This window comes from Tachypleus tridentatus, chromosome 4 (genome assembly GCF_004210375.1).
Source record: "Tachypleus tridentatus isolate NWPU-2018 chromosome 4, ASM421037v1, whole genome shotgun sequence".
NCBI classification, from domain to species: Eukaryota; Metazoa; Arthropoda; class Merostomata; order Xiphosura; family Limulidae; genus Tachypleus; species Tachypleus tridentatus.
This window is the reverse complement of record NC_134828.1, coordinates 31,658,828-31,947,185: the sequence shown is the minus strand read 5'-3', so window position 1 is coordinate 31,947,185 and position 288,358 is coordinate 31,658,828. Positions and strand designations below refer to the sequence as shown.

The following is a 288,358-nucleotide window of genomic DNA, read 5'->3' as shown; positions in this document are numbered from 1 at the left end:
GAAACTAGTATGACTATTTTTCTTACATATAATGTGTGACCTATTACACATAAAATAGTTTGTTAACCAATATATTGCTGGATACACCAAGAGTTTAATGTGTAATTTTCATAGGAACATACTATGTCTTTGATAAAGCAATATAAATCTTCAAGGAAATTTACCTTGAAAATATCGGATTAAACATCGAAGTAAAAGTAATAAACAAACAATCAAAGATGACTAATCGGTAACTCTGTGGGATTAAAGGATAGAAATATGTATTTCGTTTGATGAACCTTCTCAATATTCTTTGATGTTGTTTATCAATATTACTGGTTATCCCAATAATCGCATTAATACGACAATATACATCAAAAAAGGAAAATATTAAACTAAAACATAAAACATTTACTCAAATTATGTGAAAATAATTCAATAATGATGCACCTGAATCCTGTGTAATAATACACTTTTATTTATTTTGAAATAATTCTTGCATTTCTATGAATAACATTAAAAATTTATTGTTACATAATGCTGGTCAAAAACACTTAAATGACATAAACATAATTATGCTTACTATTCTTTGCCACTTAAGTTATCAAACTACTGTTTCTGTTAATAAAATATTATAAACTTTTTTTAAAGTAGCCGTCATTTTCACAATGCAGCTTTTAATGCCCTTATTCATCTTATCATTCCGATAGAGGGAGTTGAGTCAAAGTTACTTCTCTTCTTCTAAGGCATACTAAGCACATTTTGTTACAAGCTTTGGAAAAACTTTAAGAACTTTCAGAATACCATTGATGACATGCTTTTAGTGTTATCGCTAACGTTATGAACATTGAACCTAAAACACTTAGCAAAGTTATATCTTCACCAGTTATCGTAACTAGAAAAATGAAAGAAAGAACAATTTTCAGAGAATATACTAAGACCAAGCAATTAGCCTTTTCGACACTTAGGGCGTAAAAATAAAAATACTGGGTGCAGAAACTGAGTTTTGCAATCACTAATATCATCCAAGGTACAGTTTCACATTCAGGATAAATTGTCTGGTTAACTTTCAAGTGGTAACTGTACAATATTAGAGTCTGGATAAGGGAGTAATTGAACATTATTACAGCGTTGTGCAAACATGTCAACTGACGTACTATTATATGACTCAGCGACACACAAAAACTCATAACCAACAGCTAGGAAGGATCCACGAATTCGAAATTGAGCACCCGAGTTGCTGTTCATCCTTCAAACATAAAAAAAGTAATAAGGATGATCCCGGGAAATGATAACGTGATGGCGAAGACATCAATTAAACGAACTTTTTCTTGCAATATCAAAAACCAGGAATTGCAGTGAAAATTAATTCTGACTTAAAGAAAATAGTTTACACTTCACTCCTGGGGTATTCTTTAATTATTTACTATATTTGTTTCCAATGCTGCTAACTCGTATAAAATATTTATCAGCTATTTTGTGATGATATCAATATTTTTGTACCATACACAATTCAAATTCTCAAAACGATCCCAAAAAAAACAAATCATCAGTTTATGAAACGAGATATAAATTGAATTTGTATAATTAGGTGATATTAATATATTTCACGTGAAGTTTGTTCTTTAGTCTTTATTGCATGCTAAAAAGTACTTACTCAAAATTTTACAAAAATCTTTCATTCTTCTAACTTACGTAGCAATAGCTTTCTTCACTGAAATATGAAGAATTCTTTTACATACAGTTTGCAGTCCTTCAGGTAATAACAGCTATTAAGTTACGTTTTCACTTAGTTCCGTGCAGACCATATGCAAATATTACGACTAGTTATTTCATCGGAGAAACTAAAGTGATTGTTGTTTGAGAATAAAATTTGGATACACATCTGACGTTAAGTTTGTAAACTACAGAATTTCATATTTCTATAGTGGTAGTGGTATTGGCTACTAGTTACAAGAACATAAGACATCCGATCACCATAAGTTTCATATTTATACTTATTAGTTGATATTATCCGTTAAAGAAACAAGCAAGTATTAACGATAAAGATAAATAAATTCTTCCACCTTCTTTTTTGTTATCAAGCCCTTAATTAAGGACGATAACACACTAAGCTTTAAGGTAAGGCGTCCGATCGTATGAAAGTATTCATACATATTTTACGCAACTATAAGAAAGCAGCGAAACTAGTTTTATTTACTATAATTTTTAAAGATAAATGGAAATTAACTTCAATTCAAAAATTAATTTTAGGCCATATTACACAGTTGCTCAGTTTAAAAGGAGGGCTTATAGATAAAAAACTCAAGATATATTCTAAAAGCTATAGATGATATAGATCAGGTCACAAAAAGACGTCATTGCTTACACCATATCACTCTCCGTTTGACTTGTTTCTTTTGGTTGGTCCTTAATATTTTCTATATATATATATGTATTTAAGAACTCCAGTATTTATTCTATATCTTAATAAAGATTGTTTTTTATTGTTCTATTTCAAAGTTTCTGTGTACCATCACATGGTCGAAGTTTTGAAGGTTAATGTAGGACGTTTTGCCACTTGTTCGGTTCCTTCGTTTCAATAAAACCTCATCGTTCATTCTAGATCTTAGTCGAGCTCGTTCATTTCATTTCTAACCGACAATCTATCACAACTTATATTATTAACGGAGAATGCCATCACTTATTATAATGTATGAAGAATAACATATCTTTTAACTGGGGACAACTCTTTATATTTGCTGCGCGTTTTCACTTTGGCGATTTACCCATTGCCAAACTGAAAAGTTTGTTGACAATACGCAGTTTCGCATATTACCAACGAACACACTTCAAGTATTTCCAGGTACGAGTTTATGTTAAGACACAAAAGCTATCTTGTTGTGTGTGTAATTTTGCTCCTTCCAAAATTCACTAAGGTTTAACAGCTAGCTGTACACACTGCTATCTCTTGACTAATTCTGTTACCAACGAAAAAGTAAGTATACAATCCTTCACATTCTAACTGCTCCACGACATGTAACATCGATTTCCAATCTATCGATCGGGAAGTTTTGATTCGAGCGTCTACGCCATTACGGCATGTCAGACCTAGAATCGAATGGGTTGGTAAATTAATACAAAACTATAATCGTACAAATAATACAAAAGGTATAATCGAATAAACGAAAAACAATGTTATAAGTTAATTTGAGCGTATAATTGATATTTCTAAAAGTGTGGAGAAAAACCACTTTTCGAGATACGAAGATCGCTTGTTAGAAGTAGAATAAATTCACCAACATCTGAGCCTAGAGCGAGTGAACTTCATAATTATTTGTCGGGCCTGGCATGGCCAAGCGCGTTAAGGCGTGCGCTTCGTAATCTGAGGGTCGCGGGTTCGCGCCCGAGTCGTGCCAAACATGCTCGCCCTTCCAGCCGTGGTGGCGTTATATTGTGACGGTCAATCCCACTATTCGTTGGTAAAAGAGTAGCCCAAGAGTTGGCGGCTTTTTCATGTCTATACGTACTCTCCAGTTCCCTGTACATACTCCCGGGCGAGTCTGGTCGGTCTCATATTCTCTGTTGCGATCTGACATATACATCGATAACTCGTCCTTCAAGGCGTCGTGAGTCAGCTCAAAAGGAGCCGACTGGAGAGTCTTCCATTTATTGTTTTGCTTGGCCGGCTCCACAGATACACGCTGGTTGCCAAAGATAAAGGTCCCTTTGGCAGCAGGGTCCTGGCGTGTGAACGACACCAGCGTGGCCACAAAACGCCCATTTCCAAAATGTTAGAGGCATTCTGTGAGACAATCCCCCAAGGCAGTGTTTACGGCATCTATTAGCGCCGAGGATAGCGACGCCGTGGGCACCACAAAGCGGAAGGATCGTGGCCGGACGGAATAAGACCTGATGGCCGTAGCCAAACCCACCTACCAGTAAGTGGCGCGCACAAAAAACACCCAAGCTACACTAGATAAAAAAAAACACTCGAACAAGGTACACGGACAAAACTGTACACGATGCAGCACATTGTTAAAGACACACACAATTCCGTATAGGGCACAGATTAACACAGCGGCAAAAGTCCAGGACACTACTGCAGGACAAAACAATACTCAATGTCACATCCATATTATCTCCTAGTTATCTAAACAAACTAGTATAGTTCGAAACCACCACCTATTCATTACGTTTATTGTGACGATGATGCTCTAAATAAGCCATTATATGTGGCAAGGTGTACATCCGCATAAAGTAGTGCCAAGTTGTTAAATGTCCTTATTCACAACTAAAAATAATTATTAGAAAGTTAACGAAAAATGTCCTTGGTTTTTATTTCTTTATATTTATTTAACACATTCTTATATTTGTTACAGAATGGTTCCATACTTTATTTAAAATTTATTTTTAAATATATTAACTATTAATTTTTGAATCAGTATTTCAACATTACTGATAAAATATGGTAATTTATTACAAATTTTACAATATCTGAATAATTGCGAAGCTCTAATGCTGATAACAAGGTACACAAGATACTATTGAAATTTGTAATTCAATAATTTATAATCCTATTGTCAGATGAATATCCATTTTTAACTTTCAAATGACAATCGCTTTATCTTTTCCAACAAACGAAATAATCGCTATATTTCCGTAAGGTCTGCACTAAAACAAGCGAAAACATAGTTTTCTACATTTAACTTTTATTAATTGAAGAACTGCAATTTTGATGAAAAGACAATATTTCATATTTCAATTCGAAAAACTGCTTCACGTATTAACTTTTATTGTGTAATGTTATCCACAAAATCATGTAGACAAATATCATCTACTTTCTTCAGATTTTACCAGAATATTAAACACAATTCAATGTAAGATTATTAAGCTCTTGCTTTATATTGATTTGATAGGATTTCTTTATTATTATTTCATTATAAATTATTGTTTTCTAAAATATTTAGAGCCATATGTAGCTACTGTGAAAAATAAATTAAGACAAGCAGTTCAATGTAATGTTGGAAAGACATCAATTGAGTTTTCACTTGTAATATGGTTTTAAATTTTTACATATCTATTCTTATGTATGTTGAAGACATACCTCCTTTTCTACAGAAAAAAAAAGCTAATGATTTTTAAGCATTTGTATTATTATTTGTATTATTGTATTAAGTATTTGTATTAACTAAATAAGTAAAATATCTATTATTCAAAAGCCAACAGAAACTGTAGTTTTCCTTGTTTTACAGTAGCTCGTATTTGCAATAAGTACTCAGCTATTTAATTACCACTTTTTCAGTTCAAATTTTCTTGTGTAAATGTTTGTTTGAAAAATTTTTATTTTAAGTATTTAAGAGTTAGAATTATTAATATATTGTAAGTGAAGCACATTAGCAGTACTGAACACCTTCCAAACAATTTGGTATTATAGGGGATAGTGAGGTAGAGTTTGCACTCAGTCGTTTGTATCATGTTCTCTTCCTTAAACAGTAAACTGCATTCGTTAAGTTACATTGTTTATAATTACACATATGATTAACAAAATTTCGTTTTTCTATCATATTCTAGGTTGTCTGTACTAAGTAAACTGAATGTTAAGAAAGTTATGATAAAGAAGAATATCGTAAACAGGACTACACAAAGTAGCAAGTGAAAACTATTCGTTGAAATGTCAAAAATAATATTTTCTGGTATTGGAATTATGCTGGAATTACTCAGTTCTAACTTTCACAGCAATCTATGAATGACGGTTAAACTAAATCCAAAATTTTCCAAACTTTGTACATTGATTTACCATAGAATATACATGGTTGTTTTCTGCGTACAAGTAATCTAAGCCAGTAACTCATACTTTGCACAACAGGAATTATCAGAACTCTATCTGTTTTGTGTATGCACATATCTTTTGAGTTCCTGCAATTTTGCGATTCTGCAGTTCTTGTGAAGACAAAACTGAATTTCACAGTAATTTTAGCATTTTTGATACTGCGAGAAAAAGAAAATTAATTTGATGTCATATCTATCACGATAAACAAAGTCGGGATATTTCGGATTACTCCTACCTTTTTTATAGCCATGTATGTTGAAAAATCAAGTTGTGTGGTTATAGTGTGTTTCCTAAAAATTGTTTTTTCTTCCTTCTATCAAGTTACGCTAACTGTCGTAGATGTAACTTTGTTGAGTGTGTTAGGTACAAGGTTCATTAGGTCAGCGGTAACAACAGAAGCATGCCATCAATGGTATTCTGAAAGTCCTGAAGTTTACTTGAAAATTTGTAACAAAATAGGCTTAGGATGCTTTAGAAGTAAAACAGTAGTTTCGATTTTACATTCTCTTCAGGGATGATGAAAATACTATAGGCATTAATAACTATTTTATTAAACTACATTTACTTTTTATTAATTCCACTTTATTTCATTGCATACGATTTCTAAGAAACGATGCGTCAAATCTTTAATTTACTTAAATAAATTACATACCAAAGAAATCAAAGTTTCTATAATTAAAGTGTTTTCACTGATATTGTATAACAATAACGTTTTGTGAGCATTCCTAGGAGCCAGTTATTTTAACATAAACAAAATATTATTATTAAACAGGATTCATGCATAACTGCTGAATTATTTTAACACACTTTTATTAAGTTTCAAACTATAGTTTGTAGCACTTTCTCCTACATAAAATAACATTGTTTTGGAGTCTTAGAAAGTATTTTTTTTCATGAGTGTTTTTCCTGTAATGTCCATTAGTGTTCAAACAGATTTTAATGATATAAGAAATATTCATCAAAAAATTCTGGTAAATGATTTGTAGGAGTTGTGCAGAATATTTTCAATGATATTAGACAAATCTGAAAAAAGAAAGATTGTAGTTTTCGTTTGGAAACTTTTCTTGAGTATAAAGTAACATAATGACCTTTCTATCTTAATCTTGTGTCTACTCAAAGTATGAAACCCAAAGTTTCAATATTATAAGCTCCAGACTTACCTGTGAGACACCATGGAGTGTTTTATTATTAATTTCCTCTTCGATATTTAACCCCTTTATGGATACCACTGGGATCTATTTCTTTTTCTGAATACATGGTGTTAAACTATTTAAAATATATACAAAATTCTTCTGTGTCCACGATTAAATTGGTTATTAAGGTTGCTAATACGGAAATTATATTATTATTAATCAGTGTAATTACTCTTCAGATTTCTTAGATAGTTTACGCATTTTACCCAACTTATAACGAATGCTGTAAGAGGAAAAAATCTTAACTCAATCAACATGATACAGTATATATGTTTGAATCTTAAGTGCATTAGTGTTTATGTTAGATCATGAGTATCAAGTAAAAACGTATTTGAATATTACTGCCCATAAACATACAACTATATCACCGTCAGTCTATTTGTTTTCTTCGTTCCATCTTTTTTGTTGTTTGTTTCTGTTGACTTCCTTTTCACTCTTATTTTGTGTACATCTATATTTAACGAAAATTCCAACATTCATTCTACATTTTAATTGAGCTAGTGTCTCTCGTTTATTCTATGTCTAGCCGAGAATTTAACACTAAATTTGTCCATTATTGGAACATACATCTCTCACATTGTGTGTAGAATGGCACCATATTATATATGAGTAAAGCCAGGAAAGCTGTTCTTACTGCTTCACCGCATGTGGGCACGGCATGACCAGGTGGTTAAGGTACTCGACCAGTAATCAGAGGATTGCGGGTTCGGATCCTCGTCGCACCAAACATGCTCGCTCTCCCAGCCGTTGTGGTGTTATAATGTGACAGTCAATTCGTTTGTAAATAAGTAGCCCAAGAGTTGGTGGTGGGTGGTGATGACTAGCTGCCTTCCCTCTAATCTTACACTGCTAAATATAGACGGCTAGCGCAGATAGCCCTTGTGTAACTTTGCGCCAAATTCAAATACAAACCACAGAATGTAAGACGTCAATATCCAATCCATCGATTCTGAGTGTATGAGTCGAAAGCCGTAGTCATTGCAATAGGTGAGGCCCAGCATTGAATGTTGTTGTATTGAATTAAGCACAATATGCTATCTGTGCTCTGCCCATCACGGGTATCAAAATCAGGATTTAAGCGTTGTAAGTCCGCAGATATACCGCTTAGCCCCTGGGGGGCAGCATCGAAAGAGTTGAGAAATTAATACAAAACGACTAATTATATTTAAGTTTAAATATTTACGTTTTGTCAATTATCGTAATCATATGAAAACTCGATTTGTGTCAGTTTCATATTTTTTTTCAAATCAGTATTTCTCAAAAAACAAGGAGTTAGAAAATATATTTTGAAGTTTAGATGGATAATCAATAAGACCATAATAAGAAAGATATAATCCAGCAAACGAGTATAATGATATGAAATAAGTTAATTTGAGCATATAATTAATATTTATGACACAATAAATTCACCAAAACCTGAAGAGCTCCGTAGTCATTCGTCTCATACCATTTGTCACAGGTGTACTCTATTTGTTGTCCACTCAGTTACAATCTACTATACATCGTACTTTAACTGTAGAAGTACACCTCTTAAATTAGTTCAGATTAATAAAGTGAAGATTTAACAGACAGAATACAGATATTAAACTCGTTTTAGTCTAAATTCAAATGAGAAATAGTTTCCATACTCAAACTTTAAAAACACTACAAACCCTTTGTAATATAGAAAGCTATGAAACAGAATAATTTTGTGGTGTTTTCTATAGAGAAGATAAATATTAGAAAAACCATCAATTTGTTCTGGATGTGGTTAGTTCGTAAAATAATAACGCTGCATGTAATACAATTTAAAAAAATTATCTTGATTATGTCTGTCCATAGTATTACAGTATAGAAACTGAGAATAGGTTAGTTAGACCAATGCAAGTGTAACAGATGTTATCATGGTTACAGTCTCGTTATGAAGGCAAACATTTTTCACTGCAGCATGTTAGGTGTTTTAAACAAACAGTTTATGAAATCTTCTTTCATGACAGGTTTTGAAGATACCGTACACCTCATATATTTCTACTCAAATACAAAGTGTGTCACATGCGTTTAAAATAATACAGATGTTAGATAAATGTATATAAACATTGTTTTCGACTCTTACATGTACTTTACACATACATAGTTTTAGCAGCTTATCTTAGTACTTGTCTCTCACATCTTCTGATGTTTGATGACTCGCAGTACATTTACCGAAAATGAACATAAATGTATTAGTTTTTGTACTATTTAAGTATTAAATATAAAAATAAATGTGAATTGCTTTTCCATAAGGTAGAATACTTTGAGTACAATATTATCTGAAAGTTTCACATATTTGTTAATTATAGTTTATAACACTCTGTATTAATGTAATACGTCAATAAACCTAAATGTATCATGTATTTTTCATGATATTTAAGATATTATAAATTTTTTCCATTTTATCTTTTTAGACATAAACAAATGTTTCAGAAAACAAACAAACATTGAAATATTTTCATCTTTATTACATGTAAGAAAGTTCAGTCGAAGCTACTCTTATACTTCTATAGTCTTTTATGCTTAGTTTGTTCCAAGCTTTGAAAAAATCTTTCAAGGTTTTTAGAATATCATTGAAGTCATGCTTTTATTGTTAATGTTGTCGTAATGAAATGTACCTACCACACTGAAAAGAGTTACAGCTTCACAACTTATCAAATAATACGAAAACAAAAACAATTTCCCCCGAACACACTAAAGCCACACAACTAGCTCTTTCAACGTAAAATATATTAATATTAAAATACCTAGGGTCAAAACTCAACATTCCAACCATTAATACAATCAAAACCACAACTCCATTTTCTGGAAACATGAATATTAGGATGTACTGGATGATATTCAAAGACTCAACGCTGGAGGACTGGCATCTGAATACGAAGTAGTTCACATTAATAATGAAAACATCATTGAAACTATCTTGGTAACCAAAATGAATTGATTGAGTCTTGTGTTATGTCTCGGCTGACGTGTCACACTTTGAAACAGCTGCAGTTATTTGTAATAACTGTTATTATAAATTTTATTTTTATTTGTATATTAAAATATATTTGTGTTAATACAGATAATTGTGTGTTACAATCGTGTTGGTAAATATCATAAACTTGAAACTTATCGCGTGAGATAAATTGAATTATGTAGTATAATAAACTGTAGCTCATCTGTGGATTTAAAGAACTGAACATTTGGGTTTGGTACTTGGAGTGGGTAGAATAAAGATAACCTATTACATGGCTTTATGTTGTTTAAAATATTTGAAAAATAACTATGGTTCATGTTTTAAGAGTTATTCTGTATAGTTAAATATATTTGGTGAAACGAGTTCTGATCATTTACTCGTCTGGGATCATTTAATGAAATTTCCTAAAACCATTAAATGTTAAGTTTCAATATTACTGGTCATACCAGCAAGAAAAATATCGAGAAATAATATATTTACTCAAATAGCGTTCGAATAATTCAATAATGAAGCACCTGAATTCTGTGTGATATCAAACATTCATTTGTTTTTAAATAATTATTGAGCTTCTATAAATGATCTAAAAAATTATACATATATATATATATAATATTGATGAAAACACTTAACTGATAGAAAATATAATTATATTTCTTAGTTCAACTTAATCATATTTCTTAAATGCAGACGTCGTCGGACAAAGCAAATTTTAATGTCCATTTTCATATAATTCCTCTACAGAGAGTTCAGTCGAAGATACGATTCTTCTTCTGAGGCATACTAAGCAGATTTTGTTCAAAGCTTTGAAAAAACTTTTAGGACTTTCAGAATACCATTGAAGACATGATTTTATTATTATCGCTGACGTAATGAATAATGCACCTACCATACTCAACAAAGTTACATCTTCACCAGTTATAGTGATTTGGAAAATGAAGGAAAAAACAATTTCTATGGAACTCACTAAGGCCACAAAGCCAGCTTCTTCTAAAAACAGGGCGTTAATATAAAAATAATGGTTGGATAAACTAAGTATTCCAATCATTATTACAATCCAAGGAACAGTTCCGCATTTTGGAAATATAGTCTCGTCAACGATAGATTGGTAACTGTATAATATTACAATCTGTATAACGGAGTAATGGAAGATCACTACAGCATAGTGTAAAGATAGGATCCGACGCACTATTACAGCCGACAATGATTTCAGAAAACCATACCCGACAGCTAGTGAGAATCCTATAATTCGTGATTGTGCATCCAAGTTGTTGTCCCATTTTTCAAATATAAATGAAGGACGAGTAACAAGAGTGATACCGACAATGGATAATGTAATGGCTATTACATCAAAAAAATGTACCTTTTCTCGCAATATCAAAAAACCTAGAATTGCGGTGAAAATCATATCAGTCTTCACAAGAATTGTAGTGTCGACTAATGGCAAGAAATCTAAAGATTTGTACAAAAACAAGATACCTAGAGTTGCGATAATTGATCTGGTAAACATTAATAGATACTGACCCAGGTTCTTCGGAAGAAAAGAATGACCGCTATGTAAAATAACTGATACACATATAACAGCCATGCATATTCCACGGTGAATCAATATTGTCTGTTTGGAGATATCTGAAACGATTTTAACCAATGCCAATTGACTACAGTTGCTGACACAACATAGTGAGACTAAAATAATTCCAATGCCAGGAAACTGTATTTTCTGAAATGAAGACACAAATGTATTTGACATTTCAAGTGAACTATTTCGACTTGCTACTTTCTTTTTTGATGTTCTTTGTGCTTTCTTCAGATGACCTTTACTTCTTCTAGACAATCTAAAATGTGATACAAAACAAAGTATTACTAATAGTTTTGTCAGCAAACGAAACTTATGATAATGTTTTTATTAAAACGGCAAATTGGTATTTAATAAACACAAAATTATTAATTTAAATCTCATATAAACTATGTGTAATTACAGATAATATATTTTTGTGCACATAATTTACTCTTTACTAAAGAGAACAAAACACGGAATAATTATTCTAACAAACTAGCCCTTCGTGAGTTCTTCTGAGGAATAGAAGGAACTAATTTCTTTCCATAATGCTCGGTTTATTCATTCAAAAAGGAAACTAGCAGACACAAATGTGTAGAATATAAGGACATATTAAAGATATAAAATCAAATGGTAACTTTTTAAACTTGTACTGATAGACATATTCAAAATGTGCACATTCAAGAAATAAAAAAATCATAAGCAAATAAAAATAAATAAAATCTATAAAATAATGTTAATCAAAAATTTAATGTTTTAATATTTGCTGAAGTGTAACATTGTGGTAAAGCCTAAACAAATAGATGATACTGGTTTTCTCAGGGAGTTACCCCAAACGGATTCGTTAATTATTAATTCTTTGTTTACAAAACTGCTAAATTTTACGGAATACTTCTCGGCTTGATTATGACTACATCAAAGTTTTTTTCTATCACACACCATTTAAATTCTCAAGAATATCTCTTGGAAAAGAACAATTAGTTTACGAAATAGAAATAAACTAATTTATATGCAAAAACGGCTCGTTTGGGCTGAGAAAACACTTTACATAGAAGAGCGAACAACGTTTCGACCTTCTTCGGTCATCGTCAGGTTCACAAAGAAAGAGGTAACTGACCAGAAGCTGACCACATGTTTGAAAGGGGTTGTGTAACTGTGTGTCGAAATGTAGAAGGCGGTATTAGATGTTTGAATATATAATTTTATTTATTATATTAATATAGGTATAAAGGCGTTCCTTTATATTGGTTTATTTTGGGTTTAAGTTGTTGTATAAGTAAGGCTTCTTTAATTTTACGTTTGTTTATGTTTGTTTCTTTATTTAGTATTTGAGTGTTTTCTATGGTTATGTTGTGTTTATTTGACTTGCAGTGTTCGAAAACGTGTGAAGGTGACTTTTTATGTTCTTTGAATCTGGTTTCCATTTTTCTACTTGTTTCTCCAATATAGAAGTCGTGGCAGTTTTCACATTGTATTTTATAAATAATGTTGGTGTGGTGTTTGTCAGTGTAGTTTTTACATAGGTATAGCCCTAAGTTTTGTGCGGGGTTTTGAATAAATTTGGTATTAATAGGAATGTCGTATTTTGTTACTAATTTTTGCCAAATGTTGGTTATTTGTTTGCTGATGTCGGGAATATATGGTATGCAGCAATATATGGTTTCGTGATTTTTTTAATACATCGCTGCACACCATATATTCCCGACATCAGCAAACAAATAACCAACATTTGGCAAAAATTAGTAACAAAATATGACATTCCTATTAATACCAAATTTATTCAAAAACCCGGCACAAAACTGAGGTCTATACTATGTAAAAACTACACTGACAAACACCACACCAACATTATTTATAAAATACAATGTGAAAACTGCCACGACTTCTATATTGGAGAAACAAGTAGAAAATGGAAACCAGATTCAAAAAACATAAAAAGTCACCTTCACACGTTTTCGAACACTGCAAGTCAAATAAACACAACATAACCATAGAAAACACTCAAATACTAAATAAAGAAACAAACATAAACAAACGTAAAATTAAAGAAGCCTTACTTATACAACAACTTAAACCCAAAATAAACCAATATAAAGGAACGCCTTTATACCTATATTAATATAATAAATAAAATTATATATTCAAACATCTAATACCGCCCTCTACATTTCGACACACAGTTACACAACCCCTTTCAAACATGTGGTCAGCTTCCGGTCAGTTACCTCTTTCTTTGTGAACCTGACGATGACCGAAGAAGGTCGAAACGTTGTTCGCTCTTCTATGTAAAGTGTTTTCTCAGCCCAAACGAGCCGTTTTTTGCATATAAATTTCTCAACAAGTGGGTTTCTCGTCATCACTGAGAAATAAACTAGCTCAGTAAAAGTCTATGTCAAGTATATTTGATCGTCTTTAATACACGCTAAAAGTTACTTACGTAAAATACTCTAAACAATCTCGTATCTTCTATCTGATATTGCACTGAATTTTCTCTGACAATATGACTGAAGTGTTCTCTTTACATCAAGTGTGTTGTTCTTCAAATAATAAAAGCTACATGTGTAAAATGATGTTTTCGCTCGCTTCCATCCGGACGTTATGCAGATCTTGCGACTAGTTGTTTCATTGGAGAAATTGATAGGAATGTCGTTTGAGAGTAAAATATGGACAAACATCTGACGTTAATAGAAAAAGCTATGGAATTAAATATTTCTATAGTGGTGACATCTATTACTCTAATTTGAAATAACTCGTCATAAAAGTACAATATATCATTATGTTGGTAATATCAGCAGAAAATATTCAACAGTTATAATTCTCATTTGTAATTAGATACTAATGACAGACTAGTCTTAATCCTACTTTGATTCTGTTAACAGCTGTCATTTACGGAGATGTCCTATGTAGATCTATTTTCTATGTCTATAATGGCTGAAATTCGAAATATTGGTTCTTGCTGATTGAAGTGAAGTTATCTACGTTTTTATGTTCCTTGTAATGAATCAAGCTGTACCGGTTAAAGAACCAATGTAGGTTCTCTAAGATAACACCAATTTATAAGCCAACAAATGGAATAAATGTAAGTTAATAATTAGCCTCTTGTTAATGATAATAAACTTGTCAATTTATAAGTAGACCCAGACGATCGTATAGGATAATAACAATAAGAAACTTGATGTCTAACGGCCACAACCTTACCATAAAGACGTAAACTTATTGATAGTTGCTTCCAATCTTCATACATATTTGACTTGCATGTAAAAATTCAAGAAAACGAGTTTTAATTAGCATTATTTATTTAATAGTTAGATTTCCATCACGCTAATAAATTTTCGTTTTTAAATTTACACATATTCACCCTATAAGTGGGTTTGACGACTTCTATCAATAAGATCAGGTTATATGCTATTTGTTTTATAGGATACCGTTTATATTTCAGCTAAAGATTTTACTTTATATCACAGCAATCTGTGTTTAAACATGACCCCAAATAACCTAGTTTCTCATTCATAAAAAATGTCGAGCTCGACTAAAAGTCACTCTTTATTACCCTAGGTAGTAATCTGTGGTAAATTTTCATTGTCGCGCTGTTACAACTGTCTTTGTATTCGTATAAAATGTGTGCCGATTATTATCCCAAATATTATTTGTATGAGTCACGAGCTTGCAGTGCATATCAAATAATTTAAATTGTTTTTATGTTGTTTAAAAATAACTGTGAGTAAACTCTAGATATATGTACTTATTATTGTTATTTATTTATTCATCTTTTTATGTTTATCTTTTTCTTATTCTAGTTTGGGAGAGCAGTTACCTTCCTACAAATATCTGCAGACAGTAAAGGGTGTTATAGATGTGGGTCGTTGTGGACTTGAGTACCCATATCTCGCTTTCCTAATTTGTAATTTTCTGATATGAGACTAGTGAATTTGAGGTTATAACTTATAGGTGGTGTATCCCCACAGTAATGTGGGTCCTTTTTCCGCTGTCACCTCCAAACCTTATTTTATAATCCCACGTAATAGTTTCATGTTAATGTGTTTTGATTTATAAGTGAATATTTTACTGCTATAATATAAATAATCAAAGGGTGGGAATTGCTGTTTTCAACGCAGTTCTTCCTCATGATTTTGTTTATTCACTAAGTGTTATAAGTCCATAAGCTTGCCGCTGAGTCACGATCGGTTCGTTTCTTTGTGTTGCATTTTCATTGTTCAATCTTCTTTCTGTTTCTCTTGGCTTCCGATAGTCTTTAATATTTTTTATAGATCTATATTTAACCAAAAACTCCATCATTAATTCTAGATCTGAAACTAACTAGTATTTCTTGTTCATTTTATTTCTAACCAAGAACTTATCACTCATTTTATCCATTAAACGAAAACTCCATTATTTATTGTAGTATGCAAAGAATAACATCGCATCTTTTACCTGCCACATCTGATTTGGTGTCACATAATCTTAATTTTGCTTTGTAATCTTATGGTGTGTAATGTTGTATTCACTCCCATGTATTGCCTGATATAAATATTATACATACAGTGACAACCCATATATTTGGATAGTGCATGATCCTTGAGAAAAATAGTAATTATATTATGTGTATATAAGTTCATATTTTATAAGTCTGAATTAGATTCTGAGAGTTCGTAAATATATTCGCTGAGACACAGTTACAATTCTATAATAGAACGTAAAGAGATCCATTTGCCCTCCCTCCAGCAAAGGTTCTGTCATTTGTCAAAATATTTAGCTTAATTTCTTTTCAATTCTTTTTCAATAAAACTTATTTCCCTCGTATTACTGTGTCTACAGTCTCTTCCATTACTTTACATAAATCTAGACAGGATATGTAGGTTTATTTATGTACATTGCTTTCAATCATGCATTTTTTTAATTCAATTTGTACATATTTTTATTACATATCACTTTAATACACATAAAATGTAAAATAAATTTTGTTAAGTTTTATGTATATTTATTTTAGTTATTATACTTTTGCTTTTTTACTGAATAATTGCATATTCACTGTTTATCTTAAATATGTCGTTATCCCACTACTGAAACAGCAGTATATTTACGGCCTTACAACCCTAGCAAAGAGATTTCTTTCTCCTTCGTTGGAAAATTACAGAAAATTTTGTGCTCAAAAAGAAAGAGACCGTTTATTTAGAAATAGAATTTTTAATCTTTGGTATATTTGTTTTATAATAATTGTTTCTGCTTTTTATGCACACTTACATTTACTTATAAATTGATAGTACTTATCTTTTAGTTTTTATATTATATCTTACTTTCAAAGCTCAAGATAATATCCATATTATCATAATGTTCTTCATTCACTGCTAAAAGATCTTGTTAAAAAGTCCTGATTTTTTCCAATCTCTTAAACTGCCTTTTTCTAAAGAAGGCACATAATTCTTGTTTAAAGATTACAAGATTTTGTTATATATATTTATATTGAGGATTGCATAAACGTTAGACTACTCCTTCCAAAAAATAATAGTTAGTCTCTGTTAATTATTTCTATTAAATAATTGTTATCATTAAAAGGCATGTGTATGTATTTTCTATGCAAAAACGGCTCGTTTGGGTTGAGAAAATATTATACACAGAAGAGCGAACAACGTTTCGACCTTCTTCGGTCATCGTCAGGATCACAAAATACTGACCGGAAGCTGACCACATGTTTGGAAGGGGTTGTGTAACTGAGTGTCGGAATGGAGAGGGCCGTGTTAGATGTTTGAATATATAATTTTATTTTATTATACTAATATAAGTATAAAGGCGTTCCTTTATATTGGTTTATTTTGGGTTTAAGTTGTTGTATAAGTAAGGCTTCTTTAATTTTCTGTTTGTTTATGTTTGTTTCTTTATTTAGTATTTGAGCGTTTTCTATGGTTATGTTGTGTTTATTTGACTTGCAGTGTTCGAAAACGCGTGAAGGTGACTTTTTATGTTCTTTGAATCTGGTTTTTATTTTCTACTTGTTTCTCCAGTTTTCTACTTGTTTCTCCAGTTTTCTACTTGTTTCTACAAAAGAAGGTCGAAACGATGTTCACTCTTCTGTGTAAAATATTTTCTCAATCCAAACGAGCCGTTTTTACATATATATTTCTCTACAAGTGGGTTTTCTCGACATCACTGATCGCTGTATGTATTTTCGTTCAGCATGTATTTAAAACATATATTTATTGCATTTTAATTATTAATTTTTGTATATTGTAATAAATATTATATATATTTTAGGGGTTTCTCTATAATTTCTTCATGAAGTAAGGTTTCAATATTACTTTAATTTCTTAGTAATTATAGAGCTATTTTTTACTTATTTCATCATCCCGTTTATTACGATATTTATAGATGATGAAAAAGAATTTTCATCCTAAAGAGTTTTCAGTCCTAATTTTTCACATGGGTTGATCATTTTAATTTTGACATGTTTAGTAATATTTTATTTCATAACGTAGTATATGTAATTCTATTTAACCTGATATTATTTTTTGCATTTATGTGTAGTTTCTTGTTTAAAGACTATGTCATTTATGTGGTGAAGAACATAAAATTCTTCGCCATGTTGCAGGATTAAAGTTAATTGCGAGCTTGAGGACAAGCCTGAAACAGAGGTGAAGGGAAAAATGTGATACATTTTCCGCTATCTTTTATTCATATAAGGTTTTTAGAAAAAAAAAAATCATCAATATGTTGTTACGATTTCGTGCTTTGAGAAGAAATTAGTGATGGCGAATTTTGTGATCGTAGAATCATTTGTTTGTCACATGAGAATGTCCAGAAATGTGGTGAAATGTATTGCTTGTAAACGAAACAGACATTTCCTGTTAAGTAGAAAGAAACAGTTTCATCAGAGTACAGTCTTGTTTTGTAATACAAGTGAATACTTTAATGGCGATACAACCCCAGAGAATAAAGGTATACAGTATAAGAAATCAGAATTTCAAGTGTGTATTCTGTTTTTTCCCTTAAATAAAGTATAAGTCATTCAATTAAATTCGTATTTACTTTGAAAGTATTCTGCACAAACCTGTTGTTATAAATCTTACCACTGGTCTGATTTGATTAGCAAATGATATGATAATGTAATACACACACATATTTATATTTCGAAAGTTCAGTTACCTTTCTGTCAATAGGATTTTTGTTGTTAGTAATTATTAATGTATCAACACTTTCTTTTATAGTGGTAACTTTTGGTGGGTTAGTATATATTGTAACATCTTGATCAGCTTAAACTTTTTTCCCTCTCACAGCATTCACTGGAAGTTTGGTAAAATCCCTAGTTTTATCACTACTCGCAAAATATCTAAGAATCTGAACAGAAACTAATATGATTAACTGTATTATTAATAGAATTTTGTTTAAATATTTTGCGTCACCAGTTATTTATTAGAAAGATTATTAAACAATATTGATGTAGCCGAGGACACAAAACGTTTGTTTTTTGTTTTTGCTTTTTTAATTTCCCACAAAGCTACTCGAGGGCTATCTGTGCTAGCCGTCCCTAATTTAGCAGTGTAAGACTAGAGGGAAGGCAGCTAGTCACAACCACCCACCGCCAACTTTTGGGCTACTCTTTTACCAACGAATAGGGGAATTGACCGCTACAATATAAAGACACAACGGCTGAAAGGGAAAGCATGTTTGATGCGATCGGGATTCGAACCCGCGTATCCTATATAGCGAGTAAAACGCCCTAACCCGCCTGGCCATGTCGGGTTGCAACACATAATGAATTTAGTTCATTTTAGACATAGTTGATTAGCATGTCCTTGGAAATAGAAATATGGATCCTTATGATAACAGTTTCGCAGTAAAATATCGGATAAAAAGTTATAATCAAATGCTCTCGGTGTCTCAGCAGTAAATTTGATAGTTTCATAACGCCAAAATTAGGGAACTGATACTTTAACAGAGCTCAAGACACATAGGCTATTTAAAACTTCATGCTTAACAAAAGTTCTTAAAAATAACTATTGTTCCTGTTTTTAACATCTGTCCTGTATGAACAGATATATTTTTAACCACATGTAATTATCATATACTAGACAAGAATCGTTTGCTGTTCAGATAATTCGCTATTGATGCACCAGAATCTAGACTGATAATATATTTTTTTTTCTTTGGAAATAAATAATTGGCTTCTAAATTTCTCGCAAATTTATTGTTATATAATATTTGTTAAAAACTCTTAATTGACAAAAAATTATGATTTCACTTCTCTATAAAACATTTAACTAAACGAATGTTTTTACGTTTTATTTACTTTCTGATCCTGGTTAATAAGATAAAGTAGAATTAATTAAAAGTAGGCGTCATTTTAAGAAAGCAGTAATTCTCTTATTTATCTTGTTATTTCTGTAAAGGAAGTTGAGTCTATCCTACCATCCTTCTTCTAAATTATTCTAGACCTATTTTGTTAAACGTTTTCAGAGAAACGTTGAGGACTTTTAGAATACCATTAAAGACATGATTTCATACCTACTATTAATGTAAGAAACAAAGCAAGCACTCCACTCAACAAAGTTACAACTTCAAGTGTTATTATGTTAAGTAAGATGAAAGAAAAATAATTTCCAGAGAAACACACAATTATCCTTTTCAACGTACAAAGCATCAACAAACAAATAACGGTTGCCTAAAGTAAGTATTCAAATCGCTAATATAATACATGGTATATTTCCACATGCTTAAAATACAGTCTCGTAAAGTATAAAATGGATTTTGGAATAAACTGTTTTCAGGGATAGCACAGGAAGAAAAATTTAATTGTTGTCAAAAAATATTTGATGAATACAAGAGTTCTAAGGGGTAGCTATAGTTTGGAGCTGGAAGGGACATGTTTCACAGAATAATACGCTCCATTTGATCTCTTTGCATATATTTATTTCATTTACTTTAACAGTAAAATACAAAAATAAATTGAGAAATATATTGAACATTTTCGTTCGTAGTGCACATATATTGTTAAAATTTTCCTCATAACAAGTAATTTCTAACCTCACATGCACGTATAATTTTGTAGTCACGCGTCACGGCTTTCACGTTGAAGCAATATATGCCACCTCTATAGGAAATATGTAATTCAATAGTTTTCAAGCGTTGAATTGTATGATAAAAATAATATATATATTATGATGTGAGATTTAAGCTTTTTAGTGTAAACATTTATGTTTCTGTGTCGTAATTTGTTATCATTCTCTGACGAAGAAAGCATATCTTAAATTTACGTCATATTTTTATGGTTTTTAAAGGAATGATGAAATCTACCGAAACCAGAAATGAGTTGTTAATGAAAATAAAAATAAAAAGCAAAGGTTTCAAGGGAAATTTGAAAATTTTCTGATGCATGAAAGCAATATTAATCTTAAAATTAAAATTAATTTCTATGTTGGATATACAATGTGTGAAGAGGAATAAAAGCATGAAAACATTGCTTATTAAGTGATAAAACTTAACAAAAAAATATGATATATTGCGAATGAAAGAATGTGAAGTTTACCGATAATTTCTTCAGGATTGTTTGTTTCAATCAAAAGGTGTAGAATCGGATTATGTCCCCTTCAAAATGAAGGTAACGAAATTATACTGTTATTTAATCTCAGTACAATGAATGGATATTATTAGATATAACTGAAAGGTTCAGAAAAAGAGCTCCCATTAGCATAACGGTATGTCTGCTGACTATAAACCGGGTTTCGATAACCATGATGGGCAGCTCAGATGACCCATTGTGTAGTTTTGTGCTTAAATCTGAATAATCATTAATTAGTTAACAAAGAACCATAGTTCTAAAACAGACTATTAGATCAATCTACGGTCAATAAGTTATACCACAATGATTTTAAACACTGTCAAAGTGTGAGTTTACTGTAGTAATTGGTTCAAAATGTCATTTATAACCCTGTTTGTCAAAAACATGAACTTTGTTCTGAGACATCTAACTTTCGGAGTCAAAATGCTCAACAATCATTTCAATTTTACAAACTTATAAAAAAACAAACAAACAGAAAGAGGACTAAGCACATTTAATGAATTCTGATTAGAAATATCATAATATAATGACCATAGACTTTGTGCTATGTCTATAACATACTTCGATTTCGTTTAGACGGTCTGAGAAAATATCTCGTATTTCACAACACTCTCTGTTTTGATCTTGACGTTTGCTCTTACGAACCCTTTTCTCTTTGATAAAAATAGTTGCTACTACTAAAAGCTACTGCTGGTTGCACACACTCTATGTACCAAAGACAAACTATCGCCTTCATAATCTCCCCTAACACTTCCATTTACCATAAAAATCGTTCACAGTACGATATTTGAATATAATTTTTTTCAATGAATCGCTATTGTTTTAACGTCTTCAACGTGTTAATGTAAATCTACCATTTGACATTCAGGTTATTCCTTGATAAACGACCCAGCATGACCAAGTGGTTAAGGTACTCGACTACTAATCCGAGGGTCGCGAATTCGAATCCTTTTCACACCAAACATGCTCGCCCTTTCAGATGTGTGGTCGTTGTAATGTAACGGTTAATCCCACTATTTATTGGTAAAAGAGAAGACTAAGAGTTGGCGGTGGGTGGTGATGACTAGCTGCCTTTCTTCTAGTCTAACACTGCTAAATTAGGGACGGCTAGCGCAGATAGCTTTTGAATAGGTTTGCGCGATATTCAAAGCAAACAATCTTCTTATTTTATTAAACGGTGTAAAACAAGTGTTTAATTTAGACAGTTGTAACGTTTTCTCTTTATTAAACAGTAACTTATTTGCAAGACATTATACAGTAAGATATAACGTGGTAATTCATAGGAGGTAGTACATTCTACTCTTTAAATAATGATTCACGAACAACGTATGAGTTTCAGTAAAATGTATTCAAACGGTTTTAAAATAATAGCCGTTGGTTCTAATGTTCCATATAATATATTATCATTATATTAATATACATTCTAATATATTACATTTCTACGTAATATATTTCTGATTTTTTTATTTGCAGCACACTTTCTAGCGTTTCAGAGAATTCCTCTAACCGCAATGTTTCAGTAATTTTGTCTTCACCTCACAAATTTTTACCTTACAAGAGTTTACACTTTACATCCAATTACACTAAACCAAACAGTATCAACCTCAGTGCTATTTTCTTTAACTTAGATCAACTTATAGGTACTAGTTTTTAAAAGTAATGAAACAGAAAAAAATGGAAATGCACAAAATGACAAAATGATTGTAAATTGAAACGTATTGGAAATGTAGGGTTAAAACTAAATTGCTGAAAAACTGCGATTAAAGGAACTTCGTAAAATGCTAGAAAGGTAAATGGAAGTTTGTTTGTTTTTTTAGAAATTCGTACAAAATTCCTCGTTGGCTCTCTTGGCTAACCGTCCCTAATTTAACAGTGTAAGACTACAGGGAAAGTAGCTAGTCATCACCACTCACCGCCAACTCTTGGGCTACTCTTTTACCAACGAATAGTGCGATTGACCATCACCCTATAACGCCCCACGGCTAAAATGGCGTGCATAATTGGTATGGTGGAGATTCGAACCCGCGACTTTCAGATTACGAGTCGAATGCCTTAACCACCTGACCATGCCGGGCCGAACTTATTGTAATTTACATATCTGTTAACGTCTACAGTTTTACCCCACTAGCTAAAAGTATAATTGAAAATTTACTGTTATAAAAATTCGATGATGAAGCAGAGATAGCCGATTTATAGCTTTACGACGTATTAACAAAGAAATTTCTTTTCTTCTATAGGAATTTATTTTAAAAGTGAATACAAATTACTTCTTAATTCACACATGTTACAGTTTTTAATATAAAATTCTATATTTACATCAGTATCGTTAGTCTGGAGAGAACCCGCTTGATACACGAACTTAAACTTGTAATTCAGAGAAAAAGACGATTCAGGCATAGACATATCTACTTAACATTTCACATTTGATTTCACATGTGATAATCATTTAAATTTTAACTTGGTAATATAAATTATATTTTATAACATAATACATTATTTTTAATTTTATTTTAGCTTAAAATATTTATTCTGTGTTTATGTGTAGTTATTTATTTAATGACTTTTCTTGTGTAAACATTCATTAGAATGAGAATAATGTCTCTCATATATGTGTTGGCCACGTTGATAGATTAATGTTAATTGGAGCTTGAGGACAATCCTCAAACAGAGATGGAGATAAAATGTGACATAAAGTAGTATTATTCAATTATGTAGATTTTTAGATTTTCCGTTTTAAGCATAAATTGGTAAAATGACTTGCTTGTGGATGAACCTCAGATTTCCTGTTAAACGGAAACAAGTTTCATCAGAATACAATATTCTTTTCTTCACGCGTGAATATTTCTATGATCGCCGAGCAAAAAACTATACAATATAATAAATGTTGTTGTGTATTACTTTGCATCAAATATTCATTCTATTAATATCCTCATATTAAGTATAAGTGGTTCAGAAGACTTCACATTTACCCTGAGGTTATGCTTTACAAATCTGTTGTTATAAATCTGACCTATAGTCTGCTTCCATTAGTCAAAGTATGTAATAATGTTATTCACACACAAACACATATTTTACTTCGACATACTTCAGTTAGCTTTTTATCAATAGATTTTCAGTAGTTACCTATTATGAAATTACCATTTCTTTATTTTATAGTTAATACATTTGTTGGCTACTATATACTATTTCATGTTGGTTAATTATTTTTTTAATTTTAAAGCATTTGATATTCTTGTCAAATCCCACAGTGCACGTAAAATATATAAGAAATCTGAACACTGATTAAAATTATTAATTGTAATGCATGATCTATTATTTACTAGAAAGCTTGTTATCCAACGTAGTCTTGACACAGAATGATTTTAGAGCACATTTAAATACCTCAATAACATGTGCTGTTAATATATATATATATTCCAGTGATAACAGGTTTATGGTTAAATATCGAAGGTTAAGTTATTATCAAACATTCCTCAGCGACTCAGAGGTACGTCTGATACTTATAACGCTAAAAATTCTAGCTTGATACTTAAAGTAGTCACAAGATAGAAAGTGCATTATTTAGCTCTATGCTTAACAAATGTTCCCCAAAACAACTATGGTTCTTTTTTCTAGTATCTGTGCAGTACAATTAAATATGCTTTGACCAACAATTACTAATCATTTACTCGACTTGGATGATTTGATGAACCTTCCCAATATCATAAAAAGTTATTTTTCAATACTACTAACCATCACAATAAAATATTAATGAGACAAAATACATTTAAAAAAAATAAAGCGATGTTCCTTAATGACAGACAAAATACTTAAAACTAACGTAAAATAATTAATCAAATTGTCTTCAAATAGCTCATAAATGGCACATCTGAATCTTAATAATATTATTTTATTTGTTTCGAAATAAATAATTGGGATTTTGGAATGCTCGCGCAATTAATTGTTATACAGTATTGGTTAAAAAACTTAAATGACAGAAAGTTTGATTTCTAATGTAAAAACATTTTTATTATATATTTTGTTCCAAGCTTTGAAAAAACTTCCAGAACGTTCAAAATACCATTAAAGACATCCCTTCATTATTACTGCTAACGTAAAGAATAAAGCACCTACCACACTCAACAAAATTACATCCTCACCAGTTGTCGTGACTTGAAAGATGAAACAAAAAACAATTTCTAGGAAAGCCACACAGCTAGCTTTGCAACATGCAAGGCGTTAACGTATCAATACTGGCAGCTGAAACTTAGTGTTCCAATCACTAATATCATCCAAGGTTCATTTCCACATTCTGGAAATACAGTCTTGTTAAATATAGACTCGTAACTGTATAATATTAGAATCTGTGTAAGAGAGTAATTGAAAATAACTACAACACAGTGAAAATAGTTGAACAGACGTACTATTTATTACACTAGTAATCGCCACAAAAGCCCACAAGCAAGAGCGAAGAAAGATTCATAAATTCTAGAATGTGCATCACAGTTGATGTCCCATCCTTCAAAAATTAACGAAGAACGAGTAATGAAGACGACCCTGACCATGGATAACGTGATGGCTGTGATATCAATTAAATGTTCTTTCTCTCGCAGTATAAAAAAACCTAGAACTGCAGTAAAAACCATTTCTGTCTTCATAAGAATTGCAGAATCGCTTAGTGGCAGAAACTCCAAAGATTTGTACATAAAAAAGACAGCTATACTTCTGATAATTCTTACAGTGCGAGGTCTCAGATACTGGCCTAGATACCACGGGAAGGAAAAATGATCGCTACGCAACATAACTGGTATACAGAAAAGAGTTATGCATATTCCATGGTGAATCAATATAACATGTCTCGAGAAACCTGGAACGAGTTTAACCATCGTTAACAATGAATATTGTGGAAGATAGAACTCAGTAAAGATAGGATAATTCCAATACCAGAAAAATTTATTTTTGACATTTTACACGAATAGTTTTCACTCGATGCTTTATGTAGTCCTGTTATGGTTTATTCTTTTTTATCAAAACTTTCTCCACCTGCAGTTTACTTTGTCCGGACAACCTAGAATATGATAGGAAGACAAAGTGTTGCCATGGATTGTGTTAATCACATATGAAGTTACAAACAGTACACATTTGTGCGTATAATTTATTGTTTAATGATCATAAAAATAATAGATACATTAATATGTAGAATTTAAAAAAGTATCAAAGGTGAAACCTTGATTGATGACTTCCCAAGAATATCTCTAGTAGTTTATTTTCAGAGCATCCATATAAGACTCATAATATTTTAGGTCACAATAATTTATAAACAAATAATAATAAAGAAATCGTATCATTCAAATGTAAACTAAAAGTTTAATGTTTTCAAATTGCTTTGTAATAAATATCTGAAAAAAATAGATAAAATTTGATCCCATGATATTCTAGGTTACTTTACACAGTAAAAATTACTTAAATAAAACGCTAAAAATGTCTTCTTCTTCAAACAGATATTGCAACAGCTTTTCTAATTTGAAATATGAAATATTGTCTTCACATCAACATTACAGTCCTTTTAATAATAACAGCTAAATGCATGAACTTGTGCTTTCTTACAGAACTTAGGGAGATATAACGGGTACTTCATTCGTTGGATAAGCTACAGTGACAGTCGTTTGAGAGTAAAATGTGGATATACATCTGACACTTGGATTATAAATCATTCATTTCCATCTTTCTGTAGTGGCGACATCTATTGGTTTAAATTGAACGATACTATAAGCAAGAACCACAGTTGTTTTTTGTAACACTTGTTAAGCATAAAGCAAAATTATGACCTTTCTGTTTTGTGACTACTTGAAGTATTAAGCGAGAATTTTTAGCGTTATAAGCACCAGACGTACCTCTGAGTCGTCGAGGAACGTTTATTATAACTTTTTCCTTCGATGTTTAACCCTAAACCTCTTATCACTGGGAATATTGTTCTTGTATTGAATCAATCACAAAGCTACACAATGGGCTTTCTGTATCAAAACCCGAATTTAAGCGTTGTAAGTCCGCAGACATTCCGCTTAGCCACTGGGGATAGCATCGAATAAGTTGAGAAATTATTGCAAAACTATTAGTTATATTTAAGTTTAAATATTTTCCTTCTGTCAGTTATCGTAATCGTATGAAAACTCGAATGCATCAGTTTCGTATATGTAAAATAACTCATACAAATATAACAGCCATGCATATTTCACGGTGAAACAATAATGCCTGTTTGGTGATATCTGAAACGATTTTAACCAATGCCCATTGGCTACAGGTGGTAATACTTTTGAGTGAGACTAAGATAATTCCAATGCCAGGAAACTGTATTTTCTGAAATGAAGACAAAAATGTATTTGCCATTTTAAGTGAACTATTTCGACTTGCTACTTTCTCTTTTGATGTTCTCTTTTATTTGTGCTTTCTTTTACTTTTTCAGGACAATCTAAAATGTGATAGAAAAACAAATTATTACTAACAGTTTTGTTAGCAAACGAAACTTATGATAATGTTTTTTATTAAACCGTCAAATTTGTAATTAATAAACACAAAATTATTAATTTGACTCTCACATAAACTATGTGTAATTACAGGTAATATTATTTCGTGCAAATAATTTACTCTTCAATAAATAGAACAAGACACGGAATGATTATTCTAACAAACTAGCCCTTCGTGAGTTCTCCTGAGGAAAGAAGGTACTAATTTCTTTCCATAATGTTCGGTTTATTCATTCAAAAAGAAAACAAGCAAACATAAATTTGTAGAATATAAAAAATATTGGAGATGAAAAATCAACTGGTAACTTTCAAACTTGTACTGATAGACATTAGTAGTTCCTTCAAATAATAAAAGCTACATGTATAAAATGATGTTTTTGCTTGCTTTTATCCGGACATTACGCAAATTTTGTGACTAGTTCTTTCGTTGGAGAAATTGAAAGGATAGTCGTTTGAGAGTGGAATATGGACATACATCTGACGTTAAGAATACAAGCTATGGAATTAAATGTTTCTATAGTAGTGACATCTATTACTTGAATTTGAAATAAATAAAGCCAATCCTCTTCATTATTGAGCTCCTGAAGTTAGAAATAACTCGTCATAAGAGGACAATATATCAATATATTAATAAATACTAATGTCAGATTAGTCTTAATACTACTTTGATTCTGTTAACTGTTGTCTTTTATGGAGACGTCCTATGTAGAACTATTTCCTGTGTCAGTATTTGCTGAAATTCGAAATACTGGTTCTTGCTGATTGAAGTGAAGTTATCTACGTTTTTATGTTTCTTATAATGAATTAATCTCTACCGGTTTAATCGTCAATGTAGGTTCGCTAAGATAGTACTACTTTATAAGCCAAGACATGGAATAAATGCAAGTTAATAATTAGCCTCTTGTTAATGATAATAAACTTGTCAATTTATATGTAGACTTAGACGATCGTATATGATAGTAACAATAAGAAACATGATATCTAATCTCCACAACCTTACCATAACGACGTAAACTTATTGATAATTGCTTGCAATCTTCATTTATATTTGACTTTTATGTAAAAATTCAGTGAGCCCAGTTTTAATCACCATTGTTTTATAGTTAGATTACTTTAACGCTGATACATTGTCTTTTTTTAATATACATATATTCTCCCTAGAAGCGGGTTTCACGACTTCTATTAATAAAGATCAGGTTATATGCTATTTCTTTTACAGGAAAACGTTTTTTTTTTTCAGCTAAAGATTTTACTTTATAGCACAGCAATCTGTGTTTAAACATGGCCCCCAAATACCCTAGTTTCTCATTCATAAATATGTCGAGTTCGACTAAAAGTCACTCTTTATTACCCTATGTAGTAATCTTTGGTAAATTCTCATCGTCGAGATGTTACAACTTTCTTCGTTTTCGAATAAAATGTGTGCTGATTATAATCCCAAATATTATTTGTATGACTCACGAGCTTGCAGTACATATAAATAATTTAAATCGTTTTTATGTTGTTTAACATAGAATACAGTAGTTTTTGTGAGGCATTGTTGAATAATATTTTAATCCTTTTTTTGTTGTCTAACGTGACTGTAAAATCAAATGTAAAGTATTCACTTTATATAAAAAGTACAGCCATAAGTGGTTGGGTGGATAAAATATTCACTTGTTTCAATGTGAATGTTTTAATGGAAAAATAACTGTGAGTAAACTATAGATATATTTACTTTTTATTATTATTTATTTATTCATCTTTTTATGTTTATCTTTTTCTTATTCTAGCTTGGGACATCAGTTACCTTTCTACAAATGTCTGCAGACAGAGAAGGGTGATATAGATGTGGGTCGTTATGGACTTGAGTACCCACAGCTTGCTTTCCTAATTTCTAATTTTCTGATGTGAAACTAGTGAATTGGAGGTTATAACTTATAGACGGTGTATCCCAACATTAATGTGGGTCCTATTTCCGCTGTCACATCCAAAACCAATTGTATAACCCTACGTAATAGCTTCATGTTAATGTGTTTTGATTTATGGGTGAATATTTTACTGCTATAATATAATTAATCAAATTCTTGGGATTTGCTGTTTTAAACGCAGTTCTTCCTCATGAATTTGTTTATTCACTAAACTTCAATTAGACATAAATTATTTAATATCACTAAAATATATCCTTATATATATATTTATGTCCGAGATGAATATTATACATCATTGAAAAGATGATTTTCATACTTTCAGCCTCTTTTGTACCAGGATTGAATGAAGTAATAACTGACAATAAAAAAACAGTTATAAGAAGTAACCATGGAACGTTAACAAATGAAATAAAAATAATTCGAACATGAGTTCAGATATTGATAAATGGATAATATGAACTGAAAATTTACAAAACCTTCAAATCGGAAAAAAAGATAAATTTTATTTTGTAAATAAATAAATAGAATTTGAAAGGTGAGCTTTAAGTAATTTTGTGAGCACAGCTTAAAATATTTTTTCTTTCAACCCTAGATTAATCGACTTTTAATCAATTCTATTTGGTCCATGAATTTACTTCTTACCGTTACATGACATTACATGATATATTATTTTGTTTTTGTTTGTTATTAAGCACTTTACTACAAGAAGGACTACCTAGCTCTGCCCACCATAGGTACGAAATCCGGTTTATGGTAGTGTAAGACCGCTGGCATACCAATGTGCCACTGTAGGGACATCGTGATGTATGAACCGCAAAGAAATAAAAACAAATATAAAATTAAACTTTACCACTAACCCTTCTAATAACTGTTGTAATTCATTGTTGCGAATAACAGGCTAAAAATTATTAATCAATCATAAAGTGTTGGTCTCAACTAGAGACTACTGTATAAAATCGAATCATTAATTTGTGAATGAAAAATAAATGAGAGCATATCGATTCATATGAGACTTCGCTGAGAATAAAATTCACTAAATATATGTTTTGTTCTTTCATGCGAAAGCAAAAATGTTCCGGAAATAAATATTCAATCTTCAACCGCCATCTGGACGAGTTAAAAAATTGTAATTTAAATTCCACTTTTAATGACGTATATAAATCAACGTGCTGAAAAAAAATTTCAAAAATCGTAAAAAAATTAATTATTGTTTCAACTATAACAAATATAGTAATCATTTGAAAGAAACCAATAATTTCTTTCGAGTTAACATTTACTAACGAAAGATTATTAAATGACATTAGCAGTCCAAAAGATAAATAACAATGTAGTGTCCGTTGTAGTTAAGCGCAATCCTACACAAAAGGTTTCAAACGTTATAAGTAGGTAGACATACCCAGGGCTCGGCATGGCCAGGTGGATTAAGGCGTTCGACTCGTAATTCGAGGGTCGCGGGTTCGAATCCTCGTCACTCCAAACATGTTCGCCATTTCAACCGTGGGGGCGTTATAATTTGACGGTCAATCCCACTATTCGTTGGTAAAAGAGTAGCCGAAAAGTTGGCGGTGGGTGGTGATGACTAGCTGTCTTCCCTTTAGTTTTACACTGCTAAATTAGGGACGGCTAGCGCAGATAGCCCTCGTGTAGCTTTGCGTGAAATTAAAAAAAAAACAAACAAAACCTATTAATAATGATAGATTTACTAAATAATAATTAATCTTATACAGTGATATAGGCTATTACCTAACTAACAGAGGACATCCAATCACTATAAGCTTCTTGTAAGTATTTATTCTTACTAGCTCAGAGTATCCACTAAAGAAGCAAACATATATTATGGATAAAGCTATATAATGCTTTTCTACATTCTCTCTTCTGTTACTAACCCTTAATGAAGGACGATAAAATACTCATTTTCTTTAAATAAGATGTTTAATCGTAGGCAGAAATTTTACACAACTATTAGAAGGCAGTGGAATTATTTTCCTTTCCTAAAATGTTCAAGTTAAGTTGATTTTAACACGAGTTCTGCACAGCATATCAGCGCAAAGTCGTAAAGCTTTTAATTTAAAAATTGGGTTATGTAATAATCGCTATAAAAGATAATGCTTAAGTCACTTAAAGACGTCATTACATACATCACAACTCTATCTGTTTGACTTTTACATAGATTTGTATTTATACTAAACGTTGAGTATAAGGTACAATGTGTCTGAATGTTACCATACATTCCTTAGTCGTTGATGCACCACGATTTAAGTGTTATAACTGCTTAAACTTGCCTCTGAGTCACGATCGGTCTATTTCTTTTTATTGCATTTTTTGTTCAAAACTCCATCATTAATTGTAGATCTAAAACTAGCTAGTGTTTCTTGTTCATTTTATTTCTAATCAAGAAGTTATCACTCATTTTATCCATTAAACGAACACTCCATCATTTATTGTATTATGTAAAAAATAACATCGCATGTTTTAACTGCCACTTCTGATTTGGTGTCACATAAGTTATTATTAACGAATCTTCGATGGCAGTTATATCCCTAGTAGAAATAAACAAGCACCCTGAGTTGAACTTGGTGATTCAGTGCTAAATTTACTCAACACAATATTCTATTGTACAGCTTAACATTGAAAATCCAAACAAACAATACTAAACTGAACTTTGCTTTGTAATCTTTTGGTGGGTAATGTTGTATTCACTCTAATGTCTTTCCTCATACACATATCATACGTACAGAGACAACCCATATATTTGGATAGCACATGATCCTTGAGAAGAATAGTAATTATATTATGTGTATATAAGTTAATATTTTATTAGTCTGAATTAGATTCTGAGAGTTTATTTATAGATATATTTGCTGAGACACAGGTACAATTCTATAATAGAATCTAAAGAGATCCATTACCCTTCCTTCAGCAAATGTTCTATCATATGTCAAAATATTTAGCTTTATTGCTTTTTAATTCTTTTTCAATAAAACTCATTTCCCTCGTATTACTGTGTCTACAGTCTCTTCCATTACTTTACACAAATCTAGACAGGATATGTAGATTTATTTATGTACATTACCTTTAATCGTGCATTTTTGTAAAATTCAATTTGTACATATTTTCATTTTTCATTTTTACTACATACCATTTTAATACACATAAAAAATGTAAAATAAATTTTGCAAGGTGTTTTATGTATTTTTATTTTTAGTTATTATACTTTTGCTTTTATACTGAATAATTGCATATTCACTGTTTATCTTAAATACTTCGTTATCCCACCACTGAAACAGCAGTATATTTGCGGCCTTACAACCCTAGCAACAAGAAAGCGATTTCTTTCCTCTTCGTTGGAAATACAGAAAATTTTGTGCTCAACAAAAAAGAGACAGTTTATTTAAAAATAGAATTTTTAATCTTTGGTATATTTGTTTTATAAGGAGTTGTTTTCCCTTTTTATGCACACCTACATTTACTTTTAAACTGACAGTAGTTTTCTCTTTGTTTCTATATTATATCTTACTTTCAAAGCTCAAAATAATACTTATATTATCATAATATTTTTCATTCACTAGTAAAAGATCTTCTTAAAAAGTCGTGATTTTATCCAATCTCTTAAACTGCCTTTTTCTAAAGAAGGCAAGTGGTTATTGTTTAAAGATTACAAGTTTTAGTTATTTATATTTATAATTGCATAACACGTTAGAGTACTCCATCCAAAAAATAATAGTTATTCTCTGTTACCGGATTTACAACGCTAAAATCAGGGGTTCGATTCCCCTCGGTGGGCTGAGCAGATAGCCCGCTGTGGCTTTGCTATAAGAAACACACACATTATTCTCTGTTAATTATTTCTGTTCAATAATTGTTATCATTAAAAGGCATGTGTATGTATTTTCTATGCAAAAATGGCTCGTTTGGGTTGAGAAAATATTTTACACAGAAGAGCGAACAACGTTTCGACCTTCTTCGGTCATCGTCAGGTTCAAAAAATACTGACCGGAAGCTGACCACATGTTTGGAAGGGGTTGTGTGACGAAGTGTCGGAATGTAGAGGGCAGTGTTAGATGTTTGAATATATAATCGTATTTTATTATATTAATATAGGTATAAAGGCGTTACTTTATATTGGTTTATTTTGGGTTTAAGTTGTTGTATAAGTAAGGCTTCTTTAAATTTGCGTTTGTTTTTTATTTAGTATTTGAGTGTTTTCTATGGTTATGTTGTGTTTATTTAACTTGCAGTGTTCGAAAACGTGTGAATGTGACTTTTGATGTTCTTTGAATCTGATTTCCACTTTTCTACTTGTTTCTACCGAAGAAGGTCGAAACGTTGTTCGCTCTTCTATGTAAAATATTTTCTTAAACCAAACGAGCCGTTTTTACATATATATTTCTCTACAAGTAGGTTTTCTCGACATCACTGATCGCTGTATGTATTTTCGTTCAACATGTATTTAAAACATATATTTATCGCATTTTAATTATTAATTTTTGTATATTTAACCTGAAATTGTTTTTTGCATTTATGTGTAGTTTTTTGTTTAAAGACTATGTTATTTACGTGGTGAAGAACATAAACATCTGCTCATAAACTTTTAAGCCATGTTGCAGAATTAAATTTTATTGCGAGCTTGAGGACAAGCCTGAAACAGAAGTGGGGGGAAAATGTGATACATTTTCCGCTATCTTTTATTCATATAGGTTTCTAGAAAAAAAATGGGAAGGAATTAGTGATGGCGAATTTTATGAACGTAGAATCATTTGTTTATCACATGACAATGTCAAGAAATGTGGTGAAATGTATTGCTTGTAAATGAAACATAGATTTCCTGTCAAGTAGAAAGAAACAGTTTCATCAGAGTACAGTCTTGTTTTGTAATACAAGTGAATACTTTAATGGCGATACATCCCCAGGGAATAAAGGTACACAGTATAGCAAATCAGTACTTCACATCAAGTGTGTATTCTGTTTTTTTCCCTTATATTAAGTGTAAGTCATTCAATTAAATTCATATTTACTATGAAATTATCCTGTACGAACCTCTTGTTATAAATCTTACCACTAGTCTGATTTGATTAGCAAATGATATGATAATGTAAAACACACACATATTTATATTTCGAAAGTTCAGTTACCTTTCTGTCAATAGAATTTTTGTTGTTAGTAACTATTAAAGTATCAACACCTTCTTTTATAGTGGTAACTTTTGTTGGGTTAGTCTATATTGTAACATCTTGATTAGCTTGAATTTTTTTGCCTCTCACAGCATTCGCAGGAAGTTTGGTGAAATCCCTAGTTTTCACGCTAGTTTTAACACTACACGCAAAATGTTTAAGAATCTGAACAGTAATTAATATGATTAACTGTAATATTGATAGAATTGTGTTTAAATATTTTGTGTCACCAGTTATATATTAGAAAGATTATTAACCAATGTTGATGTAGCCGTGGACACACAACGTTTGTTTTTTGTTTTTGCTTTTTTAATTTTGCACAAAGCTACTCGAGGGCTATCTGAGCTAGCCGTTCCTAATTTAGCAGTGTGAGACTAGAGGGAAGGCAGTTAGTCATCACCACCCACCGTCAACTCTTGGGATACTCTTCTACCAACGAATAGGGGAATTCAATGCCACATTATAACGACACAACGGCTGAAAGGACAAGCATGTTTTGTGCAATCGGGATTCAAACCCGCGACTTCCAGATAACGAGTAAAGCGCCTTAACCCACCTGGCCATGCCGGGTCGCAACCTACAATGAATTTAGTCAATTTTTTACATAGTTGATTTGCATGTGCTTGGAAATAGAAATATAGATCCTCATGATAACAGTTTCACAGTAAAATATCGGATAAAAAAGTTATATTCAAATGCTCTCGATGTCTCAGCAGTAAATTTGATAATTTCATAACCCCAAAATTTGGGAACTGATACTGTAAGAGAGCTTAAAACACATAGGCTATTTAAAGCTTCATATTTAAGTATGATAATTACTTAAAGTAATTATCATATACTAGACAAGAATCATTTGCTGTTCAAATAATTCGCTATTGATGCACCAGAACCTAGACTGATAATAAAATTTTATTTCTTTGGAAATAAATAATTGGCAAAATAATAATTCTCGCAAAAATTATTGTCATATAATATTGGTTAAAATCTCTTAATTGACAAAAATTATGATTTCTTTTTTCTGTAACACATTTAATTAAACGGAAGTTTTTACGTTTTGTTTATTTTCTGATCCTGGTTAATAAGATAAAGTAGAATTAATTAAAATTAGGCGTCATTTTAAGAAAGCAGTAATTCTCTTATTTATCTTATTATTCCTATAAAGGAAGTTTAGTCTATACTACCATCCATCTTGTAAATTATCCTAGACCTATTTTGTTAAACGTTTTCAGAGAAACGTTGAGGACTTTCAGAATACCATTAAAGACATGATTTCATACCTACTATTAATGTAAGGAACAATGCAAGCACTCCGCTCAACAAAGTTACAACTTCAAGTGTTATTATGTTAAGTAAGATGAAAGAAAAATAATTTCCAGAGAAACACACAATTATCCTTTTCAACGTACAAAGCATTAACAAACAAATAACGGTTGCCTAAAGTAAGTATCCAAATCGCTAATATAATCCATGGTATATTTCCATATGCTGGAAATACAGTCTCGTCAAGTATAAAATGGATTTTTGGAATAAACTGTTTTCAGGGATAGCTCAGGAAGAAAATTAGGTATCATCCTATTCCTTCTTGTTTAAATCTTATCCAACAATTCAATATGTTTCTTCAGGAAGATAACCCAAAACCGTACATATTACTCTCAAGAGAGCCTTACAAGTGTACTATACAGTAAAACAATAACATCCATATATCATAGTTAATAGTTCTATAGGTGCTAGCCAAAATTCTGTTAGTCCTATTATTAGTTGGTTACATTGTTTAGGTGACTTCAGTGAATTTTTTGATCAAATTACAAAAATTGTTTTTTCAACAACATTTTAATGTATATCAGTTCAAATCGAAACAGTAATTTGAGTTGGGAAACTTAAACATATCATTTGATAGGCATTGGCTCAGAACATCTCTAAGTATGCAGAATTCTTGATATCAGAATTGCGACCAAAAAGATCTTAACGTCATATTCAAACAATACAGTTTCATGGATATTCCACGGTCAACATGATTTGTATAACACAAAGGACGCAACTAAAAGCTTTGAGGCACATTACTTGTTGTAACTGTTACCCAGTCAATCCTAGCTCCACTTATTAGAATTCTTTGCATTATAACATTTAAACCGAGTTTTCTTTCTTAAATTCCTTAACGTTTATCCAAACCTACAAATTTATTTTTAACCAGTTTTTATAAAACACTTCACTAAACCCTTTCTATCAGTCAAGTAAAGGAAATATACAGTTTCATTGTCAAAGAATGTTAGAATAAGTCTTAAAGAAGAGTTTCCATTAGTTAAAACGTGCTGACTTTATGACACTATATCAAACTGCTTTAAGTGACTCAGCATCATTAATCACACTCTCCAAAACCTTTCCAAATTCTGGTGTAATACTATCTGTCCTGTAATTATGTGGACAATGTTTATCACTTTCTTCAAATATTTGCCAACTTGTAATCTTGTAGTATCTTTCCAATTCTCATGACCTATAAACATATTAGCCATTGTTTAAATTTCAACCTCAACTTAGTGCTATTTTCTTTAATATTTATAAACCTAAAGGTTAAAAGTTTTTGAAAATGTGATTCAGGAAAATAGAAATGTTCAAAATGATAATTTAAATCCTTTTGAGAATTTAGACTGATTGGAAGTGTTAAGTAGAATCAAAATTACTGCTTATAGGAATTTCAGAAAAATGCTAGAAAGGTTCTGCAGGTAAAAATAAAACAGAAATTGGATACATGAAATTATATTGACATATAAGTACATTTTACTGAAATTAAGACGTTGTTCTTGATTCATTATTTAAAGAGAAAATCGTAGCATGTAATACCACATATGAATAACAACGTTACATCTCATCGTTTAACGTCTTGCAAGTAATGTAATAATGTAATAATGTAAAAATATAACTCATTAACGCCTTTAGTAGTACAGGGGTATGTCTACATATGTTTGCCACAAGAAACAGTCTTTCTATACCCGTGGTGGGCGGACTACAGATAGCTCTTTGCGTAACTTTGTGAACACAAGATCAGTCTGATGACGGACACAAAAAGTTATCCCATGTCCAGTGTACCAGCAAGTACACCCATTCTTGACTCAGGCTTGCCACCTCACAGGAAGGCGAAGACATAGCGCTCAATAGCTCGTACAGTGCAGTCATCCATAGGATGAATAGCCCCAAGGTACAAGACCAAGGTAAGTATCTACCTCCTCATCATCTACGCCCTGCATACAAAGTTAGCAGGGCAGAAGCGGTAATCGTGCACTGCCGAACCAACACGCTGCACCACCTCTCCCCAGGCAACCTCTAGGGCACGCGAGAAAACGAACCCCAAAGTAAGTGACTGGGGATGAAGTCCAGTCCGGTTCAAACGAGGAGTCGGCAGCCGAAGCTCATTTGCCCACCCACCGAGCCCAAGGTACCATCTTTCCTGGCTGACCCACTCCAAAAAAAGGGAGCATCATCCTCCTTAGAGGATCCAACCCCACCACTTACTGGTGCAATAAGAGAGTGGGTGCTAATGCAGCTCCAACCTTCTCACCACCAGTCACAGAGGCCAGAGACTCCACAGAAACGAGGACACCTTATGGTCTCACAGGCAGGCCAGAGCCCCCTCAGAGGTCCCAACCAAACTGGGGCTGTCAGTATGGTCTGGAGCTTTCTCAGAGGTTCTCACCCCTGATCGGATCCCACAGCGTCCCTTACCTCCGCAGTACTGAAGCCACCTCAACTTGGGCGGGAGAGACCCTCCCTCCCGATTCACTGGTTCTGCTGCGACAGGCGCTCCCACATAGGCTCTACCATCGGTAGTTGTTGGTTTTAGGAGTGAGAAGATGGAAGACCCCATCCTTTCCTCCTTCTGAACACGCGGCTGCCACGCAGACACCACATCATATGTTGCCACATGCCTCGGACAAAGCGAGAACGTGTGGCCGCCATTACAGATATCACATTTTATATCACAGTCACGTAACGCCCATTTCCAAAATGTTGGAAGCATTCTGTGCAGCAAACCCCCAAGACAGTGTTTACGGCGTCTATTACCGCCGAGGATAGCGAGGTCGTGAGCATCACAAAGTGGATGGACCGTGGCGGACAGAATAAAACGGGATGACCGTAGCCATACCGACCTACCAGGAGGTGGCGCGTACAAAATACACGCAAACTACACAATATAGAAAACACTGTTAAAGACACACACTTCCGTATAGGGCACAGATTAACACAGAGACAGAAATCCAGAACACAACTGCAGGATGAAACTACTCAATATCACCTCCACCATAATTCCCAGTTATCTAAACAAACTAGCATAGTTCGAAACTACCACCCATTTATATCTTTCACTCTGACTATTATGCTCTAAATAAGCTCTTATATGTGGCATGGTGTACTACCGCATAAAGTAGTGCCAAGTTGTTAAATGTCCTTATTCACAACTAAAAATAATTTTCAGAAAGTTTACGAAAAATTTCCTTAATTTTTATTTCTTTATATTTATTTAACACATTCTTATACTTGTTACAGAATAGTTCCATACTTTATTTAAAGTATATTTTTAAATATATTAACTATTAATTTTTGTATCAGTATTTCAACATTAGTGATAAATTATTATAATTTATTAAACATTTTACAATATCTCAATAATTGCGAAGTTATAATGCTGATAACAAGATACACAAGGTACTATAGAAATGTGTAATTCAATAATTTATAATCCTATTGTCAGATGAATATCCATATTTAACTGAACTATTTCGACTTGCTACTTTTATTTTGATGTTCTCTTTTATTTGTGCTTTCTTAAGATGACGTTTACTTTTCTGGACAATCTAAAATGTGATAGAAAAACAAAGTATTAGTGACTTATTTGTTAGCAAACGAAACTTATGATAATGTTTTTATTAAACCTGCAAATTTGTAATTAATAAACACAAAATTATTAATTTGACTCTCACATAAAATATGTGTAATTACAAGTAATATTATTTTGTGCACATAATTTACTCTTTAATAAATAGAATAAGACACGGAATAATTATTCAAACAAACTAGTCCTTCGTGAGTTCTCCAGAGGAATAGAAGGTACTAATCTCCATGATGCTCGGTTAATTCATTCGGAAAGGAAACTAGCAAACCCAAATGTGTAGAATATATGGATAAAGATGAAAAATCAACTGGTAACTTTTCAAACTTATACTGATCGCCATTAGTTGTTTTTTTTTCAGAATGTGCACATTCAAGAAATAAAAAAATCATAAGCAATTAAGAATAAATAAAATATATAAAGTAATGTTAAACAAAAATTTAATGTTTTAATATTTGCTGACGTGTAACATTGTGGTAAAGCCTAAAGCAAATAGATGATGCTGGTTTTCTCAGGGGGTTAGCCCAAAGGGATTTATTAATTCTTTGTTTATAAAAATGCTAAATTTTATGGAATACTTCTCGGCTTGATTATGACTACATCAAAGTTTTTTTGCTTTTTTTAACAAACACAATTTAAATTCTCAAGAATATCTCTTGGAAAAGAACAATTAGTTCATGAAAGAGAAATAAACTAGCTCAGTATAAGTCTATGTTAAGTATATTTGATCGTCTTTATTACACGCTAAAATTTACTTACGTAAAATACTCTAAACAATCTCGTATCTTCTATCTGATATTGCAGTTGTTTGTCTTAACTGAAATACGAAGTGTTCTCTTTACACCAAGTGTGTAGTCCTTCAAATTATAAAAGCTACATGTATAAAATGATGTTTTCGCTTGCTTCCATCCGGACATTATGCAAGTCTTGCGACTAGTTGTTTCATTGGAGAAATTGAAAGGAATGTCGTTTGAGAGTAAAATATGGATATATATCTGACGTTTAAAAAAGCTATAATATTAAATATTTCTATAGTAGTGACATCTATTACTCTAATTTGAAATAACTCGTCATAAAAGGACAATATATCAATATATTGGTAATATCAGCAAAAATATTCAACAGTTATAATTGTCATATATAATTAGATACTAATAACAGACTAGTCTTATTCCTATTTTGATTCTGTTAACTGTTGTCTTTTACGGAGATGTCCTACGTAGATCTATTTTCTATGTCAGTAATGGCTGAAATTCGAAATACTGGTTATTTCTTATTGAAGTGAAGTTATCTACGTTTTTATGTTCGTTAAAATGAATGAATCTGTACCGATTAAAGGCCAATGTTATTCGCTAAGATAGTACTACTTTATAAGTCAAGACATGGAATAAATGCTAGTTTATAATTAGCCTCATGTTAATGATAATAAACTTGTCAATTTACAAGTAAACTGAGACGATCGTATAGGATAGTAACAATAGGAAACTTGAAATCTTATCGCCACAACCTTACCATAAGGACGTAAACTTATTGATAGTTGCTTGCAATCTTCATCCATATTTGACTTGCATGTAAAAATTCAGTAAAACCAATTTTAATTAGCATTATTTATTTAATAGTTAGATTACCATCACGCTAATAAATTTTCTTTATTAAATATACACATATTCACCCTAGTAGCGGGTTTCACGACTTGTATTAATAAAGATCAGGTTATATGATATTTGTTTTAGAGGATACCGTTTATTTTTCAGCTAAGGACTTTACTTTATATCACAGCAATCTGTGTTTTAACATGGCCCCCAAATAACCTAGTTTGTCATTCATAAAAATGTCGAGTTCGACTAAAAGTCACTCTTTGTTACCCTATGTAGTAATCTGTGGTAAATTCTCAGAGTCGAGCTGTTACAACTTTTTCTTGTACTCATATAAAATGTGTGCCGATTATAATCCCAAATATTATTGGTATGACTCACGAGCTTGCAGTGCATATCAAATAATTTAAATTGTTTAAATATAGAATACAGTAGTTTTATTGTTGAATAATATTTTGATCTTTTTGTTGTTGTCTAACGTGACTGTAAAATCAAATGTTAAGTATTCACTTTATATAAAAAGTACAGCCATGAGTGGTTGGGTGGATAAAATATTCACTTGTTTCAATGTGAATGTTTTAATGGAAAAATAACTGTGAGTAAACTCTAGATATATGTACTTATTATTGTTATTTATTTATTCATCTTTTTATGTTTATTTTTTTCTTATTCTAGCTTGGGAGAGCAGTTACCTTCCTACAAATATCTGCAGACAGTGAAGAGTGATATAGATGTGGGTCGTTGTGGACTTGACTACCCACATCTCGCTTTCTAATTTCTAATTTTCTGATGTGAGACTAGCGATTTGGAGGTTATAACTTATAGACGGTGTATCCCCACAGTAATGTGGGTCCTAATTCCGCTGTCACCTCCAAAACTTATTTTATAATCCTACGTTTTGATTTATGGGTGAGTATTTTACTGCTGTAATATAATTAATCAAAGGTTGAGATTTGCTGTTTTCAACGCAGTTGTTCCTCATCATTTTGTTTATTCACTATGTATTATAAGTCCATTAGCTTGCCGCTGAGTCACGATCGGTTCGTTTCTTTGTGTTACATTTTCTTTGTTCCATCTTCTTTTTGTTTCTATTGGCTTTCGATAGTCTTTAATATTTTTTATACATCTATATTAAACCAAAAACTCCATAATTAATTCTCGACCTAAAACTAACTTGTATTTCTTGTTCATTTGATATCTAACTAAGAAATTATCACTCATTTAATCCATTAAACGAAAACTACATCATTTATTGTATTATGCAAAGAATAACATCGCATCTTCTAACTGCCACATCTGATTTGGTGTCACATAAGTGATTATTAACCAAACTTCGATGGCAGTTATAACTGTTGTAGAAATAAGCAAGCACCCCAAGTTGACCTTGGTGTTTCAGTGCTAAATTTACTCAACACAATATTCCATTGTACAGCTTAGCATTGAAAACCAAAACAAACAACCCTAATCTTAATTTTGCTTTGTAATCTTTTGGTGGGTAATCTTGTATTCACTCCCATGTCTTGCCTGATACACGTATCATACATACAGTGACAACCCACATATTTGGATAGTACATGATCCTTGAGAAAATAGTAATTATATTATATGTATAAAAGTTTATATTTTACTACTCTGAAGTAAATTCTGAGAGTTCATAAATATATTCACAGAGACACAGTTACAATTCTATAATAGAACGTAAAGAGATCCATTTACCCTCCCTCCAGCAAAGGTTCTGTCATAGGTCAAAATATTTAGCTTTATTGCTTTTTAATTCTTTTTCAATAAAACTCATTTCGCTCGTATTACTGTGTCTGCAGTCTCATCCTTTACTGTACACAAATCTATACAGGATATGTAAGTTTATTTATTACATTACTTTCAATAATGCATTTTTTAAATTCACTTTGTACATATTCTCACATTTCATTTTTATTACATACCATTTTAATACACATAAAAATGTAAAATAAATTTTGTAACATTTTTTATGTATTTGCTTTTTATTCTTATGCTTTTTTACTGAATAATTGCATATTCACTGTTACCCACTACTAAAACAGCAGTATATTTGTGGCCTTACAACCCTAGCAAAGAGATTTCTTTCCCCTTCGTTGGAAAATTACAGAAAATTTTGTGCTCAACAAGAAAGAGACCGTTTATTTAAAAATATAATTTTTAATCTTTGGTATATTTGTTTTATAAGGCGTTGTTTTGCCTTTTTACGCACACCAACATTTACTTTTAAATTGATAGTAGTTTTCTCTTAGTTTCTATATTATATCTTACTTTCAAGCTCAAAATAATACTTATATTATCAAAATGTTCTTCATTCACTGCTAAAAGATCTTGTTAAAAAGTCCTTCTTTATCCAATCTCTTAAACTGCCTTTTCTAAAGAAGGCAGATGATTATTGTTTAAAGATTACAAGTTTTAGTTATTTATATTTATATTGATAATTGCGTAACACGTTAGAGTACTCCGTCCAAAAAATAATAGTTAGCTGTGTTAATTATTTCTGTTAAATAATTCTTATCATAAAAAGGTATGTGTCTGTATTTACGTTCAACATAGGTATAAAATGTATATTTATCACATTTTCATTATAAATTTTTTGAATATTGAAATAAATTTTATATACTTTTTCAGGGGTTTCTCTATAATTTCTTAATGAAGTAATGTTTCATTATTACTTTTAGTTTCTTAATAATTATAGAGTTATTTTTTACTTATTTCATTATCCCATTTATTATGATATTTATAGATGATGAAAAAGAATTTTCTATTTTTAATCCTAATTTTTCACATGAGGTGATCATTTTAATTTTGACATCTAGAGAAATATTTTGTTTCATAACGTATTATATGTAATTCTATTTAACCTGATTTTGTTATTTGCATTTATGTGTAGTTTTTGTTTAAATACTATGTTTTTTATGTGGTGAAGAACATAAACATCTGCCCATAAACTTCTTCGCCATGTTGCAGAATTAAAGTTAATTGCGAGCTTGAGGATAAGCCTGAATCAGAGGTGGAGAGAAAAATGTGATACATTTTCCGCTATCTTTTATTCATATAGGGTTTTTAGAAAAAAAAAAATCATCAATATGTTGCTACGATTTCGTGCTTTGAGGAGAAATTAGTGATGGCGAAATTTGTGAACGTAGATTGATTTGTTTGACACATGAGAATGTTCAGAAACGTTGTGAAATGAATTGCTTGTGAATGAAACAGTGATTTCCTGTTAAGTAGGAAGAAACATTTTCATCAGAATACAGTCTTGCTTTGTAATGCAAGTGAATACTATAATGGCGATACATCCCCAGGGAATAAAGCCATACAGCATAACAAATCATTACTTCACATCCAGTGTGTAGTCTGTTTTTTTTCCCTTATATTAAGTGTAAGTCATTCAATTAAATTCATATATACTTTAAAATTATCCTGTACGAACCTGTTGTTGTTTATCTTATCACTAGTCTTATTTGATCAGACAAATAACATGATCATATAAAACACACACACATATTTATATTTGGGAAGTTCAGTTACCTTTCTGTTAATAGGATTTTTGTTGTTAGTAACTATTAAAGTATCAACACTTTCTTTTATAGTGGTAACTTTTAGTGGGTTAGTATATATTGTAACATCTTGATCAGCTTGAATGTTTTGCCTCTCACAGCATTCGCTGGAAGTTTGGTGAAATCCCTAGTTTTCTCACTACACCAAAACGTTTAATAATCTGAACAGTAATTAATATGATTAACTATAGTATTGAGGGTATTTTGTTTAAATATTTTGTGTCACCAGTTATCTATTAGAAAGATTATTAAAAAAGATTAATGTTGCCGCGAACACACAACGTTTGTTTTTTGTTTTTGCTCTTTTAATTTCGCACAAAGCTACTCGAAGGCTATCTGTGCAAGCCGTCCCTAATTTAGCAGTGTAAGACCAGAGGGAAGGCAGCTAGTCATCACCCACCACCGCCAACTCTTGGGCTACTCTTTTACCAACGAATAGGGGAATTGACCGCCACATTATAACGACACAACGGCTGAAAGAGCGAGCATGTTTGGTGCGATCGGGACTCGAACCAGCGACCCCAGATAACGAGTAAAACGCCTCAATCCACCTGGCCATTCCGGGTCGCAACACACAATGAATGTAGTCCATTTTTTACATATTTACATAGCATGTGCTTGGAAATAGAAATATAGATCCTCATGATAACAGTTTCACAGTAAAATATCGGATAAAAAGATATAATCAAATGCTCTCGGTTTCTCAGCAGTAAATTTGATAGTTTCATAACGCCAAAATTAGGGAACTGATACTTTAACAGAGCTCAAGGCACATAGGCTATTTAAAGCTTCATGCTTAACAAAAGTTCTTAAAAATAACTATGGTTCCTGTTTTTTAACATCTGTCCTGTATAATTAGATATATTTTGAACCACAAGTAATTATCATATACTAGACAAGAATCGTTTGCTGTTTAGAAAATTCGTTATTGATGCATCTGAATCTTGAGTGATAATAAAATTTTATTTCTTTGGAAATAAATAATTGGGTTTTAAAAATGCTCGAAAAATTATTGTTATATAATGTTGGGTAAAAATTCATAATTGAAAAAAAATTATGATTTCATTTCTCTATAAAACATTTAACTAAACGAAAGTATTTACGTTTTATTTATTTTCTTATCCTGGTTAATAAGATAAAGTAGAATTAATTAAAATTAGGCGTCATTTTAAGAAAGCAGTAATTCTCTTATTTATCTTATTATTCCTGTGAAAGAAATTGAGTCTATCCTACCATCCAATCCTACCAATTTACTATCTTGTAAATTATTATAGACCTATTTTGTTAAACGTTTTCAGAGAAACGTTGAGGACTTTTAGAATTGAAGACATGATTTCATACCTTCTATTAATGTAAGAAACAATGCAATCACTCCACTCAACAAAGTTAAAACTTCAAGTGTTATTATGTTATGTATGATGAAGGAAAAATAATTTTCAGAAAAATACACAATTAGCCTTTTCAACGCACAAAGCATCAACAAACAAATAACGGTTGCCGGAATTACGTATTCAAATCGCAAATACAATCCGTGGTATATTTCCACATGCTTGAAATACAGTCTGGTAAAGTATAAAATGAATGTTGGAATAAACAGTTTTCAGGGGTAGTTATAGTTTGGTGCTGGAAGGGACACGCTTCACAAAATAATAAGCTCCATTTAGTCTCTTTGCATATATTTATTTCATTCACTTTAACAGTAAAATGCAAAAATAATTTGAGAAATATATTGAACATTTTCGTTCGTATTGCACATATATTGTTAAAATTTCCCCTCGTAACAAGTAATTTCTAACCTCACGTGTAAGTATAATTTTGTAGTCACGCATCACGGCTTTCACGTTGAACCAATAGATGCCACCACTATAGGAAATGTTAAATTCAATAGTTTATAAGCGTTGAGCTGTATGTTTGTTTGTTTGTTTTGGAATTTCGCACAAAGCTACTCGAGGGCTATCTGTGCTAGCCGTCCCTAATTTAGCAGTGTAAGACTAGAGGGAAGGCAGCTAGTCATCACCACCCACCGCCAACTCTTGGGCTACTCTTTTACCAACAAATAGTGGGATTGACCGTCACATTATAACGCCCCCACGGCAGGGAAGGCGAGCATGTTTGGCGCGAACCCGCGACCCTCAGATTACGAAGCGCACGCCTTAACGCGCTAGGCCATGCCAGGCCATTTGAGCTGTATGATAAAAATAATATATATATTATGATGTGAGATTTAAGCTTTTTAGTGTAAACATTTATGTTTCTGTGTCGTAATTTGTTATCATTCTCTTACAAAGAAAGCATAATTTAAATTCACGTCATATTTTTATGGTTTTTAAAGGAATGATGAAATCTTCCGAAACCAGAAATGAGTTGTTAATGAAAATAAAAATAAAAAGCCAAAGTTTCACGTGAAATTTTAAATTTTTCTGATGCATGAAAGCAATATTAATCTTAAAATTAAAATTAATTTCTATGTTGGATATACAGTGTGTGAAGAGGACAAAAAGCATGAAAACATTGCTTATTAAGTGATAAAACTTAACAAAAAATATGATATATTGCGAATGAAAGAATGTAAAGTTTACCGATAATTTCTTCAGGATTGTTTGTTTCAATCAAAAATGTGTAGAATCGGATTATGTCCCCCCTTCAAAATGAAGGTAACGAAATTATACTGTTATTCAATCTCAGTACAATGAATGGATATTATTAGATATAACTGAAAGGTTCAGAAAAAGAGCTCCCATTAGCATAACGGTATGTCTGCTGACTATAAACCGGGTTTCGATAACCATGATGGGCAGTTCAAATGACCTATTGTGTAGTTCTGTGCTTACTTCTGAATAATCATTAATAAGTTAACAAAGAGCCATAGTTCTAAAACAGGCTATTAGATCAATCAACGGTCAATAAGTTATACCACAATGATTTTAAACACTGTCAAAGTGTGACTTTACTGTAGTAATTGGTTCAAAATGCCATTTATAACCCTCTTTGTCAAAAAAACATGAACTATGCTCTGAGACATCTAACTTTCGGAGTCAAAATGCTCAACAATCATTTCAGTTTTACAAACTTATAAAAAAACAAACAAACAGAAAGAGGACTAAGCACATTTAATGAATTCTGATTAGAGATATCATAATATAATAACCATAGACTTTGTGCTATGTCTATAACATACTTCGATTTCGTTTAAATTGTCTGAGAAAATATTTCGTATTTCACAACACTCTCTGTTTTGACCTTGACGTTTGCTTTAACGAACCCTTTTCTCTTTGATAAAAATAGTTGCTACTACTAAAAGCTACTGCTGGTTACATACACTCTATGTACCAAAGACAAACTATCGTCTTCATAATCTCCCCCTAACACTTCCATTTACCATAAAAATCGTTCACTGTACGATATTTGAACATAATTTTTTTCAATGAATCGCTATTGTTTTAACGTCTTCAACGTGTTACTGTAACTCTACCATTTGACATTCAGGTTATTCCTTGATAAACGACCCAGCATGACCAAGTGGTTAAGGTACTCGACTACTAATCCGAGGGTCGCGAATTCGAATCCCCTTCACACCAAACATGCTCGCCCTTTCAGATGTGGGGTCGTTGTAATGTAACGGTTTATCCCACTATTTATTGGTAAAAGAGAAGCCTAAGAGTTGGCGGTGGGTGGTGATGACTAGCTGCCTTCCTTCTAGTCTAACACTGCTAAATTAGGGACGGCTAGCGCAGATAGCTTTTCAATAAGTTTGCGCGATATTCAAAGCAAACAATCTTCTTATTTTATTAAACGGTGTAAAACAAGTGTTTAATTTAGACAGTTGTAACGTTTTCTCTTTATTAAACAGTAACTTATTTGCAAGACATTATACAGTAAGATATAACGTGGTAATTCATAGGAGGTAATACATGCTACTCTTTTAAATAATGATTCACGAACAACGTATGAGTTTCAGTAAAATGTATTCAAACGGTTTTAAAATAATAGCCGTTGGTTCTAATGTGCCATATAATATATTATCATTATATTAATATATATTCTAATATATTACATTTCCACGTAATATATTTCTGATTTTTTTATTTGCAGCACACTTTCTAGCATTTTATAGAATTCCTCTGACCGCAATGTTTCAGTAATTTTATCTTCACCTAACAAATTTAGTAAGTTTCAAATTTAAATCTCATTTTACAAAAAATTTGAATACTTCAATTTTTACCGAATCATTCTTTTCAAAAACAAGCTACTTAATGACTGTCTGCACTAGCCTTTCCTAATAAGTGTAAAACTAGAGAAAAGGCAGCTAGTCATCACCACCCACCGATAACTCTTAGACGACTCTTGTACCAACGAATAGTGGGAATTACCGTCACATTATAACACCTCCACGGGTGAAAAGGCGAGCATGTTTGGTGCGACGGGAATTCGAACTCGCGACCCTCAGATTACGCGTCGAATACCTTAACCCACCTGGCGATGCCAGGCTTTCAAAAACATCTTTCCTTCGAGTTAATGTATATTAAAGAATACAGCACAAAGTTAGTTACTGTTTGGTTTAAGGAAACGGATATAAGAGGAAAACTCTCAGCTCTTGTGATTGAAATTTTTGACACAGATCACCAGGTCAAAATGTAGATATTATTAATAAATTATTTAATGAGTCATCGCAAAAATTTCTATTCCATGTTCAAACTATAGAAATTTTTGATATATCAGAGACAATATCATTAATATAAAACAGCAGAGGGTCCAGCACAGACCCATGGGGCATATTGTTTGTTGTAACTTTGATCCCATCGATTTGTTACTGCTCTCTGGTTTTTCTCTTAGGCCAGTTTTTATCCAATTAAAAAAAAAAATATTTACTGACAGTAATAGATTTATTTTTAACAAGACGTTTATAATGCATTTTGGAAAACATTTTCTGAAAATCAAGTAACGGAATCCAGAGTATTTCGATCAGCAGCTCTGACAGAAACATTATCAAACAATGTAAACATATTTGTTAAATAAGATTTCTCCCTCAGTGAACACATGCTGGTTTCGTGACTCTGTATAAAACTGGCTAAAGAAACTCAGCATCTTTAATCACACTTTCCAATATCATTCCAACCACTGATGTAAGGCTAACTGTCCTGCTTATCACCTATTTTAAATTATTACCAATTTCTAATATTCTTATACTACTTAGCAAACTTTACAACATATTAACTAAAGTTCACAAATAAAACGTTTATGAAACTTTAACTCCAGGATAAAAATTGTCTGGTCTAGGAAATTTATCAGTTTTGTGGCGCATTCATAATAACATTTTTTTTAACTATAATTCTGATCTTATTGTACAATTACCTCATTAACGTCTAAATGTTAACTGGTGGTGTGTAACAAAAATCAGAATGACAAGAGTTTTCACTTTACATCCACTTACACTAAACCAAACAGTATCAACCTCAGTGCTATTTTATTTAACTTAGATCAACTTATAGGTACTAGTTTTTAAAAGTAATGAAACGTTCAAAATGACAAAATGATTGTAAAATGAAACTTATTGGAAATGTAGGGTTAAAACGAAATTGCTGAAACACTGCGATTAAAGGTTCTTCGTAAAATGCTAGAAAGGTTAATGCAAGTGTGTTTGTTTTATTAGAAATTCGTACAAAGCTACTCGAGAACTATCTGTACTAGCCGTCCGTAATTTAACAGTGTAAGACTAGAGGGAAAGCAGCTAGTCATCACCACCCACCGCCAACTCTTGGGCTACTCTTTTATCAACGAATAGTGCGATTGACCATCACACTATAACGCCCCCACGCCTGAAAGGGTGAGCATGTTTGGCGCGACTGGGATGCGAACTTGCGACCCTCAAATTTGGAGTCGCACGCCTTAACACGCTTGGCCATTCCGTGCATTAATGCAAGTAAAAAGAAAACGTGGTAATGTATTGGTATATTAGTACCAACGTCTGATATTTTAAATCCGTTTTTACATAGTTACTGAAACTGAGGAATTTTTCGTCAATCATTATTTTAAAACAATATGATAGCACGTAATACTACCTAGGAATTGCCACATTACATCTCACAATAAAACGTCTCTCTATAAATACATTTAGTTTGACTGCTGTATAATATTGGGTTAATGTGTTTTTAGTTTCACGGTAGCAAAGATAATACACATGAAGAAACGAGTAAATATTTTCGTGTTAAAATCTAATTATATAACAACTAATTAATGTTTAGCTTTCGGCGATGGTATAGTCTACTAGCCATAAGAAATTAAGATGTCCGATAGGTATTTATACTTACTAGTTTTGAATACCATAACCAGTAACAAAATCTTTATTTAGGAAAATGCTAAATAATGTTATGCTATCTTATTCTTTTCTGTTGTAAAGCATCTAAAGAAGGATGGTAACAATCACGTCTTAATAATAATATTATATAATTATATGTCATAATAATATGGCAATCTTTATGGAGAATATAATACATATTCCTCGCAAATTTAAGAATCTATATTAAAATCTTTAATACATCAGTATTTATTTCAGTTTTATATTTCGAAATCTGACTTTCTTTTATAATAACGCACGAGACATTTAAAAGTTTTTTATATATTTTTCAGTTTAGGGAGTCCACTGATATATCTATAAAGATAAACTATGATATTTAATACTTTAATTTAAGTGTATAATCAATATTTTTAATTGTAAATAAATATATTTGTTTACTACATGAATTTCGCATGCTAACAGCTGTAGAATATCACTAATACCTTAGCTCCGAGTGAGAGAATTTTGTATGAGTTCAATTGTTGCAGGTGTGACCTAATAACTGTTAAGGAATTTGGAGTCTAGTATACATCTCATTGTAGTACGTGCCTTAAACTGGTTCTGTGAAATAAAGTAAAGATCTAAAAGATATAATACAAACATTAAACTCACCGTCAACTCAATGGAAACTGGGAATTATAATCACTAGATAACAATATGACATGATGAATTGGAATGTCCATGATACGCAAGTTAAATGTCACAAACAATATTTTTTTTCATTCTCTGGATATGGTTTGTTGGAAAATTAATAATAACGCTACATGAACGATATAATTAAAGACAACTTTCGGTTGACTCTAATCATAGTACTTTTATATAAGTACTAAAAACAGGTGATGGATAACTGGTGCATTATAATTGTAACATTTAATGGCATATAAGCTTTTCTATCTAACTATCCTGTAATTTAGACCTGGTAGTAATTAAGGGGCTTATTTTACAGTCAGGGACACTCAGAAACAGTTGTTCCTCTTCATCCTAAGTGAACTTGACTTCAGTCTGTAGATGTTTTTATCTAACAATTCAGAACATGTTCTTCATTGACCACCACATTATAACGCCTCTAAGGTTATAAGGGCGAGCATGTTTGGTACGAGGGGGATTCGAACTCGCGACCCTCAGATTACGAGTGGAATGTCTTAACCCACCTGATCATGCCACGCCCAGCTTTTTTATCAATAGGCTCTCAGTAGTTACTAATTATTAAATTACCGTTTCTTTCTTTTATAGTGGTCACATTTGTTGGTTACTCTAAATTTTTTTCATGTTGGTTAATTTATTTTTTTGTTTGTATTTTAAATCATTCGATATATGTTTAAATTCCACAGTGCACGTAAAATATATGAGAAATCTGAACACGTGATCTATTATTTACAAAAAATTTTTTTATCCAACGTAGTCGTTGACACAAAATGATTTTAGAGCACGTTTAAATACCTTAATAACTTGTGCTTTTAAAATATATATAGATCCCAGTGATAACAGGTTTAGGGTTAAACATCGAAGGAAAAAGTTATAATAAACGTTCCTCGACGACTCAAAGGTACGTCTGGTGCTTATAACGCTAAAAATTCTCGCTTGATACTTCAAGTAGTCAAAAGACAGAAAGGTCATTATTTAGCTTTATGCTTAACAAGTGTAACCCATAACAACTATGGTTCTTGTTTATAGTATCGTTCAATTTAAACCAATAGATGCCGCTACTATAGAAAGATGGAACAGAATGATATATAATCCTAGTGTCAGATGTATATCCACATTTTACTCTCAAACGACTGTCACTGCAGCTTCTCCAACGAATGAAGTACTCGTTATATCTCCCTAAGTTCAGTAAGAAAGCACAAATTCATGCATTTAGCTGTTATTATTAAAAGGACTGTAATGTTGATGTGAAGACAATATTTCATATTTCAAATTAGAAAAGCTGTTGCAATATCTGTTTGAAGAAGAAGAGATTTTTAGCGTTTTATTTAAGTAATTTTTACTGTGTAAAGTAACCTAGAATATCATGGGATCAAATATTATCTATTTTATTCAGGTATTACCAGAATATTTACTACAAAGCAATTTGAAAACATTAAATCTTTTGTTTACATTTGTATGATACAATTTCTTTATTATTATTTATGTTAAATAAAACTCTAATAGGTCTTATTATGGTACAGACTCCTCGTAAAGGTAAATAGTTTAGAAAATATTCTTTGATGACAGGTTTTGAAGAACACATCAAACTCATGTATTTCTACTAAAATATTTTTTTCTTTTTATTTTGCTTACTTAAAATAATGAACTATTCATTTTGGACACTATTGATACCTTACAAAATAATTAAGACTTCTGACACACCCTGTATGTCACATACATTTAAAATATATACAGATAACAGGTTTATCTATATAAATATTACTTTCCACTGATGCATGTACTCTACACATTCACAACAGTGGCAGCTTACCTTACTGCTTCCCTTTGTCATCTTATCTTTGCTTTTGGTGACTCGTAGCATGTTTGAAAAAACATAATTCTAGTTTCATGCGACAGCTGTTTTTATAATTTTCTGTATTAGTATCAATGTTTTCAGTTTAAATGATATCGTAGATCAATGAACCTAAATTTACAAGTAAGATGGTTGAAGTATAATCATCTGAAACTTAGGGCTGTTGACAAAAGAAGAAAATCAGTCACTAGTGTACGCGACTAATCTTTCGGTAATCCATGTTGATCTCTGCTGAAATGAAAGGTTAATTAACTAAATGTTCAGAAGATAATATGTAGCGATTTTTAATATATGGAATAAAATAGAGAAGACAGTGAGTTAATAATACAGTTTAGATAAAATCGACCACTTTATCCACAGAGAAACATGAACGATGAATACAACTGGTCATCAATGTTGTAGAAAAGTATATATAATAAAAATAATTATTTTAAATCAAGTATACTCGATCAACATATGAATGAGATGAAACAAGATGTTTACAACTGAGAAACAATAAATACCTTCTTTCACTGGTGAAGCCATAAAATTAACACCCAGATTAAATTATCATAAGATTTGTTCTGCATTTAGATTTTTTTTTTAATATTTGTGTATCATGTACTCCGTTTGTTTATTATTTCTGTTTTTTTATTATATTAAAGGGTTTCTATCACTTCGTGTATTATCATAATTCTAAATCACGGAAAATGTTTTTTTTTTTCTTTTCAGTCAAAATTCTTTACATGTGATAATTATTTTTATATTAACATGCTTTAATAGTTTTTATTTTATTTTATTTCAGTACTTATTATTGACAGTTTTGTTTTACCTAAAATGATTCCTATTCTTATATATTTTTGTATAATTTTTTATTTAATGGTTTCGTTATTTTTGTATTGTATAAGCATCAACTGGAAGGTGTGAAAGCAAATACACTTTTGACTATGTCTCAAGTTTAAAGTGAATATGGAGATTGAAGACAAGTCTGAAACAGAGACGGAACAAGAGTATCATATATTTTCCACGATCGTTTAATCATTAAAAAAAAAATTTATTTAATCGTGTTAAATAAACAAGTTTTCAGAAAAAAAAAGACTTAAATATTTTTATCATTATTACATGTAAAACAGCTTAGTCGAAGCTATTATTCTACTTCTAAAGCATGTTAAACCTATTTAGTTCCAAGCTTTAAAAAATTCTCAGGACTTTCAGAATATCTTTGAAGGCATTCCTTCACTGTTACTGTTGTTGTAATCAACAATGTGTTTACCACCCTCAGCAATGTTAGTTTTTCTCCATTTATCATGAAAGTAAAAACAATTTTGACGAAATTCAATAAAGTTAAACAGCTAGCTTTTTCAGAATACATGGAGTTGATTTTAAAACACTTAGTGCCAGAACTCATTGTTCCGAACAGTAATGTAATCAAAGGCACAGCTTCACTTTCTGCAAACAAGAATCTTAGCATGCAATGGTAGATATCCAACAACTCAACACATGAAGACTGTAATTATATACGATAAAGTTGAAACAAATAATAAGAAACAGCATTGAAACTAACTTAATAATCAAAATGATTTGTTAGTGTTTTGTTTTGTCTTGAATCATGTGCCGTACACTGAAGATGCTGTAATAAGGAAGTGTACTGGCCTATATCGAATATATCCGGGTTTGTATATCTGAGCTTGCCCTTCAAAACCTAAGCAGGGTAATTCGTCACCGAAGAAAAGCAGGAAAGGTATTGTTGAAACAAGGAACGTTGTCAACATGTGAATACAAGTGAAATATCTTGATCATTGTTTAGGTAGATATAAAGTTTCTCTTTGTCTTGTGAAGCAGACCACACATATTCTGTAGATATAAATGACTCTTGTATATGTAGGAGAGACGTTATATTATATCTAAACATAAACTATAAACTTGGTTATTCTGAATCTAAGTGTGATAATCTTTGTTTAACATATTTGTCTGTTGTAATGGATTTCGTATTATGTGTTTGTTTTATATCGATTTTTGTTTTAGTTAATTACATATTTATAAATACATATAACTTATATGGTTAAATGTATATTGTGGAATTCGTACCTATTCTTTAAACTTGTGAAGATTCTCGAGTGTAAGAATTAATAATACATCGTTTTACGAAGGCAGAAGCGTATGTTCAAGTATTATACTAGAACTCTTGAGTACCTCTCCTTAATGTTTATGAATGGAACCCCCGAAAGATAATGATATATTGTCGGTTTGCTATAGTTAATGTAGTATATATTTCGAAAGCTATAACTGTGATTAACGATTATTAATCGTTAAAATATAGATACTTGATGAGAAACTTTTATGGATTTCGAACATTTCAAATCGTTTAACTTCAGTTAATTTACTTCAGACGCTAACATTACTGTGAGAACATTAGATTAAATTCTTCGGAGGAAAATCATCTTCTAAACGGAGTGAGGCATGCTGAGAACAAAGAGCTAACTGGTGAGTTGTTAAGTGAAGTGCAACAATATCAACACAATTTTAATCGCTTATAGTGAACAGTTGATAAATCATTCTGTTCAAGATAGAAGATTTAATAACACTTCTAAGTTTGTAAAACTTTCGTATATAACACATCTCTTCTAATAATTACTTGTATAAACCGGGATTATAAATTGTATTGTTGTTTATATAACCTAATATATTTGTTTTAAGAAAGGAAATTGTGTGTGTCAATCGTTTTAGTAAATGACATATACCTGATAAATAAAATCCGAGATAAATTATAGTACGGATCACAATAAGTTTGGGCTCGTCTGAGGATTTATAGAGCTAAATATTAGGGTTTTGAACGACGGGTGGGCACGGGACGGATTAGTCTTTGTACAGCTTTTATGTTCAATAAACGTTCTCAAAGTTAGCTGTGTTTCATGTTTTTAACTGCTGTCCTGAATAATCAAATATATTTTAAGATTGTAGCAGTGCGTTAGGATCGTTTGATGAAACTTGCTAATATCTTTAAAAGTTGATTTTGAGTACTACTGGTCATACGAGTAAGGACACTAAAGAGAAAAAAGTACATTTTAAAACTTGGAAATGATATTCATTAATTGCAAAGAAAACTTAAAACTAAAGTGTAACACATTTACTGAAATTTTGTTCAAATAATTCGATAATGATGCGTTAGAATTTTAGGTAAAAAAATAATTATTGGGCTTCCATAGATGAACTCAGAACTTATTTTTACATAATGTTGATCGAAAACACTGTAATGACAGAAAACATAATTATGTTGATTTACTTAATATAATGAATTAAAATAACATTACTACGATTTCTTTTTAAACATCTCAGTTAATAAGATAAAGGAAAACTACTTCAAATTAAACATCGTTTGACAAAATACTTTTTTAATATTCATATCATAATTCTTGTATAGAGACTTGAGTATTAACTGCTATTCTACTTCTAAAGAATCCTAAGTCTACTTTGTTCCACCCCCCGAAAAAACTTTCAGGAGTTTCAGAAAACCATTGAATACATGCTTTCATTGTTACCGGTAACGTAATCGATAATGCACCTAGCACACTCAACAAAGATACATTTTCACCAGTTACAGTGACTTGAAAAATGGAAGGAAAGAGAATTTCCAGGGACTTCACCAAAGCGACGCAGCTAGCTTTTTCCACATAGAGGGTGTTGACATATAAATACTTGGTACCGAAACTAAGTATTCCAATCCATAATATAATCCTAGGCATAGCTCCACATTCTGGTAAAACAGTTTCGTCAATTGTACGTTGGTAACTGTATAATATTAGAGTCTGGATAACACGGGTATTAAAATCCGAATTTAAGCGTTGTAAGTCCGCAGATATACCGCTTAGCCACTGGGGGGCAGCATCGAATGAGTTGAGAAATTAATACAAAACGACTAGTTATATTTGAGTTTAAATATTTTCGCTCTGTCAGTTATCGTAATCATATGAAAACTCGAATGCATCACAATTTGTGTCAGTTTCATATTTTTTTTCAAATCAGTATTTCTGAAAAACAAGGAGTTAGAAAATATATTTTGAAGTTTAGATGGATAATCAATAAGGCCATAATAAGAAAGATATAATCCAGCAAACGAGTAAAATGATATGAAATAAGTTAATTTGAGCGTATTATTAATAGTTCTGACAGCGTTAAGAAAACCACTTCTCTATATACGAAAATATATTGTTAGTAGCACAATAAATTCACCAACACCTGAAGAGCTCCGTAGTCATTCGTCTCATACCATCTGCCACAGGTGTGCTCTACTTGTAGTTCACTCCTTTATAGTGTACGAGAGATCATACATTAACTGTAGAAGTACACCTCTTAAATTAGTTCAGATTAATAAAGTGAAGATTTAACAGACAGAATACAGATATTAAACTCGTTTTAGTCTAAATTAAAATGAGAAATAGTTTCTATACTCAACCATTAAAAACACTACAAACCATTTCTAACATAGATAAGCTATGAAACAGAATATAAGTTTGTGGTGTTTTCTATAGAGAAGATAAATGTTAGAAAAACCATCAATTTATTTTGGATGTTGTTAGTTCGTAAAATAATAACGCTGCATGAAATACAAATTAAAAAAATTATCTTGATTATGTCTCTCCATAGTATTACAGTATAGAAATTGAGAATAGGTTAGTTAGGTCCAATGCAAGTATAACAGGTGTTATAATGGTTATAGGCTCCTCATGAAGGCAAACAGTCTTCACTGTACTTTACACATACAAAGTAATAACAGCTTATCTTAGTATTTGTCTTTGTCATCTTCTTATCTTTGGTGACTCGAAGTACGTTTAGAAAAAAATTAGCTTAAAATATTTTAGTTTTTATATTATCTAAGTATTAAATATAAAAATAAATGTGAATTGCTTTTCTATAAGGTAGAATACTTTGAGTACAATATTATCTAAAAGTTTCACAGATTCGTTAATTATAGTTTATAACATTCTGTATTAATGTCATACCTCAATAAACCTAAATGTAAGAATATCATGTATTTTTAATGATATTTAAGATATTTTAAATTTTTTCCATTTTAACTTTTTAGACATAAACAAATGTTTCAGAAAACAAACAAACATTGAAATATTTTCATCTTTATTACATGTAAGAAAGTTCAGTCGAAGCTACTCTTCTACTTGTATAGTATTTTATGCTTAGTTTGTTCCAAGCTTTGAAAAAACTTTCAAGACTTTTAGAATATTATTGAAGTCATGCTTTCATTGTTAATGTTGTCGTAATGAAATGTACCTACCACACTGAAAAGAGTTACAGCTTCACCAGTTGTCAAGAAATACGAAAACAAAAACAATTTCCCCCGAACACACTAAAGCCACACAACTAGTTCTTTCAACGTAAAATATGTTAATATTAAAATACCTAGGGTCAAAACTCATTATTCCAACCATTAATATAATCCAAACCACAACTCCACTTTCTGGAAACATGAATATTAGGATGTATTGGATGATATTCAAAGACTCGACGCTGGAGGACTGGCATCTGAATACGAAGTAGTTCACATTAATAATGAAAACTAACTTGGGGACCAAAATGAATTGCTTGAGTCTTGTGTTATGTCTCGGCTAATGTGTCACACTTTGAAACAGCTACAGTTATTTGTAATAACTGTTATTATAAATATTATTTTTATTTGTATATTAAAATATATTTGTGTTAATACAGATAATTGTGTGTTACAATCGTGTTGGTAAATATCATAAACTTAATACTTATCGCGTGAGATGAATTGAATTATGTAACATTATAAACTGGGGCTCATCTGTGGATTTATAGAACTGAACAATTGGGTTTGGTACTTGGAGTGGGTAGAATAAAGATAATCTATTCTATGGCTTTATGTTGTTTAAAATATTTCAAAAATAACTATGGTTCATGTTTTTAAGAGTTATTCTGTATAGTTAAATATATTTGGAGCTACAAGTACTGATCATTTTCTCGTCTAGGATCATTTAATGAAACTTACTAATACCACTAAATGGTGAGTTTGAATATTACTGTTAATTCCAGTAAGCAAAATAACGAGAAATAATATATTTACTCAAATAGCGTTCGAATAATTCGATAATGATGTACCTGAATTATGTGTAATATCAAACATTCATTTGTTTTAAAATAATTATTAAGTTTCTACAAATGATTTGGAAACAATTATACACATATGTATATATAGAATATTGATAAAAACACTTCAATGATAAAAATATAAATATATTTCTTAGTTCAACTTAATCATATTACTTAAAGGCAAACGTCGTCGGACAAAGCAAATTTTAATGTCCATTTTCATATAATTCCTGTAGAGAGAGTTCAGTCGAAGATTCGATTCTTCTTCTGAGGCATACTAAGCATATTTTGTTCCAAGCTTTGAAAAAACTTTCAGGATTTTCAGAATACCATTGAAGACATGATTTTATTATTATTGCTGACATAATGAATAATGCACCTACCATACTCAACAAAGTTACATCTTCACCAGTTATAGTGATTTGGAAAATGAAGGAAAAAACAATTTCTATGGAACTCACTAAGGCCACAAAGCTTGCTTCTTCTAAATACAGGGCGTTAGTATAAAAATAGTGGGTGGCGAAACTAAGTATTCCAATCATTATTACAATCCAAGGCACAGTTCCGCATTTTGGAAATATAGTCTCGTTAACGATATATTGGTAACTGTATAATATTACGATTTGTATAACCGAGAAATGGAAGATCACTGCAGCATAGTGTAAATATACGATCCGACGCACTATTATAGCCGACAATGATTTCAGAAAACTATACCCGACAGCTAGTGAGAATCCCATAATTCGTGATTGTGCATCCAAGTAGTTGTCCCATTCTTCAAATATAAATGAAGGACGAGTAATCAGGATGATCCCGACAATGGATAATGTGATGGCTATGACATCAAAAAAATGTACTTTTTCTCGCAATATCAAAAAACCTAGGATTGCGGTGAAAATCATATCAGTCTTTGCGAGAATTGTAGTGTCGACTAATGGCAAGAAATCTAAAGATTTGTACAGAAACAAGATAGCTAGAGTTGCGATAATTGATCTGGTAAAAATTAGCAGATACTGACCTAGGTTCTTCGGAAAAAAAGAATGACCACTCTGTAGAATAACTGATACACATATAACAGCCATGCATATTCCACGGTGAATCAATATTGCCTGTTTGGAGATATCTGAAACGATTTTAACCAATGCCCATTGGATACAGTTGGTGATACACTCGAGTGAGACTAAGATAATTCCAATGCCAGGAAACTGTATTTTCTGAAACGAAGACACAAATGTATTTGACATCTCAAGTGAACTATTTCGACTTGCTACTTTTATTTTGATGTTCTCTTTTATTTGTGCTTTCTTAAGATGACGTTTACTTTTTCTGGACAATCTAAAATGTGATAGAAAAACAAAGTATTAGTGACTTATTTGTTAGCAAACGAAACTTATGATAATGTTTTTATTAAACCTGCAATTTGTAATTAATAAACACAAAATTATTAATTTGACTCTCACATAAAATATGTGTAATTACAAGTAATATTATTTTGTGCACATAATTTACTCTTTAATAAATAGAATAAGACACGGAATAATTATTCAAACAAACTAGTCCTTCGTGAGTTCTCCAGAGGAATAGAAGGTACTAATCTCCATGATGCTCGGTTAATTCATTCGGAAAGGAAACTAGCAGACCCAAATGTGTAGAATATATGGATAAAGATGAAAAATCAACTGGTAACTTTTCAAACTTATACTGATCGCCATTAGTTGTTTTTTTTTTTCAGAATGTGCACATTCAAGAAATAAAAAAATCATAAGCAATTAAGAATAAATAAAATATATAAAGTAATGTTAAACAAAAATTTAATGTTTTAATATTTGCTGACGTGTAACATTGTGGTAAAGCCTAAAGCAAATAGATGATGCTGGTTTTCTCAGGGGGGTTAGCCCAAAGGGATTTATTAATTCTTTGTTTATAAAAATGCTAAATTTTATGGAATACTTCTCGGCTTGATTATGACTACATCAAAGGGTTTTTTTTGCTTTTTTTAACAAACACAATTTAAATTCTCAAGAATATCTCTTGGAAAAGAACAATTAGTTCATGAAAGAGAAATAAACTAGCTCAGTATAAGTCTATGTTAAGTATATTTGATCGTCTTTATTACACGCTAAAAGTTACTTACGTAAAATACTCTAAACAATCTCGTATCTTCTATCTGATATTGCAGTTGTTTGTCTTAACTGAAATACGAAGTGTTCTCTTTACACCAAGTGTGTAGTCCTTCAAATTATAAAAGCTACATGTATAAAATGATGTTTTCGCTTGCTTCCATCCGGACATTATGCAAGTCTTGCGACTAGTTGTTTCATTGGAGAAATTGAAAGGAATGTCGTTTGAGAGTAAAATATGGATATATATCTGACGTTTAAAAAAGCTATAATATTAAATATTTCTATAGTAGTGACATCTATTACTCTAATTTGAAATAACTCGTCATAAAAGGACAATATATCAATATATTGGTAATATCAGCAAAAAATATTCAACAGTTATAATTGTCATATATAATTAGATACTAATAACAGACTAGTCTTATTCCTATTTTGATTCTGTTAACTGTTGTCTTTTACGGAGATGTCCTACGTAGATCTATTTTCTATGTCAGTAATGGCTGAAATTCGAAATACTGGTTATTTCTTATTGAAGTGAAGTTATCTACGTTTTTATGTTCGTTAAAATGAATGAATCTGTACCGATTAAAGGCCAATGTTATTCGCTAAGATAGTACTACTTTATAAGTCAAGACATGGAATAAATGCTAGTTTATAATTAGCCTCATGTTAATGATAATAAACTTGTCAATTTACAAGTAAACTGAGACGATCGTATAGGATAGTACCAATAGGAAACTTGAAATCTAATCGCCACAACCTTACCATAAGGACGTAAACTTATTGATAGTTGCTTGCAATCTTCATCCATATTTGACTTGCATGTAAAAATTCAGTAAAACCAATTTTAATTAGCATTATTTATTTAATAGTTAGATTACCATCACGCTAATAAATTTTCTTTATTAAATATACACATATTCACCCTAGTAGCGGGTTTCACGACTTGTATTAATAAAGATCAGGTTATATGATATTTGTTTTAGAGGATACCGTTTATTTTTCAGCTAAGGACTTTACTTTATATCACAGCAATCTGTGTTTTAACATGGCCCCCAAATAACCTAGTTTGTCATTCATAAAAATGTCGAGTTCGACTAAAAGTCACTCTTTGTTACCCTATGTAGTAATCTGTGGTAAATTCTCAGAGTCGAGCTGTTACAACTTTTTCTTGTACTCATATAAAATGTGTGCCGATTATAATCCCAAATATTATTGGTATGACTCACGAGCTTGCAGTGCATATCAAATAATTTAAATTGTTTAAATATAGAATACAGTAGTTTTATTGTTGAATAATATTTTGATCTTTTTGTTGTTGTCTAACGTGACTGTAAAATCAAATGTTAAGTATTCATTTTATATAAAAAAGTACAGCCATGAGTGGTTGCGAGGATAAAATGATAAGTTTACTTGCTACAATGTAAATGTTTTAATGGAAATATAACTGTGAGTAAACTGTAGATATAAGTTTTTTATTGTTATTTATTTATTCATCTTTTTATGTTTATTTTTTTCTTATTCTAGCTTGGGAGAGCAGTTACCTTCCTACAAATATCTGCAGACAGTGAAGAGTGATATAGATGTGGGTCGTTGTGGACTTGACTACCCACATCTCGCTTTCTAATTTCTAATTTTCTGATGTGAGACTAGCGATTTGGAGGTTATAACTTATAGACGGTGTATCCCCACAGTAATGTGGGTCCTAATTCCGCTGTCACCTCCAAAACTTATTTTATAATCCTACGTTTTGATTTATGGGTGAGTATTTTACTGCTGTAATATAATTAATCAAAGGTTGAGATTTGCTGTTTTCAACGCAGTTGTTCCTCATCATTTTGTTTATTCACTATGTATTATAAGTCCATTAGCTTGCCGCTGAGTCACGATCGGTTCGTTTCTTTGTGTTACATTTTCTTTGTTCCATCTTCTTTTTGTTTCTCTTGGCTTTCGATAGTCTTTAATATTTTTTATACATCTATATTAAACCAAAAACTCCATAATTAATTCTCGACCTAAAACTAACTTGTATTTCTTGTTCATTTGATATCTAACTAAGAAATTATCACTCATTTAATCCATTAAACGAAAACTACATCATTTATTGTATTATGCAAAGAATAACATCGCATCTTCTAACTGCCACATCTGATTTGGTGTCACATAAGTGATTATTAACCAAACTTCGATGGCAGTTATAACTGTTGTAGAAATAAGCAAGCACCCCAAGTTGACCTTGGTGTTTCAGTGCTAAATTTACTCAACACAATATTCCATTGTACAGCTTAGCATTGAAAAACAAACCAAACAACCCTAATCTTAATTTTGCTTTGTAATCTTTTGGTGGGTAATCTTGTATTCACTCCCATGTCTTGCCTGATACACGTATCATACATACAGTGACAACCCACATATTTGGATAGTACATGATCCTTGAGAAAAATAGTAATTATATTATATGTATAAAAGTTTATATTTTACTACTCTGAAGTAAATTCTGAGAGTTCATAAATATATTCACAGAGACACAGTTACAATTCTATAATAGAACGTAAAGAGATCCATTTACCCTCCCTCCAGCAAAGGTTCTGTCATAGGTCAAAATATTTAGCTTTATTGCTTTTTAATTCTTTTTCAATAAAACTCATTTCGCTCGTATTACTGTGTCTGCAGTCTCATCCTTTACTGTACACAAATCTATACAGGATATGTAAGTTTATTTATTACATTACTTTCAATAATGCATTTTTTAAATTCACTTTGTACATATTCTCACATTTCATTTTTATTACATACCATTTTAATACACATAAAAATGTAAAATAAATTTTGTAACGTTTTTTATGTATTTGCTTTTTATTCTTATGCTTTTTTACTGAATAATTGCATATTCACTGTTACCCACTACTGAAACAGCAGTATATTTGTGGCCTTACAACCCTAGCAAAGAGATTTCTTTCCCCTTCGTTGGAAAATTACAGAAAATTTTGTGCTCAACAAGAAAGAGACCGTTTATTTAAAAATATAATTTTTAATCTTTGGTATATTTGTTTTATAAGGCGTTGTTTTGCCTTTTTATGCACACCAACATTTACTTTTAAATTGATAGTAGTTTTCTCTTAGTTTCTATATTATATCTTACTTTCAAGCTCAAAATAATACTTATATTATCAAAATGTTCTTCATTCACTGCTAAAAGATCTTGTTAAAAAGTCCTTCTTTTATCCAATCTCTTAAACTGCCTTTTTCTAAAGAAGGCAGATGATTATTGTTTAAAGATAACAAGTTTTAGTTATTTATATTTATATTGATAATTGCGTAACACGTTAGAGTACTCCGTCCAAAAAATTGTAGTTAGCTGTGTTAATTATTTCTGTTAAATAATTCTTATCATAAAAAGGTATGTGTCTGTATTTACGTTCAACATAGGTATAAAATGTATATTTATCACATTTTCATTATAAATTTTTTGAATATTGAAATAAATTTTATATACTTTTTCAGGGGTTTCTCTATAATTTCTTCATGAAGTAATGTTTCATTATTACTTTTAGTTTCTTAATAATTATAGAGTTATTTTTTACTTATTTCATTATCCCATTTATTATGATATTTATAGATGATGAAAAATAATTTTCTATTCTTAATCCTAATTTTTCACATGAGGTGATCATTTTAATTTTGACATCTAGAGAAATATTTTGTTTCATAACGTATTATATGTAATTCTATTTAACCTGATTTTGTTATTTGCATTTATGTGTAGTTTTTGTTTAAATACTATGTTTTTTATGTGGTGAAGAACATAAACATCTGCCCATAAACTTCTTAGCCATGTTGCAGAATTAAAGTTAATTGCGAGCTTGAGGATAAGCCTGAATCAGAGGTGGAGAGAAAAATGTGATACATTTTCCGCTATCTTTTATTCATATAGGGTTTTTAGGAAAAAAAAATCATCAATATGTTGCTACGATTTCGTGCTTTGAGAAGAAATTAGTGATGGCGAAATTTGTGAACGTAGATTGATTTGTTTGACACATGAGAATGTTCAGAAACGTTGTGAAATGAATTGCTTGTGAATGAAACAGTGATTTCCTGTTAAGTAGGAAGAAACATTTCTATCAGAATACAGTCTTGCTTTGTAATGCTAGTGAATACTATAATGGCGATACATCCCCAGGGAATAAAGCCATACAGCATAACAAATCATTACTTCACATCCAGTGTGTAGTCTGTTTTTTTCCCTTATATTAAGTGTAAGTCATTCAATTAAATTCATATATACCTTAAAATTATCCTGTACGAACCTGTTGTTGTTTATCTTATCACTAGTCTTATTTGATCAGACAAATAACATGATCATATAAAACACACACACATATTTATATTTGGGAAGTTCAGTTACCTTTCTGTCAATAGGATTTTTGTTGTTAGTAACTATTAAAGTATCAACACTTTCTTTTATAGTGGTAACTTTTAGTGGGTTAGTATATATTGTAACATCTTGATCAGCTTGAATGTTTTGCCTCTCACAGCCTTCGCTGGAAGTTTGGTGAAATCCCTAGTTTTCTCACTACACCAAAATGTTTAATAATCTGAACAGTAATTAATATGATTAACTGTAGTATTGAGGGTATTTTGTTTAAATATTTTGTGTCACCAGTTATCTATTAGAAAAATTATTAAAAAATATTAATGTTGCCGCGAACACACAACGTTTGTTTTTTGTTTTTGCTCTTTTAATTTCGCACAAAGCTACTCGAAGGCTATCTGTGGAAGCCGTCCCTAATTTAGCAGTGTAAGACCAGAGGGAAGGCAGCTAGTCATCACCCACCACCGCCAACTCTTGGGCTACTCTTTTACCAACGAATAGGGGAATTGACCGCCACATTATAACGACACAACGGCTGAAAGAGCGAGCATGTTTGGTGCGATCGGGACTCGAACCAGGGACCCCAGATAACGAGTAAAACGCCTCAATCCACCTGGCCATTCCGGGTCGCAACACACAATGAATGTAGTCCATTTTTTACATATTTACATAGCATGTGCTTGGAAATAGAAATATAGATCCTCATGATAACAGTTTCACAGTAAAATATCGGATAAAAAGATATAATCAAATGCTCTCGGTTTCTCAGCAGTAAATTTGATAGTTTCATAACGCCAAAATTAGGGAACTGATACTTTAACAGAGCTCAAGGCACATAGGCTATTTAAAACTTCATGCTTAACAAAAATTTCTTAAAATAACTATGGTTCCTGTTTTTAACATCTGTCCTGTATAATTAGATATATTTTCAACCACAAGTAATTATCATATACTAGACAAGAATCGTTTGCTGTTTAGAAAATTCGTTATTGATGCATCTGAATCTTGAGTGATAATAAAATTTTATTTCTTTGGAAATAAATAATTGGGTTCTAAAAATGCTCGAAAAATTATTGTTATATAATGTTGGGTAAAAATTCATAATTGAAAAAAAATTATGATTTCATTTCTCTATAAAACATTTAACTAAACGAAAGTATTTACGTTTTATTTATTTTCTTATCCTGGTTAATAAGATAAAGTAGAATTAATTAAAATTAGGCGTCATTTTAAGAAAGCAGTAATTCTCTTATTTATCTTATTATTCCTGTGAAAGAAATTGAGTCTATCCTACCATCCTTCTTGTAAATTATTATAGACCTATTTTGTTAAACGTTTTCTGAAAAACGTTGAGGACTTTTAGAATTGAAGACGTGATTTCATACCTTCTATTAATGTAAGAAACAATGCAATCACTCCACTCAACAAAGTTAAAACTTCAAGTGTTATTATGTTATGTATGATGAAGGAAAAATAATTTTCAGAAAAATACACAATTAGCCTTTTCAACGCACAAAGCATCAACAAACAAATAACGGTTGCCGAAATTACGTATTCAAATCGCAAATACAATCCGTGGTATATTTCCACATGCTTGAAATACAGTCTGGTAAAGTATAAAATGAATGTTGGAATAAACAGTTTTCAGGGGTAGTTATAGTTTGGTGCTGGAAGGGACACGCTTCACAAAATAATAAGCTCCATTTAGTCTCTTTGCATATATTTATTTCATTCACTTTAACAGTAAAATGCAAAAATAATTTGAGAAATATATTGAACATTTTCGTTCGTATTGCACATATATTGTTAAAATTTCCCCTCGTAACAAGTAATTTCTAACCTCATGTGTAAGTATAATTTTGTAGTCACGCATCACGGCTTTCACGTTGAACCAATAGATGCCACTACTATAGGAAATGTTAAATTCAATAGTTTATGAGCGTTGAGCTGTATGTTTGTTTGTTTGTTTTGGAATTTCGCACAAAGCTACTCGAGGGCTATCTGTGCTAGCCGTCCCTAATTTAGCAGTGTAAGACTAGAGGGAAGGCAGCTAGTCATCACCACCCACCGCCAACTCTTGGGCTACTCTTTTACCAACAAATAGTGGGATTGACCGTCACATTATAACGCCCCCACGGCAGGGAGGGCGAGCATGTTTGGCGCGAACCCGCGACCCTCAGATTACGAAGCGCACGCCTTAACGCGCTAGGCCATGCCAGACCATTTGAGCTGCATGATAAAAATAATATATATATTATGATGTGAGATTTAAGCTTTTTAGTGTAAACATTTATGTTTCTGTGTCGTAATTTGTTATCATTCTCTTACAAAGAAAGCATAATTTAAATTCACGTCATATTTTTATGGTTTTTAAAGGAATGATGAAATCTTCCGAAACCAGAAATGAGTTGTTAATGAAAATAAAAATAAAAATAAAAAGCAAAAGTTTCACGTGAAATTTTAAATTTTTCTGATGCATGAAAGCAATATTAATCTTAAAAATAAAATTAATTTCTATGTTGGATATACAGTGTGTGAAGAGGAAAAAAAGCATCAAAACATTGCTTATTAAGTGATAAAACGTAACAAAAAATATGATATATTGCGAATGAAAGAATGTAAAGTTTACCGATAATTTCTTCAGGATTGTTTGTTTCAATCAAAAATGTGTAGAATCGGATTATGTCCCCCCTTCAAAATGAAAGTAACGAAATTATACTGTTATTCAATCTCAGTACAATGAATGGATATTATTAGATATAACTGAAAGAAAAAGAGCTCCCATTAGCATAACGGTATGTCTGCTGACTATAAACCGGGTTTCGATAACCATGATGGGCAGTTCAAATGACCTATTGTGTAGTTCTGTGCTTACTTCTGAATAATCATTAATAAGTTAACAAAGAGCCATAGTTCTAAAACAGGCTATTAGATCAATCAACGGTCAATAAGTTATACCACAATGATTTTAAACACTGTCAAAGTGTGACTTTACTGTAGTAATTGGTTCAAAATGCCATTTATAACCCTCTTTGTCAAAAAAACATGAACTATGCTCTGAGACATCTAACTTTCGGAGTCAAAATGCTCAACAATCATTTCAGTTTTACAAACTTATAAAAAAACAAACAAACAGAAAGAGGACTAAGCACATTTAATGAATTATGATTAGAGATATCATAATATAATGACCACAGACTTTGTGCTATGTCTATAACATACTTCGATTTCGTTTAAATTGTCTGAGAAAATATTTCGTATTTCACAACACTCTCTGTTTTGACCTTGACGTTTGCTTTAACGAACCCTTTTCTCTTTGATAAAAATAGTTGCTACTACTAAAAGCTACTGCTGGTTACATACACTCTATGTACCAAAGACAAACTATCGTCTTCATAATCTCCCCCTAACACTTCCATTTACCATAAAAATCGTTCACTGTACGATATTTGAACATAATTTTTTTCAATGAATCGCTATTGTTTTAACGTCTTCAACGTGTTACTGTAAATCTACCATTTGACATTCAGGTTATTCCTTGATAAACGACCCAGCATGACCAAGTGGTTAAGGTACTCGACTACTAATCCGAGGGTCGCGAATTCGAATCCCCTTCACACCAAACATGCTCGCCCTTTCAGATGTGGGGTCGTTGTAATGTAACGGTTAATCCCACTATTTATTGGTAAAAGAGAAGACTAAGAGTTGGCGGTGGGTGGTGATGACTAGCTGCCTTCATTCTAGTCTAACACTGCTAAATTAGGGACGGCTAGCGCAGATAGCTTTTCAATAAGTTTGGGCGATATTCAAAGCAAACAATCTTCTTATTTTATTAAACGGTGTAAAACAAGTGTTTAATTTAGACAGTTGCAACGTTTTCTCTTTATTAAACAGTAACTTATTTGCAAGACATTATACAGTAAGATATAACGTGGTAATTCATAGGAGGTAGTACATTCTACTCTTTAAATAATGATTCACGAACAACGTATGAGTTTCAGTAAAATGTATTCAAACGGTTTTAAAATAATAGCCGTTGGTTCTAATGTTCCATATAATATATTATCATTATATTAATATACATTCTATTATATTACATTTCCATGTAATATATTTCTGATTTTTTTATTTGCAGCACACTTTCTAGCATTTTATAGAATTCCTCTGACCGCAATGTTTCAGTAATTTTATCTTCACCTAACAAATTTAGTAAGTTTCAAATTTCAATCTCATTTTACAAAAAATTTGAATATTTCAATTTTTACTGAATCATTCTTTTAAAAAACAAGCTACTTAATGACTGTCTGCACTAGTCTTTCCTAATAAGTGTAAAACTAGAGAAAAGGCAGCTAGTCATCACCACCCACCGATAACTCTTAGACGACTCTTTTACCAACGAATAGTGGGAATTATAACACCTCCACGGCTGAAAAGGCGAGCATGTTTGGTGCGACGGGAATTCGAACTCGCGACCCTCAGATTACGCGTCGAATACCTTAACCCACCTGGCGATGCCAGGCTTTCAATAACATCTTTCCTTCGAGTTAATGTATATTAAAGAATACAGCACAAAGTTAGTTACTGTTTGGTTTAAGGAAACGGATATAAGAGGAAAACTCTCAGCTCTTGTGATTGAAATTTTTGACACAGATCACCAGGTCAAAATGTAGATATTATTAATAAATTATTTAATGAGTCATCGCAAAAATTTCTATTCCATGTTCAAACTATAGAAATTTTTGATATATCAGAGACAATATCATTAATATAAAACAGCAGAGGGTCCAGCACAGACCCATGGGGCATATTGTTTGTTGTAACTTTGATCCCATCGATTTGTTACTGCTCTCTGGTTTTTCTCTTAAGCCAGTTTTTATCCAATTAAAAAAAAACATTTACTGACAGTAATAGATTTATTTTTAACAAGACGTTTATAATGCATTTTGGAAAACATTTTCTGAAAATCAAGTAACGGAATCCAGAGTATTTCGATCAGCAGCTCTGACAGAAACATTATCAAACAATGTAAACATATTTGTTAAATAAGATTTCTCCCTCAGTGAACACATGCTGGTTTCGTGACTCTGTATAAAACTGGCTAAAGAAACTCAGCATCTTTAATCACACTTTCCAATATCATTCCAACCACTGATGTAAGGCTAACTGTCCTGCTTATCACCTATTTTAAATTATTACCAATTTCTAATATTCTTATACTACTTAGCAAACTTTACAACATATTAACAACAGTTCACAAATAAAACGTTTATGAAACTTTAACTCCAGGATAAAAATTGTCTGGTCTAAAAAATTTATCAGTTTTGTGGCGCATTCATAATAACATTTTTTTTAACTATCATTCTGATCTTATTGTACAATTACCTCATTAACATCTAAATGTTAACTGGTGGTGTGTAACAAAAATCAGAATGACAAGAGTTTTCACTTTACATCCAATTACACTAAACCAAACAGTATCAACCTCAGTGCTATTTTATTTAACTTAGATCAACTTATAGGTACTAGTTTTTAAAAGTAATGAAACGTTCAAAATGACAAAATGATTGTAAAATGAAACTTATTGGAAATGTAGGGTTAAAACGAAATTGCTGAAACACTGCGATTAAAGGTACTTCGTAAAATGCTAGAAAGGTTAATGCAAGTTTGTTTGTTTTATTAGAAATTCGTACAAAGCTACTCGAGAACTATCTATACTAGCCGTCCGTAATTTAACAGTGTAAGACTAGAAGGAAAGCAGCTAGTCATCACCACCCACCGCCAACTCTTGGGCTACTCTTTTATCAACGAATAGTGCGATTGACCATCACACTATAACGCCCCCACGGCTGAAAGGGTGAGCATGTTTGGCGCGACTGGGATGCGAACTTGCGACCCTCAAATTTGGAGTCGCACGCCTTAACACGCTTGGCCATTCCGTGCATTAATGCAAGTAAAAAGAAAACGTGGTAATGTATTGATATATTAGTACCAACGTCTGATATTTTAAATCCGTTTTTACATAGTTACTGAAACTGAGGTATTTTTCGTCAATCATTATTTTAAAACAATATGATAGCACGTAATACTACCTAGGAATTGCCACATTACATCTCACAATAAAACGTCTCTCTATAAATACATTTAGTTTGACTGCTGTATAATATTGGGTTAATGTGTTTTTAGTTTCACAGTAGCAAAGATAATACACATGAAGAAACGAGTAAATATTTTCGTGTTAAAATCTAATTATATAACAACTAATTAATGTTTAGCTTTCGGCGATGGTATAGTCTACTAGCCATAAGAAATTAAGATATCCGATAGGTATTTATACTTACTAGTTTTGAATACCATAACCAGTAACAAAATCTTTATTTAGGAAAATGCTAAATAATGTTATGCTATCTTATTCTTTTCTGTTGTTAAGCATCTAAAGAAGGATGGTAACAATCACGTCTTAATAATAATATTATATAATTATATGTCATAATAATATGGCAATCTTTATGGAGAATATAATACATATTCCTCGCAAATTTAAGAATCTATATTAAAATCTTTAATACATCAGTATTTATTTCAGTTTTATATTTCGAAATCTGACTTTCTTTTTATAATAACGCACGAGACATTTAAAAGTTTTTATATATTTTTCAGTTTAGGGAGTCCACTGATATATCTATAAAGATAAACTATGATATTTAATACTTTAATTTAAGTGTATAATCAATATTTTTAATTGTAAATAAATATATTTGTTACTACATGAATTTCGCATGCTAACAGCTGTAGAATATCACTAATACCTTAGCTCCGAGTGAGAGAATTTTGTATGAGTTCAATTGTTGCAGGTGTGACCTAATAACTGTTAAGGAATTTGGAGTCTAGTATACATCTCATTGTAGTACGTGCCTTAAACTGGTTCTGTGAAATAAAGTAAAGATCTAAAAGATATAATACAAACATTAAACTCACCGTCAACTCAATGGAAACTGGGAATTATAATCACTAGATAACAATATGACATGATGAATTGGAATGTCCATGATACGCAAGTTAAATGTCACAAACAATATTTTTTTTCATTCTCTGGATATGGTTTGTTGGAAAATTAATAATAACGCTACATGAGCGATATAATTAAAGACAACTTTCGGTTGATTCTAATAATAGTACTTTTATATAAGTACTAAAAACAGGTGATGGATAACTGGTGCATTATAATTGTAACATTTAATGGCATATAAGCTTTTCTATCTAACTATCCTGTAATTTAGACCTGGTAGTAATTAAGGGGCTTATTTTACCGTCAGGGACACTCAGTTGTTCCTCTTCATCCTAAGTGAACTTGACTTCAGTCGGTAGATGTTTTTATCGAACAATTCAGAACATGTTCTTCATTGACCACCACATTATAACGCCTCTAAGGTTATAAGGGCGAGCATGTTTGGTACGAGGGGGATTCGAACTCGCGACCCTCAGATTACGAGTGGAATGTCTTAACCCACCTGATCATGCCACGCCCAGCTTTTTTATCAATAGGCTCTCAGTAGTTACTAATTATTAAATTACCGTTTCTTTCTTTTACAGTGGTCACATTTGTTGGTTACTCTAAATTTTTTTCATGTTGGTTAATTTATTTTTTTGTTTGTATTTTAAATCATTCGATATATGTTTAAATTCCACAGTGCACGTAAAATATATGAGAAATCTGAACACGTGATCTATTATTTACTAAAAACCTTTTTATCCAACGTATTCGTTGACACAAAATGATTTTAGAGCACGTTTAAATACCTTAATAACTTGTGCTTTTAATATATATATAGATCCCAGTGATAACAGGTTTAGGGTTAAACATCGAAGGAAAAAGTTATAATAAACGTTCCTCGACGACTCAAAGGTACGTCTGGTGCTTATAACGCTAAAAATTCTCGCTTGATACTTCAAGTAGTCAAAAGACAGAAAGGTCATTATTTAGCTTTATACTTAACAAGTGTAACCCATAACAACTATGGTTCTTGTTTATAGTATCGTTCAATTTAAACCAATAGATGCCGCTACTATAGAAAAATGGAACAGAATGATATATAATCCTAGTGTCAGATGTATATCCACATTTTACTCTCAAACGACTGTCACTGCAGCTTCTCCAACGAATGAAGTACTCGTTATATCTCCCTAAGTTCAGTAAGAAAGCACAAATTCATGCATTTAGCTGTTATTATTAAAAGAACTGTAATGTTGATGTGGAGAGAATATTTCATATTTCAAATTAGAAAAGCTGTTGCAATATCTGTTTGAAGAAGAAGACATTTTTAGCGTTTTATTTAAGTAACTTTTATTGTGTAAAGTAACCTAGAATGTCATGGGATCAAATATTATCTATTTTATTCAGGTATTACCAGAATATTTACTACAAAGCAATTTGAAAACATTAAACCTTTTGTTTACATTTGTATGATACAATTTCTTTATTATTATTTATGTTAAATAAAACTCTAATAGGTCTTATTATGGTTACAGACTCCTCATAAAGGTAAATAGTTTAGAAAATATTCTTTGATGACAGGTTTTGAAGAACACATCTAACTCATGTATTTCTACTAAAATATTTTTTTCTTTTTATTTTGCTTACTTAAAATAATGAACTATTCATTTTGGACACTATTGATACCTTACAAAATAATTAAGACTTCTGACACACCCTGTATGTCACATACATTTAAAATATATACAGATAACAGGTTTATCTATATAAATATTACTTTCCACTGATGCATGTACTCTACACATTCACAATAGTGGCAGCTTACCTTACTATTTCCCTTTGTCATCTTATCTTTGCTTTTGGTGACTCGTAGCATGTTTGGAAAAACATAATTCTAGTTTCATGCGACAGCTGTTTTTATAATTTTCTGTATTAGTATCAATGTTTTCAGTTTAAATGATATCGTAGATCAATGAACCTAATTTTACAAGTAAGATGGTTGAAGTATAATCATCTGAAACTTAGGGCTGTTGACAAAAGAAGAAAATCAGTCACTAGTGTACGCGACTAATCTTTCGGTAATCCATGTTGATCTCTGCTGAAATGAAAGGTTAATTAACTAAATGTTCAGAAGATAATATGTAGCGATTTTTAATATATGGAATAAAATAGAGAAGACAGTGAGTTAATAATACAGTTTAGATAAAATCGACCACTTTATCCACAGAGAAACATGAACGATGAATACAACTGGTCATCAATGTTGTAGAAAAATATATATAATAAAAATAATTATTTTAAATCAAGTATACTCGATCAACATATGAATGAGATGAAACAAGATGTTTACAACTGAGAAACAATAAATACCTTCTTTCACTGGTGAAGCCATAAAAATTAACACCCCAGATTAAATTATCATAAGATTTGTTCTGCATTTAGATTTTTTTTAATATTTGTGTATCATGTACTCCGTTTGTTTATTATTTCTGTTTTTTTTATTATATTAAAGGGTTTCTATCACCTCGTGTATTATCATAATTCTAAATCACGGAATTTTTTTTTCTTTTCAGTCAAAATTCTTTACATGTGATAATTATTTTTATATTAACATGCTTTAATAGTTTTTATTTTATTTTATTTCAGTACTTATTATTGACAGTTTTGTTTTACCTAAAATGATTCCTATTCTTATATATTTTTGTATAATTTTTTATTTAATGGTTTCGTTATTTTTGTATTGTATAAGCATCAACTGGAAGGTGTGAAAGCAAATACACTTTTGACTATGTCTCAAGTTTAAAGTGAATATGGAGATTGAAGACAAGTCTGAAACAGAGACGGAACAAGAGTATCATATATTTTCCACGATCGTTTAATCATTAAAAAAAAAAATTTATTTAATCGTGTTAAATAAACAAGTTTTCAGAAAAAAAAAGACTTAAATATTTTTATCATTATTACATGTAAAACAGCTTAGTCGAAGCTATTATTCTACTTCTAAAGCATGTTAAACCTATTTAGTTCCAAGCTTTAAAAAATTCTCAGGACTTTCAGAATATCTTTGAAGGCATTCCTTCACTGTTACTGTTGTTGTAATCAACAATGTGTTTACCACCCTCAGCAATGTTAGTTTTTCTCCATTTATCATGAAAGTAAAAACAATTTTGACGAAATTCAATAAAGTTAAACAGCTAGCTTTTTCAGAATACATGGAGTTGATTTTAAAACACTTAGTGCCAGAACTCATTGTTCCGAACAGTAATGTAATCAAAGGCACAGCTTCACTTTCTGCAAACAAGAATCTTAGGATGCAATGGTAGATATCCAACAACTCAACACATGAAGACTGTAATTATATACGATAAAGTTGAAACAAATAATAAGAAACAGCATTGAAACTAACTTAATAATCAAAATGATTTGTTAGTGTTTTGTTTTGTCTTGAATCATGTGCCGTACACTGAAGATGCTGTAATAAGGAAGTGTACTGGCCTATATCGAATATATCCGGGTTTGTATATCTGAGCTTGCTCTTCAAAACCTAAGCAGGGTAATTCGTCACCGAAGAAAAGCAGGAAAGGTATTGTTGAAACAAGGAAAGTTGTCAACATGTGAATACAAGTGAAATATCTTGATCATTGTTTAGGTAGATATAAAGTTTCTCTTTGTCTTGTGAAGCAGACCACACATATTCTGTAGATATAAATGACTCTTGTATATGTAGGAGAGACGTTATATTATATCTAAACATAAACTATAAACTTGGTTATTCTGAATCTAAGTGTGATAATCTTTGTTTAACATATTTGTCTGTTGTAATGGATTTCGTATTATGTGTTTGTTTTATATCGATTTTTGTTTTAGTTAATTACATATTTATAAATACATATAACTTATATGGTTAAATGTATATTGTGGAATTCGTACCTATTCTTTAAACTTGTGAAGATTCTCGAGTGTAAGAATTAATAATACATCGTTTTACGAAGGCAGAAGCGTATGTTCAAGTATTATACTCGAACTCTTGAGTACCTCTCCTTAATGTTTATGAATGGAACCCCCGAAAGATAATGATATATTGTCGGTTTGCTGTAGTTAATGTAGTATATATTTCGAAAGCTATAACTGTGATTAACGATTATTAATCGTTAAAATATAGATACTTGATGAGAAACTTTTATGGATTTCGAACATTTCAAATCGTTTAACTTCAGTTAATTTACTTCAGACGCTAACATTACTGTGAGAACATTAGATTAAATTCTTCGGAGGAAAATCATCTTCTAAACGGAGTGAGGCATGCTGAGAACAAAGAGCTAACTGGTGAGTTGTTAAGTGAAGTGCAACAATATCAACACAATTTTAATCGCTTATAGTGAACAGTTGATAAATCATTCTGTTCAAGATAGAAGATTTAATAACACTTCTAAGTTTGTAAAACTTTCGTATATAACACATCTCTTCTAATAATTACTTGTATAAACCGGGATTATAAATTGTATTGTTGTTTATATAACCTAATATATTTGTTTTAAGAAAGGAAATTGTGTGTGTCAATCGTTTTAGTAAATGACATATACCTGATAAATAAAATCCGAGATAAATTATAGTACGGATCACAATAAGTTTGGGCTCGTCTGAGGATTTATAGAGCTAAATATTAGGGTTTTGAACGACGGGTAAGCACGAGACGGATTAGTCTTTGTACAGCTTTTATGTTCAATAAACGTTCTCAAAGTTAGCTGTGTTTTATGTTTTTAACTGCTGTCCTGAATAATCAAATATATTTTAAGATTGTAGCAGTGCGTTAGGATCGTTTGATGAAACTTGCTAATATCTTTAAAAGTTGATTTTGAGTACTACTGGTCATACGAGTAAGGACACTAAAGAGAAAAAGTACATTTTAAAACTTGGAAATGATATTCATTAATTGCAAAGAAAACTTAAAACTAAAGTGTAACACATTTACTGAAATTTTGTTCAAATAATTCGATAATGATGCGTTAGAATTTTAGGTAAAAAATAATTATTGGGCTTCCATAGATGAACTCAGAACTTATTTTTACATAATGTTGATCGAAAACACTGTAATGACAGAAAACATAATTATGTTGATTTACTTAATATAATGAATTAAAATAACATTACTACGATTTCTTTTTAAACATCTCAGTTAATAAGATAAAGGAAAACTACTTCAAATTAAACATCGTTTGACAAAATACTTTTTAATATTCATATCATAATTCTTGTATAGAGACTTGAGTATTAACTGCTATTCTACTTCTAAAGAATCCTAAGTCTACTTTGTTCCACCCCCCGAAAAAACTTTCAGGATTTTCAGAAAACCATTGAATACATGCTTTCATTGTTACCGGTAACGTAATCGATAATGCACCTAGCACACTCAACAAAGATACATTTTCACCAGTTACAGTGACTTGAAAAATGGAAGGAAAGAGAATTTCCCAGGGACTTCACCAAAGCGACGCAGCTAGCTTTTTCCACATAGAGGGTGTTGACATATAAATACTTGGTACCGAAACTAAGTATTCCAATCCATAATATAATCCTAGGCATAGCTCCACATTCTGGTAAAACAGTTTCGTCAATTGTACGTTGGTAACTGTATAATATTAGAGTCTGGATAACACGGGTATTAAAATCCGAATTTAAGCGTTGTAAGTCCGCAGATATACCGCTTAGCCCCTGGGGGGCAGCATCGAATGAGTTGAGAAATTAATACAAAACGACTAATTATATTTAAGTTTAAATATTTTCGCTCTGTCAGTTATCGTAATCATATGAAAACTCGAATGCATCACAATTTGTGTCAGTTTCATATTTTTTTTCAAATCAGTATTTCTCAAAAACAAGGAGTTAGAAAATATATTTTGAAGTTTAGATGGATAATCAATAAGTTCATAATAAGACAGATATAATCCAGCAAACGAGTAAAATGATATGAAATAAGTTAATTTGAGCGTATAATTAACAGTTCTGACAGCGTTAAGAAAACCACTTCTCTATATACGAAAATATATTGTTAGTAGCACAATAAATTCACCAACACCTGAAGAGCTCCGTATTCATTCGTCTCATACTATCTGTCACAGGTGTGCTCTACTTTTTGTCCACTCAGTTACAATCTAATATATAGCGTACTTTAACTGTCGAAGTATACCTCTTAAATTAGTTCAGAGAAATAAAGTGAAGATTTAACAGATAGAATACAGACGTTAAACTTGTCTTCAGTTTAAATTGAAATGAGTAATAGTTTCTATATTTAAACATTAAAACACTCTAAACCCTTTCTTATATAGATAAACTACGAAACACAATATAAATTTGTGGTGTTTTCTGTAGAGAAGATAAATATTAGAAAAACCATCAATTTGTTCTTGATGTGGTTAGTTCGTAAAATAATAACGCTGCATGTAATACAATTTAAAAAATTTATCTTGATTATGTCTGTCCATAGTATTACAGTATAGAAACTGAGAATAGGTTAGTTAGGTCCAATGCAAGTATAACAGATGTTATCATGGTTACAGTCTCGTTATGAAGGCAAACAGTTTTCACTGCAGCATGTTAGGTGTTTTAAACAAACAGTTTATGAAATCTTCTTTCATGACAGGTTTTGAAGATACCGTACACCTCATATATTTCTACTCAAATACAAACTGTGTCACATGCGTTTAAAATAATACAGATGTTATATAAATGTATATAAACATTGTTTTCGACTCTTACATGTACTTTACACATACATAGTTTTAGCAGCTTATCTTAGTACTTGTCTCTCACATCTTCTGATGTTTGATGACTCGCAGTACATTTACCGAAAATGAACTTAAATGTATTAGTTTTTGTACTATTTAAGTATTAAATATAAAAATAAATGTGAATTGCTTTTCCATAAGGTAGAATACTTTGAGTACAATATTATCTGAAAGTTTCACATATTTGTTAATTATAGTTTATAACACTCTGTATTAATGTAATACGTCAATAAACCTAAATGTATCATGTATTTTTCATGATATTTAAGATATTTTAAATTTTTTCCATTTTATCTTTTTAGACATAAACAAATGTTTCAGAAAACAAACAAACATTGAAATATTTTCATCTTCATTACATGTAAGAAAGTTCAGTCGAAGCTACTCTTATACTTCTATAGTCTTTTATGCTTAGTTTGTTCCAAGCTTTGAAAAAATCTTTCAAGGTTTTTAGAATATCATTGAAGTCATGCTTTTATTGTTAATGTTGTCGTAATGAAATGTACCTACCATACTGAAAAGAGTTACAGCTTCACAACTTATCAAATAATACGAAAACAAAAACAATTTCCCCCGAACACACTAAAGCCACACAACTAGTTCTTTCAACGTAAAATATGTTAATATTAAAATACCTAGGGTCAAAACTCATTATTCCAACCATTAATATAATCCAAACCACAACTCCACTTTCTGGAAACATGAATATTAGGATGTATTGGATGATATTTAAAGACTCGACGCTGGAGGACTGGCATCTGAATACGAAGTAGTTCACAATAAGAATGAAAACATCATTGAAACTAACTTGTAACGAAAATGAATTGCTTGAGTCTTGTGTTATGTCTCGGCTAATGTGTCACAATTTGAAACAGCTGCAATTATTTATAATAACTGTTATTATAAATATTCATTGTTATTTGTATATTAAAATATATTTGTGTTAATACAGATAATTGTATGTTACAATCGTGTTGGTAAGTATCATAAACTTGATACTTATCGCGTGAAATAAATTGAATTATGTAGCAATATAAACTGGAGCTCATCTGTGGATTTAAAGAACTGAACATTTGGGTTTAGTACTTGAAGTAGGTAGAATAAAGATAATCTATTCTATGGCTTTATGTTGTTTAAAATATTTCAAAAATAACTATGGTTCATGTTTTTAAGAGTTATTCTGTATAGTTAAATATATTTGGAGCTACAAGTACTGATCATTCACTTGTCTTGAATCATTTAATGAAATTTCCTAAAACCATTAAATGTTAGGTTTCAATATTACTGGTCATTTTAGTAAGAAAAATAACGAGAAATAATATATTTACTCAAATAGCGTTCGAATAATTCAATAATGATGCACCTGAATTCTGTGTAATATCAAACATTCATTTGTTTTAAAATAATTATCGAGCTTCTATAAATGATCTAAGAAAATTATACACATATATATAATATTGATAAAAACACTTAAATGACAGAAAGTATGATTATATTTCTTTGTTCACCTTAATCATATTTTTTAAATGCAGACGTTGTCGGACAAAGCAAATTTTAATGTCCATTTTCATATAATTCCTGTACAGAGAGTTCAGTCGAAGATACGATTCTTCTTCTGAAGCATACTAAACATATTTTGTTCCAAGCTTTGAAAAAACTTTCAGAACTTTCAGAATACCATTGAAGACATGATTTTATTATTATTGCTGACGTAATGAATAATGCACCTACCATACTCAACAAAGTTACATCTTCACCAGTTATAGTGATTTGGAAAATGAAGGAAAAAGCAATTTCTATGGAACTCACTAAGGCCATAAAGCTAGCTTCTCAACGTACAGGGCGTTAATATAAAAATAATGGGTGGCGAAACAATACAGCTAGAGTTGCGATAATTGATCTGGTAAAAATAAGCAGACACTGACCTAGGTTCTTCGGAAAAAAAGAATGACCGCTATGTAAAATAACTGATACACATATAACAGCCATTCATATTCCACGGTGGATCAATATTGCCTGTTTGGAGATATCTGAAACGATTTTAACCAATGCCCATTGGCTACAGTTGGTGATACAATCGAGTGAGACTAAAATAATTCCAATTCCAGAAAACTTTAGACACAAATGTATTTGACATTTCAAGTGAACTATTTGGACTTGCTACTTTCTTTTTTGATGTTCTCTTTTATTTGTGCTTTCTTAAGATGACGTTTACTTTTTCAGGACAGTGTAAAATGTGATAGAGAAACAAATTATTACAAGTTGCAAGATGTGGCAGTTAAAAGATGCGATGCTCTTCTTATTATATATTACTTTCAAAGCTCAAAATAATATTTATATTATCAAAATGTTCTTCAGTCACTGCTAAAGATCTTGTTAAAAGTCTTTCTTTTATCAATCTCTTAAACTGCCTTTTTCTAAAGAAGGCAGATGATTATGTTTAAAGATAACAAGTTTTATTTATTTATATTTATATTGCAAATACAATAAATGATGGGGTTTTCCTTTAATGGATTAAATGAATGATAATTTCTCAGTTAGAAATAAAATGAACAACAAATACTTGTTAGTTTTAGATATAGAATTAATTATGGAGTTTGGAAATAAATAATTGGGTTCTAAAAATGCTCGAAAAATTATTGTTATATAATGTTGGGTAAAAATTCATAATTGAAATTATGATTTCATTTCTCTATAAAACATTTAACTAAACGAAAGTTTTTACGTTTTATTTATTTTCTGATCCTGGTTAATGAGATAAAGTAAAATATTATTCAAAAGTAGGCGTCATTTTAAGAAAGCAGTAATTCTCATATTTATCTTGTTATTCCTGTAAAGGAAGTTGAGTCTATCCTACCATCCTTCTTCTAAATTATCCTAGACCTATTTTGTTAAACGTTTTCAGAGAAACATTGAGGACTTTTAGAATTGAAGAAGTGATTTCATACCTTCTATTAATGTAAGAAACAATACAATCACTCCACTCAACAAAGTTACAACTTCAAGTGTTATTATGTTAAGTAGGATGAAAGAAAAATAATTTCCAGAGAAACACACAATTATCCTTTTCAACGTACAAAGCATTAACAAAAAATAACGGTTGCCTAAAGTAAATATCCAAATCGCTAATATGATCCATGGTATATTTCCACATGCTGGAAATACAGTTTCGTTAAGTATAAAATGGAATTTTGGAATAAGCTGTTTTCAGTGATAGCACAGAAAAAAAATTAGGTATCATCCTATTTGTTCTTGTTTAAATCTTATCCAACAAAGGATAAGAAGAGAACCCGAAACCGTACATATTACTCTCAAGAGAGCCTTACAAGTGTACTATACAGTAAAACAATAATATCCATATATCATATTTAATAGTTCTATAGGTGCTAGCCAAAGTTCTGTTAGTCCAATACTAGCTGCATACATTGTTCAGATAACTTCAGTGATATTTCGATCAAAATACCAAAATTGTTTTTTCAACAACATTTTAATCTATATCAGTTCAAATCGAAACAGTAATTTGTGTTGGTAAACTTAAACATATCATTTCCTAGGCATTGCCTCAGAACATCTCTAAGTATGCAGAATCCTTGATATCAGAATTGCGACCAAAAAGATCTTAACGTCATATTCAAACAACACAGTTTCGTTGATATTCCACAGTCAACATCATTTGTATAACACAATGGACGCAGCTCAAAGCTTTGAGGAACATTACTTGTTGTAACTTTTATGTAGTCAAATCTAGCTCCATTTATTAAAATTCTTTGCATTTTTACTCTTAAACCAAATTTTGTTCATTAAATTCCTTAATTTTGTCACCATACCTTCAGATTTATTTTTAACAAGTTTTTATAAAATGCTTCACTAAACCCTTTCTATCAGTCAATTAAAAGAAATATACAGTTTCATTGTCAAAGAATGTTAGAATAAGTCTTAAAGAAGAGTTTCCTCAAATTAAAACGTGCTGACTTTATAACACTATATCATCTGCTTCAAATGACTCAGCATCATTAATCACATTCTCCAAAACCTTTCCACATTCTGGTGTTATATTATATGTCCTATAGTTGTGTGGACAATGTTTATCACTTTCTTCAACTATTTGCCAACTTGTAATCTTCTAATATCTTTCCAATTCTCAATGATCTATAAACATATAAGCCATTGTTCAAATTTCAACCTTAACTTAGTTCTATTTTCTTTAATATTTATTAACCTAAAGGTTAAATGTTTTTGAAAATGTGATTCGGGGAAATAGAAATGTTCAAAATGATAATTTAAATCATTTTGAGAATTTAGACTGATTGGAAGGGTTCAGTAGAATCAAAATTACTGTTTATAGGAATTTCACAAAAATGCTAGAAAGGTTCTGCAGGTAAAAAGAAAACAGAAATTGGATACATGAAAGTATATTGACATATAAGTACATTTTACTCAAATTCAGATGTTGTTCTTGACTCATTATTTAAAGAGAAAATCGTGGCATGTAATACCACGTATGAATTACAACGTTACATCTTATTGTTTAACGTCTTGCAAGCAATGTAATAAAGAGGAAAAAAATATAACTCATTAACGCTTCTTGTAGCACAGGGGTATGTCTACAGATGTTTGGTACAAGAAACAGTCTTTCTATACCCGTGGTGGGCGGTCTACAAGTAGCTCTTTGTGTAGCTTTGTGAACACAAGATTAGTCTGATGACGGTTTGTTTGTTTTGGAATTTCGCACAGAGCTTCTTGAGGGCTATTTGTACTAGCCGTCCCTAAATTAGCAGTGTAAGACTAGAAGGAAGGCAGCTAGTCATCACCACCCACCGCCAACTCTTGGGTTACTCTTTTACCAACGAATAGTGGGACTGACCGTCACATTATAACGCCCCCACGGCTGAAAGGGCGCAATGTTTGGCGCAACCGTGATGCGAACTCGCGACCCTCAGATTACGAGAAGCCTACCTTTTCACGCTTGGCTTCTGATGACGGACACAACAAGTTTTTCCCATGTCCAGTCTACCAGCAAGTACACCCATTCTTGATTCAGGCTTGCCACCTCACAAGAAGGCGAAGACATGGCGTTTAATAGCCTGTACAGTGCAGTCATCCATAGGATGAATAGCCCCAAGGTACAAAATCAAGGGAAGTATCTACCTCCTCATCATCTACGCCCTGCATACAAAGTTAGCAGGGCAGAAGCGGTAATCATGAACTGTCGAACCAACACGCTGCACCACCTCTTTTTAGGCAACCTCTAGGGCACGCGAGAAAACGAGCCCCAAAGCAAGTGACTGGGGATGAAATCCATCCAGTCCAGTTCATTTGCCCACCCACCGAGACCGGGGCTTGACATGGTTGAGCTGGGAAGTAATGGTCTGAGAGTAACTGTGGACAATGGCCAGCGCCGAACATAGCGATGTCGAGTTCTCAAAGAACGGATTCACATTGTCTGCTTTTGAAACGTACTTGACACTCATACCCCTCGGCAGCTGGAGTCCCCACTCCAAAACCGAGTTATACAGATAAGAGAACAGGCAACCCTGATGGGCTTCGTCCAAGATAGAAAAGGAAGATGTCCGTCAAATATTCGTTTATCAAGAGCGACAACATTAATGCACACTACCTACCCCTCAGCATCACTATGTGACGAGAGGATGGTGCCATTAAAATGCGGGTGAAAAAGGATCTCCACACCACGCGCACATATAGTGCCAACCGATAAGAAGGCACGGACAGGATAGTGTGAAGAAAACGAAAAGTGGTCCGTCTGAGAGATAAAACGAGTCTCCTGCAAAAAGATAGCGGCAAACACAAAGTGGTTGAAGAGGGAAAATGCGTTGTATTACTTGGCAACGTTTCGCATTCCCCGGATGGTCAACATCATGCACGAGAAACCCATTAACTAGACCAGAAGGGGAAATCAGTTACGCTACTGCATCATTTGTACGAAAGGGGTGGGGGCGAGCACAACCGAGATATCCAAACTAAAGTGTGGTAGAGTCACTGGGCTGTAGGGCCACTGCGATCCCTTACTTTCGTCCTCCAATCCCAAAAGGCTCGGGAGACTCGAAAGTTGACGAAACAATCGAACGATCCAGGTGACGGTAGCTCGTCCAATATCGGGAGTAGACTCTGTAACGGCTTCGGGTGAGGGACCAGAAGTCCAAGCACATTAGAAACCTTGCCAGGAGGTCTCTCAGGGCCCCTAGCCACATTTCTGCCAGCAAAGGAAACCTGAGCCACCTAGGGGTATTATCTCCCATGGCTGACCCACTCCATACAAAGAGAGCATGATCCTCCTCAGAGGATCCAACACCAACACTTACTGGGCAATAAGAGAGTGAGTGTTAATGCAGCCCCAACCTTCTCACCCCCAGTCAAAGAGGCCAGAGCCTCAACAGAAACGAGGACACCTTATGGTCTCACAGGCAGGCCAGAGCCCCCTCAAGGTCCCAACCAAACTGGGGCTGTCAGTATGGTCTGGAGCTTTCTCAGAGGCTCTCACCCCTGATGGGATCCCACAGCGTCCCTCACCTCCGCAGTACTGAAGCCACCTCAACTTGGGCGGCAGAGACCCTCCCTTTCGATTCACTGGCTCTGCTGCGGCAGGCGCTCCCACATAGGCTCCACCATCGATAATTGTTGGTTTTGGGGATGAGACGGTTGAAGCCTCCATCCTTTCTTCATTGTAAACACGCGGCTACCCTGCAGACACCACGTCATATGTTGCCACATGCCTCGGACAACGCGAGAACGTGTGACCACCATTACAGATATTACATTTTATGTCACAATCACTATCTGTGTGTCCATATGCCAGAAACTTGCAACACCGCGGGGGTCTGGCAATCGCTAAATAATTGGCCTTCGAGGCCACAGCGGCGACACAGCTGCCGCATGCCTGGGTAATTAAACATTACTCGTTATCCGTGGATAGTAATAAAGTTTGGAACCGGCTTTTTCATGTCTATACATACTCGCCAGTTTCCTGTACACATTCCCGGGCGAGTATGGTTGGTCTCATATTGTATGTTGCAAACTGACATATATGCCAATAACGCGTCCTTCATGACGTAGTAAGTCAGCTCGAAAGGAGCCGACTGGAGAGTCGTCCATTTAATGTTTTACCCGGCCTGCTCCACAAGCACACGCTAGTTGCCAAAGATAAAGTCCTCTTTGATCAGTTGGGTCCTGGAGTGTGTGAACGACGCCAGCGTCGCCACGTAACGCCCATTTCCAAAATGTTGGAAGCAAACCCCCAAGGCAATGTTTACGGCGTCCATTACCGCCGAGGAGAGCGAGGCCGTGAGCACCACAAAGTGGATGGACCGTGGCGGACAGAATAAAACCGAATGGCCGTAGCCATACCGATCTACCAGGAGGTTGCGCGTACAAAATACACGCAAACAACACAATATAGAAAACACTGTTAGAAACACACACACTCCCATTTAGGGCACAGATTAACACAGCGGCAAAAAATCCAGGACACTACTGCAGGATGAAACACTACTCAATATCACCTCCACCATAACTCCAAGTTATCTAAACAAACTAGCATAGTTCGAAACCACCACCCATTTATATCGTTTAGTGTGACTATTATGCTCTAAACAAGCCATAATATACGGCAATGTGTACATCCGCATAAAGTAGTGCCAAGTTGTTAAATGACCTTATTCACATCCAGAAATAATTATTAGAAAGTTTACGAAAAATGTCCTATGTCCTTAATTTTTATTTCTTTATATGTATTAAACACATTCTTATATTTGTTACACAATAGTTCCATACTTTATTTAAAGTTTATTTTTAAATATATTAACTATTAACTCTTGTATCAGTATTTCAACATTAGTGATAAATTATCGTAATTTATTACAAATTTTACAATATCTCAATAATTGCGAAATTATAATGCTGATAACAAGGTACACAAGATACTATTGAAATTTGTAATTCAATAATTTATTATCCTATTGTCAGATGAATATCCATTTTTAACTTTCAAATGACAATCGCTTTATCTTTTCCAACAAACGAAATAATCGCTATATTTCCGTAAGGTCTGCACTAAAACAAGCGAAAACATAGTTTTCTACATTTAACTTTTATTAATTGAAGAACTTCAATTTTGATGAAAAAACAATATTTCAGAGTTCAAATCGGAAAATTGTTTCACGTAAATAACTTTTATTATGTAATGTCACCCATAAATTCATGAAGGCAAATATTATCTATTATATATGGCTTTACCATAATACTGAACACAATTCAATGTTGTAAAATCAAGTTGTGTTGTTAAAGTTCGTTTTCGAGAAATTATTTTTTTTCTTTCTTCTACGATAACTGGCGTAGATGTAACTTTTTTAATGTGTTAGGTACAATGTTCATTACGTTAGCGGTAACAACGAAAGCATGCCTTCAACGGTATTCTGAAAGTCCTGAAGTTTACTTGAAAACTTGTAACAAAATAGGCTTAGGATGCTTTGGAAATAAAACAGTAGTTTTGATTTTACATTCTCTTGAGGAATGATGAAAATACTATAGGCATTAATAACTATTTTATTAAACGACATTTACTCTTTATTAAATCTACTTTATTTAATTGCATACGATTTCTAAGAAAGGATGCTTCAAATCTTTAATTTACTAAGATAAATTACATACCAAAGAAAAGATTCTATAATTAAAGTGTTTTTCACTGATATTGTAAAACAATAACTTTTTGTGAGCATTTCTAGGAGCCAGTTATTTTAAAACAAACAAAAGATTATTATTAAATAGGATTCATGTGCATAACTGCTGAATTATTTTGACACACTTCTTCTAAAGTTTGAAACTATAGTTTGAAGTACTTTCTCCTACATTAAATAACATCGTTTTGGAGTCTTATAAAGTGTTTTTCCTCATAAGTGTTTGTACTGTGATGACCATTACTGTTTAAACAGATTTTAATGATATTAGGAAGGTTCATCAAAAGATTCTGGTAAATGATCAGTAATTGCTGTTCAAAATATTTTTATTGATACTAAACATATCTTACAAAAGAAAGACCTTACTTATCGTTGGAAACTTTTCTTGAGTATAAAGTAACATAATGACCTTTCTATCTTAATCTTGTGTCCAGTCAAAGTATGAAACCCAAAGTTTCAATATTATAAGCTCCAGACTTCCCTGTGAGACACCACTATTTAACCCCTTAATGGATACCACTGGGATCTATTTCTTTTTCGCACCCATTGGTGTTAAACAATTTAAAATATGTACAAAATTCTTCTGTGCCCAAGATTAAATTGTTTATTACGGTTGCTAATACAAAACGGATAATATATTATAAGTGATCAGTGTAATTACATTTCAGATTTCTAAGCTAGTTTACGCATTTTACCCATCTTATAACGAATGTTGTAAGAGGAAAAAAAATCTTAACTCAATCAACATGATACAGTATATGTGTTTGACTCTTAAGTGAATTATTATTTATGTTAGATCATGAGTATGAAGTACAACGTATCTGAATATTACTGCCCATAAACTTGCAACTATATTACCATCAGTTAATTTGTTTTGTTGCATTTTCTTCGTTCCATCTTTTTTTGTTGTTTGTTTCTGTTGACTTCCTTTTCACTCTTATTTTGTGTACATCTATATTCAACGAAAACTCCAACATTCATTCTACATTTTAATTGAGTTAGTGTCTCTCGCTTATTCTATTTATAGCCGAAAATTTAACACTAAATTTGTCCATTATTGGAACATACATCTCTTACATTGTGTGAAGAATGGCACCATATATTTTAAATTTTTAATGAATAAAGCCAGGAAAGCTGTTCTTACTGCTTCACCGCATGTGGGCACGGCATGACCAAGTGGTTAAGGTACACGACCAGTAATCAGAGGATTGCAGGTTCGAATCCTCGTCGCACCGAACATGCTCGCGCTCTCAGCCGTTGTGGTGTTATAATGTGACGGTCAATCTCACTATTCGTTGGTAAAAGAGTAGCCCATGAGTTGGCGGTGGGTGGTGATGACTAGCTGCCTTCTATCTAGTCTTACACTGCTAAATATAGACGGTTAGCGCAGATATCCCTCGTGTAACTTTGAAATACAAACCACAGAATGTAAGACGTCAATATCCAGTCCATCGATCCTGAGTGTATGAGTCGAGAGCCTTAGTCATTACAATAGGTGAGGCCCAGCATTGAATGTTGTTGTTGTATTGAATTAAGCACAAAGCTTCACAATGGGCTATCTGTGCTCTGCCTACCACGGGTATCAAAACCCAAATTTAAGCTTTGTAAGTCCGCAGACATTCCGCTTAGCCACTGGGAATAAGTTGAGAAATTATTACAAAACAACTAGTTATATTTGAGTTTAAATATTTTCTTTCTGTCAGTTATCGTAATCATATGAGAACTCGAATGCACCACGATTTGTGTCATTTTCTTTTTTTTTTCGAATTAGAATTTCTCAAAAACAGAGAGTTAGAAAATATACTTTGAAGTTTAGATGGATAATGAATAAGTCCATAAAAAAGAAAGATATAATCCAGCAAACGAGTATAATGATATGAAATAAGTTAATTTGAGCATATAATTAATATTTCTGACAGCGTTAAGAAAACCACTTCTCTATGCACGAAAATATATTGTTTGTAGCACAATGAATTCACCAACACCTGAAGAGCTCCGTAGTCATTCGTCTCATACCATCTGCCACAGGTGTGCTCTACTTGTAGTTCACTCCTTTATAGTGTACGAGAGATCATACATTAACTGTAGAAGTACACCTCTTAAATTAGTTCAGATTAATAAAGTGAAGATTTAACAGACAGAATACAGATATTAAACTCGTTTTAGTCTAAATTAAAATGAGAAATAGTTTCTATACTCAACCATTAAAAACACTACAAACCATTTCTAACATAGATAAGCTATGAAACAGAATATAAGTTTGTGGTGTTTTCTATAGAGAAGATAAATGTTAGAAAAACCATCAATTTATTTTGGATGTTGTTAGTTCGTAAAATAATAACGCTGCATGAAATACAAATTAAAAAAATTATCTTGATTATGTCTCTCCATAGTATTACAGTATAGAAATTGAGAATAGGTTAGTTAGGTCCAATGCAAGTATAACAGGTGTTATAATGGTTATAGGCTCCTCATGAAGGCAAACAGTCTTCACTGTACTTTACACATACAAAGTAATAACAGCTTATCTTAGTATTTGTCTTTGTCATCTTCTTATCTTTGGTGACTCGAAGTACGTTTAGAAAAAAATTAGCTTAAAATATTTTAGTTTTATATTATCTAAGTATTAAATATAAAAATAAATGTGAATTGCTTTTCTATAAGGTAGAATACTTTGAGTACAATATTATCTAAAAGTTTCACAGATTCGTTAATTATAGTTTATAACATTCTGTATTAATGTCATACCTCAATAAACCTAAATGTAAGAATATCATGTATTTTAATGATATTTAAGATATTTTAAATTTTTTTCCATTTTAACTTTTTAGACATAAACAAATGTTTCAGAAAACAAACAAACATTGAAATATTTTCATCTTTATTACATGTAAGAAAGTTCAGTCGAAGCTACTCTTCTACTTGTATAGTATTTTATGCTTAGTTTGTTCCAAGCTTTGAAAAAACTTTCAAGACTTTTAGAATATTATTGAAGTCATGCTTTCATTGTTAATGTTGTCGTAATGAAATGTACCTACCACACTGAAAAGAGTTACAGCTTCACCAGTTGTCAAGAAATACGAAAACAAAACAATTTCCCCGAACACACTAAAGCCACACAACTAGTTCTTTCAACGTAAAATATGTTAATATTAAAATACCTAGGGTCAAAACTCATTATTCCAACCATTAATATAATCCAAACCACAACTCCACTTTCTGGAAACATGAATATTAGGATGTATTGGATGATATTCAAAGACTCGACGCTGAAGGACTGGCATCTGAATACGAAGTAGTTCACATTAATAATGAAAACTAACTTGGGGACCAAAATGAATTGCTTGAGTCTTGTGTTATGTCTCGGCTAATGTGTCACACTTTGAAACAGCTACAGTTATTTGTAATAACTGTTATTATAAATTTTATTTTTATTTGTATATTAAAATATATTTGTGTTAATACAGATAATTGTGTGTTACAATCGTGTTGGTAAATATCATAAACTTAATACTTATCGCGTGAGATGAATTGAATTATGTAACATTATAAACTGGGGCTCATCTGTGGATTTATAGAACTGAACAATTGGGTTTGGTACTTGGAGTGGGTAGAATAAAGATAATCTATTCTATGGCTTTATGTTGTTTAAAATATTTCAAAAATAACTATGGTTCATGTTTTTAAGAGTTATTCTGTATAGTTAAATATATTTGGAGCTACAAGTACTGATCATTTTCTCGTCTAGGATCATTTAATGAAACTTACTAATACCACTAAATGGTGAGTTTGAATATTACTGTTAATTCCAGTAAGCAAAATAACGAGAAATAATATATTTACTCAAATAGCGTTCGAATAATTCGATAATGATGTACCTGAATTCTGTGTAATATCAAACATTCATTTGTTTTAAAATAATTATTAAGTTTCTACAAATGATTTGGAAACAATTATACACATATGTATATATATAATATTGATAAAAACACTTCAATGATAAAAATATAAATATATTTCTTAGTTCAACTTAATCATATTACTTAAAGGCAAACGTCGTCGGACAAAGCAAATTTTAATGTCCATTTTCATATAATTCCTGTAGAGAGAGTTCAGTCGAAGATTCGATTCTTCTTCTGAGGCATACTAAGCATATTTTGTTCCAAGCTTTGAAAAAACTTTCAGGATTTTCAGAATACCATTGAAGACATGATTTTATTATTATTGCTGACATAATGAATAATGCACCTACCATACTCAACAAAGTTACATCTTCACCAGTTATAGTGATTTGGAAAATGAAGGAAAAAACAATTTCTATGGAACTCACTAAGGCCACAAAGCTTGCTTCTTCTAAATACAGGGCGTTAGTATAAAAATAGTGGGTGGCGAAACTAAGTATTCCAATCATTATTACAATCCAAGGCACAGTTCCGCATTTTGGAAATATAGTCTCGTTAACGATATATTGGTAACTGTATAATATTACGATTTGTATAACCGAGAAATGGAAGATCACTGCAGCATAGTGTAAATATACGATCCGACGCACTATTATAGCCGACAATGATTTCAGAAAACTATACCCGACAGCTAGTGAGAATCCCATAATTCGTGATTGTGCATCCAAGTAGTTGTCCCATTCTTCAAATATAAATGAAGGACGAGTAATCAGGATGATCCCGACAATGGATAATGTGATGGCTATGACATCAAAAAATGTACTTTTTCTCGCAATATCAAAAAACCTAGGATTGCGGTGAAAATCATATCAGTCTTTGCGAGAATTGTAGTGTCGACTAATGGCAAGAAATCTAAAGATTTGTACAGAAACAAGATAGCTAGAGTTGCGATAATTGATCTGGTAAAAATTAGCAGATACTGACCTAGGTTCTTCGGAAAAAAGAATGACCACTCTGTAGAATAACTGATACACATATAACAGCCATGCATATTCCACGGTGAATCAATATTGCCTGTTTGGAGATATCTGAAACGATTTTAACCAATGCCCATTGGATACAGTTGGTGATACACTCGAGTGAGACTAAGATAATTCCAATGCCAGGAAACTGTATTTTCTGAAACGAAGACACAAATGTATTTGACATCTCAAGTGAACTATTTCGACTTGCTACTTTTATTTTGATGTTCTCTTTTATTTGTGCTTTCTTAAGATGACGTTTACTTTTTCTGGACAATCTAAAATGTGATAGAAAAACAAAGTATTAGTGACTTATTTGTTAGCAAACGAAACTTATGATAATGTTTTTATTAAACCTGCAAATTTGTAATTAATAAACACAAAATTATTAATTTGACTCTCACATAAAATATGTGTAATTACAAGTAATATTATTTTGTGCACATAATTTACTCTTTAATAAATAGAATAAGACACGGAATAATTATTCAAACAAACTAGTCCTTCGTGAGTTCTCCAGAGGAATAGAAGGTACTAATCTCCATGATGCTCGGTTAATTCATTCGGAAAGGAAACTAGCAAACCCAAATGTGTAGAATATATGGATAAAGATGAAAAATCAACTGGTAACTTTTCAAACTTATACTGATCGCCATTAGTTGTTTTTTTTTTTCAGAATGTGCACATTCAAGAAATAAAAAAATCATAAGCAATTAAGAATAAATAAAATATATAAAGTAATGTTAAACAAAAATTTAATGTTTTAATATTTGCTGACGTGTAACATTGTGGTAAAGCCTAAAGCAAATAGATGATGCTGGTTTTCTCAGGGGGTTAGCCCAAAGGGATTTATTAATTCTTTGTTTATAAAAATGCTAAATTTTATGGAATACTTCTCGGCTTGATTATGACTACATCAAAGTTTTTTTTTTTTTTTTTAACAAACACAATTTAAATTCTCAAGAATATCTCTTGGAAAAGAACAATTAGTTCATGAAAGAGAAATAAACTAGCTCAGTATAAGTCTATGTTAAGTATATTTGATCGTCTTTATTACACGCTAAAAGTTACTTACGTAAAATACTCTAAACAATCTCGTATCTTCTATCTGATATTGCAGTTGTTTGTCTTAACTGAAATACGAAGTGTTCTCTTTACACCAAGTGTGTAGTCCTTCAAATTATAAAAGCTACATGTATAAAATGATGTTTTCGCTTGCTTCCATCCGACATTATGCAAGTCTTGCGACTAGTTGTTTCATTGGAGAAATTGAAAGGAATGTCGTTTGAGAGTAAAATATGGATATATATCTGACGTTTAAAAAAATGCTATAATATTAAATGAGATTTCTTTCCCCTTCGTTGGAAAATTACAGAAAATTTTGTGCTCAACAAGAAAGAGACCGTTTATTTAAAATATAATTTTTAATCTTTGGTATATTTGTTTTATAAGGCGTTGTTTTGCCTTTTACGCACACCAACATTTACTTTTAAATTGATAGTAGTTTTCTCTTAGTTTCTATATTATATCTTACTTTCAAGCTCAAAATAATACTTATATTATCAAAATGTTCTTCATTCACTGCTAAAAGATCTTGTTAAAAGTCCTTCTTTTATCCAATCTCTTAAACTGCCTTTTTCTAAAGAAGGCAGATGATTATGTTTAAAGATTACAAGTTTTAGTTATTTATATTTATATTGATAATTGCGTAACACGTTAGAGTACTCCGTCCAAAAATAATAGTTAGCTGTGTTAATTATTTCTGTTAAATAATTCTTATCATAAAAGGTATGTGTCTGTATTTACGTTCAACATAGGTATAAAATGTATATTTATCACATTTACACTCTATGTACCAAAGACAAACTATCGTCTTCATAATCTCCCCATATATACTTATCCTGTACGAACCTGTTGTTGTTTATCTTATCACTAACACTTCCATTTACCATAAAATCGTTCACTGTACGATATTTGAACATAATTTTTTCAATGAATCGCTATTGTTATGTTATGTATGATGAAGGAAAAATAATTTTCAGAAAAATACACAATTAGCCTTTTCAACGCACAAAGCATTAACGTCTTCAACGTGTTACTGTAACTCTACCATTTGACATTCAGGTTATTCCTTGATAAACGACCCAGCATGACCAAGTGGTTAAGGTACTCGACTACTAATCCGAGGGTCGCGAATTCGAATCCCCTTCACACCAAACATGCTCGCCCTTTCAGATGTGGGGTCGTTGTAATGTAACGGTTAATCCCACTATTTATTGGTAAAAGAGAAGACTAAGAGTTGGCAGTGGGTGGTGATGACTAGCTGCCTTCCTTCTAGTCTAACACTGCTAAATTAGGGACGGCTAGCGCAGATAGCTTTTCAATAAGTTTGCGCGATATTCAAAGCAAACAATCTTCTTATTTTATTAAACGGTGTAAAACAAGTGTTTAATTTAGACAGTTGTAACGTTTTCTCTTTATTAAACAGTAACTTATTTGCAAGACATTATACAGTAAGATATAACGTGGTAATTCATAGGAGGTAGTACATGCTACTCTTTAAATAATGATTCACGAACAACGAATGAGTTTCAGTAAAATGTATTCAAACGGTTTTAAAATAATAGCCGTTGGTTCTAATGTTCCATATAATATATTATCATTATATTAATATACATTCTAATATATTACATTTCCACGTAATATATTTCTGATTTTTTTATTTGCAGCACACTTTCTAGCATTTTATAGAATTCCTCTGACCGCAATGTTTCAGTAATTTTATCTTCACCTAACAAATTTAGTAAGTTTCAAATTTCAGTCTCATTTTACAAAAAAATTGAATATTTCAATTGTTACCGAATCATTCTTTTCAAAACCTAATAAGTGTAAAACTAGAGAAAAGGCAGCTAGTCATCACCACCCACCGCCAACTCTTAGACGACTCTTTTACCAACGAATAGTGGGAATTACCGTCACATTATAACACCTCCACGGCTGAAAAGGCGAGCATGTTTGGTGCGACGGGAATTCGAACTCGCGACCCTCAGATTACGAGTCGAACACCTTAACCCACCTGGCGATGCCATGCTTTCAAAAACATCTTTCCTTCGAGTTAATGTATATTAAAGAATACAGCACAAAGTTAGTTACTGTTTGGTTTAAGGAAACGGATATAAGAGGAAAACTCTCAGCTCTTGTGATTGAAATTTTTGACACAAATCACCAGGTCAAAATGTAGATATTATTAATATTTTATTTAATGAGTCATCGCAAAAATTTCTATTCCATGTTCAAACTATAGAAATTTTTGATATATCAGAGACAATATCATTAATATAAAACAGCAGAGGGTCCAGCACAGACCCATGGGGCATATTGTTTGTTGTAACTTTGATCCCATCGATTTGTTACTGCTCTCTGGTTTTTCTCTTAAGCCAGTTTTTATCCAATTAAAAAAAAACATTTACTGACAGTAATAGATTTATTTTTAACAAGACGTTTATAATGCATTTTGGAAAACATTTTCTGAAAATCAAGTAACGGAATCCAGAGTATTTCGATCAGCAGCTCTGACAGAAACATTATCAAACAATGTAAACATATTTGTTAAATAAGATTTCTCCCTCAGTGAACACATGCTGGTTTCGTGACTCTGTATAAAACTGGCTAAAGAAACTCAGCATCTTTAATCACACTTTCCAATATCATTCCAACCACTGATGTAAGGCTAACTGTCCTGCTTATCACCTATTTTAAATTATTACCAATTTCTAATATTCTTATACTACTTAGCAAACTTTACAACATATTAACTAAAGTTCACAAATAAAACGTTTATGAAACTTTAACTCCAGGATAAAAATTGTCTGGTCTAGGAAATTTATCAGTTTTGTGGCGCATTCATAATAACATTTTTTTTAACTATCATTCTGATCTTATTGTACAATTACCTCATTAACATCTAAATGTTAACTGGTGGTGTGTAACAAAAATCAGAATGACAAGAGTTTTCACTTTACATCCACTTACACTAAACCAAACAGTATCAACCTCAGTGCTATTTTATTTAACTTAGATCAACTTATAGGTACTAGTTTTTAAAAGTAATGAAACGTTCAAAATGACAAAATGATTGTAAAATGAAACTTATTGGAAATGTAGGGTTAAAACGAAATTGCTGAAACACTGCGATTAAAGGTACTTCGTAAAATGCTAGAAAGGTTAATGCAAGTTTGTTTGTTTTATTAGAAATTCGTACAAAGCTACTCGAGAACTATCTGTGCTAGCCGTCCGTAATTTAACAGTGTAAGACTAGAGGGAAAGCAGCTAGTCATCACCACCCACAGCCAACTCTTGGGCTACTCTTTTATCAACGAATAGTGCGATTGACCATCACACTATAACGCCCCTTCGGCTGAAAGGGTGAGCATGTTTGGCGCGACTGGGATGCGAACTTGCGACCCTCAAATTTGGAGTCGCACGCCTTAACACGCTTGGCCATGTCGGGCATTAATGCAAGTAAAAAGAAAACGTGGTAATGTATTGGTATATTAGTACCAACGTCTGATATTTTAAATCCGTTTTTACATAGTTACTGAAACTGAGATATTTTTCGTCAATCATTATTTTAAAACAATATGATAGCACGTAATACTACCTAGGAATTGCCACATTACATCTCACAATAAAACGTCTCTCTATAAATAAATTTAGTTTGACTGCTGTATAATATTGGGTTAATGTGTTTTTAGTTTCACGGTAGCAAAGATAATACACATGAAGAAACGAGTAAATATTTTCGTGTTAAAATCTAATTATATAACAACTAATTAATGTTTAGCTTTCGGCGATGGTATAGTCTACTAGTCATAAGAAATTAAGATATCCGAAAGGTATTTATACTTACTAGTTTTGAATACCATAACCAGTAACAAAATCTTTATTTAGGAAAATGCTAAATAATATTATGCTATTTTATTCTTTTCTGTTGTTAAGCATCTAAAGAAGGATGGTAACAATCACGTCTTAATAATAATATTATATAATTATATGTCATAATAATATGGAAATCTTTATGGAGAATATAATACATATTCCTCGCAAATTTAAGAATCTATTTTAAAATCTTCAATACATCAGAATTTATTTCAGTTTTATATTTCGAAATCTGACTTTTTTTTTATAATAACGCACGAGACATTTAAAAGTTTTTATATATTTTTCAGTTTAGGTAGTCCACTGATATCTCTATAATGATAAACTATGATATTTAATACTTTAATTTAAGTGTATAATCAATATTTTTAATTGTAAATAAATATATTTGTTAATACATGAATTTCGCATGCTAACAGCTGTAGAATATCACTAATACCTTAGCTCCGGGTGAGAGAATTTTGTTCAATTGTTGAGTGAGAGTAAATGACTCTTGTATATGTAGGAGAGACGTTATATTATATCTAAACATAAACTATAAACTTGGTTATTCTGAATCTAAGTGTGATAATCTTTGTTTAACATATTTGTCTGTTGTAATGGATTTCGTATTATGTGTTTGTTTTATATCGATTTTTGTTTTAGTTAATTACATATTTATAAATACATATAACTTATATGGTTAAATGTATATTGTGGAATTCGTACCTATTCTTTAAACTTGTGAAGATTCTCGAGTGTAAGAATTAATAATACATCGTTTTACGAAGGCAGAAGCGTATGTTCAAGTATTATACTCGAACTCTTGAGTACCTCTCCTTAATGTTTATGAATGGAACCCCCGAAAGATAATGATATATTGTCGGTTTGCTATAGTTAATGTAGTATATATTTCGAAAGCTATAACTGTGATTAACGATTATTAATCGTTAAAATATAGATACTTGATGAGAAACTTTTATGGATTTCGAACATTTCAAATCGTTTAACTTCAGTTAATTTACTTCAGACGCTAACATTACTGTGAGAACATTAGATTAAATTCTTCGGAGGAAAATCATCTTCTAAACGGAGTGAGGCATGCTGAGAACAAAGAGCTAACTGGTGAGTTGTTAAGTGAAGTGCAACAATATCAACACAATTTTAATCGCTTATAGTGAACAGTTAATAAATCATTCTGTTCAAGATAGAAGATTTAATAACACTTCTAAGTTTGTAAAACTTTCGTATATAACACATCTCTTCTAATAATTACTTGTATAAACCGGGATTATAAATTGTATTGTTGTTTATATAACCTCATATATTTGTTTTAAGAAAGGAAATTGTGTGTGTCAATCGTTTTAGTAAATGACATATACCTGATAAATAAAATCCGAGATAAATTATAGTACGGATCACAATAAGTTTGGGCTCGTCTGAGGATTTATAGAGCTAAATATTAGGGTTTTGAACGACGGGTGGGCACGAGACGGATTAGTCTTTGTACAGCTTTTATGTTCAATAAACGTTCTCAAAGTTAGCTGTGTTTCATGTTTTTAACTGCTGTCCTGAATAATCAAATATATTTTAAGATTGTAGCAGTGCGTTAGGATCGTTTGATGAAACTTGCTAATATCTTTAAAAGTTGATTTTGAGTACTACTGGTCATACGAGTAAGGACACTAAAGAGAAAAAGTACATTTTAAAACTTGGAAATGATATTCATTAATTGCAAAGGAAACTTAAAACTAAAGTGTAACACATTTACTGAAATTTTGTTCAAATAATTCGATAATGATGCGTTAGAATTTTAGGTAACAAAATAATTATTGGGCTTCCATAAATGAACTCAGAACTTATTTTTACATAATGTTGATCGAAAACACTGTAATGACAAAAACCATAATTATGTTGTTTTACTTAATATAATGAATTAAAATAACATTACTACGATTTCTTTTTAAACATCTCAGTTAATAAGATAAAGGAAAACTACTTCAAATTAGACATCGTTTGACAAAATACTTTTTAATATTCATATCATAATTCTTGTATAGAGACTTGAGTATTAACTGCTATTCTACTTCTAAAGAATCCTAAGTCTACTTTGTTCCACCCCCCGAAAAAACTTTCAGGATTTTCAGAAAACCATTGAATACATGCTTTCATTGTTACCGGTAACGTAATCGATAATGCACCTAGCACACTCAACAAAGATACATTTTCACCAGTTACAGTGACTTGAAAAATGAAAGGAAAGAGAATTTCCAGGGACTTCACCAAAGCGACGCAGCTAGCTTTTTCCACATAGAGGGTGTTGACATATAAATACTTGGTACCGAAACTAAGTATTCCAATCCATAATATAATCCTAGGCATAGTTCCACATTCTGGTAAAACAGTTTCGTCAATTGTACGTTGGTAACTGTATAATATTAGAGTCTGGATAACAGAGTGATGGAACAAAGCTACACCATAGTGCAAAAACTTGATCCGTCACAAAATTATATTAGAGAATGAGGCAAAAAAGCCATATCCGGTTGTTAATAAGAACCCAGGAATTCGAGATTGTTTATCCATGTTGCTGTCCCATCCTTTAAATATAAATGAAAGACGAGTAATCAGAATGATACCGACCATAGATAACGTTATGGCTATGATATCAATCAGACATACCTTTTCTCGCAGTATCAAATAAGCTAGAATTACTGTAAAAATCATTTCTGTCTTCATAAAGATTGTACTTTCGACTAATGGCAAGAATTCCAAAGATTTATACAGGAAAAAGACTGCCATAGTTCCGACAATTCATCTGGTAGAAATTAGCAAATGTTGACGTAGATTCGTCGGAAAATAGGAATAATTACCATGCAAAATAAATGGCACACAAAATACAGCCACGTATATTCCACGGTAAATCAATATGGTCTGTTTGGAAATATCTGGGACGAGTTTAACCAATACCCATTGACTACACCGAGTGATGTTAGTATAATTACAATACCAGGAAATTTTATTCCCTGAAATGGAGAAGCAAGTGTGTCTGACATTTCAAATAGTTGTTTGTACTTGTTACGTTATGTAATCCTGTTTCTAATTCTCTTCTTTATCTGTTATTTCTTTGTAAGGTTTATTTTGTCCGTAGAACCTAGAATATGATTGAAAAACAAAGTATAGCCCTGAGACTTGTTACAATATTTTATACTTTTATTAGTGCTGCAAAGTTTTATTTGATAAACACAGAATTAATAATTTCACTCCTACATAAAATATCTGTATTTACAATCATTAATATTTTAGACAAATAATTTATTGTTTAGTAAAGAGAACAAAACACAAGCGATTGGAATAGAGTCGTCATTTTGACATATAAACCCCTATATTACCAAATTGTTAGCATACCGTTTTGTACCGGGTAAGTCCATGGATTTCATTATATTAAGAAATAACTTTTTTAAACACTTAGTGTAAGGATCTTTCCAAAACTTTATCCAAAGCTTTATTAGTGTCTGTCGTATGAACTGTTGTAAAAGAAAGAGAAAAACACATTTTATTATTCACTAAGTGACAGCTATAGAGCTCAGTTTATTCAATATACAAAGGAAACTAACAGACATATAAGTAAAAAGTAAAAATACATTAAAGATTGACATTCGACTGGTATATTTTCAATGTTCTACTGAATCAACTTAAGTATATACATACGATTTAACACATTTTAGAACAGCCAAGTGTGTAACATAACAATGCTAAACAAAACTTTTAAAATAAATTCAAATCAAAAGCTTATAAAGAATAGAAATACTTCATTACTTCAAGATTTTCTAGAAGAAAATGTACCCAAGATATCTTTTATTGATTCTTTATTTTCGTTTGCTAAATTCTATGGAATTTTTATCAGCTTGTTCAGATCTATATGGAAATTTTTCTATCATTTATTATTTGTTTATGAAACGAGAAATAAACTAAATTAGTATAAATATATGATATTAATATATTTTTTGCGAATTTTTTTTTACAGTTTGGATTCCACGCTAAAAGTTACTCACCCAGAATAGTAAAAAAATCTCGCCTTCTTCTTACAGATATTGTACTGTCCTTTCTAAACTGAAATGTGAAGAAATCTCCTGAGAACAAGTATGCCATACTTCTGAGAATAGAAACTACACGTAGAAAATGATGAGTTCACTTTCGCTCGTGTAGATCATATGTTACTATTTCGATAAGTTATTTTACTGGCGTAGTTGAAACGTTTGTCGTTTGACAGTTAAATATGGGTATACATCAGACGTTAAGATTATAAACTATGGTATTACATATTTATATAGTAGCGGCATCTATTATTTTAATTTGCAATAAATGAAGTCAGGCTACATCATTATTCGCGCACTTGAGGTCAGAAATAAGTCAACGTTAGACGATAGTTTATCGATATATGGGTAGTATTATCAAAAATATCCATTACTTTTCTTAATTTGTTTTGAATATCCAGCAAAGTCGCTGTCAAAGTGAGAAACAAACATTATGTTAAACTTCACCAACAGTTTCTTACAAACATTCTAGCACATTGTAATAAACTTGGCTTCAGATTTTTATTCATATTTTTCAAGTTATGTATTTTCAGGTCATTGCTTTTGAATCCAATACTTTGTTAGTTACAAGGTTTCTAATAACAAATAAGTTACAAGTAACGTATTCGTCTGGACATTGGTCTCTCCAAAACCTTTCATTTTCACTGACACATGTTCTTGAAATCTTTATAACACGATCAAATTCATTATCCAAACAAAAAAATACGTCGACTATATTTTCATGGACTTTGAGCTTGCAAATTGTTCACTAATAAGTCTGGGGCTATCAAATTAAAAATATTGATTTCAATATCCAATAGAGCCTTGTAACAGACATTAAACTGTGGACTTTATAACAAATAAAATTATCAGAATTTATAATAAATAGTGATATGTTAATTAGGGAGACCAGATTTCGAAACAAAAATAGCTTATTCATTGCCCATAATATCAAAGAGGTACTTACATGTTTTCTTGGCAGTGTGTATTAGTAATATTTAAGTTTCCACCGTGCGCTATCGAAGACACAGCTTCACATAATGTACTCAAAACACAATGACTGAAAAAATGTTTTATGTTAAATGCTGTAATTAGTGTAAAACGACAAACAATTTGGTATTCTTAGGTAAATTTTTTTTCCGCATGAGCATTTGATAGTTCTTATTCAAGTGAGATTCGTGTTGGATAATTATAAAGTAAACCTAAATTTAAATAGACTTATTTAGATTAAGATAATAGAATGCAGGATTGTACATGTAATATGAAATGTCTAATAATACTTGTGTACTTGCTTCAATAAAGTAAACATTTTGACACTTTATACCAGATCAGTAAATCAGTCAACATCTTTCTTCTTGTAAGGAGTTATTTCCAATTTTTTATTCACTGTGATGACCAGAAGAAGTTTTGAGAATCAAACTTAGATTTTTTTTTCAGAATGACCCGCATTCCCAAATAAATGTTCTTTCTCATATGAAGCAGTGAAAGCTGTAACCTGTAGGTATCATTTACTCAACCATTTAAGGATTCACTGTTTAATTTACTATTCTACAGTGTCCTAAGATGCAACAACATTCACGTGACAGAGGTATTCAGAAGAAAAAAAAAACTATACTAATTAAAGAAGGAAGAACATATGTATATTGTGTATCTGCTTAACGCAGAAGTACAGTAGTGAAAACTTGAACATCACCATATCATTTATAATTTTCTAAGTTTTGTTAACATTCTAGTACTTTATATTAGTCAAAAACACAAGAAGCTAAGTTCTCTTAAGTTTGTATTCCACTTAGAATAACTGCTCACTTATATCAAAAATGTATTAAATATAAGTATGAAAATTAATAAGAGCGTATTATTCGTATATTATTATTAAAGTTAATTTTGAAAACAAAATAAAGAATTCAGACATTCTCATAGGTGTAGAAAGTGAAAGATAATCTTAGACTTTCACTTATCACCACTAGGTGAACATTGCCATTAATGTGAACAAGGTTATATTGTTTCAGAACTCAGAGCTCTTGAAACACACATTACATAACATGCAGCAATAACAAAGATAATAGTCGTCTGTCCAACAACTTATTATCATTGATGACGAGAAACCCACTTGAAATAAAAATGTATCTCAGGACGGTTAACCTGAAGATGGCTTAGGAAAGTCGAAAAGTTATTATCTGCTTTAATTGTAAAAGTGTTAGTACCCATACCACAAGTGCAACTACCTGTTAGTTCAGTTAGAACATCATTATAGAACACTTTAAGTCACTAGGATGTAGTTGAATAACTAAATATTTCCAACCTGGATATATATATCAAACTACTTAAACTAATTCTGAATATAACTCAATACGTTTCACAACTTCTACGTACTAAATCAACACAATGGTCCTCTAACCTTTTCTATTTTTAAAAGTGGTCACTTACATATACACTCACTTGAATATAGTACATTAATTTCACTTGTTCCACCACCATCTAATATTTTTTATTTATCTTCCTGAGGCGAGTCCATCTTTTCATCTCTTCTAATGAGATAAAACGGATCTGTTCCAGAGATACAAGTTTCAATATCCATTTTATCAAAGTTGTTATTAACTGCAAATCAATAGCTGACTGTATCCTAATTGATAGTTGTTTCTTTCCTTTCAGAGTTGAACGCCCCAAGAGTTGAAAATTGAATCATTTTTTTAATGAATAACTACCCTGTTCTCATGACCATCATGAAAGCCGAGACCCCTGATGTCGCTCGCACCCTCACCAAATACTAATTTAAATGTATATATCCCACCTATGAAGAATAACGCCACTCAGACTGGAAAAGATGAAAGCTGTCAAACGCAAACCAAACAGCCAACTCGTCAACTTCTACTGACAACCACTCATCCTCCAACCAACAGATCCAAATCTGTATCACGAAGGAAAACAGAAACTTTAGACCGATGAAGAACAAACTGCTGATTAAAGCAGATTCCTGCATTCTACCAGCAACAGTCACTATCACCCTTCACCCGTTGTTCTACCAACTTGATAACTCCAACATCTCTGACAGGTCAGGATGGATTCTTTTTAGCCTGATAGACATTCCTCTTGTCCCTGAGTACCATAAATATATGATAGCTTCTTCACACTTTTAGTAACTCATTGTAGTCATAATCTTTGTATTTCTTCCCCTTCAGTTCTCGCCGGGTACGGTCAATGTATTTTTTTGTCGTTTTCACTGTATTCTTTTATATTTGGATTCTGTTATTCCAGTCCTAAAAATGGTGTTATCTCACGTAAATTTAAAATGAATGTTAAAGTTAATAGTTATATCAAATGATGTTCCAGTTAAACACTTTTTTGTCACAGTTTAATACTTTTAATTATGTAAACTCTTGATCCAAGAACTCTCTAATTTACCAAAACCTTGACCTCAGCATCCAAACAATAACACTCGACACTCCAGACACCGACGATATAAACTTTACATTCATTTCGTGCCCTCATGTCAAACAACTATGATAAATTTCATGAATCATTCATGTTTACTCTGCTTCTCTACCCTTTCTTGTTTCTTGTCTCACTGTTTGATAGCTTCACTTTCTAAGGATTTAGGTTGTTAAGACTTTAAACTATGTATTTAGAAAATCTGATATTCAAAAAATAGATATAACTGGATATGTGACATAAAGGACACTGAACCATCCTGCCTCCTATTTGTACAGCAGTAAATCACTAAACAACTTTGATCCTGCAAAAGTCTTTACAGTTATCGACCCACTCTCATGACCTAAGACAACCTGTGGGAATTTAAAGCTCTCTTCTAAGAGGAAACTTTGACTTAACAAGAACAACAAGATGAAGATGTCAGCTTTAAATCCATTTTGCATCCTCACGTTCTACAACTCTGATAAATTTAAAGTACCATCCAAGTTAAACCTCCTTGTCTTCTCTTTGTTCTTTCTTGTCTCACTGTTTAACAGCTTCATCTAATTTATACCATTACCTAACCAACCATCAATTACCTTGTTCTGCTAATAACAATAATTTATTACCCGATTTCATCTTAATCACCTAAAAACAACAGTCCTAGTTTAACACAATATCACTTATGAGTTAAAACATAATAAGCTCCATTAGGACTTGTCAAGTTTTCAAATCTCAATACCTACCAAGTTTTACTTTATTTTGTCATTCTTTCAAACAATGATTTGGATGTGTCTTTAGTCTGATCGAAATTTCGTATTTTTAAACTGAAATAGAGCTTAGTTATTATGATTTAATAGTTTTCGTGGAAATCAATTATATCGATATTGTAATTTATATTTTGTTTAGTTATCCAAATGTTTGTATAAAAGATAAAAATACGAACAGTTAGGACAAGCAGTTAACCAAGGTGTCCTCATATTGGTTTACAAAGAATTTTCGAACGCATTGCTTTGTATTTCTGGTTAGGTTTAGTGATGACATCGATGTACCATTTCTGATGATGCTTTATTTGTCACTAAAACTATTTGTACCATACTCGTTCATTAACAAGCTTTCAATAAAAAGAGTTACAATTTTTCTATTATCGTTTGAATCCATATTGAGATATGGAGTGTGACACTCAACAAAATACTTTTGCACATAAAAAATAAGAGTATCATTTAATACAATGTCTGAAACACTTGCATATGAGCGCGAAGTAGAGATCTTTTAAAAACAAGTTTTCAAGTATTGCAAAAAATTAACTATAAATTGTTATTTTTCCCTTAATGTATTTGATTTTTCACTGCGCATTTTAATTAATAAAATAGTAATTACAAAATACTAATTCATTTATAAATTATTTATTTCGCTTAAATGTTTTAGTGGTTTAAATATTTTAATATATAAAATTTAAAATAAGTTTCAGTTTCTCTGGTATTTTGAAAAAATAGGAATTGGTATTTGCTTCCTGTATGACATTGAAGGTGCTAATATGAGATTCAAGATATGTTGTTTTTATAAGTATATGTATCCATTTTAATCTTTTCTTCAGAAAATAATTCATGTAAATAATTTTTTTAGTAATCACAAAGCCACAAATCTATATAAATTCAAGGTGAAGCGGGAGTGCTGGGGTTAGACCCCTCATCAACCAGAATCCTCTCCTCTTCTTCATGGGTGGGTGGATCTAAGAGGAGGCAAACTGAAAAGGTAGAATATTCTCTGGGAGATCCTTTCACTAGAAACAGGTATTCACACTGAAAGGTTAAAACATCTAGCACGTGGGTTCTTGAGTAACTCGACAACTAAAATGAATTGTTCGAGTCTTGTTTTATACTATGGTCATGGTCTATGTAACACGTCTTCTTTCCTGAAAACCTCATCATGATACTTTATCAGATAAGAAAGGCAGGCTGGAAGTTTAGACAAGAAAACCGAGCAAATATGTGAATACAAATAAAATAACTTGATCATTGTGTTAGTACACATAGAGTCTCTGTTTAACATATGAAATAGACAATATGTACTCTCTAGATATAAATGACTGTTCACATTACAGCTACTGCCACCATCAAAAAGAGAAGTTCCTGACACATAAGAAACAGTAGTGATGCCAGGCGTGTTCCAGTGGAAGTTCTAAAGCACAACATAACAATCTCTTTCGTCGTCTAGGATTCAGAAAGCTAAATATGAGATAAGTAACCATCACCTACAATCTGCTAAAACAAATTAATACAGTTACCTAATGTTCTCTTACCTCCAATGAGATCACAATGAGCTAGCTCATGGATCGTCATAACCATTTCATAGGAAGTTTAAAGCGAGTGAGGTAGTCTTCACTTCAACAATGGAGACTTAGATGATAAAGTCTATGAGGCTCAGTATGACTTGGTTTTTAGTGACCAAGTTATTCCAGGAACGGATCAAGAAATACTAAATATTAACTTAAGGTGGTTATAAAGTAGTTCAAATCAAAGCAGATTAAAGCTTTCAAGACACCAGTAAATGGTTGCTGTTTGATAAAGAAATGGACACTCGATAATAAACATGATGATTGTATTGGGCATAGGAAATGAATCCTATCTTAGTGTGAGGAGTAGATGGCCAAGAATTATCTTAAGACCAAAACAGTGTCCAACTGCAAAAAGAGTCACATGTTTCGAAAATTTGTTGCCGAGTTTAAGGTGATAGGAAGTGAAGCCTCAGAAAACTCTTAAATGAGTTTCATATTGTATATATAAATCTATTTACTTAGAGAATTTAAATGGTTTCTTTTGTATATTTACATTTTGTATACATTTGTACTTTGGGTAATATATCTCACTTTCCCTTTCCTTTTACGCATATAATTGTGAAAGATATATGTTGAAACGATTTATGAATTGTGATTTACAAATATTATATTTTTTTAATTATTACACCATAAATTGTTTTTTATCACAAATGTAATAATATTATTATTATTTAAATTGTTTTATGACAAAATACGTTTTTCCACGTAATTTATTTTATAAGTGTTTTATTTCTGTATATATATTTTTTTTCCTTAAACTTCACGGCGTATTTTCTTGTGTTATACATCTTTTTCTCCAACTTCTAAAAGGTTTAGAAATGTTTGTATTGATGTATTTAATTCATTGCTAACAGTACTTATTTTTGTTCATAATTTTATGCAGCATAATATACTGCCTTTTTCTTAAATATTCAGGTAGTTTTTGTTTCAGACATTCGAGGTTTGTTTAGTTTTCTTTATTTATGTTGCTAATTGCAAAACGTTAGACCATCTCTTTAAAAATGGAATATATTGTCTTCAAGATTTCTATACGTAATATTTATCAGTAAAGTGTTTGTTCCTGTGGTGTATTTGTACTTACGTTCTTTTCAGGGTAATTTTATGCATATTCTGTGATAAAGAATTTATTTGTGATATATTATTGATTAAATAGTTTATTTTTATATAATCTAATAACATTTGTATATTTTCACAATTTTTTCAAATATTTATTCCTTCATTAGTTATTATTTTTGGTTGGAAAGCTATTAAATTCTAAAGAATGATTATCAATAAATTTATGGCTTAATCATACACAGATTGCATTCTCAAGACGTTGTCATGGAAGTTAAAACTTTGGTCAATACGAAATGAGAAATAAACTGCATTATTATGACTAATTAAGAAGTATTGTGTCTTTATATCAAGACTGTAGTTCTCCAGAAAATAAAACTACATGTATAAAGTAATACTTTCGGTTGCGTTCGCCCAGACATTATGCGAATACTACGACTAGTTCTTATACAGAAGAACCTAAAACGATTTTTATCTGAAAGTGAAATGTGGATGTGCATCTAACACTAGAAATATAAACTATTAAATTTGATATTTCTATAGTGGCGGCATCTGCTGCTTGAATTTTTAAAGGAGTAATGCTGGGCAACAATATTTATTAAGCAATCTTTAAGACAAGAAAAAACTCGTGATAAAGTAAGCGTTTATCAATATATGGATAACACCCTCAGAAAACAAACAACACTTTCTTGAATTAGTTTTAGATTTCGAGAAGAGTTGCTATAAAAGTGACAGAAAAAAATAAACAATGATCACCTTTAATTAAAAAAGAAGTGATATTTGAAAGGTGTGAGAGAGTTTCAAATAAATTTATGAGGTGTTTGAATAAGAGTGGTTTACTTATTAAGCCTAAAATCTGTAAGTGTGGGATAAATGTTGATGAATTTGATATAAAAATTAGCATAAGAGGAAAACGTAGAGTAGTAATATATGGAGTTAAATCTGACTGTAACAAAGTTAGAACATGTAATGTGCCTCAGGGCTAGGTGCTAGGCTCTTTGCTGTTTTATACTAATGATGCTAACTCCGGAATACTAACAAAATTGTGTAATTTGAAGATAACATTAAGATATTTTAGATAGCTAAGCTTATAAGAAAGATGCTGCAGACTTAAAGAGAAATTTAAACCATCTAATCTATTGAGACAGTTAATGGCACATGATGTAAGCTGAAGTTCTTAGATTTTTCCCAATAAAAATTATTGTTTCTATTTAAATGAATAAACATAAAAATATTGTTAAAGAAAACGATCTTTGTGTGTTGATCGAAAAATCACTGAAGTAATCTAACAATGTATGGTAGCTTGCAATAGGGCTAATAAAACTTTTGGAAACATCACTAGATATATTAAAGGAGAGATATTGATATCATTGATTCACTGTATACATCACTTCTAAAGCCTTATTGAGAGTACTATGTACGATTATGTGTTCTCTTCCTTAAGACAGATATTCAAGTTTTGGAGAAGAATCAGAAAAGACCACTAGAATGGCATGTGGAATGGTCGAAATGTATTATGAAGAAATATTAAAATCTAGAAACGTGTTTTCTTTAGAAAGAAGATGGATCAGAGGGAATTTTATTGAGGCATTTAACATTATTAAGGGTATTGATATTATAGATCCATCAAACGATTTTATTTAGTAATAAATAGAGATGAGTTCATAAACGACATTTTAACAGTGTAGAAGATGTATACTAGTCAGATAGTATTACTCATCACACAGAGTGAGTGGCTTTTGGAACGATATTCATTTAAAGGAGACGGCAGAAAATGTAACTGAGTTAAGAAAATACTTAATGAATATATAAGCAGTAAAGGGTAGTTATATTAGATTGCTAGAATACACATCTTTTTTTTCCCTCTGCACGTATTTACTTAGCTGATTCTGATGTGAAAGGCATTAATAATTTGAGGAATATATTACATATTTTCTGATGATATTTTCCATATATTGCCTCGTTCTCCTCTTATCACGTGCTTTTTTTATCTCACGGGTGTATATATGTTGTAGCCAGGTTTCATTTCTGTTACATAAAAGCAACAGATGCCGCCACTATAGTAATGTGTACATCAGTGGTTTATAATCCAAATATCTGAGGTATATTCACATGTTACTCTCAAACGACAATCGCTTTAACTTCTCCAAGAAAGTAGTGGCAGTATTTCCTTAAGGTCTGTTCGACAGCAGTCGAAAGCATAATTTTGTACATTTAGCTTTTACTAGTTTCAGGACTGCAATCTTCATGTAAAGATAATACTGCATATTTCAATTTAGAAAAGCTGTTCCAATATCTGTTAGAAGAAGAGATTTTAAGTGTTTTATGTATGTAACCTTTCTTGTGTAATGTAAACTAAAAAATTAAGGGGGTTAAATATTATCTATTTTCTCTAGGCTTATACAGAATATTAAACACAAATCAATGTTAGAATATTCAGCTCTTACTTTACATTTATTTAATAAGATTCTTTATTATTATTTGCTTATAAAGTATTGTTTTCTAAAATATTCAAAGACATATATAAATACTTTGAGAAATAAATTGCCTTAGCTAGTTTTGGTTTGTTTAGAATTTCGCGCAAACTTACATGAGCGCTATCTGCTCTAACAGTCCCTAATTTTGCAGTGTGAGACAAGAGAGAAGGAAGCTAGTTATCACCACCCATTGCCAACGCTAACGAATAGCGGAATTGGTTGTCACCTTATAACGTCTCCACTGTTGAAAAGGGTGAATGTTTAGTGTGACCGCGATTCGAATCCGTGACTTTCAGATTAGGAGTCGAATAACTTAACCACCTGTCCATGCCGGATCGCCTTAGACACTTCAATATAATGTTGGTAGTTGATCAATCTACGTTTCACCAATAATTTGTGTTAGGTTCTACATTTCTACGTATCTATTATTTTCCTGTATATTATACATATACCTCCTTTTATTCACAAAACAAAGTTGTAAGTGCATTATATGCATCTATATTATAAGCATTACTTAGTAACTAAAAAAATGTGTAACTTCCCTTGTTTTAGAGTCGTTCTTATTATAAGTACTGAGTTATTTAATGTGACTTCTCTAGTACAAATTTTCTTTCAAATATTCTTATGTAATTGTTTTAAGACTCACGGCTACATTTTGTTTTCTATCATATTCCAGGTTGCCCGGAAGAGTAAGCTGAAAGTTTAGAAAACACAGATAAAGAATAATATGAAAACCAGGACTATATAAGGTATCAAGTGAAATCAGTTTGTTTGAAATGTCAAATATAAACATTTTAAATAAAATAATTATTAATTTGATGATTAGTAACTACTCAAAGCCTATTTAGAAAACGTATCTAAAATTTTGAAATAAAATATGTGGGTGTGTGAAAAGTATTATCACATCATTTGACTAATGAACGCAGACTAGAGGTCAGTAAATATGAACTTAACTTAACGACTGATCTTTTTATGAGAATATTAACAGAATGAACACATGATGTAACGTAATGCAACAATATTTGTTATATTGAATAGCTTGCTTCTCTGTATGTATTTCCATTGTAATATTTAAGTGCATTACAAAACAATTATGTATTCTGATGTAACTGTTCTTTGTTGCTTAATAGGAAGTCTAAGGTATACACAGGAAATTCATTTTACTATGTTTCTGGTCATGTAGAGAGTACAAACAATATATATTACCTCTAGGATCACAAACTAGGCTTTTACCATTATATATGTAAAATTGCCTTGTAGGGGCAGTTTGTTTGTTTTTTTTTTTTTGAATTTCGCACAAAGCTACTCGAGGGCTATCTGTGCTAGCCATCCATAATTTAGCAGTGTGAAGACTAGAGGGAAGGCAGCTAATCATCACCACCCACCGCCAACTCTTGGGCTGGGCTACTCTTTTACCAACAAATAGTGGGATTGACCGTAACATTATGACGTCCCCACGGCTGAAAGGGCGATCATGTTTGGCGCGACGGGGATGCGAACCCGCGACCCCAGATTACGAGTCGCACGCCTTAACGCGCTTGGCCATGCCGGGCCTGGTAGGGGCAGAGAAAGCACTATGTAGAGAAGCGAACAACGTTTTGACCTTCGGTCATCGTCAGGTTCACAAAGAAAGGGTTACTGACTGATAGCTGACCACATGTTTGAAGGCGATTGTGTAATTGAGTCTAGGAGTGTAGAAGGCGCTCTTATATGTTGGATTTATTTATTAATATAGGTATAAAGGTGTTCCTTCGTATTGTTTGTTTGGAACCTGGAGTTGTTGTATGAGTAAGACTTGTTAAATTTAACGTTTGTTTATGTTTATTTCTTTATTTAGTATTTGGGTGTTGTTTATGGTTATGTTGTATTTATTTGATTTGAAGGTGTGAAGGTGACTTTTTGTGTTATTTGAATCTGGTTTCCATTTTTCTATTTCTTTCTGCAATATAGAAATCATTGCAGTTATCACATTGTATTTTATAAATAATGTTGATGTTGTGTTTGTCAGTGTAGTTTTCACATAGTATAGACCTTAATTTTGTGCCTGGTTTTTTGAATAAGTTTGGTATTAACTAGAACGTCATATTTTGTTACTAGTTTTTGCCAAATGTTGGTTATTTTGCTGCTGATGTCGGGAATATATGGTATGCAGCAATATATAGTTTCGTGATTTTTTTAATTCGTGGGATATATTTACTTTTGTTAGTTGATTTTGCTTTTTGTCTAGGTGTGTTCGTATAATGTTTTTATACAGTTTGTGGAGGAAACTTATTGATGTTGTTGTAGTATTGTTTTATTTTGTGCAATTCGTTGTTAATTTTATCTGGTGATCATAGTTTTATGACTGTGTTTATTTGATTTTCTCGTCATCACCGATTATTATTTCATCACGGCGATGGTACGAGAAGTGTAAGTCTTTGTGTTTTATTTATGTATTTGTATTATCTATGTAACAATTATGTCTGAACTAACATATATTATAACACTATTAACACTAGTAATACGATCGTAAAGAAATTAAGAAACTTAAACCAAAAATATTAGCAATAAAAGAAATGACATCTAATTCATTCAACAATGTAGAAAGGAACAACTCGCCTCTAACTTTGTAAAGGTAAAACTATTAAAAAAATTAATCAATGCACAAACATTATTAAAATTTACAACTAAAAGCATAACACCAAATACAAAGAACTACATGACTTACAGAAACAAAATGGAATCAACTGGCACATTAAACCAGAGATTTACGGACTTATACAAGGAAACATAAACCAAATCAACACAAGGAACCACAGGCACAAAAGATCTGCCACAACAAAAAACTACAGAAACTAATGTGAACAAAAGAAAAGACACCAACTGGACAAACCATTGACTAACCTTATAATGAACAGATCCGACCGACAAGTAAACACAGACGAGGTACATCTACTTAACAATAGCATCTTGGTACGTTCCAAACTTAGAAATTAAAACATGTTTTGAAGACCCAGTTAGGAGACTTGTGATACTTTCTACAGAAAACAAAAACAACAAAAAACAATGAACAGAAAGAAGACAACTTCGACAATTCTATTGACATCCAACAGCCAAACTTCCCAGGAAAAATTAAATATTTATATTTTTCAGAAACATCTAAAAACAACATCTTAAACGATTTTTTTTCAAATAATTTTCTCACAAAACTATCAACATAATTTCACAAAACAGAAAACTAAAAAAACAATCTTACATAAAGAGACACTATTTCCATTAAAAACCTACAACAAGACAAAAACATTAAAATTCTAAAAGCAGATAAAAGAAACGCAAAAGTCATAATGAACACGAATGAATACATCCAAAAAACGAAGAACATCCTATCAGACACAAACAAATTTAAACCAAAACACACAAATCTAACAAAGACACACCAAACGCAACTAAACAAAATACTACTAAAATGAAAAAGCCAGCACAATTTTACAAACACTTTATTCCTACCTACGTAAAACCGACTCACGCACACCACAAATATACGGCATCCCCAAAACTCATAAACCAGATTGTCCACTACGACTAATAATGTCCACATATGAATCGTTTAATTGCAATATTGGTAAATACATAGCATGGACATTCTCCAAATATGTAACACGAGCCAGTTCATTCATCAAAAACTATTTTACTTTGAAATATAACGTTAATCACTTAATCATAAAGATTCAATGACCAGTTTGATGTCATATCCCTCTTTACAGAAGTCCAAACCACTAAAGCCTGCAAGATAGCCTTAGAACTCTATATGCGAGACCCTAACCCAGCAATAGACATTCCCAGCAGCTAATTTGTATCCCTCATAGATTTCACCACGATGAAGACAAACTTCATGTTCACCAACCACAACTATATACAAACAAATGGCCTAAGCATGGATAATTTAGTATCACCAGTTTTAGCCAATAGTTTTATGACACAAGTTGAAACACAAGCAGTTAACACAGCATTACATCTACCACCGCCCAACTGTGGCTCTGCCATATGTCTGCGGACTTACAACGCTAAAAACCGGGTTTCGATACCCGTGGTGGGCAGAGCACAGAGAGCTCATTGTGTAGCTTTGTGCTTAATTCAAAACAACAAAAACAACATCCACCATTATACTGGTACAGATATGTAGATGACACGATTGTGGGATTCACATCTACAGAACACACACTTAATTTTTTCAATCACATTAACGGTATACATCACAAAATTACCTTCACATGTGAACAGGAAGTAATTAATCAAATATCATTTCTTAACCTCACAATTACAAAACCGATACACAATTTAAAACAGGAATCCACCGAAAAATCACCCATACTGGACTATACATTCCTTGGGACACAGCACATGAAACAAAACAAAAACTTAACACACTAAGAAACCAAATAAACACACCAACAGAACTATGCTCACCACATACAATTAACAACGAATTGTACAAAATAAAACAATATTTCATCAAAATCAACAATTTTTCTCCACAAACCGTAGAAAACATTGTACACACACACCTAGACAAAAAGCAAAATCAACTAACAAAGTAAATATATCCCACGAATTAAAAAAATCACGAAACCATATATTGCTGCATACCATATATTCCCGACATCAGCAGCAAAATAACCAACATTTGGCAAAAACTGGTAACAGAATATGTCGTTCTAATTAATACCAAACTTATTCAAAAACCAGGCACAAAACTAAGGTCTATACTGTGTAAAAACACAACACCAACATTATTTATAGAATACAATGTCATAACTACCACAACTTCTATATTGGAGAAACAAGTAGAAAAATGTAAACCAAATTCAAAGAACATGAAAAGTCACCTCACACGTTTTCGAACACTGCAAGTCAAATAAACACAACATAACCATAAAAAACACCCAAATACTAAATAAAGAAACAAACATAAACAGTCAGTTACCCTTTTTTTGCGAACCTGACGATGACCGAAGAAGGTCGAAACGTAGTTCGCTCCTCTAATTAGTGCTTTCTCTATCCATACCAGCCGTTTTTACACATATAATTTTCTCTACAAGTGTTTTGTTTTCTCGTCATCATGGATTAGACCATGACCAGTTTTCTCTGAATTTACTAAATTGCAGCACCATATCGATGACTAAACTAGATTTTACTTGCTATGAATACAATTAAGATACAAATGTAGTGAGGATGAAAATATTTCAGAGCTTCTTTGGAGCTCCTGTTTATGCTTAAATAGACTAAATGGAAAATTTAAAAATTCATACAGTTGAAAATGTATAATATTCCTTTATATCTCATTAAGTTTTACATGGGGAAATATGCGTGACTAAGACCGTATTTGATAATTTTAATTATGATAATACACAATATTGTTATATAAGTATAGAATACCTTTCACATATAATCAAGAAATTAAAATAACAATAATACATTACTTTTTGAAGAAGTTACACACAAAACATAGAAGATATGAAACACAAAGCTGTGAAGTATGTATCAATATGCCTGAATCGTCTTCTTTTCTGAATTACAAGTTTGGGTTCACTTTTCACTAGAAATAGGCTACATTTGCTTCACCATCGAATTTTTATAGTTGTAAATTTTCAGTCATATTTTGAGCCATCAGGAGAAAAGAAAAGACATTAACAGATATGAGCATTACAATAAGCTGCAGCTACTACGTATGAGTCACGTACACGAGAATAATGTTTACATACACTTGTCTCATATCACTATTACATAAAATATGTGTGACATGTACAGTGTTTCAGGTTTGTTTTATTCAGTTTCTTAACATTTCAAAAATGTCCAAAATAAATATTCATTATTTAGAATAATTAAAAAAATAAATGAAGGAAAAAATATAAAGTCGATATGATCTTCAAAAACAGTCAACAAAAGAGATATTCTGAATTATTTTATAAAAAGATCTTCAGGTAGGAATGAATTCTTTTAGGTTAAAGAGGAACAACTGTTTCATAAATATAATTATTCCGAAACAAGTAACTTAATTACTACCATGTCTAGATAGATGGATAGTCAAGTTGATTCGCCGTTGAATGTTACAACTTCAACGGATCCATTGTCCATCACCTGTTCGCATTATTTGTATAAGAGTGTTATGATCAAATATGTCTTTGACGTAGTTTCATTGTTATTTTTTCCATATCCAGAAAATTGAAAAGATGGTGTTTCTAACATTTACCTTACATGAAGTAGACATGCTAATTTTGTTTTTTCGTTATTGTTTTCTGACAGTTATTATTCCCAGTTTGCTTAGAGTTGATTGTGTGTTTAATGTTTGTTTTGTATCTGTTAGATCTTTACTCAGTACCAGGTTAAGACGTACTATTATATTTAAAGTGCGTTGTCTGCTAAACTGTAAACTCCTGAACAGTAAGTAGTCACACCTGCAACAGTTGAAACTGAGATGAATTTCTTCAAAATTCTCTTACTCTAAGCTAAGGTATTAGTGATCATGGTACAGCTGTTCATATACGAAGCTCATGTAGTAACAAATAGATTTCTTTACAGTTAAAAATATAGAAAAAATCAATGGACCATCTAAACTAAAAAATATACGCATATTATGAAGTATCTGGTTTTAAAAATAACTATTTTCAAAATACAAAGCTGAGATAAGTAGAAAATACTGATGTATTCGAGATTTGAATATGAATTCTTACAGTTGCGAAGAATATATATCACATTCTATATAAAAATGGCCACATTATTATATAAACGTGGTTGTTACCAAGACCTGAAAGACTTAATAGAGTTTCTGCTTCCTGATCGACCAGTATGTATAAATACGTACTGTACGTGATTGTATATCTTCTATTCCGCCCCCACTAGTACAGCGGTAAGTCTACAGATTCACAACGCTCAAATCAGGGGTTCGATTCCTCTCATTGGGCTCAGCAGATAGCACGATGTGGCTTTGCTATAAGAAAACGTACACATCTTCTATTCTTGTGACTAGTAGACTATACCATTGCTTAAAGCTAAATGTTAATTAGCTGTTATTTAAGTAGATTTTAACTCAAAAGTATTTATTTGTTTCTTTTCATGTGTATTATATTTACTACCGTGAAACTAAAAACACATTCGCCTGATATTACAGAGGAGACAAACTGAACATTTAATGGTGTTAATTTTCTTTTAAGTAATTCTATATTATATACTTTATGAAAGCTATGTTTAAAATTCAACCAGATGGACATTGGATTTTCAACGATTTGTTCTACAACAAGAAACTCGTATGAGTGTAAAATGTAGATATACTTTTCATGCTAATATAAAAACTATGAAATTACATATTCCTACAGTGGTGTATCTTTAGTTTTAAAAAGAAATGAATCCAGGCTACAACATAACACGCAACACGCAAGAACGTATCAATATGTAGTTAAAATCACCATAAAATATCCAACCCTTTACTTAAATTGTTTTTGCGTCTCTAGTACAGTTATTGTATAGTGAATAAAATAGGTAAATAAAATTGTTAAGTTTTATTTAAACGTTATGGACAGTTTTAAATAAATATTCTATAACACTGCAAAAAAACATGACTAATTTGTTAGGTAAATGTTTGTGAAGTAAGGAGCTTACCTTTACCCCATTACAACGATTAATTATTCTAACAAAAGATATGTTGACGATATTTACATAATATTTTAGGTTTCCTTTTGGAACAGTGGTAAGTTTGAGTCCATAAAATTCAAAATCTTAGTTTCAATACATTGTGAAGCTTTCTGCTTTATTACAGTCAATAATCGCAATCCTTAATGAGCAGTTCTGTAATAAGTAGGGGGACAAAATTATCAAATCGAAAAAGCAGGACAACCAGCTCTTTATCCCTACTTTGTAAATGGCCTTTGCGTTACAGCGACATCCGTAGTATTCGATTTTCCTCTATGTGCTATGGAAAACACACCTGTACAAAGAGTGCATGCAACCTTGTTCATCAATTCACATGCCTTTTAAAAAGGAAAATAGTTTTTCAAGGTAACTGATAAAGGACACTTTCTTTTCAGTTATTTTGACACAATAGTCGATTAAATATTTTGAGTAATATAAATGGCAGGATACTTAACCATCCACGACAAGTTTTCCATCTGTTATAGGTCTACTACATTATTACTAATTGTAAAACCGCTCATCCTGAAGTTTCAAAAGTATTTGTTATAAGAAGTGTAAGTGTGATGGTAATGTCAAGTAAACCTAATACATTCGTGATTTGATGTAAGTGGAAGTTTGATATTGTTATCATAAAACCAGGACGCTTGATGTGTCCCGTGAATTCTCAACAGAAAACTAGAATAAACCATCAAAACACGTTCCTACAAAATCTACAACTATAAACTTAGTTGATTGCATGGCTTCACTTTTTAGGTTATATGAGGCTAGGAACATAGATACGTGGTTTGCAGTTGGTTTGTTATCAATTTATATTATAATATGAAAGCTCTATTTTAGATAGCATTGTAAATATTATACCTATAACTATTTTATTATATAAACAACAATAGAATTTATAACAAACATTACTCGAAATTATTAATGTAAATAATGATTCATACAGAAAAAATTTTACAGCCTCACAAACATGTAATGATTAGTATAAATTGATATTAAATATATTGGTATGTATAAGAGATTTTAAACTTACAAACTATACCGAGTCTTATATCTAGTCCGGAATTTGATATTTTATCTGAAGTCCAGGTCCACGAGGCGTAAATTACTTTCATGTTAAAAAAACAGGTATATTTCACCTCACTGGAAAGCTAGCTAGCCCTATTCTTGTTTGACCCAACGTGTTTTTACCTCTACATAGCTTTTCTGCCATTGTTTTTGGAAACAGTTGTTAATAAACGTTCACCAGTTATATCATTCATTAAACGGATACTTAAGTGAAACATTCATAATTATATTGTGTTCTTCCATTCATTCATGCACTCAGAAAGCAGACTAATAAAATGTATCTTATTTGTTTGCACATACATAATTTGACAAGTGTTCTCCATTGGTGTTCAAATGCACTAACAAGTAGTTGGAGAGAGGACACACTGACGTAACATATTAAGCTTCTTGTGTTTTTGACTAATATACAGTAGGACAAGTTTTACAAAACAACTTAGCAAGTTATAAATAATATGGTGGCGTTGAAGTATTTGTCACTTTACTTCTGTGTTAAGCAGCCTTATGATGTCTATATATTTTACCTTCTATAATTAATATAAATTTTTAGGGGAGACGTAATCTAATTTTATGTAGTTTTGACCGAACCAAGTTGTATTGTTTACGCTCTAGTTGCTATTGCTGTTTTCTGTCAGCTAGTGAATTATTTTCTCACGTGGATATTGTTGCAACTTCGCACACTGTAGAGAAATAAAGCGGTGAAAGTAGCATCCTTAATTGGTTGAGTAGATGATATCTATTGGTTACAGCCTTCTCTATTCTGTATAAGAATGAAAAGCTACTCGGATTGTTGTTCCTTCTGAATAAATCCAATGTTTTCTTTTAGTTGAGAGCTTTGGATTCCCCACGTTATTCTGTGTCATCACAGTTAATAGATATTTGGAAAGACTCCTTGCAGAAAGAAAGATGTTGACTGATTTTCTGATCTAGTAGAACGTGGTATACAAGGAGTGTTTAACATATTATACATGTCCAATCCCTTACTTTCTGTGTTCAAACTCAAAAACTTTGCTTTAGTTAAATTTAGGATTACTTTGTAATTATATTGCACGAATCGCATTTTATAAAATGAAACTACGAAATACCAGTGGGAAAAAAAAAATTACATGAGAAAATAAACGTGTTTGTATTCTTAGATTGATTACAGCCATAAACATAAAACTGTTCTTAGTCACTCACTTTTACTTCTTTCTTGTTTATTTTTTAAATATAAAATTATCGCATATATAAAGAAGCACTTTGGATTAATTTGTACTCTTAACTTATATTAAAATCTCTATGAAATAAAACTTTCACAATTAAAATATAAATCTATGACAGTTTTTTTTAATATTGTAACATGCATTTTTGGCTGCCAAACTCTCTTAAAACGTTTTAACCATGTGTTTTGTTAAAGAACTTCAAAAGGTAAGTTAGTTAAGTACACAATATGTAAAGCCTGTTTTTCGATAGCACACGATCTCACATAGGATATTACTAAACAGTTGCCAAGAAAAGTCACAAACACCACTTTCATGTTGATTTTTGATTTGTTTTAAAGTAAACAATATACTTTCTGTTGTACGAATCTCTTGGATATTGTAACCAATATTTTGAATTTCCTTTGATCAGACTTATCAGAGAGTTACTTAGAACTCACTACTGTGTAAGTTTTATTATCCAAATAAAAGATATATCAATGATATGTTCAAGGTCAGCTGCCACGGAAAGAGAATGTTTTTTTAGAATAATGTCCAAACAAATACATATCTCTGTTTATATTCTTAAATACATACAGGATCTCAGAAGTTAAGAAAGATATTAATCGTTATTTTGATCATATTTTTTGCTCAATTTATTTGTGATTCATAAATATTACAAATACTGTAATAAACAAAAACATTTATTAACAAGCAATTACGTATATAAATAGACTGAAAAATGTCAACAAAAATCTAATGGATCTGTGATTAGTAGGATAGCGAATTTTATTGGAGTGTGCAAAAAAATAGTTAATGAAACTAAATTTCCACAATTAGGGTTTGGAACACTGAAATTTGGTACCAAATATTTTAATGGAACTCCCTCTTTCGAAACATCTCATTGTGTGGCTTTCGTGACTTCCCTGGAAATTGTTTTTTCTTTCATCTTTCCTGTGAAGATGTAACTTTGTTGAGTTTATTAGATGCATTAAAGTCACATGTATATCAATATTTGACTTTCAAACAACAATCGTTTTGCCTTCCACTTGTCATAATATTTGCATAAAGTTAGCCCAAAAGCAAACGAAGGCGTCGCTTTATACATGTAGCTTTTATTATTTGAAGGACTGCAGACTTCATATACTTGTAAAGAAAAACTACATATTTCATTTAAGACAATCCCTGCAATATCAGTTAGAAAAAGGTGTGACTTGTTTATTATTAACACATAATTAAAACTATAAAAATAAGCTTCACTTCAAATATCATAGATTTATATTAATTCAGTTTAATTTTCGTTTCATAATTTTAAGGTTTATTTCTCTCGTCTTGAGAATTTTCATTGTGTGCGATAGAAAAAAAATTGATGTAACCATAAACTAGCTTATAAATATTCCAGAAATTTTAGAAATTTTGCAAACAAAAGTAATAAATAACTAAAGAATATCCTGAAGTAATGTCATCAGGATGTCAGGTATTGTCTATTATCTTTAGGTTTTACCGGTATATTACACATCAGTAAGTATAAAGTTCCCCGCAAATACAGCGGTAAGTATAAAATCAGGCGAGTTCCCGGTCAATCCCACTATTCGTTGGTAAAGAGTAGCAAAGCTGCCTTCCCTCTAGTCTTACACTGCAGCGGTACGTCTACGCTTTGTGCGAAATTTCAAACGCTAAAATCAGGCGTTCGAATCAGATAGCTCGATGTGGCTTTGCTATGAGAAAAAACACACAGTAAGTATAAGAATATTAATCTTTAGATTTAATTTACTTTATAGGATCTCTTCGTCATTATTTGCTTATAAGTATTTTTCAGTTATAAAATGCGCATATCCATATGTACATGCTTTGAAAAGAAACTGCTGAAGTCAGTTCAGGTAGAATTTTGGAAAGTCACCACTCGAGTTGTTATATTCAGTATGTTCGTATGTTTTACCTATTTATACATCTGTCAATTTCTTTGCATATTGAATAAACCGAGTTCTATGGAAAGTAGTACCTTCTTTTCTTCAGGAGTACTCACAACTGAAAGACTGATACAAAGCTCTGAATGTCTTACGTCTATATTATAATTCTATCTAAGTGGACAATAAAATATGTATTTCTCCTGTATTTACAATGGTTCATATCAGAGATAAGTATCCAGTTATTTAAACATAATTTCTCTTTAACAAATTTTCTTTCCTAACCTTTTCTTCGGAAAATTCTTATGTTAAATACTTCGAACAAGTTAAAATTACTAAATAAAATGAAACTTATTGACTTTAACAGTTATAAACGGCATGTTCCGATGCTGATAATTTACGGACAAATGCGTTAGAATGATGATACCATGTCACTCGCTTGTATTTTGTCTTCTTTATTAAACAGTAAATTATTTGCATAAAATAACATTGATTGTAAATATTAATAGTTCATGTGGGAATCAAATTACGAAATCCGTGTTTGTTGAAAAATAAATCTTTCCAGGATTTATAAATCATTATTATAATTCTTGTTACCTTAAAAATAAAACATTAACGGTTATAAATTATTTTTCTATCATATTCTAGATTATCCGCACAAGGTGAACTGGAACTTAAGAAAGCATAGAGAAAAAAAGATTTTAAAAAGAGGATTACATAAAGTAACAAGTTGAAACAATTCGTATGAAATGTCGAAACCATTTGTGTCTCCGTTTCACAAAATACAGTGTCCTGGTATTGGAATTATTCTAGCTTTACTCAGTTGTTTCACCCACTGTAGTGAATGTGTAATGGTTAAACAGGTTCCAAACATCTCCAAACAGACTATATTGATTCACCGTGGAATATACGTATCTCTTTTTTGTGTGCCCATAATTCTGTATGGCGGTCATTCTTTTTACCAAAGAATCTTGGCCAATGTTTGATCATCTTTACCAGAGGAACTATCACTACAATATCTATTGTGTTTCTGTACAAATCTTTGGACTTTCTACCATTGATCGATGCTACAGTCCTTACGAGGACAGAATTAATTTTCACAGCAATTCTAGGTCTTTTAATACTGCGTGAAAAAATACATTTGATTGATGTCATTGCCATCACGTTATCCATTGTTGGGATCATCCTTATTACTCGTCCTTCTTTTATGTTTGAAGAATGGGACAGAAACTTGTATTCTCAGTCTCGAATTCTTGGAATATTCCTCGCTGTTGGTTATGCGTTTTGTGTGTCGTTGAGTCATATTATAATACGTCGAATCACATGTTTGCACTACGCTGTAATCATCTTACATTACTCTCTTATCCAGACTCTAATATTATGCAGTTACCAGTTTGTACTTAACGAGACTATATTTCCTGAATGTGGAACTGTACCTTGTATCATATTAGCGATTGCAATACTTTGTTTTATCTCCCAGTGTTTTTATGTTAACGCTCTCAGTGTCGAAAAAACTAATTACGTGGTCTTAGTGTATTCTCTGGAAATTGTTTTTTCTTTCATTTTTCAAGTTACCATAACTGGTGAAGATGTAACTCTGTTGAGTGAGTTAGGTATATTGCTCATTACATTAGCGGTGACAATGAAAGCATGTCATCTATGGTATTCTGGAAGTTCTGAAAGTTTTAACAAAGCTTGGAACAAAATATACTTCGGATGTCTTAAAAGTAGAATAGTAGTTTCGACTGAAATCCCTTTGCAGGAATGATAAGATGAATAAAGGCATTAAAAACGGTTTTTCTTTTAAATTACGCGTACTTTAAATTAATATTGCTTTATTTTATAAACTAGGATTTCTAAGAAATGAAGAGTAGAAACCGTAGTTTAATAAGTTAAGTTGAAAAGAATGGTAAACATATAAATTTTATGACATTTAGGTGTTTTTGACCAACATTATATAACAAGAACGTTTTGAGATTATTCATAGAAGTCCAGTAAGTATTTGAAAATAAATAAAAGTTTATTATTACAGAGAATTCAGATGTTTCATTATTAAAATAGTTGAGCGCAATTTGAGTATATGTGTAATATTTATATTAATATTTTTCTTTACCTTTAAAGAACATTGTTTTAGAATGTATATTGTCTTATTAATGCTCTCAAATGAATGACCAGTGTTATTGAAAAACAACATTAAAGGATAATAATGAGGTTCATCAAACGATCCGAGTAAAGTAAATAATAAGTGATGTGCTTCAAAATGTATTTAATTATACAGGAAAACTCTTATAGTTGCTACACAATGGCTTGTCTTTCTTTTACTACTACGAAATACTAGATTTTAGCGTTGTAAACCCTAAGACCTATCGGTGAGTTATCGAGTAGCGTTTTTTTATTGCTTTATACTTCGACATTTAATCCGATATTTTCAAAGTAAAATTTTCTTAAGAATTTATAAATCTTTTTCAAAAACATGGTATGTTCCTATATAAAGTGTATATTAAATACCTAGTATGTCCGTGACATCGTTGATTAACCAAGTTTCTCATATATAATGACTCACAAAAAATATATAAAGGAAAATAATGTTCACATTACATTTAGACATATTAATTACTATTGAGATGCCTCATATATTTAACATGTAATGGGAAACATGTGATTTCACCTTAGTCACAGTGAATGTTGTAATGACCGAAACGTGAATTAATTACTATAATAAAACACAGAACCATTCAAATGCAACCATTTTAAAAGAAATAGTTAGTAACTTAGACTTTAGTAACGACTGAGAGCTAATTAAAATTCCGTGTTGTGTGAAAAACATTAGCTCATCATTTGACTAATATTTGGATATCAAACAGATCTGATTTATAACTTAAGCTTAGTATAGGATATCTCAGAGTAAATATAAATTTAACTGATCGACTAATAGTTGATGTAAAAGAATGAATAGAAGGGACACTTGATGTAAAATAATACACAATAATAATATTCTTTAAAGTGTACAGCTTTCTTTTCTGTAGAGATATTTCCATTTCAATTTTCACTTGAAAAGCAAAGCAAGAGTTTTGTATTCTGATGAAAATCGTTTCTTTGTACTTAACAGTAAATAATAATTTTTCCCAGAAGAAGTACGTTTTATCACGGGTCATATACCAAACAAAAGTTATAACGTCTAGGTATTTTACATTGAAAGAAATAGCTATCAATGATGCATTTCTCCCCAACGAACGAAATTACACCACATTATCTGTGAGCAAACTAAATATTATTGGTTGTTGGAACAACAGAGATAATAAAGTAACAATAATAAAAGTATTTCAATGCTTTTCGAGTATTTTACGTCTCAAAAGACTAAATAAAAAGGCGTAAAATTACTACATCATTCAAAAATATACCCTTTAATGATGAACTATGATACATATATTTTTTAGCGTTTAATATGCATAACCTCATCCTTCAATGAATAGCGTAAGTTCACACTCATAGGAGCATACTCTTCAATTGTAAAAATCCTATTAGTAAATATTCAAGTAAGTATACAGGCTACAGAGGTATATCTTTTTCGAGTGATTTAAACTGTGTAGATTGTGTACTTACTTGAATATTTACTAATAGGAATTTTTACAATTGAAGAGTATGCTCCTATGAGTGTGTACTTACGCTATTCATTGAAGGATAAGGTTTATACTCCTGTAAATGTACCGTCCTTTGGAAATGTGCTTAGCTTTAATGCTTTATATTGTTTTTCTCAACAAAGACAATTTTACTTATTTTATTGGGTGTAATGCACCTCTTTAGAGTATTTGAGAGAAGTGTAATTGCATCTCTTAATACTCTGTCTAAATCTCTAATAAAACATAAAGTTATGTATACAAAATGTAATTACTTTTCTATTTGACTACTGATCATTATCATTGTATAATAATGTGTGTAGTATTTGTTGTGATGTCGTTTGATGGCAGTAAAAATAATAGGCTCCCATTTCTAATTAGTCACTGAATTTCTTTATAGTCGTAAATTTCAATGGTACTCTGAGCCACCTGAACACGACAGTTACGTACACTACGACAAACTGTAGCTGTTGTTGTGTTTCATGTACCTGCATCTGTCGAGAGTAATGTTTACATACATTTTTCTGACGTTTGTGTTATTTGAAATCTGGTGTAACATGCTTTGTATTTTAATTTTAGGTTTGTTTCATTATTCTTTAAGTTTCAATAGTGTCAAAGTTACTTTCAGAAACTAAAACAAAATATAACTGAAAAAAAATGTGTAGAGTTGATATAATCTACAAACAGAGTTAAGAAGAAGATGTTCTTCACTATTTGTTAAACAATCGCCTACAGACAAAAATAAAACTAAATATTTTTATGTGAAACTGGTGATGTGTTTATTGTTTGTATCCTGTCTGTGAGAGCCTTACTTTATTTCACAGAACCAGTTTAACAAACGTACTTCTGCAATTAAAGTACAATCTCTTCTAGATTCTAAACTAGCGGACCCACCCGTGGCAGATGGTATGAGATTAATAGCTACGAAATGCTTTTATTCGGGTGTTAGTTAATTTATTCTGCTGTGGTTAAGCGATTTTCATGTCTCGAAAAGAAGTTTTATTTACGCTTTTAGGAATATTTATTAAACGCTGAGGTTCAGTTATTTCATGTTATCTATCTTGTTTATGCATTACACCTTTCGCTTTATCTACTTATCGATGGTTCAACTAAACTAATAAGTTTATTTTTAAGCATCGCGTTTTTGAAAATCACTAATTTCGAAATATAAAAATTCAAAAATCTTGATATATTCGAGCACCATATATGATTGTCATTACAAAGAGATCTAAAATCTTTAAATAAAAATATAAATCTTTCTTTTCTAGTGACACATCACCTCATTTAATGCTAGTGTTGTGCATCATAATGGTTAAAGTGCTTGACATTTGAGGTATGTTCATCTGAAACGAAAATTGGCGTCAAACATTTCCTTCTTCGTTGGTATCAGAATTACTCAAGAGATGGCGATGCGTATTGCTGTCTGTTTACAGCCATTGTGAAAGACATTTCAAAATCGTCCACACCACAAAACAATCTTCGTGTCTTTAGAATAAACTTAGCCAACAAACTGTAGTTAATATAACTAATTCCATTTAACTCCTATAGTTGAATAAAATATGTTACAGATGGACATATTATTATAAAGATGTGTTATCATCCGTCATTACTAAAAAAGAAAGACAGGACAACATAATCTTCAAAACAGTTTTTGTTCTTTTATTAACACATGCTGTCAGTTAATAAGTACAAATACTTTGGGGCAAGCTTATAGTGATTGGATGTTTTCTGTTCTTATAGGTAGTTGACTATACCAGTGCCTATGTTTAATTATTAATGATGAATTTCATTATTACTAATTGTATACTTTGTTGACCGATTGTTATATAAATAGATTTTTAATTGGAGAGTATCTGTCAGTTTCGTTGATACGTGTATTATCTTTTTTTATCGGAAAACTAAAAGCACATTCACCACACATTATATATCAACCATCATATGAACGTTCTATAGTAGTTTTTTCTCTCAATTATTTTTTTTGTTACATTACTAGCTTTTTAACTCGTCCAGTCAGAAGGTGAACATTGCATATTTTTTACTGAACATTATTGACAGTCTTATGACAAAACATCACTCACTGAATTCTCTTCTCAACGAAGTCTGATATCAACGATATGCTCTGATTTATTTAGTGTTTTTCAAATTTATGGTTTGTTTTTGTATAGTAGGCTGGAGTTGAGTTCCACGTTTTTTATAATATTGAGCGTATTTTGTGAAATAAATCAACGGGAAAAACCCTCATTTTCTATAATATACTTAATGAACCACAATAATGACTATTAAGGTCAAGTTGTATTGCTGATCGTATTTTAGTTTTCATTGTTTTGTGGCTCATATACCATGAAGGGTCTTGTAACAATGAAACTTAAAGTCATAGAAAAATGTGATAAAAACTCAATAACTCTAGAGTTAATAAAAAAGTCACGTGTACTAATTTGTGCTCGAAATTTTACTTATAGTTTAGCATAATTTTTAAAATTCCATTTATTTCCAAAACATAGATTACTCTCGTTTTGCCAGTTTGACAATGGATCTTGTCCAAATGAAAAAGTTCATTTTTGAAGTTTTTAGTGGAAAATACCATTTATTAATAAATTATTTCCTTTTTCAAGTTATTTTCATTTCAGTTCATAAAGTTATGTCGTTTAATCATAATCCATTATTTTTTCCTTTAATTTGCATTTTTCATCGGACATCATTTCATTCAGTTATGATGTAACATATGCTACCATAATAAAACCCTTCTTTCAATAGCATATAACTTATCCTCAGATGTATATTTAAAGTTTACTATTGATCGAAGACTATCTTGTATTCTCCAATGAAATAAATAGATGAATATCTGCATACAGTTTACATAAAAGCAAGTGAAATTATAATTTTATCCACTTAATCTTTATATAAAGAGAACAATTCGCATTTGATGTCACAGTTACGTTGGAACGTACAAAATATCGGGTTGGGTGACAGTCGCAAATGGATGAAACAGTTTTAAAATATTATTCAGCGATTTCACACAATAATACGTAATGTAGTTTACATACAAAAACATAAAATATAAATTAAGTTGTATGCTGTGCACTACAAATGTGTTTGTCATACAGAGCACAACGTTCACATTTTACCACGGATTACCAAATATGGTAGTCAGGAGTTTCTTTTGGTAATATTAGGCGCTTTTATGGATGTGGAAATTGGTCTAAAATTTAAAATAGGATTGTGATGATGTGAATAATGTCATCTTTAGCTGACATAACTAATATCTTGGGAAGCGTGTATCATATAACCCGATTGGTATTGTTAGAAGCCGTCAGACCCGCCTCTAGTAGGTATGTTTGTGATTTTAATATTGACATCCTGTGAACATTAAGATAAAATACTGGACATTAATATTAATACTATTTAATTTCTACAGTTAAGTCAAAAGAGTATAAATATTGTATGCAAATATCAATAAGTTTATGTAGTTATTGTAAGTTTGTGGTAATTAGATGTCAACTCTCTTGTCGTAAGTATCCTATACGATCAGCTAAGTCTACTAATTAATTAGTAAGTTTTGTCATGACGAGAAACCCATTTGAAGTGAAAATGTATTCTAAAGACGGCTGTTATAGGTATTAAAACTCTAATTAAAATAAAGTATAGAAAAACGTTTCGACTTTCTTAGGTTAACTACAGGTTAAAAAAGAAAGTTTGCAACTGAATGTTTCTGAGCACTTGTCTTACGGACGAGAGTGTGAACAGATGTGAGATTGTAAATGACGTTGTAGTTAGGTGTTAAAGTTTTATATAGTGTAGGTGTAAAAGTATCCCTTTATATTGGTTTGTTTTGGTTTTAGTTTTTTGTATAAGTATAGCTTCTTTGATTTTGTGTTTGCATCCTACTAAGTGTGTTGGTGTTTTTATGGTTATGTTGTGCTTATTTTATTTGCTGTGTTCATAAAGGTGTCTTTTGTGTTCTTTGAATTAGGATTCCATTTTTCTGCTTGCTTCTCCGAGTCGTGTCTGTTTCTCCATGTTTAAAAACAAACGCTATTAAACAACCTTATACAGTAATATATTAAGTTTAAAAACAACTTAAAACAGGACAAAAACATCAAAATTCTAAAACAAGATAAAGGCAATATAAGTTACATGCATTTATATAAATATATATTTAACTAAAAGAAACATGTTTAATAAAACAAACACATAGTAGCAATAAATCCACCACACGACCTAAAACATAATGTTACCTTTGTTATTGTAGATACATCCTTAATAACCAACTTGGCCCAATAACCTGCAAAAACACGACAATACTGCATTGGACGACGAAGTCCTAGTATCATCATAGATGTACAGAAAAGCTTCAGGTTTTATCCAGTCAGTGAAAAGAAAATGGGGGGCATTTTAACAACTCAGAAAAATTCCTTGAATGGGTTTGTTTTGTTTGTTTTGGAATTTCGCACAAAGCTACTCGAGGGCTATCTGTGCTAGCCGTCCTTAATTTAGCAGTGTAAGACTAGAGGGAAGGCAGCTAGACATCACCACCCACCGCCAACACTTGGGCTACTCTTTTACCAACGAATAGTGGGATTGACCGTCACATTATAACGCCCCAACGGCTGGGAGGGCGAGCATGTTTGGCGCGACTCGAGCGCGAACCCGCGACCCTCAGATTACCTTGAATGGGTGAAAATTGTTGGTTTATATTATATTTTCAATTAGTAGTTTTTCTTCAAGTTTAGATAACAATAATAAATCTTATTAAAGCCTCAAAAGGGTTAACTTTATTAATTAAACATATAATGTGATATAAAAATATAAATAAATTGTCATATAGAACAGGACTACTCTCAGAGAAATGAACCATTGAATTTCGTGAAGAGAAAACCAACGTAACATGATAGTTTATTCTGAAAAACTCACAAAGTAATCCCAAGTCTGTAAATAGCTTTATATACAATTAGTTAACCCGAATGTATAGCTATTAGTTTTTATTTTTATCTTGAATTTAGATGACCGTGGTGACCGAACACAAAAAATACTTGGGTCGATATTAAAATCTAAAAGAAGTTAAACTGAAAAGACATAACAGACTTCCACGCCGAAGGGTGAAGACTTCGGATCAGGCATCTGAATTCTGATAATTTCAAGTACATAATATAACTGCCTTGAAACTATCTCGACAATTAGAATGAATTTTTCGAATTTTATTTTATTTCTTGGCTAATGTGACATACCCTAAAAAAGTTGCGGAGAGGAAGTGTCATGTTTTATGTCAACAATGTTTTTGTTTGTATCTCTCCTTCTTTCCTGATAACATCTGAAACAGGTTAAATGTACTCTTTAGATGTTTCTGACTGTACACGTTTGAGTAACTAACACCATCAAAAACAGAAGTCTCTGACAGATAAGAAAAATCTGTAATGGTTGGAATTATAATTGGAGGATGCAATTTCAAGATACAGCAATGATGCCAGATTTGTTCCCTTCTCCAGTGGACTATTAAGTTCAAAAGTGAAACATAATTCTTCTGAAAATTTAGTAATCTCATTGGTCATCTAAGATTCGGAAAGATAGATATGAGATAAGTACCCGCCACCTGCAATTTACTAAGAAGATAACAAATTAAATGAATTATCTGATGGTCTATTACCACCATTATAATCATAATAAGTTGACTAATAGATCATCATAACCACTTCAAAGGAAAGTTTAAAGTGAGAGATATTGTTTTCACCACAAAAATGGAGGTTTGGATAACAGAGATTATGAGGATGACCTTAGTGTTAGTAACTGCTTGGTGTCTAGTGACCAAATTATTTGAGGAACAGATATATAAAATAGCAAAGATGTAACATAAGGTGGTTATAAAGTAGTCCAAGCAAGAACAGAATACATTGTTCAATACATACTGCACTAAAATGGTTGCTGTTCTGATACAGACAGATTATGCATTTATGCTTTCCCAATTAAAATTATTGTTTCAAGTTAAACGGATATACATTAAAACGATGTTAAGAAATACATTCTTAGTGTTCTGATTGAAAAATCACCTAAGTTATCCAAACAGTTCATGTAGCTAGCAATAGGGCAAATAGGGCTTTGGGTAGCATCTATAGAAATATTAAAATCAATCTTTTTATAACTTTTAATGTCTAATGTTACCCATGTTATCATGGGATCAAATATTATTCATTTTCTTTAAGATTGACGAGAACATTAAACACAAATCAATGTTAGAATAAGAAGCTCTTTCTTTACATTTATTTGATATGATTCCTTTATTATTATTTGCTTATAACTTATCGTTTTGTAAAATATTTAGTGCAATATGTAGATATCCTGAAAGATAAATTGTTAGCGACAGTTCAGTATAATATTGGAAAATAATCAGTTGAGTTTTCACCATTAATATGTTTTTATATTCTACATTTTTACATATATATTATTTTGATGTATATTGAAGACATATCTTCTTTTCTTCACTAAATAAAGCGGTATGTGCCTTATAAGTGTATGCATTATAAGAGTTACTTAGTAAATAACAAAAACTGTTGTTTTTCTTGTATTACAATAGTTTTTATTAGGGATATTATTTTTAAGTGGAGAAAGTTCTGACAAAAAAGAATATGACAAACAGGATGACACAAAGTAGCATGCTAAAATTATTCGTTTGAAATGTAAAAAATAAAGTTTACTTTCATTGCAATTATTCTAGATTTACTCAGTTCTATCTCCTACAATATTCTATGTATAATTGTTAAAGTCGTTTCAGATTCCTCCAGACAAGTTGTATTGATTTACCATGGAATATACGACGGTTTTCTCTGTACTAGTTATTTTGCTAGCGGTCGTTGTTATTTCCCGAAAATGTTAAGATAGTTCCTCATACTTTGCTCTGTAGGAATTACCAGAATTCTAGCTCTCTTATTTACGTACAGATCATTGGAGTTCCTGTCATTATGTGATTCTACTGTCCTTGTGAATATAGAATTATTTTTCACAGTAATTTTATCCTTTTTAAAAATAACGTTATCCATTGTCGGGATCATACTGATTACTCGTCCTTTTTTGTATTTGAAGAATGGAACAGCAACTTGGATACATAATCTACAATTTATGGATCCTTCTTAGCTCTTGGTTTTAGGATTATTGAGGTATTAGTGAATATAGTATTCCGTCTGTTCAAATCTTCACACTATTCTGTAGTGGTTTCGCATTACTCTGTTATACAAAATCTAATATTATACGCTTACCAGCTTGTGATTAACGAGAGAGTATATCCAGAATGTGGTAATGAGCCTTGGATGATATTAAGTATTGGAAAACTTAGTTTCGCTAACCTGTATTTTCCGATAACGCCCTTTTTATTGAGAGATCTAGCTGTTTGACATTAGTGTGTTCTCTGGAATTTTTTTTTTTTATTTTTCAAGTCACCATAACAGACAAAGTTGTAATTTTGTTAAGCGTGGTAGATACATTATTCATTACATTAGGAATAATAATGAAAGCACCTCTACAATGGTATTCTGAAAGTCCTGAAAGTTTTCTCAGAGCTTGGAACAAAATAGACTTAGGATACTTTTAAAGTAAAATATCATAGTAATCTCGATTCTAATTTTTCTTCAGGAATTATAAGACTTTGAACATTAAAAACTGTTTTGTTAAACGACGTCTAAATCCAATTAATTCTACTTCATCTCAGAAATGAAAAGTAAAAACTTTAGTCTAATAAAATAAGTTATATACATAAGAAATCAAATTTTCTGTTATTAATGTGTTTTGGACCAATTCTATATAAGAGTAATTTTTGCGAGCTTTTAAGAAGCTAATTAATTTTTAAAACAAAAAATACCTGGGATTCAGACTCATTGTTATTAAATTATTCGAACAGAATTTTATTAAACGTTCTTTAACTTTTAATTTGTAGTACTTTCTCTGCCTTTAAGTAAAATGATTTTCGAGCATTTTTCTCATTAATATTTTAACTGTGGTGGTCAATGTTCTCTAAAACAGATTTTAATTATATTATGAAGGTTCATCAAATGATCCCAGTCGAGTAATTGATCAGTAGTAATCATTCAAAATATATTTAATGATACTGGACTGATCTTAAAAAGAAAAACCATAATTATAACTGTTGTTGAGCATAAAGCAACATAATGATATTTCTGTTTTATTCTTGTGTCCACTCAGAGTATCAAACCCGAATTTTTAGCATTATAGACTCGACTTACTTCTGGGATAACAAGGAGGGATTAATTATTAATTAACCCATTAACGGATACCACTGGAATCTATATTTCTTTTTCAAAGAACATGGTTTTAAACGATTTAAAATGTGCACTAAAATTATTGTGTGTTTACGATTAGATTGTTGACAATGTTTCTAATACACAATAAGTAATACATAATAATTACAATTTATCACTTTAATTACTTTTTAGATTTTTTAGATATTTTACGTATTTTACCAAACTTATACAGAATGACGTGAGAGGCAAAGATTTTAAATTAGACTATGTAATGCGATATACAGTTACAACAACGTTAGCTTAATAATCAATAACAGATATACATCACTTGTAGAAATTTAATCATTTTGAAGATGTTAGTTTCGTTTGATTAGGAACTCAAATTATCGATATTGAATAAGAAAATCTAATATATACTGAATCGGGCCTGGCATGGCCAAGCGTATTAAGGTGTGCGATTCGTAATCCGAGGGTCGTGGGTTCGCATCCCCGTCACGCCAAACATGATCGCCCTTTCAGCCGTGGGGGCGTTATAATGTTACGGTCAATCCCACTATTCGTTGGTAAAAGAGTAGCCCAAAAGTTGGCGGTGAGTGGTGATGACTAGCTGCCTTCCCTCTAGTCTTACACTGCTAAATTAGGAACGGCTAACGCAGATAGCCCTCGAGTAGCTTCGCGCTAAATACAAACAAACAAATATAGTGAATCAATTCGCCTGTTCTATTTTTGAAAATGGTCATTTATATTCACACTTAGTTCAATATATAAAATTACTTTCACTCGTTCAACCACCAAAAGCTGACCCAACTTTTTTTATCCTGTTTTTCTTACTGAAGTCCTTTCTTCTCTCTCTCATGATGATATCAACTCAACTGAGCTTTTTTTCACCGGATCCGTTCCAGAGATACAGGTCTCAATATCCAGTTCATTAAGTTTGTAATTACCTCTATATCAGTAGCAGGCTGTATCGTAAGTAACTGAACGTTCCGGCAATTCTTCTGGTACTCCAAGCTAGCAGCGAGGTGTTCCTACTATAGGAAATTAAAAAGGCACTGAAAAACTCTAGAAAAAGTAAACATCTCACTCGGCAATACACCTATCAACATGAGCAAGCACATCACATTTCTTGGCCTCACTTTCGACTCCAGATTAACATGGAAAAAAAACATATTAACGACATACATTTATCCATCAAAAAACGCATTTCACATTTGATGACAATATCTAGCAAACACACAAACTGCTCATGAGAAACCATCATCCAAATATACAAGGCTTACATCCGTACGTTAATAGAATATGGATGTCAAGTCACATAAAATATGTCTAGCAACACACTACAGAAGATCCAGATACAACAAAATAAAATATTAAGAGCAGAAAACCGACTACCACCATACACACCTGTCAACTATGTACACAAAATCAATAACCTACCCACCCTTAGAAACACGCTCACAGAAATATCATAGAAATATTACTTAAAAGCAGAACAGAGAAACAGACTAACTGCGTCATTATGTAAATTAGCCAGCGCACCTACAAAATACATTTCACCATATAACATATTTCAACAATTACAAAACACTCAACAAAACACATAATCACAGATAAGGTGAATATATGTTTATATTTATATGTATTTCTTTTCAGATCTGGGCACAGGACAGGTAAAACATTTGGCGTTTGTCCTGTGAAATTGGGTTTTATCGGAGCGCTCTCGTTTCCTCCCACATTCAAATCTCAGGCATTGGATCTTTAGATCCCAGCCAAGGCAATAATCTTGACTGGCCCCGAATCGTGCCGTTTGAGTTGCTGTCTCGTCGGCTCTTTGGACCACGGGCTTCGGCCTAGCCTGTGTCCCTCCTGCCGCCTTTGTCTCACCCGTCATTTTCATACTGCCCCATCTCACTTCATCACCTTAAACAAGTCAAATAAAATTACAAGAAAACTTCCACGTAAATGTAAATAATTTTCTATAAGCGGGAACGAAGAGGAATCACAACATTTCTGGCCATCCCTGTTGGGTAGAGAATTTCTCAGACTTCTCTCTCTGTAAACTAAACCCTTCCCAAGGTTTCGTTTTATATACACACAGAAGTGTGAATTCCTCGCTACCATGTTGCCTTTTTCGTACAAGCTTTCTTCTACGTCAACACATCTGTACCTCCGGTAATTCTCGACAGATTACCGATGGACTTCTCCCCTCGCCAGATTATTGTCTTCATCAACCAGCATAAACCCAATGTCTCAGACGATCCTACGAAAACAAGAAACCTTCGTCGAGGAAGGCAAATATCAACGCCCAGTGCTACAAGATTCTCTGGAAACAACCACTTCCTTGAAATTCCATGCAGCTCACAGAATCGACTCTAAGACGACAGGCATACCAACTTATTATGTAAAAGTCGTGACTCAGCATAAACAGATAGCTGATTACATACTCAACCACGGATGCACCCTACATTATTTTTATCTTAGTGCCAAACGTCCTCGGCGTCGATCAACTCCACTTCGACATGTCAAGTCTGTCAATCAGAGTAGCCCTTGTCCAGTAAGCTTTTAAACTCCATTGATGCCTATTATCTCTGCTGCCAGCAAGACATCTACATTCAATATGAGAAGAAAGACAAGAATACTCTGACTGAATTTGAGATTGTCTTCAACAGCAACCTATTCCGAAGAATACAGCCCAATACAGACTCAACCCAAGCAAGTTAAAACCACAGACGCGTCAGCCGCAACAGACATCAACGTCACTTTTAGTAAGAAGACACCAATCATCCCAGCTAGAAATAGAACGACTCATCGATACGGATAGAATAGATCACTCAGTTGTATATACACGAACGACCTATCTATATTCTCCTGGTGCCTCAGGCCAGTCTTATGATCCATCGTTGCTCTAATTCATTTGTTTTGTCGTTGCTTTCTTCCTGAAAGCTTTACTAACATTGATTTCCTTTTCAGCAACATCCGGGCACGGTTAGGGTAGATTATTTAGCGCTCTGATCGTGAAAGTGGGTTTTCTCGGGGTACTCCCATTCCCCACCACCCAGAAAATTCTGAGACTTTTGGATTTACAAATTCCTATCCACTTGTGTGTGTTTTTTTTTGGAGGAGGTCGATAGCTAACGTCTTGCAGACCACCAACTGACCTTTGTCACCAGCCTGCAGCACAGTTTGGTATACTTAAACTTCTTTCGGTTTAGCTCTTAATCACTAGCACAGCACGAAATTTAACTTCATAAGTAGGGCAAAGAGAAGGAGTCTTCTGAGCACCCTCGTTTTTTTGCGTTTCTTTCTGAAGCGCAAAATGTTAAAACGGAATACCTGCCACGATTTTATTATTATTACACGTACTCGGCCCTGAATCATGACGTTTGAGTTGATGCTTCATCTAGCCTGCCGTCAACTTGCTTCTTCTACCGATTTTTTGCCTTCATATAAGCTTTGCCGCCTGCCAAGCCTAACGGACCCACGCCTACCACATTTTTGTTAAATATATCAGCTCATTTAGCCCAATATAGACGATAGTCACTCACCTAATATTCAAACCTTTTTACCACAAGCAGAGGGGAGTAGGACTGTTCAGTCTTCGAGAAATATTAACCTTATTCCTAACCAATTGCCCGAAATGTGTGTGTATACACACACTGAGTTAGAGTCAGGTCATTAGACAGGTCACCTGAGAATCCGTAGCAGTCACCGATCAAGTAAAACATGCCAAGCTCCCTCTGCTATCATGTTTCTCTCGTTGCCAGGACCACCTTCGCCAGTCACCTTACCGATCTCGCCAGTAATAGTCGACGAATTACCGCCACACCTTACGTCGTTACAAACTGCTACTTTTATCACTCAGGCCAAACCTGGTGCAACCATAGACTCTTCCTGCGTTGAGGCGGAATGTTCCTCCAGCCCTCTACACCTGAAGATCTATCCTATTTATGTCAACCCCTGGAACACTGAAATCAACGTCAGCTCTTCAAGAGCTCTATTAATCTGTTCTCTGTTTTTCTCAGAGGTGTCGACATATCCATTCACGAAGCAGAAATCAAACATGCCATAGAATGCCAAACCAAAACCGAGACATACGCCGTCAATCGGATTTTCTCCAAACATGCCAATCAAGTCAGTGCAGAGCACATTTTACGCAACGGATGCTACTATCATATATTTCACTTCAGTGCCAAACGTCCTCTTTGTCGATCTACCTAGCCATGGATATCTAAACCCACTGGACAACCACAACATAGACAATCAACTGAAGACTTCCCACAGCTATCCACTGATTTACTACTCAACCAACAACCAGCTAGGAGAAACACGCAAACTTATTCATGCAACTCTGCATCGATGCCGCTAACCTCCACTGCCAGCAACATCCCAATACTCACCATCAGGACTAATTACAGTGACATTCAAACTAACGACGACCTCAACCTCCAGCTACGACCTAATCTAAAGAAGAAATGTAGCAGTTCCTGCCAGACCCCAAGTTCAACTCCATGTGTTACAACCACATGCCAGAATCAAACCATACAAGTCACGACCACCGACGCGTCAATTGAAACAAACAACCATATCATTAATACTCAGAAGACACAAACTAAAATTGTAAGAAAACACAAATCATTCAGACCGCTGAAGAACAATACACCAAAGAAGTACAGCCAGAAGACTCACCTCCACTCTTACGATTTTCCTCATCACCTCTGGCATCAGATGTGAACGCAAGTTCCACCTGAAGTTCATCCCTGCTTTACAAGACCACAGCAAGTCCTTTTCAAAGTCAGCATCCAATTAGCTACTTCTACAGTTTTGCCTTAAGTTATATGTTTTATTCCTGTATGTATTATCATCCTTGATTTCCTTTCCAGCTACTTCCGGACACGATTACACATAACAATAAATATTGTAGTTTACATACAAAAACATAAAACACAAATTAAGTTATGTGCTGTACACTACAAATTAGTAAGTCATACAGATAATGAGAATATTTCGGAAAATAAATAGTATAAACGTTATACGGATATACACAAAATTATAAACAGTACAGCATTTAAACTTTACCACAGATTACCAAACACGGTAGTTAGAAGTGACTTTTGGTAGTATTAGGCATTTTCATGAAATAGAAAATGGGATCTTTGAGAGGAAAAGTCAAATAATGTGTGCTATGGCATGTGTAATGATATCTTTAACTGACGAAACCTGTATATCATATGGTATATATAAATCAAGGAGGTGAAATATAACTATTTGGATTATACAATCTCCCTTCATTTTAGCTGAAACGACTTACTGGATGTAAGATTGTGGATTGTCTCTGGTACACATACGTAGTTAGCAGTGTCTTCAGTATTATTAAGCATTTTTATGAAAGATAAAGAGGGCCCTTTGAGAACAAAACTTCAACAAAGAATGATGTGATATAAGTAATGACATCTTTAACTAATATAACCAATATTTTAGAAAGCATGTAGTATATAACCCAAATTTTATTATTAGAAGTCGTCATACCCACTCTAGGAAGAATGTGTGTGAATTTGATGTCAGCATTGATTTAATGTAAACGCAAAATACTAGTTATTAAAACTGATTACATTCAATTTTTACAGTTACGTCAAATATATGTAAATATTACATGCAAATATCAATAAGTAAAAGTTCTTATGGTAAGGTTGTGGCGATTAGCTATTGTTTTTCTTATCATTAGTATCCGATATTACCACTTAAATCTATCTATTAATTAATAAATTTATTGCTATTAACTAATTGCTAATTATTACTAGTTTTGATCCTAAATTTTAGCTTATAAATTAGTGCCGTCTTCGCCACTTTACCATTAGCACTTACCACAATACAACTCCGTACTTTGTAAGGAACTGAAAAAAACTTAGAAAACTTCACTTCAATCAACAAGACGTAGTATTTCGAATTTCTGCCATTACTGACAGAAAAAATAGTTATATATAGGATATCATTATAAATGACAGCAGTTAATAAAATAAAGCTGGGATAAAAGTAGTCTAGTACCTGGTTAATAATGACAACTATAAGACTATTAATAAGTAATTAGGATTGAGTAATCTTGTAAGCTAGTGATAATAACAGAACATAGGTTTTATTCAACAACAAGAAGAAAAACTGATCCCAAGAAATGAAGATAAAAACTGTGTAGAATATTATACAGATATCTGTTGATCTATATACGTAAACTAAAATAAATCACTGAACAAACTGGTGAAAAGTTAAAGTTCCAAATGAGATGTTAAAATCATGGTTTCAACATATATCTATCATATTGCGACTGTTACATATTATCATTTATCTCGGACAAGTCTCTTATTTATTATGTTACGTATCTTAATTTTAATTTAGAAATTAACTAAATGTATCAAATTTATAATATTTTCCAACAAGATTTACGCACACAATTTTCCATTTCAACAAGTCCCCAGTAGCACAGCGATATGTCTGTGAACTTAAAACGCTAGATACTGGGTTTCGTTATACGTAATGGGCAGAACACAGACAGCCAATTGGGTTGCTTTGTAATTAATTTAATTACAAATAGCAACCTTCCTAAAAAAAATGTTTTCACATACCAACAATAATACAGTTTATAATAATTATTATTGCAAATAATGATTTACATACAAAATCAGTACAAACTTACAAACAATACTGATCTTCTACCTGAACTAGAACTGAAATTTTATCGACGGTTCAAGATGAGGGAATTAATTCTGAGTTGATACAGGCAGAGTCACTTAACTGGTAAGCTGGTTTTCTACTGTGGTTGATCTCACGCGAGTTTTTTCTTAGCCGAAGTTATACAATGTCTTCGCAGAAATACTAACGCCTGAACTTAATTCACTGAAGTTAAACCGTTTATAATGTTCGGAATCTATAAACGTTAGTGGTCAAATATCTGTAGGGGGCAAGTAATTCACAAATCTTGGTCGCTAGGTGAAGGAGCAAAAATATTTAACTACTTTTACAAGTACAATCATATTATTTAAATATTCATTTGTTTGTAAACAAATAAATAAAACTATTTTAGTACTAGATTATTTTAACTGAATATACTATTAAGTTTAGTGTAATCTGCAAGCTTAATAGGAATAATTACACCAAGCTGTAAAATATATCACAAAGAAACAAATAAACGTGATTGGTTGAATTTGTGAATCTTAAAACAAAACTTTTTACATGAACACTAATATAATCAGAAAAAGAAAAATCTGGAAACTATTTTAAAAGAGCCGATATTTCCTTTTCTTTCTTTGTTAGATACATTGTTTGCTAGGTTAATGTTTAATTTTGATTTATGTAGATACCTCACTTTCATCAGAAGTCACTGATATTTACAGTTACAAAAGTTTGTTTGTATCTTATGAACCAGTTTTTACACTATGCGTCACACAACGTAGGTTCTTACCAAGTCTACATTACCTTTTCAAAGCTGAATAACCATAATAAATACACGTAGACAACACGAGTAGAAAAGCAACTAACCAAATCTTAGTTGAATATATATATTTATATAAACTGTTTCCTCTCTCGACTTCCAAACGTTATTTACTTAACTAATGATATCTTTCAGTGGGTGTCTGTAATAATACTGATCTATAATTAAACATACGATAAATCCACGATGCGCATGAAAACTCGAACACCTTATCTGTTTTCTAACAACTTTCTCTAAACATATATATTATTATGTTAAGATCCGATACTCTTAGAAATATATGATAAAAAAAAAACGTTTTAGAAGGAAGAAATTTTCTGTGACTCTCAAGGACTCCATTTTCCTTTCTCAAATATTTTTAACACTTTAAGTGAAAAAATGGCAATACGGAATATATATTTTATATAGAGATTGTTATGATACAATTTCAAACATTTATAGTATATAATCATTTCTTTCTTTTATAGCTTCAGGAAAACTCAGTATTATATCAACGTGTCTAACACTGTTTCTAAAAAAAAAAAAGAGTATATTTTAAAATCACACAAAATAGACAATATTTCGTGTATGGAAAATCTTCGGAGTATTTTATAACAAAGTGAATATCAAAATAAAAACTCACTAATATCCTAAACACCGTATAGTTGCCAGTGTAAATAATGTGAGGTTTTAATTTGCAAAATATTGAAAATTACTCCATTCTTAAAATACGAGTAGCTCAAAAACAATATAACATATCGTGATTAATTATTCCGTAATTAAAAAACAAGAACAATGTTTATATATTTATATAATTGTGAAATCAAAGAATATGGTTAAGAAAAGTTACGATTATATTTTAGATGGTGTAAGATCTTTGCAAAATAGAGTATCATATGCTGTGTTAAATATTGTTTTAATTTTCTTTTACGATGTCATTGTTTGTATGAAAAGTATTGTAAACATTTTTAGCTGATTCTCTGACAAATCTTCAATGTTGTACTTGTGATATGTTTACTGCTATTTTGTCGCACCTTGCAAACGTTTTGTTAAATAATCTTTTATAGTATATCTACATCATTAGTAACCAATCGAAAAATATTTGATATGTGTGTTTTGGTTTTTAATCTTATGTAGAATAACATTTTCTCCGATAAACTAAATTTCTAATCGTTCCTGTCTTCTCATTATGTCAAAAAATAAATAAACTTCTATCGTTGTAAAATTCGAAAATATGCGAATATATAATAAAAATAGCATCACATTACATTCTGGTTTGAATTTCGCGTAAAGCTACACGAGGGCAATCTGCGTTAGCCGTTCCTAATTTTGTAGTGTAAGATTAGAGCGAAGACAGCTAGTCATCACCACCCACCACCAACTCTTGGGCATCTTTTACCACCGAATAGTGGGATTGACGGTAACGTTATAACACCCCTACGGCTGAAAAGACGAGCATCTTTGGTATGACGGGGACACGAGTCGAGTGCCTTAACCACTTGGCCATGCCGGGCCCATTACATTCTGAGCAGACTGAGTGTTATAGGTTGTAGTTATGCACTTTATAACAATTAAATAGCTCTTTTTCTTTATTTCTCTCAAACTTAAAATATGTTAGGTTAAAGTTATACAACATTTTATTTAGTTATTTAATTTAAGAGCAGTGTTGGATACACTCTGATGATATTAACTGTGTATTCATACACTCTCGCTTTGTGGCGAGTTATTTCTAACATCAGGTTTGCTTACATAATGTTGTAGCATGTCTTCATTCTATACAAATCGAAAAAAGAGATGACGCCACTGCTTAAATGTGTAATTCCACAGTCCACAATCATAACGGCAGATGTGTATCCACATTTTACTCTCGAACGACAATCGTTTTAACTTCCCCAATAAAACAACTAGTCGTAATATTTGCATTAGGTCTGCATGAACACAAGTGAAGTCATCATTATATACATTTATGTTTTATTATTTAAAGGACTGCAGTCTTGATGTAAAGAGAATATTCCATATTTAAGTTTGGAAAAACTATTGCAATATCAATTAGAAGAAAGCGTTTTTAAGTGTTTTGGGTAAGTAATTTTTAGCATGGCACCTAGAAGTAAAAAATAAAACTGACATGATTCTGTTTAGAATTAAACACAAATATACACGATGGACTGTGTGTGCGCTGCTCACCAGAGGTATCGACACCACTGGAGGAGTAACTGGAAATCAAATATATTACTATGATAAATTTATATTACACCAGTTTGTTTCTCGTTTGTTATTGATTAGTGGTTTAATTTTCCAGTAAATATAAGTATATTAAGCTTTTCATTTATATTTACTTTAAAGCATTTCGTTATCATAGTTTCCTCATAAGTTTTTCTGTTATAAAATGTATTCAGCCGTATGTAGATAACATGAAAATAAAGCAATTAAAATCGATTAGATATAACTTTGGAAAGACAGAACTCGTGTTTCTTCCTTAATACTTTCTTAGATTCTACTTTATTTTTATTTTTACACATCCAGTTTTTTTCCATTCGCCCCTCGCTTGTTCAGCGGTATGTCTCCCGATTTATAACGCTAACATCAGGGGTTCGATTCCCTCGGTGGGCTGACCAGATAACCCGATGTGAATTTGCTATAAGAAAAAAACATAATTTTCTTTTGTGTATTAAATAAAGAGAAATTCCTCAACCAAGCACTATTTTAAAATGAACGTTATTTTATTTAGTAGTAATAGTTATATATAGTTTTTAATTAAAAACATTGTTATTTACTAGCATGATGGGAATGATGTTAAAATCATTTGAACGGATCTTTTCCAGATTTAGAAAAATAATTGTAATTATGAAGCAGCTAACGCTCATAACTTTTATTTATTCTGCTTATTTATTAAACCTACAAGCTAGGAATTACTAGCAAAATTTTTTTTTCCATATTTGTTCTCATTAACCAATGACATTAAATTGTAGGTGTACATGCTAAATTTGGTAATAATTGTATTCAACCTTAAAATTATCTATGAGATCTGTATTCAACAGAATATTAAATCGTTTCATGTAATGGTATTAAATAACCGCGCGCGTTAATTTATTTTTAATTCGAAGGCGCTATTTTATTCCCCCTTAACATATCATTCGTATTTTTGGGCCAAACAAAGAGTACCACAATTGAACATTTGAAACAAAGCTGTAAATGTATTCTGTCTGTGTTATAATCGTTACTTACTGAACAATATAACGTTTATTTCTTTTTGTTTTACTCAATGGTCTTATATTAACGATTGCAATGATTTGTTTTGTAATTTAATATTTTTATATTAACGCTTTGTTTGTCGAAAAGTCTAATTATGTGGCCTTAGTTTCTTCCCTGGAAATTGTATTTTCTTTAATCTTTCAAGTTACGATAACTGGTGAAGATATAACTTTGTTGAGTGTGTTAGGTGCATTGTTTATTACGTTAGCAGTAACAATGAAAGCATGTTTTCAATGGTATTCTGAAAGTCCTGAAAGTTTTATGAAAGCTTGGAACCAAATAGGAATAAGATGCTTTAGAAGTAGAACAGTATCTTCGAATGAACTCTCTCTATATGAATGACAAGATGAATAATGAAATCATAAACTGCTTTGTTAAAATTACGTCTACTTTTAATTAATTTTGCTTTACCTTATTAACTAGAATTCGTAAAAAATGAATCGTACAAACCGTAGTTGAATTAATTAAGTTACAAAGAAAAACATAATCAAGGTTTATAATATTTAATTATTTTTTACTCATATATCATATTATAACACATTTCTGAGATTATTCATAGATGTCCAAGAATGATTTCAAAATAAATAAAAGTTTATTATTACAAAGGATTCAGATGCATCATTATCGAAATATTTGAACACAATTTGAATATATGTCTTATAGTGTAATTTGAAGTTTGTTCTCAACCATTAAAGAACATCTTTTTAGATTGTATATTGTCTTATTGAGGTTCTTTTTGGGATGACCAATACTATTGAGAAACAACATTAAAGAATATTAAGATGGTTCACTAAGTAATCAGTGCTGTAGTTCAAAATATATCTAATTACACAGGAAATCTCATAAAAACAATGGCTTTACAATGGTCTATCTGTCTTGTGCCCACTCTAAGTACGAAATATGCATAGCTATATATATTATAAATATATTATTTTGCACAAAATATGGATAAAACTATCCTATTATAAGGAACATAAGTACACACTCACAACTACGAACATACCCTTTAATTATAACAATTCCTATGAAACAAATATTGAACAGAGACTACCCCTTTCAAAATGATTAGACTGACTCATTAGGCAATTAGCAATATAAACTAAAAAAACTTTGAAATTTTAAAGGCAGATAGCTTGTCTCCTTGAGATAGGTATGAGGAGTCTAACAGTCTGCATAAAATTATCACATAAAAATAAAACCCGTTAGCAATTCATGAACTACATTATTATATAATAAATATTTCTAAACTCTTAGGAGCTTTGAAACGAAGATTAATATACAAAAAGTAAACTATGAATTTTAAAGTAAATATAGATATATAGATATAAATGCAGAAATAAAACATTCTACAAAACAAATCCTTAAATAAATTTAAAATTCTTTCTTTTTTAAGAAACTAATAAGAAAAGCAGTAATTTTGTATTTATTACAAATAAAAATAATTTGCTCAATAAAAATAATGCAAAGTTATAAGTCCCAAAATAAAAATACATCATAAACTTTGAACACCTTTCTTTATCACACCTTTATGTACAAATGGAAAAGGACAAATAATCTTATAATTATCAAATATACAAATAAATACACATAGTAAACACACAAACTACTCAGTTTAAATTATCAACCGTTATCATTTATGTATCTATTAGTCTTTCGCTTAAATCTACTCAACTTTACTGCCTCCACAAGATCTGAAAGCAATACATTCCATACGTCAACCACCCTATCAGAAAAATAAAGTTGTCTTCATTGAAATGGCTTTCAATTTGCCTAAGTCTTTTATTTGTGTCCCCTAGTTTTATAAGTCCAGCAGTTAAATATCATAAATGTTGATGCATCAACATTATCAGTCCATTTACAATCTTAAGCACTTCAATGAGATCCATTCTAACTTTTCTCTTTTAAGAGAAAACAGTTTTAAGAATCTTAATCTATCCTCATATGACAACCCTTTTATCTCAGGCACCATTTTAGTAACCCTCTTCTGAGCCCTTTCCAACAATTAGATGCTTTTCCTAAGGTAAGGAGTCCAAGACTGAACACAATATTTCAAATTTAGCCTAACCAGCGACCTATACAATGAAATTATAACCTCTTTAGACTTGTATTCAATACTTCTGATGATACAACCTAAAATCCTTTTTGCCCCGCTTCTAGAATAGCACACTCCTTGGATGACTTTAAAGGTTGATCAACCATTATACTTATATTCTTTTCTTTCGTGATACTCTTAAGGTTATTTCCATCCAAATTACACTTATATTTCAAATTATGATAACCCACATGCGATATCTTGTATTTATCGTAATTAAAACCCATCTACCATTTATTTGCCTAACTCAGTAAATTATCTAAATCTCTTTTAAAGCAACAGCATCCTCTTCGCAACTAGCGACACCAGAGACACGAATATCGTCTGCAAAATTCAGCAGTTTATTGACTTTTCTTGCATGTGTGTCATTGATACAAATGAAAAAGAGCAACAAAGATCTTAAGATTGAGCCCTGAGGTACCCCACTTGTGATATTAATCTAGTTTGACTGAGCTCCATTGTAATAAGCCTCTGCTTTTTTCCATCAAGCCACACTTCTATCTAATTTGTAATTTAACAAATGTTTTTAAGTGACAAAAGACATATCTGACACTGCCCTTAGTGAAAGCAAGACGGTTATGGTGAAAATTTATTCTCAAGACGGCTGGAATGGATATTGTTTCTTGGACTTTATTATTGTTTGTTTGTTGTTGATTGTGTTGTTGATATAGGTGTGTATAATTTTCTCAACGATTTTTGGAAGAAATTTCATGATGTTGATGAAGGGTTGTTTTATTTTGTTGATTTCATCATTAACTTTATCAGGTGAACATAGTTTTGTGGCTGTGTTTGTTTGGTTTCTTGACATGTTAAGGTTTTGTTTCATATGCTGAGTCCCAGGGAATGTGTAGTCAGAATGTACCTTATACTGTTAAATATATATTGTGAAATTGTCGGCTGTTCTCTAAATTTGTTGAAGACTCCCGAGCGTAAAAATCAGCAAGGTATGTTTCACGAAAGCACTAGCGTATTGTTGGGTTAACTGAAATTTCTAAGATTTTGTTTTAACGTTTATAAACAGACACACCGAGAGAGAATTTTATGTTTTTGATTTCCTACAGCTGGCATTCTATAAACATTGGAAGTTATAACTGTGATTGACGCTTATCAATCGAAAAACTAAAGATACTTGACCAATAACGTTTAAATATCAAACATTACAAACCGTTAACTTCAGCGGATTACCATCGGAAATTAGTATTCCAACGAAGACGTTTTATAATTTCGGCTTTTGGAAACTCAAGTGATCAACGAGAAAAAGATAGCTAGCCGTTAAGTGAAATACAGCGATATCAACTGGAAATCAATACATGAGCCGTCAGAAGAATGTTCAGTTTCAGATCAGATAGAATACTCAATTTCACAACACATAGGATTTTGCACAACAGTTACAAAAGCGTTATGTAAAATTTATATTTAGAAATGTTAAATGTAAAATGTGTATTACGAAATTCCTACGTATTCAGTAAAATTTATCCACCTGCCAGGAATTTGAATGTGGGAACTGAAATATTCTCTCACTAGTGTTAATGAAACGAGCAAGTGCATTATGTATTTAAATAACACCTTACACGTCAATAGTCACAGTTAAATTCATATTGCCTGGTCTAAACATTTAGAACAAATCCATATTTTCATTCATGTGTTGCTAAATATTTCCGTTATTCAGTTGATGGTTTTATATAATATGCTTTATTTTGTTTGTTTGTTTTTTGAATTTCGCACAAAGCTACTCGAGGGCTATCTGCGCTAGCTGTCCCTAATTTAGCAATGTAAGACTAGAGGGAAGGCAGCTTGTCATCACCACCCACCGCCAACTCTTGGGCTACACTTTTACCAACGAATAGTGGGATTGACCGTCACATTATAACGCCCCGACGGCTGAAAGGGCGAGCATGTTTGGCGCGACGGGGATGCGAACCCGCGACCCTCAGATTACGAGTCGCACGCCTTAACACGCTTGGCCACGCCGGGCCTATATAATACGCATATATATATATATTTGTAAGATGTGACCCATATATATACATATATTAATAAATGCTTATTCCCATATGCTATATCATCACATACACTAGTAACTTATGACAGACTGTCTCTAGCTTGTGTACCATTATTAGGTTCTCCAGGAATAAATGTCGGAATTCTCATGATCACATTTAGAAGCTGAATATTGAGTAACGTGTCGTTGATTGGTTGGTTTGTTTAATCCAACGTATGTCGCTTACAAGGTGTCTTATTGTGTGCTATTTTAACGTTATTCACAGTAAGTTTCGCAACCCCCAGGACAGCATGGACAAGAAGGACTTTCTGATTTTCTTCTACGATCTCAAACTTGGACGAAAAACTATAGAAACTACACGGAAAATCAACCAGGCGTTCAACCATGATTCTGTTACTGAAAATACCGGCTTCGAATGGAGATGAAAGTCTTGAAGACCACAAAAGTCATGGAAGAAAGCCATCCTTAGATAGAAACACATTAAGGGAAGCAGTTGAGACAGACTGTCGTCCAACAGTACGTGAGCTTGCAGGAAAGCTAAGCACAAGCAAATCAAACATTGTCGACCACCTAAGTGCGATTGGAAAGAGAAAATAGTTGGATAAGTGGATTCCGCATGAGTTGACTGAAGATCAATAAACATTGACGTTATGAGACCTGTTATGGATGACGCTCCAAAAATTGAATGAATTGGGAATCGAGACTATGCTTCATACGCCTTATCTTCCATATCTTTCTCCTATAGATTTTTAATATTTCTAGCGCTTTGACAACGTTTTGAACAATAAACTTTTGCAAAACCAGGCAACTGCAGAAGAAGTTCTCAAGGAGTTTATTGACCATAGAAACCCTTATTTCTACAACGGAGGGATAAACAGCTCGCTACACGTTAATAAAAGTGTGTTGAAATAAATGGTGCTTACTTTGATTAAAGCATGTTTTACAACTCTGGTTTATACTTTTCCAAACTTCACAGTTCAAAAACAACATTTATTTCTGGACAACCTAATATTTTGGTAACCTTCTCAGATTACTTTCTGAGGCTACGACTCAATAACTGTAGTATCTTAATGTTCTGCCATCTCTGATCCATCTAACTCAACATGTTTTACTTTTTTGGAAAAAAAATGAAATGAACAACCATTTGCAGAACACAGCCAAACTAAAACTTTTAGGCTAAAATGATCAAAATCTAGGATAATTATTTGTGTTTTTTTTTTGCAGAAAATGTAAAAATATGCTTTCAGAGAAAAAATAACCATCTCATTGCATTTGGAGAAGTTTTAAGATCTTTTCATGTATATGAAATCGAGTGAAAGCCATGAGATACGTTTTTCAGAACTCCCACCACTCAGCTAAATCAGATAGTGATTCTAATTCTTACAAAACACCTGACAACATTTCAGTTAAAAATTTCAATGCCCTTTCTACTTAATTTTGAATTCTTAGCTATACATCATCTTCAAATGTACAAATTTTTAATACATCATACATCTATTTAATACGTATACTAGCACCATTCACTATTAACACCAAATATCCTAACCATCAACAACGGTGGTGGAGTGGCATATGGTGAGGTTTTAATAACTGGTTTGCTTCTGGTAATGGCGGCTTTTCTTCTAGTGGTAGTAGGGACTCTCTGAGTCTGCGCCACCATCACTGGTGCCGGTCAAATGCTGGAAGACATTTTACTACCCCCTTTCCTGTGCCTAACTTCTCAATATAACTAGAGCTCTCGGAGGGTATTTTGTTGGCTTTAAGATGTCGGGACTCAACCAGATATATAAGCATACGTCTAATAGTTTGTCCATTTATTAACCCAGTGTATGGATATTCGCGTATTTTGCACGACCTTGTAAACACCATGAAACCATGAAGGTAAACGTTCCGCAAATATGAAAGTGCACCACGTGTCTTTAGAAAATTAAAGTTGATTTTTGCTGAAACATTACAATTCACTGGTACTCTGGTATATAGTATTCCAGTAGCACCTCACCTAAATGCTAGATAAAGTTCATAGGTGAATCGTCCAAGCTCAGGATACAAAATAGAGTTCCAGCACCTCAGATCAGCCATTCTAAAGAGTATTCTGTCTCAAACACTTCCAGAAACAGTCCAGATTTCTATTCATCATACCTTTAAACATATGGGGTAAAACATGATTGGCTAAACAGGCTTTCCGTATTGCCAAAGCCTCTTCCTTGCAGATTCTTTGCCATTGGCCGCAATGCCACTGATTGCTATGCAGGGTAATAGACATACTCAGGGATTACAACTCTAGAACGAACTGTTTATCCTTGGACAAGATGGCAAAACAGCAAGTTCTACTCATCAATTCACCCTGAAAGTCTACATGACCCTAGGTTTCTTTGTAAATCATGGTCAGCCTGATTCTCACTGTTTTGTAGAAATTTCCACAGATCTTTTGACGAGAGTTGTTTCTTGCTTACTACATCGAGAGTAGATAAATAATATTTTTAACACTTCGAAAAACGAATGTTTACTACAGGTAGATCACTCTTTCAACCTATTGCTGATGCATCCCAGCTGGTGGTAAGTGGATAAACTAAGCTCTTGCGTAAAATCAGATGACGTGTTCGCCTAAGATTAAAATAAGAAATGCTTTAGCTTCTATAAAGCTGACAGACAAACCAGACATTCTATTTCCTTAGCTTTCAAAACTTCACTTTATGTGCAGCATAACGCTTAAGCTTATTAGTTTACCAAAGCATCAAGGACATGTTTCACAAGTGAACATGTACAACAAAGTTTCAAATCATAAGAACATTTAATTACAAGTCAATTAATTATTCTTTAACAATTTATAAATCCAATACGTTTACTTTTATCAATACATAATATGTTTTATAACAACATTGTCAAATCACAAACTTGACAAGTATACTGAAACATTTATTAACAAATTCCTCAAGATACAATTAATAGGTCCAGCATGGTCAGGTGATTTGGGTACTCAATCTGTAACCTGGTTCGAATCCTCGTCACACTAAACATGTCGCCATTTCAGCCGTAGGGGCGTTATAATGTGATGTCGGTAAAAGAGTGTAGCCCAAGTACTGGCGGTGGTTGGTGGTGATTAGCTGCCTTCCCTATAGTATTACACTGCCAAATTAGGGGCGGCTAGCCAGATGGACCTCGCGTGGTCTTGCGAGAAATTCCAAAAACAAACAAACAATACAACGAGTATATTATAAACATCTTACGTTATAAAATACTGGACTAGCTTTCATACATTTTTTGTACATTATATCAGTACCACTGTTTCAGTTTAAGGGTTTCCAATGTTTCTTATCTTATTATTTCTATTGTATGATCTCAAAATCTATATATCATTTGTTAATACCAAAGGATAGCAAGTAAATGAAGAATGAGATGTCTTCAGTTAGATAAGTTAAGTGAAGGATATGGAGCTACTTGAAGTTTAATTTGTTTTCACTTGAGTTTGCTGTGAGATTAAAATTTCAGTAGTGCAATGATTTAATACTGCACTATTGTATAGCCCGTCAAAATGACGGAGTAAATACAATTATAGTATACCCTAAACTCACATTTCATAGATAACTGAAATCAATAATTTTGCGAAATCAAGCTTGACCATCAAAGAGATAGAGAAGTATAATCGAGGCACTCAAACATCACTAAATTTCTTTGTGAGCCAATCAAAACTGAGATCACTCATGAAATGAATTCGTGGCGTATTCCCAGAATAATTACATAGGCTTGCAAATTTTAACTTCATCAAAGTAGTTTTGGTTTTCATAATGGATTTTCTGTTATTCAACTCTGCAAATTTCGAAAATGATATATTTTTCTCTATCCCGTAAGGATTTTTTTTACAACTCTTGAAGGAAAAAACCTTTTACTTAGATCAAATTATTATTTCATTTACCACAATGAACATTTTTTTATTATTAACACGTTAACCTGAAGATGACCTAAGAAGATCGAAACGTTGTTTTGAATTTTATTATATTAATAAAAGTTAACAGTTTTGTTAACCTGAAGATGACCTAAGAAGATCAAAACGTTGTTCTGTATTTCATTATATTAATAAAAGTTAACAGTTTTGTTAACCTGAAGATAACCTAAGAAGATTGAAACGTTGTTCTTTTTTTTATTATAATAAATGTTAACAGTTTTGTTAACCTGAAAATCACCTAAGAAGATCGAAACGTTGTTCTGTATTTTATTTCAACTAAAGTTCTAATATTTATAGCAGCCGTCTTTAGAATACATAGTCTTATGTTGTTGTTAGTCTATGTTCTGAAAGTATAAAATGAAATACATAGACTACAAAATTCGAAAAGTGTTTGTTGATTTTTTTAATTAAGTGTCTCAGTTGATTAAAGAGGTTTGTTTTATTAAAAACACTGTAGATATAACAGAAAATAGGTTAATACAAAAATGATTTAAGCTTAAAACTGAACTGCTGTTTTACTTCATTTAAAATGTGGCACGGTTAGGGTAGATTATTTGGCGCCCTGATCGTGAAAGTGGGTTTTCTCGGGGTACTCCCATTCTCCACCACCCAGCAAATTCTGAGACTTTTGGATTTACATATCCACTATTCGCTTGTGTCTTTGTTTGTTTGTTTTTTGGAGGAGGTCGATAGCTATCTTCTTGCTGACCACCAACTGACCTTTGTCACCAGCCTGCAGCACAGTTTGGTATACTTAAAATTCTTTCGGTTTAGCTCTTAATCAGTAGCACAGCACGAAATTTAACTTCATAAGTAGGGCAAAGAGTAGGACTCTTCTGAGCGCCCTCGATTGTTTTGCGTTTCTTTCTGAGGCGCAAAATGTTAAAACGGAATACCTGCCACGATTTTATTATTATTACACATACTCGGCCCTGAATCATGACGTTTGAGTTGATGCTTCATCTAGCCTGCCGTCAACTTGCTTCTTCTACCGATTTTTTCCTTTATCTTTGCTTTGCTGCCTGCCAAGCCTACTAGACCTGCGCCTACCAGATTTTTGTTAAATATATCAGCTCATTTGGCCCAATATAGACGATAGTCACTCACCTAATATTCAAACCTTTTTACCACAAGCAGAGGGAAGTAGGACTGTTCAGTCTTCGAGAAATATTAACCTTATTCCTAACCAATTGCCCGAAATGTGTGTGTATACACACACTGAGTTAGAGTCTGGTCATTAGACAAGTCACCTGAGACTCCGTAGCAGTCACCGAGCAAGTAAAACGCGCCAAACTCCCTCTGCTATCATTTTTCTCTCGTTGCCAGGACCACCTTCGCCAGTCACCTTACCGATCTCGCCAGTAATAGTCGACGAATTACCGCCACACCTTACGTCGTTACAAACTGCCACTTTTATCACTCAGGCCAAACCTGGTGCAACCATAGACTCTTCCTGCGTTGAGGCGGAATGTTCCTCCATCCCTCTACACCTGAAGATCTATCCTATTTATGTCAACCCCTGGAACACTGAAATCAACGTCAGCTATTCAAGAGCTCTATTAATCTGTTCTCCTAAGCAAAGAGTATTCGAAGAATTCTATCTGAATAAATGCATTTTGGCTTTCATAATCGAGAGCTAGCTTTTATATAGGTTGAATTTCACCCATTCATACCTAGTATAGAATATATGTTTAGGTAGGTATGTTCATTGAAAGTTTTCTCAGTTTTCATGTAGCGTTTGCACGCGGCTGATCACGTTGGCTATATGTCGTGAAGCCATAAACAAATTACTGAACTTTAAAGCAGGTGAAAGTTCCACATAATAAATTTTGCTCAAACAAGCGTGTATGTGCTTCTGCAATTTTTAGAAATTGGCCTATTCAAACAGTTGATTCAGAAACCTGTACAAACTAGCCTGAAAAATATACACGTAAAACAGCGCTTGCAGCATGTAACCTAAACCTAATTTTAAAACAAGCTATCTGTACTCTACCAGCCACGGGTATCGAAACCCGATTTTAGCGCTATAAGCTCTCAGAATGAGTAACGGAGGAGATACAACCTAGGAATTGTCAGGGTCTCACAAGCACTTTAATTCAGAACAATGTGATTCAAATATCCCATCGGTAAGTACAGAGTTCAAAAATAGTGGAATATATTCAGGAAAAACCGTACGATTGCATAATTAAACTAATTTCCTACAAGCTAAACGTTCACAATTTTAATTTTAAAAAGAAAACTTCCTTCCTGGTTGTATTTAGTGTAACAAATATTAGTAATAAACAACAATAAACGATTCATATAATAGGAAATTGGAGGTTTTTGAGATTTTACTCTTTTTTTCATTGTACATCTAAATTAAACAAAGGTTTGTTATGAAATGTTAGAGAAGAGCTTTCAACTTATTCCACTTTGTAACTTTTCTCAAATCTTGAAATTTAATTAGTTTGTTTCGTCTACTTTTAAAACGCAAGGTAAAGTAATACATCGAATTTTTAAAATGATAAAGGAAACCTAATGTCATCTTGCCAAGATAATTGGGGAATCGCTGAACCTAATAAAATGTTGGTTCGGCATGGCCAGGTGGTTAAAGCACTCGACTCGTAATCCGAGGGTCGCGAGTTTGAATTTCCATCACACCAAACATGCTCCTTCTTTCAGCCATGGGGGGAGGTCATAATGTGACGTTCAATCCCACTATTCGTTGGTAAAAGAGTAAACCAAGAGTTGGCGGTGGTGACTAGCTGCCTTCTCTCTAGTCTGCTAAATTAGGAACAGCTAGTGCAGATAGCCCTCGTATAGCTTTGCGCAAAATTCAAAAACCAAACCTAATAAAATGAGCTGTTTACAAACCAAATCAAAAAAAAAAAATTGACCAAATCTTTAAATTGAAAACAATATTTTTTGTCAATTTATCCAAAATATTCTACTGAACGACATTTCCATTTGTTAATCGTAGACGTACACGTAAAAGAGATACTGTAGAGTACAAGGTTTATTTCGATCTAGCTTTTGTTCTTATCAGTTGGCCCTAGCTTTTGTGGTTATTGTGACCAGCTGTAATCATACGAGGAAAAGATATCCAGGTGCACATGTGGGTAATGAAAACAGGTACTTGTCCAAGGTGCAGTATATTTGCTATCACAGAAATGATGTTAATTTAAAAGCACTCATAAAATTCAGTACTGCAATAAACACAACTATGACGAACGACTACACGAATTTTGCATCAACTAGCAGAACACCACTTTTAAGGTAAGTTGGACTGTTAATAGTTCAGTTCTTTATTCTTTTTTATAGTTTTATTGTTGTTGTTGTTTCTATCGTGGTAAGTCCGCAGACGTACCGCTAAGCCACTGGGGAGGTATTTAGTTTTATAGATACAACATTAACCAGAACAACGTATTGCAGTTGCCTGATAAAGAATTATATAGAATGTTTGCTTTAAATTTCGAGCAAAGCTACACGAGGGCTTTGTGCGCTAGCCGTCCGTAACTTAACAGTGTAAGACTAAAGGGAAGGTAGGTAGTCATCGTCACCTACAGCCAACTCTTGGGCTACTCTTTTACCAACGAATAGTAGAACTGACCATTACATTATAACGTCTCTATAGCTGAAAGGGCGAGCATGTTTGGTGTGAAGGGGATTCGAACCTGCCACCCTCAGATTAGGAGCCGAGTGTCTTAACCACCTGGCCATGCCGAACCAATTGTATATTAACTTTGCATGGTAATTATTTATTATTCAGATAGTATGTTTTTAGCCTCAGCAACCATTGTTAGTACTCTCTATGTTACTTTCTATATGAACAGGTAAACTGACAGGCGTTATGTTCCCCCCCCTCTCAGTGGCTCATCGGTGTGTCTGCGGACTTACACCGCTAAAAACCAGGTTTCAATACCCGTGGTGGGCAGAGCACTACATCCATTGTGTAGCTTTGTGCTTAATTCAAAACAACAACAACAACAGCGTTATGTTTTTATCTGAAACTTCATCGGTATTATTTTTACAATTATCTATCTAAATAAACGTCAATATGTGCGTGTGTATCTGTTACTTATACGTTTCCACACTTCTTGAACAATCAACATCAAAATCTGAAACCTCCGCAGTGGCACAGTGATGTCTGTGAGGACTTATAACGTTAGAAACCGGGTTTCGATACCCGTGGTAAGCAGAGCACAGAACGTCCTCTGTGTAGCTTTTTTCTTAATTACAAACAAACTAACCACACTTGAGTCAGTGACACACACTGATAACGTCATGTTGATAGAAGTTTTGAAAACAACATTTGTTTTCAGTAACGGAACTTTTATACATCATTATTGTAGTTTTAATGTTTAATGTGGTAAGAACAGCAATAGAAGTACAAGTTTTATATATTTTGTGAAACAAAGTTTAATTACCCGTCCGAAAGACGAGTACTCTAACTAGTTTCATATAAAAAACAACTATAAACGTTGTTGTTGTCTACCGCAAAACTACTCAACAGGTTACCTGCACTATTTTCACCATTAAGAAACGGAACCTCAGAGTTTAGCGCTTTAAAATCTGTAAACATACACTGACCTACCGTGGGACTCCATATAAACATTTCAGTCCTATCAGCCCAGTTAATTAAATTTTTAAGTAACAATTAATATATATCGTTCAGAAACGACTACAGGGTAGGGCATATTTAATAAATATAGGCATTACTGTGTACTACGTGTGCAAGAATCAATGCCATCACTGCAACCAAGACAAATATATGTGATAAATGTGTATGCGCGTTCATAAGACTGCTAAAATTATTGAATGATATTTATCAAAAACTTATTATTATGTGAAATAAGATTATTAGGATAAAACATATCGACCAAATAAATATATATATATATTTTTAACTGACTGGATTGTTTTGAAATTCGTGCAAAGTTGCACGAGCACTATCCGCATTCGCCGTCCCCGACTTAGCAGCGGGCTTTCTTTTTTAGCTTAGCTAATTAATTGACCGTCACATTATAACACTCCAACAGCTATTAATACGAGCATATTCAGCGACGGGGATTTGAACCCCTGACTCGCATTTTATGAGTATGGTATCCCAACCACCAGGCTATTCTCAGACTACTAATAACAACAGCAAAATTATGGATACGTTTGATGACATCTGTGCACTCTATTCTTATTTTCGCATCATACATATTAACTAACTATACGGCGTAAAATAGCTATTACATACTAGGGGGGTTGACAGTGTAGAAGCCTCTATTCAACCAATCGGTATTTTGATACCTACGTAAAACGTACACCTGATAACAAAGTTCTATATTTATGTATGCTATCTTTAGCACCTTTATGTGCATAGCACAAACTAATACGAATACTAAAAGCTGTGAAACACTCTGTAATAATTTTAATATATATATATGAAAACGTGACGCATTTGATTCCAAAGAAGCTACCATGACGTAATATATCACGTGAATGCAAAAATTACTCATAGCTATAAACGAGATTTTTGTTGCTTTTTTATTTTTTTGCATAGAAATCCTGAGTATTTTTACTGTCTTTGAGACGGTAACGTAACTCAGACTAGACTGTTCAACTGAGATTAAAGTACAAAAATATATATTGATGTATAACCCGAACTTTTTCTAAAATTGGACTTTTCTTCTTCAAAGGCAAACCTAACCTAATGTCTTCCTAGCATCGTCATCAAAAAGTTACGTCAAGCAAACTGCATATAGAAAGATCGTATCATTATACATTTCTACTTATCTGATACAAATTGTTAAATGTATGGGCAAACCAAAGTGGTGTATTATACCTGTAAACATGTTGCAGTATTATCAGGTATGTTTTTCATTCATACGTATACATGTGGACTCAACAGCTATAACTTTAATACCTAAAGGAAAGAACGTATAAAAGCAACATCCCCTTATTTTTAATGTTATTTCAAAACAACTTCGTGACCTTGTTGTTACCGATACGACCAGGTTGTTAAGGCACTCGACTCCTAATATAAGGGTCGCAGGTTCGAATCCCCGTCACACCAAACACGCTCGCCCTTTCAACCGTGGGTGGTGTTATAATGTTACGGTCAATCCCACTATTCGTTGGTAAAAGAGTAGCTCAAGAGTTGACGGTGGGTGGTGATAACTAGCTGCCTTCCCTCTAGTTTTACACTGCTAAATTAGGGACGGCTAGAGCAGATAGCCCTCGTGTAGGTTTGTGGGAATTTCAAAACAAACAAACCTTGTTTTTCGCACCTAGACCGTATTTGTTTTAATACACGTAAGAATGCATAATATTTTCACGTCCGTCACGATCCTATCACCCCTTTTAATGATAAACAAATTCTTAAGATTCTCTTGAGATTTTTCTGTTGAATTGCTTTTGTACTACTGTATTATCACTTAAATATACCTATATAAATATTGTTAGTATTATTTGTTGTATGTCCATGCAACTAATTCACAGGTTATGGATGGATATTCACCAAAACTGGTCAAGGCGTTGGTACATATAAATTGTAAGTTTTCTGTTTTGCGGTTTTTATGGGCGTTTTTTGTCACTATTTCGCCCTCTGCTGATGGATCTTCACCAAATTTGGAATGACTGCTTGTTAAGTCCTAAGATAACCTTTCGTTAATCAAGAATTTGCATAACTTCTGTCCAGGGCAGTGGTAATCCAGTTAGCATATATATATATATATATACTTGGAATATTACATACAAACCATACTTTTGCAATAACGTCACTACAGTCTTATTCTAAACGTTTTTGCATAATTATACATATATATGTCTATATAACGTTTTTGCTAAAACCACTCGTTTCACGATTTTGAAGTCTGAAAATACACGTAACTTACAAAGAAACAAATTGTTCTTGTACAGAACTGTGAAACTTAATCAGTTTATACAATATTAACTTTTGACTTCGAAACTTCTACAAGGAAGAGAAAGTGTTTTATTATAGCAAAGCCACATCGGGCTATCTCCTGTGTCCACTGAGAGGAATCGAACCCCTGGTTTTAGCGTTGTAAATCTATAGACTTATTGATTTCCTAGTAGAAGGCGGGAAGGAAAAATAAGAAACCTTTTGATTTATTTAGCGTCTAATATCATAAAACCTGATGTGTTTCGTCTGTAAGCACACATTAGTATCTTCGTCTTTTATAAACGCTTTTATTTCATAACATCAGTTTATTTATAATGATAAATGTTGAATTATTGGTACATATTTTAACAAAACCATCTTCTCATGAAAATTCAAAATCTATCTACAAATCAGGTTGAAGGTGGTATTAACGCTATTTTATCGAATTTATAACTATTGAACTTTGAAAAATGAAACTTGGTGCGGAGGAGAACTTCCCTCCTCCACATGCCCCTCCAACAGTAAGTGGGAGGTTAAAAATCTGGTTTCAATATTTATTGTGAGCACAGTGCAGGAAGCTCATTGTGTACCTTTCTGATTAAGAACAAAAAACGGACCTTATTAACGTTGTATAAGACTGTTAACTGAACAAATTTGTGGACTTTTCTCATATTCAAGTGTTTATTTTTGCTACAGTTAATAAGCATCTATTAGTAAATATTTATGTGTTTTCTGAAAAATATGATTAAACAAAAAATTTGTCGTTCAAATGTTGGCTTTCTGTTTTTATTTTTATTTATTATTAGTGTATTTTTCTCCATCTGTTTAGCTTGTATTATATTTAAAGTTCAGGCTTGTAAAACATTGCACGTGTGTTTCAAAGCCGGCTGCTAATAAAATGTTGAGGAAGAACGAGGCGATGCATCGTGATGAATAGATTATTGAAGTATATGCAATATTTTATAAAACCTTAGATTGAATGTAGTGCATGCTCAGATATACCAATCTTAGTGATTATTATATTGCTGTATATGTACATATCTTTTATCTGAAACACCCTTTCCACATTCAATTAATAGCATGGTTAAATAAAGAGATAATTTAACTATAAGGTCTACACAATTACCGCTAGTGCACCTTGACTTTTCTGGTTCAATGAGCACTATAAAAATATAAAAAGTTTAATTAAATATCAGACCCAAATCTGTCACTACTTTGTACTGATTTTTCCCATTCAGCGGATATCACAAGCGTATAAGGATCCTTAGAAATGGTCTAAAAACCCCCACCACAGAAAACCAGTATAAGTTACAACTGAAATTATTACGGTAATCATAAGGCCCGAAAATATAACTGCGGTTAAAACTAAACCTGTATGCTATGTATCTCTTGTGAGAATGGAATGGTTGTGTCAAAATCATCCAGTGGATGCAACAATGAAAACAAAGAAATGAGGGTAAGAGAGAAAGCTAAATATTGTAACATGGAACGTTCTATGTATAACCACAGAAAAACTTCATTAGTAGCAGATGACGTGTTTGTATTTTTCTCTGTTTGGAATTAAGCACAAAGCTAGAAAATAGGCTATCTGTGCTCTGCCCACCACAGATGTTGAAATACGAATTCTAGAGATGTAAGTCCGCAGGCATACCACTGTGTCACTGTGGGACAGTAGCAGATGAGATTGACAGGTATAAGGTAGATCTGTTGTGAGCTACAGGATTAGGGTGAAAAGATCAAATGAACTTCTCAACTAACAATAACTACACTACCATATACTCTGTAAGTTATAAGATTAGAGTAAACAGAGTTTCTATATTACTGTTCAAAGAAACATAATTTTCAGTGTAGGAACAGGCCAATGAGCAGCAAACATGTGACAAAAAAAAATTGAAAACGCATCCAGTATCACAGTTGTTTAAACACCAATATCAGTTTCACCATAATAGGTACTATAAAAGTTCTATAAGCAACTTTACAAAGCGTTTGGATAGAATACCGAAGAAAGATTTGTTCGAGAGACCTGAATGCAAAGATGGAAAACTGATGTAAAGAAAAAAAAAGCCACTAGAAAAATTTGATTGGGAAAAGGGAACGTGTGTGAAGAGAATCTTGAAAAATTCCTCAAAACAAACAATTTAACTATTAGTTATATATGTTTCATTCACCACTCTAGAAAATTTATACACGGGGGTAACCAAACAACGTTACAATGATTCGAACTGACTACATCTGTTCTGGCATCTTATTAGATAATAGAATACTCTTGAAGTGGAATATTCAAATGATCATTATCTATTGAAGACAAAAGTTTTCTACTGTGATTTTTTCTAGAGTATTAAATCAATTCGGGGCACCAACAGGTAAAATTGGGCACAGATTCCGTGTGCCAGCTCCTAGCGACACCTCTGACCTAGAGATGGGTTGCGTACCAACACATGTTTTTGTTATTTTTATTTGCTGAATTTTTGCAAATATCACACTTCAATCTGTATCAACTCATGATATCACACAGTGACGTGAGCTCTAATAGCAATCAATGACACTGATTGCGAAAATAACTATTATTATCTTTCAAACAGTGAACACTCTCGAAAGAAATAATTAATGATAAAACAGGAGTGCACTTAGGTTACATCATAGAATTACCGAGGGAAAGTTTTTATACTGAACGACTCAATACTTTGGTGATAATTCCTGGTATACACGTTTTATTCAAGCTTCTTCAGTTTAACTAATAGCATTTTAATTGTTATGCTTTCTTTTCGGGTCTTTTTATGCCTAATGTCATACCCTAACCCTGGAATAGAATTAACAACTAAATTCTACATTTTATAAGGAAAAATAACTCTACTTTACCCTTAGTATAGAGTTAATAACTATACTTTACTCCTAGTAGAAAATAATAATTATTCCGTACCCCTAATTTTGGATTAACAACTATACCCGTAGTAAGAAGTAACAGCGAAACCTTATCCCTATTGTAGGAATAATAGCTGTACTCTTAATAAATAGTAACAACTATATCATTTTCCTAGTATAGGATTAAAACTATTCTCTTACCAAAGAATAATAAATAACTAATCTCTACTCCTAATAAAGGTCTCTTCCTTCCTGTTTTTCGGGGCAAAATGAGTTAGATTTAAAGTCCTAATTTAAACTAATATAAAACGACCAGAGATAAGATAAAAACTACAATAGAAATAAGATTGATTGCAACACGTCTATAATACCATTTATTTATTTTTAAAAGTTTATTCAAATAACACTATTTTATGTCCATATTCGTTCCCACAAGACAAGTTGGAACTTAAATTTAAATTACGTTGTTTTTAATACTCAGTATGTTTGGTAAATATTCCTTTTCATTTTAATTATCTTTCTTCTTTTTCTAGCCACAGATCATTTAGAAATAAAAATAAATATCCAATGGAGTTGAAACGAGATACGATCGTGTATCAAAACGTAGAAAATGAGGACACTCAAAAAAACAAAGAAATTCCTCATAGTAAATGCTTGTCATGTATTAAAATAAATCTTCTTGCAATTATGACATTCCTGGCTGTGATAGTAGGTATTGCTCTCGGGTTTGGACTTCGTTACACTGGGGATTGGACACCAAGACAAATTATGTACATCAATTACCCTGGAGAACTCTTTCTTCGAATGTTGCAATGTCTTATTTTGCCTTTGATCGTCACCAGTCTTGTTTCAGCACTCGGAACTCTGGATACCAGGCTTTCAGGAAAAATTGGCGCTCGATCTATAGTATATTATATGTGTACAACAGTCTTAGCCATCATCCTTGGGGTAATCCTAGTTGTGGTTATTCATCCTGGTGCGGGGAACTCTAAAGACATTGCTCGTGGTGAGGATTCTGTACGATTGACAACCACAGAAGACTCTCTAATGGATCTTCTCAGGTATTTACTTTCTATTATCTTCTGTTTAAATATAATTTTAGGTGTATGTCTCTTTATGCGCATATGTATGTTCGTACAACACCGTGCACAATTATCAGGACAAAGTTAAAAATTAGATTTCAGGCTACTACCAGAGAACAATAAAAGGTAAATCTCAGGTGAAACATCAAAATGTTATTAATCTTCAAATCGAGTACAATGGAAATTGAATGGACATGTTTGAGTTCAGCAAACAGTTAATATTTTATGTGTCCCCTCTTTGCGTTAAAACTGCAGACAACCTTTCAGGCATTATTGCACCATATATCATGTGTATAATACGCTTCCATAATTTTTTTCTTGAAATTAACTTTAGATTTGTCAAATTTTTGATTTACCAAATCCCAAGTCTGCTCAACTGGGTTAAGGTTAGGACATCATAGGGTCATTGCATCATTTAAATGACTCCAGCAGCTTCTTTCCTTAGCTACTTAATTTCTGCGTAGGTTGTTTGTGGTCATTATCTACTTGATAGTATAATCCTTTTCCAATAATACGCTAATCACTGGGTATACAATGATGTATCAGTATCTGATTGTACTTGCGATAATCCATTATTCCACATATTTTGCAAATATCTCTTGTCGCCTCAGCAGAAAAAAAATACCACTAACCACCACACTGCCTCTTCCATGCTTCGTGGTAAGTACTATCCATTGAGGTATTTCACACCTTTCTTCCGCCAGACATCCAACCTATGCTTTGAACCAAATATTTCAAACTTGGACTCATCCATCGATAACACTCTTTTCCAATCATTAACAATCCAATTTTTGTACTTTTTAAATACATTCCAAAATATTCCATTCTCGTTGAGTCCTTTTGACACTGCTTGAGATCAGTAGTAGTCTTTTTTCTGTTCCGAAGACTGCATAAAGGAAGATATGTTTACATCAGTATCCTTGAGTTTAGGTGTTCTGTTTCATCCTTTTCTGTTTTCGAATTTACAATCTAAGATGTATTTTGACAGTGTTTGGGAAGCATTTGAGGTCTGCAGCAACTTGTCGGGATCCAACCATAATAATGTGAAACTTGTATGGTCTACTGACAATTCTCAATGCTATTCGGGGCGAGGAATAACAACGAAAATTAATGTATACTCTTAAACACTATTTTTATCAGGGTATATTTGTGAAGTGCTGGTTAAATAATTTCGTCTAGCGTAAACTGGTACTATATGTTAGGTTATTGCTCTTTTTTTAAATATATTGTTAAGACACTACATGGGGTACCATGCTAGTAATTTCAGACCTTATATTTGATCCATATATACATTTAAGCAGAACACTTACGTCCTTAGTACAAATGTACGAGAATTCTGAGGAATGTGATGTATTCTCACACTGGTCAATTCAGTTGTCAAGAAGCATCAGTGAAACATTATCATTGTGTTAACATTTACAATATGTAATGGTATGGAATAATTATCCCCTCAAAAGAGAAAGAATGAAAAAATATTATCTTATTCTAGCAGTTTTGTGTAGTAGTATACGTATGTACGAATTAATCATTAATATAATCATTAACCAAATACACTACACAACAAAGTTTTTGCTTCTTGAACACTGTTGGGTGTTCCTTATAGATCTTTGGCTGCCGATCACGAATATCGCATCCAAATTTGCCCATCACGTACCGTTTCATCGAAATATTCAGTTTTGCTACAATGGAAAAACGATATCAGGGCAACTGGAAACCGTCAATGCTTCCTGACTCCTGTTGGACACTGCAACGTGATGCGCCGGACATTGAATATAAACGAAAATCAGGAGCAAAACACTTTTAATTGTGTTGAACTTAATAGCGTATTAGAAACATAAACGCAATTAAATATGTTATTGCTGGTAAACAGTTAACTGTCTATTTCTCAGAGTTCCTATGTGATGAAGCAAAACCAAAACTATATTTGTGCATACCCACCAGGTACCTGTCACAATCAGCAAAAACTTTTCAGGAAGCAAAACTTTAAAAAATTGTTGTGCAGTGTTATTTTTAAACTTTTAATAGCGTACTATTTATACCCACAAACAACATTAGTTGCATATTATCTACTTATCTTTATTTCATTAATAACCTGATTCATGAAATCACTTCTTTCGGTGAGCTTTAACAATAAAATCCGGGTTTTAGTACACAGGGTGAGAAAAGCATGCATAATATTTTGTAGATTTTGTGCGGTTAATAGCAAAAAAAGAAAAAAGCAAGCCATGAAAACTACCAGCCATCTACAGATTAAAGAACATGGTTTAATAAAGCACGTAGGAGAAATTGGCTGAATTTTTTTATCTGGTTGTCAACGATTACATATCTGCCTGCTTGTTTTCTGATAAGACTGTCCTAAAATGCCTTCATTTCCACCAAAAGATATGTGACATGTGGGAAATAGTATATTTGTGTGTGTTTTTTTTATAGCAAAGCCATATCAGACTATTTTCTATCACCGACGGAATCGACCACCTGATTTTAACACTGTGAATCCGAAGACTCACCGCTGTCCCAAAGGGGTACCGTGAGAAATGGACTAGAATTTAAAAAATGTTTTCTTAAGTACTTAACTTCACGAAAAGTTCCCATTATATCTAAATTTTTAGTTGAAAAACTCATGACAATTTAGCGTGTACTTTCTAACACTATCTTGTGTCTTTCTATACAATACAGTTGTCACATAAGCTAAACATTCATGCATTGTCTTGTGTTACTTTGTGTATTTTTATCAAGTTGTTGGATAAACTAAGTATTTACGTCTTCTGTATAATTAGTTTGAGTATTTTAATTGAGTCATATGATAAGATAAATATTTACGTTTTCTCTGTCATTAATTTGTGATTTTGATAGATGCCATAATTTCGTATTCTGTAGGTTTAGCTTATTTTTAATGGAGTCATCAGATTAACATTTTCTGGACTAGGGTTTGCGGTGGTCTTCGATTTAGTTTTAAAACATAATATTGTTACCAGAATTGACTTAGTGGTAAACATCGTAACTTCTTAATTAATAGTGAATGTGTACACACAGGAATAAACCTATGATTGATCTGCCCTAAACAATGGGAAAACTTTCGGGTAAATGTATTCAATAAAAACAAAAATGATTAGGTTTTAGTTCAAGTAATTCATGTCTATTGGTATTTACTCGTGACCACTTCTATCACATATTAAGATGAATATTCGTTTTAGCTATTATCAGTCTGTTCAACGGTTGTACATTTCGCCTGCAACAAATATCCGCAAATAAATCTGAGCCCCAGTGGCTTAGCGGTATATCTGCGGACGTACAACGCTAAAACCTGGGTTTCGATACCCGTGATGGGCAGAGCACAGATAGCCCATTGTGTAGCTTTGTGTTTGACTCAAAACAACAACCTAATAAATCTGCTTCCATCACATTTTAACTTGTATATTACTCTCCGTGTGTATAACGGTTGCGTGCGCGTGGTTGTGGGTACACACTCTTAAAAGTTACAGTTTATAAGTCTATTGTACGCGTGTTCTTAACTAATCTATGTTGAATTATCAGAAACTTACTTTACTATTCAAAATCGTCTTCCTTGTCAGAAAACTATAGAATTAACTTGGAATTTTACAATATTTGTTAACCTTCTACAAATTGTTTGAAGTTTTTTTTTTTTTTTTTACTTTTCTGTTTCATAAAAGCTATTAAGAAGCTTGAGAACTCGGACTTCAAATCCGATGATTTATGGTTCGCAGTCCATTGCTGTAAGAATGCTCTGCACTTTAAGGCTATGAGTACGCTACAAGGGTGACAGTCAATTTCTATTACTCTTTCTCGTAATCCGAAAGTCGAGAGTTCGAATTCTCGTCATATCAAATATGCTCGCCTTTTCAGCCGTGATGGCGTTATAATGTTACAGTCGATCCCACTATTCGTTGGTAAAAGAGTAGACTAAGAGTTGGCGGTGGGTGGCGATGACTAGCTGCCTTCTTTGTAGTCTTACATTGCTAAATTAGTGACGGCTAGCCCTCCAGTAGCTTTGCGCGAGATTCAAAACAAACCAAACCAAAACCGAATTTACAGAAGTCTTAATAACTTAGATAAAACATAATTAACAGATACAATCTAAACAGAGATGGTTCTATAGATCTATCCACAAAAATACAGAAATTAACTTTTAATGCTAATAATGTCAAAAACATATTCAGTTTCAGCATATAATAATCATATTAATTTTGATAAACACATTTATAAACAAATATCAGATACACCGATGAGTTATAATTATTCAAGTTGTGTTTCTAATTTATACATTTATTATTATTGTTATTTTTATTATGAAAATAAATTTATAAATAATTTGCTAAATCCGAAACTATTTTCTTTGACATACAGATAGACTGACGATTTACCTGGTATTAATAATCCAGTAATAAGCAGTTATACTGGTTACATTTGTTCCGCACTTCTACAGATTGAGATAACTTCTATATCAAATATGAATATACATTATTTAGATATTAAGATAATTAATAATTATAGTAATATTAATATTTAAGAGAAAGTAAAACGATTTCACATTTCAAACTTTCAGACTTTCCTCTCTGAACAGTAAAGCACCAACACATAGCATACAGATTATTATATATTTATAGCTCCTCGGGCGTTAAACATTTGTAATAATGTACATTTTCTAGTATTTAATATCAGCATATTAATACTTAAGCTGACTTTTGATGGATTTAATGAGAAACTTGAGTTAAATATTTTAAATTATTTTATAATAATTATGATCTATAATAGTAAAAGGACTTGTCTATGGGTCTGTGTGAGACCGTCATGGCTGCAAAGAAAGTAACTTTGCGACCTGAATTTTTGCACACGTACTAAATGAACCCTATGTTCCGCATCTCACTATTATTACTTATCCACTTGCGTGCGTGCATGCACATGCACATCATTTTGAGGTAGTAAGCTAGCTAAAAATCACATAACAAAATGTGGTTCCTTATATTACAATTGTTACAAACAAACACTCACGTGCGCAACGTGCACCTGGATGTTTTTACTCATCCACATGCACTCGCTCATCTCTTTGATGAAGCAAGCTGGGAAACCTACATAAAAAAATATGTGACTGACGTAATAGCTCTAAAAAAAAAAAAAAAACCTAGAAACCTAAGGTTTAGCACACGTACTAAGTGGACCAACAATATTTTAGTTGCGATCAGTCAATATTATTTTTTCAATAATATTAGAATTGAATATTGTGTAACAGTGAAAGTTTTTGTTTGGTTGCTTTCTAGAACAATGATTGTACTATATTGTTGCTTTTAACAGTATCGCCATTACGTTTTCGGTGAATCTGTGACACTTTCTCAACTATCTAATAATGACTATAATTTTTCTTAGTAACATTTGATATCCATTTTCAATTTATCAATGGTATTTTAATCTTTAATATATATAAAATTATATATATATTATACATATATAAAATGCTCGAAAAATTAAAGGAATAAGTACGTTTTCTTATGTAATTTATCTCAGTGTTCCAAATGTGATAATATTTTTATTTTGGAGGGTAATTTGCCTCATTTCAGTTCCACCTGTATCCATTTTTTAATGTGTGATGAACGGTAAAACATGGAGAGATTTTTTTTAAATGACCAATATCACAAAAACTGATATCCCATATGAAACAATACTTTAAACAGTCTACATGCATTTATTCAAGAAATGTTTGAAACATTCAATATCTAGTGTGACCTCCATTGTCTGTGACACACTCCTGACACCGATTTGGCACACTCCGAATCAGTCTATCGATGTTATCTTGAGGTATTGGAGCCCACTCGTCTACCAGGGCTTGTAGGAGTTCCTATACATTATGAGAAGGGTGCTGGCGTTCACTAACACGCCTCGACAACATATCCCAACAATGTTCAATCGGAGTTAAATCTGGAGATCTGGCGGGCCATTCAGAGATCTCTCTTCCTTCCTTGTCAAGGAAGTCCATATACAGTCTGGTGACGTGGGCTCGCGCGTTAACCTGCATGTAAATGAACCCATCGCCAACAGCAATAGTAAAAGGTCTTAAATCGGTTTTCAGAATTTAGTCTCTATATCGTCCTGCGTTCAGAGCACCCCTGTCGAGTATGAGTAAGTCTGCGTGGCCACCCAAGCATATGCCTGCCCAGACCATTACAGAACCTCCTCCACAAGCGTCGACTTTGCACAATGTTATAGGCGGAAAATCGCTCTCCACGGCATGTCCATATTTTCTCACGTCCATTATCACGAGACACAATAAACCTGATCTCGTCTGTCCACAGCACAGTGGCCCATTGATGAAGTTCCCAGTCCAGATGCTAATGAACAAACTCCATCCTGACTGCACGGTGTCGCGCTGTCAGAATAACGCCTTTTACAGGCGGTTTGGCCCTAAGGCGTCCCTCGTGCAGATGATTGCGAACTGTTTGGGTAGACACACGTGTTCCAGTGGAAAGCTGAAGGTCATTTCGCAGTGACCGAGCCGTATCTAACCTGTCCCGCAAAGCGGTTGTCACGATGTATCGGTCCTCTCTGGATGTTATGCAGCGATGACGGCCTTGACCTGGTCTCCTGCCATAAGAATTCGTCTCCTGGTAGTTGATTGATGACGCTTGGTGACATACCGATGCACTGTACCACCATTCTTTGGGTCTGGCCATCCACCAGCTTCTGGACCGCCTTGGCCATCTCGTTTTCTGTCAGATGGCACCTGACTGCTTAGGTACACAAAATGAAGATATGCACTGATAAAATGAGCCGAAAAAGATCCATGTTCATGTTTGTTTCGCGAATTAATGATGAATGCATAGTTTCATGTAACAGCCTTATATAGGGTACCTTGAGTTGTATTCTCCTTGAATGAGGTGAGTTTTGTTTGTTTGTTTTTTGAATTTCGCACAAAGCTACTCGAGGGCTATCTGTGCTAGCCGTCCCTAATTTAGCAGTGTAAGACTAGAGGGAAGGCAGTTAGTCATCACCACCCACCACCAACTCTTGGGCTACTCTTCTACTAACGAATAGTGGGATTGACCGTAACATTATAACGCCCCGCGACCCTCAGATTACGAGTCGCACGCCTTAACACGCTTGGCCATGCCAGGCCTAAGAGTTTCGTTTGAGCTGCTTCAACTTTACTCGCAAGCTAAAAAAAATAACATTGTAGACGAACGGATACGTTTTTCATACATAAATTTAGTTATGACAAAAATATACTGAAATATGTACTTGTTCTCTTAGTTTTTTGAGCTGTGTATATAGATATATACTTTGTTTTCTGATTTGAGTCTTCGCACATGGTTAGTAAAAGTGGTGTTTCTCGGGGTACTCCCGTTTTCCTCCCATTACATTATTTTCGTTCAACCGTGATAGAAACTCGGACGACTTATGTTATTATCGTCGGAGACTGTATGAACTAAAGTACCTCAACAGTAAGGCAACAAAAAACAAACAAACATGACAGAAGATAACACATTAAATAATTCCACGGAGAGAAAGACACCCATTAAATCTAATGTCGTGACCATTTCACCTGACCTTACCTTGAATAGTGCAGAAAGATTCGTGCTAACTAAAGGACTGACATTTATCCCCATTCGACCAAGCATGAGTGAATTTTATTCAAAACGTGATTTTGAACTATTTTGAACGTTAGCAGAACGTACCCGAGAACACCTTAGAGATATAGTGTAGCAGAGATAAATCAGCGACCTTACACTTTAATTTTCACAATCATGCCCTTCGCCATTTAAAAATACTTCTTTTGAAAATGGTCACTAGAAACAAACATAATCGTTAATTACAAGAAAACAAAATAACTTTTGGCCTGGGAACTTTCCATCCCAATGGTTAAATAAACTTTTTTAGTTTATTGTAATTTTTGTCGCTTTAGTTTTATCCATACTTAAACAGTTTTATAGAGTGAATTTTGTGTCCATCTATTCATTAAAAAAAAACTATAATAAACGTATATTGATATATGTGGATACGTGTGAGGACCACGTGTTTGTATGCGTGTATATATATTTGGACATATCTATTTATATGTTTATATATATATATTAGTGAAAATGAATACATTGTAATGAAGTTAAATAAGCGAAATCACAAGGTAAAGGTGTGTCTGTATGTGTGCGTGTATATATATATACACCAACCAACCAATAGATACCGAAATAAACTTACGATGATAGCACGAAAACTAAAACATTAAGTAACATCTCTTCAACGTTTAAGTTCGGTTGTAAATTTTTAATTTGTTTATTTTAATTACAGAAATATGTTCCCTCCTAATATCATTCAAGCGTGTATGCAGCAGGTAAGTTACTAAGCTCTATATAATTATTAAAATAACCAAATTATAAGTTATAATACAAAAATAAGTAAGATTCTATGATTATACGTAAACCACAGGTGAGTATCAACGCCCCGCATAGTCCGGTGGTTAAGGCGATGAACTCATAATCCGAGGATCGCGGGTTCGAATCTCCATCACACCAAACAGGCTCGCCCTTTCAACCGTGGGGACGTTATAATGTTCTGGTCAATCCTACTATTCATTGGTAAAAGAGTAACTCAAGAGTTGGCGGTGGGTGGTGAAAACTAGCTGCTTTCCCTCTAGTATTACACTGCTAAATTAGGGACGACAAGTGCAGATAGCTCTCGTGTAACTTTGCGTAGTTTGTAACAAACCACCACCACCGAAAACCTTTAGACCAATACCAGGGCTTTTCGGATCGGTACAAACCACAATAAACTGGTTAAGGAGACGTTAGCTAACCGCCTGATACACCTGTTGGTGAAGTGGAGTTCTTCCTCACTTTTATTTGTGTTACGAAGCATTATAGTTGAAGTGAAGGTTATTATTTATTTGCTAAGTTATTTTAACAGCTTGTGTTACTATTAATTATTATTATTTTTTTGAATTAACGTGTTTATTATTGAGAAGAAGTGGTCTACCAGCAAGAGTGTTATATATATATATATACATTATAACCATAAATAGTTGAGCCATAAACAAAACACATTAAAATTAAACAAAATACGCCACATATTTTTAAAAGTACTCTAGATTACAAGCTACAATGTGGGATTATAAAATATATTCTAGGTTTCGGAGGTGACTGCGTAGGTAGCACCAACATTGCAGTGGAAATACACCGTATGTCAGTCTTAATCTCTAATTCGCTAATCTCACATAAGACGATTAAAATTTAGAAATTAGGAGAGTTTATTTAAATGACCTAATTTTTAACTAAAAATAACTGTTAGTAATTTTTAGTAAAATTTCTCTGATTTTACTTTCTTTGTATTTATTTAATACATTTTTTTGTATTTATTACAGAGTAATTTAATAATTTTACCTAAAATTTCTTTATTATTATTGGGATTACTTCATCTGGATGCATATCTTGAGCCGCATATAAAAGCACGACAGTCATAGTAAACTATCACTTTACTGATGTCGTGTTAATTAGTGCCTCTACCATACTGGAGATGGGAATGCTAACTTCAAGGGGTAAGTTTTATCTCACTTACCACCAAATGGTAGTACCTTATTTTATTTATTTTTTATTTTATTTTGTTTAGTTTTCATTTTTTTATGTTTATTTTTTTCTTATTTTAACTTGGGAGAGCAGTTACCTTCCCACAAATGTCTGCAGGCAGTGAAGGGTGATATAGATGTGAGGCGTTGTGGGCTCGAGCATCCACATCTCGCTTTCCTAATTTCTAAATTTCTAATCTTCTTATGTCAGACTACCGAATTGGAAACTAAGACTGATAGACAGTGTACTTCCACCGCAATGTAGGTCCTACTTCCGCAGTCACCTCCAAACCTAGGATATATTTTGTAATCCAAAATTGTAGCTTGTAATCTAGAGTCCTTTTAAATATATACAGTGTATTTTGTTTAATTTTAATGAGTTTTATTTATGGTTACAATATAATTACTGAGAAGTTGGGATTTGCTCTTTTTAATGAAGTCCTAACGATTTTATTTACTTATTTCGCTTCATTTGGATGTAATTATTTAATTTTACTGTGTATATATATAAAACTTATATAATACACCACTAGATGACGCTGCTATCATACAAACAAAAATATAAAGAAAATATGAAAACAATGAAATTGCCCAATATATTAAATGTATACAATTTCTGAACAAGATCACATGTTTTTAGGTTCATCATACCTTTATCTCTTTACCTTGACGTTTATTTTATATATGTTATAAGACATTTAAACAGTTTAACACTACATTTTTTTATCTAGTCCCTTGGGGATTTTCAAGAATTAAAAAGTGGGCCCGGCATGGCCAGGTGGGTTAAAGCGTTCGACTCGTAATCTGAGGGTCGCGGGTTCGAATTCCAGTTGCACCAAACATGCTCGCCCTTTCAGCCGTGGGGGCGTTAATTATTAATGTAACGGTCAATCGTACTATTCGTTGATAAAAGAGTAGCCCAAGAGTTGGCAGTAGATGGTGATGACTAGTTGCCTTCCTCTAGTTTTACACTGCTAAATTAGTGACGGCTACCACAGATAGCCCCCGAATAGCTTTGTGGGAAATTAAAAAACAAACAAACATTTAAAAGTGTATAATAATATTCACTTTTTACATTTTACTCTCACTACTTTTACCCAGATTTTTCGAGGAAACCTGCTATTAGTCTTTTTGAAACCATTTAAGTCTCTGGTGAAAATTGAATGTTATCGTTCCATCACTCTAACTAATGTTCTTAGCCAAACTTTGGAAATAATTCTTATTTACACAATGCAACATTTTTTTCGCTCACAAACCAAATTTCGTCACCATCTCTCAATAACGGACAACTCCTCAAGTTACCTGATGCCATTACCAACTGTTTTAATACTTCTAAACGATTTCGTTTTTTGTTTCTTTTTTACATTTTATTGACGATCAATCTATAAACCATAGGCTGGTGATAAAGTTCTGTTGGCCACGTGCAAAACAGTTTTTCCTCCGAACAGGATCCTTCAAGCTGTTGTCAAAAAATTCATTTTCATGAGTCGTCTCTGGCATCTCATCATTAATGTTCATAAAACTAGTTTTATTCTGTTTGTCTCTGCACGACACAAGTTTCGTTAGTGTCATGACCCACTATAATATTCGTTTCAATCTCTTTGACACTATGAAACATATTGGACTAGCTTTTAACAAACGTCTCATCTGGATTAGATATCTAGTTCCTTTAACTAATAAAACTTTCTCTCGTCTTAAGCTTCTTCCTTGCCAACGAGGTTTGCAAATATAAGAGTTTCTTTCATCCTTGTCTCTCTGATGTTCGTCCAAATGGATTTCTACTTCTGCTCTTTTATTTAACCTTCATTTGCATGTCTTGGAAAGTCGTGCGCTTAGGTTCTCATTTCACGTCTGACTATCTGACTAAACTGAGAAATTTCATGACTACCTACCTTCGACTTAGTTGTGTCCAAGAAGTTTCCAAACTCCCAATATTATATTGAACATCCGGCAATCACTCAGCCTCATATATCTTCTGGGACATCTACAGATGTAGGTTTTTAGAGCCTCTAAACCCTAGTATGGCATCTGATTATGCGTTTTTGGCATCAATTGACATCCCAGAGACAGTATGTTTGAAATTGTGTCCACATATTCACATATAAGATAGCAAAGCCCAACGAAGCGCATGTGCTCAGGTAACACGGATATTTGTCCTAATACATATATACATACACTTTGTCATTTTCTAAACCATAATTCCGTATAATTACATTGGTTAGTAGATGTTAGCATGTGGGTAAAGCACACAGAGACTATACCACTATAAGACGTATTAACTATAGCTAGAATGTAACATAACAGTTTATTGTGATGACAGAAAAACAAAACGCAGCTACAGGTGTAGTGGACAACACAAAGAGAAGTTGAACCACTCGTCTATTAACAGAACAAGTTACAAAATCTAATTCCACCTTATGTCAAACTGCGTTAGAAAGTCAGTCGAAGTTACCAGACTTTTAATTATTTTTCAGATCAACCAATTAAGAAATTAATCCATTAGTGTCTTTCTAATTAAATTAAATCTAAGAGTTACATTTAGCGTTTGCTTTAATACACATTTATCTTACTGCAATAAAAACAGCTACATAAATAAACATAAAAGCTATTTTTTCTACACGAATTTTTTTTTGCTTAAGCTACATAAGCGCTATTTATGCATAACCGTCCCTAATTTTGAAATAATTGATTCGAAACAAAAATTAGCTAGTCAAGATCACTGACTCCAGATTTTGGCCGACTATTATCTGACCCTATAGTGGGATTTCATTGTCACTCCAAAATGCGGAATGAGCTTCGGTAGCAACGAAACAAGAACTATACATTCTCAGGACCAAATTCTTACCATTAGGCAATGTCCGGCTCAATAGAAATAAACAAACTGAGGGTCGCGAGTTCAATCCCCGTCATACCAAATACGCTCACTTTTTCGGCCGTGGGGGCGTTATAATATAACGTTCAATTTTACTATTCAATCGTCAAAGAGTAGCCCAATAGTTGGTAATGGGTAGTGATGACTAGCTGCCTTCCCTCTAGTCTTACGTTGCTAAATTAGGGACGGCTAGCGCAGATAGCCCTCGTGTAGCTTTTTGCGGAACTGAAAAAAACAAACAAACTTCTTGGTGCCTACTTATAATTTTATAGCCTCGCACTTTTTTGGAGTCATGAGTTTGAATCCCATTACCAAAATATTCTTGTCCTTTCAAAAGTATAATGTGATGGTCAGTTTCATTATTAAGAATAAACCAAGAGTTGACGAGTGGTTGTTGACTAGTTGATTTCCTTCTTCTCACTCACTTCTAAGTTAAGGACAACCACAGCAGATGGTTCTTGGATAATTTTGGGCGAAATTCAAGAAACATGTCACTCTTTTTAACGGATAAGTCATTTTTGTTTGTTTGTTTTGGAATTTCGCACAAAGAAACTCGAGGGCTCTCTGTGCTAGCCGTCCCTAATTTAGCAGTGTAAGACTAGAGGGAAGGCAGCTAGTCAACACCACCCACCGCCAACTCTTGGGCTACTCTTTTACCAACGAATAGTGGGATTGACCGTCACATTATAACGCCCCCACGGCTGGGAGGGCGAGCATGTTTGGCGCGACGCGGGTGCGAACCCGCGACCCTCAGATTACGAGTCGCACGCCTTAACGCGCTTATCCATGCCGGGCCCGGATAAGTCAACAAATACACTAGTACTAATTTAACCTTGCATTTCACCTTTCTTTTGTCCTTAGTTTACAACGGTAATCATTCCTCCAGAGTCTTCAAGCACTGACGAGAAAGACTTGAAGAATATGACAGGTGAAAAGAATAACTCCAAGGGTAAGTGAAACGAAAGTCGAAAATTAATGTGAGATTGTATGCGCAGTTTACTTTTATCCAATTTTTTTTGCAAGAGAAATTAAAAAGGTTTGATTCTGTTCTTTGTTAAGCAGAGACATACAATAGTATATTTCGGCTCTGCCCATCACGGGTATCGAAACCCAATTTTTAACGCCATACGCCTGAAACTCACCGCTGAGCCACCGAGAGACAATGGGAAAAAAATATTACTTTAAAAACAACTCCTTAGAAGAAAAAAGCTAAAACCACGTGTGTAAATCATATCTAAAAGTTGTATAGATAGTCTCAGACACCATCAAAATATACCATTTTTAGTGAAAATTATTATTTTTTTCAGAGGGGGTCGTGTCTTCGGATCCTCAGTATGATTGCTACTCATTTCCTTGTTTTTCTCCAAACACCCTTTGACACATATGCTTGTTCTCCTGTACAATGTTCCCCACAACTACACCCAGTGTTTCAGTTGGAAGTCCAACAGCTTATAACACTAAAAACCGGGTTTCGAAACTGTTGGTGAGAACAGTACAGATAGTCTAATATGTAGTTTTGCGCTTAACGACAAAGCAACAGAAAAATTCTCGGGATTTTAAAATTTTCAGGAATTTGTGTCATTACCACGTTATCGAACTCACAAGTTAAGAACAAATTAGTTTCATACATACAGCAAACCGTAGTATCTGTACGAGAGTTCGTCTGTCTCTTGTCTACGTCATCTGCTTCCCGCGTCTTTTGAAAAACTGTGCACGCAAGCAAAGCTTCACATACACTTTGGAAGTGACGGGAGAACAGGCGTTAATAATGTTGATGCCAAATTTTATTTCCCAAGCAGAATATTCTGCACTAAATTGTTATGAATTAATCACACTTCAAAATATGACATAACTTAAAGAATAATAATAAAAAAAGAGTTACCGTATGTTATTGTTGAGTGGTTCCCAACAGTAACAGTACTAATTTTAGTCCCATGTTCCTGGCCCGACTTTTTTCATACAAATATGATATTAAGTTAGAAATTGTGATTAATTAGTTCATCTGTATATTCTAATCTGTTTATTTCACGTTTTAGAAATCAGTAAATACTCCTGGAAAATCAGGGGCGAGTACAACAACGAAACCAACATTTTAGGGGTGGTGGTGTTCTCTGTAGTCTTGGGTGTGACTTTAGCGAAAATGGGAGAAAAAGGAAAACCATTATTGGACGTTTTTATTACTCTCGGTGAAGCTATAATGATTATCACTAAATGGGTAATATGGTGAGTTATGATAATCACTAAACGATAGTATGGCGAGTTAGTTGGAATTATCACTAACCATGTTATATGGCGAGTTAGTTGTAATTATCACTAACAATGTAATATGGCGAATTAGTTGTAATTATCACTAACCATGTTATATGGCGAGTTAGTTGTAATTATCACTAACAATGTAATATGGCGAATTAGTTGTAATTATCATTAACCATGTAATATGGTGAGTTAGTTGTAATTATTACTAACCATGTAATATGGCGAGTTAGTTGTAATTATCACTAACCATGTAATATGGTGAGTTAGTTGTAATTATTACTAACCATGTAATATGTCGAGTTAGTTGTAATTATTACTAACCATGTAATATGGTGAGTTAGTTCTAATTATCACTAACCATATAATATGGCGAGTTAGTTGTAATTATTACTAACCATGTAATATGTCGAGTTAGTTGTAATTATCACTAACCATGTAATATGGTGAGTTAATTGTAATTGTCACTAACCATGTAATATGGCGAGTTAGTTGTAATTATCACTAACCATGTAATATAGTGAGTTATGATTATAATTAAATGATTAGTATTATTCTCAATGTGCATCAGGAGAAATTTTTTGCCCTATGATAAATATTTTCTAAGGTATTATTTTGAATATGGATTTTTCAAGCTGTTCTTCTGTTAATACCTTTTGATCTAAGAATAAAATATATCTCAACGTTTCGTAGTGTCTGCTTTTGCAACTTTACTTACATTTTTATAGACCAATCTTCATTCCACTGGTGCATGAAAACTTGTTTAGAACGGTATACGAGGAAGAAGTGGATAGTTATCTTTTTTTGCACGTTTTTAACATTTCTTCCTTTTTAACTTGGATGTAAAAAACAGGAAAGTACATATAAGTAACGACTATGAATCCTGAAGTTTCTGTCTTTCTCGTTATTCCTTTCACACACACATCAAAGATTACAAATTATGTAGAAACGTAATATATGTTAATAAGTGCAAGTTATTTTCTCTGATGGATGTTTTGTATATTAAAATTATAGTTACCACATCTTTATGTGATAGAGTTATAGCTACCATATCTTTTCATGTTAAAGATGTGCCTAATACATATTTACATATTATAGTTATAGCTACCACATCTTTACATGTTATAACTTTTACTACCACATATTTCCATGTTAGAGTTGTAGCTACCACATCTTTACATGTTAGAGTTGTAGCTACCCCATATTTACATGTTAAAGTTGTAGCTACCACACATTTACATGTTATAAGTTTAATTGTACATTTGTTTAAACACTCTACTAATTTTATGAATTAAAGCAACTGTGCTAATTTCTTGTGTGTATTTCACTTTTAGGTTGTCTCCTGCAGGTATAATTTTTCTAATAGCAGCCAAAATGTTGGAAATGGAAGATTTCTCCGTACTTGTGGGACAGTTAGGACTGTACACTGCCACTGTCATTTTAGGGTTATTTCTCCACGCTGTTATTATTCTACCTGTTATATACAGTGTAGTAACTCGATCCCTGCCTTTCAGATTCATGTCCAACATGATGCAGGCCATAGCTACTGCCTTCGGAACAGCATCAAGGTAAGAATTTTTCATGTCCAACATGATGCAGGCCATAGCCACTACCTTCGGAACAGCATCAAGGTAAGAAGTTTTCATGTCCAACATGATGCAGGCCATAGCTACTGCCTTCAGAACAGCATCAAGGTAAGATGTTTTTTTATGGGTGCGACACTATTTATGTTAGTCCTCGTTGTTTGAAATTTAAATACACCACTGAGGTTAAAGAAAAAACTGTTGTATTTATTCTCCTTTTTATTTATACGTTAAGATTAACGCATCGGGTATGTTTATGCATCAACGGGACAGGAGCCGTTATTCTTAGAAATCAAAGTCCTGTCACTCTCGGTCCGTATATCGTAAGATACACTTTGTGTGATATAAGGTTTCACTGTACAAAAAGCAATAGCAGATTCAAACATTATAGTTCACATATTTTCGGTTTTTTTTTCAGTTTATATGTAATTCACAAAATGGCATGGCCAGGTGGTTAGGGCGCTCGACTCGCAACCTGCAGATCGCAGCCTCAAATTCCTGTCACTCTAAAATGATCGCCATTTCAGCCATAATGGCGTTATAAAGTTCGGGCAATCCCACTATTCGATGATAAAAGACAACTCAAGAGATGACGGTAGGTGATGATGAATAGTTGCCTTCCCTCCAGTCTTCCACTGCTAAATTTGGGACGGCTAGCGTAAATAGCCCTCGTGTAACTTTACGTTATTTCACTAGAAATCAAACCAATTTACAAAGTGTTCGATTACCTACAAAAATGGTTCAGGCGAAATATCCGGGTAGCCTTTAAGACCTAAAAGTCTATGAACAAAATCTTTCGTATAAATGTTACCACAAGAAAGTGTAATTACACTTCAGTAATGTAGACATGATCAGGGGGCGGAAAAAAATGGGAAGTTCGTTATAATGGTAACCTTGGTTATGTGTGAGAGTGCTGTTTTTGTACAATAGACTATCATAGCACACTCATTATTTGTATGTTTCTTTCAATAAACTAACATCTATTTAGGCTGGGCGTGTCGAGTGATTAGCATGCCAAACTCTAAGTTCATTTTCTTCAAGAAGAATAAAATACCTTACTTCGCAATTTGGAATCGTGGATGCTTTATTAGGGTGATGGTTAAATCTCATTATTGGGTTAAATAAAAGTAGCTCAAGAGTTGGCAGTAAGAACTATTGATTAGCTGCCTTCCCTATAATGTATCACTTCAAAATTAAAGACAGCTAAGACAGGTGGCCCTAGAGTAGCTTCGGTCGAGTATTGGAAAATAAACAAACGATTTAAGGCTTATCCTATTAATCATATCTTCATTTCATTCTGGTTCTTGCTTTGTTTGTTTTGAATTTCGCGTAAAGCTATACGAGGCCTATCTGCGCTAGCCGTCCGTAATTTAGCAGTGTAAGACTAGAGGGAAGGCAGCTAGTCATCACCACCCGCCGCCAACTCTTGGGCTACTCTTTTACCAACGAATAGTTGGATTAACCATCACATTATAACGCCCCCACGGGCTCCATTCTGGTTCTTCGAAAAGTATGTTCAGTTTTTATAAACCACTGTTACCAGCTGCTTAAATATACCAAACAGTCGTTAATTTTATTAACTCAGTGTTGGAACCAAATAACAAATTATCTTTCAATAATGTTCGTAAAGGAATTTTGATATTTTAACTCAAACTAATTAGTTCATGAATTCAAGACGACAACAATCAAATTATAAATAAGCATTGCCAGAAATTATTTTTAAACCATTCCTGTACTAATGACGCTTTATTATATAATTTGTATCATTAACATACTACGGCAGCTCAGCAACGTTACCAGTGACTTTCACTTGTATAGAAGAGAAAAACCATGTGGACCTCAGAGTATCCAGGTTTTGTCTCCCTATAGGAGCTACAATTAATATGGACGGTACTGCCCTCTACGAAGCAGTAGCAGCTATCTTTATAGCGCAAGTCCGAAACTTAAGTTTGGATGTTGGGAACATTATTGCAATTAGGTATGAAACGAAGTTATTCAGACATAGTTTTCATTTTTTATATTTTACAAGAAATGTATATATATACTTACTTATTTTTTCATAATTAGCATTAAATTAACAGTAAGGAAAATTTATCGAAATAATTAATTTCCTGTTTAAATTATATAATACTCACTAAGTTAACTATATAATATAGTTCAGTATGATGATCACTAGATCAACTACACACTACGATATGTTGCAAGATTAACTGTATACCACAATGTGGTAGTTACTAGGTTAACTATGTACTACAATAAGATGATTACTAGATTAACTGCATGCTATAATAGAATGATCACTAGTTTAACTGTATGATACTATTTGTTGATCATTAAGCTTAAGTGTATACTACAATATGGCTCTAACTAGGTTAAATACATACGCAACATGGCGATAACTAGGTTAAGTGTATACTACAATATGGCGATCACTAGCTTAAGTGTATACTATAATACGGCGACTACTAGGTTAAGTGTATACTACAATACGGCGATCACTAGGTTAAGTGTATACTACAACATGGCGATCACTAGCTTAAGTGTATATTACAATATGACGATCACTAGCTTAAGTGTATACTACAATATGGCTCTAACTAGGTTAAATATATACGCAACATGGCGATCACTAGGTTAAGTGTATACTACAATATGGCGATCACTAGCTTAAGTGTATACTACAATATGGCGATCACTAGGTTAAGTGTATACTACAATATGGCGATCACTAGCTTAAGTGTATATTACAATATGACGATCACTAGCTTAAGTGTATACTACAATATGATGATCACTAGCTTAAGTGTATATTACAATATGACGATCACTAGCTTAAGTGTATACTACAATATGGCTCTAACTAGGTTAAATATATACGCAACATGGCGATCACTAGGTTAAGTGTATACTACAATATGGCGATCACTAGCTTAAGTGTATACTACAATATGGCGATCACTAGCTTAAGTGTATACTACAATATGACGATCACTAGCTTAAGTGTATACTACAATATGGTTCTAACTAGGTTAAATATATACGCAACATGGCGATCACTAGCTTAAGTGTATACTACAATATGACGATCACTAGCTTAAGTGTATACTACAATATGGCTCTAACTAGGTTAAATATATACGCAACATGGCGATCACTAGGTTAAGTGTATACTACAATATGGCGATCACTAGCTTAAGTGTATACTACAATATGGCGATCACTAGGTTAAGTGTATACTACAATATGGCGATCACTAGCTTAAGTGTATATTACAATATGACGATCACTAGCTTAAGTGTATACTACAATATGATGATCACTAGCTTAAGTGTATATTACAATATGACGATCACTAGCTTAAGTGTATACTACAATATGGCTCTAACTAGGTTAAATATATACGCAACATGGCGATCACTAGGTTAAGTGTATACTACAATATGGCGATCACTAGCTTAAGTGTATACTACAATATGGCGATCACTAGCTTAAGTGTATACTACAATATGACGATCACTAGCTTAAGTGTATACTACAATATGGTTCTAACTAGGTTAAATATATACGCAACATGGCGATCACTAGCTTAAGTGTATACTACAATATGGCGATCACTAGCTTAAGTGTATACTACAATATGGCTCTAACTAGGTTAAATATATACGCAACATGGCGATCACTAGGTTAAGTGTATACTATAATATGACGTTCACAATGTTAACTATATACTTCAATATGATTATCACTATACCAGCTATGTACTACAGTATGATGATCACTATACTAACTAAATGAAAAATGCTGTAATTATGTTGTTAACTGTATAATACAATATGTTGACCACTAAGTTAACTATACACTACAATATTGTTATTACTAGGCAAATTACATCATTAACCACGATAGTAGTTTATAATAGCGGAGGACCAGGAATTTCACAAAGATTCTAATAGTACATACAAGCAAAAATAATCTTAAAAAACAGACTTGTTCTTCTACAACGCTCAAGATCTTCTATCAAAGGGACTAAGACTGTAAGCAAACATTGATAATAGAAATAAAAAAAGTTCTTCATATGATTATTATTAACCTATATTATTCTAGTTTCACAAGCCTACAGAAAAAATAGCTGTGAATATTTTATTCAAACTTTTTTTGGACAAACTTACTGAAAACAATATTCCTGTGCAGATCATATAACAACACTCCTGTGCAGATCATATGACTATTTTATGTTGATTCTTTAAAGAGTAGAAGAGATTTTGTATTGTAATTGTTCAAGTATCTCTTTAAAACCATTGAAGCACTAAAGCCTGCAGCAAAAACGCTAGACATACTGCGCCAAAATCTATGCGCAGCTTCTAAACAAACTCTACAAAACTATGTTCACTCGATAAAATTAACAATGAAATCAACAAAATAAAACAAAACTTCACCAACGTCAACAAATTTCCTCCAAAAACCATTGAAAAAATATACGCTCACGCCTAACTCAACAAACAAGTGATAATAAATCCCAAGATACAACAAACTACAAAACCTTATACTGCTGCATACCATATATTTCCGACATCAGCAAAAAATAAACAACATTTGGAAAAAAACATTATAACAAAACACAACATTCCACTAAACACCAAATTTATTCAAAACCAGATACAAAACTAAAGTCCATACTGTGTAAAAACTAACTACTCTGACAAACATAACACCAACATTATTTATAACGCAACAACTGCCACGCAATCTACATTGGAGAAACAAGCAGAAAAATGGAAGCCAGATTCAAATAAAACAAAGAAACACCTTCACACGTTTTTGAACATGCAAATCGAATAAACACAACATAACCATAGAAAACACCCAGATACTAAGTAAGGAAGGAATTATAAACAAAAGCAAAAGCAAAATCAAATAACCCCTACTTATACAACAACTAAAACTAAAATCAAACCAATATAAAGGAACACTTTTATTCCTATACTATTTAATAACCTAACATCCAACTGCATAGGCCCGACATGGCCAAGCGCGTAAGGCGTGCGACTCGTAATCCGAGGGTCGCGGGTTCGTGCCCGCGTTGCGCTAAACATTCTCGCCCTCCCAGCCGTGGGGGCGTATAATGTGACGATCAATCCCACTTTTCGTTGGTAAAAGAGTAGCCCAAGAATTGGCGGTGGGTGGCGATGACTAGCTGCCTTCCCTCTAGTCTTACACTGCTAAATTAGGGACGGCTAGCACAGATAGCCCTCGAGTAACTTTGTGCGAAATTCCAAAAAAACAAACAAAACAAACAAAAATCCAACTGCAACGCCCTCTACAATACCGTACCCGTTTATTCTCTCGACCCTAGGGCATATGCAAACTCTCTTTTTGTTAACCTGAAGATGACCTAGGAAGGTGGAAACGTTGTTCTCTGCTTTATTAGTAAAAGTGTTAATACCCATACTAGCTGTTCTGAGATACAGTTATAAACTCAGTATTGCGTATGTCAGAGAGTGGTTTGAAAATGAATTCAAGAGCCATCGATTTTTTGTCGTGAAATATTTCTCTCTGAATCCTTCCCTTTCTGCCATTGGAAATATCTGGTGTTTTACTGATAAGCATTAATTGAAAAATAATTTGTGCAACTTAGCACATTAATTGGAAACTGCACGTTCAGGATTCATCATTGCTTTAGTTCGCTATTGTAATTTGTCTCCACATGGCTTTCTGCAACTATTTCTGTGAATTTTCTAATAGCAGACAAATACCATTGTAGGTGTCTCTATTTTTCTGAATAGCAGTTTATTCTAATCATTTTTATACTTTGCAGAAATTGTGAGTGCATATTTTAATATTCTTTTATTATCATCATTGTTGTACTTTTGATTCACAAACCTCCAACAAAATCGGTTGGGTATTTCACACAAAGTTCTAGACAGATAAAGTACACGAAATGTTGCGAATGTCCATGACTCATTTACAACTTGAGGTCTGGAAAAATCAGATGATTAGGACGCTCCACTCGCAATCTGTTGGTCGCGGTTTCAATTTCCCATCACCAAACATGCTGCCCTTTCAGCAGTGAGAGCGATGAATCCCACTATTTGTGAGTAAAATAGTTGCCTAAGAGTTGGCAGTGAGTAATATTAAGTAATTGATTTCACTCTTGTCTATTACTGCTAAATTAGGTATGGCTAGCGTGGATAGTTTTCTAATAGATTTGCTAAATTATTCATTGTTTGTTTGTTTTTGAATTTCGCGCAAAGCTACACGAGGGCTATCTACGCTAGCCGTCTCTAATTTAGCAGTGTAAGACTAGAGGGAAGGCAGCTAGTCATCACCACCCACCGCCAACTCTTGGGCTACTCTTTTACCAACGAATAAAGTGATTGACCGTCACATATAACGCTCCCGCGGCTGAGAGGGCAAGCATGTTTGGTGCAACGGGAATTCGAACTCGCGACCTTACGAGTTGATATTCAGAAAAAAACCAACAAACATGCATGGAAATTTCATATACAGAGATACACACACAGAGAGAGAGAGAGATAATATGTGAAAAAGTGTTTGTGAGATACATATATAGGGTATCCATATATTACCTGATCCATTTTACAAATTAATAATTTTAAAATAATTACAAATAGAACACTTCCTTTTTATTTAACTTGACTAACAACGGATTTTTGGGGCTTCTGAAAAACGCTTCTTGACCATGATTAACTATTTTATCAGATAAGCTTGAACATCCAACTCTCTTTTGTGGCAATGAACTACGACCTCATGAACCATTGCATTCAATGTGTGAGCACATTAAAAACTAGACAACGCCCAGTTGTAACAAAAATAGACATGTTAGTAAACTGTTATGTCCTGCTATGCAGTTAAAGGGACGCCAAGCTAAAGTATTATGCAGTAGTAAAAAAATGCATGTATCAATGAATTCTTCTTGTTGAAGGTTTCAGCGACTTGACGAAAATAAAAATGTTGACCGTAACGCACCATGGTCCAAAAATGCTCATATTAAATTGTCCTGCGCATTTTTAGTAGTCTTAGCTGCTGTCTTAAAATATACATTAGACATTAAAGACGTTTTTCAGTGAGTAATATTAGTTTCTGTTGTCGGTAATTTCATTAAAATGTTTCAATTATTTTGTTTTATGCTGTTCACTTTCGAATAATATAACTTATATTAATTAACTGACTTATCTCTTTTAAAAGTGTTACTGCAACAGCTTCGAGTATTGGGGCTGCAGGCATACCACAAGCTGGACTAATTACTTTGGTGATAGTTCTAAATGTCATCGGCCTACCAGCGGAAGACGCCACTTTGATTATTATTGTTGATTGGTTATTGTAAGTATATATTTAAGACAAAAGCAAAACAAACAACACCACTATACTTCAAATATCACTAGTAAAATAGCAATTTACTAACATAACTCTGTTTATATTTTTGCAACATTTTAACATTACGTTTGAGTAGGTAATAATTTCGAGTACTGGTTTGTGATTATATAGCATAACATTTAAGAAAAACATGGAACCCGTTGATCCTAAGTTGTCCCATTCAAAAACCTAACTTAAAAAGTAAGCCCAAAGCCAGCCCTTATCATTCAAAAATTCATGAAAAAATAATTCTTACTCATCATAAATTCCTTTAAGTTTAATGTTTCCTACATATCTGAAGATAATCTATCCCGAAGGCCAACTACCCTGTTAGAAACATAAAAATTGTCTTAACATTAATTGACTACTACCCCGTCAAAATTTACACCTGAGTCCTCTGGGCCTATTACTTTCACCGGGTACGGATAAAATAATTCCTGGAATCTTAACATGACAACTTGCCATCCAAGGTACCATCACAATAGCTTTCCTCTAAAGTCTAAACCAATTTCAACAATTCAAAGAAGTCCAAATATGCACCATACCGAATAGTCTAATAAAACAATGTTTCTGTTGGGTTTTTTTAAATAAACACTCGACTTCCATGTAAATTACTTAAAATATTTGTGCAGAAGAAGAGGTCTACTTTTCATTTATTATTCTTATTTATCAAAAAGGTACAAGGGTCACTACTTTTAATTCTTTTGACCATTCTAATACCTTAAGAGGTAAAAATAAACACTATTTATTAATTTATTGTCTTGTTATGAAGTTTATGATAAATAGTGTTGCCACAATTCAAGTCGAAAGCCTCGTATGTGTAACTTCAACTATTTACTGAAAAAATAAATTATCGATCTTTCACGAAAACTTATTACTTTTTTTTTTATAAATAGAGATCGCCTTAGAACGGCAGTCAACGTTCTTGGAGATGCTTTTGGTGCAGGAATAGTAGCCCATCTCAGCAAAGATGATCTTAAAAAACTGGATGAGGAGCAGAAACATTATCACCAGTTGAATGAAGAAAACATCTTAAAGAATGATAACTAAATCGCATCCATGTAAAATTATTGGTTATGTAAAGCGCTCCTCGTGTAAAATCATTGACTATTTTATGAAGTCCTGTAAAATGGTTGGTCATTGTAAGCGCTCCTCGTATAAAATCATTGACTACTTTAAAGAGCTTCGACGACAAAAATGTCTTCGATAATTATACTGATAAGCAAGACATAAATGCTACTTTAACCTGTTCACACACACAGACCCCGAATAAAAACAGCTAAGAAAGACTGTTTAACCATGTACTCAACTGTAAGTTGCATGAGCTTTCTGTACGTACCCAGTAGTTTAAATTCAAATCCTAATCAGACAACAATTTAATGACAGTATTGTTTTATCCAGTAAAAGAAAATTCCTGCAATATCTTTCATGACAAGCAGGCATATCCTTTTACACTTGTCAACCCCATGGGTCTATAAAGTATTGTAAAATGATTGGTTATTTTAAGCGCTCCTCGTATAAAATCATTGACTACTTGAAAGAGCTTCGACGAAAAAAATGTCTTCGACTATTTAAGTGTAAACAATTTTTTTTGTTCTTTAGAAAAGGATGTTCTAATGTTCAAAATATCAACAATTTTGCTTTTTTTAACATAAATGTCTCCTTATAAAGCAAATAAGAAACATCGCACATATCAGTAAAATGCATTTAATCTACCCCGCATATGTTTCATCTGATATTAAACTTCCATAGAAAAAATTCTTGAAAATTTGTTGAAGCCGATAAACGAGGGGAGAAAGACCATAAAGGTAGGGTGTCTATGGTCCTCGACGGTACCCACAAGCTGAAAAGCTTCAGGGTCTGTGCTATGCATACTTTGCTCTTCCTGGCTCCAAATCTAATGTTTTTTACAGGCAATTATTGTTCATGTTAACAATATTTTGGTTAAGTCTTAGAGTGAACATTTGTGAGACTACCATTTTAACTTGTATCTATTAATAGAATAATTCATTATTAAATTAAAATTATTATAGAGGAATACGGTTTCTATTTTAACTCGCCTTGAACAAGATAAGTTTGTGAATTAATTCAGATTGGTGTATGTATACTCGGTGCTCATCTTGAACTTTCATAGTAAACTGATCACTAGCGATATAAATATTTATGTATATAACCGTTTACTAGGGTTTTATGGTTATGTTATTACATTGAAGTGTCCTTAGAAATTATTGTCGTTATTGGTATTTATATGCTGAGCATCTGGCTAAAGGTTTACCCTATTGTGTTGACATTATTTTCACAGTTATTTTCAAAATGGATCTGTGTGTTTCTCAGATATGACCTTATAATGTTCCAAAACATTCGAAAATCCGCGGAGAACTGTGATACCTGTTACTCATAATTTCTGGGTTTTTTTTTAGGTTTTTTTTAACGAACCAGTGTTATCGGATACCCATACCCATTCCTAATCTAGAGCCATGGTAATGTAATAGTCCATCTGTTTGCTGATTAGTAACGAGTAGTTCAATAACTGACAGTGGGTGATGTTGACTAGCTTTCCTCCATCTAACCTGTCACTCCAAACCGACCTAAGAGATACGAGTTCAAACCCCAGTCGTCGAATATACTCGTTCTATATTGTCCTCTCGGGTGTAAAACATTTTTGACTTACCAAATTAAAGTAATTATAGAAAAAAAAAGCGCAGATGGCCTTCGAGTAGCTTTGTGCAAATTACAGACCACAGGGAAGGTAGCCCGTCAGCAACATAATCGACGACATTTAACCATACAGTAGAACTGTCCCCCCCCCCAGTGGCACAGCGACATGTCTGCAGACTCACACCCAGAGAATCTGGGTTTCAATACCTATGGTGGAGAGAGCACAGACAGCTCATTGTGTAGCTTGGTGTTTAATTCAAAACAACAGAACTGATTATCTCCGTTATAACGCCCCCTACACTTAATGTTTGGAGTGACTTCAATCCCACGGTTCGCAACTGTTAATATAAACAAGAGACAATGCCAAGCCATAAATTGGTGACTTTAGATAAAAAAAATATGCTTTAAACATGTACAGCTTTGTCTGAAGCTATCAAGCCACAAAAATACCAAAACAGTTTGTAAACTGACTGGTACATTTCTCAAACGTTACTAAAATAATTTATATTTAATTAGTATAAAAATGTGTATGTCTGTATATTTATAAACTTCCATGAATATTTCAGTATTTCTCATAACTAAAATATTTTATTGATAATAAAATAATCACTAAATTTGTTATATGTTTGTTAATTTGCAAATCGAATACTCGGTAAATGTATTTAAAAAATATTTATGTGAGAAAATTAATGTATTTGTCAGTAGATCAATGTTGAGTTTCTGGTCGACTTGAATTATGTTTTACTGGGTCATTACTTTGGGTTTTGTTTTCTACATTAGTATAAAGGAAGTAGCTCACAAATAAGTTGCTGATCCTCAGTATCAAGTATGAAAAACGTGATTTGATCCTTTCAATCCATCTGAACAACATGGTGCTAGTATCACGTATACAAAACGTGATTCCAACCAACCAATTCATCTAAACAATATGATGCTAGTATCAGGTAGGAAAAATATGATTTGAATCGAACAATTCAACTGACGAATATGAAAGATACAATGTGTGATTATACAGCTTCTTTGGAATTAGCATGTCATTAATGTTAACATGCAAGTATACTACGCATGTAACAAAATAACTGGATTAATATTACATCTCTTTTCTTTAAATAACATAAAATGATGGGGGGCACTGTAAACTATTTAAGTTTTCGTGCTTTGAAGAAAGGTTTTAACACTGTTCCAATAATTTACAGAACACAGTGTCCATTGTTTATATAGGGTATAATACTTATGGTAGTTGTATACCGAAGCTCGTACAATATTTTGTATTAGCAGAAGTTATTAAAAGAAATAATATATTTTTATGTAAGCATGGAACTGCGATAAAAAGCATTAACAGATGGACTGTATATTATGAAATAAATTTATGAAATATCTGCTTTCATGTCATTGTTTGTTTTAGCTTAAAGCTGCACAATGGAATATCTGCACTCCGTCTACAACGAGGAAAGAGTTCAACTTGAGTTATGAGCCCTCAAGATTAGCTCTGAGCCACCAGCGGATATTGCATTAAAATATTAACGATTTGATTGTTGTTGTTTTTTTGGAATTTCGCACAAAGCTACTCGAGGGCTATCTGTGCTAGCCGTCCCTAATTTAGCAGTGTTAGACTAGAAGGAAGGCAGCTAGTCATCACCACCCACCGCCAACTCTTCGACTACTCTTTTACCAACGAATAGTGGAATTGACCGTCATATTATAACGCCCCCACGGCTGAAAGGGCGAGCATGTTTGGCGCGACGGGAATGCGAACCCGCGACCCTCGGATTACGAGTCGCACGCCTTACGCGCTAGGCCATGCCAGGCCACATAAACGATTTGAAATCACAAATGATATAAAACCATAATACATACCCAGAATACTTGAAATGCAACTGTAAATAGTATTTACTATTTAAAAATACTTTTCTCACACGATATTTAACTACTGAGGAACGGGAATATGAACAAATATTAGAAAATGAGTTTAATTTTTAATAATGCTTAAAACAATGGGCCCGGCATGGCCTAGCGCGTTAAGGCGTGCGCTTCGTAATCTGAGGATCGCGGGTTCGCGCCAAACATGCTCGCCCTCCCAGCCGTGGGGGCGTTATAATGTGACGGTCAATCCCACTATTCGTTGGTAAAAGAGTAGCCCAAGAGTCGGCGGTGGGTGGTGATGACTAGCTATCTTCCCTCTAGTCTTACACTGCTAAATTAGGGACGGCTAGCACAGATAGCCCTCGAGTAGCTTTGTACGAAATTCCAAAACAAACAAAAAAAAAAGCTTAAAATAATGCCATCTCAATGTATTGTACTTAGCGGTTTGGATAAAACTTACCTACTGACACCAGCAAATTTTCTTTCTTAGCAGCAGAAGTAATGAAGTGTAGCAATAGTTAATCAAAATTCAACAACTGAAACAAGACATGCAAAACCATCAAAAGAATTAGACAAACTGGAAGTTTTACAGCTTGTCTTTCAACTAATGTAATTCTGTTTATCATTAAACATAAAGCTATGTAATTGATTATCTGTGAGCTGTCCGCCAGCAATATCAAAACTTGATTTTAGTTTCAGAGGGAAGCTTGTCTAATTTTATAAGAATAAAATTCTTCCAGAGAGAGAAGAAACATCATTAAACCGAATTACAATTACTGTAATTGTATAAAAAATAATTACGCTTAAGATTTCAATTTAGACCAATAACCACAAAATATCAGTAAAGTCATTGAACTTTACGTACTTACACATATCTTAAAGAGAAAGAAACTTACTAAATTTAGCACTAACAAAAAATTGTGTATTAAAATGAATTTGATTTCCCTTTCATACCAACCGATTACGAGAGAATTTACTCACAAATAATGGGATTCTGCAAGGCTTTGCCAATCAAATACCAAACCTATATATAGCAACATCTTTTCGTAGGTATACAAAGTTTTAGAAATATGTGACATTCGAGACTCGGGCCAGTAAATAAAGACAGAAATTCTTGAAAGTTTGTTAAAGCCTACAGACGAGAGGGAGAGAGAGAAAAAAAAAAGACCATAAAAGTAGGGTGTCTAAAATCTTCGATGGCACCCAGAGGCTGAGGAGCTTTAGGGTCTGTGCTGTGCATACTTTAGCTTTTCCAAGTTCCGAGTCTAATGTTTTTAACAGACAATTATATTTCGTGTTAATATTATTTTTCCAGGTTTTTTTTCTCAACGGATTTCTCGTATATGACCTTGAGATACTCCAAAATATTCGAAGATCCGCGGAGAATTGTTATACCTGTCACTCATAATTTTTGTTTATTTACGAATCAGTGTTACACGTATATAACATATAATGGTTCCGACTAAACATGTCAAACTAATGCTAAATATTCTCTATATTATACAAAATCTCACTATAACTTTAAAAATTAAAATTCGATAACCAGCATGATAAAGAATAGCTATTCAACAGATAAATGTGAGTGTTGTACTTCTTTAGGAATTAAGTTTCTGAGAACGAAACTATTGATTTCAATCAATTTGTCTGAATGGAATAAAATACTTCGAAACTGTGGTTAGCTATCCTTTGTTGTTTTATTAACCACAAAACTACATAGCGAGCTATCTCTAATGAACACAACATGAGTATCGAAATCTGATTCTGTTTTTTAGCACTACAAGCCTCTAAGACTTACCACTGATCTATTGGAGGGTAGGTAGGTATGAAATTCATTATGCAATGATAGCTAACACTCGGTAAAACTGTATGTCTAAAGAAAACCACATCAAAAACGTTAGAGAATCCACAAATTTATTTAATTACTCAGAATTGAAAATCAAATACACACAACCAAAGAATAAAAACTATAATAAGGGATTTTAAAGTTACACCATCACACAAATGATTGTGTAAAAATACCCTATTATGTATACATACAACACATTTCTTGTAAACACCTAGTCCAGCTTTCAAAATCATTGTCAAAACATTCCAATATTTACAAATGTTCATATGAGAAAATTGGGCTAGCTATTAACCTTTAAAGTACAAGTTTCAACTCACATTTTGCACCAGCAAGTCAATGGAGAGAACTAAAACACTTACTACTGATCACTTATCATTCTTTATTTGACAAAAAAGTAAAATAGCAGATCACCATATTTGAAAACATTTTCCTATGCTCTCTTTGTTAATATAATAATGAGCCACACATACAAAAAAGGCTGCATGAAAAATAACAAAATGATGAAACTAAACACGGGCAACTTAGGCTGTCACTTGAAAGTTCCATTTCCTCTTACTCTTCAAATTCTTATCATTGGATTAAGAAACTTCACAATGTGCAAGTATTGTATGAATGCAGCTGTAACATAACCAATTTGTTTTTACACTTCCTACCTAACAAACAATGTTTTAAAAATTACCTAAACTGTTCAAAAGTCACAAATGTGGAACATTTGAATAATAAAGTAAATTTCAAATGAAAAATGTTTACACTTGAATTATAACAATCTATTAATTAAAATGACAGACCCACTTTTTTTTTACAGATGGTTGATCACTACTTGTTAATGAATGACATAGCAGGCTCAAAATACTGAATCACATCTGAAGTGTTTGCTAATTACACCAAGCAAAACCCATTAACACTAGAAACACCAATGAAATTTTGTTAAAAATGTGTGTATAAATTCTGTAATATGGTATGACATTTATGAAAAGACTTATGAAACAAACTGAATATTAATGTTTGTTAAGAGACAACTTAAAATCAACTCTAAGTCTATTAGTCTTTACATTAAAAGAGTGTAACATTTATATTTCTGAAATTACAATTAGTGTGATGATGTGTTCAGTCTGATGTAGTATATTACCAGAATCCTTCTACAGTTCCAACACACATTTCTTATCTTTGCACCTCCCTCTCTTATTTGGAAAATTACACATATTTCTTCCAACTCATATAACTTAGTTTCACTAACTTTTAATATGACAGTATAAATATAATTGAAAAACACATGTATTTAATGTATTAGTTTATTGGCACATTTCAAGTACTCTGCAAGGGTTTAAGTACAAAACAGTGGATGGCTTCAAAAACCTTTTCTTATATTTACCATTACTTTAAATTGTTTATATATATATACTAATTTCACCCTACTAGTTCATTCTACTGTTGGTTGAAAATACTAAGTTAGAGCTTCTCAACACCTGTTCAAATCAGTCATATTAAATAACAAATTTTAAACACAAATCTGTTTGTTTCTTAAATCCTTCAAGCAGGGTCTGATATAAATTTGAAAACAAATGTTATTCATTCAGTAACTGGAATAATACCATAAAGTCCACTGCATTTCAGTGGCTCTAGTCATTTCTTACCAACAACACATCAACCATCACTAAACAAATGAAAGTACAAACAACTCGCGTACCTAGATTGGAATAAATGGATAAAATTTAACCATAAAGCTTAACATAAAACTGTAAGCTATCAAGTGAAGCATTATAAAGTTTCCCAAAAAATGTTACAGAACTAAATTAGAGACTTCAGTAGTTAAAAAAAAAAAAAATTGTATTACAGAAAATGGTACAAATTACCAAAGTGTGATACATGAATTCCAGTGAAATTTTCTTTAAAAAATTATATTTACTGATAAAAATATGCAAATAAATAAATTGGTAACTATGTTTTTATGTAGTTGAGGTTAAATTAGAAGAAAAAAAAATGTATATTTACAGAATGAGAATGATCATTTTCACTCTAGAAAAACATACATATAAATTAAAACTGTGTAATGTTTGAGACTACAAAAACAAACCAATACTGACAATTCAACAAGCAAAAAATATTTACTGTATTCCCATTAACTGCTACTATTATGTTCCATCCAAAACCTATTTAAAAATACTTAGAACGGAAATTGAAACTTACACAAACAACAATTCTGTCCTTTGTTTTTCTTACAGAAAGACTAGTGCTGTCCTTAATAGTGTTTATTGCAAGAAAAGCGCTGCAAATGTCACATGCATATACAACTTCCAAAATTTAAATAGAATGATAATGCTGAGAAAAATACTTTAAACTGTCAGCATTTTGGACTTGTATCACAACAAAAATTCATGAATACTGCCTTTAATAACTACTTTTGCAGCCAGGCATTTTGCATCCTCAAGAACCAGGGAAAATTGGGAAATCTGACAAATTATAAAAAATTTGATTGTGCATTTTATTGAAGAGAGGCTCTACAAGCCATATGTCAGAGTTGATTCAGAATGAAAAGTCCTTACAAAAGTATGCCTATACACACAGTCCCCGGGAATAGAAATATGAGGTTTACCAATTATTCCAAATGATAAGCAAAGGGTTGATAATTTAACAGCCAAATCATACCTTGGTCTTTTCAGTTTATTATATTTGTGAGCTTCAAATAAACATCTAGAGAAGAAATTCAAGATGGATTACAGTTACAGTTTTTACCGTTCTTTAAGAACTATTAATCAACATTAATGTTTTGTTTCTTCAAAAAATTAGTAATTTTCAATAAATTTTGCATTTAACCCCATTTTGGAACTGTAACACTTGTACAAGCTATTTAAGATTTCAAAATTATCATTTGAAAAAAGGAACTATTTTTAAGTCCAAACACAACTAGATCATATATATTTTCTACTCTAACTGGAAGGTTTTAAACTAAGTTAAACATTCTCCAACACAGGATATTTTCTGAGCTTCATATTGTGTTTGAAAAACAGGTAGTTCTTGGGTTTTTTTTCTCACAAATTCATTCTTCAACATTGTTATGTTGCACACTCAAGGAGCTCTTGGTTGAAAACGATTCTTGAAAGTTCAAAGCCAATTTTAACACAGAGACCAATATCACTGTTTGTAAGCTGTGGTCTTCCTATTATTTTCTGGCAAGATAATGTTTCCAGGAGTAACAGTCACCAATCAAACTATTGTTAACTGGGAAATGAAAAGTACTCCCTAAAACCACATGTGGCTGAGTCTATTAAAAAAAACATCCACCAGATTAAATTCCACATAACTTTCTGACAAGAGGTTATTAATAAAATATTAGGGAAAAAAAAACAACTCTGAAATAATAATCACAAATAAATTTTAGAAATCCCACTAACCACCTACATCTTTATGCTGTATACATAATAGTAGTTGAAGGATTTTGAGCTAATGTAGCTTGCAACCGTCTCATAAAATCTTTGAAATGTTTATAGCTATTTCAACTGATATAAAAAGTACCATTTATAAATTTTAAAAATATTTTCTAACATTGAATTGAACTTACAGTCTTATATTACACATATATGGGATAATTGTTTAAACTTGAGAAACGCAAGGTATATCAACAATTATAGATAACAGCATCTGGATTTCTTTTTCACTTCTTTGACTTAATGACTATATCCTTCAATAATCTCTTTTAATAATTTTTACAGCAAGTTTTGATGCATATAATTTAACATAGTCACTCTTAAAAGTCCCCATAAAATGATACAATTAATTATCTTAAACAATTTTAATTATAAACACATGGTCATATTAAGTGTAGTTTAGGTTCTTACCCTCTGGTTTGTTATAGTTCAAGTGCATTTGTGAGAAATAAAATTTATTTTAAACGAAAATATTTGAATGTTACTCAATTTGGTATAGTTTAGAATATTCTTTTACCAGTAGGGGGAATTTAAGTTTTCTTCAAACAAGCTCTAAATGTTCACACATAGAAATAATACTGCTAAGGTGAAAAATACATACATATACATATAGAAATGCTGTGTGGTAACCTGCAATTGCAACTAATTTCATAAAATGGTTCTATGCCTACTAGCACAATAAACCTAGACAAGAATTGAAATATATTGTTCAATTTATTGACAAAAAAAAAATCTGAATAGTACATGCTGGAATTCAAAACAAAGGATATTAAGTTTATTTACATGTTATTCATGCACAAACAGATATACAAAAATTCACTGCAAGCACATGCACAAGTTTTTGTTTTGTTTTCAAGCCCATCTAACAACAAAATAATTCTGAACACAAATAATATACAACCAGAAAACTAACAAAACAAAAACAATTAATGAATCAATGATACTAATGCTAATGTACAGTTATTTTAAGTCAATATATATCATTACAAGACACTTTTATTTCTTATTCCAAAATCTAGTTCAAGGTAAACTAAACTCTAATTAAAAACTTCCAATCCATAAAAATATGAAAATAATACAGAATACAGTTTACCAACTTAAAACTATTGTGGACAAAAATCATGACAAATATACATCACATGTATTACTAGAAGAGATTTTGTTTGTATCACTATCAGTTTGAAAAAAAAATTAAGAAAATTAAAAATAAAAGTAAGTGTGCTATTGGTACAAGTATCTACATCTTTTCAGCTTGAAAAATAAAATCAGGCATCTTGAGAAAATAACTAAAACTGAAATATGAACAAACTGTTTTACAGAAACTTACAACCAAGGTACAACTTTTAGTTCCCCAAGATCCCATGTTTTGTAAGCATGAATGACAATCATGTTTGTTGTACTTAGAAAGTATTAGTCCTCCCATAGTCTTTTTCTTTGGCAGTGATGACAGCAAGGGCATGCCAATGTGTTGGCATGTGGGGCTCTTATACCAAATCACCAGCTGGTGTCTTTAAAAATCTGAAGAGATGATGATGATCGAAATCATGCTGAAATGCTAAATATTCCCACAACTATGGGCCCGAGCCATGAACCTAACAATACCTTTGAGCAAACGTAATGGTAAGTGTACTCATAACAGCAAGTTACTGGCATAAGAGCATCTCAATAAACCTCCAATTACATATAAAAGCATAAAATCAATGACCTTCAAACAATAAGTTGTCTTTGGAAATCATGTCTATAATTGGTATATTTGTTGTCTGTGTACAAGCTGACTTTTAGTATGCTTAAAGAGGTTTTAATAAAATATTGTCATGTAAAAACTAAAAGGATTAATTTTATAGTTCAACCATATCTTCCACACTTCAATAATCCACTCCACTTTTAAGTCATACTTCAAATGCAAAAAAAAGTACTTTACACACACACACATACATACATACACATACAGTTAGACAGATATAGATACACACACACACTCAAGTACATAGTCTGGAACCTCTGAATTTTTACAAAACATAAACCTAAGTTTCCAGTGTCACAGAGTTACTTTAACAAAAAAAAACCTACAAGTTTTTTTCGTATAGAAAAATTTATCACACATTGAAAACCTGAATTATCCAACTGAGAGTTACATGAATTTTTTTTTATATCTTTCAATTTCAAATACTTTTGAAGTTTGTTATTGCAAATAGTAAATCACTGAGTACATGGTCAAAAAAAAAAAAATCAAACACAAAAATAGACCAAGATACAAGATGCTATTAACCAAATCACAATTTTGGATAATAGAGGTTTGACTCCAACAACTCATGAACAGTGTGAGAACCAACCTGGTTAAAGAAAGATGGTGAGATGCTACCACCTATAGAACATGTGGGAACATTGGCTTGGACTCCAGAAGAGCCTGTCTTGGTTGATTTTAATATCCCTGGACTTGGTAACGTGCCTGAAGGGGAGTGTTTATTTCTTTTACAGGTTCTAACTTCAAGTGCTCTCTTTTGTACGTTGTTTTTTATGGAATAAACTTGTGCATTTTATCTTAAAGCATATAAATAAAAAAGAACAAAATTTTGTATAACAAGAATTTACTTATTCATGAACTAACTCAATAAGACTGGCTTAAGAGACTTCTGAATACAAGGTAGTGCAGTAAATAATTACTTTTTGTATACATAAGAATGAAAGACTGTTCTTTTACTGTCTCTACACAAAATATGTTTTAACAAACATGATCAAGTAAGGCTGCTTTGCACCTAAAATACTACATTACTATATTTGCTTAAGAGCTAAGTTCTGTGTCTTTAGTACTTGGGCATCTGAAGAAATTTCCAAACTGAACGGTGCTATAGAAAAACTGTTCACATAGTCTTCCTTCCTTCTTTTATTTAAATACAAAATATGTGGTGCTGATCAGTGCATAAATACTGTATTTATATATCCCAACCCATTTCAACAAATACAATTAGGGACCAGATAACTGAGGTTTCATTCTACCACATGAATCCATTAAGTATTTGTTTCTATCAGAGGTATACCTTATGAATAAGTTCCCTTCTTTAACAACAGCATATATATTCAGTTCAAATAATTTCTTTACTCAGGACATACATTCAGAAGTGTAAGGGTTAAACACAATATGCTTTTCAGTGATGGGCAACTGCAACAGTTTTGTTATTATGTGTGAATGTTTGACAAGAAAACCTAGAACCGATTTTGAATGAGAACAGACATACAGTTTTATTTTCATGCATACCCTACTTCAAAAACAGCCAATTAAAAAATGTGCATGCTTTTAAATGTTACTGGATATAAAAATAACATATTACCAAGACATCCATCAAATTCTCTTTGCAATCAATCCAGGATATCTACACCACAGCTGCATAAACACACATGGCATTATACAGCCACATATATGTCAATAAAACTACTAGTTGAAACAATCTGATTAGTGTCAGCATAACTTTTCTGATATAGTTTTTCTTATGCAGACATAAAACGTACCAAAACAAACTAGCTTTCATTTAAACAAGAGAGAAAAAGAAAAGAAAGTCCAAAATTCTTGGAAAGTAGAATCACACAATCTATTCATGTAAGTGCATTTAGATAGCAACACAGAAATCAAATTATTATAAAATATGGTTGAGCTACATACACTTTAGCTATCACTCAATAGTCAACACAAGAATAATGAATACAATACCATCAATATAGTAATACACACTCCCAACAAAACATATTTCACTGACAATTCATGTCAAATGCCAAATCATATTTTAATGCAAACTTCCTGTAGTTGGTCTTTCAGTAAAATAACCTGTTTCTAGTTCAAAAGGCTGCATAGTAAACAACTCCAAAAGTTTTATGATGTGATATTATCTTTACCTATAAACCATATGTTAGCACTTTCAAATATTTACTTGAATTTATGAATCCTTTCTTTATATTGTCTTCTCTATTGATTGGCACAATTATATAACACACAGGCTATATTTTTAAGTCACAGACCCCATTCTTTAGGCATAGCTACATTAAAGTTTAAATTCTGAATGTAAATCACTAAAACCTCACAAAATGCACAGTAAAGGATGACCATGGTGAATTAGTTGACAAACTAAAAAACATATTTTAAGCAAATAAAATATTAAATTTCATAAATATACCTGGAGTAACAACAATTTTTAAAGTTCTATGGAATACTGTTAAGTTATTAGGCATTTTCCTATGAACAGGTCATAGGATGTACACCACATCTCAGTTATTTTCAGAACTTAATAAGACAATATTATTTTCACTGTATGTAAATTAAGTTTGCACCACAAAATAGTTTAAAATTAAAATTTTTACAATTATATATTTATTAATTCAAAAGAATATATTAAATATGCTGTTTTATTTAGCATATCTTCTTGTCTGTTTGCTCACTTTATGCTTTATTACACATACTATACAAAATCTGGTGGTTAAAAAATTAGAAATTTAAATCTCAAACATTCACAAAATGTAAAAGAACCTCCCACCTTTGTGATGTGCCAAGATATCAGAATATTTTATAAACCTACTGGGGTAGTCTCACCCCCTACTCCATTCTTTTGAAACCCCCTTTTATATTGCTACTTACTTTTCTTAAGTACATATTTATAACAAATAGAAAGAGCACACTCCACTCTAATAATCCTGAAAGTCATTTGCAATGAGCTTGAAAGTGAAACTTGTAACAGACTGTAAATGTCGAAATTTATTAACTAAATTGCTGTCCTGAAATGAGTTTTTCTTAACCAACATACAGCTTAGTTGGAAAGTTATATAAATTATAGTTGTTTTATAGTATGGTGATCCAATAATGTTTTTGGCTTTCAAAAAAATATACCTTTAAAATCTACAAAATTAATTTGTCTTCCCCCTTCACCTGAAAGAATAAACTAGGCTTAATGCAAGGCTTAGTTTTTACAACATATTGAGTAAAACTCAATTTTGTAACATAGTAAGTACTAAGAATGTTTTCTATATATTTTCCATTCACTGTTCTATGTTTTAAGAAATATAACTAAAAATTAAGCATTTATAAATAAACAGTAATCATATACATATACACACACACATATTTACAAGCACTTGCATGCTTTGTACACATGTACCACTAAATTCCAACCTCCTGAAGCATAACAAACACCCAAATACCCATAAAGTTTATTAGATCAAATCAGACTTAACACAGAGTCATATCATAAATATCTTCTCTCACTTTTATTACTTTAGACAATTCTCATTGCAACCACTTTACAGTAATCAAGTTAATAAATCTTCTACCACTGTGTTCTTGCAGACAGGATAATGATAAAACTTTACAGTAATCAAGTTAATAAATCTTCTTGTGTTCTTGCAGACAGGATAATGATAAAACTTTACAGTAATCAAGTTAATAAATCTTCTTGTGTTCTTGCAGACAGGATAATGATAAAACTTTACAGTAATCAAGTTAATAAATCTTCTTGTGTTCTTGCAGACAGGATAATGATAAAACTTTACAGTAATCAAGTTAATAAATCTTCTTGTGTTCTTGCAGACAGGATAATGATAAAACTTTACAGTAATCAAGTTAATAAATCTTCTTGTGTTCTTGCAGACAGGATAATGATAAAACTTTACAGTAATCAAGTTAATAAATCTTCTTGTGTTCTTGCAGACAGGATAATGATAAAACTTTACAGTAATCAAGTTAATAAATCTTCTTGTGTTCTTGCAGACAGGATAATGATAAAACTTTACAGTAATCAAGTTAATAAATCTTCTTGTGTTCTTGCAGACAGGATAATGATAAAACTTTACAGTAATCAAGTTAATAAATCTTCTTGTGTTCTTGCAGACAGGATAATGATAAAACTTTACAGTAATCAAGTTAATAAATCTTCTTGTGTTCTTGCAGACAGGATAATGATAAAACTTTACAGTAATCAAGTTAATAAATCTTCTTGTGTTCTTGCAGACAGGATAATGATAAAACTTTACAGTAATCAAGTTAATAAATCTTCTTGTGTTCTTGCAGACAGGATAATGATAAAACTTTACAGTAATCAAGTTAATAAATCTTCTTGTGTTCTTGCAGACAGGATAATGATAAAACTTTACAGTAATCAAGTTAATAAATCTTCTTGTGTTCTTGCAGACAGGATAATGATAAAACTTATAAGAAAGTTCTAGTAATTGCACTGCTCAAGCTTATTTGCTACTGATGATGTCACATAAACAGTTTAATGACAGAAACTTCAATTCATTGCTTTATGTTCAACAGGTTTCTACTTCAGCTACTAGCAGCAAAATAATCGCAGGAAATAGATGTGAAAAAAAGATTAGATACAAAAACTAACTACTAAAGTACTTTAGAAAATCAAGATATGTACTGAAAAGTATAGAAGAATATCATTTAATTTATTTTGCATATGTCAACATTTAAAATTTTATGGTGGCTATGAGGTCATTCAAATTGACCAGCCCCTTACAGTTAGGGTAGAGAAAATAACAGATAAAATATAGTTTTCTAAAAAAGAAAACGTTTTATATTCATTTAAAAGATCTCTGAGATTATGCAAATGAACTCTGAAAAATTTTCAAAGAAAGAAAAGTACTTTTGATTTAAAATGAAAATCCCTTTGCACTCTGAGCAGTCAACACTGTTTTCAGACTCCATATATTCATGGATAAACTTCTGGTAAAAATACTTAACTGAGAGCTATAGTTTTTTTTGTCTATAAACACTTGCAGTGTTTGAAGAATTTCATGAAGATACATAAAACATATTAAAAGTTATAGCAGGAAATTCTGGCATTGAGGTAATGTAGTCGGTATAATCCAACAAGACAGTAGTAAATGGGTTAAATCCATGTTGACCCGTTTCTTATACTTCATGTAATTTTATAAGAGTTAGATGAAATTAAATAGTAAATGTACAAATTATAGGTATTTGTGAACAAGGTACTGAATCTCACTTCTACAGCTTAATAACATCAGTCCTTCTCGGAACACTTTAATCAACAACATTTTAAATGTCTTAGTTTCAAATTGAAAGCTCTGACATTTTGTAGTCACTAATTATATATGCTGTCTATGGTAATGTTTTCATTTTCCAGGAGATAAAAGGTTTTTAACAGTGTCAATAAAACATATGAATGTTATTACAGTTATGTTATTAAAATTCCTCTTCCCACAAAAAAATATTCAAACCTTAGTCTTTCACATTAAGGTTTGTTACAGTATGATATGAATGTTCAAGATCAAATAAGCATAAGTCAGTAAGTACTAGCTTATTAAAGAACAACCCATTAATACTCATTATTCCTGCTGGAAGGCCATGAGAACCATAATGGATAAATAACCAAATAAAATTTTATTTTGAGAACACAGCAGCAATATTTTTATCAGTATCATCATGTTACCTTTTTTATTTAAAATATAAATACTACTGATCTAAGTTCCTAAATTTTGATCATAAATCACAAAAATGGTTTTACTAGATGATAAAACAAAAAGGAACAATCTTAGACAGAGCTGAGATGAAGAAGCTAATTATACCATTAGGCAAAAAAAGAAAGAAAAATATATATTATTTTGGCAATTCCCACATGCAAGTTTGAATTCAGTGTTATTAGAAAAGTTCCTTTATTTAAAATAAAAACAAAGACTATTTACACAAACAAATAGGTTTTACATTTGTTATGGGTTTATTTCTGAGTTAAAAACAGCTCAAAGATATTTAACTTACCTAATGAAATTAAATTAGAATGGTGAACACCTAGCTGTGTGGGTTGGGGATTCTGAATACTCTGCACGTCCATCACGGTGTTTCCATTCATTAAAGCAATGCCATTTACCATAAGGTTGACACTGTTTGTGGCTGAAATCACAGAAAACACTCACTTTTCTCTATAGAGAAGATTTATTCACAATGAAAACACACACTGACAACACAAGTATGTCAAAACTAAAGTAAAGGTAAACCATAAGACACAAGACATACAGGAGCTTAGAAAACAGTTTAAGCAACTTTTGTTAAAAATGCAAATTAACTAAAGAAAACATAACAATAAACATATAACATAATTTAGTACTGAAAAGAGTAACTAATATTTTTTTGAAATTTGATTCTTATATTTTAGTTAGCGTAAACTCAAAACAACTGTAAATTATATATAAACTCCCTTCTTCTAAATCTCTACAAAAATATAATGATAGATCAGTTCTCTACTCTAGGACATTCATCTGTTGTCTTCATCACCAAAACCTGTACACAGGTAGTGATATGTCAAAAAAATTAAATAATTACCCTCACCATTTTGAGCATCTAATGTCTCCCAATAGCTTTCACTAGGAGATGTTTCATTAAATCCAGGAGGTGGTTGAAGTGGTTGACCAGTGTATCGGAAGAATGGATTCTTAAGGTCTAGTGAGTTACGACTGCATACACCTGTTTCTTCAACTTTCAGCTCTATGTCAACGTCATAACTCTGCCTAAAATTATAAAACATTATTGATGCTTAAATTATTTTCTCACAACTTCAAACCATTACTGAATAATAAACCTTGAAAATTTTTATCTGCATAATGATAGCTACTTCTCCCTGTCAATTCCTCTTTTAAATTTAAATAAATACAACTGACTCACAACAAATATATATATACTAACAAAATACACAAACATGTTCCTATGTAAAGAACTTTCGTAAAAGGCTATATTGGATTTTTTCTCATTATTCATACAAACATATAATTCACTCTGAAATCAACTGTCACACAATTTGGAAGGTTTAAACCACAAAACTTTAGGTGGGTAACAAAAAAACAGAACAATAATTGTTTTGATATACTCTAAGTAGTTACATTTAATCTCTAAGAAAAGTATACAACTATTAGCAGAACAATTATTTTATGCTTTTAATGTAGATGTTTGTGGTACAAGTCTTCATTAAACCAGAATATTGCAATTTATTATTAACATTAAATCAGTGTGACTGTACTTAAACCACATGATATTAGGCTTTTATTCTTATAAACACAAAAACTAATAACATATTATTGCAAAATTAATTACCTTGGATTTGAATTTAGGACTACCATTCCTGTTACAACTTGACCTCTTTGCACAATCAATGGAGAGTGAATTAAACATCGAACTTGGTACCAGTGAGTTAGAGGTTGAGTGGGTGATGTAGATAACCATACAGTATGCCTGAAAAAAGCAAACCGAAAAAAACACATTCATATCCTGAAATGGTCAAAATCATGCACCTACATTTTATACGTTTCAGCCATCAAAAGTAACGCTTTTCATTATTTTTAATCTAATCTATTATCATGTTTATGGTAGTTAGCTATTTTTAAAAAGCTAGGAATTTAAATTGATAAATCAGTATAACTGATTACCAATGAGAAGCAAGTTCACTGATTAATTAAAATTGACAGGTCTCTTAATTTCATGAAAATAATCAACTAAAAAAAATCAGTTTGTAAGTATTACCATTTCTGATTATTCCAACAATCAATCTGAATTACAAATAAACCAAATGTCATGAATTTAATCACCTCATTAAAATTTGTATTTCAATTATACTATTCAGATTTTTTTTGGGGGGGGGGATGGGAGGGTTGTACCATGGTTTGTGGAACACTGTACTGATTAATTAATTAACACACACCACTAATTGCCTAGCTCTAGCTTTTAAACACCATTTATACAACATTATCACTATGGGACACCAAAGCAGGGCAACTGATACTAATTCAAAACTGCACGCTTTACACCTAAACACTGTATCTTTCATGAAAAGACAAATGGTTTTTAAGATATCTGAATGTTTTTTTATCCATAACTCTTTGTGGTAAAATATATTAACATGATAAGTAATTGAAAACTACTTGAAACCATTTTTTTTAATTTATATCTTACACTCTAACCAAACAAAAAAAACTGACTTTTTAATACAAGACTTTAGTGTGAATTATCACATCAACATTTATGCAAGGCATATAAACTAACGCTTGAAAGAAATCTGAAAACAAATAGTAAAAAAAAAAAGACTTTTCTTACTGTAAACACCCAACTCTTAAAAAAAAATTTGGAAAGCTTTTAACTGGTTTGGTTGTTGTTCAGCACAAAGTTAAACAATGATCTATCTGTGCTCTGCCAATAATGGGTATCGAAACGAAATATTTAATGTCACAAGCCAGTTCAATTCAATGAGTTATGGACACCCAATATTATGATTTTTTTTATCAAACATTTGTATATTCCTCAATATACACAAGATACATAATACAAATATATTTAATTGGCTTACATGTCACTGGAGTCAAATGTTATATTTCAAACTTAACATAAATTAATAATATTACATTGTTAACACCAATAGAAAACATTCTCATGGCTGAAAACAAACAAATACTTAAAAGTACAGAAAAATATCAATAATTATGTCGTAATAAATTGAACGAAAATTCATTTCTACAAGATTACTACATTAACTTAGTTTCTTCCTGGTTTTCAAAGTACTAAAATGTGCACACGTACGTTGAGCCAATAAAAGCTACATCAAACCAGAATGCAAGGCCATGAATTTCACCAGACTGAAGAATATCAAAAGTGAGTGGAATTTCTATTTTGTGAAGATCAGATTCTGTTGAAGTCTCAAAATCTACAGTGTAGCTCAGAGACTTGGCTAAACAGATCCTAATGTCAAAGGTATCCTAAAAGTAAAAAGGAAGAAAAATCATTAAGTAATCAAACACTTTCACTCTTAATTAAGTAAACAGGTACTTTTCATCCACACTTGTGATGTCATTGAAAATTAACAATCACAAAGTTGAAATTTTAGGGTAAGAAAACTAGGCAGTGTTGAAAAACAATTCGGATTTAAAAAATAATTACTACACAACTCTGCTCACTAAGTTTTTAATGCATAAAGTCAAATTACTAGCGTGTACTTAGAATTATTACGATCATTAATTTGTAGAGAAATAAATGCCTTTCACTTACTATTTTTGTCGACTACTTACCCAGGACACCTTAGTACAGAGATTAACTTGAAAGATAACAAAGATGCTCTATAAAAGCTGTAGTTATATGTAAATGTGCATCAAGTTTTATTTTACAGTTTGTATAAAAGCCCATCAAAAATTAATGAAAACCAAATCCTACCACATATGAATCCTCCAAAGTGTATTTGCAACTTTGCTGCCCATGTATAGGCATAAGAAAAATAAATAGCCTTCTAGCTTCAGAAAACCAAAGTCTATCATAAGCAACATCTCCTTTACAAAAGAGCATTTCTTTCCAGCATTCACCGATCACTTATCTTCATATCACATCAACTACAGTATTGAACTAATTCTCTTAAAACATTTCTTGTAAATACTTGGTCATTATTCAAACATTTCTCTTCATAATAAATGGTAACTTAGTTTCACTTGGTGCTAAATAAAACTTTGGTATAAAAACTTCTCTAACAGACTTTTTTATAGCTGAAAAATTGTCAAAATTTAGGAGCTATTTATGCCTATGTTAGTGATTTAGTTCAACTGAAATAGGAACAAGCAATGAAGAGAAGAAACATTATAGGAGAACAAGTGGAATTAAACTGGTGTAACTCATGAGACTTGGAGAAACTAAGCATGATTGACTGATACTTGGTTTTTATAATTATAAAGTGGCACCAATTTGAATATGTGTATGATGTTTCAAACAATCTTGAAATATCACAAATAACTTAGAATCTTATAGGCAGTTAAAGAATATTACATATTATTCAAATATCTGTATGAAAATGTTACTGAGGTAAGTTTTGGGTACTTCAACATTACAAAAGCTTGGATTAGTTCCTTGGTTACTTAATGTCTACTGTTATATGGAAGCTGGAACATCCTGAAACTAGTCTTACTAAAGAGCATGCAGCAAATGTAAGAAAAATAAAACAAGAAAATACCTCAAGTTAGTTTTTTACCAAAATTTACAGCTTTGTTGCTAATTATATTACAATTAAAATCTATTTTTGGTCACATAACAAATATATTACAATTTAAACTTTTTTTTTGTACTCATAACAAATAATTTGCTTCTTCTGCAAATGTCACCTTCTAATAAATTAACTCCTATTAGCCAAGATTACAATGTAAAAATATTTGAATAATAGCTGCATTTTTAAACCTTCCACAGTTAGTTGGCTTCTAAAACAATTCTAACTTCGAAGTACTAGACATTTTTATTTGACCAAAGAACACCATTTAACATTTTTTAGGCAATGTTCCAAATTATTAACCCAATCTGGACCTCAAGAAATCTTTTCATATATAATGAGAAATCCTGCATATCAAACTTAAAATGCATGTAAAAATAATAATTCTAACTCTATTTCAACTTAAAGACATTTTATAATATGTATTTACAATTTCTGTTTACTGAAATTTGCAAAAAAAATAAATGTTCAAAATTATATTTCTGCACAGCTCCGAGTAATCTCTATATTGTAAACAAATCATTTACTACTATTTTAAAAATTTATCTACCCATCCCAAATATAAACCTATACAGAATATAATTATCTTGCATGATTCTCCTTCTCTGTTAGTAGTTTTATTACTACAGCCCTTTACTTCCCACCCATTTTATGTCAGAGTAAGTGCCTTAAACAACTGCTATAAAGTCCAGATATTGGCAGTATTTAAGTATGACAGGATAAATCAAATTATAAACTATTTACTCAACTTAAAATCAACAATGTGGTTTGAGAATGAATTTATGGTTTCTTCTGAAAGTAACTACCCAGAAATCATATAGAAGTGAATGAATAAAGAATGTAACAAGAAGGCTTAGAAGACATAGAAACAGGTCGAAGATTTAAAACTTTTTCAGTAGTTTTTTCAGATGTTCTTTTAAATCCTTAAAATGTATTTGTGTTAAACTTCATGTTTGAAAGCAAAAAATATTCTCTTCTATGAAAGGACATATTGCAAATTTAGTTAGGTTTAGTAAGTACAAAAGGCAATGACAACATATTCCAATGAATCAGTTCCTTATTTACCGAATATTATTGTCCAGTTTACCACTTAAGCATGATATGTCAAGAAAGAAAGCCTTTTTAGCTTATTATTTATTTGAATACTAGATATAAATTGACCTCTACCTAGAATATCATTAGCAAAAGTAGTGATACCTATTCTAATAAAGGTGTTGATGACATCATTTTGAAAGGTGTAGGCCAAAGTCCCTAATAAACCTCTCAGTTTTTATCATGTTTTTGTTTTTAGCCAAAAGTGATGATTATTGCAATTGGCAAAATAAGACACCAAAAGAGATTTGTGAATTAATATCCATCAAGATGTAACTAACTATATATGTATACAAAAGGAAACCTGATCAAAAACAAAAATTCTAAACCAAAAGAAAGCATTTATTTTTCTAAACAGTAGGCCACAAAACAATTTTGAAAATTTTACAGCTTACAACATTATAATAATAATAATTAAATTATGTGATTTTTTTCTAAAACTGAAACAAAACTATAAGTGAAAATTACACATTTCACACATTTTGGTGAAGTGTTTCTAATGCAAGAAACAAAAATTCTGACTTCAGTGATGCCCCATTGATGCAAAAGTGTTTAGCTGGTCAGTCTAAAAAGGGTTTCACTCGTGTAAGTAGTAATGTATATATAAAAAGTCTCAAAGATTGAATGTATCAGCACATTGTGACACTTTCTAAGAAGAAATAGTAATAAATTTTATTCCTTACTGTTAAGAAAAAGCTTTTTCAGTTTCTTCCATAGACAAAAAGTCAGCTGGTTACATAAAGTTTTTCTTTTAATACCCTTTGTTTTTATTACACTTCACTATACATTAAATATGGATCACATGCGAGGTTTAATGAACTTACAACTACTGGTTGTCGAAAATATTCCTCTACAGCTGCATCTCTTAGACTTGAAAGATCAACTCCATGAAAAGAATGCTGGTACCTACAGACAACAAAATCTATTTTGTTTAAGCTAACTTTAAGCTAAACTTTGTCAGTGTTACTATTAAAAGGGAGGGGGGACTTTCAAAGTTCAAAAGAGGGAATAGGTTTGTTTATGAAACAAATACACAAAGACAATTTTTTGAAAATTTATATTAGAATGGCCCTAGATTCCTAAATTGTATGAAAGTTGGAGTAAGTCAAGAATTATGATATAACTCAATTCATAATAGTATAATATGATGATAATTTGGTTTACTTTATCTACGAGCTTCTATAAATCTTTTCTGGCCATAAAGTGAATACACACATTTATATCCTGAAAGGCAAAAGAAAGTATACCATAGATAAAGTTGGAAAGTGTTAAAACAAAACACAAAGGCAGTTTTAAATAAAACATATTTAAGAAAAGTTAATGGTCAATATATTGTTGAAAAATTACCTTTGGTATGGCTTATAAATTGACAACTGTCAGTCCCATATAGGAACCTATTCACAAATAACATCCATGGGCATTTACAAACTCCTCATTTTTATCACTAAATCAAGACTAATATCTTACAGAACTACACTGTGCATATGTGTGTGCTACTAAACACCTACACATAAGGCCAGTTAGTTGACAGACAGTATCATCAAGAATTCGTCTCCAGTCCTCTAAGATCACTTGCTCTAGCTGTTGGGTTTGGTTGCCTCCTTATTCTTCTGTCCACATGAAGTTAGAGAAGTTATACTGAGGGCATTTCAGAAGAAGAGCTGGCAATGGTAGATCTATGACACTGTTGGATTATATAAACTATTGCACTATTTGCACCATCCTTGAAATGTGGGGTCTGGTACTATCATGCTGGAATAAACTATCCTGGTGCCTCTTGGAAAGAAAAAGTAGAAAAAAAAAATCTGTAACATTTAACCTCTCTAATGATGACTAGCTAGATCACTATTAAGTACAATAGATGGAGTTTTCTCATCACCACAAATTCTTTCAAAAAATCTTCCTCCTGGATGCAAAAACTGGGTTGTTTGCTCTTCTGTGTGATCATACACACACAGACTCTGTCATTAGCTTTATATAAGGAGAATCTTCTTTCATCTGAGAACAGGACTGTAAGCCAACTGTGGATACACCACTTAAAAAATGTCTAGCTTGCTGATGTCTATGAAAGTAATGGTCAGTCAGTGTAATCCTCTGTAGAGTCTGTATACTTGCTTACATGCAGCTCTAAGTTGCCTGATTATATAGTGTCAAATGATGTCTTCACCCAGAGATTCTCCTACTGATAACACCATAGTAAAAAACTGGTTTCTCAAATACTGTGTGTAAATGGTGATTTTTTTCTCAGATGTTGCCACACAAAGTCTGCCTTAAATCACCCCAAAAACCTTTTAATGGTCATTCTTGAACATCTGAAGTTTAATACAATCAATACATGCGAGGCTCCCATAAACAGCATTTCAAGTGTCTTCTTTCACTTTTGTGCCATAAGTCATAGTGTATTACAGCTGATTTTTTTTTCCACTGATTGTTACAGAGATTTATTAATGCATTTGTATAGACTGGTGAATGTTTTTCTCCATGATGAATGTATTTTCTGGTATTTGTATAGACTGGTGAATGTTTTTCTCCATGATGAATATTTTTTCTGGTATTTTCTTTGTTTCACACTCACAATAAACATAGCTACCACTAAGGTTCAAAAAACATGAACATAACACACAGATTTCAGATTAATCTGTCTTTCACACATTAGCATATATCTAAGACCAGTAGCTGTTCTTTATGTCCAAATGAGCATAAGCATGACACAGGTGTGAAAAAAAAACAGTTCAAGATTTTTAAAAGTGAAAATTTATACTTCTATTTAAATACAAGTCTGTATACTTTTATAAACTAAACAGGTTTATATAAAATACTACAAAAAACCCCACAGCAATAGAGAATATTTTGATAAAAACTTAAGACAAATTCAAACAAAAGCTAATCTCTCAATATACAACATTCAGTATTCTCACCAGAAATTTGCTTTATTAATCTGTTCCATAAATAGTGCAGCATCTGTAAATGGAGCAATATGTAGATCCCCACGTGTTGGGAACATTTTTCCTATGAAAAACAATGTGAAGAAAAATTTAATTGAAATAAAACAGTTATGAGAAAACTGATATCAAACAAATGAACTCTACTGAATTTTATTTTCATTATGTTTAAAGGAATATTGTTTTACATTTTCTTATTCAGGACCCCAGCTAGGATTTGCCACATTTGCCATTTGTAATAAAAACACAAACTCTGCTACAAGACTAAATATCATGAGATTCACCATATCAAAATACTGAATCGCACTGTTACACCTGCATAAAACATATTTAACACATACTATAAAATGTGCTAAGTGTGACAAAGAAAATGTTAAGGAATATAATTTAAAATAGAAAAATGTCTGGTGATTACTTGGAGTTATTCATAATTTGGGGTTCCACAATATTTTAAGTACATCACCTAATTACAAATAGAATAAACAGAAATCTAGTCATAATAGCATTTAAATATGAAACTAAAAGTCTGTATTAACAATGCAAAATTTTCCACATTTATTTTTATAACAAGACAAAAGGAGTGTGTTTTTCTTATAGCAAAGCCACATCAGGCTATCTGCTGAGCCCACCAAGAGGAATCGAACCCCTGATTTTAGCATTGTAAATCTATAAACTTACTGCTGTACTAGGGAGAAGCAAAGGCAAAAGGAAATAGCTTTAAAATAAGCCTAAACACTACCATCTTTTCATGGCCTTTGTTGTCCTTAGAGTAAAAGAGACTCAAAATTTAATTAATCTTTTACTACATCAATCATATTTTAACTTTCACTGCTACAAAATTGTTAAGAATCAATCAGTTTACTAGGAGTTACAAAAATTTAACAAAGAATACTTGAATTGTGGTTCACCACAATTAAACAAATTTTTTACAATACAAATACAAACCATTAGAAGCTAGCCACTTCTTAGCATGAAGGTAGGTTTCAAGCATTCTTTCATTAAATAGCATGTATCCCATTGGTTCAGATATTATCACATCCACTGACACTGGTAGAGATATTTCTTCAATCTTTCCAGGAACAACTATAATCTTCTCTGATAACTTATTGTGGTAGACCAAGGTCTGAAAATCACAACAGTAGATCTGAATTGTTATAGTATATCTCATGTGCAAGTCGGTTGCACGTGGATTTCTCTCAGTGCCAAGGATCATGAAGTTTCTTACCATGGCTCTTGATCTCACATGTACATTACATTTTTATAGTTTTTTTTTATCTGAATTAATACAAACGTTTTTTATCATATGTTTTATTATTGATATATTTACAATGATACTTCTGTTAAGACAAAGTTTGTAAGTTTCCTCAGCAATATTTTCACACTTCAAGATCACAATATTAAATACTTATTATAAATAATGAATAAGTTGAAAAAAATTGTATTTAGCACATAAAAACAATTAAATGCTTTAAAGATATGGAACAATACGAAAAAAATCAGAAGATAAAAATAATCACATCTATTAAAACCAGTTTTAAATTTTTCTATTCACTTGTTTATAATTTTGAAAATTCAATAGATGTACAATTAGATACTGCTTTCTAGCAACAGAAATTACTTAAATACCATATAATCAGTAACATAACTTGCAGACCTTAAACCAGGTATAGTCAAAGGGTGAACTACAATTCAATACAAACATCATTCTATTCCAAGTTGACTTTCACACATCATACACAATGTTCATAATTTTTCTTTTTAAGTTGCTTTCACGTAGAAATTTTAAGACAAGATAAAACAAAGTGGTGCACATTAATAATCGATACACGTACACTCACAATACACCACGTTAAAAACTATTAAACCAAATCAAATGTGTCATCTTTTTACAAAATCATTGTTGAAAATTATTCATATTTTTATTTTTGTATAGATAACCTACATGTTTGTTTGTTTGTGGGTTGCGAGTTGAACTTGTATATTACTGGAAACAAAAACTACAGCCTTCATTATTGATCCTGTTACACTTAGAATATAGCTTTATATGCCACAACTCTGAAATTTTACTTTACATGTAAAGTATAATAATGCCAAAACCTAATCTACAGTGATAACTACATAAATACCTCTGCATGTCTTGCCATTGAACTCGCTTCAATAGCATACACTTTTTTGGCTCCTGCTTGAATGGCAAAAAAGGAGAGAATACCAGATCCTGCACCAACATCTAAAACAACCTAAACAGTAGTTGGAAAAAAATTATATATATATACCATTAAATTACAAAAAAAATATTTCTAATTACCCAACTAAAATATACAGATTTAACCTCAATAAAAAAACAAAATCATGCATTTGAGGAAAGATAGCATTCCACAGAACATATCAAAGCTTTCAATGTGTGTAAAAGGCATTTAACAGCCCTACGATATTGGCTTAATCAGAGAACATGATGAACTGTATTTTCACGGTACATCAATAAGTGTGACAATAAAATGTAGTTTACAGATCAACGTGTTATCTACATTTTAAATTCTTAATTTCAAAAAGAAATATGTAAACAAATCCTTAATCTTCACTTCTCTTCTCATGTGAAAACTCTCTCCGAGTTCTCCTTTTCAGAGTTTTGTATTCCCTTTTATGAGTTTCAGTATCCAATCAATTAGAAATACATACAGACAAACTAGATTATACAAGTTAATATTTTCTTACGATAAAAATGTATTTCCAACAGGTACTCACACAAAAGGCTATTTGATTACTGACTGCCCTCTAGACAATGCTAAAAGATTATTACTAATCAGTACATCAGTTTTCATACTTTACCAGTTATATGCCATTTCTGAACATTTACATACCACGTGACTACTCTCCACCAATAATATGGTGTTACCTATAATGCTGCAATTAGCTCTCTCTTATGTCCCCACTTGATACCTACTTTCAGGAATTGGCAGGTATATTCTGTAGAATAAAAACACTGGTTTTAGTATGTAGAAAGTGTGGGAAGTCTGTGATAGGAGGTAAGTACTTATCAGAAATACAATTTCAGTGTAAGAAAATGTTAACTTCTGAAATGAGTTTACATCCACTTACCACGTGGAATATGACAGCCCAGATTAAACAGGTATGCTTGGAAATGAAAATAAAGCATTTCTGTATGGTACTGCACTACTTCTGGAACAGACATACTGATCAGCCAGGAATTAGGAAAGTAACATAAAATGGGTGGTAAAGATAATACATGCACAAATGTAAAAGCATTAAGAAATTGCAAGCTGGATCAACACATAAGATTTTTAAAAAATGTAAAACCAGGTGGCTAAGGCATGTGGGCCATGTTATTGATACCCAACTGTAAATAAACAGAATGCCATACATCAAGCAACTGGAATCACAAAGAAGTGAGCAAACAGTTGCAACTGTACAAACTCCAAAAACCACTATGGGAACAAGATGTACAAGAAACTGAGCCCAGCATTACAGCGTCTTGGCATTGCCTTGACCCAACCATAAGAACAAGGAAAGGTGTGATTGGTATTAAGGGCAAAATCACTCACCTCCCAAAAAACCTGCAGATTTAACAACCACCTTGTTGGAAAAATCTTGTCAGGCAGATATAATCAGTCCATTACCAGATTTAGGACATCTAGAATATGACATGCTAACAATGAAATGTGATTATTGCAGGCCTACTAGAGGAGATGCTGCATTTGAAAACGAAACTTATGTCTGGTGGTATAAAACACTACCATGGAATTGTGGGAGTGGACCATCACAAATGCCTCTGAATACCTGGTAAGAAATGAATCAGAGAAATGTGAACCACCAGCAACTTTAAGATGTTGATATTTACAAACAATTCAACCAGTATCCAATGACTCAAAACCTTTTGTACATAAAGATATGCACCCCAACACAAAGAGGAAGCACCTGTAAAAAGTTAATAATCTGGTCAAGGAAGTGAGAGAGGAATTCCAATGGTAGTAATGGTCTGATCCAACCACAAAGTGAAGTTGGTCAGTAGGTGGTGAGGAAGGGTAATAGGAGCATCTTAGGAATCCATAATAAAGCCCCACTGGTTGAGCAACCATCACTGAAAATGACACACATGTATATCCAATAGAAGTGAGGGCTTCAAGAGAAGCCCACATTCCCAACAGAGATAGGAGAGAATGAGGTCAGCAGACCCCAAATTAAATGTTTCAGATCTCATAAACAACGGGGAGAAGGCTGGGCCCACTTGACGAGGGAATTGAAAAATATACTCAGATGAATCAAATATTATTTGATGTAAGAAACAACTTCATTACAATGAGTCAACCCTTTCTGGAAGACTCTCAAAGAAGGAACTGAATATGAACAGTAGAATGATCCAAGAGAAAGCCAAAACTAGCCAGTCATTCATGTAATGGTAGAAACAAAGGCTTCAAGCATGAAGCAGTTGAGTGAATGACCAAACTACTCAGCAGAAGGAGCTGAAACCACACAAATTGGTAGAGTTCAAACTGATAAACACACCTCTGATACATAAAACAAAAATAGCAACATGTAGATGAACATCCAAAATGTTGATTATTGTCATACACAACCTAGGAATGAAAAACTGCTGAAGGGTTATGTAATTTTCCATCATGAATTTGGGTATGACTAGGAAACAGTTCTAAGATGGTAAATCTATAAGCAGTCACCAATCTCCTCTATAATGAACAGACAAGAGTAAAATCCTGGCTCAGAAGGTTCCCTAAATTCTATAGTCTATTTCTGAAGTAAGTTTCATACCACCTTCTGCAGATGATAGTAGGAAAACAAGATCCTATAGTGGAGGCAAACAATGGGATGAGAAGACAAGGGAGAAGAGGAATGGTAAGTGAAGGGCCAAATCCTTTGAAAGAAATTAATCGATGCATAAAGGTTCAAACTATACAATGTAGTAAGATATTCCAAATGCTAAAAACCAAGTTAAGGGAAAGAGGATCTATGAAATGCACTAACAAGATCTTCAGATGTACGAGACATACTAACACCTATGCAAAGTTGATGCTCAAAACACTTGACATGAACCCTAACATCAGGTGAGGCAGGAGACACTATATACTAGCTTACTGATTCATCACTAAAGAGGGCAGGTAAGAATAAGACAGTACAAACCTGATTAATTAATTCCACAAAGGGTGAAGGAGGTCTGAGTAAAACCCCAATATCATTCATGACTAGAAAGCATATTAGAAGGAGAGGGATAAGCTGACCAAATTCTCATCCTTCCTATCAGACATCACAGGAGCAGGCATGGCAGGATATTCTTTTTGTGGTTGTGAAGATTGCATGAACATGAACATTTCTTCTCAAATAATTATCATCACATCCTCAGCCAAAAATTGATTCTTCAACCCAGTAGTCTTAGTCAGGAAACCCACAACAGCAGTAACTACCTGCAAGCACACAGTGACAATTCTAAACATGAAATTAAAGAACATATATGAAAAGTTATAAAAAGCAACCTTTCACAATTCAAAATTGGGAAAATCATTTACATGTGGATAAACAGAAGTGGAAGGTAGAATGCTAGTTACAAGCATCAAAAAGTTGCACCAACTGAGGACAAAAATATTTTGTGAGTGAAATCAAGATACTGTATTGGAAATCTTTTCCTGCTTTACTCAAGAAGTCCATCAGTGATGGTTGACTAAAGATATAATTATAATACAAAGATATAAATATACCCCACCTGGAAATTGTCCAGCGGTCTTACAGAAACACTCCATATTTAACCGTAAGCATTATATAGTTCCTCCATTTAGTACAGACTTGACACAAAGTATATCTGACCAGGCAAAACCTGCCACTAGGTAGAATCCATGGGCCCACAAAAGAAGATCCAGAGTCCAAAACACAGATCTAGATTTGGTTCCACCCTGTATAGCAATACAATAGATGGTTGTGGAATTATCAGAGTACACCCTAATTTCCACGCTGCAGGAGTGAAAGGAAATAGTTGAAAGCCCCACAAACTGCCAGAAGCTGAAAGATATTTATGTGGAGTGCAGACCTCTCTACAAACCACAGACTGAAAATCTCCTGAGAGTTGAAGAAAGTCCCTATGTCACAGAGATGCAACTCTGAACAAAACAGCTGAGGCACAGAACCAAAGTCACACAAAAAAATGAAGTGTGTTGATGTTGGAATAAAAAACACCTGATCATGATTTTTGGAGTGACCAGGACAGATAAAAGGGCAAGGTCTGTTACTCTAGTAAGGATCAGAGCAGAGAGAATCATGTCTGAGCCAGCCAGTAGTGGAACAACCTGCAAAACAAAAAAACAAAAAGTTGTCTGGATAAGAGAAAAGACACAGAAGAAAAGTCTGATTGGAGAAAACTTGGGCATATAGGTGAAGACCCCTCCAATCTTGACTAAAAGCATCCACCCCCAGAACTGGGGGGTGAGAGAATGGAGACCAAAAAGGAAGAATATTTGGCATTCCATTGAGAGGGAAACACAAACATTAATGCACTGTTCCCTGTTGGGAATACATCCACAAAATAACCTGACAATGAAGAAAACACTCTGTAGAGAACCTGGTTGGGACATGATAAGTAATCAATTGTAAGATTTGTAACTCCAGGAACATGACCCGCTAGAAATTTAATGTTGTGGACACTGGCCTAGTACAGGAAATCCAGAATATGAAGAGACAGAGATCTGGGCTTGGTTCACCCTTGTTTAGTGAAAAAGCAGACAATACTGACATTATCAGAATGAGCCACAAGAATGGGAAGAAATAATACAGAGCCCAATTAACTGACAAAGTCTGCAGAATGTGGAAATGCAGCTTAGCCTCATTGACCATAACCATCAACCTGAAATCTCTGAGGACTTAGACCTCCCACCCATCTCAATCAAGAGGCATCTGTAAAGATGAGATGTAGGAATGGGAACCCCCACCATGGTCAAGTTTCTATCAAACCACCAAGCAAGGTCAACACAGATCCTTGGTGGAAGTGAGATAGAATGATTTAAGGGATCATGGGATTTGGGGAAATTCCACTGGTTGAGAATAATCCAATGAATAGATATATATTCAACCAAGGAAATGAAAGATTCTAAGGAAACACACATATCTAAAAGAAATAGAACCTCCCATGCTGAGAGGAGGAAATAGGGCTACTGTGACCGTTTGCTCCATATCCTGGAACCAAATTGGAGGAACACTAAAGGAACAAAAAATTTAAATTACCCTTAAATATTGAAAGTATACAGCCATTCAAGGAATCTGTAGGTCAAAGGGCATGAAAATAAAACTAAACCCACAGAACATCAAAATAAAAACGAACACAGTTAATAATAACAAATCTGACTCAAAACTGATCCCCAATTAGATATGATTAAGAGTAAAAAAAAATCTTACAAACTAAACAAAATTAACAGTGAAGAGTAAAAATTAAATAAAAATAAAAGAATAAAGAAACTTCAAATGCAAGTTTAAACTAAAGCAACCTAGATGGAAAATTTAAATATCAACCCTATCCACCTGGGTATTTTTTTACTGTGCATGATACAAATATTTAATGTCTACTATTCAGCATTTTATAAAACTATTTTTTGTTTATGCTATTCCAATTGGAACAGCATAAAACCTTGGCTAATTTTATATACTATAATAATACAAAACTTTTAAGTTCTTAATTCTACAAGGCAATATTCTAGAAAATCCTGAATTTCCCCTGGTGTGACAACACGTTTTCTCTCAACATGTTATCATCTCTATTTTATCCACCACCCCTTGAAAAAAGGTACAAAATTAAATGTAAATTACTCTCTATAAAATCATCATTGCTAAGATAAACCACATTTATTATAGGCTTCAATTTTGTTTGGTTATAAAGCTATTACACAGAAAATTAGGCCCTTCCCCCCATATCCTCTTCTTCATAATTCGTTAATAGGTCACTCTTACGTTTAATTATATATTACCTATAACCAATAGAAACTCAAGGTTTTCATGTACCAAATGATGTCTTGTATAACATTATGTTCTGAATGGTTGAACGCCAATTTCACTTGAGAGTATGAACAGCGTTCCCATGAGAAAGTTAATGGCTAACTTTAATGAATTTATAACAACTGTTGTCACAGACTTATGAAGCCAGAACATCTCGAGAGGTAAGGGAATTTGTTTACTTTTGCATATTTTTAGCTTATATTGTTCAGAGCATTATTTAATGAAATAAAAATTAACTGCAATACTATGAGTAGTAATAAAATATTATGGTTAACTCTCTACAACAACCTGAAAGCACAAAAAAAGATGGTTTTATAAGTATTTTATTTCTTGTTTTTATTACTTATCTGAGTATAAAAGCTACTAAAATGTGAATATAGTTCTAGGTTAGTTAAGATAAGATTAAGTAAAATTAATAATAATACAATAAAAATGTTTCACAAGGCAAGCAAGCAAGCTGCTTGTAACACCTGTAGTAGCTTGTGGGTAACTTAATCGATAGTGTAATGTGAGCTGCCCGATCCCTGAATGATTTATAACTTATAAATGCATGGACAGTAGTCATGGTTCAAAGGACAATAAAACTATATTTTTAATTACAAATTGATGTATACTGTTACAAACTTAAGAGATTATTTAGATAAAGAAATGTGGTTTTATATTACAATATGAAGTCATTATAGAAAGATAAAAGGGTAATTTAGATTTAGATTTTGTTTTTATGCATGATTAAAAGGTCAGTCAGAATTATCAATCCTGTTCTGAGTTAGGTTAGAGAAAATAACATATAAACTATCAGGTTTTACTGCAAAAAAAAATATTTTAAATGTATTTAGGAGGTCTTAGGGATTACACAAAGAAAGCTTGAAATTTTTGAGATAAGGAGGAAAATTATTTTTAATTTTAACATGAAATTTATTTTGCACACACTTTTCAAAACAAATATTCAATATATATTTATGAACAAATCTTTCCTTCATTAGAAATACTTCACTAAAAATATTTAATGTTAAAGAATTATAATATTCAGTGCTACATATAGATAGGAGCTAGAAAGGGCTTAGACCCTGGCCCCATGGTCTTAATGGGAAGCTACTGATAATTTTATTCAATGTAAAACTACATGGAATATAGGGCCCACACAACTTTAAATCTGCCACTGATAATATTAAGTGATATACTGCCAAATCTTGTGAAGATACATGCACTACATTAAAAGTTGGAAGTATTAAATCTCCAAAGACTTTAAATAAGTATAGAGAGGTGACAATGATTGGTCATATAGATAGACACCATGATGAAAGTGTGAAAACAGAACTTACCAAATACTGAGCAGAGAAGACACTAATGATCTAACATACAGTATAAAAATAAAATCCATTCATATTAGCTTACGTAAACTCACTGAACCTCGGTATACCTACAAGCAGTAAGAATTACACACTGAAAATGTACTACAGATCTCATAGGAAAAAGAACACTTAATCCAGCAGATTATAAGGAAGCACAATATCTGGTAAAAAAAATAATAGAAGAAATCTTTCCACACAAAATTCATAAGTTGAAATGAAAAACTGCCTGTTCTTCCCCAGCTTACATGATCCACCCTCATGGATGTTTTACAGTGGAAATTTTACCATCCACCATATTAAATCTTGAATCCATATGAACAAAGCATAATTTGGAAAACAGAACAATTTCAAAAATAAATGTGTAGAAACAATGGAAATCAAACACAAGAAGTCAAAAAACTGAAGTTGATACTGATAGAAATTTGTGATTAAGCACACCCAAAAGTTTATAGTCACATGGAGAATGAGTTAAAACACACATTTATTCACTACCATATGAGAAGGTGAAAATTGTGTTGCAATAATAGAGAAATTACTGAAACCAGTATAGATGGCACGCTATGATTGTTGGAGGTCAGTAACATGATTAACGCACTTTGCTGCAATAACAAAAATGAAGGGATACAGTAGACTGGTGTCATTTTGAAAATTTTAGCAAAGCTTAGAGAATAAAACAAGGTCAAGATAGCTTTAGGCAAAAAGAGATAGTATTGTTTCTGAATCAAAATTACAGTAAATAATACTATGTATAGCTTCCCAAGTTATGGAGTTGGAACAATGCCTATGCTGTTGACATCAAGTTAAAGGAGTTTCTCAAACCAGGGATCCTAAGATTATGAACAATATTGCAATATTAATAATATTTTAGCATACATACAGTAATTTTCTATTACTCTGTAAGGGAGAGGGTCATCACAGCCTAAAATATTTTCAAAGGGGGGTACCAGCAAAAAGGGTTAAGAACCCCAACTTAGAATAATAAGCCTGTAACTTTAAAAACAGCTGATTTTCTAATAATAATGATATTATCACAAATAAAACTGTTCCACTAAAAAAAACAGCCTGCACACAAATAAGGTAATATATTATTAGGTGCATATAGCTTTTGAATCAAAAGGAGACATACAGCTTAAACTGTTGTTTTGTAGCTAAACAAAAAGCTACACAGCGAGTTATCTGTGCTCTGTCCACCACGGGTACTGAAACCTAATTCATGGAAGTGGAAGTCCCACTGTGCCACTCAGAAGTCTTACAGCTTATAATAAAAATTATACTAGCTAGTGAATGCACAGTTAATGAATATGAGAAATGTTGTATAATCATACTGATAAATTAATCATAAACATGGATTGTCTGTCCTTCACTTAAAGATTTAAACATTTTCAGAATCAGACATTAAATGCATTAAAACTGGATTATTATTCCAATGTAATCCTATATTGGATGCTTAAAATATTGGTCTCCAACAGATGGTTCATGAGCCACAAATATCTCTCACCATGTTTCTGCCAGGCAGCATTCTTTTATTAAAATTTGTTGGAAAAGCATTCTAACCCATATGGTTTTGCTGGGTTTAAAAGATAAAATGTACGAAGCCAAAAGTTGCACTTCCCACTCAAAGTGACATTTTTCTTGCTTCTAAACACTCTAATCAATCATGTTACCAATACGAATCACCATAATTAAGTGATCCCCAACAGCAAATAATCATGTCAATTTGATACACAAAATATGACCCTCATAATACCTTTAGAGATTCATATTGAGAATTATTACCTTGTCCTTGAAATCTTCCACATTAGATAAAATTGCCCTTTGGTATGTCGAGGTTCGAATATAGTCTTGCATCATATTTTGTTGTTGGGAGAGATAACCATAGAACTGGAAAATAAAGATTTAAAGTTGTACTTCTCACAGATATTATGACCTACGAGTTTTCATTTTCAAGGGAACTAAAATTTCAAACCGTAAGAAAGAATGAAGTTACATTTTATTTTCTCAAAAATGAAACAAGTACATTGGAATCTTAACACTTTATGAAGTTAAATAATGAATGCAAAAAGTGTAATATTATTGACTAAATTTCATTATTATATTTTTCTTATCCTGTATTGAAACTATATTTTGTGTTTTCTTATAACACCACCACAACATGCAGACAGAAAATTTAAACACCTGAAAATACTGTACTGCTGAGGCATCATCTGTTCTTTGTGAAAAAGCAGAATCTTCAGTTCTTTTCTTAAATTTCTGTAAAATCTGATGGAACCTCTGAAAATCTGAAAACAAAATAATAAAAATATGGAGAAAATCTAACATAAAGATAAATCTGAAAACATTTTTCACTTAATGGTCTACAAATTTACTTCCATAGAAATATTAGGTTAACAATTTCTCTTTTTAACAGTATTTCATAAACTCAGTAAAGTAATTAAGTTTATTTTATATCTGAGTAATTAGGATGGAGCATGTATTTAAATGAAAAGACCATAAACATGATACATTCACCAATCACTTTTCTTTTGTACCTTTTTTATAGGCTTAAAAATGAGTTCACTTTCCAATATTTTTTTGCTGTCAGTTTGATTTTGCAAGACACAGGTTAGTTGAGTTTTATATCTTTCATAGTTTGTCTAAACATTATGAATATTTGTGCTATATTTCTTCTAGTAATTTTTTCTGACATATTTTTATTCCAAAATTTGGTTTACATAATTATAAATCTTATCACAAATACACCTGGATAATATTTTAATATTCTTTATTTTTAATAAAATTGGAATGAAGCTGTTTTGTATTTACGCTTTATCACATATAAAAGGGCCTCTTTTGATTTGTATATGCTAAAAAATTTGAACATACTTTGTTAGATTAATAAAAAAGGCTTCATGTATATGGAAGAAATTTTTACCAAAAAATAATTAGTCCACCTTTTTATAAGAGAGCTTCCCCACTATAAATAAACATTGTGTATGACAAACTTACCAGATCTTTCTGAAAACTGAATAAGAAGGCTACTGCCATCCTTTGTGATGACATAAGACTGGGTTCCAACAGCTGCAGTATCTTCATCATTTTGCAGGTGAATTTCAAAAACAGATTTAGGACCATTTTTCACAGCTGTAAAAGTATAAAATAAGAAAGAACATTTTGACATCATAGAATGCTCTGTTTGTAATTAATTATAATATCTGAAGTAAGTTTACAATGCATGTAGTGGAAGCATCACAATATATTAAATTCAGCAATTAATTTTTCAAGCTTAATGACTGATAAACTGAAGCCTATTTTAAATGAATTGAGTTAGTGCTCTGCTTCTCCTCAAATTATAATCTTTTTTTTTAATAACAGTGACAATCCTATACAGTAGTAAAATAAATGTTACATAATCCATCTATCAAGAAATTTCACTATTTAACAACAGATAAAAGGAAGTGTCAACACATGAATTTCATATATAAGTGCATTCTATTCACTGATGGCTTAAAGCACTTTTCTCATTGCCAGTTTACAACACAACATCTCACTATTACCTTGTTGCAAGTGTTATTTAACTATTATTATGTATGGTTAAGTGTTTGAAGCCAAAATACAAACACAATAATAAAGATTTGGTTATAATTTTTCTCAGTTACACAAGCTTTCTACACAGCAATGTCTACAAAAGTTTTCTTATTGTGACTTGAGTGTCACACAGACCACACAACAGTGCAGTCCCAGATTAAAGAAACCAATGAGTTAAAAAACTGTGACCAATGCATAGTTTAATTAGAACAACTCCTTCTTTCTGATCCTTATGGAAACTAGACAGCCAAAGTCCAACAGTAGGCCTAATCTGGAAAGGCTTATTTCAGTCCAAATCAAATGTGAACTGGCACAGAGCCAAGCCTTGAATATAAGACCATAGTCCATGTATGGAACATGCACAGCAGTGATAGCACCAGAGCAGACAGACTTAGCTGTGGTGTCAACAAGCTCATTAACATGAATATCAATGTGACCTTGGTATCCATATTAACTGGATAGAAGTAGATGTCAGAGACAAATGGGCCTGTTGGTTTTGAATATCAGCTGGAACAGTGTGAGAACTAACATGAAGTAATTCCAGAGGCAGAAGAGAGCTAAGCAAGTTGGTATAAATAGTACAATTTGCATACAACTTAGCTTCTATGTGATCCAGGGCAAAAGAAATGGCATACAATTCAGCAGTGAACACAAAAACTATAGAGGAGATTATGTGTGCAACTATCAAACCACAATAAACCATGGCAGAGCCTACGGTCACCTGATTTTGAACCATCTGCATAAATGGAAATAAAGGATGGTTCGAAAGATGTTCAGCAAAGAAAAGATGGTATTTCCAATCAGGAATATCCACCTTTCTCAGACGACTCAAAAAAAGGTCACACTTGGGGATGGTAATAGGCCACGGTGGGATGGGTTGACCAGAGGATACAGCTATGTTATCCAACTGCATCTGGATATGAAAGACAAAAGGAAGAATGGCAGATCATCTGTTCTGAAAAAGCATGGCCCACTGAGAAAGGAAAACACAGCTCTGGGTGGGATGCTGTGGTAAGGATCGTAGTTTTAAAGCATATAGTAAAGATAATTATAAAGAGCAATGGTGTAGAGGAGGTTTACGAGACTCTGTGTACAAACTCTGGAATGGGGAAGTGCAGAAAGCCTCTGTGCAGAGCCAAAGCTCATGATCATGAATGGGGTCCTGGCAAAGCCATAGACTAGAGACCCATAAGTCCAGTTTTGATCAAATGAGGGCACAATATATCATTAGCATAGAACATCAATCCGCTGCCCAAGAGTTGGAAAAGAGGACATGAAAGATGTTTAGTACCCTTGTACATTAGACTTGTAGCTGCTTGATATGTGGCATAAAGGTCACCCTACAGTCAAATATAAGCCCCAAGAACTTTACCATGAGAACATAACTTCACTGACACAAAATTCTGGATAGGGGTGAATACCCTGTTGGCAGCAAAAATGCATGCAAACAGTTTCAGAGAGAGAAAAGTGAAAACCATTTGATGGTGTCCACTTTAGTAAATGATTGAGGGCAGTCTGTAGCTGCTGCTCAATAAACCTCATGTTCGATGACTGATGAGATGTAAAAGTTGTCAACATAGAGCCTGTTTGCAACAGTAGGAGTAAGTTGTCCAGTAATACATTAATCTTAATACTGAAAAGTGTGACACTCAAGACACAGCCCTGAAAGACTCCAAGTTCTGGTAGGAAAGAATGGGAAAGTGTTGAGCCACATGATCTTGGAATCACCTACCCATAAAAAAATATTTTTAATAAAAATGGGCAAATGGCCACACAACCCATATAAGTGGAAGTCTGACAAAATGTTAAACCTCCATGTAGTATCGTAAGCCTTTTCAAGGTCAAAGAACACTGACACAAGGCATTGTCGCTTGACAAAGACTTCTCTGATCAACTTTTCAAGTCATATCAGGTAGTTCACAGTGGAAAGTGTCGTAGGAACTCTGAGCCATCAAGGACTAATAAGGTGGAAGATGACCCAGAAGTGACAGATACCAGGCAAATGCTTTTGCAGAGAGTATCAGCAATGCTTTAGGCATCAGCAACGTCCTGGCCATCAGAGAGCCAGACCGAAAGGAGAACAGAATCATACTGCCCATTGATCTTCCGTACCTTGTCCCATATGACTTTGGAACTGGTGGTGGAAGAGATGCTAGTTGTGAAGTTAATCCAAGATTCCTTCTGGCTTTGACATATTACCTGCCAAGCAGTGTGGTTCAAAAGTGTGGGATGCCTACAAAAAGTATCCCAGGTCCATTTTTGAACCTCCTATGTCATGTGGCAGGCATGATTCCACCATGGATGAGGATACCATGTCAAGGTTTTAGCAACACACTGAGCAGCTGCCTGGATAATACAGTCAATCACTGCTGCTTACAAACTGGCAGAATCAAGTTTCAAGAGAGCAATGAAAGAGGGCCAGTCAACTTGATCCAGCTTTCACGAGGGCATGCAGGTTGGGTGGCACTGGCCACCACCAGTCTCTGCCAAAATGACAGGAAAATGATCACTGCTCCATTAGTTACCATCAACTCTCCATGAAATGTGGGAGAAGAACAAAGGGGAGCAGACCAAGAGATCAATAGCAGTAAAAGACTGACTAGGTGCATGAAAATAAGTATAAACACCAGTATTGAAGAGTGAAAGATTGTAACCTGAGAGCATAATCTCTACAGAATGAACTCTCCCCATCAATATCAGCATCTCCCCAGAGGGAATTATGTCCATTAATGTCCCCCAGGATTAAAAAGGGAGATGGCAACTATTCAACAAGAGTATCAAGGTCTGATTTATCATAGGTCTCTCCAGGAAACAAATAGAGAGAACAGTAATGATAGGATCCAAGGAAACACAGATGGCTAAAGCTTCCAAGTGTGTGTCAAGTGGCACATGCTGATCAAACAGCAGTGCTACCCTTCCATGCAATCACACAACCTGTCATTTCTATACAAAGAAAACTGCCAAAAGATGACTATATTGACAGGTTTCAGAAATGTTTCCTTTAAGCAAAGACACACAGGATGACAGAAATCAATCAATGCCTTGAACAGAAACATTGACAGTTATACTGTATTAATGTGGCCATTTTTATTTACATGGAGAAGAACTGGGCAGAGAGCCCTCCTGTTTTCAACCACTTCTATTTATTCTCTTTTTTTGGAATGAGGTCTATTGACCTCCATGGATCCTGCCCTGGTTAAGTGGGCAGGTCTCTGTCATTAGAAGAATATTCCAGTGACTGAGGGTGTGAATAGATAATCATACTGCATCTCAAGGACAAAGAAGAAGACAAAGCCAAGGAAATGCCAGAACCTGGAACCAAAGGAAGTGAATCCAGTGAGCCACTGGAAGAAGTGATGGTAACAGAGGTGAGAGTAGGCATTGACTCATCTACCCTCTTAGCCATGGAGTGCAAAAGACTCAAGGTGCTTTGAAAATGACTCTGTTGAATGCATGGAAATATCTGTCTGCACTTCCACTGTAGCAGTGGAATGAAGTGCAGCAGCATATGTCCAAGGTGGATTGGGGGGACAATAATTCATGAGCCTCTGAATAAGGGATATTATTTACAGTCTTCAAATGTGGTACATCTTCCTCTTCCACCCATTTGGGGCAAGAGCAAAAGTACAAAGGGTGAAAACCACTACAGTTGACAGTGTGATTTAAACTTGCATTTGTAAGTGCTGTGGTCTTTGCCACTACAATGAGCACACATTAAAGATCTATGGCAAGAGGTCTTTGAATGTTCGAATCCCTGGCACTGAAAACATTGGAGAGGGTGTGAAATATATGGCCTAACCTTACAATTTAAGTATCTTGCTTTGATAGTTGCAGGAAGACATGGTGATGTGAAAGTCAAAATAATTTTGTATCTGGGTAATATTATTCTGTCTTTGTGAGTGGAGATTTGCTGCACTGCAGAAATGCCTTGGCTACAGAAACCAGCGAGTACCTCTCACTCGGGAATGTTCTTTAAATCCCTCTCAACAAAAACTCCTCTGAGAGAATTCAAAGTTGCATGAGAAGTAACCTCAATTGGCATATCCCTGATGCTCTTCGAATTCAGGAGGAGTTTAGTATGTTGTGGTGAAGATGTTTCCACCAAAATGTCTCTAAATCATAACTTTCTTACTGACTTCAGGGGAGCCAGCAAGCCCCTCTAATCCCTTCTGAATAAAAGAGTAATTTGCCCTAAGGATTTCTCAGATAAGGAATGTATAATGAGAAATTGAGGAACTAAATCTGACTGACTGTACAACAGTCATCCACGCCTGGTCATTTTCCAATAATGTTTTTTTTCTCAATGTTTTTCATGGATGGAAGTATCCATAATAAAAAGGAATACATTTCAGTGCCCACTTTCACCACCCACCATGGAGCCCTATGAAGGGATGCACTACAATGCTAAGCAAGGATATTGCAGCAACACCAGGGTTTCATTAGTACTATTAAAAACCAGTATCAGGCACAATATCTTCAAGGCCAAAGTGGCATATTAGGTTTGGACCTCTCCTCCCTTTCATGGGTCACCATTCACGGCAAACATGTGGATGGATGTTCAGATCTCAAAGATGGTAAACTGAGAGTACAGAATCTTCTTTGGGAAGTCTCCTCACCACATATAGGAATCCACAGCAAGGAGCTTAATAGGCTAGCCTACAGTAAAAGTTATATTTAGATTTGGACCTAAGTAGTGACAAGCATAAATATCAAATTTAAGTGGTATAAGGACTCATTATGATTTATTTAGCCTAAATCATGTGGTTGGATTGGATAAATCCATAGAACTATACAGTATACACTTACAGAAAGTTGCATTTATATGATATAAATGTTAGTTAACATGGGGTGTTATAAGCCTGTAGCTGAGATGTCCAACTTCTAGTCTTCATCAGTATTGCCTTAAAACTGCATTTTGGTTAGTATTAAGACATCTTCATTATTTTAATGCCAATAACATTAGTTAAGTATTCATCCATATAGAGTATAAGGCAAATAATAACAATAATATTAACAGTAATTGTATATAATATTTGCTGGAGAACTTTTCCCCTGGATAAAAATTGTGTAAATTAAGAAAAGTTTATCTTAGAACACGAAATGCAACTTCACTTGTACGTTAATTGTAAAAATCATAAGAATGCTGATAATAACTACAAAACATCAAATGTGAAGCTGTAAGTTTGCAAGTATCTCTGTATGGACCCAATAAACCTCCACACCAAATTTGGTGAAGATGCTTGAAGAAGAGGTGAAGTAGTGTTAAACAACACAAGAAACAACAACATAAAACACAATGGAAATGTGTACATATTTCTGCATGGGCTTAATATCCCTCCATATCATTTTTTGTGAAGATCTATCCACACCCTTCAAAGTAGTTAAATGGATATCCAAATACACTACTATTATATTAGTATAGAGTATAAAAAGGTTAAATAAATGCCTTTAGAATTTGGTTAGTTTGATAGCAGCATATATACACTGCTGATAATTATACTGATAAGCAAGACATAAATGCTACTTAACCTGTTCACACACACAGACCCCTACAAGAATAAAAACAACTAAGACTGTTTAACAATGTACTCCACTGTAAGTTGCATGAGCTTTCTGTACGTACCCAGTAGTTTAAATTCAAATCCTAATCAGACAACAGTATTGTTTTATCCAGTAAAAGAAAATTCCTGCAATATCTTTCATGACAAGCAGGCACATCCTTTTAAACTAGTGAACCCCACAGGTCTATGCCCCACACTTACAAGGCTCCTATAATACACATTTAATGCTTGAACTCAAACTTTTCCAGTATAATTATCATTGCCACAACAATGCAAATTTTTACACATTTTATATAATTTTTAAGAGCATTTGCAAACAGATGTCTTTATTTCACCCTCTACGTTACGATCTAATTGTCAAAATTTCTGTAAGCCATCCATGAATTCTATGAGACCTCAAATGCAAGCCCATTACACACACTAAAAATATATGTAGTTTTCAATAAATTTCTTCATTAAAATATAAAACAACTTACTGAAACAGGAGGTTTTAGACTAAAGCTCTCTTAAAATAAATATCCTAACACTTATATTCAAATTTGACTAGTTACTTCCAATATTGTAAAAAAAAATACTATTCTATTACCCAATAAGACTTGGAAAGTCAGTAAAGGAATTGTAAAGTACAAGAAAGAAAATTTAACAATACTCTTTAGGTGAAAGAAAATAAATATCCAAATTAAAGAGTAATATGGTTAGTTTAAAAAATAAATTTATAACATTCTGAAATATAGCAGTAAATTTGTGACTATTTTCTCTTTCATACTATTAATCATCCATATTGGCAATGGGCACAAAGATTGATAAATAAGCATTCTACAATATGTTTACATAGGGAAATAAAGTTCATCTCTCTTTCTCCACAATGTAAAAAAACTAACTTGTACATCTTACTAACCAAATAATTTATGTTATGAAACCAATGTTAAATTTTGTAGGAAAGTTTCTTATAAAACTGCAGTCTTATCTCTTCATCATCACAAATTAGATCTCTAAACTAATGGTTATTTCAGTAAACAAAACCCATTATAAGTATCTATCTTATATTTTTTTTGAAGAAATATCCATAAAAACAGTTAGACTCTTGTCCTGTAATTTGAATTATGCAACTGAGAATATTTATATGTACTTTCTGTGTTATGTTACTTCAAAAAATAAAACAACTTACATACTTCAGTTTAAATGCTCAATGTAATTTATAGATGTAAATATGTGACACTGAGTACAAATTCTAAGGTCATCCAAATTACAAAGAATTTCTCAGAATATAAAGAAGCATCACAATTTAATTGTTAGGCGAGCTTTGCTCACTCACAAGTCTGATACTGTGACAGTACAAAAACTGTGCCAAACCAATATGATTTGTAAACTTAAATGTCTTCAGAGTCTATCAAATAGTAGCATATAATTAATGGATACTATCTGTAATTTACATTAACAAGCCACTTAACCAAGTTAATAACAAGCCTAAAATGAACTAAGCAATGAATATATTTTCTAAATATATTTTCAGAAATATAAAACCTAAAATTATATTCTATAACAAATAAATTTACAATTAAGTACTTTTTTTTAAGGAAGCATAACATCAAAGTAGAAATTGTCAAGGTTTGGTTAAGATGGCAGGAATTTTGGTTTAAATATATCTGTCCTTAGAGCTTAAGAAACAGTTATAACTGGAGGTGCTCAGAAAATTTTTCTTTTCAACCCCTTCAGTTAAGAATATGAAATGATCAAGATTTTGTGTGATTTATCATCTGTTTTTACAAGAGGTGTTTGTAATACTTCAGGCCCTGAGCATTTCACTGGGAAATAACTTGGGCTATACATTCAATAAGGACAGAAACCACTCAACAGCACAATTACAGAAAAAGATCAAGGTGTAGTGGTAGAAATATCATATAAACCACTACGGCAATACTCTGATGATAGAAGCTATCCTAACAGAACTTGAAGACAATAATTACATGTCAAGAGATGTAATTAACTCAGAACACAAAAAAGCAATAGTCCTTCTTCACTATAAATTAATACAGAATATGCAGTTTCATCTATTATTTAAGAAAGGATACTGAATTATTGAAGAGGGTTCAGAGAAAAGCCACAAAAATAATGTTGGAAATAAAAGGTTAAGATTTTGTAACTTATTATTATTATTATTACGAAGAAAAAAAAACAGATCTTTACAAGATTATTCAACCAATCAAAATGAAAAGAGCCTCTAAGTTCTTTATACTGTACTTAAAAAACAAGATAAAATAACAAAAGTTTAAGATTTCTCAGTTTATTTGAAGTGTAAAGCTACACAATGAGTTATCTGTGCTCTGCTCACCATGGGTATCAAAATGCAGTTTTTAATATTTAAAGTCTGAAGATACACTGCTGTGCCATGGGGAGCTTAAAATTTGAAAAAGACAGACCAGGTTCCAGTTAGTTTTTAAGAAGTTCTATATCTGCATCAACACAATTAACTTATGGAATGAGTTGTCATAAGCCGTTGAGAAAGTTTGAACCTTACAGAAGTGTAAGATGAAAAATATACCATCTCATGAAAAGTAAAGGGTAATTTAGGTCAGCAAACATGACAATGATTCCTTGCTAATATTAACTAAAATGTTCACTTAGCTGTCATAAAAAGAATTTAAGAAAATTTTTTCACCTATTCAAAAAATAGAAATATCAAATTTCAGCCTTCACACTCAAAACTCATGAAAATGATCAATGTCATTTTAATGTAATACAAGGAACTAGATCAGGTTTCTGTATATAATATTAGCACTAGTACTACTAATAATAATGGTAATATTAGTAATGAAATCATTCATCTCAAATCTGTGAGAACAATTTCAACAAAAATAAAGTCAGCTCTTCCCAGTAATTACAACACATCTGTCTAACAACTATATTATCCCTAGGTCCACAATTTTGTGATCGTAAAGTCTGTGTACACAAATCAAGGTCTGAAATATTTGACTGAAGTCTGAATCAGAAAAGGCTAATCCATGATTAGGCTTAGCTACAGTATGAAGAAAAAAGGTACATCAGTGGTAAAAAAATTATTCTAATATTTAAAATACCATGTTTAATAAAACAGCAAACAAGATATTACCATTTTTAAATTTTAAAATTAATCTCTCCGTTTCATCACTAACAACAAACGTTAAAGGGAGATGACAAGTTCTTTTAGTTTCTCCCTTTTCAGATAAAGAACTTAAAATTACTCCTTCAAATTCTGCCATCTTAATTGAGGTTTACACCGTATCAACAATGATAAAATATCATCAATTGGCCACCAGGTGTGAAGTGTTAACGCGAAGTGAAGTTTCACATACAAATTGAGATATATATATATACATACGCATTGCACTATTTTTAAGCTTATTAGCTAATGTTCTGCAAGTTAATTTAATTGTAGTACATTTCTAAAACAGAATTGTTATTTTTATTATCGATTTAAATTGCTATATTTTACAGTCAATAGGTGGCAGACATAGAACAGACAGGAGACTAACAGCGCTGAAATTTAAATACGGATTTCCATGAGCATCGAATTATGATTAAAAGTATAAATATCATATGCTGTTTCACTTGTGATTATAATAATCGAAATTTTGAAATTCTTGTATTTTAAACAAATATTATTTATCGTAAAATCTCACGCTTCTTTTAAACTTACGAATTTGTAATTATAAGCTTTTTGAATATTGGTATGTATTACTAGTATCAAAATTGTAATATAATAATAATTAAAATAAAAACTTAAGTTGTAAGAATTATTGAATCTTAAGAGATAATATAATAACTACAACTATAACGCCCAAGAAAGTTGTGTTAGTCACTGGAATGTAAATAATTTAAAATTAGTTGTACCAATAGTAAGATTTCATTAACGGAAGTGAATGCCCAATAGTGCCATCTGTAATAGAACCTAGAACAGTAGAAGATTCAGAACTCGTACTTATAGTTAGGTGTAATGAAATGTTAAAGACTACAGAAGAAAAAACAAGATTCAGTGTAGTACCAGTGCAAAGTACAGTAGGTATAGGGTCAGTTGGTATTAACAGAGTGTATTTTATATGATTTCTGAATTCTAGTAAGTACAATTCTTTGATATTGGGCAGAAATTGCAAAGTACCTGTTAAATGAATAAATAATATCCTGATTTTGAGGGATCTAAATACTTTTCATTCAAATAGCAGTTGGCATTTAGGATACTACATGGTAGGATAAAAGAACACCTCTTTAGTGTGTGTTAAATATCTCTAAAACAAAAGACTGAAAATTGAAGAGTTCCACAATAATGTTGCAAACTTTAATAGAAATACAGATGAGGGTGCAGTTCACTGTTTTGTTGAAGCACTTACCAAAGCTAGTTTGTGTAAATACCAGAGTATATTCCATATACCTTTCAAAAATTTGAGACAAAAGCAAAGAATGAGTAAAATATAAGATTTATTTGATTGTTGATTGAGCCCTCAAATACACTTGAAAGGCCCACTGATAAATGAATTACAACACTGTAAAGTAGGTCATGAAAGTGCATTTGTGTATTTTTAATGTTGCTGTACAAATAGCATTAGCATTGCTTTGGTGTTTGCAAAATCATTATAACAGTATTAGATGAAATCGTTTGGTGTTATTCCCATTGTATCTAATTCTGTGCACCCTATAAAAATGCTGGTGAATGAATATACAGTGAGCTAGTGTGTGCCAAAGGTATGGCACAGTTTATTCTTGTTTTGGTTAATGCTGTCAGGTGCTAGAAAAATAGTTCTTGAGTTTGATGCTTTTATTAAATACATTTAGAAATTAGAACAACTGTATGATGAAGAGTGTGCTAAACTTAAAATTAGAAATGTAACAAAACCTGAAATTATTGTTTTATTAGATAGTTCAATTTCTTTGAGAGTGTGTGTTGGATCATGCCAAATCATCCAAATTTTGAAACATTTTTAGGTGACCCCCTCAGAATGCCTTGAAAAAATTCACATGTGCTTATATACCCAGATAATGAAAAACTGCCAAAGATTAGATCAATATCTCTAATAGTTTCTGATTTACAGCCCTGTAAAATGTAGTTAATGTTTGGCAAATTCATTTTCGGGCAACTTTGGCTGCTTAAAGCTGCAAGAGTAATGGTGGTAGAAAGTTGAAATTTGCTACACTGACTGAATTAATCTCACAGAATTAAAAAATGGTCTCAAACCAAGTTTATATCTCTTAGGATTTTCATAGTGAGGCAGTAAAATCACCTGAAAACCCAAAATTGTAAAAACCATTGGTTTATTTAATAAGCCATAGCTCTAAGACTTAATATGATACAAAGCTGAATTTTGTTTTCAAATTTCCTATAACATATCAGTTGATAAATCAGCAATTGTTGTAATTAAAAGTCTATTAGATCTCCTGTAAAAATATTTAGTTGCATGCAACTTTTTATGACATAGCTAAAAAATCCCTCTTTAGGCTACAGTTTGACCATGTCACCAGTTATTCAGCCTTTTCAGATTTTTATCATATATTCCTACATTTCTGGATATGATCTGCAAAAAAAATCAGGATGGTGTTCAACCCACTTTTTGAGTTATAATTTTTTAAAGTATCCTCTGACCATGCGTTGTTTATTTGAAAAAAAAAAACTTTGGTATGTTACTGTGTCCAAATATATCCATACAATTTTGAAATAATTTATGAATCCCATTGCACTACTCTAATAAGCCTTTACCATATATTCTTACATCTCTGAACATGATCTTCAAAAAAATCATGGTTGTGTAAAATAATAAATTATCAAATTTTAAGTGTCTCTGATATGTACCATTGGGTAAAGGACCACATTCAGGTCATTCAGTTCTTTTCTGTCAATCAGGATTCAGTCCTGCAGAACTGTGTAAAGTTTGATCTAGTTGAGTGCTATGAAAAATGCAAAACTGTGACAGGTATTAGATCACGTCATAGCTTTATTCTCCACTCTACCAACAAATTGTATATGAGAAGACTATCAGATGATGATGTGTACACAGTTGTAACTGTTGGTAGTAACAGTGAAAGTGATGCTGCAGCAGCTCAAATAGGATCTAATGATAGCAATGACAGTTATCAGCCAGGGAAATATGAATGGTATGTGGGAAACATAAAAGATAGATCAGATGAACATTCCGATGTGTTGGTGTCATTTATGAAGAAATCAAGAAACAAACTGTTTTCATGGCCTGCAAGGTCATGTAAAGATGAAATCTGGATTTCTTTCCAACATATTCTTTGTCTGACAAGTGCACCTACCATCCAAGGCAGTAGTGCTCACCACTATTTTCTAAGTCAAAGTGATCTCAACATAATCAAGCTTGAATTTCAGAAATTTATTCAAGTTGTCTGAACAAAGCAATATTTATTTGATGTTGTTAAGGCTACTTTATCACCAGAGTAGTTTTTGAATCATTTCATTGTCACAATTATTGCAGTTTGGTGTGACTATAATCTTTCTCAGTTATCCCCTGTTGTAGCACTGTGCTTTTTGTTTCTGATTTACCTTTGTATTTATTATATTATGAATCTTAAACTCAGCCATATCTGCATAACTGTAATGCATACACAATATGTTTGCATTGCCATGTGATCTAACTAGTTATGCTAATAAACTTGTTCAGAAATGAATTAATTCTTTCTTGTTTCTTACAACTTCATTATTTAACATTGTGAAAGGCTGGTTAGAATATTTCAGTGGGATTCATAAAATTCTGACAGGTATTTTTCAAAATTGTATGGATATATTTGCACACAGTAACACACCTGAAATGAATTTTTTAAAATAAAAAATGTATAGTCAGAGGATACTTTAAAAAATTATAACTTAGAAAGTCAGTTGAACACCATCCTGATTTTTTTTTGTAGATCATATTCAGAGATGTAAAAATATATGGTAAAAATCTGAAAAGGCTGAATAACTGGTGACATGGTCAAACTGTGGTCTGAAATAGGGCTATTTTTAGCTAAATCTTAAAAAGTTGCATGCAGTTAAATGTTTTTTACAGGAGATCTAACAGACTTTTAATTACAACAATTGCTGATTTATCAACTGATATGTTATAGGAAATTAGAAAAAAGAATTTGGCTTTGTATCATATTAAGTCATAGAGCTATGGCTTATTGCATAAACCAAAGTTTAAGATTTTGGGTTTTCAAGTGATTTTACAGTCTCACTATGCAAATCGTAAGAGAGATAAACTTGGTTTGAAACCATTTTTGAATTCTGTGAGGTTAATTCAGTCAGTGTAGCAAATTTCAGCCTTCTACCACCATCACTCTTGCAGCTTTAAGCAGCCAAAGTTGCCCGAAAATGAATTTGCCAAAAATTAACTAAATTTTACAGGGCTGTAAATCAGAAACTATTAGAGATATTGATCTAATCTTTAGCAGTTTTTCACTATATGGATAGATTAGCACATGTGAATTTTTTCAAGGCATTCTGTGGGGGTCACCTGCAGTGCCCTGGATGATTTGACATAACCCTGTTGTTATATGCCTAAGGGCTAGCCTGATGACTCTTTCAAAGAGATGCTACCATGAAAAAGAAATATGACATTAAAGAAATCATTCCCACTCTCCAATAGTAACAAAACGTTTATGCAAACTTGTGTTTCTATAAGAATTAATTTTAATTAAGCAGAAAGATTTGGAAAGAGAGAGAGATTGTTCTGTGTTATACAAAATCTGCCATATTACAGAAGACAAGTTTTCCATTTATAACAGAGCCTTTACCAACAGAAAAGTGTGATTTTAGGAACACTGTCTTCTGAATGCACTGCTTAAGTCAGGCAGTCAGTTAATAAATTGTGTTTAGTCCTAAGTGAAAAATGGAACAATGAAAAGGAATGTGTCTACCACTGTAGAAAGCTATGGTTGCAACCAGAAGTGAGCTCAGAGTCTGACAATACAAGGAAATGTTTTCCCTTGTGGAAGATGTAATAACTGAAGCTCTTAACTCAGAATTCAGTCAGCACAAAGCAGAACCCTTTCCAGAAAATCAAGATTTCAGAACAGTGAGATCCTGGAAGGATGCTGAAGCCCTGAAAATGCAGCAGCAAGGAATTCATTTTGTAAATTTCACTATATTGGAAACCAGTGTACTAAAATGTTTGAAAATATACTAGATACTTATTGTTTTATTAACCAGTAAAAAAGACCACACAAACTGTTGGCAAAATAAATCAAATGGACGTTTTTGTACCAAACTTGGATTTTTGTGTTGTTTGTAGTGAAACAGAAAGCCATAGAAATTTGTTTTTCGGTCTGTGACAATCATCAACTGCACTTTGTGTTTCCTCTTTTTTTTTTTTTTTTTTTTAAGTAAAACCGAATTGAAGTGCTAATACTTCTGTTCTATTATAATATTTTAGTATTGATGACTTTTAATAAACTTGTACCAATTTTTAACTAAATACTTTTCCAAGACCAAAGTTATGCATTGTATTCATAAGATTAAGACAAATAAATGTCACTTAAATAACATGTTATACTGCTCAAAATGTGCAGAAAAAAGTGAAGTAAGACTTGTGCATTTGTGATCTGAATCCCAGAATCAAACACGAATGGATACGTCACAAGTAATGAAGTCTCTAGAATCTCTGACAGAATAGTTAAGTTGATAAGAATTCACTGTACTTTTCATGATAAAGTATTTGTTCATAATTGACAAATGTTTAAAGATAGTGATTTGCTGTGTAAACTGTTGTAAACAAATGAGAAGACAACTTGACAGTGCCACAAAATTTCTTTAAAACTCTGAATTACATAATAGTTTTTTTCTGTAAAATATAGAATATTGTTGCACATTTGTAATATTGTACTTCCCTCAACCTTTTAATGCACATTAATAGCCAAAACAAAGCAAAATAATTTGTTTAGAATTTTTATTGAAACTAATTTGGTAATTGGTAAGGGTAACTCCTGTAAATAAAAACAAATTCCAAAGACCATTCCAATTGAAATAATACCGGTTACAGTAACTAACTCTGCTAAAATCAGGGGTTTGTTTCCCCTTGGTGGACTTAGCAGATAGCCCAATGTGGCTTTGCTATAAGAAAACAAATGCAGTACCTAACTCAAAACCTTCATAAAACTATCATTGAATTATTCAGTATTGTACAATATAAATGGCCCAACTGAAAATATTTAATATTTAGAAACAAATGTCAGACTCCTGTTAATACATTTTTTTTTTAAGAGGGTGATTGTTTATGGAACTTTTTGTGAGAGGCAGCAAAGTAATTAACACTTTATAGGATCAAATGGAACCAACAGCTTTCTGGAAAATTAAGGCTGGATTTAAGGGTTTTAATTTTTGTTAAGAGCAGGTGTGTAAAATAGCCATAAAGAACAAAGTGGTACCTTGTTCTGTGAATTTTATGTAAGTTGTATCTCAGAGACGTTTTGGTATGTCCAACACCATCTCCTGAGCATGTAGGTGATGTACTATTTACTGCTTTGGTATTTTTGTTTTCCAACTGGGAAAATGTGACTAGCAGGGTTCCAAGGAGTTCTGATTTTGGTGCCTTTGTTGCTTATTATTTGTGCTATTGATTTGAGTTTTGTGAGTCGTAATATTTCTACATTTGTTGATTACACAATTGTTAATAAGAACTGATTTTGTTCATAATGCAAATTTTAGGTTATATGTGGAAAAAGGTTTTATCACCGAGTGAATAGACCAAGGGTGTGAAGATAAGTTTTGATATTGAAAAGTATAAAGTTATGGGTGTTCATAAGGGCTGTTTATGACTGTGCTGTGAATGTCAGTTGCTGGAACACACAATCGCCTGGTGTGTACTAATTACAAAACACCTTTCACTACCTTCTTGAGGTATTATTAATGTAGGAACTTGAAAAGAAATGCATACATAAAACCACAGTATTATTTTCATAACAAGCATGAAGTACAAGTGTAATATTACAGAGTACTAAGAGATGGTAAATTATGAGATCCACTATGCCTGTGTCATAGTAGCAATAGGACCTTAGCCATGAGTGTTTTCAGATTAACGTTCCACCTGATTCTAAAGGTGATGTGAGGTATCCATAAACCATGTGCTTGAGGACTGATGTTGTGTGTTCCATATTTACCCACGTCTGCTGGTTGTTCTTGAAAAAATCTGTATATTCATTGTTACAGTTACTGAGTTTTCAACATTTGCAATAAGATGTTTCTTGTTCTAATGAGCACATGTATATATCGCATTTATTTCATATATGATGTATTTTGTCCCATTACATATATTGTGCAAATATGGTGGTAATTAAGTATGTTCATTATTAAGATACATTCCATTTGTGTGTAAATGATAGACTTTTGGGAGAAACTGATAAAATATTCATAATAAGTTCTCCATGTTGACAAACATTACTCAAGTCTTCCTATTGGATTGCTAGCAAGTAGAATGGTACCTGGTCTACTAAATGTTATACATCATGTTAACCCTCAGTACTTTATTATTCACTGTGTTTTGGAACCAAAAATGGCCTTTATAGGTGATATAAGTACTTACTTTTAGTCAAAGGACCAAATCAGATTTTGGTCTTATTTGTAGAAATTTTGAATTTTAAGACTAAAATTTATGAAACACCTATACCAGTTTTTGGAGCACTGTTTGCAGTTTTGGTCATTTTAGCATAAAAAAAAGGGCACATTAGCAAGAATTAAAAAAAAAATAGGCTTCTACAACTACAATCTGCTTTTAGCAATTTTATTGATACTGTAACATTTTGTCAATGTTATTTTCCTGTAAAGATAGCAAGCATCATGGCTAACATGCAAACAGAGATTATACAAACAATAATATTCTTGTCATGAAAGGGTTACTCTGACCACAGTATTGCAGAAATCTAGATTCGTATTATTCATGGTGATGAGGTACATTTAATTTTTTTGTCATGAAGATTTTAGTGGATATTATTTTTTGAAGCATATTATATTTGAAAGATTGTGATAATTTTTTTAGTTTGATGGAGTTAAAATTGATTGAAGCACAATGAAAAGTTTAATTTAAGAAGTTAGAAGTGAGTAAAAAATACAAGTTTTTGGAAGTCTGAAATAAGCTTCATTTTAAAAACATTACTTCTGCACAAGAGTTTAAACTCATAAGAAAGTTGTTTTAAATTAGATGAGGAATTGTTTTGGATATCCAAGTGTTTTTTCTCTGTCCTTTTGTATTTTCAGATGTTTTTAAAACCCAAGGTTATTAAAATGTTACTGTATTACATCAATTTAATTTTTATTCTTTGGTAAAGTTTTTATCGTGTTTAAGAACATCAAAATACTATTTCCTCTCAAAACATGGAAAGAAATTTATGATTCTAATATTTTAATTAATCAAAAGTAGGTATTTATAATGATGTTTAAGCTGTGTGTGTATTCATCATAGGCATGTAAACATGAACATTTTCATAGTATTAATACTGGTGACAAGAGTGTTAGTTGAAAATTGATTCTTTTAAATCATGCTAAGATACTGGGATGAAAAAAAATTATTTAATGTTAAGGAAAAGAATAAACAAAAGTAGTAATACAAGAAAGATTTGTGGAGGTATGTTTAATAATATTGTCAAAACATTTTCTTCTCAGAATATAATTCCACTGGTGATTCATGTTTTTTAACTGAATTAAAAATACTTAAACCAAAAAGTATTATTAATATAAATTTGAAATATGTCCTAAATATCTCTGTGACTTTTGGGTGGTTGCTAATGTTCATTATTTTTTAGTTATACAGAAATACCTTGGTTGATTGAAAGACTAACTCTTAAAGAAAAGATATGCAGTGCTTTGCAAATGGATGATACCATCAGCAAGGAGTCAATATCTCAGTGGCAACTTAAAGTTGTAGAAAATTTCACAGAATCTCACTTCTAGCTAATCTTAATCTTGCTGAATATGACTACCAATTAATACCCAGTTAATATTTGTGAATATCCCTCAAAACTTTACAAAAGACACCATGTCACTTTTACTTTATTAGTTAGTTTTACTTATTTTAGAATAGTGAATAAAAGTTGTTTCTATTGCAGTTTCTTTTATTCTGCCAATTGATGATGCTAATAGCTATAAATTCTTTCCTTTTAAATTTTTTGTTGCCATGGGCACATAATCATGGACATAAATTAACAACATACTAACAAAAACTGTTTTAGCCTTGAAAAATAGTTAGGAATTTTGTACTATTGTAAACAAAAAAAAACAAAAACTGTTCCTCTTTCAAATTTTAGATACATAATGAAATATTAGAATGTTTTGTTTATTTGTGTGGGTGTGTTTTTTAAATAAATATCATTGGAAAACTTATTTAATTAATAATGTAGCAGTGAAGAAATTAAATATAAATACAGTTTGTAGTACATACACCTTTAAGTTCTTATGGTGGCTTATTCAAATTACCAACCTTTTGTAATGTGCATTTTACCTATTATGTTAACTAATATGTATCCACTTATTTAAGGAGATGAAGTGCTAATTTGTTTTATCCTACAAGTAAATATTTCTGTAAACTATTTACCTGCCATAGATAATTCAAATATCTAGAAGATATAATCATATTAAATTAATTTCTTATTAATTATTCCTTTTTTTTAACTGTACATCATTTGAGTTTTTCATCAGTATAACACTCATTATTTAATGTAGGAGCTCTCGCTTAATGTAAACAGTAGAGCAATGAGTCATGAAGCTAGGAACTAAATTTATCTCGCTTTCATTGCAAATGCTTTAATAAAGATAAAAAATTGAAGGATATCCTCATTATACTTTATTTAATACTTTGTGTTGTATGCACATTTCCAAAGGAAAATCAAAATGTACTCCAGGACATGCACTAAAGACACCAGGAAACAGTGGAGACTGGTTTATACTGAATGACAGAGGAATGCAATTTCAGATAAGCCACAATTTGGTACCATCTTATGTCAGTCTAATGTTCTATTAAAATTTGTTTTTGTGTTATAAATGTAGCATATGCTATTTGGAAATTGTTGTCATTGAAAGTGTGTTAAAATTCAAATACTGCAACCAGGAGAGAGATGAGAGATCTGTTAAGTAATATAATTTTAAAATGTTAAGGAATTTTAGTTATGTAATTGAACTTCAATGCGATATCTTTATGGCTGAAATAATGGCACTCTTTTAAGTTTCAATTTGGGTGCTATTTTTGATGTTAATGAGTAGTAATATTTTCATATTTGAAGTTGTACTCTTTTTTTCAAACAAATCCAAATTAATGTAACTTCCAAAACACATAATCAGTTGGTGTTCAAATATTTGGCTTTTGATTTACATTAATTTTGGAAATGAAATGTGATAAATGAAAATCATTAACAGCATGTGTTTTGGAAGTTACATCAGTTTTGTTTAAGATTGTTTGTTTGCATTACATGTATCAACATTTAACTATTCCTTGGTTTCCAGAGTAGTTGTGTTTTTAAAATAAAGGTTCTAATTCTGAATGAAACTAGAAGCACAATTATAGCACCATATAATATGTCCAAATGATAGTAAAAGGAAAGTTTATGTTTTATAAATTATTTTAAAGGAGTTGATTGTCTCTGTGTGATAGGACAGATATTATTTTTTTTTCTAGAAATTTGCATTATTAATCACCAAATTAGTAACTTTATTATTAAGTACAGAAGATATTTTGATTGGTGCTGACTACGAAGTTTTACTGTACTGTACTGTGGACTATCGTGGATAAAGCATAATGTGATCCTGTCCATCCCTGCTGATCATTGGATTGAAAAAATTGGGTTGCTTTGCTTTTAAGAATTTAGGGAACTTGCTTTGCCAATTTTACTGTTTCCAGAGCAATGATCCTCAGGGCTCCCAAATACATATTACCCCCCAGGTTCTACTAGTGGAGCTAGGGAGTCCTTACCATTCTTGGTTTCCAATCACCAGAGTGATGAAGAGAAACTTTTCCACCAGAGTATTAGAACAGGTTCCCTTGCTCTTGGAGAACAGGGCAATGTTGGGCACCCTCCTATCCTGATGTCTGGATGTTTTTTTTCCTAGATGTCAGAAGAGGAGGCACCAGCCTATGTGGGAGCCTACTTGTAATATCAGTTCAGATTTGACATTTGGCTATTCAGTTAGTTTGAGTATGGTCTTTCTTTTTGATCAGTATTGATTTAGTACATTGTTAATGGAAGAGAATCCATTGTCTCCTTATAATTCCAAATGCAGAATGTTCCTGTCCTTGATCAGGTACAATTTATTCCACATCCTTCCTATAATTCTAGGGGTATGTGATGTTTTCCTTACCCACACATTTGGGAGTGAGGATAAATATTCATAATTCCAAAATTCTGTTTCCTGAAGTTGAGTAAGGTGTACAAAATCTCAGGGTGTTGCCTTTCAGACTTTTTCAAGTTGAGGAGAAAGTTTCTCCACTTCACTGGTCACTACCTTCTTGTTGTGGTTCCACTGACTTGGAATGCATCATTCTGTGGCTACATGTTGAAAAATGTGTGTATGTGTGTGTGTGTGTGTGTGTGTGTGTATATATATTGGGGTCCAATATTCGATATATATTTTAGCAAGAAGTGGTGGTACAGCAGACATGTATATAATATTTTGGAAAAGAAACTTGGGAAGTTATTTAAGTATAGTGGACACAAAATCACAAGTTATTGTCAAATGTTAAAAAGAGTATTTGTGAATATTAATATAATTTATTTAAAATTTTTGGGTGTTTTTTGTTTGTTTTTTCCTCATAAAAGTAATCCTCTGGTCTAACTACTGACAGTTACAGCTATGGTTATACCTTTTATATAGTGAAATAATAGTTAAAAGTTTGGATTTATAAGTTTACTATTATCTTTAACTGGCAAAGACCTATAAAACATTTCAAGGTTTCTAGAATAACACAATTTTTCTAAACACAAACACTGAAATCTGTAAGCCCATTTGTCATAGGCTTAAGTTAAACAGGCAATGAGTTGAGCTTACAAAATTTGATTTGATAATAAAAAGAGAATTAACTTGTGTATGACTATTGCTAGTTGGGTGGTACAAACATTCTGAAACCCTATATTTCTTTGAGTACTCGTAACATATACATATGATGCACACAAATGTACATAGTTATCTGTAACTTTCATTGCTTATCCTTTGCTGGTTTTTCTCATTTGACCTTTTCTATAGTCTCAGAAGTAAATATTTTTTTTAAATAGTTTGAAACTCATTTTTAGTATGATAAAAGCATAAATCACATTGCACATCTATCAAGGTTATTCAGATATCTGGACTTCAAAGCAGTGTCACACAATAGAAATTATGTTAAGATATGTTCTTTGTCAAATTATTTTAGAATCTTCAGGCACTAAAGTCACAATACATAAATATTGTTGAAGTCTACTCTTTACCAAATGATTTTAGAACCTTCAGGCACTAAAATCACAATACACAGCTGAAATATTGTTGAAATATACTGTTTGCCAAATGATTTTAGAACCTTCAGGCACTAAATTGCAATACACAACTGAATTATTGTTAAAGTCCACTCTTTACCAAATGATTTTAGAAAGATTCATGAAGCTATGAGGTTAAAATAAACTGAAAATAATGTAACAGGTATTTTTGAGAAGCCACAGAAAATAATAAATGTTTATCAACTAAGCTCACACTTTTACTAGAGATACAAAACCAAAACAACTTTTATGAAGTTTAAATTTGCAGGTTGTGTTATCAAAGAGGGTTCTCATGGATCTCCCTTATATTTTAATTATGGTTTCCTAAACTATAATTATGCACACAATTTTTTGTGTCCATTATTTTCTGAGATAGTTTTTACGAACATTTAAGCCACAAATAAATAAATTAGATACTATGAATACTGAAATAAATTCCACTAATTACTGCTGAGTTTCTTTTCAAATAAAATAAGTAATTTAACTTTCATTTTTTGTCAGTGTTTTTACAGTTTTATAACAAGTAAAAACAAAATAACTAAATATGAAAATAGTTGGTGAGTTAAAGGTTAACTTACAGAAATACTTAATGACTCAACTAAAAGATTACAAATAGTTAATTCATTTTAATTAGTTTTCTACAAATATTATTAATTTTATATGATTGTGTGATGGAAATCATAGGTTTAGTTGCACAAAGGCTTTAGCATCCATATTTTAATTTGAAGGACTAGAAGAGAAATAAATTTTTAAAGAAATCTGAGATGAATCAGTAGTGGTATTTTTGTAATAACCATATTTTCATTCATCACACGTTATTTTGTAGCTTTGAGCTTAAATACGGTTTTAACTTATAATAATTGAACTTTTTTTTTTTAGTTAATCGTTTGATCTCTCTCAGTTCAAAATACATAAGTAAATCACAAGAAAGGTTCGTCAAAAACAGCTTCTTAGCTACTTATTGTATATGTTGTTGGTCTTCTAAATTTGAAAAATAAAAACTAGTGTAGTTAAGCCTTCATATAAAGGGTTTTGAACTGTCGATAAGCGAGTTCATAAGTTAATAGGCTTTTTTAATAAATCCAGTTTTGAGCTCATCGATACCATTAAAATTCCTTAGCTTGCTACAGAAAGGACCTAGCACGGCCTAATGGTTAGCGTTCTGGACATGAGCAGAGTTTGCGTCCCGCTGCAGCCAAACAAAACAACAAAGTGCGCTTTGAAGATGTTGGTGTGTTATAAGAGTGACGATAAAATCCCACTATTTCGTTTCACAAGAGCTGGTGGTAGATGATGCTAACAACATAGCTTCTCGTTAGCCTCTTCAATATTAGGGGTAGCTAGTACAAAAATCCTCGACAAAACAAACGATATAACAGGAGCCGTTGACTTCTCTCTTTGAATTTTTCGTTTTATACATATACGTTATAGACATTCCATCGTGACGTAACAAATGAAAAAGTCGAGATTTGTCTAGCTAACATGCGTGCATATTCCGAATAAAGACTAGCATGCATCTAATGGTTCATAATAATAATAAAATGTTGTTTACGGTCTACGATTGCGCGGAAATTCAGAAAACACAGAAACATAAAGATTTTTGTACTGCATGTAAATGGAATTGTAAATATACTTTGAGCACCATAGATTAAACTAAGATATTGAATGGAAAGATTTGGACATTAAATGACCCGTCACAGACAAAAACAAAAGAATATTACTGAAGTCCTTTTCTCATACGCTTCTGATTTAAAATTTATAACGGGCTAGCTAAAAGATACGTGAATACAATAAATATTGCATTCAATGGTGATTCTAGAAGTGTAAATTGCTTATTGTTGTGATAAAACTAAATTGTTATGAATGTATTATAAGCTTCACAAGCAAAATGACATAGGTAAATAATATGGTTTGGTTTGAATTTCGCTTAAAGCTACATGAGGGCTATCTGTGTTAGCCGTCCCTAATTTAACAGTGTAGACTAGAGGGAAAGCAGCTAGTCATGAACACCCATCGCCAACTCTTGGACGACTATTTTACCAACGAATGGTGGGATTGACCGTCACTTTATAACGCCCCCACGGCTGAAAGGGCGAGCTTGTTTGGTGTGACGGGATTCGAACTCGCGACCCTCGGATTACGAGTCGAATGCTTTAACAACCTGGCCATGCTGGGCCTGGTTAAGATTCTTGCATACTCGCATTTGAGCGACCATTGAAGTGAAAACTGAGCGGGAGATAATTCGAAACTTATTAACTAAGCCCGTTGAGTCTGTACCTAGGGTTAAAGTAGTAATATCTAAAAAACTAAACAGTAAAATCTTACGTACCATCGCTAACATATAATCTACGTTTTTTTTTTTACTGTAGAGATCTTTAACTCGGTGTTCAATTCGTTTTAAACCTGAAATATTTTCTTAATAACTTGCAGCAAACAAGATGTGGAGTTAGATGCGTCTTCCAGCAGTTGTGGGGAGTTTTGTGACCGAGGAAAAAGAGAACTTTGAGGCTAAAAAGAGGCCAAACAAGACCCCCTCCCATGTACGTACACTAGCCATTTTCATGGTCAACTGGCATTTCTAAAGATTGGAATCATTTTGTTTTTGAATGTTGCAACTTTTGATTACTCCACTTGAAAAGATGAAGAGACAGCCCATATTTTCCACAATATCCTCTAACATATTCTATACTCAAGGAATTTTACCTTGGAAAGTGTCCCTTTTTTCGTCACTAAACTCCACTCTTTTAATGCCATCCTTTCAATATTCTCTGCACATTAAAGACGATACTGTTAGTTTAGTAGTACGTATATCACATACTCGTACAATTGAAAAATTCCACAAATGTTTAGTTAGCAAAATACTTTAAGGTTAAGATTTGATCGGCATTGTTATTATCAGCTGAAACATAGGATTTTTAAGTTATCTCTTCTTTTTTCCTTCTTGTTTTCCAACTATAGCTGTAAATAATTTAAAATGACTCGTTATGCTGAACATTCTGAAACACCTGAAGTTTAATATCAACTTTTAATTTTGTGTATGACATGACAAACGCTCATGAAACACGTTTATATTTACCACGCGTTTTAAACATTAGTAGACAGCCCACGATTCCAATTCAAGAACATTTTACGAGGGAACGCCTTCTTGATGAGGCCACTGTATTGAAGGGATGTTTAGTGATAACTTTCTAGAACAGTCTATATTTGTTCTAACGCAAACCAGAATTCTGGTAAAACGTGGTTCTCAAAAGACAGTTTAAATCGCTGCTTAGTTATTGTCAATAGACAATGGCCTTCCTAAAAAAATTATTTTTACATAATAAGTTATAATTTGAGATTACTACATCTGTTGCCTTATATTGAATATTCCTTTATAACACTGAATTTATATCAATGTGTAATAAATAATAATAAAAATAAGACAAGCATGGTCAGTATTAACCCAAACAATCCAGTCGTTAGAAGGCGCTAAATCACTCAAGTTAATCAGTACACAAATCTCTATAATTACGCCAGTGGATTAGTACAGAGATATTCAAAGTGATACTTATTGTCCATGTTGTTAGACATATATATACACACACAAAGGGGTAGGAACCTATTGGCTGCTAAAGAATGGATGTCTTATGAATATCTGCAAGTGATTTTATTAATCCAGTCACTTGTAATTGTGGTTCTATTAATATTCCATTGCTTATAAGTCTAGACTCGTAAAGAACATATACAGATATCATTTATGAATCACAGAATTTATTATTGATCACACTACCATTGTACTCTTTTCGTTACACTGACACAACATGACCAAAATCATATTTACTCATTATGTGCCTACTGTATAAAGGACGGCAAGATTTGTGGCCTCAGAGTAACCGATGCTTAAAATCGCGAATTAGCAAAATATTCCACAGAAAATTCATAAAAATAACTTTTTTTAAATTTATTTAATATTTATAAAACAGCCGTGTATGTAGTGAAAAACGTGTTTTTGTGTTCCTGTGCTTTATAAGCGTGAAATTCGATAAGTCTACACCTTATTCACTTCCTTTATCAATTGTATTGTATATGCATGTGATATAGGAGAAGACAAACGCTGTCAGAACATACTTTAAAACTCGATGTGAGTGCTGGGATAGGAAGAATTGGTGAGGAGAAAAATTTTGTACAGTGGACGGCAGGAATATAAGTAACACCCGCTTTTTATATGTGTTGTGGTATTTGGAGTTGCGGAAAAGTGTTCTGCTAGAAACAGCTCATTTGTTGGAGCTGAGAGGTCCTGGATTCGGGGGCCCACGGTATGCGGAAATTTAATTACCAGAGAAAAAACTGGCGCCTATCTCAGGGACTTTCCAAGACCATACGATAATGCCTTTTTGTGAGAAGGGAATGATGTGACGTTCCTTGTTCTTTGAGGTATCGGGTAGTAATGAACGGGAATAGCTAGCAGGCTAATCGCTTTTCTCAATAAGGAGAGTGTTCGTCCGGTGTACGGGAAATCCTTTAATCGGTCCAGGAACCATATAACCTCAGTTACTAAATTGTGTGCTTATTTCATATTATATTAGAGAATAGCTGGATGTGTGAACTATTTCAAAACTGTTTACACCGTATAAAAATATATATTTGTATTTCTGTGCTTTTCTTCACTTATGGTGTCGACAAAAAATTTATTCTAATTTCTTACTGATTCTAGTAATTGTATTTAGAATCTTACCAGTTAAGCTGTATTACATATTCACATTCTTCAATAAAGTTTCAACCTATAATATTGTCGAAAAATAAAGTGAATGCTTACATAATTTAACGTTTACTTCGTTCTTTATATTTTCTTTAAGAAGGGGTTAAAGTTAAATGCACTCTGTTTTGGGTATATGGAAAATTTCTTGTTCTTGTTGGAAAATGGCCTCTAAACGGTCTTACGAATTTTCAAGGAAATTCAAAAGATACACAATCTCTACTTGTATATGTTACATAAATCATAACCCTGTAGAATAAATATGTACACCAAGCTAGACAAATAATCCTATAACTTTCACTTTCTAGAAATTTCTTCACTTAATTACAGTGACTTAAACATCTTGAACGGAAATACTGTTTAATGCTAGTTTTTCTTGTGAAGAGTTGGAAACTATCATCTAACAGTTTACAAAGGAAGTACGTTTAAAAGCAAATTCTATGCTTTTTTAGCAAATGTTTATAATCGTGAAATATCTACATATTACATTTTTATTACACGAGTTTTGCATGTATTAGCTTTTAGTTAAATTAATGTATGCAACAAATCTGAGTCATGTATATATTTACAGGTGTGAAATAATCTGGGAGCAATTCTACCTTTATTTCTGAAGTGCTGTTGTTTAGATTTTCCTCATAAAGCTGAGTACATCGTCCTTAATGGCTAAGAGATTGCAACTAGTCAACATCACCCATCGACATCTCTTGAGCTGTAATGGATATGATTGTCACACTTATAGCGCAAACATGACCCAAAAATTTTGAGTGCAGTTTTTGCATCAGTGAGCGTCGAACCAGGAATCCTCGTATTATCAGTCCGTTAAAGCCAATTATTGGTTACACTCGACTCCTTATTGCTGGCAATATTAACATTGAAAAAAAATAATACAACCATTGTTGTTGTTGTTATTTTGTTATTGATAAAACCCATTAGAACTTATTTTTAGAACGCTAAATTCCGGGGTTCGATTCTCCGCAATGAACACACCAGATATTTCAATGTAGCTTTGCGTTAAAACAATTACACAATTTTATTTTGAATTATCCCTACCCATATTTTCTATTTGGTTTGTGCGATTGAAAATGGAGAGAACAAATGACAAGTCAAATACTATACAGAAATAGATGAGGAGCTATTTTCAGCTTGGACAACAGTATATAGATGCTGACAAAGAAAGGACAGGCATGGCCAGGTAGTTAAGGCACTCACTCTTAATCCGCGGGTCGTGGTTTCGAATCTCCGTCGCGCCAAACATGTTCGCCCTTTCAGCCGCTATAAAGTGGCGGTCAATCGTACTATTCGTTGGTAAAGAGCAGTTTAAGAGTTGGCGGTGAATGGTAATGACCAGCTGCTTTCCCTCTATTTTTCACTACTAATTTAGAAACAGCTAGCGCAGATAGCCCTCGTGTAACTTTGCGCGAAATTCAAAAACAAACTAACAAAAGAAAGCGCACATAGTGGTAATGGTTTTACTTATTAATGTCTTATGCGTTTATTTAGTACATCTAATCAGTTTTTATTGAAAACATTTAGGATTAAAAGTTCGAAAACAAGCTTGGGAAATTCCCAGAAACACGTGTATATTTTTGTTCTAAATTTCTAATTTGAAGATACATTATCCTTTTTTTAAATTTCGTGTGTGTAATTAATGAATTAATAATTGTTGTTTATTCGTGAATTTAAGAAAGTACTTACGTCCGCAAAAATAAAAATTTGCGCCTAAGGTAAGTAGTTTGGATTGTTCCGACATACGTTATACAAATGTTTACAACAAAAACAAACTACGTAGCTGTCACGTAATGCCATGTTTACTCAGTAAATTAATATTACTTCTGAACACTGCATTGTTTAGAATCTTAACTAAAAATATTCATAATCGCGTCTGTAAGATTTATTTTTTGCGGGTTCATAAATATTTGAATAACACTTTTTCTCTCCCCCCTTTGTTTTATTTTTCTTGATGAGTATTTCTGAGTATAAGTAATCCATAATACTACTGGCAAGTGAGACTTGATTTTGCTAGATTTAACTTCAGGTGTTTTTTGAAGAAAAAACATTTTATAGATTAAAGTGAATGTTTTAAAAGAAAAGTGTAGTGTATATTACAGATGAAAGCAAAAAATTATGTTATTCAGAATAAACATGTTATTGTTGAATACATTTTATGAATGGTATTTAAATACAACTCCAAAATTCCTGACTAAAGATCTCACATTTGGTTTTCTAGTTTGTTTGTTCTGAATTTCGCCCACGTTTGTTGTTAAGAACAAACCTCTACAATGGCCTATTTGTGCTGTGCCCACTATAGGTATCGTAAACCTGAATTTTAGTCGTTAGTGCACTCGACTTGTAACCTGAAGGTCGCGGGTTCGAATCCTCGTCACACCAAACATGCTCTCCCTTTCAGCCGTGGGGATGCTATAATGTTTCAGCCAATCCCATCATTCGTTGGTAAAAGAGTAGCCCAAGAGCTGGCAGTGGGTGGTGATGACTAGCTGCCTTACCTCTAGTCTTACACTAATAAATTAGGGACAATTAGAACTGATAGCCCTCGTGTAGCTTTTCGCGAAATAAAAAAATACAAACAAACAATAAATGTTCCCTGTTGGGACAGTGGTAAGTCTATAGACTTACAACGCTAAAAGAAGGGGTTCGATTTCCCCTCGGTGGACACAACAGATAGCCCGATGTTCTGCGACTCTTTGGTACTACACTTGCACAGACTGTCGCATTCTAAGCCATCAGGTTGTGATGAACTTGATTTATATACACAGGAAGAAAGTCTGAAAGAAAGACCAACGAATTTGAAAAACCATAATATTCAGATAAAAACATGATTTTTTTATCTCGATATAAACATGATAATACTTAAATATGGTGTAAAATATACTCTTCAAAAAAAAAAACGCAAAAGGCAAAATATGAGACAAATTGTTAACAAGTTTATTCCGGGTAATTCTGTATGACATGTGTGAAACTTTGCACATTCACTGCTGAACATCCAAAGTCTGCAAAGGCGAAGTCCACACTCACTAGGTGAAGTTTAACGTCACTCAACGTCAATAACGAGTATGCCCTCCGTAAGCATCAATAACTGTTTGGCATCTCCTGCCCATGGAAGCGATGAGATGACGAATCACATCCTATGGAATGGCTGTCCACTCAGTCTGCAAAGCTGAGGTAGAGTCTGCGGTTGAGGTTGACGTCGGGCTGTGTGAGGACGGGCGTTGTCATGTTGAAAAACGTCGTTGACGTTCACCATGATGGGTTGCACATGGGGCCTAAGAATCTCGTAGACGGTTGCGTACGGTCTGATCGGAAATCCTACGCAGTCCTGGTGGTATGGTTGAGGCAGTAGACGTCGCAGTGGTGGTCACATCGTGACCAATTACTGTTAGAAAAAAAAAAAGAATTTGGTTGTTTTGAATTTCGCGCAGTGACACGAGGGCTATCCGCTCTAGCCGACCCTAATTTACCAGTTGAAGACCAGTGAGAAGGCACCTAGCCATCACCATCCACCGCTAACTCTTGGACTATTACTTTACCAATGAATAGTGGGATTGGTCGCCACATAACAACACTTCCGCGGCTTAAAGGGTAAGCATATTTGGTGGTATGGGGATTCGAGCTTGTGACCTGCAAATTGCGAATCAAACACTTGGCCATGTCGTACCCCCCCAAAAAAAAAAAAAAAAAAATAGAGAGAGAGACAATTTCTGAAACATAACTAAGAAATATAAAATTAGAGCAAGACTTTTGCTTTACCTTGTATTGTATGTTTCAAATAAAACTGAGCCAAGTTTCGTTTTATCTAGAAATCTGATACGAAATAATGGTACACCCTAAACCTGAGTATTGATGTTTTAATTTTATAGATTTTCGTATAACGTACTAACACTCTACAAGATGACGAGAAAAATGTGTAAAGTATTAAATATTCCAGCTCGTTATGTATAGAAACAAATGTTGAATCCATTATAAAACATACTAATACAAAATAAACTTTTTAACTTACTATCAAATATTTTAAAAATATATTAAATATCTCTCCTGTGAAAGATGATTGTGTTTTTCTTATAGCATAGCCACATCGGGCTATCGGCTTTGTCCGAGGGAAATCGAACCTCTGATTTTAGCGTTATAACTCCGTAGACAGGCTCGGCATGGCCAGGTGGGTTAAGGCGTTTGACTCGTAATCTGAGGGCCGTGGATTCGAATCCCGGTCGCACCAAACATGCTCGCCCTTTTAGCCGTGGGGGCGCTATAATGTGACGATCAATCCCATTATTCGTTGGTAAAAGAGTAGCCCAAGAGTTGGCGGTGGATGGTGATGACTCGCTGCCTTCCCTCTAATCTTACACTGCTAAATTAGGGAGGGCTAGCACAGATAGCCCTGGAGTAGCTTTGTGCGAAATTTTAAAACAAAAACAAACAAACTCCGGGGACGTGAAAGGTGAACTCAGTAATATTCATCATTCCAAAAAATACAGACCCTTAGTGACTCAGCAATAACAACGCTAGAAATCAAGGTTCAATTCCTGCGGTGGAAAGAGAGTAAATATAAAGAAGCTTTTGCAGCTTTGCGCTTAACAAAATTGTCAAGAGTGCAAAACTAAAAAAGACTAGAAGTTACGACAAAATAAAACATTTCGTGTAACACTACTGAAATTGAGTGTTTTTTTAAATACTTAGAAGATAAGTAAATTACAATCTACGTATGTTTATAATGAAAAGAAATACTTGAAACAATTCCAATAGTTTTGTACTGTAAGGTTATAAACCAAGGCTTGATACTCGTGGTGGGCACAACACAGATAACACATGTAGATTTTCGTATTTGTTACAAACAAATTGGTTTGTTTGTTTTTGAATTTCGCACAAAGCTACTCGAGGGCTATCTGTGCTAGCCATCCCTAATTTAGCAGTGTAAGACTAGAGGGAAGGCAGCTAGTCATCACCACCCACCGCCAACTCTTGGGCTACTCTTTTACCAACGAATAGTGGGATTGACCGTCACATTATAACGCCCCCACGGCTGAAAGGGCGAGCATGTTTGGCGCGACGGGTATGCAAACCCGCGACCCTCAGATTACGAGTCGCACGCCTTAACGCGCTTGGCCATGCCGGGCCCACTTTTTAATTCTTGAAAATCCCCAAGGGACCAAACAAATTGGCAGACACTGACGTGATATTACAGCGAACACATACAAACAAATTGGTAGACACTGATTTGATGTTACAGCGAACACACTGAACTGCTGGTTAAATAATGGATAATGCAATAATGGTTCGAAGTTTAATCGAAACTTTATTTTATCCTCTAAGTCAGGATTATTTTTGCGCTGGTAAAAGTCTTATAAAACCATATATAAAAAAAAATATTGTCATTATAAGTTATTCGTCTCAAAAGTAGCACATACGTTTTCACGAACATGTTCTTCAAATTCTTGAATATATTACACAAGTCTCGATCTCACGTCGATTTAATATATATACATTGTCTACGAAGCATTGTCATCGTGGTATATTAGTTTTGGAAACATCGTGTGAGCCGATTTCTTCCAACAGTGAACTAACTCTTGATTTGTTAACTACCAAGCAGTCAGCGTGTTAAAGAAATTTTGGAAACGAAGGTAACTTAAGTTAAAACTGAGTTCAGGCGCAATTTCAATTCATTGCGTTGAACGAGCTTATCTTGACGAGGTCAAAGATCGAAGCGTTGAAGAAATAAAAATTTTATCTGTTTATATAGAAGAAGAAGACGTAGTTAATTAAATATAATTTTAGAAACTATATGAAAGAAGATTTGGGTTGAAGGAGGAGATGTTTTTTATAAGGTTGTTCAGTTGGTTTCGTCTATTGTTTAGAGTTTGTTTAGGAACAGCATTTCGACTTATTAGCACAATACTTCTGGACAGCAGCACGAAACATTATTTCCGAATCCACCTGTTTGAGTTCATTTAGGAACAATATTCCGATGTGTTAGTGCAGAACATCAGCAGATAGCAGCTGAACTGTAAGTTCTAAATCCATCTGATTCAGATTGTCTGGGGACAATATCGCAACCTTGTGGCAGAGAACCTTATCAGATAAAAACCAAAGCACCATCTGCAAAGAAACTCAAACAGATCTATGAAATGCAATCGTATTGTTTTCTCTCCCTAGTAGCATAGCAGTGTGTAAGTGGACTTGCAATACTAGAAACCGGATTACGATACCTGTTGTGGGTAGAGCACAGATGGCCTATTGCGTAGCTTTGTGCTTGGCTTTAAATAAACGATGTGTTTTATCTCTTATACTGTTACGTTTTTGAAGTGGGAAATAAAACACACGCAAACTTAATAGTCTACAAAAAAATTAAATTGCATTTTTTTAAAGATAAATTAATTAAAGTGATGTAAGAAAACACCCACCCACACTCTTAAGTTTAGAACCATAGAAAATAATCCCAAAGTTAATTCCCTCAGAGATCCACTATTTTTTTTCAGTTTTAATGTAAATCAAATTCATCCTGTTCTTAGAACCGCTTAAATTGAAAAATATCCTTAGACTTGAAGACTGAAAAGCAAAAGCAAAAATTACACTCTCGAACTTAAAATCTAGGTAACCACACTTACAATAACACGAAAGTATTAATGGTATGTTGTTTTTCATGATGTTAAGAGGTTTAATAAAATAGAACATTTCTCTTGTCCTATAGGTCACGCCACATGCAGTCATAAACTAAAATATGTACAGAATGTTAACCCTTCAGGCAGTGCAATATGTCCTGTTTGCTGGTACCAAACTCATACAAGCTCGGGCCAAAGCACGAGAATGTTGAACGACACAGGAGAAGGTTAACCACGTGGTAAACGTCAGTTCACGACACGAATATATCTCGTAACTAAGAGTCATAACTACCTTATTTTTCAGTGACTTCTAAGCAGAGAAAAGCTCAACGCCACATTTGTGAACGTGCTTTGCCGTGAAGAGGCCAAACCCGACACACATGCAAAACTAAGCAGAAATACCATGTACAATACAAATTACATGATTCAAAATATAAAATATAGAATTCTGATTTCAAGAACTGTTTAAAAAACAACAACAACAGTGGGTTACAACCCAATGAAAACAGTGTTAACATTTCTGCACAACTGTTCAAATTAATATTCGGTCCAATAAAATCATACCATATGTAATCCGTGGTGATTTCTTTATTACAACATTAATTATTTTGTGATATTTTATTCGCCCGAAAATCATTTTCGCCCATGAGGAATTCCCAGCAGAACAATATTGCAAAATATTCACTTAAAGAGGTGTAGTTTCGCGGCCTGGCATGGCCAAGTGGTGAGGGTGCTCGACTCGTAATCTGAGGGTTGCAGGTTCAAATCCACGTCCCCTCAAACTTGCTTGTCCTTTCAGCCGTGTGAGCGTTATGATGTTACCACCAATACCACTATTCGTTGGCAAAAGAGTACCCCAAGAGTTGCCGGTGAGTGGTAATGACTAGCTGCCTTTCCTCTACTTATTTACTGCTAAATTAGGGACGGCTAGCGCATATAGCCCTCCTGTAGCTTCGCGCAAAATTCAAACCATTTTAACTTCGTAAAAATAAAAAGTTAAATTGGGTGGGATTCGAATTCATATTCACATCAACCGAAAAAGTCCTCGAATTACTTTTTTGAAAGTCACTACCTTTATAGCATGTGTTTATATTCTGTGTTTCTTCCTTCTCGGAAGATTCTCAATAGTTAATTAATGGTTTATTTTTTGTTGTTTATTCAAACAAAATGGAGCATAGATGAACTTCAATTACTTTATAATGAAGTTTTTGTAAATTGAAGCTGGTATTAACACCTCTCTATAGAAAGGGTAGTAAACAACCAGATTAATACTTGTTTAGATTGTGATTAATTAGAGATGCATTATCGTTACAAGAGGCACCTGTTTGTGATATGGTTGTTTCTCTTCATTTCGTGTTGGCCAGGTGGTTGAGGCACTTGACTCGTAAGGCGAGTGTTGCGGGTTCGAATTCCGGTCGCATCAAAAACATGCTCGCCCTCCCAACCGTGGGGGCGTTAGAATATTACAGTCAATCCCACTATTCGTTGATAAAATAGTTTCTCAAAAGTTGTGGGCGAAGACTAGCTGCCTTCCCTCTGGTCTTACACTGTTAAATTAGGGACGGCGGACCCAGATAGCCCTCGTGTATCTTTGCGCGAAATTCAAAACACAAACCAAACAAATTATTTCATGTTGGACACGTATTTTAAGAATATGTAATTCGTGTTCTTATAATTGTATCCTTTAAACTCGGTATAGCTCGAGTCATCTAACGAAAGTCAAACAAATAGGCAGCCTAAAAAAGCAAACACTCATGTTTGGAATGAAAGCTGAGGTGTAACGCTACTTCAGATTTCTCACGAATGGTTTATCAAAGACTTTTCTACAGATTAAGTTCAGCAGCATTTCTACACATGACCTGTACTTATACACACGGTATATACACGCACAGATGAACCTCCATTGTATCCACTGAAACGTCCGTTGTATAACCCCCGCGTGTACGTAACAAATTTCTTGGACACATGATTAGTCTCAAAATATATCTGACGAATTCGTATTTGGTATTATCCAGAAGACGGTAGTGGGCTTCACACACACAAAGGCTACAAGATAGAGGAATTTAAAATTTTAAATTTCCTATACTGGGAGTGGGGCTATACAAAACCCTATAAGCACTGAAATAAAGAAGGAGTGGTGGGTAAGAAAAACAACTAACTCCTCAAGTAAACCATTTTTTTTTTAAATATGGAGGAAAAAACACGTTTGTTCCCCACACATAAGGAATTAGTGGTCCTGTCTTATAACATAGAGACAAAAAAGTAAAATTATTATTGCTAACATGGCAGTAACGCCTTTAAAACTATTTAAGTACAGGTTAAGTTTCTTTTTTGCAAGTTTCTTATTAGCGTTTGCACAAACTGATCTTATTCGAATGGAATAATCAGGAATAGAGATAAAAGAAAATTGATCAAATGAATCACTTGCACGTGAAAACGCTATGAGGTTTTCGTCTTGTCAAGACAATTTTTAATTAGGGTTTAAATGTTCATGGTTTATCATTATTGCTCAGACCTTGACTGTCAAACTAAGTAGATACCTTCATTACCATTCTGGGGGAACCACCACTCACGATCAGATATCATCTAATTCTTTGGAAAAACTGCCTTGCCGACAGTGGATGATTTTCCAAATACATAGGGCATACGTCCTCTTCTCTCCCCAAGATGGGAGAGACCGTAAAATCCTCAACTAGATTATAACTTTCGATAACATTTGTAACTTGTTGCATTGAAAATGTTTTCTCTTTGTATTCATAAAACATCACAGATAAAATAAACTAATATTTTAACAACTAATTGTTGTTCAGCGCAAACCTACACAATAAGCTATCTGTGATCTTCCCATCGCGGGTATTGAAATCAGATATTTAGCTTTATATGTCCTCATACTTACGGCTGAGCCACTTAAAACTGGTTTTTCTCTCTGTCAAGAGAGGATAACTGTTTCATTCAACTCATTTCACTTTAACTCTACTACTTGCTATACTCTTTTTTTTCATTCTTATAATTTTGTAGTCCGTTATTCCTATGCACTAGGCCTGAGTTTCATCATATCTTTTGTTTTTTTTTTTTCTAATCATCTTTTTATCTGATTTTTTATTCTTTATTTCCCTACGCCTGTCTTCTACAGTTCTTTGTTTTTCTGTTCTTATTTCCTCCACTCTCTAACATTCTCTTTTCTTTCTCTTATCTCCCATCGTTCTTTCCTATGCTTTAGAACCGTCTTTCCCTTTCTTTCTCTCCTCCGTTATTTATTTTTCCACATACTATTTCTTTCTTCTTTTTCTACCATGACTTCTTCTACTTTGTAAGTGTTTCTTTCCCTTCATTTGTTATCTTCTTTTTTTTCGCTCTCCAACTGTCCCTTTTCTTCTTCAATCCCTTAAACATTTATTTCAAACTCCGACTTATTTATGCGTTTCTTTTCTTTTTTCTTCTCTCTAATATTATCAGCTCTCATGAGTCCCCCTTCTTCTGTTATATACTGTTTATTCAACTCTAACCAATTGTTCTCTTTATCTTCTCCGCCATTTTTCCTACATTTCAAACTATTGTTCTCTGCTGTCATTTTTTCCTCCCTGTAGTTGTTTCTTCTCCTTCTTAGCTCTACTATTATTCATTATTCTCTGCTGTTATTTTTTCCTCCCTGTAGTTTTCTTCTCCTTCTTCATAGCTCTACTATTATTCATTGTTCCATGCTGTTACTTTTTCCTCCCTGTAGTTTTCTTTTCCTTCTTCTTAGCTCTACTATTATTCATTGTTCTCTGTTATTACTTTTTCCTCCCTGTAGTTTTCTTCTCCTTCTTCTTAACTCTACTATAATTCATTGTTCTCTGCTGTTATGTTTTCCTTCATGTAGTTTTCTTCTCCTTCTTCTTAGCTCTACTATTATTCATTGTTCTCTGCTGTTATTTTTTCCTCCTTGTAGTTTTCTTTTCCTTCTTCTAAGCTCTACTATTATTCATTGTTCTCTGTTGTTATTTTTTCCTCCCTGTAGTTTTCTTCTCCTTCTTCTTAGCTCTACTATTATTCATTGTTCTCTGTTGTTATTTTTTCCTCCCTGTAGTTTTCTTCTCCTTCTTCTTAGCTCTACTATTATTCATTGTTCTCTGTTGTTATTTTTTCCTCCCTGTAGTTTTCTTCTCCTTCTTCTTAGCTCTACTATTATTCATTGTTCTCTGCTGTTATTTTTTCCTCCCTGTAGTTTTCCTCTCCTTCTTCTCAGCTCTACTATTATTCATTATTCTCTGCTGTTATGTTTTCCTTCCTGTAGTTTTCTTCTCCTTCTTCTTAGCTCTACTATTATTCATTGTTCTTTGCTGTTATTTTTTCCTCCCTGTAGTTTTCTTCTTCTTCTTCTTAGCTCTACTATTATTCATTGTTCTTTGTTCTTATTACTTTATTCTCCTTGTGGTTTTCTTTCTCCCTTCTTCTTAGCTCTACTATTATTCATTGTTCTCTGCTGTTATGTTTTCCTCCCTGTAGTTTTCTTCTTCTTCTTCTTAGCTCTACTATTATTCATTGTTCTCTGCTGTTATGTTTTCCTCCCTGTAGTTTTCTTCTTCTTCTTCTTAGCTCTACTATTATTCATTGTTCTCTGCTGTTATGTTTTCCTTCCTGTAGTTTTCTTCTCTTTCTTCGTAGCTCTACTATTATTCATTGTTCTCTGCTGTTATGTTTTCCTTCCTGTAGTTTTCTTCTCCTTCTTCGTAGCTCTACTATTATTCATTGTTCTCTGCTGTTATGTTTTCCTCCCTGTAGTTTTCTTCTCCTTCTTCGTAGCTCTACTATTATTCATTTCACCTACTAAATGCTCCTTCATCTTCTATTTCTCTAAACCATTCATTTCTCTACTCTTGAACTGATTTTTCTATTAATGTTTTCCACCATTCATTCTTGCACTTCCTTATTGTCCTTAATTTTCTACTATTATTTTCTTATACTAATTGTTCGTTTCTCTGCTCTCTGCTATTCTTTCCTACACCACCTAACTAAATTCTCCTAATTTATATTATTATTTTCTTTCTACTTTTCTTGTCACTTATTCTGTTCTGGTTGTTCAAAGTTCGTAACGTCTTTCTCGTTTCTTCTAGTTATAAAAATTATTTTACTATTGGTATCCATTTTCTTCCACGTATTTTTATACATATTTAATACTCATCTGTGGGATTTTAATGTCTTATAAAGATCACGTGTGATTGTTTCTCTGCTAACCCTTTATTCTAACGAATGTTTTGAACCTTAAGTAACCCACAATTCACGTATTGTCTATCCTGACAACACAGAACACGTTAAAGGATTCAGTGGTGGTTTAAAATAATTAAACAACAATTAAGGTAAAGTAACCTTAAATAAACCATATCTTCTGAACTTTTCAAGACGCTTCACGTGGTCCAATTGCTATTAAAAATGTTGTAGACCCGTATTGTTTTTCATTTCGATAGTTCAAGTTAACATACAATTTATTAAACCATATAATTTCCTCTAATGGTTAGCCACCAAAAATGATAGAACAAACTGGATTATCCTGGTAAACTGATTATTGTAAACAAACTGCTCGTTTTATTCTGTTACGATTGTCAGTCAGATTTCATGAATTTATCTTTGAATCGAAATTTTAGTACTTTTTAACTATTCACAAGGATCGCATATGGTTTTAACGAAAACTACGCTCGTGTCTTCAAATCGAAACTAACACTTTTCAGTCATTCGTTAGGAGATCATCAGTTTTTCAGTGATAGATTTCAATACTTGTTAATCTTATTTCAAGTTAAAGATCATTTACATCCAACGTCAGTATGATGCTTATATATTAACCCAAACGAAACATAGTCTTTCTAAAAATTATCACGGTTGAACGTATCTCTCAGTTTCTGTATGTGTCTTTCTTATAGCAAAGCCACATCAGGCTATCTGCTGAACCCACCTTTTTAATTTGTTGTACAACAAAAGATATGTTAGAGTTAGCTCTTGAAACTTGTCGCACGTGTTATTTTTCTAAAGGTTTCAGTAAATAATGTGTAGTAAGAATTTCGACCTTGGCGCTTTACGGTGGATCAGCTAAAGTTTTGATACGAGAGGTGAAAAAACTACACGTAGCTCATTGCATAGCTTTGTGTTTAAGAACAAACAATCCACTGTTTATTTTACGTTTATAGTGAATACATCTAAACAGTTTAACTTGTTGATTCTATTAAGGGCAAGTTGTCTTACCACATACTTAATGTGGAATATTGGTATCTATACACATTCATTATTACCCAACATGCCTCCGCGTAACTAGATAGATCAAAGCGTGAGAATCATTACCATACAAAGCTATTACAATAAGCCCATTTTACTCTAATGGTTTCTTCTTTTACGTTCTTTTTAAATTATATATATATTATTTCTCACGAAACGTTTAAACTCACAAAAATTTCAAAGGAATCTACTAGTCGATTCCTTTTTATCAACGACAACAAAAAATACACACAGATGAGTGGGGGAAAACCCTTAATGTGAACATTTTATTGTCTTCAATAGCAATGATGGTATAACTAAAAACGAAACTTGTGTCTAGTAATTGCATTAAAAAAAAGAGAGAAAAGATATTTACTACAGCAGCTTGTGTCCAGTGGGACTTTCCCCTTTCCTGTAAAGTGGCCTCAATTGTCTACAGGGAAATCTTGCCGATCCTATCTTTAATCATTTGCAATTAAATAAAATTAATAGGCTGGCTGATAGCAGAAATTAAGCTTGAGATAATCCCAAGTCAATTAGGCAATATATTCTTGGAAACATTAATCAGTGAAGTTTTTGTATATTATGTAGACCTGCGTTTTTCTGTATTTATAATTACTTCTATTATATATATATATGTATACAAACGCGTGTTTCTTCCTCTTACTCAAAGAATCCATCCGATCATCATTGGTCTGCAGAAACGTTAGAGCGACATCTGTTTTTCAATCAAACAATTAGAAGTACTAGCTGCATTTGAACTTTTCCATCATTCACCGCGAGACTCAAAATGCTGTAAGTATTCATTATCATTGTATCTTAATTCATCTGGCTGCTCATTTAATCAAGACGACATAGTTAGTATTAAGAGCATGAGACACTTTCTTTACGCTTAACAATTCTGGTTTTGTACAAAGCTAAAGAATAAATTTAGTCTTTGAACACTTACTTGTTCTAACTTTTCTCAAAACACTTAATAACTGATTTACGCTAGATAATTATTTTACATTTTCAACTCCAATTTCCTTTATTAATTTAGGTTTACGATTATCTTTACCACTTTGAATAAACAAATTTGTAATAAATTAAGCGTTAACGTTTCATATAAATAAATACTAAGAAAGAAACTTAAATTACGATATAGAATTTTTTGCGCTCAACAATATAAAACAAAATAATACCTGAAATATTTTAGGCTGAATATTATACTTAAAACTTCTGATGAATATTTTAAAGAATTCACTAATATATGGCAGGATATGGGGAGAAAAGACCAGAGGAAAGATATCTTTTCTCCTTCATCTATGTACAAAGAGCAAGCAAGAGCAGCACCGATCACCTTTGGGAGGAATAAATTCAAGAGACCAAATAAAATATGAAATTACCATTGAGTGACACTAAATTTTCAAAGAAAGCAAATACAAAAATCGACAACATACATATATGTGTGTATGTTGTATAACGCCACTAGTTTGCCCCTGGTTAATCAGTAAAATTTGTTCATGTATAAGTTGTTCTTCTCGGAAAATCGAAGCCCTTACACCATTGTCCCTCAATATAGTTATTAATTTGTGTTTTAATTCGTTTTAGGTTTCATTTTGTAGACCCTAACTTTTAAAATCAAATCAAAAGTATATAATATTATTTCAGCTATTTATTTTTTAAACACTGGAATTAATAAATAACATAAACCAAAATGTTACAATTCAGCTTTCAGTCAAGATTAAAACAAACAGATTAACTTAAAATCATGAAGTAACTATCTGTTCCATTAATTTAACTTAAAATGATGAGTAACTATCATCTCCTTTAAGTTAATTTAAAATAATAAAAGAGTTAATTTAAAATCATGAAACAACTAACCGTTCCATTAAGTTAATTTAAAATCATGTGTAACTCTCTGTTCCGTTAACTTAATGTAAAGTAATAAAATAGTTAATTTAAAATCATTAGTAACTATCTGTTCCATTACCTTAATGTAAAATAATAAAATAGTTAATTTAAAATCATTAGTAACTATACGTTCCATTTAGTTAATTTAAAATCATTAGTAACTATTCGTTCCATTAAGTCAATGTAAAATAATAAAATAGTTAATTTAAAATCATTAGTAACTATACGTTCCATTTAGTTAATTTAAAATAATGAGTAGCTATCTGTTCCGTTAACTTAATGTAAAATAATAAAATAGTTAATTTAAAATCATTAGTAACTATCCGTTCAATTAAATAATGTAATTATTTAATAATAATTAAATAATGTAAAATAATAAAATAGTTAATTTAAAATCATTAGTAACTATACGTTCCATTAAGTTAATGTAAAATAATAAAATAGTTAATTTAAAATCATTAATAACTATCCGTTCCATTAAGTCAATGTAAAATAATAAAATAGTTAATTTAAAATCATTAGTTACTATACGTTCCATTAAGTTAATTTAAAATAATGAGTAACTATCTGTTCCGTTAACTTAATGTAAAATAATAAAATAGTTAATTTAAAATCATTAGTAACTATCCGTTCCATTAACTTAATATAAAATAATAAAATAGTTAATTTAAAATCATTAGTAATTATACATTCCGTTAACTTAGGGGTTCGATTTCCTTAGGTGGACACAACAAATAGCCGGATGTGGCTTTGCTATAAGAAAACACACACACACACATAATTTTAAATAATGTGGTAACTATCTTTTCATTGAGTTAATTTAAAAAGATGAAGTAACTGTCCTTTCCAATAACTTATTTTAAAATCATGTAGTAACTCTCCTTTCCATTCAGTTAACTTAAAGTGAAGTAATTATATTTTCTGTTCAGTTATTCTAAAATCATGAAATAACTATATCTTTCACTTTATTGCGTTTTCCCTGTTGTTATTAAATCTCATAATAGTATATTTCAATTTACTTTATCTTTGTTAGGGAAAGAAACGTACGTCATTTCTGTTTGTGTGTTTCTTCAGCTGAGAGTTAATTACACTCAAATAAACTTCAACATTTTAAATTCTTACATTTGCTACTTATTACTATTGTTTTAAGAGTAAGATTAACTTTAATTCTTTATTTTAATAACAAATAATTTATGGGACGATGTTTTATTAATGATAATATTTTGGAATGTAAGTTTAAAATGAAAAGTACGCGTTAAATAACACCTTACGTATATCTCAAGTAAAATATTTTGAAGCAAAGAACAAGTTTCAAACACAAACACACACTACTCACATCTGTCTCACTATAAATATACGCATGCAAATTTATAAATATTATGACGGTATAATGTTATTTACAATGTTACATATTATTATTAAACATTCATATTTTATATTTAATTTCAAGTTAGACACACGATAGGAAAGAGTTGTTGCTAACGTACCAACGTAACTATCTCGTCGAAAGACCTTGAAGCAAGATGGATGAGCAAAACATACAAATTCACCTGCTTCATATCTGTAACAGTCTTTGAAAGTTTATCAAACTTTATCCACGTGTCGACTTTGGGGCCTTGATTAATAGCATTTCTACAACATTTTGTTTATGGGATGCCTTTGATGATGAGGCTTTTCGCAGGACACTTGAGCTTTGTAGCAGTTTCTAATAAAGTGCTGTAAACGATATTTATACTTTACAGCTGGATACTTACAAGTGGCTTGATTATCAACTTTCTTCAATATTTTAAATTAATTTTTTCATTACAAATTACTGTCTAGCTTAGGAAATATATTTCATAATGGACAGATGATTTTAATAATAAAAAAGGCTATTTTTAAAGAAAATCTTCTTATAATAACGAAAAAATAATAATAATTTTAGAATTGCCGTCCATCGATGGGTCAGCGATAAGTTTACGGACTTATAACGCTAAAATCTGGGGTTCTATTCCGTTGTTGCGCTGATAATTTATAATGTAGCTCTGCCTTAAAACAAACAAAACAAAACCGGATTATTTATCTATTAAAATAAATATTCAAATAATTAAAAGACTCATTTAAGAGTTTCGACTTAGTATTTATAGATAAAAATTGTCAATTGAATTGAGCAATGTGATAGAAAAGATGGTCACAAAAGATAAATTTTGTGACTACACTAATAACTAACCCATGAAAATTATTAATACTTCCATTGTATTTTAGTTTTGTGTGTATTATTTTCAGTCTTAAAAGATACCGTAAATTAAAAACAGAAAAAGCTGTGTATCTGGAAACTCAGTTAACCATATGCACGTTGATCTTCCAGTCCTAAGTACGGAGTGGTCTAAATTTATTTTAACCTGTTTTAAAATTCAATAATTAAATAATTATGGAAATGTAACCAAGTGTGTATCTTTCCTATAGCAAAGCCACATCGGGCTATCCTTTGTGTCCACCGAGGGGAATCTAATCCCTGATGTTAGTGTTGTAAATCCGTAGACGTACCGCTGTCCCTACAGGAGACATGCAACCAAGTAGTTTTTAACATTTTGTAGCCAAACTCAAACAGTTTTGATTGATATGTCGGTAGATTTCTACTTATAGACCATCAATGGCTCTCAGCACGTCTAACCGATATTCCTGTTCAGTCTACGTCTCCTACAACATGACCACAGGTACAGTAATCCTGGTCTTTAGCTCTAGCTCCGTGTTTTTTGTTATAGGTTTGCGATACACGATATCTTTAATATACCCACATCTTTCTTTTCTGTACTGACATTTGTAATTACACTACACTACAATCACTACAACCCGAACGACGCATTGAGCCTTTTCTTGCACGATTGCCATTTTACAGAATAGCACTATTTACTGAAGTGAAAAAAATAAAAAAGCGTCATTTAAAACTGTTTCGGTTTGAGTATGAGATTTTGAAAACTACATGGTTGTATTGTCTTAGTTATTTAATTATTAAATTTTAGGATATAGAAGATAATGTTGGACCACTCTTTATCATTGCACATTGTCCGTGTCCTTCAGAATTGTATATTGTTTTTCACATGTCAAAGTTAAAAATAAAGGTTAATCAAACATCATAAAATGTCACCCGATAGTAAAGCGGTAAGTTTACGGATTTATAACGCTAAAATACGGGGTTAGATTCCCCCTCGATTGACTCAGCAGATAGCCCGATGTGGCTTTGCTATAAAGAAAAAACGCATATCACAAAATTTAACTAACCCATGTGTATTTTACGATTATTATTATTAAAAATTAAAGGAAAATGTGAATAGGTTTTTGTATGTATCGTGACAAGTTTTAACACGGGTTTAAGTTATCGTTAAAAGTCGTTTCTAATATCAAATTTAAAAGTTCCTTCGCTCTCATTAAATGTAATATCATTTACTGTTAAATGATTAAGTTAGAAAATTCTAGTTTCTTTTCTCAACCTCGGTGAGTTAGCAGCAAGTTTTCAAACTTATGGTGCTCCCCAGTGATAGAATGGCATTGTCTGAAGATTTATACCACTAGAAACCGAGTTTCGATACCTGTGTGGAGGGAACAGAGCAGAGATAGCACTTTGTGTAGCTTCGTGTTTAATAACAAACAAACAAAAACAAGCACACGGCACTTAATATCCGAGGACTCAATTCTTCGCAACGAACAATACGCATGTTATCCATCCGTTAGGTAGCTTTACACTAAATATACAACGACTTATCCTGTATTTTGCTCAGGTTTTGAAATATGTTTAGTTTATTAACACACGTTGTTTGTTAAGTTGTTGAATCAAAAGTGAAGGGTGACAGGGATTTCATCTCCAATACAAGAGAAGCTATCACCCACTTTAGCTGTAAAGTTTCATGGTTACTATTTTGTTAACTCCAATTCACTTTTTGTTATAAAATAATGGCTCGTTCTAAGAAAATAAATGCTCTAAAAATAATTTGGTAACTTGAGATGAAAATTTGTAAATTGAAAAAAACAGAAGGCTGTGAAATCTGTTATTAAGTTTCTTAGCTCAATTTCTCTTTTGTTTATTCGTTGATTTCCGTCATAGTCTGGCATCGACCGCATTTAGTATGGTAGACTTTCTAAAAAGCACGTCCCGATTCCTTTAGTTTCTGCCTGATGTTCGATGCCCTTTGTACTTTGCTCCCACCGTCTACAAGCTCTTTGTTTTCTACGCATCCGCTTTGTTGTTTTCATTTTTCCTAGTGCAAAGCTACACAGCATGTTATTTGCACTGAGTCCACTGAGTGGAATCGAGTCGCGGATTTTTGCGTTTTATCTGTGTGTTTTTCTCATATAAAAACCACATCAGGCTATCTGCTGTGTCCACTGAGGGGAATCTAACCTCCGAATTTAGCTTTGTAAATCCGAAGACTCATCGCTGTCCCACCAAAGATTGTTTGTGTTGAAAGTCCGTCAATTTACTACTAACCCACCGAGAAGGTAACCCTAAGCTTGTAGTAAAATTTTAATCATAATACTACTATAATCTTTTTCATTAAATTATGAACAACATTATCTCTTATAACGACGTGATCATTCGACGATATACTATATGCTCTTCAGGTTACCTTTAGTCTTTAAAAATAATTAAACATTTTGTATTCTAAAGACTGCTGGTATGGGTATTAAAACTTTAATTAAAATAAAGTACAGAACAACGTTGCGTCCTTTTTAGGTCATCTTCAGGTTAACGTTGTGGGTTTCTCATCACCATGAATTAAACACTCTAGATGGTAAGAAGTTTTAGAATTTTCTAGAGCATTTTTTGAAAATAAAATATAATCGAACACAATTCATATTTAAATAATATTAATAAGAAGATAAATTATGCTTATTACTTCTTAGTTTAGACAAGGAATATAAAATATTGCAAAGTTGAATGCATAAAGTCTATTATAGACATATGGATCGTTATGTTCCTAAAGAGGAGCTAAAGGTGTCACCTGTTTTAATCACTTCCACCACTGTACTATACTCAATCAGTAGACACTAAAATGACGTTTAACAGTTTGTTTGTTTGTATTAATTTCGCGCAAAGCTATACGAAGTATCTCTCCGCTATTCGTCCCTAATTTAGCAGTTTAAGACAAGATGGAAGGCAACTAGTCATCACCACCCACCGCCAACTCTTGGGTTACTCTTTTTCCAACGAATAATAGGAGTGACCTTCACATTATAACGCTTTTACGGCTAAAGGAGCGAGTACGTTTGGTGTGACGCGGAGTCGAACCTGCGACCCTCAGATTACGCGGAGTGCCTGAACCACATGACTATGCCGGGCCAGGTACGTCAGGGATGCTTACGTTGTAATTTATACTGTCGTGACATCAGTAAAAACCGTGAATCACGAGAAGAACTATGTACTCTGTAGGCCACAACACATCACGACACAAGAACTTCGAACGCATGAGATAGGTATGTTTGTTACTGTTAATTTCGTTTTTATTTACTTTCAAAACAAAACACTTTTAGAGACCCCGCGCAAGTATATCTTTTTAGGTGTTTTACATTATGTGTTAGGGGTGAGCCAATGCCTTGTACTGTCTAGTTCCAACTGAAAACAATGTATATGTATATTGATATAAAATAAGAATAATCCCTATGTTTGGAGACGGTGCATAAGACTGCAGCAACAAATGGTTTTATCCAGACAAACTTAAAAGAAAAAAAGGTGCTTGTTATGCAGTACAAACAGTTCGTAGTGATAACGAAAGATGATTTTTATTTAAATTTCTTGAGTATTCGGAATCGTGAACTACACTTTTCAAATTTGCGTTTGCTTATCGTTTATGAAATGAAATACTTATGAAGATTTACCTTATTAAGCATAAAGCTACATAAACAGTTTACCTGTGCTGTGCTCATCACGGGTTTTGAAACCCGAGGCTTTGGAGTTATAAGCCCTCAGTTTTACTGTTGTGTCACCGGGAGTCTTAAGTACTTTTAAAGCCGACTAATGACTGAGTGTAAATCTCATTCTATAACTACACCTTTCCTTCCATTATTTGAAATCGGACAGAAGTTTGTTTGTTTTGAATTTCGCGCAAAGCCACTCGATGGCTATCTGTGCTAGCCGTCCCTAATTTAGCAGTGTAAAACTAGAGGGAAGGCAGCTAGTCATCACCACCCACCGTCAACTCTTGGACTAGTCTTTTACCAACGAATAGTGGGATTCACCGTAACGTTATAACGCCCTCACGACTGAAAGGGCGAGCTTGTTTGGTGCGATCGGGATTCGAACCCTCAACCCTCAGATTACGAGTTGAATGCCTTAACCCACCTGGCCATGCCGGGCCTTGGACAGAAGTGTCGTTTAGTTTAACGTTGACACAACGAATATAAGAAAAGTCGGTTTAGGTTTATGGAACATGTCTCGTTAATGATGGATTTGTGTGCTGTTGATTTTGTTTATCAGTTTTTGATTTCCACTCATTCTTACGTCTCTGTTCGTATGAAGTTTTTTCTACGTGATTAATTAATGCTCTTTATCGTCTTTAAAACTAGAAAAAACTTCTATACAGAGACAACCAGTATACCCTCTCAGTTTCTCCCTGTGAAAATCATTAACTATATTTTTATCCCTTTCACTTTATTATTCCACTAGAACATAAAATTAAGAAATGGTCATTGCATTTATTTCCTACAAGGTTTCTCCTGCGTTTCACTCCCCTACCCCACAGCCCCTTACTGGCTAACCTTATAATCTTTTGAGATGAAAAGAAGTGGTCACTTTAGTCCTGGGGTAGCACTCATAATTTTAAGGGTCACCAATTAAGCTCAATTCTACAAATAAACAGATTAGTCCTGCCCTTGGCATCCTATTAAATCTGTATTGAGCCAGGTAGCGCGTAAGTCTCCGTGTCACGGACACGCGCCCTCCTTCAGGCGAAAGTTGCAAGCTGGCGCCAAGAGTGTTTTTTTCACATTCCAGGCAGGTGAACGCACTGGTGGAATTTACCCGAAGAAATAAGTGTCATATCCAGCACTGAAGCTTTTTGTGAGAAAGAATATGGTAATTAAGGTATTAAAGGAAGACACTTTTTTTTTCTTTTCTTAGTGATTTATTATTATGTGTTTGTGTTGTAACAAATGCATTGCCCTATAAATGTGTTATTTGTCACTGAGGAAAAACACAAGTTTGGAAACTATAGCAACAAGTAACATTATTATATATATAATTTACAGCAAAAAAAAAAGAACCAGAAAGGAACGCACGCATGCAAATGTACGTGACTTCTGGTCATATGAGCCGTTTTTCTTACCGCTTATCAGAGCTTAGCCTAATATTGAATTGTCGCGTCCCGATCAGCTAGAGTTGATCATTTGGCGCCAGTGATTCGCTAATTTAGAATCCATTGGCTCCGCCTTAGAGCTTCTTCCCACGTGCCCACATGTTAGGGCCAATCCCCCCATCCCATAACCCTCAGTCCATCGTGGACTCAATCAAGCATGTCAGATATTTCTCGCAAATGACGTCACCAATAAACATGGAAATACGCTTGCACCCTGCCATGTATCACAAAGGTTACAAGCACGTGCTAGAAGACACTTGGACAGACGGTAGTCCTGAAACTTAATAAGAGTTTGCAAAGTGTTCAATAATTTGTTTGGACAGACTGAGTTCTACGATGTAAGTTGATTTTTTACGAATTTTACATTAATCTTAAGAGAGTGAGAGCTTTCCATTTTTTGAAAGATACTTAAAACGAAATTCCTATACTACACAAAGAAAACAAATGTCGTTTGGAGCAAAACAGTTTCTCTTGACGACTACCATAGAAACCTTTACCATGCCACCAACAGTAGCCTAAGAAGGCAACCTACGTTTCAAGATACTTCAAATACAGGTTTCCAGGGTCATCTGTTGCGTTCTGGTGGAAGTAAACCAGTTCGTATAAGTGTTTTAGTTTTTAGTTTTAAGTTCAAACAACTTATAACCAGCATGCCATGCATGCTCGAGGAAAAAGTAAATTATGTAGTGTGGAAGTAAACAACGTGTTTAATTGTTGTTGTCGGAGAAAGTTTGTAAGACAAACATCAAGCATATTAGGAGTATGATATATATATATATATACAACAGAAATAAAATGGCGTCCTCCTTTTTCCCTATTATTTGGTAATTACATTCGTGTTTAGACACTTAATTAAAACGTATCACTTTCGTTACGGATGAAGACATAAATTTACCTTTTTATGTTGTGATTACCATTTCAATGACTTAGAAATTAGTTTTCTCAAAATACTTTCATAAGTTGTCACTCTATTTTGTCGCTAAGTGATTAGCAAAGTGCCGAGTGAATGTCTTAACACCAGTTTTTATAATGACCCTAGGCTATTTGCTATGATTTTAACTTGAGATATAAACGTGTTGAACGTGCAGGTTTTGACCTATGTCTGAGAAACGAAAAATTTACATCAACGTGTGAAAATAAAAAACAATATTAACGCTGTTATTTTCATAGTGTAAAGCTACACAATGGACTATCTGCGCTCTGTCCACCGTGGAGAATCCCCTCCTCAAGTGGGTCAGCGGCAAGTCACTGGGCTTTAACACTAAAAAAATGGGTTTCAATACCAGCGGTGAGCACAGGACAGACAGACCGTTGGTCATATTTGTGCTTAACAATAAGTAAACAAACAAACTATCGCGAAGAAAGAGTTAAACCTTGGATTTTTTTGCATTGCAAGTCCATAAATTTACTGCTGACCCACCGAGGGGACCGTTTGTAAAGATGGATTTTCATTTTACACCTGTTATGGATTGGTTCATTCTATAATCTAATATTAATTAAAACACCCTTTTAACCAAAAGAACGTCAGAATAAGACTCTCGCAAATTCCTTATACAAATGAAATAACTTAGAGCAAAAAATTACGCAATTAGAAATAATAGAAACACATTTAATTTTCTCAACAAAAATATTTCAAAATGGCAGTTGAGAGTCACTTTAGATTCTTGTATTAATCCAAAAACATTTAAAAGTCTCTACGACTTTTTTTTTTTTTCATTTGCTTGCCAGGTTTCTCAGCTAACTGGTTTAAAATACCAATGGTTTCTTATCGAAAAATAGAAACTAGCCGTAGCTGGTAAGAACTAACTATAAGCTTTTGCTCCTACGAAGTTGAGGTTACGAATAAACTAATAGAAACTTTACTTTTTTTTTGGGGGGGGGGGCTCAAAGTATCTTCAATCATTTATATGTATATTTGTGTGTATGTGTGTGTTTTGATTTACTAATTTCGTGACTATATTTAACACTAATTTGTTTCGATGTTTTGGATAAAGAAACACAACGATTAACCTGCGTATAGCCGTCACTAATTTTGAATTTATTGACCAGAGGGAAGACAGCTGATCAGTAGTCTCCATCACTGACAAATCTTTAGCTGCTTTTATCTGACAATGTAGTGCGATTTAGTCATCACACTTATACCACGGCCTTAAAGTGCGAAGCACATTTTTTATGGCAAAGATACGCGAGCCGTGAATCATTAAAGGCATAATCCTGACGGTTAACAACTAGGCCTCGTTTAGCCACATATTGCGAATTTGACCTTCCTTTAGTAGGGGAGTCATATGGCGACTAAAATAAGTGTTCTAGTTCTTATGCTATATACTTAGCTTGCTACTTGATTACCCCTTTAATTTCCTCGTTGGCTCAGGGCTTATAACGCTAAGATTCGAAATTCGATCCATTCAGCGAACACAATGTGGATTTCACTTTCTATAGCTTTGTGCTAACGTGAAACAAACAGCCCTACTGCCTTCATTTAAATTGTTTCTTATAAATAGTCCAATAGTTGTATCACTGTTTAAAAAGAAGGAATTACAATTTAAATAATTTCTTTAATATATTGAAAAGTTTTTGTTTGAGACCTGTTTAGGATTCCTTGTTTCAAAACAGACATTTGTTTGTTTTTGTTTCCTAAAAGCCCCCAAAACACTCGTGATCTTCCATAGAATACTTGATTTGAAAATTCCCAGTCTTACTTTAGGTTATTGTTTTCAACTTTACATCTTAATTTCAATGTTTAAGCGACTCGATTAAATCAGACATGTGATCTTCCAAAGGTTTTTATTCCCCCCCCCAACTTCTATTTCAGGGACTTCCTAATCGAAGTGAATTGTCCTATTAATATGTGTAACTGCAGTGAGGGTTAATCACGTGATTACTCTTCGAGCTTTTCCTCTGGTTTTTTTTTTTTTTTTTTACAACAGCAACTAAACAACAGCGTTACGCATACGGATTTACAACGCTAAAATCAAGGGTTCGATTCCCCTCGGTGGGCTCAGCAGATAGCCTGATGTGACTTTGCTATAAAAAACACACATACATCCTCTACTATCCTCAGTTACTTCTGGAGCTATCCCAAGAAGGCTCTGATGCCAGATTCAGAGACTCCGATAACTTTAACTTTTTGTCCCCCAACATGTCTAGGTGACATTTGGGGTGTGTTTTATCCTCGTTAGTCAAAGTTTAGTAGGATGCTATAGTTACGTATCCAGATAAAAAGAAAAAAACACACGTAAGAACACTCGCCAATGCTATCTTAGAATTGATGAAAAGTTTTTATGTCGCTTGCTTATGTTTGAACACGGTTTCAAAAACGTGCCTCCAAAATCATGAGGGCAGGAAGGGGGCAACAACATAGAATTGGATGCTAGAATATGATTTAGTGAGACTGAAAATCTGCTACCAGACTACCATCATGTATGGTTGACCTATTGGGCGCGTTTAAGTCCTCTTTGGTTAAAAAATTACGCCAATTAGATATGTTTTGAATTTCACGCAAAGCTACATGAGAGCTGTTTATGCCAGCCATCTCTATATTTAGCAGTGAGAGACTATAGGGAAGACAGTCATCACTATCCACCACCAACTCTTGGACTTCTCATTTTATATCGAATGGTGCAATTGGCCGTAAAATTATAAAGCTCGCACAGTTGAAAGGGCGAGCATCTTTGGTTGGACGAAAATTCAAAATCGCGACTTTCAGGTCGCAAGTCAAGCACCCTAACCACGTGGCCATGCCGACCCATTTAGATAATGACACCTCCCCGAGACACACAGAGTTCATCTGCCAAACTTGATTCTTCCCACTGCCTGTAGGAGTAGTTCGGGAAGAAACAAACCTGTATGACATTTCAACCAACTAAACGGTGACTTCTTTGCTGTCCCTTTCTGGACATGGTTTATTAACCAGCTCGAAATAGAACAGACAAAATCTTAAGTGAAATGTTTTCTTATATATCGATCATATTTTATACATTTAAAAATTAAAATCCTCTGAGATTGTATAATAAAATTAGTTTGTTTATTCATAATTTTCGCGATAAATAGTCGCCCTTAATTTTGAACTGATGGCAGGCAATCAACAGTACCCTCTGCCAGATTCTGAACTATTTTTGTCTGACTGAGGAATAGCCTGAAAGTGCGGAGTGTACCTTTGCAACAACGAGCCGCCAACCATTTATTCATAATTCGAGCTCGCTAAACACTAGATCATGAGTTCAAGATAAAAGTGACAGTCAAATTCTACTATTCAGTTAGACAAGAAAGGGCAGTGAATGCTATTCACTAACCGCATCACATCTAGTCTATCAGTTTATGTCCCCCGCTGGTACAGCGGTAAGTCTTTGGAATTACAAAGCTAAAATCAGGAGTTCGATTCCCCTAGGTGGACTCAGGAGATAGCCTAATGTAGCTTTGCTGTAAGAAAAAACACACACTCACCACCAACAATAGCGCTACGTAGTGATGAAATATTGAAATATATCACTAGATATGTATAACTTATTGGTATGGTTGAGAGAGATTACATACCAGTTTAGATTCGCTGAACCAACAGCATACACATGCATGTTTCAGTTTTTATTACTTTAAATTTGGCGTAAAGAATAAATTGTCAGACTTATCAGCTTTTAACGTGAGTTACCGAAATTTTATCAAAAAAAATATCCAAAGTAAAGAATAATTATATAATGCCAGTTAAAATACCAATAGATCAAATTTTTTAACCCCCCAATTTTTATAGGATATTCTAGGCCATATGAACTTGTCATATTCTAATACCTATCATTACGTTTATTGTATTCGTTGCATAAAATTTCCCTTGGTTCTTAAGAGTCCAAAGGAACCTGTAATTAATCAAGCTTCATAAGAAAGAATCCACTTTAGCTCTGTGCGAACCTTACAAGTGACAGTTAATCCTGTCATTTGGTTAAGGAAGCCATACAAAGCTTTGGGGTCAGGGATTATTGGTGACGTGACTTTCCTTCCTCTGAGCAACAGTTTCAAAATAAGTATTGATTTATTTATGGAATTAAGCACAAAGCTACACACAGGGCTATCTGTGCTCTGCCCATCACGTGTGTCGAAACCTAGTTTCTAGCGGTGTGGGTCCACAGACATACCACAATGCTACTGGGAAGGAAGGGGGGGGGCGTCAAAATAAGAACGGTTCTTCCGGAACTCTCCGGAGATCTTTGACCTTGTCTTATAGCCCACGTGTTTCCTAAAGTGTTCATTCAAATTTAAAATTCCAATTCTTTGCCCTTACCATTTTTACCTTTACCAATTAATTCATATGTTTTCAATCAAATACGATGTATTTCAGTCGATATTATTAAAAGACAATCAACGATTCACTGATATATATATATATATAATTTTTGTAAGAAATATTAAATGCAATGTAATGACTGGTTTCAAACCAAATCCCAAATTAATGTTTCTAGTTGATGCTTTTAGCACTACGATGACATGTGGTGACCGTATTTCACCTAAATAATAACGAAAATTCGCACACTACAGTATATATTTTTTTAAGAAACATGCATAATTTAAAGAGACAACAATAAAATAGCGTTTAATGTTTAAAATATATCGGAAACTTTCGACATTTCCTGAAAAATAAAAATATATGTTATGAAAATATATTTGATGTTGCTCCCCGGCTTGTAACGATAAAAATCGGTTTTGATTTTGTTTATTTTTGCATCCCGGTCGCACCAAACATGCTCGCCCTTTTAGCCGAGGGAGCGTTATAATGTAACGGTCAATTCTCCTATTCGCTGGTAAAAAAGTAGCCCAAGAGTTGGCGGTGGGTGGTGATGACTAGCTGCCTTCCCTCTAGTCTTACACTACTAAATTAGGGACGGCTAGCGCAAATAGCCTTTTAGTAGCTTTGCGCGAGATTCAAAATAAACAAACAATTGTTTGGAATTAAACAAAAGCAATCCAATGGGCTATATGTGGTCTCCTCACCACGGGTATCAATAGTTGGTGTGTGTGGGTCCGCAGACATTCCGCTGTACCATTAGGAAGCGTCGGTTTTGATACGTGCAACGAGAGAAGAACGGGTTTGTGTACATTTGCGCTTATTGACAAAAAAACTATGATATCTTTTGAAACTTCAAATTCTCTTTATAAAACAATAAAATTTTCAAAAAACAGCATTATTAAACTGGTAAAAACATTGGTTACACACAAGTATCCTATAGGCGTTATCTAGTGATTAGTTTTTAAGAACCGTTTTGAAGAATAAAAGAATATTGTGATTGATATATCGAGTTTATTATAATGTTATTTCGGTTATGTTGCATTTGTTTTCAGTTCTTTTACAGTAATAACAACCTTCATAAAAGGAGTAAGTGTAGTTTCACAATTTAAATATAATGTTTAATAATATAATCCACAGATGCCTATTTGTTTATTTGTTGTTAAGTGCAATAGACTCTCTCTGCTTCAACCATCACCGGTGCCGTAATTCGATTTGAAAATGATAAACCTAATTAATAATGAATAAAGACTAACATCTCTTCATGAATTAGTTTTATTGGTATTGTAAACGATCCTGAGTAAAAAATCTTTAGTTGGTATTATTTAAAAATCAAAGAACAAGTTTTACAACTATTCAATTGTAAGAGAATATTCTGGATTAATCGTTTTCAAACGTTTATGTCAGCAGCCCACTAATTGTTTTTATTATCTCTGCAAACCACAATAGGATCAGTACAAATTATGCTAAAGGCTACTCTTAACCAGAGTGATTGATTTGTAGTCCTTAACTGGGTGTCATTAGGCAATTGTACTCGTTTCAATAAATTTAGATGTATTTTTCTTTTTTGATGACGAGAAACCCACTTGAAATAAAAGTGTATCTCAGAACGGCTGGTGTGGGTATTAACACTTTTATTGGTAAGCAGAGAACAACGTTTCAACCTTCCTAGGTTAATACCCACACCAGCCGTTCTGAGATGCCTGTTTCTTTCATTTATTTGGCTAACACTAGATGATGTCATTTTGGCAAAGTAAAACGAACCTGTCTAACTGTACCTACCTTACATTGAACAAATGGATTTGTATGAAAAACACAAACACTACTAGTAAAAGAATGAAAATGAAATACTAAGAAGTGAAAAATAGAAGAAGGGTAAGATATTACTTTTTAAAGACGACATATTTTAAAAGAAATATTTGTTTGTTTGAAATTAAGCATAAAGATACGGAATGCTCTGTGTACCACGAGTATTGAAACCCAGTTTCCAGTGTTCTAAGCCCGCAGATATACTGCTGTGCTACTCAGAAGGAAGCGAAACACCTATAAACCCAGTTAACTGATAAACCTGTTAAATGTATTATACCATTAAACTCCTAGTTCTTTTATTAATTATTATTGTTTGTTTGTTTTTGAATTTCGCACAAAGCTACACGAGAGCTATCTGCGCTAGCCATCCCTACTTTAGCAGTGTAATACTAAAGGGAAGGCAGCTAGTCATCACTACCCACTGCCAACTCTTGGGCTACTATTTTACCAACGAATAGTGGGATTGAACGACACATTATAACACCCCCACGACTGAAAGAACGAGCATGTTTAGTGCGACGGGGATTCGAACCCGCGATTCTCGGATTATGAGTTGAGTGCCTTATCCACCTGGCCATGCCGGGCCAGAAAGAAGATAGCTAGTGGACATCATCCATCAGACAAGATAAGATTTACAGTTTAGCATAATAAATATTAGTCTATGCCTAGTTTTCGAATAATTCACATGCTAACAATTCTAGTAAAGTATTTATGTTCAAATTACTGTTATACATTAACATTTAGAGCGCTTTTATTATCATTATTATTATTATAAAACCTTTAAAGTCTGCCGTTAAAAAATCGATAAAGAATACTATAAATTTAATATTTTTGCTTAGAAGGAAATCTGTTTAGGAGGTGGTACACCAAAGAATTGTAATGGAAATAAAATTGCTTGTCGTACATATTGTATAATAATTGTCTATTTCGGTGACTAGTTGGATGATCTGTATCTTTGTAATACGTATATTGTTGCATGGACACATTTAGCTGAGAAGCAGACTTAAGCCTAATCCACCCATAATTTAGCTTCCGCAAAATATAGTTTACTTTTACAACCCCAAAACAAAATTATGAATAATATGTATTGTTCTTCATTCAGTATATATATATAAAGCAATAGTGCTTATTCATGTCGAATTCACCAAGTCTATGAAACTAGAACCTCCACCTCCAATGGCACCGCAGAATGCCTGCGAAATTACAACGTGAGAATCGCGGTTACGTCACCCGTAGTTGGCAGAGGACGGATAGCCCATTGAGTAGCATTTTGCTTAGTTACAAACAGCAACCTTCTTAACACAAAAGTATTTTGATGTACAAACAATAATATAATTTATAATAATGGTTATTACAGATAATGATGTATATACCAAAGTTGTGCAAACTTACAAACAATATTGAGTGTTCTATCTGGTCTGGAACTGAATACTTTATCGACGGTTCACGATGAGGGAATTAATTCTGAGTTAACATAGGTAGTTAATATTAAAAGTTAATTTGAAATATAAAAAGTTAATTTGAAAAGGCAATTCATGTTACTGTAACAGTGTCAAATTCTTGAGAGGAAATAACCGTTTAATTTATAACCGAAAAACTGCCCTCAGTGGCAAAGCAGTATGTTTTCGGACTTACAATGCGAGAACCCGGGTTTCGATATCCGTGATAGGCAGAGCACAGATAGTCCATCGTGTAGTTTTGTGTTTAATTACAAACAAACAAGTTCTAAAACTGAATACAGAATCATCTATCGACGAAGAATAAATATAACTTTAATTATTATTTGACGGGGAAGCGGCGATTGTAGCGGATTGCGAACTTAGCGTAACTGAAGAAAAGAGTCTTACATCTACTAAATTGAAATAGTGATATACCTGTTCAATAGTAATATTGGAGAAGGAACCCAAATCTCATTTTGTAGCTTTAACTTTTGATCACAAACATCAAAAGTTCTTGTTTTTGTTTTGTTTTTTAATTTCGCGCAAAGCTACACGAGGCCTATCTGTGCTAGCCGTCCCTAATTTAGCAGTGTAAGACTAGAGGGAAGGCAGCAAGTCACCACCACCCACCACCAACTCTTGGGCTACCAACGAATAGTAGGATTGACTGTCACATTATAACGCCCTCACGGCTGAAAGTGCGAGCATGTTTGGTGCGACAGGGATTCTAACCCTCGACCCTCAGATTACGAGTCGAGCGCCTTAACCACCTGGCCATGCCGGGCCCTCAAACGTTGTTAATAAACACATAGCTCAACTAGTTTTTTACAGTAACTTCTTCCTAAAGGAATATAATTGCTCTTCTTTGAGGATATGAACGAGAACAGAATAGTTTAAAATAGTTTATGGTGTATCCACGTTACTACAGGAAAATGTCCTTTATAGTTATTATTGTCATAGTCGTTAACGTTCTTGACATAACTATTACACAACCCTATCGACTCGTTATTCCTTATTCTAAACCTTCATCATACAATACCGCTTTCACGTTGTTTTTTAATCTAAGCTCTGAGTATCTCTCAATTGCACCCATACTTTCTACCTTATTCCAAGCTCTTTTATAAGTATCACTCAATTACACCCATACTTTCTTCCTTTTTCTAAGCTCTGTTATGAGCATCACTCAATCCTACCCACGCGTGTTTTTTCCCCTTAACCTAAGTTCTATTACGAGCAAAAGAAGAATACTAATTAATGTTGAGACTTAAATTCATGCTTCTTTCAAATTGTTATAAGTGCCGTGTTTTAATTCAGCAGTTTTTGAATTATTGTAAGAAACCGGGATATTTGGTAACTACACGTATTATTTAGGTCATTTATGTTTTTGTGTTAAAAATTGTAATTCTGATGCTTTATAAGTAACACAGCACTTTAAATTTATAAACATTAAACCAATAATTAATTATGCCAGATGTCGCGGCTTGCGGATCAAAAGGTCCAAAGTTCAAGAGTTGGGTATGGAGATATAATTAATTTTTTACCAGATGTTATATTTGAATCACACAAAGGTAATTACTTCGTCTATGTTTGTTTGTTTTGTTTTGTTTTATTTCGCGGAAAGCTACACGAGGGCTATCTGCTAGCCATCCCTAATTTAGCAGTGTAAGACTAAAGGGAAAGCAGCTAGTCATCACCACCCACCGCCAACTCTTGGGCTACTCTTTTACCAACGAATAGTGGGATTGACCGTCACATTATTACAACGCCCCCACGGCTGAAAGGGAAAGCATGTTTTGTGTGACCGGGATTACTAGTCGAACGCCTTAACACACTTAGCCATGCCGGGCCCACTTCGTCTATGAGCTATGACACGTATTAAACTAGTACTTTACAATTTGTTGTACAACTGTGTACTCGATGTTTAATATAACTTTACTCACCTTCTTTCTTCCCCAGAAGTTCCCCGCTTGTACAGCGGTAAGGCTACGGATTTACGGTTTAATTCCCTTCCATCGACTCAGCAGATAGCTCTAGGTGGCTTTGCTATAAGAAAACACACAAACACACACACCTTTTCCAGATGTCTTAGCGGCATGTCTGAGGAAATATAACTCCAGAAACTGGGTTTCGATACCTGTGGTGGAGTTAGCACAAACAACCAATATAGCTGTAAGCTTTGTGCTTTACAAGAAATAAGTTAATTTCACTTAGGAGCTATCGTTAAAAGATTAGTTTCGAAATTAAATACTGTTATTACTAATAATAAATATAGAGATGTTATTTAATAATATCTGACAACAGATATTATTTATATTTAAATACATTCTAGCTGCTGGTTATTAAAAATAAAAATTATTTCATTTTTGTGTCTTAGAATGAAGATGAAATTTACTACTGTGCGACCTCTACTGGCAATCATCGTCAGTGCTTTAGTAATGCGCCTATCAGTAGAAGGCTCTGCTGCTGTATTTGATCTGGCAGCTAAGTCAAGTAACTCCCTTGCTTTGAAATTATACCAGTATTTTGCAACGTCTGATAACGTATTCTTCTCGCCATTTAGTATTGCAACGATAATGGGTATGACTTGCTTGGGAACTGAAAACAGCACAGCTGCCCAGATAAGAAATTTGTTTGACTTGGCAGAAGGTGGTCTAATGGATGAAGGATTCCACGAAAGTTTTCGCCAACTTATCACGTCAGTTTTGGATCACAAACAACACTACGAACTGAAAACAACAAATGCTTTTGTGATACAGAAAGATTTTGAAATTAAGCCTAAGTACAAGAGTGACCTGACTCAATTTTACAACGCTTCAATTCAGGATGTAGATTTTCAAGGAGATCCTGAAACGACGATTCAGTGGTTAAACAGTTGGATCAAATGGAAGACTCAGGACGAAATACAAAAGATATTTTGGAACCAATTCAACCCACTAACTCGTCTGCTGCTTATAAGTATTGTGTCTTTTAAAGGCTCGTGGCAAAAGGAATTTGACAAAAGCAAAACTCGATTACAAAGCTTTTACAATAATGGAACGGACGAGGCACAAGTGCCTATGATGCACAAAAAAAGCAAGTTTCCGTACGGGTTTGATCCTGATTTGGACGCCTTTATCCTTGCGTTGCCTTATACAGGCTTGGACCTCAGCATGATCTTCGTCCTTCCTCGTGAAATGCAAGGCTTAAGTAAGTTAAGGGCAGTCTTGAGTCTCGGAAAGTTTGAAGATGTCGTTTCGCAACTACACGAAACCGAAGTAGAAATCTCCATTCCCAAGTTTAAAATGGACAAGGAATACGAATTGAAAGAATCTTTCCGAAAACTAGGCCTCACTGATGTTTTCATTCCAGGAGTTGCCGACTTCTCGAGACTTACCACTGCTACAGATCTTCACCTGTCCAGCATACGACATAAGGCTTTGTTGGAAGTAGATGAATACGGAAGTAAAGTCGTTGTTAGTACAGCTTCGCTCGTTGAGACGTTGTCTTTAAAACCATCTTTCAACGTCGATCACCCATTTCTCTTCTTCATTCGGGAAAACCGGAGTGGTTTGATATTATTTTTAGGACAGGTGAATAACCTGTAAAATCACTTTTTTTTTTAAACCATGAAAAGTTTGAACACTTTCTAAATTTCGTTGGTTTTGTTAACAGACTATTATTTCAAGTTTCCAAATGTACTTTCATTGGAATGTATTTAACAAAACTTACTATAAGAATTTTTTTTTTTTCATAATTAGATGTTTCACATTAGGATTTGATATATATGCATATATATTTGTATATTTTCTTTATGGAGGCTAGCTCATAATGTACGTGTCTGTAGTTAAACTGAAATGTTTGAAAATATGAAAGTGTCTTTGTTAAGGTAGTATTTGTTTAAAATATACTACACTTATTGTTAATTTTAAGTTAATAACGCTGAAGCGGTGTATTTTTTTAAGGCCTAATGGCTGGTATGCGTGTTATTCGAGTAGGGCGATATTTTTATTTCATACCAAATCTTGTATTTGAATCATATGTACCTGGTCTATAAACCATGACACATATTAAACTATTTTTGCACTTTGTTGTAGAGATCGTTTCTTTTAATTTGTTACTATTAACTTGACCGGAAACATAGACACGACTGTAACTAGTTAGAGAACTTTAAAAGCTTCTAATCAAGACAAACTAGATAAACAGATAACAACTATCGTTATGAGTGACGTAAGCAGCACCAGTCTAACAAGAAATAAATGCCATGAATATCATAAAGCAAAAAAAAAAAAAAAAAGGTACGTTAGAGTCATCATCGTTCAGATGCTGGGTAACTTTACAAACAAGTGACAAAATTTATGTATCTAGAACTAAGTTATTTTAAGTAGAAACCGGTTTTCTTTCAAGCATTGGATATGTTGTCTTCCACAAAATAGTAACAGATTCTAAACCGAAGTAAACGGAATGTTTCATAGAGGATAACTTAAAAAACATCCAAGTAAACAAAAGAGTTAGTTCTTCTGGAGTTGTTTCGATGTCTCATTTTTCTTTCCTGGAAGATCGACCACTAATACAAACTAAAAACCACTGTCTTTCAGAACTTAATATAACTTCAAGTAAATAAAGCAAGCGCAAGTTAGCACTGA

The 288,358-nt window shown here is 32.6% G+C and overlaps 3 protein-coding genes and 2 long non-coding RNA genes across 30 annotated transcripts; 3 read left to right on the top strand and 2 right to left on the bottom strand.

Moving 5' to 3' along the window:
* Positions 1-9,432: 9,432 nt before the first annotated feature.
* LOC143248809 (uncharacterized) lies at positions 9,433-14,136 on the bottom strand. The gene is made up of 3 exons (XR_013027207.1): positions 13,945-14,136; positions 11,474-11,784; positions 9,433-9,863 (listed from the first exon to the last, which is right to left on the bottom strand). It is a non-coding gene; the product is annotated as an uncharacterized LOC143248809 (long non-coding RNA).
* Positions 14,137-144,833: 130,697 nt separating this feature from the next.
* LOC143248808 (excitatory amino acid transporter 1-like) lies at positions 144,834-192,708 on the top strand. 3 transcript variants are annotated; one of them, XM_076497579.1, is made up of 9 exons: positions 144,834-144,995; positions 164,473-165,000; positions 173,317-173,359; positions 178,320-178,407; positions 179,495-179,681; positions 181,046-181,279; positions 183,078-183,272; positions 188,501-188,635; positions 189,565-192,708. In XM_076497579.1, exons 2-9 carry the CDS (start codon positions 164,507-164,509, stop codon positions 189,716-189,718), a joined length of 1,530 nt encoding a protein of 509 aa, XP_076353694.1. In that variant the 5' UTR covers positions 144,834-144,995; positions 164,473-164,506; the 3' UTR covers positions 189,719-192,708. The 3 variants fall into 3 exon arrangements, with proteins under 3 accessions (XP_076353694.1, XP_076353695.1, XP_076353693.1); XM_076497578.1 differs by lacking the exon at positions 144,834-144,995 and adding an exon at positions 157,247-157,461; XM_076497580.1 differs by lacking the exons at positions 144,834-144,995; positions 183,078-183,272 and adding an exon at positions 157,244-157,461.
* A 2,375-nt stretch (positions 192,709-195,083) lies between these two features.
* LOC143248807 (histone-arginine methyltransferase CARMER-like) lies at positions 195,084-236,248 on the bottom strand. Of its 3 annotated transcripts, XM_076497574.1 has the most exons (14): positions 236,087-236,248; positions 226,838-226,972; positions 226,028-226,131; positions 225,629-225,733; positions 216,626-216,736; positions 215,445-215,622; positions 214,476-214,566; positions 212,382-212,463; positions 209,025-209,200; positions 207,549-207,686; positions 206,790-206,968; positions 206,223-206,354; positions 200,794-200,909; positions 195,084-198,297 (listed from the first exon to the last, which is right to left on the bottom strand). In XM_076497574.1, exons 1-14 carry the CDS (start codon positions 236,214-236,216, stop codon positions 198,196-198,198), a joined length of 1,779 nt encoding a protein of 592 aa, XP_076353689.1. In that variant the 5' UTR covers positions 236,217-236,248; the 3' UTR covers positions 195,084-198,195. The 3 variants fall into 3 exon arrangements, with proteins under 3 accessions (XP_076353689.1, XP_076353690.1, XP_076353692.1); XM_076497575.1 differs by lacking the exon at positions 200,794-200,909 and having other exon boundaries at positions 236,087-236,247; XM_076497577.1 differs by lacking the exon at positions 195,084-198,297 and having other exon boundaries at positions 200,872-201,001; positions 236,087-236,247.
* A 235-nt stretch (positions 236,249-236,483) lies between these two features.
* LOC143248805 (uncharacterized) lies at positions 236,484-260,316 on the top strand. 15 transcript variants are annotated; one of them, XR_013027202.1, is made up of 4 exons: positions 236,484-236,540; positions 240,867-241,057; positions 245,809-245,915; positions 250,858-253,210. It is a non-coding gene; the product is annotated as an uncharacterized LOC143248805 (long non-coding RNA). The 15 variants fall into 15 exon arrangements; XR_013027201.1 differs by lacking the exon at positions 236,484-236,540 and adding an exon at positions 236,547-236,684; XR_013027194.1 differs by lacking the exons at positions 236,484-236,540; positions 240,867-241,057 and adding exons at positions 236,702-237,016; positions 259,863-260,316 and having other exon boundaries at positions 245,809-245,927; positions 250,858-250,967.
* Positions 260,317-266,647: 6,331 nt separating this feature from the next.
* Positions 266,648-287,802, top strand: LOC143248802 (intracellular coagulation inhibitor 1-like). Of its 8 annotated transcripts, none has more exons than XM_076497569.1 (3): positions 266,651-266,793; positions 273,005-273,342; positions 286,111-287,802. In XM_076497569.1, the coding sequence occupies exon 3, from the start codon at positions 286,112-286,114 to the stop codon at positions 287,318-287,320; it is 1,209 nt and encodes a 402-aa protein (XP_076353684.1). In that variant the 5' UTR covers positions 266,651-266,793; positions 273,005-273,342; position 286,111; the 3' UTR covers positions 287,321-287,802. The 8 variants fall into 8 exon arrangements, with proteins under 8 accessions (XP_076353680.1, XP_076353684.1, XP_076353686.1 ...); XM_076497572.1 differs by lacking the exon at positions 266,651-266,793 and adding an exon at positions 272,118-272,367 and having other exon boundaries at positions 286,297-287,802; XM_076497568.1 differs by lacking the exon at positions 266,651-266,793 and adding an exon at positions 272,118-272,367.
* The last annotated feature ends 556 nt before the right edge of the window (positions 287,803-288,358 follow it).

What these genes read in the sequence shown, in the direction of transcription:
- LOC143248808 (XM_076497578.1), top strand. Translation starts at nt 157,409, where the DNA reads ATGACGAACGACTACACGAATTTTGCATCAACTAGCAGAACACCACTT. An exon ending in TCTCTAATGGATCTTCTCAG is followed by an intron (nt 165,001 to 173,316) that starts GTATTTACTTTC and finishes TTTTAATTACAG; the next exon opens with AAATATGTTCCCTCCTAATA. An exon ending in TGAAAAGAATAACTCCAAGG is followed by an intron (nt 178,408 to 179,494) that starts GTAAGTGAAACG and finishes TTCACGTTTTAG; the next exon opens with AAATCAGTAAATACTCCTGG.
- LOC143248807 (XM_076497574.1), bottom strand. Translation starts at nt 236,216, where the DNA reads ATGGCAGAATTTGAAGGAGTAATTTTAAGTTCTTTATCTGAAAAGGGA. An exon ending in ATTTTCGACAACCAGTAGTT is followed by an intron (nt 209,201 to 212,381) that starts GTAAGTTCATTA and finishes TTTTACTTTTAG; the next exon opens with GATACCTTTGACATTAGGAT. An exon ending in TTCTAATTTAATTTCATTAG is followed by an intron (nt 200,910 to 206,222) that starts GTAAGTTAAATA and finishes ACTCCCCTTCAG; the next exon opens with GCACGTTACCAAGTCCAGGG.